The sequence below is a fragment of the Phascolarctos cinereus genome, unplaced genomic scaffold (genome assembly GCF_003287225.1).
Source record: "Phascolarctos cinereus isolate Bilbo 61053 unplaced genomic scaffold, phaCin_HiC Scaffold_3;HRSCAF=262, whole genome shotgun sequence".
NCBI lineage: Eukaryota > Metazoa > Chordata > Mammalia > Diprotodontia > Phascolarctidae > Phascolarctos > Phascolarctos cinereus.
This window is the reverse complement of record NW_027555736.1, coordinates 96,868,882-97,157,239: the sequence shown is the minus strand read 5'-3', so window position 1 is coordinate 97,157,239 and position 288,358 is coordinate 96,868,882. Positions and strand designations below refer to the sequence as shown.

The window sequence follows — 288,358 nt, the reverse complement described above, 5'->3', positions numbered from 1 at the left end:
AGAGAGAATTCTTGTTTAGATATGTCTTGGACTAGATGGTGGCCCCTGAGGTCATTTCTAACCCTGGAATTTTTTAAAATTCTATTGCTTTATTCTGAGTGTGCTTAATCAACACCTTTCAGCCCTAAGTCCAGGTCTAATCCTCTGAAAGACATTGTAAAGGAATTCTATCTATCCTTAGGCACCTTACGCCAACTGTTAGTTATGTCATGAAGGGCATAGGACTCCACCCAATCCTCTGGAATATGAAATCTGGCATTTATATAGCTTGTTCTTTCTCTGTTCACTCAGCGTATCATCTAGAAGAGAGTAGACAAATAATATATGTTAATACCTTAAAGCATAGTTCTGGGCTCCAGAAAGGAAATGATTTATTGGCTTGACTCAGCCTGATGATGTTGCCTCAACTTGCATGCTCAAGTCTGCAGACTCAAGGGGATGTTGGGCTGGGAAAATGTAAATATTCCAAGTTGGCGTCAAAACCTCATAAAGTGATGAATGAGAAAGTTATTGATTTTTTTTTTGAGATAATAACAACTACACTCAGTACCCATCCAGACCAAAGCACTGCCTTTTCATTTCTTTCTTGTGTGGAGGCAAAGCCATATTTGAATAGAGCAATTCTTTCAGTATTCTATAGGTGGAACCAGATGTCAGGTTGTCTAAAAGTAGGGAATGGACTAGCTGATGTTTTGAGGGGCCTGCCAGCTCCAAGACCGGTGGAATCTAATCCAGCGGGGGGAAACTAAGACTAATATGTAGCAATTTGTGGCCAATAACAAGGCAGTTTATGATGAAGTGCTAAAAGGAGTGGTTCAGACATGAAATACTATAGGAGTCGAGAGAAGAGAGAAAACAAATAAAGATTAGAGTAGTCAATGAAAACTTTGTAAAAGGTTTCCAACTTCACTTGGGTTCTGAAGGATAGGTAGAATTTGGATAAATGAAGAGAAGAATGAAGAGCATTCTGAGAAAGGGAAATAACGTCATGGTCATGGTAATACAAAAAGGAAAACAGATTAACTAAACCAGAGGGGCCCTGTTAGGGAAAATTATAACATAAGATTGTATGTGTGTAAATGTAAAAAACAAACAAAAAAAAACCCGTGTTTATAGCAAAAGAAGGAAAGAATCATAACTTGAAAAAAATATTAGAGACAGAGGAAAATATAAACCTAATTCTCATATCTTTAAATATGAATTAAACAATCCAATTTTAAAAAAAGTGATAGGTTGGAAAAGAAAACAAAACCCTACAGTCTATAGCTTACAAGAAGCATGTTTAAAAAACAAAGACATACACAAAATAAAACTGAGAGGGTGGAAAAAAATTTACTATGTGTCCAGTGTATCGAAATAGTAGGAGTTGTAATCATGCCACCTGACAAAGCAAAACCAAACATTCAAAAAATAAAGAGATAAAGAAACTAGATTATATTGAAAGTAGCCATAGGCAAACCAGTATCAGTAATAAACATATGACCTCTGAATGCCTTAGCATCCAAATTCATAAGGGAAACATTATCTAAGTTACAAAACTATACAGACAATAACACAATAATGGCAGACTTCAATATTTCTCTCTCAGTTTTGGATAAGTCTAATAGAAAGATAAACAAAAGAGAAAAGTGTGAAAATGACAAATGGCTGGACAAGCCAAAGTAAAAGAATTATGGCATCTTCTAAACAGGATAACAAAAGACTACACGTATTTCTCAGCAGTACATGAAACTTTTACAAAAATTGACCAGGTACTAGAGCACAGAGGTATTGCAAACAAATGTAAAAAGGAAGAAATAATTAATACATCTTTTATGGACCATAACCAATAAAAATAGTGATTAGTTCAGGAACCACAAGACTTAACAATGAAATCTTGAATAGTGGGTTGAAGAATGAATCATAGAAATGATTAATAACTATGTAAAAGAAAATGATAATGATGAAATAACATATCCAAATTACTGGAATGTAGCTAAAACAGTCTCAGGTGGGAAATCATGCCCTTACAAACCTACAATAACAAAATAGAAAGAAAGAGGATCAGTGAACTGAATACATGTTTTTTTAAAAAATTAGGAAGCTAACAAATTAACAAGCCTAAAATAAGCACAAAAGAAAAGATATTAAAATTAGAAGGGAAATAGATAAACAGGAAACAAAAAGTCTATAAAAATGACAAATAAAACTGAAAGTTGGTTCTTTGAAAAGACTAATAAAATTGATAAAGCTTGAGTTAATCTGATTTTTAAAAAGAGAGCAGAAAATCAAAGCAATAAAATGGCAAGTGACCAAGGTAAAATCAAAGCAAAACCAGAAGAGATGAAAAGAGTAATCAGAACGTATAATAAATAGTTTTATGTTAACAAAACTGAGAATGCAAGAGAAATAGAGGAATACCTTCAAAAACATAAAACAGCCAAACTATCAGAAGACCAGCTAAAGATGTTTAGAGTGAATGTAGATTGGCAGAAGAATTTCTAATCTATGCTATAATTGTAGAAGTAATCTTTAGACTGAGACTATGAAGAGTTACCTCAATGGGTAGTTTACACTGACCAAATCAACCAGATGATTGTCAAGCCTTTTTGCTTTGATATTACTATTTTGTATCTTGCTAGCTCGGTTACTTCCTTTGCTCATTCTCTGGGGTTTTCTAAGAAAACTATCGTGATGTCAACAATTTGGGATAATTTTGTCTCTTTTTTGCCAGTGGTTATGGATTATGTTTATTTTTCTTATCTTATTTCTAAAAATAAAATAAAATAAAATAAAAATATAGTAAATAGTGTAGATATGGCACATTCTTGCTTTAATTCTACGTTGATTGGGCTTCTAGTGTTTTTCTTTTGAAAATAATATCTTTAAATTTTTGATACACACTTTTTATTGTATTGGAAAATGGCCCATAAATGCCAATGTTTTGTAGTTTGGGTTTTTGTTTTTAGCAAAAATGAATGTTGTGCTTTGTTAAAAGCTTTTTCTGCATCTAGTGACATAATCATATAGTTTTATATATTTAGTTCAATATGATTTAACAAACATTTCTTAAATATGTTTACACAAGGTACTGTGCTAAATGCTGATAGAACCAAAACAAAATTTAAATGGCTACAGCAGATGTATCATTGGCTCTCAAATCAGAGGACCTGAGTTCAAATCCTATCTCTGATAGTTACTACCAATGTCACTTTGAACAAGTCACTTAACCTCCATGAGCCTCAGTTTACTCATCTTGAAAATAAGGGGTTTTGACCAGATGGCCTTAGAGGCCCCCTTCAAATTCTAGGTCTATGATCCTATGGTTCTATAAGAAGCCAGATCTCCAAGAGATCTTCCCTTCTTCCCATCTCTTATTGTCCAATGGGTTAAAGCTAAGGTCATTGAGAGTCAATCAAGATGCTTTGGTCTTTGACACTCAGTTAAGGAGACTCAACAATACCCAATCAGAAAGGCTTTGTTTATGTAATACCTTTTCTGGTTTATTTCCTCAACTCATTTACAAATTAAATCTTCATAGCATGGCTGTATTGGGTTCAAGGGAATAACTCTCGTGCTACAAAGCTTGTGAGTCCCCACCAGAATGCTTTGTATTAATGATCAGTCAATAAACAATTTGGCTTTTAGCAGAGGTATTTACTGAGATGGTATAGTAAGAACAGTTGTTATAAAACATTCTCTCCCTCTGATATGGGAAACATTCTCCCACAGATATATACAGTGCTTATGGGAAGAGTGGATGCAAAATTAAAGTACATTGGTAATGAGGCATATGTATCCAAAGATAGCTCACAACTCCTATTACTGCAAGGTTTAGAAGTAGAATCCTCACACAGTTATTAGGGTGCAGCTTAACTTCTAGATAGGCCATTCAGCTGGGGCTCCCAAGGTGTGCTTATTTCTTGAGTCCATATTTGGCAATCCTCTTAGCCATAAGGGTCACACTCCCTGAAACTGCCTCTACCTATGAGTGACTGTGGCACTGAAGGTGTGTGTCTCTGTTTCTGGCTGGATGCATTGTTTCTTCCTGGTTCGATAATTCTGATGACATGGCTAATACATGGGGAGTAGGGGGAAGAAGAGAAGGTTCCCTCTCCTGTCCCAAGCGCTGCCTGCACAGAATGCTCCAGAACCTGGACTCCTCAAATGAACGAATTACTTTTATATATAAGGCTAAGAGATCTTTCAGGCCTATCGTATTACTCTCTTTCTTGATTCATTAGAGAGGTTTTCATGTCTGATAAAGAGGTCAGGTCTAGGAATCTTGTTTACACATTACAACCTCCTCTCTTGTGACTACATTGTTGTGGGATTGTGGACAACTTCCTAATCACCTACTTTACTCTTTGTGATTACATTCTGGGTCTTCCTGGACCTCATCCATTGAGGTGGGAAGGGAAACTCCCTCTGCTACACCTAGAAAATTCTGCTCCTGTTACCACAAGACAAATTTTTGGAAGCAAGTGAAAAGCTTGGGAAATATCTGGATTTTAAGCCCCTGCTACCCATGAGTGTTTTACACACTATGACTGTGACTTAGACCCCAAACTTCTTGTGGGGAGGGTGACACAAAAAGAGGATCTTCCCCCAAAAGATGATGATGATGCGGTATCTTAAGGGCCGTGACCTGGCTGGGAAGGAGGGGGTGGGGATTGTCTATGTAAAGGTGCTCAAAGCCTAAAGTTTAAAGATAAACTCCTGATTTGCACTGAGGAGAAGCTAGGGGGCCCAATGGATGTAGTGCCAGGTCTGGAGTCAGAGTGTGAGTTCAAATCTAGCCTCGGACACTTACTAGCTTTGTGACCCTGGGCAAGTCACTTCACCTTGTTGCCTCAGTTTCCTCATCTGTCAAATGAGTTGGAGAAGGAAATGGCAAACCACTCCAGTATCTGTGCCAAGAAGACCCCAAATGGGGTCATGAAGAGTCTAACATGACTGAAACGACTCAACAATAACAACTGATTTACATTACTTCATCTCCCACTAGATCATCTGCTGTTTCCTAGACAATAAGGTGATTGAGGTAGATGAACCTCATCTGGCTCTAACAATCTAGAATTCTTGTGTGGGAGTCATTAGTTCCAATCACCTGGATTTGAATCCCAGTTCTATCACTTGCTGTCAATGAGACTGTGATGAAATAACCTCACAACCTTTCTGAATCTTAGTTTCTTTATCCATAAAGTGGGACTAGCTATATACCTCCCAGCATTGCTGTAAGGAAAGAACTTTGCAAACTGTAAAGAGCTCAGTAAATGTAAATTATAATCATAACATGACTTAAATCAAGCATATCTCTTTGTTAGTGATCTCAGAACAGATACAATACTCCTCTCATGCACTCACTTATCTTTGGTGAGCTTAGAAGCTGTGATGTGCTCCCTACATCAATGAAATCACAGGCCTGGTTAAAAAAAAAAAAGGTCAAAAACCCCATTGCATAGTGGGAAGAACATTGGCTCTGGATGCAGGGGATCTGGTTTCTCGTCCCAATTCCACCATTAATGGCATTTTTGGACAAGTCATTTTCCTTTTCTGGGTCTCAGTTTTTTCATTGGTAATATGAGAAGGTTAGACTAGATGACATCTAAATGTTCCAGTTCTATGTTTTGTACCTTTTCCCCTCTCTTAATTTGTAAGCTTCTGAAGATCAGGGCCTGGGCCTTATTTATCTCCATATTCCTCACAGCATCTACTACTGGACTTAATAGACACTACATCTTTGTGGAATTAATGGAAGAACAAATGAGATGTCTGTTGGTTCCTGGTCCTGGCCAGGCCAGAGAAGTCCCTCATACTCTTGTTCACCAAATTCTGTTTCTCTGCAAAAAAGGGGAAAGCAGGAAATGATAGGATAGGGCCTGGGACCTCTGATTTCATTGATATAGAGAACTCCCAGGTTAAGAAACTCCCTCCATCCAAATAGATAAGCACTTTCTGTACTACTTAAGGTCTTAGAAAGTTATCTAGATTACTGAGAGGTTAAGTGCCCAAGGCTAGTTGGGTAAACTGAGAAGTGGGACTAAACTCAGATCTCCCTAGTTTCCAGACTAGCTCTCTAACTACTACCCCACACTGCCTCTCATACAAACATGGGCATGGGGAGAAGATGAGAAGGATGAACTTAATTCACTAAGTAACTGAAGTTAGTTAAAGTAAGCTAGTTCACTAAGTTAATCAACTCAGTTCCTCCAGTATTTGTTGAACTCCTCCTGGGTGAATTAAATCTTTGACTTTTCTTCTTAGGTGACAGGATTTTTTCTTATGATTTTTCAGAACATATTTGCTAATGCCTGATTTTAATCTGTGACTCTGCCTCCCAAAGAGGATTTTTAAGACTAGTCGAAAACAAAAGGCCGAGTGGTGACCTGCCAGGCCCAGCCGAAGGGTTATTAAGCAGTTTCATTTGAGTTAATTCTTTTGTTGTACACTTTTCATCTATTGTCTCCCTCAGCTCATTTTCCCCTGTGTTCCTGGATGGAGTCCAGTTGTCATAGAATTTTCTCTTTTGTCTCCAAAAATGGGAAGGGAGGTAATTGAATGCAGCAGAGAAAGAAAGATGGAAAGAAGGGGTGAGTCATCACAGTGGAATATTTCGGCCTCAGTCTCCCGGAACGGCTAAGGTTTGGTGTCTTCAATGAAAAGAAGTGGAGTTTTAAAGAATTGGAATTTAGGCTTTAATGAACACCTGCAGTGTATGAAAAGTGCGTGTGAATTTTTCAAAGTAAAGCTGTAGTGTTCAAGGGAGTGCCACAGAGATCCAAGTACCATGTTTACTCCAGGCAAAGTCGGGGAGGGGGTGAAGGGGAACTGGGGGGGGACGAATTTCCCAAGTGCTTTTCCTAGTAAGACTGAGTCTACACAAGTGAAGTGAAAAGCTCAAGCTGTGCTCCAGATAATTTGAAAACAATACGATTCAATTCCACAAAATGCATTTATTAAGCTCCTACTCTTCTGTAAGCCACAGTGTAAATAAATAAAGGAGAGGATCTAACTCGACCTGTAATTTCATTAGCATGGAGAACTCCCAAGTGAGAAAATTCCCTCTATTATACAGGTTGGCATTTTGTATCTTAATCCCAGAGAGTTGCCTCTTTCATTAAGACGTGAAATGACTTGAGCCAAGGTATCACAACTAGTATTTTGAATAAGGTATGGGAACTTGAACTGAAATCCTCCTTGCTACAAACCCTGGTCCTTATTCACCACCCCACACTGCCTCTCTGTCTCAGTGCAAAAATAAAACAACCAACCTTTGTCCTCAAGGAACTTCTATAATTACCTGTGTAGCCAAATTATCTGGACATTTTAAGCAGGGATGTTTAGCTTAGAGGTAAGTAGATACTTAGATTTACATATGTAAATAGAAATTAGCAAAAGCAATTCTCTCCTCCAGGGTACTGAAAAAGGACTAATGAGGCAGGCAATCAGTCAGCTGGCATATATTAAGTACCTACTATGTGCCACATGCTGTACTGAGTTGGAGTTTTATTGGGGAAAAAATAAAAAGGCAAAAGACAGCCCCTGCTCTCAAGGAGCTTACGGTCTACCCAGGCACAGAATGCAGGTCTTTATAACTGATAGAAATGGTCAGATGAGAATTACTACAGTAATAATGACACTAAATAAATAATGTAATGTAATTACCATTAATAGGGACCCTTCTCATACCAGTAGTTCACACCAGCAAAGTGGGATATAGAATATTTCAATTTTGCCTTTGAATGTCCCCTACCTACCCCAGTGTCTTTTACACAGAAGGTGCTTTATGAGTGCTCACTGATTTGAATTGGAAAAAAATGAAAGGACCATTGAGTAGCAGACTTCTTGGATGAGAGTGAGAAGGGGGCATTCTTCTCTAACCCTACATATTCGCAATGATTTGGACTCTTGCTTCCAGAGTTAAGACCATCCTTTTGTTGTTGTTCAGTCTTTTCAGTCCTGTCCAACTCTTGACCATCCCATTTGGGGTTTTCTTGGTAAAGACACTGGAGTGGTTTGCCCTTGCCTTCTCTAGCTCATTTGACAGATTAGGAAACTGAGGCAAATAGGGTCAAGTGACTTGCCCAGGGTCACACAGTAAGGAGCTGAGGCTGGATTTGAACTTGGGAAGATGAGTCTTTCTGACTCCAGGCCTAACACTCTACCCACTGTGCCATCCAGCTGCCTACGATTATCCTAGTCATAATTTATTATGGACTAAGCTAGCTCTGCCCATTCACCCTCATTAAAAAAGATGTCCATTGCTCCTCAGCTACCTGCCCTGTACTTTTCTGGTCCTTCTTCCACATCAACCCCTGGCTCCCCTTCCTCAATATGTATTGGGGGTTCTAGAATGCTTATGAATCTGATTTTTGTCTTGCACATGGAAAAAAAGAAACGCATGTCATTAAATGGAAGTTTAGCTGTCTGGCCCAGAGTAAGTAATTAATAAATGCTTGTTAACTTACTGTGGTTTGGACTGGTGTGGCGTGTTTAGAAATGTTGAGGACTTACTGTCCCTATTGCGCACCCAGTGGGAGACATATTAACTAGTTTAGCTCAGAAAACAATCAAGAAAATTCTTAGTGGCTGCCAGGAGACACGATACCTCACATGGGGGTCTAGTCTGCCTCGTTTGCTTATGTGGTAGATTCTATCACTCAACAATCCTGAGCTCCCACTGCGGGGTCCAGGGCTCTCAGATCACTGGACTAGGAGTGAGAAGCATGTAGGATCCTAGAATGGAAACTTTCTGGCTCTTGTCAGCTCATGAAAACAAGTAAGGGAAATTTAACTTACAGGAAATATGATAACCCCTTCTCTGTTTGGCTTCATGTTTTATTTTTGCTTTTTAAATCGAAGTCATTTCTCGTGGTTTAAGTCAATAATATGTGTCCTTGGCGTGGTTCCAAGAATATTTATTTGCTGGGGCAAAGTGGGCCCTTGAGAATTCAGGATAGACCATGTCCCTCATATAATGTCCTTCACTTAGGGACTGACTTCCTCACACTGAGGTAGAAAGGATATGCAAATATGCAGGTAAGATTGAGGTCATTGTGGTAGAAGGAAGCAGCCAGCAGCACACAGCTAGATTTAGTTTAAATCAACTGCTTCATTCATTCATCAATAATAATAATAGTAATTAATAAACCACTCATCAAAGTATGTGTTCAGAGTACTGTGCTAGGGAATTGGGAGGTACAAAGTTTCAGTATCAGGGTATCTCCCTTTATGGAGCCTATAGTCTAAGAGGGGGATAAGATACATAGATAAATGTAATATGCAATATTACTTCATAAATGCGTTCGAGAAATAAACAAAATGTTATATGAGGTCCAAGCAGGAAGAACACTATCGTTCAGAGCATCAAGGAAAGCTTCATGAAGGACATAGCATCGGACTGGGCTTTACAGGACGACTTGGAATTCAATGGGCAAAACGAAGGAAAAAGGGCATTACATGTTTAAAAAGGTGGGAGAGGGTGGAGTATGTGCAGAGAATATATTCTGACAGTAACACAGAACATAACAGAAAGTAAGCTATAAATACTAGACATGTAAGATAGACTCACTATCCTCTCAGGTCCCTTCCGCTATACATCTATGATCTCATGAATTGGGAAGCATTCATACTGAGCCTCATTACTATGTTGCTTTACAAGCCAATTTGACCGTTTTGGTTGAATTAAATGGTTAGTTCATTCCAAAAGCTGGGGGATATAATCAGAATTATAATTAACACAAGGCAACTGAGACTTTGTTCCAGGGCATTGACATGAGATGCTCACTTCCTTCCTGTGGCAGTCCTCCTCTGGCCCCATGCCACCAGCACCACCCTCAAGTCTCTTTCCTTCCTCACTAGGGCCTGCTATCCTCAAGGGCGCTGTGATGACAGCATACCTCTCTGGGCTTGCCTTCCCCCATCATGGTGCCAGCATGACTGTACCTGACCAGAGCAGACTGCCTAGGGATCTGTGCCCCGTGGGATACCCTTGAATCCATGATGATGGCAGGCACATGGCCACATTCTACTAGTCATCTTGATGCCATCCTTCTCTACCGTGTTCAACTAAATTTTCCCTTGGTGCTGGGCTTTTTCATTATAGCTCTGAACATAATTTTTAATAGTTTCACTGAATTTTAATTTTTGGTCGAACACACTGCTCTTTAGATCAATCTAACAAGGCATTTGGACAGCAGTGAAACAGTTTTGCATATGCAATTTCAGCCTTCAAACCACTTAAAAGAAACTTTTCAAAAAAGGAGAAATAGCGGTTTTTGGATTCTTTCTATACTTATGCTTCCATTCTCAACTACGTGGAGAATTCTGAGCTCAGATTAAAACAGGTAAACTGAGGTGACGAAGTCCAGCGTCAACCAGATCTGAAGTCAAATGCTCCGTACTTCCTTGTTTCACTGTCGACTTTCATGTGACCTTGAGGGAAGGACTGATTTTTTTCTGTGCCTCCAACTGTGAGCTTATACCACAGGGGAAATGCTCCCACCCCCTCGTCCTCCCCCAGGGTGGGTTGTGAAGGTTAATGAATTGGTATTTGTGAAGTGCTTTGAGATCTGTGGATGAAAGGCACTATGAAGTATAAAGCATTAGGATGATTATTAAATTGCCTTGCCTGAGGTCAGACAGCACATGACGAAGGGAGCTAGAAAGAGAAGACAAGCTCTCTTTCTTCCATTCCCCTGCTAGAACAACTAAGACCATAACCTGTACTTGTTAAGATAGGCTTGTCCCTCTGTGGATGAATATCCTGAGGCCTTCACATCCTGTCTCCTTTATTCCCTGCACCCTGGTTAAGACCAGCTCCCAAGTTCTACATTATTAGCCTTGCTCATTTGAATACTCATCAGCATGTCTGCTCCTACTTCAGGTAGCTTTCAGTCCAGGTTTGTGTGTGTGTGTGTGTGTGTGTGTGTGTGTGTGTGTGTGTGTGTGTGTGTGTGTTTTAAGCCCAAGGAAGGCTGTTACACAATGAGAGAAAGAATACACAGTCTAGGAATTTGGAAAAAGAAAGACACTGTCTCTCTACCTAGGGAAAGGGTACAAAACCAGGTTAAGGGAATCCAGCCTGAGTTAATTCCTTAGCTACATTTCCCATGGTCTGGAGAGTTCACAGGCAAATCTGAGTCTTGTTTTTTTTTTTTCCATTATACCAGCCTAACAGTCACAATATTTGTTTTACAAGCATCTCCTCTATACCCCCAGCTTTTGTTTCCCCTATGTTGGCTGTGGTATAGATTCCTCATTGCAATTCATACGCTTGTCACAGTGGGGTGTCAGCACGGCTGTTGCCACACTGATTAGTTAAGGGGGGAAAAAAGTGCCACATAAATAAAAAATTAGAGACTGTCACATTTTTAAAAGGTCCACACTCAAATGCCAGATTCTGTCATGGCAGCCTGAGTTCCTCCCATTTCCCGGAGTACCCTAGCTCAAGCAAAATGCATAATGTCTTGTTTTTAGTGATTAAGTGGTTAATGATTTAATGAACTAAAAAAAAAACCTCATTTGTTGCATCCCTTAGACTTGGAAAAAACCTCAAAGAGCTGATTTTCTGTGTACCTCAGTCCAATATTGCTACCTGCTGGGATATGAACACAGTCTCTAAATAAATTGCAAGTGGCCTTGGGCAAGTGGAAGAGTTTCTCTTTGATCCTGCTAGAGAGAATGAAGTCAAATGCTCAATCAATCAATCAAATTCATAACTTCTAGCTACAATCGGGCTGACAACAGCCTATTATTTATTTTTAAAATCATATATTTCATTGTTGCAAAACACACAGCCTCTCACGAGGGGAAGAGACTAAATTATTGATAAGCCATATAGATGACGGAGTTTGTTGTTTTTGACATGCTTGTCACTAACTGTTGTCAAGAAGAATTTACTAAGATGTAGAGTCAGGAAAGTTGGCCAGGAATGTATGTAGTGCCAAGTCTGAAACGGGGAGAAAAAACTTTAATGGTCTCTCTCATCGAACGAATTCTTGTAGGGAAAAGGCAGCTGAAGGCAGAACAATTTTCTATTGTAAAACAATACTTTAAAAGCCTCCAGTTTAATTGCTCCAGAGAAAGGTATTTGTTTTTCAAAATATCCAGGAAATCAGGAAATGAATTTCATTGTTATCTGTGTGTTTCTGGAAATTAAAAATCCCTTATTTCCAGAAATCTTCCCTGGATTTAGGGCATTGGGGAGGTTTTAGGAAATACAGAAAACAGAGCTAAGTCTGGAGAGGGGAAATAGGGAAAATCATCTTTGGTTATTGCTGCAATGATGGAAGAGGCTCCCATCCCCAACCCTTCTTTAAACCCTTAGATCTGGAAGGGCATTAGCACTGGAGGGGGTATTCCTACAGACCTCACACTTGACCTTTTTTAAGAGACTTAAGAAAAAGGAAAAGCATCGTGGGGAAATGCCGACCATTTCTTTCTATTTTGTTTCCTTCTTTTTTGTTTTCTGGGTCACCAGCTGGGGTGTCCAGGAGCAACTTGATGATTCTACATATCCAACTGCCTGTCTCCCCTAGCCCCTTACCCTCCCTTCCAATTCTTGCTCTGAGAACAGTAATCAAATCAACACTACCATTCCTGGGAAAGACATCTCAGTCAATTGTCCTCTAATCATCATTCTCTCTGATTTCCCCGTGCAAAAACACTTCTCCTAGGCCATCACTTGATTTATGTGTGTATTTGTTGTCTTCTCTTATTAAAATGTAAGCTCCTTGAGGGCAGGGACTATGTTGCTTGCTTGTAATTGTATCCCTAAATCTTAACAATGCCTGGTACATTGCATGTGCTTAATTGCTTTTTCATTCATTCATTTGCGCATTCATCAGTTTCTTAATTTGTACAATGAGACACTGCGGTATAATGGAAGCAGACAGCCTGGGTATGACTCTCGCCCCTACAACTCCCCAGCTATGTGGACTTGGGCATGATATTTCACTGCTCTATCCCCTCATTTCCTACAATATGACAGGGCTCAAATAGATGATTTCTAAGATCAATCCAGCTCTAAACTTCATGGTCCAGAGAACGGGGCACTTGTTCTACATTCAGAAAACTTGAATACAAATCCTACCTCTGATACTGAGCACTGACCTTGAACAATGCATTGAATGTCCCCGGTCCTCAATTTCCTTATCTATAAAATTAGGGGATTGGCCCCAACTGCCCTTCCAGCCCTAGGTCTATGATTCCACAACGAAATGATCTGTATGGTCCCTTCCAGCTCATTAAGCCAAATGATTTGTTATTCAATCAAAATAGTTCTTACCTCTGTACCCTGGGTATGGAGACAGAAAGGACCTCCCTCTGACCTCTCTGGATTCTTTCCCTGATGAGACCCACCACCATCTAGGTATGAAGGAAAGAGGTTCCAGGATGGTTGACTGAATTCTTCCTGATTCAGAGTGGACAAGAAAGGATGTGTGTGTGAGAAAACTTCCTCTGCCCAAAGAGGTACTAAAGTTAGTGTATCAGATTGGGATTGCTGAGTGAATAATGAGTAGTGCCACACGGGAAACGGTGTCTGAAGTAGGGTCAGATGGAAAATGAGGAATACAGGCTGGCCAGTGAGAGGTGAGGTATGGGGTTCAGGACCAAACAGCTTATAGTGGGGCTGAGCTAGAGAGTTCTCTTGGTCTGCCATACCATATGTACATGTGTGTGTATGTGTGTGTGTTGTGTATGTATGTGCACATTTCCTTTGTGTAGGTACCATGAAACTTCCACCCCTACCCCATTCCTTGTTTGCCTTATCAAAAGTCAAGTCCACTTGTCATTAGACACGGATTGGGATGCAGGAGACCTGAGCTCTAGGCCTATCTCTCCAGTTTACTAGCTTCTTCCTCTCTGAACTTCTGTTCTCTTAACTGTGAAATGGGGATAATACTCTCTGCTCAATCTAACTCATAGGCTTGCTGTGACAAATGAGACAATGCACACGAATGTTTTTTTTTGAAGTCTCAAGTGTGACTTATTTATCATTCATAATCATTATAGCATGTATTTAATATAATCATTAGTAATTAATGGGAGTTTGCTGTAAACGGGCTAGGATATTTCACATACAAGATTGTGGTTTTAATTGTGCAGAGGCACTGAGCTATGCAGATGTGCTTATTGCTCTCCTTTGAGAGTGGGCGGGGGAATGGAACTCATTAGCTCTTCAGGCAACATGTTTTTGCTGTGATTTCAACCGAGGATCCTGGGGGGCTGGGAGTGCGATTGGGGGGGCAGCAAAAAAATGCCTTCAACCTTTAGCCTTCTCCGGGCCAGATGGCTGCATTTGAAAAGAAGCCTAGAAAATGCTGACCCCTTTCTTTTTTTCTTTCCTCTTTTCTGTTTTCTTGGTCACAAGGTGGGTTGTATCAGTCAGCAGCATATAGACAACACTGCTCCAGCGGTTTCCATAGAAATTCAGACTGATTCTTGTGCTTGGGTTTTGGGGGGGGTGTATGTGTGCGCATGCACGCGTGTGGGTTTAGCACAATCACTACACACCGTGGTCACAAGTCACCATGATAAAAATGGCCAAAGAACCTGCGTGGTTTTTGTTTGCAGCATGTCAGACAGATGTTTTTTAGAGGTGGCAAGATAAGGCTATGGTAAGTCCCATTTCATAAATAGTCTCTCCCTCTCCTCTGGTCCTCTTGGGAACCTTCTGTGATTTGTTAGCTGGATGATTATAATGGGCATTAATTATACCTGCAAGCTAAGGTTTATCAAAAGTACCTTACAAAGTACATTGTGGCAAACATTTGGATAAACACAATGAGCTGAAAAAGATTTTATTTTTCCGAAAGGACAAAGGAATTACATCTAAAAAAATGAGTGATTTAGGAAAATGGTTGAGCACACAAGAGGCGTGAGACAGAGATGCTCTAGGCTTTCTTTTGGGCTGAGGCCACCTGTTTTAGAAGCACTTGGGCATCATATTTAACCCTTTGTGAATGGCTAGGGAGTTAACCCACTCGCTGTATCTTCATCTTCCCAGATGTTTGCTTCAGGCACTTTTGGGAGGGCCCTTAACAAGCATGTATAAGCCAAATGCCACCATTTTTTCCAAGCCCCAAAAGCATACATTGAAAACCCAGGGAGGGATAGAGCCTCACCCTGGCCCCAGACACAAAATGGCTCAGTCTCTTTCTTTCTTATGACTCATCAACAGCTGTGCCTCAGACTACAAAGCCCAGCTTCAGCTTGAATTGAATGCAGCAATTCCCCCTAGGAACATGAAAAATGATGAGCATTTTGTCTACAAGGAGTGCTTAGTAAGGTCAGGATGACCCTATGATAATAGTACATGTGAGTTGAGGCCACAACCCCTTTTTCCATGGCCTCTGAAGGAGTTTGCTTGGAAACCAGGGTCCTGTGGATGCGCAGAGGCAAAGAGTCGACAGGGACATGCTTTGTTTTTGTGGGGAACTGCACTCTGATATTTTCAATATCAGAATTACATTTTACGTTAAGTTCTACCTAAGAGATCACATCAGCCCTTCCACAGAATGAACAAATGACCAAGTACAAAGACATTGTCTCTGTGGTTTTTCTTGGCTTTATTAACCTTATGTTTTCTGAATCTGGAGTATCTGACTATAAGGATTAGAAGTCATCCCATCATAATGATGTCATCAAGTTGTTTTAAGTCCAGGTAGGGAGTGCTGCTAGGAAGGTCAAAGTCCTAGGCTTTGTCTTCTTGCAAGTTGTGCCAGAGGCTACAGATGGAACTCTCAATAAGCTGTCCTGAAAATTCATGATTTTCACCATGAAATTAAATGGGTAAGAAGGTATGAATAAAAGAGTACAGTTATATCGTACTGTAAAAGTAAAGAGTACGGACTACTGATAGTAGGAAAAGGGCATAGTTTTTCAAAAACTGTACTTCTGTAGGGATGTAATAAGAGCATTCTATCAGACAAGATATCCTAGACTTTATTTTCTTCCTCCAAACTATGTTGTTAAGGAAAATGAGCACTAGGTATCGCATTAAAAGTCTGGACTCTAATCTTGTTTCCATGTCTTACTAGATATGTGACCTTGGGTAAATTGCTTAATTAGTCTCTCTGAAGAAAGCCTCAGTTTCCTTATCTGTAAAATGGGGATAATTGCATCATCTCCCTCCCTCACAAAGTTGCTGTGCCAAATAAGGAAATGTATTAACACAATGAGGTAGGCAGGGCAATTATTTGGTGGGTTAGGGAATCAGCAGCTGTTGTTCAGTAAGCCTGCTGAAGGCTCTGGCCTCTCTTCTCTTTGTAGAAGTCTGATTATGTGGGTAACTTTTCCTTTATGATTGTTTGTGTTGCCCTGTGTTCCTTGTATCAGAATCTTCTCTGGGAGGAGAAGGAGATGGAGATGGAGAAGGCAGCAAGTAGGGGGCATAAGAATGAGAAGGGTGAGTCCCAGGAGAACATTAACACAGTAATAGCCTGTGGGTGGTAACCTCGGGCTGGAAAAATGAGTGAGGATGACCATGCCAAATGGCTCAGGGCCAATGGACTAGAGGTATGAGGGATGTCAGAGGACCACCTTGGGGAGGAAGTGTGCCCTGGTTGATGTTGATGTACTGGGACAAAGGCCTATCCACCATCCCATTTACGATTCTGCCACCACCTCCAAAATGATAATCTAATATTCCAAATGGGAGTCAGATTTTAGCACTGGACAATGCTAAAGAGTTTTAGTATCCCCCTTATCCCTATATCTGTCTCTGAATCAACTCTTAAAGCCAAATATGCCAGAGAGGTAGAGTTGTTCAAGGCGAACATAGAAAAGGAATTCTTGAGAATAATTTGAAGATGCCAAAGAACCAGAGAAAGTTGAGTTAGAGCTGAGACAGGAGATGCAATGAGTGACATATTTTGACTTCTGAATTGTCATTATGAATAGATATTTTGACTTTGCTTGTCTTTTGTCCTCTATTTCAAAAGCAAGTCTTCAAATTATTGACTGCTTTAGTGAACTAAAACACTTCTTAATTAACAATCTAGGTTCCACTAGCAAGAGAAGAAGAAAGACTTCACAAGGGGGAAAGCTTTCATCATGTGACTTTTCCCATTTAATCCTTATCCTATTTGAACAACAAGGCTTTGGGGGTTCCTTGTTGCAGATCAGCAGGGAGCCCTTTGAGCCACAGAGATGGAATGGCACGTTCACTGACACCACCCTGGGCAAGGTAAACTGGAATCAGAGCTTCCTTTCCAAGTTTAGAAGAGTCCTGTGGGTTGGCAGGGGAAGGCCTTTGTTTTGCTTTTAATACTCCTCTTAGGAGGATGAGTGATGCAATCTGCAAATGTCCCCATAGGACTATATCAAGGCAGATTGCCTGTGTTCATTAGTGAGGCCCATTCCTAGTGATTGTGGGGTCATGTAAATGGAGCCCCTCTGTATATTCCATGATAGAGAGTTATGGACATGTAGATGTAGAGAAGGTATGATAATTACTGAAAAGTTGCTTAGAATCTTAAGTAATTCCCTACACCAAGAAAGTTGGACCGGAGTGCAAGGAAACTAGTCGACTGTAGGCAGAAGTACACTTTTTACCTTGGAAAGTAGCTATTGTTTCTGATAACATTCAAGCCTTCTGGTCTAGCTGGCAGGACAGTATTATCACCAGAGTCATGGCGGATAGGATAAGGAGCTCTGGACTCGCAATCAGAGAATAGGGACTCAAACCTTGACTCCACCATTTATCTACCTCTATGACCATATGCAAAGCTTTTCATCTTTAATTTCCTTATCTTTAAAGGAAGGGCTTAGACTAAATAATTGCTTAAATCCCCAAATCTATTTTTCTCTTTAACATAACTTCATTTGTGAGTCACTGTCCATTTCCTTATGGTTGGGACATTTCTGAGACAGAGGGCAGATTGCAAAAGAAGTTTCTTGAAAAAATCATTGGGTTGACATGGGTCTGGAACATATAAAGTAGCCCATGTTTCTCTTGTCTTGAAAAGAAATTAGGGGGAACTGAAGTCAGAAGCTTACAGAAAATCATTTTAGAGGAATATATCATCACAAAACTTAAGGGAATCAATGACTCTATATCTAGGCTATAAATCACATTTAGTTTGGCTACTCACAGTCACTGAAGTATCTTTTGAATAGTCAAATTTCGACACATGAAATATAGTTATTTTGTGAGTATTCTTTTCAGAACTGTATTTACCGTTATACCCATAGTTAACTGACAAATATTTATTAAGCATTTACTATATGCCAGGTACTGTGCTAAGTACTAGGGATACAAAGAATAGCAAATACTTGGTCCCCGTGCTCAAGGAGATCACATTCTAACAGAAGAAACAGTAACCAACCAGCCAACAAATATTTAAGTGCTTACAAGATGCCAGTTGCTGCACAACATGCAAAAATTATAAATGTAAGATATTTAGAAAAAATACAAATGGAAAATAATTGGGTAAATGGAAAATAATCTCAGGCATGTGTGTGTGTGTGTGTGTGTGTGTGTGTGTGTGTGTGTGTGTGTGTGTGTGTGTATGTGTGTGTGTATGTGACAGGTGGTGATGAGGGAGGGGATGGGAAAGGTCCCCCAAAGGAGGTGGAATTTGAACAGAATCATTTCTTTAAAAATAATTATTTCAATTATTTCAATCAAAAAAGCATTTCTTTTCTCTCCCCCCAATATCCTCCACCCTGGGTTTTGGAGGATGGTGGTGGAGAGGGGATAAAAACAAAGAAAGAAAAACAAAGCTCTTATGATAAATACATACAGGCAAGCAAAACAAATTCCTACCTTTGACACATCCAAAAACATGTGTCTCATTCCGCATCTTGAGTCGATTACCTCTCTGTCAGGAGATGGGGGCCATTCTTCCTCATCAGTCCTTTGGTTGATCCGTGGTTGGTCATTGCATTGATCAGAGTTCTTCAGTTTTTCATAGCTTGTTCATTTTTACAATGTTGTCATCATAGTACAAAGTGTTCTGGTTCTACTTTGAGCTGAATCTTGAAGAAAGCCAAGGAAACCAGGAGGTAGTGATGAGGAAGGAGAACATTACAAGCATGGGGGACAGCCAATGCAAAGACTAGAAAGTTGGGAGATAGAGTATTTTTTTTTATGAAGCAGACAGTAGATGTCAATGTCACAGATCATAGAGGGGATGGAAGTAAAACGTAAAACGATTGGAAAGGTGGGAAGCAGCCAGTTTATGAAGGGCTTTAAAAATGATATAGATTTCTTTGTTACCTGAGAAACCCTCAGTGAAGTCAGAAATTGCTGAATGCATCTTCTGGGAGGTTCTTGTCATTTTAAAGAATTCTTTCCCTGTAATAACTGAGGCTCTAAGAAGTAAGTGACTTGGGGCAGCTAGGTGGCACAGTGGATAGAGCACCCACCCTGAAGTCAGGAGGACCTGAGTTCAAATCTGGCCTCAGACCAGACACTTGACACTTGCTACATGTGTGACCCTGGGCAAGTCACTTAACCCCAATTGCCTAAAACACACACACACACACACACACACACACACACACACACACACAGAAGTAAGTGACTTGCCCATAGTCATACGGCTAATTAGTGTTAGAAGTAGCTTTCGAACCAGGTCTTGCAGCTTCTTTCTGGTACTTCATGTTGTCTCAATATTGAAGGGAGAGGTATAACTCCACATTTGACTGAGAGACTAGAGGGAAACAACATTCTCCTTTGTTAACTGAGTGAGTGATAGTAAACTGTGTGTGAACCAGCAGAACTACACCCTCCTGCATTGGCCTCAGCAGTCTCTCTAAAGAAGTCTGGGTGTAGACACTTTAGCTATTTATTTCCAGATAAGGAGCAACTACTTATTTCCCCTTTGGTTTCTCTTAAAGTCACTAGCTTCCAATTGCTCTATTCTAATTTTTAAGGAAGTATTTTCTTCATTAAGCTTTTGGACTTCCTTTTCCATTTGGCCAATTTTGCTTTTTAGGGCATTCTTCTCCTCATTGGCTTTTTGGACCTCTTTGCCATTTGACTTAGGCTATTTTTCAAGGTGTTATTTTCTTCAGTATTTTTTTGGGTCTCCTTTAGCAAGCTGTTGACTTGTTTTTCATGATTTTCTTCCATCACTCTCATTTCTCTTCCCAATTTTTCCTCTACTTCTCTTACTTACTTCTCAAAATCCCTTTTGAGCTCTTCCAAGGCCTGGGACTGATTCATATTTTTCTTGGAGGCTTTGGATGTAGGAGCTTTGACTTTGTTGTCTTCTTCTGGTTGTATGTTTTGATCTTCTTTGTCACCAAAGTAAGGTAATACAGTCTGACTCTTTTTGTGCTGCTTGCTCATGATCCTGGCCAATTACTTGAGTTTTAAACTCTTTGTTAAGGTAAGAGTCTGCTTCCAATGTGGAGAATGTACTGTCCCAAGCTTTGGGGGTTTGTACAGCTGTTTTCAGAGATACTTGTAGGGACCTGTAAATTTTCAGTTCTTCCAAGGTGGTATAATAAGGGGTGAGGTGTTTATTCCTTTCCTGGACTGTGCTGTGGTCTATTAGTGACCACAAGCACTCCTTTCTGTCCTGGAACTGTGAGGAGGGTTGTCTCTATACAGACGCTACAAGCTCCACCACACCAGCACTCCTCCTCGCCCCAGGACCACCACGCAGAACTGTAACCCAGATCCAAGCATGGGCAAAGTAAGAGATTCCTTCCTTAGCACTGGCAAAGAGATCCCTGCAATCCCTCTCTGATAAGCCACTGGATTCCTCCTCAGTCTGTGGGCTGGAAGCTGAGGAGGCAGCTGCCTCCCCAGGGCCGTGTGTTCTTGGGGAACTGGACCTGAGACCCCAATCTTCTCTCTCAGCACTGCAGAAACAGACTTTTCCCCACTGACCTTCTAGGTTGTCTTTGGAGTTTATAGGTTAAGAAGTCTGGAAGCCGCCACAGCTGCCCGCAGTTCAGTCCTCTGAAGCCTGCTCCAGGTTTGCTGAGGCCTGAGCGCCCATACTGCACTGTGCTCTCCTCACATCATGGTGCAATATGCCTTTCTGATCAATTGTCCAGGTTGTCTTAGGCTGGCAATTTGTTTCACTCTGTCTTTTTGTGGGTTCTGCTGCTTTAGAATTTGTTTAGAGCCATTTTTTGTAGGTATTTGGAGGGGTTTGGGGGAGAGCTCAAGGAAGTCACTGCTTTCAGTCCGCCATCTTGGCTCTGCCCCGCTATTGCCCCTTTGGGAACAAGCATAGGCATTGGCATTTAAGGGCGGAGATGATGATTGTTGAAACCAGCCCCTGTCATACTCCTAGGGAGAACAGTGGAAGGCAGCAAGTGGTCTGCTAATTACCAACACTTGGAAACTGGGCCAGCAGTTCACAGTGGCATTGAGATCTGCCTCCAGTTGTCCCCATGTGTAAACTGCACAAATTCCCTGTGTGTTCTGTCTGTAATGCTGAAACCACAGGGGGCTAGTCTTCACTACATGGATGCCTTGGGGAAAGCAGAGGGCCTATGGGAAATCTCCCTTCATCTTGTGTGTCTGCAAGTTACAGAAATGGATGGGGTAAGAGACCTGAGTCAGTTGCAGTCACCCTGGAAACCGCCTGTGATGTTAGGCAGATCTCGGGCTTGGCCAAGGGGCACATGTCTGAACTGTCTTCACTGAAGCCTTTCCTTCCCCTACAGTCAGAGGGTCTGATAAGGTGGCTTATGTGCTAAAATGACACAGAAGCCCCAAAGCTGGGTCTACTTTCCTCCATCTTTACACTGAAAACCTCAGAAATATAGATTATTAGAACTGGAAAAAGACCTTCATTTTACAGATGAGGAAACAGAGGTCCAGAGAGAAGGTTATGACTTAGCCAGGGTCACATAACTATGGAAGCACAAATCCTTTGTGGCTCCTGAACAAGATCATGACCTGATTTTACACAGCTTCGTGCCTTGAAAGGAGACCTTCCCAAAGAGACAAAGTGGAACTACACTCCCCTCTCCTAAAAAACAGTGTTTTATTGCCTGGACTACTTTAGTTTTATTTATTATGTGAATATTGGTGTTTTCCAAACCCTCCCCCACTTCTCCCTTATACACACACTCCAGCTAAGGAAAACATCAAGTGAGCTAAGCAACACTGGCTTTGCCAGTGACCATCACATTAAAAAAACCATGCCTTATGTAAGTCACCTACTCAGGAAAGAGGAAAATAAGGACCAGCTATCAATTACCCAGAATGATTAAAAAACAAAAAGCAGTGTCTTCTGTGGGCTAGCTTTTCATGATTCAAAGTAGTAAGTACATAGTCTACAAAAAATTTGATTGTATTCACATCCATTCTCACCAAATGAACAAAATTTGCCCCCCTGCCCCCACCATCTATTTCCTTTCCTAAATACCAGGCCCCGTGAGCAGCCTCTTTTCCTTCCTTCCTAACCTGCTTTCTCTGCCTGCTCCAGCTTCCTTTCTTCTTCCCTAAGTCCTCTCCAAGGTTGTACAGATCACCTTGTTCAGAACTCCTAGTAGAACTAGAACACTGTGGTCCCAGAGTATACCTATACATTTAATTCTCTGACATACTGCCAAATAGTAACTCCTCCAATTGACAGAAGAAGTAAAAGGACTTTGGTAGGGATAGAACTACAAGCACTGGCTTTCTAGGACAGAGTTGTGATTATGACCTGAGATGAGTCCTTCCACAAATCCAGCCTCTTTCAGGCTCAAGAAATAAAGAAAAAACTCTATCACATAGTAGATGCATAAGTCCTCCTCTCAAATGGTCAATGAGTTTTTATAAAGCACCTATTATCTATAGCTCCTTGTGCCTGCCAATGCAGAGAAGGCAAAGAGGACTAAGATATAGTCCCAGCCTTTGAAGAGTTTACAGTCTGGTTAAAAAAGATAGGGAATACAGGCATGAAAAGTTGGCTAACAATACACAGTCTCATATGATAAGTGTCAAATCAAATCCACAAGCATTTATTAACCACTGGGCACTGTGCTAAGCACTGGAGATACAAAGAAAGGCAAAATTAGTCCCTGTTCTGAAGGAGCTCCCAGTCTAATGGGAGAAAAATATACAGATAATGATGTACAAATAAGATATATCCAGGATAAATTGGGGGTAATCCCAGCAAGGAGGTACTAGCATTAAGGGGGATGAGGAAAGGGTTCACATAGAGGTAAGGTTTTAACTGATGCTTGAAGGAAGCCAGGAGACAGAGATGAGAGTTCAAGGAATGGAGGACAACCTCTGAAAATTTCATTGAGTTGGGAGATAGAGTAGGAGGAAGAACAAGGAAGCCAGTATCACTGGATCATAAGGTACATGTGGGATGTAAGAAGACTGGAAAGGTGGGGTTAGGGCTAAGTTAGGAAAGGCTTCAAAAACCAAACAGAGAATTCTGGACTTGATTCTGAAAATAATGGGGAGCCATTAAAATTTATTGAATAGGAAGATAACTTCATCAGACCTGCACTCAGAGGAGACAAGGGGCTATATAAGAGAGATGTTGTGAAGGTAGAATCAACAACACTGGACAATTAATTTAAGTTTTCCATTTTTACCTGCAAGTATTGAGGTCAATTAATCAACAATAGTTTATTAAGCACCTACTATGTACTAGTAGCTATATTAAGCACTGGAGGTCAATCACCATAACTTAAGTCTGGGGCTTTATCTAGGCCAACATGATCCAATCCCTTTGATGAAATTTTTCAAATTTGTAATTTGTAAGAAAATACATTTCAGCAATCCTACTTTGGCTTCAATGGCATCTGCTCACTTTCTCTTTCTCACTTACCTTCTCACTCTTACTATCTTGCTTGCACTATTCTTCACGCATGAAAATGACACAACCATATGTAATTCATGTTTTCTCAGTTGTTGTTACAGTAGTAAAGATTCAATCCAATTTAATTCAATCTGACAAATATTTTAAGTATCTTAAATTCAAGGCATCATTCTAGGCATTGGAGACATAAAGATAAATATGAAATAGTCCCCAACTTCATTGAGCAATTACATTCTACTAAGGAGATACAATATATAGATACAAAATATCTCCAACATTAATTTCAAGAAGGAGAAAGCTAATAATTAGGGGGATCACTGAAAGCCACATATAGGCTGACCATATCACTTGAACTGGAACTAGGAAATCTGTGAGGAAAAGATGATGTAGAGGTCCATTTCAGATATGAAGGACCACTCATGCAAAGACACAGATCTCAGAGATGGTATATCATATACAGACAACCAGTTAGACAAAAATGGAAAGTGCATAAAGGAGAATAATATAAAATGACTGGAAATGTAGGTGGGAGCCACATTGTGATAGAGCTTTAAATGCCAAAATCTAAGGATTTTGTACTTTATTCTAGAGGCAATAGAAAGTCCTTGAAGATTTTTACGTGATCAAATCTATATTTTTGGAGTTTATCAGGTAGCAATGTGCAGAATGGATTACAGAAGGAAGCAACTAGATTTAGGGATGAACCAGGAGGTTGTTGCAATAGGCCAAATAATGTAGTGAGAACAAGGGAAGAGTTGAGTTGTATAACTTGAGAAAAGGCAAGTTGTAAGAGGCTGTGGATGAGGAATAGACAAGAAATGGAATTTGGTTGGATATGGAGATGAAGAGAAGGAATAGCCAATAATGATTCCTATGTTTTAAACCTGAGTGGCTGAAAGGGTAGAGGTGCCATAATCCAAAATGGGGAAGTTAGGAAAAGAAATGAGTTTGGAAGGAAACAGAGTTAGTGGTGTGTTGGTATGCAACAGTGGTCTCCAAAATTTTTTTATCACATACTACTCTTAGTAATTTTTTCTTCCCTTGGTGTATATGGAATGTGGAGATGGCAGGGAATTTATCAGTGGCACCTTTACAGCTGCTATTGTGGGCGCCTGAGTCAGGGTTAGATTGTAATAGCTCTGAGGGATGGACTGATGGTTTAGAAGAGGGAAGGTAGGGAACTTGCATGGAAGGAGGAGGTGGAGAGAGGAAGCCTATTCCGAAATGGGTAGAGGGTGAGTGTGGTTGTGCTAAAAACAAGCCCCATGATTAGCTCTCATGGGAAGAATGAAATGTGATCTGTCTTCCCACACTCTGGTTGGTTACACATCCCTTGCAGTCATGACATAAGGCCCTAGTGGGCTCTGGACCTCACTTTGGAGATCACTACTATAGGGATTAGAGAGTTAGGTAATCCTAGATTTAAGTCTTGTCTTTAACATATTGGCTGTATGAACCTGGGTAAGACACTTAACTTCTCAGGGTCCCTAGACAGCTATGTAAGGCTATAAATTGCTAAACAGCTGTCCGTCTGCATTAAGTAGAGGGAGTTGTTGTTTTGTTTTGTTTTGTTTTTTTCATCACAATTCTACACCAATGAAAGCAAAGATTTGGAACCAAAAAAAAATTTCTATTTTGGGCAAGCTAAGTTTGAGATGCCTACAGGACATCCAAGTGATGGTGTCCAGTGAACCATCTACATTTTTTATTCTTCCTTTCCTTAGCTTTGATAGTGCACATGTGGGAGGTGGTTATCAAGGGTTCAAAGTGCAGATACAAGTAGAGGCCATACAAATACGCTGTTCTCTAGATCTTTAATTAAAATGGACTGACAGTGAGACAGATAGAAGTCTAAGCAGTCTAGATGCCATCCAACTTTGACTGACAAACATGTGAAATAACCTCATCATTTGTGTATTTGTTGAAAAACAGGTGGTTTGCTGCATGCATGGATTCTATAAAAATAAAATGAATGCCTTTAAGTATCAAGATTAAATCGCTAAGCCTCTCACTGGAGTCAGAAAAGGAGCAAGAATCTTAGGTCATAGCTCTTGGTTTGAACAAACATCTTCTAATTCTTATTTATTTGGATAGCACTTTTGAGAAGGGGGAAAAAAGCCAAAATGTTATAGTTTCAGCATCAAAAACATATGTATAGGAGTTCATGCTAACCAAGCGCACTAAACTGGAGTTGGCCTTTGGTGGGGTGGGGAGAACGCAGAGCAGGGGAAAAAAAAGGAAAAAAACATGCATTTTGTATTGCTGTATTTTTATGTTCTTGCCTTACAGGATCAAGGACAGATGTGAATTTATTTTTTAACTTCATAACCGGCAGGGAGTATCAGAGCACAAAGCGGCAGGAGAAGGAAGATGTACGCAACAAGATGTTATTTCTGGAGTTAGATTTTTTATTTTAATGGGGAAATTGGGAGCCATAGAAACTGTAAACTTCGATCACTGGGAGAAATATGATTTGGGGATTCAGGGAGCAACTCCAGAAGTTTCTCTGGGTCTCTAAGACATGCTCTATTATTGAGCACATCTTCCTTTCATTACGGGAATAGCCCCTAGACAAAACAGAACAAAATTGTTTTAGTTTCAGTCTGCGGTCCCATGCTGACGGGCAACTTCGTGTAGCCAGCGTATGGGTTTTGTGCTAATATTTCATCGTTTCTTCCCTCAGCCCTTCCCCCTCTCTCTGTCCAGCAACAACTGCTCCCTTCTATCAAGACACAGTTTTCATTGGCTGTTAAAATATCTTCTGTGGAACGTGGACCATATGGCTCTTTTCGAGCTGGGAAAAACCAAACTCTGTTCAAGTCCTGCTTGATGAAAGCAGGCTTGTCACTTGGATTTCCTGGGTATGCAAATCGACCAGCGGGCAAGAAGAGCCTTTCAGTGTCTTGCTCCATGCAGGCTTCGGTGGAATAGATACCTCATAATGGGAGATGGCCTAATAAGGCCTCCCTTTTCCTACTGAAATGGAGCCCTTGTACCTAAACTATTGAGCAGTACAGAGACATTAATGACTTTCTTGCCTTGTTTTCATATATCATGGGTCTAGTGCCCATCAATTGTTGTGTTTCCCAAGCTTTTAAAATCCCCACAGGCATTATTGATTTTTCCTCCTTTGTCGACTGGAGAAGCTACCTCCAATATCTTTTTCTTAATAAGGTGTTTCAATTCATTGCATGAGATTTCTTTGGAGACCCCTCTAGAAGCAACATTTGGTTGTTTGTGTTTGTTGTTTGTTGTTGTGGTTATTTTGGGGAGTGAGAAGTGGGTAGCATTCTGTTTGCACCTCCTGATACTGAAAAAAAGGGACTGAAGTCTCTTCTCTCCTGAGGATAAAAGAGGGAGGGCATAGCAACACTTGTGCTAAGGATTGACCAGGGTGAGTGGTAGTCAAATAGACAAGTCCCTCCATGTGCATTTCCTTTTTTTTCCCCTTTTTTTTAAAGATCCTGCCAGACTGGCTATAAAAGAGGAATGGAAACAGAAACTGGAGATCTATATAACTGGGACCCTCAGGGAAGGGTGGATTGGGGCAGAAGGTCTTTGGCAAATACTGGATGTGGTTCTTTCTCAGCAGTTCCCCTCAGGCTCTTCCCTTTCTCTCCATTCCTTTCCCTGCCTTCCCACTAACCCCAGTATCCTGCTCTTGCCAGCACCTACCTGAGGAGTTGTTGGGAGGCTCAAATGAGATAATATTTATAAAAAGCGCTTAGCACTGTGCCTGGGACATAGCAGGTATTGCATAAATGCTTATCCCCTTCCCTTTCCATTCCCCTTGTCTCTTTCCCATCTCCTCTACTCCTAACCCCTCCCACACCATCCCTTGGGTATCCCCCTCTTCTCCTTTTCTTTAATAACTAATGAGCACACAACTGCAGTCTGTTCCAGAAAAGAACAGAGACTCACCAATAGAGTCAGGTGAACATTGCCCTGTCTCTCTGAGCACATGCATGGCTAAGTGGTGCAGTAGGTAGAATGCTGGGCCTGAAATCAGCAAGAGCTGAGTTCAAATCCAGCTTCAGATATTTACAAACTGTATGATCCTAAGCAAGTGAGTTAACCTTGTTTGCCTCAGTTTCCTCATCTGTAAAATGAGCAGGAGAAAGAAATAACAAACCACTCCAGTATCTTTGCCAAGAAAACCCCAAATGGGGTCATGAAAAGTTGGACACCACTGAAAAACTGCAGCAACAATGACACAGTCTTCTAGTGTGCTGTCAGGAATGAGATAGCTCTGATCTGAGCACAGGGGACTACAGGTCTTACAGTAAAGGACAACTCGAAAGATTTTGAGCTGGGTTGTTGTTGTTGTGCTGTGTTTGTCCTTCGCTCTGGAAGAGGACCATGACATCAGGGAAATGATGGCACGACTTGCATTGGACTTTGGTTTGAGTGAGGCAGGGCTGTGCGAGGTCAGCAGCTTCACTTTCTCCTCCAGATCCATCTGGGTCCAGTGGCCAGATGTTCGTCAGGACGACTGCAGATGGCCCAGGAATTTGAGCTGGGTAATTTCACCCAGAATTTCATCTAGAATATATATGTGTGTGTGCACGCATGCATGTGCCATGTTGGGAAGAGGAGATTTCATGCTGTGACCTCCATAAGTAAGACTGTTTCTGAATTGGGAGGCTGCTTTTATAGTCACAACCTCTGTCTTGTCTCTCATTTCTGATATAAGAGAATCAAGGGGACGCAGAGTCGGCAAGGATGAGCCCACAATGGAATTGTATCTAATGCTGGGAGTGACAGTCCCTCTCCCTTTCCCCAGTGCTTGTGACATTGGTTCGCTAGCATGATGGATGACTGCTGGCTCCTCTATAAATCACCAATTACAGGAAGAAGGACTTTCGCCCGGAACTGGCTCATAAAGAGGCAGCGAATGCAGTGAATTGGAGAAGCACCAAATTTGACTTTTGCCTCTTCAGGCATATCATGAATGCCTTTCAAGAAGGTGAAACGCTTCTCTTTTTGAGAGCACGAGCAGTCAGGAGGTAGGTATAAAATAGAGAATTCAATCACTCCCAAGAAAAAAGAAAAGTTTTGCTGAAGTTGAGATGTTCTTTGCTTTCCTGGCCTCCCCCGCTGACCTAACTAAGCATTCAAACTTTCAAAGAACCAGGTAGGAGTCTGACACGGTTGCCAAAAAGAGAGGGAGAGAAATCAAATCTTGCCTGAAAATGTTTAAAGCAATTTTTCTTTTTTCTTCATTTCTGAAGGGGTATGGGCACAGGCTCTTCAGGGGGCTTCTCTTTGCTGCTGGTAGGGCAGGGCTGATAGGTTCAAGTATTTTGTGCAAGGTGGGGTGGGAGAGAGGAGAGAAAGGGGTTCACTGAGGAATAGTTAGGGGTGAGTCTGGAAAGGGCTTATTTGCATCCCGGTGTTGAAAGGAAGGAAATTCTGGGCCAGAGGAAATTCTAAACAGGGGTTGTCTGTGAGCAAACAGGGGCAAGGGAGCTGAGAAGCAATAGTTCTGGGATAAGTCTTGGAACATAAGACCTGGGTTCAAAATCCTCTTTCCTTATAGCTAAGTGACCATTACTATATAAAGTGTACAGCCAAAAAAATGTCCTCCATGCTTGGAACTCTCTCCTTCCTCATCTTGTCCTCCTGGCTTCCTCAGCTTCTTTCAAGTCTCAGACAAAATTCCACATCCTTCAAGAAGCCTTTCACCATCCTCGTCAATGTTCATGCCAGCTTTCTGTTGATTATTTCCAGATTATTCTGCGGTTACCTTCTTTATATAATTGTTTGCATTTTCCCCCCATTAGGCTGTAAACGTCTCGAGGGCAGGACCTGTCTTTTGCCTTTATTTGCATCCTAGCACTTAGTATAGTACCTGACCCATAGTAGGCACTTTTAAAACGCTTGTTGATTGACTGGTGGATTGACCAAGGGTATATTATCAGGTCTCAGTTTTCTTATATTTAAAATAAAGATAATAACAGTTACACTGCCAACCATACTCACAGTGTGTGTGTGTGTGTGTGTGGCAGGGCAGGGATAGGGAGTAATGAAAGTGCCTTGCAAAATTGTACTTTGCTATATAAAGATCAAATATGACTACGGATTTAGAGTTGGAAGGGACCTTAGAGGTTATGAGTCCAACCCCCTCATTTGACAGACAAGGAAACTAAAAGTCAGAGAGCCACTTGCCCAAGTTTACACAACCAGAAAGTGTCCAAGGTAGGATTTGAACCCAGGTCTTTCTGACTCCCAATTAAAGCACTGTACCAGAGCTGTCAAACACAAGGCCCAAATGCAGCCTGTACTACTCCAGAGTGTAGGCAGAACCATATTAAAATATAATTGGGAAATACTTATCAAAGTAAATAAAAAACACAACAGAACATGGATAATGTTAATATATGGTTTTCTAAGTCAATATGTGGCCCACGGGGACCCTTATGTATACTTTGTGGTCCCTATTTCTATTTTATTTTGGCATCACTGCCCTACACCGAGCTGCCTAGATCAACTTTTATTACTTACTGTATTATTGAGTGGATCCTCTTTCAAGCCAAGTCTTTATTAGAGAAGTGGAGAATTGAATTCTCTAGAATGATGAATGTTAAGCACTAGATCTTAGATCATGAGATTATAGATTTAAAGTTGAAAGGGACCATCATGGCCATTGAGTCTACTTCTCCCATTTTACAGATGAGCAAACTGAGACTCAGAGAGGTGAAGGACATTGCCCAAGTCCCCATAGGTGGTAAGCTGGCAGAGCTAGAACTTCAACCCAGGTCCTTTTCCATTGTACAGTGCTACCTCAAGATCAAAAAAAACCCCCAAAAAACAAAAAACAAAACTGTTCATTTAACTGTTGGAAGAGACTCCAGCCCAGAGAAAGAAAATGGTTCTATCTTACTAGAGCCAAGATTGAACCCCTCAACTCAATGTTCTTTTGACTCTACCATATTGCCCACGGACAATGTTGTTTCCCAAACTGCCTAAACAGGAGAGTTTCCCTTCACTTATCTCTTTCCCAGGGTGGAAATGGGTGAAGCCCAGAGGCAAGGTCCCAAGAGGAGCATCTCAAAATTTATGACAGTCCCTTAATGCTAACCATCAAAATAATGGTTAAACGTTACAGCATGATGTTTTAAGATTTGCAAAGCACTTTGCATTTCTTATCTGATTTGATCCTCTCTACAACCCTGTAAAAGAGGTGCTCTTGGTGTTCCCATCTGACAGAGCCAATGATTTCTGTTCCCATCACTGTTTCTCTGCCATTATTTTGGGGTTTTTTTGGTTTTTTTGTGTGGTTTTTTTTTTGGTGAGGCAATCGGGGTTAAGTGACTTGCCCAAGGTCACCAGCTAGTATGTGTCAAGTGTTTGGTCTGAGGCCGGATTTGAACTCAGGTTCTCTTGACTTCAGGGCTGGTGTTGTATCCACTGTGCCACCTCTCTGCCCCTTTACCATTATTTCTAAGTACAAACAGACTTTAAGATGTTTGTATATAGGCAGTGTGTTGATATACATATACATGTATGTATGCGTGTATTTATACAGATACGTACATGTATACCTATATGGATATTGATAGAGAATAAGAATAGGCACATATGTATATAGGTATACAGATATATGTATATACTGTATCTAGCTACATGGGTGTATGTGTATGTATCTAAATATAGAAGATATGTATATGTGTATATCTATATATCTAAATATAGAATAGAGATACATATGTGTATCTAGATATGGAATAGATATATAGATATACAGGTACTACACATATGCCTATCTCTAGTCTATATCTAGATACCTATGTATTTATTGTGTGACATGTATGTCTATATGTATCTAGATATAGACTAGAGATACATGTGTATACATACATGTATCTAGATATTGAAGAGATAGATATAGGTATATAGATGTGCAAGTACATATATATATGCACATGTGCTTCTATCACTATTCTGTATCTAGATACATGTACGCACATGTATCTAGATATAGAATAGAGGTAAAATAAATATAGAATAGAAACACATGTGTATATATAAGTATCTAGATATAGGATAGAGATACATGTGTACACAAATATATCTAGCTATAGAATAGAGATAGATAGGTACGTAGATATATACATATGTACATATGCCTACATTTTTCTCTTTTCTATATGTAAACATATGTATCTGTATATCTATATACACATGTGTATTCTATTTCTACATACACATATATATCTCTACATATGTCTACTTCTATTACATATACATATGTATCTGTATATCTATATACACATATGTCAATATCTATCTTGCTTCTCCATCTTTATCTTTACCTACAAACATGGACTGCACTTAGGTAAGGATTTTCTCTACCAGTACCAAGTATCTGTAGCTACTTGATATAGATCAGTACCTCTGGGACAGCTTATGCTCTTAAAGGGCTGCCTGGCATGTTGAGAGGCTAGGTGACCTGTCACGCTTTCAGTATGGGACAGAGGCAGAATTTGAACATGGGTCTTCCTGACTCTAAGATTAACTCTCTATCCACGATGCCTAGGTAGATAGATAGATAGAAAGGTGGATAGATAGATAGATAGATAGATAGATAGATAGATAGATGATAGATATAGTATATCTGCCAATATTATATGTAGAGAGACATACCCACACACATATACACACATAATATATGTATGCATATGTTCAGACTTAAAACCTAATTTGGGTATAGCTAAATTGTCAATTAGAATATGAAAGGGCCTCTTTTCCTTTAAAGCTAATGAGACTAATTATTCTAAATACTTAAATCTCAGCAAGAGTTCTTAAATTCTAACTTACTCAGGTTAATTAGCTGTATGGCCTTTGGCCAATGATTTCATCTGTCTGTGCCTCAGTTTTCTTTTCTGTAAAATGAGGGGGGCTGGACACGATGGAATCTGAGGTCTCTTCTAGATCTGACGTTTGTGGTTCTATGATTCTCAGCATCTTTAGCAGGCAGGGTGCCAGAAACCAACTCCCACTGTTGAGACTCTTTTTTTCCCCCCTACAGAATCCTTGCTGGAGTTTGAGTCAGGAAAGTGTCATTTTGGAAAGAGAACACAGGAAGAAAGCCAGGCCTGGAGAAACGGTTCCTCCAGGGCCAGCCTGGCTTCCTGAGGAGCAAGCTCACAAGCTTTCTGTCATTGAGCTTTCTGACACACTTACTTGTACAGAAGGCCCAATACAATCTCAATGTTCTTTCTCCCTGTTCCTGTCAGACCTCATATGGTTCCTAACTGTTCTGGGCAGGAGAGGTAGTAGGTTTTTACTAGATGACAGGATTCAGAGCTGGAATGGACCTTAGAGATCATCCAATTCAACCTCCAAATATTTCTAGAGAAGGAATATTGAGGCCTCCATTGGGGAAACAATTACCCAGCAGCACCACAGTAAATTACAAAGTCAACATTTGAACCCAGGCCCCTTGACTTAAAAGCCAGTGATTGGTCCACTAGCCTACACTGCCCCTATCTCTGGGTCAGTTATAAGAGGGTTTTTTTGGTTGTCTGGATTTTGGGGGAGTGGGGTGGGTTTGGTGCAATTACTCAATCAAAATAACTCTGGAAAAGAAGTGTCCCCTGAACTAATGGCTCATCCTTAGGGCATGGTATAGAAGACCTCTGATTTCATCGGTATAGTCAAGTATCTGCCAATAGTGAGAAGGATCTACTAGGCACTGAAAGGTTAAATTAAGTGATTTTCATGGGTCACATAGCCAATATAAATCAGAGGCAAGACTTGCACCCAGGTCTTTCTCACTCCAAGGCTGACTCTAGTCATTATCCAGATGACCTACAGCCTGGGTATGTTTATCATAAAGATTGAGAAAGAAAGGGATCAATTTCATGAATTTCAGGCCAAAGACAGCCACAGTGCAAGCCCACTTTCATGATAGCTGAGGCTGCTCATGAGAAGGTGACACCGATGACCTCTGGATCAGGTCTTTGTTCTGAAATTTATCGGAAGATATTATTGTGCGCGGGTGCACAAACAAGCCTCTTTTGCGTGAAATCAGGATGGCTCGCAGGTAGTCCTGGCCTTTATTGCCCTCTAGTGTTCAACTGCTGTAACACCACTCAAGGCAAGGGCTTCCCGGGCCTCTGCAGAGGAAATCATTCATTTTTGTACTTCTCAAGGTCATTTCTTTTAAGCCTTTGAACCCTGTGAGGTTCAAACCCATTCCCACAAACCACTTAGGAGGTCACTGGGCTCTGTAAGGGTAGCTGGCAAAGAAGTCTAACAGAGAAATAATCGCACAAATGAAGTGATGTGCTCCTAACCTTCCAAATCAGAGTCGACCAGAAAGTTCCAGAAGGGCGTGTGTTTAGTGTCCAACCCTGCTGTAGGAGCTGTGTGGGATATAGAGAAATTGAACCTTGAGGTCCTTGTCCTCGAAGCCCTCACAGTCAAATTACAGCGCCATCACTGGCCCTAATGAAAGTCAGTGAGTGGGAGGGTATTATGTGTCGCAGCTTATGCTAAGCTATTACAAGAGCCAACCTGTACAATGTGAGCGATAGAGAGGTGAATAAGGTAGTGTAGAATAAGTTACTTGGTTAGGTGCCTAGAACAGGGCTGGGCCTATATCAGTTACTTGGTAAAATATTTGTTGGTTGATAAATGACCATAAAATGTGGAAAGAGCTGTTGGGAGAAAGATGTCCCTAAGGTGCCTGGAAGCTCCTACTGAGATCATAGAAATGGAAACAAAAGAGATAGTCTGTTCATTCTTTTCCTTGCCAGTCCTTGCTTGGACCCAAATCAAAGTTGAATGGAGAACAAAGGAAGACATCAAGGGGCAAAGCCCTGATTGAATTGGAAGGAAAGTCATAGTTTAATTGGAAAGCTTTACTGTGACCTGAGTATTATAAGAAGTAATTGCTATCCAGTGTCAAGGGTCTTATTGCCTAGAATATTGGAAAGAGTATTGGAATTGGGAACGGGAAATCGGTCACAACAGCTATGTGACTTTGAGAGAATCACTTAACCTAAGACTCAGTTTCCTCATCCGTGTAACATAATAACCTACATTTACATAGTTGTAGCACTTAAAAATTTACCAAAATTTACATAGATTATTACAACCAACAGCAAGTACTATATTATCTCTACTTTGCAGATGAGGCCCAGAGAATTTCAACGGCTTACCCTTGATCACACAGTAAATAAATTTCAAAGGTAGGATTTGAACTCTTCTTTCTGATACCGACTTTACCACTCTGTCCTCTATGCAATACTGTCTCTATCCTCTAACATAGGTGTAATAACACTCTCCAGCCTCAGTCTCTAACCTGAATGGATTTCAACAGCATAGGATCTAGTTAGGCAGCACACTAGGCCCGGGTCAGAAGACCTAAGTTCAAACATTGCTTCAGACACTTAACTAGCTGTGTAATTTTGGGCAAGTCACTTAATCTCTGTTTGCCTCAGTTTCCTAAACTATAAAATGGGGGTAATAATGGCATCTACCTTCCAGGGTTGTAGTGAGGATTAAATGAGACAATATTTGCAAAGTGCTTAGCAGAATGCCTGACACATAGCATTTATCCAATAAATGCTTGCTCGCCTTTCTCTTTTGCTGTCATGGCTCATTCATGTTTCATCCACATTGTTTTGGCTCTGGAGTCTCTGCAACCCCTGACAACCTTCCATCTGCTTTTCATAGTAGAAACTCCTGCAAGTCTTCTGCCTTTCCATTTGCTTCTTGCTTCCACAAGTCCAAAGGCAGGAGGAGATGAGCTTAGGAGTCAAGGCTAAGGTAAAATTGAAAGGGGTAGGGGTGGGGTAGGGTTAGAGGAGGAGGAGACTAGAAAATTTCTGCCTGAACCCACAGGCATGGATATTTAGTGTGCTCATCTCCTAGGCAACACCTATAGGGGGCATGGCCAGTTCAATTCCTACCATTTTTACAAATCCAGTCCAATTCCTGCCATTTTACAAATCCAATCCAATTCCTACCATTTTACAAATGAGGAAAATGAGATACAGGAAAGTTGAGCAATTTGTCCAAGGTTACACAGGTAGTAGATATCAACATCAGAATTTAAACCCAGGGGCAGCTAGATGGCACAGTGGATAAAGCACCAGCCCTGAAGTCAGGAGGACCTGAGTTCAAATCCGGCCTCACTTCACACTTAGTAGCTATGTGGCCCTGGGCAAGTCACTTGACTCTGATTGTCTAAAAAATAATAATAACTATTATTATTATTATAATTTAAACCCAGGTTCTTTGACTCCAGGGTTAGTGCTCTTTCTACCAGGCTCTGTGAAACATTAAAATGCTATGTAAACACCAGCTATTATTAGAATTTAAGGGATCCTTAAAGATTACCTAGCTTTGCCCCTTCACCTTACAAAGGAAAGCAGTGAAGCTCAGATTAGGGAATTCAGCTGCCCAAGGTCACCTCCCGATGAGCTGATCACACAGCTGAAATTGTGCATGATCCTTGTGATACAGAAGCTCCTGATGGGTACAGCAATACCCCAAGCTTTGTCTTCCTCGACCAGTAGATGTGACACTCCCAAAGAAGACATCAACAAAGGCAATTCAGCAATAGACATCTCCAGGTGAAGTTTCCTCCTGTCCTTGAGAAACTCTTTGGAGAATTCTGCCCTTCTGAGAGATGTTCACAGATTCTGAGTGATAGTCACAAAAGGTATCTGTCTCCATGGAGTCACACGTTGGGCCGTGAAGGACTAGGAGCACAGCAGCATAACTTTGGAGCTAGAAGTTATTCCAACCCCTCCTTTTACAGATGTGGAACTGGGACTCAGGTTAGTGTCTAACATCACACAGGGAGTATTTATCAGGGAAGAGATTTGAACTCAGATCTTCCAACCCCACCTAACGTTGTAGCATGGTTCCTCTCAAGGAAGAGGAGGAGGAATTAGCACTTGAGGATGAACGAGTTATTATTTATAATACTGTGCGTGAAGCACCGGGCCTCTTGTCCCAAGACTTAGGAAGGGAAAGATACTACATATATCCTGATCTCTCAGAGGAAAACAAACATTTACAGACAACAGAACCAATTCTCTCAAAGTCTAACAATAACAATGATAATAATAATAATAATAAGCTTACATTTAGAAAGCACTTTGAGGTTTGCTAAACTCCTGATAGTAATCATGTCATTTGAGTCTCACAACAACCCAGGGAGGCCAGTAGTACAAGTCTTACTACCCCCATTTTACAGATGAAGAAACTAAGGCTCTGAGAGGTTAAATGATTCCCTAGAGGAAGCACAACTCCTCTGCTGTCAGCACAACGACAGACATCCAGTCTACGAGTCAAAGATTGGGTCATTCTTCCAGATGTTTCCTCATATCCAGATGTTTGATGTCGTGTAAACAGCCTTTGGGAGAAACACTAAAGCTTTCAGGCCATTAGAGAACCCTTTATTGCTATGTAATGGTCTAAGAGAGTTAATTTACCAATTTTCCTGAGATTAACAGAGGCACTGGGGAATTGAACAAATTTGCTATATTTACTCTGGTATTCTTTCCCACCCTGTAAATTCTACGGAATAAATATGCAGTTTTTCCATTGTAAAATGGCTCCCCTCCCCCATTTCCCCTCCTCTCCAAACACAACCCCCACCTTCCGCCTCCTACCTCTAAACTACAGACGCAACTCAGTGAGCTTAGCTGCTGTGTGTTGGCCATGGGAGCTACTCAGGAGTGTGGTCCAAGGGCTACAAATATCTTTTTCACTAAAAGTAAAAGGAGAATGCGTGGCATTGTTAATACCTTTTAAATTCTACAGAGCATGGAGAGGAGGACAGGACTGGGGGGACGAGGGGACAGACTACCATCTTCAAGAGTCTAATTGTGTCCATTCCTATCTGCAAGCCAGTCTGCGTAGCCCAAGCACCACCTTCTTTCTACTTGAAGTCTTTCTGGATCTCCCCAGTTGCTCATTTGTTTTTATTTATATATTTATTCTGTATATACTTATATAAGCACATGTTTTCTCTCCCAGTAGAATATAAGCCCCTTGAGGATAGATATTATTTCATTATTTATACTGGTATCTCCAGCACCTAACACAATACCCAGCACACAGAAAGCCCTCTATATATATCTATATCTATCTATATCTATATCTATATCTATTTATTCATTTAATTGATTGTTTGATTATACAATCTCTAAGAATGCTTGATGATCCAGGAGCAACCGACTTAAATAATACATTACCATTCTTGTTTAGGAGTAAAATGCCTATTTAAAGGGTGAGAAATTATACTAGTATATGCGAATTATTGCTATTATTAACATCAAAAGTTAACTTGTTAAGTATACAAGGAGAAAAATGTTATGTGTTAAAGCAATTCTGGCTACCTAGACTTTGGATGGGAATGTTCTTAAGGGGCAGGTACCACTGGTCAATTAAATGTTTGGGCTCAGACCTCTGAGCCCCAGTTTTGTCATGTTCGTCCATAAAACAGGGATAATATTACTTTGCCTACCAACCTTACAGAGTAGTTGTTGAGAACCAAGTGAGCTAATGAATGTAAAATATTTTATAAATGCCAATGGTCATTTTTATCATTGTTATTGTTCTTATCACTATTGCTCTCTATTCCCAGTGCCCCAAGACTTACTAACCTTGCTAGGCAATAGAAGTTGTGATTTATTCAAAGAATTTGTTCCAGTATTTCAGTAGTAACATGTTGTGACTGCTTTTGATACCTGGGTCACTTTTTGTCCCCATCTTTGGTCATCTTTGAGATAAGAAGGACTATGCTTCTACATCGTGCCATGGCCCTCTGTGACTGAATGCACACCCAGTGCGTGGTGAGTGAGTGAGTGACCACCATGGCGGCCAAGACCCAAGTAGTAGTGGTAATAATAATGATGATGATGATGATGATGATGATGATGATGATGATGATGATGATAGCTAACATTTATAAAGTACTTACTGTGTGCCAGGCACTGTGCTAAGTTCTTTAAAATTGTTATCTCATTTGATCCTCACAACAACTATGGGAGGTAGATTGCTATTATCACCCCAATTTTACAGATGAGGAAACCGAGGCAAACAGAAGTTAAGTGACTTGTCCAGGATCACACAGCTAATGTCTGAAGTCAGATTTGAACTCATATCTTCCCAACTCCAGGTTTGGAACTCTATCCACTGTGCCATCAAATGGAATAAAATGCCAGACAGCAGCTATATATGCATATTTCCAAAACATATGAGTAAAAGAAGACAACTATTCAGATGTATTTCCTCCACGGCAATAAGTATGCTTGGAAACATCTAGATCAGGGGTTAGCAAACTATGGCCCATGGTCCAAATGCAGCCTGCTGCCTGTTTTCGTATAGCCTGTGAACTAGTTGTATATATACGTATATAAACATGTACATGTGTAGACATATATATCTGTGTACATGCACAGATATGCACATATGTATATAAACATACATTTGTATAACTTTGCCTCTATATTTGATATTATATGTGTGGATATATACACCCAATACCTAGCACAGGGCCTGGCACATAGTAGGTGCTTAATAAATGCTTATCGGTTAATTGATTGATAGTGATTTCGTCTCCTGCTGACAGGTTATCTGGACAACTTCTAAGGTATTTTTCACATATTTATTGTCAGACATTGTGAGCTACCTTTCCTTATTTCTCCTCAAATAGAATTTCTGAAAGCAGAGCCCCTGTCTTACAAATGTTTGTTTCATTTGAATTTTATACTTCTTCCTCCACAGTGCTTAGTGAGCAATACTAATGCCCCCAATGTGCTCAATAAGTATATTCTGATTCTTGGGTTCTAGTTACTTTTTTGTTCCTCTCTCAAACTCAAGTTCCATTTTAAGTAGGAATGAAGTTTGAGTTATAGAATGTGGACAGAAAACTAGACTAAAAGGCAGGAGACTATGACCTTGGACAAATCCCTTCTCTCTGGTCCTTGTATTCCCCATCTGTAACATGAAGTGATTGGACTAGACAATCTTTGAGAATTTTTATTATCTACAACTTTAGATTCCAATGAACAGTAATCTTTGTCTTCTGAGCATAAAAGCCATAGTGCGTGGTGATATGGAAACTACTTCAGAAATGGCACCACGTTTTAAATGCAGTTGCCTTAGTCCACATGTGTCTACAAAATTCACCAGGGGTAAGTGCTCTTTACAATGGGGAGTTGTTCATCTTTTCATTTCAGCTCCAAGACAGACTTGGTTTTTAGGTCTTCCATCGTCTTGCCACAGAGCCAAGCCTAAAGTTTATTTAACTAGTGTATGATTAATTTTCTCTGTTTTTATTATCATACTTGCTCATGTATTTGCATTGTATCTATATCCTGCTTTCTGAAGAGTAATTTATTAACCCTAATCCTTGTTGGGAAAAATAATAAGTCTTTTCCATAGAAATGCTGGAACATAGAGAAATGTGGCTCATTATAACTGCATTAGGATACAACTGAGGTATTCTAGCAGTCCCTTAGCAGATATTATGTGTTCCTCCAATGATTTAAGAGATGTAGTTCGTAACCTTGGGCCCCATAATGCAAAGGAATATATTTAAAGACTCCTGTAAGATATATCCCAGACTGTACCTATATTGTCCTCATTCCAGTTTTCACTTAATGGTGGATCTTCTATGTTCCCTTCTGCATGACTGAATCTCTACAGACAAGTTGTATCAAAACAAAAGTCATCAATTTCACAGAATCACAAAATTTTAGAGTTGGAAGGTAACAGAGGGGACATGGAGTCCAACCCATACCCAAAATGAATTCCCTCTATAACATATACAACAAATGGCCATTCAGCCTCTACTTAAAGAGGTGGAACCCACTACCTCCCAAGGCATTCCATCCCACTTTTGGAGGGCTCTAATCACGAGCAATTTTTTTTCTCCCAGACGTCAAAACTTAATTTGCCTGCAGATTGGTTCTTCGCTCCAGGGCTAAACAGAGTACATCTGATCCCTCTTTGACATGACAGCTTTTCAAATACTTGAACATAACTTTTAGCTCACTTTATCCTCCATCCCTGAGTCTTCTCTGTTCTAGACTAAACATCCCCAGTTTCATAAACCGCTCTTCATGTCATAGACTCAAGTCCAGGAAACAACATGGTTCTGTGTCTCCATGTAATACAGAAGAGATGGAGATAAATATATCAGATAAATTGTATATTTATCTCCATCTCTGTATCTATGTAATATAGAAGATAAAAGAGAGCATCTAAAATTGTTTGAAATATGTCTCTCTCTCTCTCTCTCATTTTATTTTATGGCATGAAAAAGGATTTCCTTTGGTGAGCTTCCCCAGCTACTCTTATTTGCCAATGATAGTATGGGTTTTTGCACCAAGCCCTAGAAACATAAGTTCCCAAAGTGGGTGATACCACCCCCTGGGTGGGGGGGAGGTGGCACTGGAACAATCCAGGATGGTGATAGTAGCCTCTGGCACAACTGAGGAGTGTTGAATAAAAATAAGGGGGTGGTGGAAATATAAAGAAAGAAGAGAAGAGAAGAAAATTTTGAAAAACCATTCATGCATGTTTCGTCTATTGTGTAACAGAGTTAAAGTCATAGTGATTACATTACTTTCCAAATAAACACACAAAATGAATGTTATAAGATCTATGGTCAAGTCCACTGACAGGTCTTAACAAGCAAGTGTTGGCATGCGAGAGTGTCACACGTTGTCAGGAAATCCAGCATGCACCTACAGGAATATGTACATGTGATGACTGGTTTACAATATGATACTATATGGTTACTTGATGCAATATTGCATCATCAAAATTTCAATTCAGGAAAAAAAACCCACAAACTTGCAATAAATTATTAAATTTAAGATATCATTTTTTAAAAAAATTTATATTTTTGTGAAATGAGGCAAATTTCAAAAAAAAAACATTGAAGGGTTAAAGAAGGTAGATTTCCAGGGGGGCCGTGATTAATTTTTTTTAAAAAGGGGGCAGTAGTAGGCCAAATAAGTTTGGGAACCTCTGCCCTGGAATGTTAGAGTCCCCTCTATATGGAATTAACAATGGTTTGGTTTGGTTTTTTTTTTCCAATGGGAAGGGGAGGTGGGAAGGCAAGAAAATCGATTTTATTAATTAAGAATAAAAGGTAATTAAAAATAAAATTAACTTGACAATGTAAAAAAAGGATAGGTGAGAGTCAGATTGTGAAGAAAAGGCTTTAAATGACAAAATAACCTGTATTTTATCATAAAATAAATGGGGGCCACTGAAGTTTTTTGAGCAAAGGAATGATTTGGCCAGACCTACAAGTCATTGAATACAACAAAATCTAAAGATTTAAAGTTGAGAGTTACCCAAAGAACAGTGATCATCTATCTATCTATCTATCTATCTATCTATCTATCTATCTCTATCTATTTATCTATCTACCAATAAATATATATAGAGAGAGAGTAAATAAGGCTGCAAATGTCTCATGAAGAATTATGCAGGAGAAATGATGTAAAAGCTATTATCAGAGAATTGTAAGATTGGAAAGGAAGAGGGATTGGTCACATTAGAGGAAAGGATAAGCAACAGGCAATGTTTGTATCCCATTAGTATCCATCAAATGGCAAGTGATCTAGTGAAAGAACCTCATCTGTTAGACCCCTAATAAACGATTTATGTGAACATATGGACAAGAGTCACACAGGATGCTTTTTGCACTGACAGAGGAAGTACTAACATCAGTGGGTGCACACATCCATTGGAATGTGATTTTTTTTTAAGAATCAAGTTCTAGCAATGGAATTATTGGGTAATGTGGTGTGATAATATGTGATAATACATTACCAAATTGATGTCCAAAATATTTGAACCAGTTCTACAGTGCCACCAACAATGTATGTGCATTCCTCCTTCCTCTTGGCACCAGCATTGAATTTTATCTTTTTTGTGCATGGTTATTTTACCCATTTTAGTGTGTGTTAGATGATATGTTAAGGTTGCCTTGACTTGTATTTCTATTATCATTGGAGTATTTGAGTGTCCTTTAATGTGGGTTAATAACAGTTTATATTTTCTCGTTTCAATTCTCTATTGATATGCTGGTTATTATCTTAGTTCTCCCTTCACTCTGAATGTTTAAAAGCAGCTTACATCTGTATATCATATCATATATGTGTATATGTAGCATATATCTACTTTAAAACATGATATATTTGATGAATCTATGGTGTGTCTCCAAAATCGGCTAAATGTAAAGATTCTTTTTCAGGACCAAACATCCAAAAGATGCTCCATTTTGAGGCCTTCACTATCAGCTTGGAGATCTTTCCATGGCAACGAAGAACTGGAAAACTAAAGGAACCTGCATCAATTGGGGAATGGCTAACAAGTTATGGTATATAAATATAATGGCATATTATCGTGCTGTAAAGAATGACAAGAGAGGGGGAAACAAGGAAAGCCTTGTAGGATGTAGAATGAAGTGAGCAGAGTCGGGAGAATAATTTATCCAAGAACGACAATATTGTAAAGGCAAACAACTTTGAAAGACTGAAGAATCTTCAGTCTGATCAATTCAATGAGCAAGAGCGACTCTAGAGGACCAATGATAAACCATGCTGTTCATCTTCTGAAAGGCAGGTGATAGACTCAGAGCGCAGCATGAAACATGTATTTTTAGATGGCCAATGTGGGCATTTTTTTTGTTTGGCTATGCTTGTTTCTTGTATTTCTGTGAAGGCTTCCCTGGTCTCCCAAATTAGAAATGATATTTCTTTCATCAGATTTCACATCCAACTTTGTTCGTCTCCTATATGTTTATTTTATTCTGTGTTGCAGTATAGTTATTCGTATATATGTTCCTTCTCCCCTGTTATTTTCAGTCATTTCAGTCCTGTCTAACTCTCTGTGACTCCATTTGGGGTTTTGTTGGCAAAGATACCGGAGTGGTTTTCCATTTCCTTCTCCAGCTCATTTGACAGATGAGGAAACTGAGATAACAAGGGGTAAGTAATTTGCCCAAAGTCACACAGCTAGTAACTGTTTGAGGCCAGACTTGAACTCAGGAAGGTGAGTCTTCCCTACTCCAGGCCCCTACTCTATCCACTGCACCACCTAGCTGTGCTGCCATCTACCCTGCTAGGCTGTGAACTGCTTGAAGTCAAGGATCATGTATTATTTAGTTTTATATCTCATTCTACACCTAGCATAGTGATCTGCACATAGTAGGTACTTAATAAATGTTAAGTTTGAACATTCATTTTGCTGTAAACTCATGAAGAGACGATAGAATTCTGAGCAATGGGATTAAGACGAAAACTCTGCTCTTAGAAATAAGTGTATTCTGGAGCTATCTTCACCTTCCAGAAGATCATGGGGCCAGAAGGAACCTAAAGAAGCATCCAGTTCAGGGGTGGGAACCAGTGGCCTCAAGGGCACATGGGGCCCTCTAGGTCCTCAAGTGTGGCCCTTTGACTGAATCCAAACTTTAATTGTTCCGTGAAGTTTGGATTCAGTCAAACAGTGGCACTTGAGGACCTAGAGGGCCCCATGTGCCCTTGAGGCCACAGGTTCCCCACCCCTGATCCCATCCAATCCTCTTATTTTACAGAAGAGGAAACTAAGGCAAAATGACTTGCTCAGTGTCATATAGCTTGTTATTGGCAGAGCAGGGACTAAAATCTGGGCTCAACCACTGCTCTTTCCTCTGCCCCACAGCTATTTCATTTTAAGATAAACAAGGGGAAAGATGCCCATTGCTGGAATTATGTAGCCCAATAAGGGGTAAGGGACAGATTTGTATCCCAGATCTCTACGTGGTTGCCCCAGCTTCTGGTTAAGTTAGAAAAAGCCCCTTTGGAAGATACTATTTGGGCTGTGGAACTAAACTAAGTAATTTTTTCCCTCCACTTCATTGTACACATGGAAGGAGAGTCAAAGAAAAAAGTTAACACAGTGAGTTTCTGAATGATGTACATTTAGCTCATCAATATATTGTCTTATAAGAACTATTCCTTGCCTAAGAAGAATTTTAAGTCTCTGGTAAGCCTTCATAAGCTCCAAAGATTATGCTAAGCTGGGAATATGAAGGAGGAGAACAGTTAAACAGCATAATGGAGATCATTAGCTATGCAGAAAAAGGTAGATTTTTATGCTTTGGCTACACTAATCCTCAAATTGAAATCAGCTCAGGACATCATTCTGAGAGAGGAGATCACAGAGGTGAGAAAAAGCTACTCTCTGAAGTTACAATAGCTAGAATGTCTGTTTGAAAAAGAAAGTGAACAGTGTCCTTTCCAAAGAGCCAAAGGACAAAATTTGTTGTGGTTTGGTCATGTTTCACTCTTTATGACCCCATTTAGGGTTTCCTTGGCAAAGATACTGGAGTTGTTTGCTGTTTCCTTCTCCAACTCATTTTACAGATGAGAAAAATGAGGCAAACAGGGTGAAATAATTTGCTCAGGGTCACACAGTTAGTATCTGAGGCCAGTTTTGAACTCCTGAAGACAAGTCTTCTCGACTCCCGGCCTGGTACTCTATCCACTATAACACCACCTACTACTACTCAAGGACAAGAAGACAGGACCAAATCATACAAAAAGGCAGAAATTGTTTCTTTAAGGAGCCAATATTGGAAGAATTAGAGGAGGTGTTGAAGAGCACTAAAGGTGGGTGAGCTATTTCTGTGCTAAGTGTGTTGTTTTAACTGCTAGGCCCTTTTCCATCCACATCAAGAGAAGGGCTTTTCTTCTTCCCTTATCCCATTGTTATCCCCTGTAATTTTCCTTAAGTCCTCCAAGGAGGATCTAGTCAATAAACTGGAGGCCTTCCCCCCACACTTTTTTTCTTTTAATATTTCATGAATAACAGTGTGATAGGCTGTCCATCTCTTATTTCTTGTTTTTACTCTATGACCTACCTACCTTGTCAAGCCACAGATGACTTTGATGGTGTTTTTTAAGCCATTTTCTTGTGTGTTGTCAATTATCATTGGATCATAGAATCATTCCCTCTAACTGGAGGTGTCCCTTAAGGTTCCCTCCTGGGCCCTCTTCTCACCTCCCTCTATACTACTTCACTTGGTGAATTCCTCAGCCCCCATGGTTTTAATTACCATCTCTATGTTGATGTTTCTTCAATCTGCCTTCCCTGCCTCAATCTCTCAGCTGACCTCCAGTCTCCAATCTCCAACTGCTTCTGTTTCTGCTTAATTCACTCTGCATTAGTTCACACAAGCCCTTCCTCTGGTTCTCTAACTACAGAAAGTTGACTTTCAGATTTCTCCTTTTTCTCTAACTCATCCACCCTCATCACTCTGTAGTTTGTTGTTGCTGGTGTTTTACATGATGTCCTTCTCTACTCCATTCTCCTGGCTTCCATCCCTCCCCTTCCTCTTCCATCCACAGCATGATAGCAAGAGTTCACATTTATGCAGGGCTCTAAGGTTACAAAGCACCTCATTTACATACTTTCATTTGATTTTCACAACCCTATGAGGTAGATGATTTAAGGGGTTTTTACCCCCATTTTACAGAGGAGGAAACATGCTCATGGGGATAAATTGACTTGCCTAAGGTCACACAAATAGCAACTTGGCCCTTCTAGGTCTTTGGGTTCCACATCCTCTGCTTTTTTCCCACCCTGCTCCTGCCACATGTTGGGCAGCTTAGCAGCAGCATGCCATCTCTTTCTTGGATTGCATATTCCGGTCCCAGATGCTGTGAGCCTCTGCAACAGATACAGTGTCCTGGGTGCCCAGGGGACCACACAACATGACAAAGTTTGTTTGAACACAGATGTTTTTGCATTCAGGTATGGATCCTGGCTTCCTTAAAAATGGTTTTTCCTATGATGAACACCAATCTAAATGTGCATACTTCATGTATTATTTATACCTCTCTTTGAACAATTCTCCAAGAAGGAAAAAGTTTTGCAGGATTCCATAGCTTAAAACAAGGTAGAGTCAGCAGCTAGCTGTTTTTCTTTCTCCAGGATTTGAAAACGGAACTTAAAAGTCTGGAATTATACTCAGATGGATTTCAGTCTTGTAATATTAACATTTTTTTTTTATTACCTGAACTATTTCCCCTGTCTCCCTGACTCCCTCAGCAGGGACTCCCATATGATTTCCTACAGTGATCCACCCCCACTTTCAGGGAGCAGGATTTGAGGAGCTGCCCTACCATTTATCAAAGCCTTCCCCTTGGTCATCAGAGAATATCTCGTCTGGCTTGGGCTCTATGAAATCGGCTGCTGCTACTTCTCTCGCTCTCTCCCCCTCCTTTCCCCTCCCGTTCTCTCCACCCCTCTGCTTTTTCTTCCTCTTCTTTGTATTGAGTTATCTGTTCAGAGCAAAGTAATCTCCCTAGAACTGCCTGGATGGAGATCTTGTCTTCCTTCAAAGCCTCAGAACCCCTCTCCGGCTAAGCCAGATCTTTGTTATAGCTGTGTGTGTAAATTTTAACGGGCTGAGGCTCAGAGAAAGGGCCTCTGTAGCCCAGGGCTGAAGGTCAGTGAAAATTAAACCTGGTATGTTTACATCAGTGTGTAGGTGTATATATGTGTGTGTGTGTGTGTGTGTGTGTGTGTGTGTGTGTGTGTGTGTGTGTGTGTACGTGCATATGCATGTGTATATGTATGTGTGCACACACAGACACATAGGCAATACATGCACACATTCATATGCAAACATACTATATACACACGTTTGTCTATGTATATATATACACACACATATATACCGCATACTGACATATATACATAATGTGTGTGTGTGTGTGTATATGTGTGTGTGTGTGTGTGTATAACCGCTAAAGAAAGACTCCATTTGAGGTGATAACAATAAACAGGGAGTTAGCTATGAAGTTTGTGGTGCTCTTATAAAGGTTAATCATTTCTTAACTTAAGTCCACCCATAAGCCTTGGTGAAAACTGTCACACACAAAACCCCACTAATTCAAAGCTAGAAGGAGTCTTAGAGATCCTCTATTCCAATCCCTTTCATTTTATAAATGAGAAAACTGAAGCTCAGCCAGGGTAAATGACTTGCCCAAAGTCACAGGTATTAAGGGGCAGGACCAGAGAGGTCCTCGGCCTCCCAGTCGAGCACTCTTTCCAACGAGCTTCATCACCTCTCTCTGGGCAATCTGTTGGCTGAGTCTTGCTCCCTGACCCATACTTCGGTGAGTCATGCACCCTTGTGAAATTCAAACCCATTTCCTTTCATTGAACCACAGTAATAACTATTCTAAACTGGAGGGCTCCAGGCTTAAGCAAACATATGATTAGTCGACAACAGACAGATGACTACTGACTCTAAATAGAGTATGCCATCATTTTTGCCTTTTTAAGATAACATTAGCCCAAGCCTGTTTTAGAATTGCTTAGCCCTTTACAACCATTATCTCATTCGATCCTTACAACATCTCTGGGCAGTAAGTAATGCTGATAATAACAACATTAACTGAAATTTACATAGTAGAAGTGCAGAAATGGGACAGACCAAGAGTTACACTTTCATCGAGGTAGTCAAAAGCCTTAGAGGAAGGGGCTCTGCCCCCTCTCCATCCCACCAGAACAATGGGTAAATCTTTGGTGCAGGATTTATGGGAGAAGATAGTCAATAGAATAAATGATGAGAAAGTATGAATGAGGTTTGGTCTGTAACAATGGAAGGAATGCCTACAACAAAGAGATCACATAGCCATGGAACTACTGAAGTATACTACATACATTATCTTGTTTGAGCCTCCCATGCTGCGAGGTACAAATTGCCATTATGACTATCCCCACTTTACAGATGAGGACACTGAGGCTTCAAGAGGCAAATTGTTTTGTCCAACCAACTGATATTTTAAAAGGAAATGTGCAGAAGGTAGAAGCAAGGCCAGGTAATAGAGGATAATATAGGAATATGGCAAAGTCCTGTTCAGAATGCACTGAGACTAGCAAGGGAAGCGTAGACCAACAAAACAGAGGTTTTTTGTTTGTTTTTACTCCCATTTTAGCTAAAATATTGGGAGAAAAGAGGAACTACCACCTACCTAAAGTCTTTCCTTATCCCCAGCTATTAGTATCCCACTAAATTATCTTCTATTTATTTTGTGTATATCTTGCATGTGTTTATTTATGTACATACTATCTTTCTCCATAGAATGTGAGCTCCTTGAGGGCAGGGACTATTTTATTTTTGTCTTTGTATCCCCAGAGCCTGGCCTGGTGCCTTTCCCATAGTAGGCACTTAAATGCTTGCTGATTGACTATTTGATTACTCAAGGTCATGCAGGTACTAAGTAATAGAAGCCAAATTCTAGAAGTCTTCTGACTTTAAGGCCAGTTTCTTTCACCATGCATGTAGTCTCTGCCCTTTAATAATGTCCAGATAGAGGCACATCAGATGCTTTTATCACTACACAATTTCTTCCCTCTTTAACTTTTCATATGGTGTCATTTATACATTTGCTTCCTGAACAAAATTGTGATATTTTCACAAGAAAAAACAGAGTTAGGGGGGTTTTTTGTTTTGTTTTGTTTTTGTTTTTAGAACTTTCAGGAAGGAAAAATAAAAACAAGGTGTAATTCTATTTGGGCAGCTAGGTGGCACAGGATATAGGGTGCTGGGCCTGCAGTCAGAAAGACTCATTTTCCTGAGTTCAAATCTGTCCTCAGACACTTACCAGCTGTGTGATCCTGGGCAAGTCGCTTAACACTGTTTGCCTCAGTTTCTTCATCTGTAAAATGAGATGAAAATAGCAAACCGCTCCAGCATCTTTGTTGTAAAGACCCCAAATGGGGTTATGAAAAGTTGGATACAATTGAAAACCACTGAACACCAACAAATTCTCTTTAGGTGGCTACTGAGCAAATGTTCTCCAAAAGAAAGCCCAAATTTACTTCCCTGCAATACATGACATGTAAATCTGCAGATTAGCCAGCTAAAGATCAAACTAAAATGGTATCCATCTTTAACCCCTTGCTTAGCCATTATCCTTGAACTCAGCTTGGTGCTCCATTGGTCAGCCTGGAGAGTAATTTTTCAAAGCACAGGAATGCCTCAAAAGTCTGCAATGTCAGGGAATGGGATGTTTCATCTAAGGGAATTTTCCACATAAATAAAGTACCTACCAAGCACCAATCCTCTTTAAAAATTCATGGAAAAAAAGAAAGTAAAAAATAAAAATTCTTAAAATGATTCTTCAGTTAGTTTCCCTGGCTTCCTTCAAATCCCAGCTCCTGCAGGAATTCTTTCCCAGTTCTCTCACCTTATGGTGGTTCTTAATCTAGGTTCCATTAATTTTTTAAAGAAATACTTTGATAACTCTATTTCAATATAACTGATTTCCCTTGTATTACACCATATTTTATTTTATTATTTAAAAACAGTATTCTGGGAAAAGGTCCATAGGCTTCATGAGACTGTCAAAGGGATCAATGCCATAAAAAACAGCTTAGAACTCCCATGAGTCTTTCCTTCTGAGATTACCTCCCATCTGTTCTGTATGTATCTTGTCTATATCTAATTATTTATAGGTTATCTCCCTATGTTAGAATGGAAGTTTCTTGAGGACAAGTACTCAGGCACTATTTTTTGTCCTTTTTATCCTGGCCATACATACGCAACTCTTTGTGACTCTGTGGACCATACTGTCCATGGTCTTTCCTTGGCAAAGACACTGAAGTGATTTGCCATTTCCTTCTCCAGTAGATTAAGGCAATCAAGAGGTTAAGTGACTTGCCCAGGGTCACACAGTTAGTAAGTGTCCGATGTGGGATTTGAATTCAGGTCTTCCCATCTCCAGGGCCAGCACTCTGCCACTGAGCCACCTGGCTGCCTCCTTGATAGATAATTAGGGGTTTAAATAATGCTTTTGTTGATCGGTTGATTGATTGACTAAATTCAATTCAGTTCAATCAACAAGCATGTACTAAACACAAGACATTGTGCTAGGGACTAGAGATAGAAAGACAACAATTTTAAAAGAACTTTCATTCTACTGGAGTGAGGGAGGGGGCCAGGACTTGTAAACCACTGTTTAAACTTCCCAATCTTTTTGAACAGAAAATACTGAACAAATGTGATAATTTTTTTGTGATTCAGGGTTGCAGTTACAAACATAATTTTTGTGCTTTTTTTTTTTTTACAGATACGTGCCCTCTGGCTAAAAGTTGCAGGATTTTTTTGTACTCAAACTAATTGATCCTCAGTTGTGCTTCTTTGGGGCAGCTAGATGGTACAGTGGATACAGTACCAGGCCAGAAGTTAGGAAGACTGTGAGTTCACATCTGACCTCAGACACTCACTAGCTGTGTGACCCTGGGCAAGTCACTTCACCCTGTTTGCCTCAGTTTCCTCATCTGTAAAATGAGCAGGAGAGGGAAATGGAAAACCACTCCAATATCTTTGCCAAGAAAACCCCAAAAAGGTTCACAAATAGTCAGACATGACTGAGAAAAAAAAAGACTAAACAGCAACAAATGTGTTCTTTATGCCAGTATTTTTCCCAGAAAAATATAGCACAGTATATAGTAGGTAGAGAGCTGCACTGAGTCAGAAAAACCAGGGTTCAGACCCTTTCTCTGATACTTGCTAGTGGTGTGGCCATGAACAACTCTCCTCACTTCTCTGAACCTCAGGGGGTTTTTTTGTTTGTTTTTTAGGCAATTAGAATTAAGTGACTTGCCCAGGGTCACACAGCTAGTAAGTGTCAAGTGTTTGGTCTGAGGCCAGATTTGAACTCAGGTCCTCCTGACTTCAGGGCCGGTGCTCTATCCACTATGCCACCTAGCTGCCCCTGAACCTCAGTTTCTTCTTCTAGTGTAGGGTTGGCCAAGTATGGCCCTCAGATCATAGTTCGTCAATCCCTCTTCTAGAAAATAGAAAGTATGGGGGCAGCTAGGTGGCGCAGTGGATAGAGCACCAGCCCTGGAGTCAGGAGGACCTGAGTTCAAAGCTGGCCTCAGACACATAACACTTAACTAGCTGTGTGACCCTGGGCAAGTCACTTAACCCCATTGCCTAACAAAAGCAAAAAAGAAAAAAATAGAAAAAAGTATGGTACCCTCTGAGGGTTGTAGAGCAATGAAACGGAGGTGAGAAATGAAGTATTTATATCACGTAAGTCAGTTTGCCTTGAACGTAGAAAAAGGCAGGTAATATAATTGATGGTGGCTGAGAAAGGATTTAGACTGTCATCAGGAAGATTTGAGTTCAAATCCTCAGTTACTTATTGACTGTGTGACCTTGGTCTCTCATTTCTCTCAGCCCCAGTTTCCTTATCTGTAAAATGAGGATAATCATAGCACCTACCTCAGAGAGTTATTTTGAGGTTCAAATAACATAACATAACATACGTGTGTAAGACACTTCGGCAATCCTGAAGCCTCATGTAAGTGCTAGCTATTATTACCTTGTATGAAGAGAAGTCATGTGAAGTCAGTATGGAAAGATAAATTGGAACCAGGTTATGCCACAAAGAGAAGGAAAGGCAAATCACCTGTGCCCGGTGGTCAAAGGTCATCTCAGTGGCTTTGAGCATTCTAGGGCCATTCATATCCTCCAACCCTAGATGGATGATTCTATAACTCCCTGACCTCCTAGACTTGGGATACTGTCTGCCTAGACTTACCCAACCCTCTCTGTTGATGGTTAGACTGTCCCTGTCTGCCTGGTTTCAATATACACAGGTACAGGTGTTCCAGAGATGCCAGGGGGCAGGGTAATTTCAGAAAGGTAGTTTGTATAACCAAATTCCTAGGAGTAGTTTAATTGATGTGAATGAGCTGGAAAAAATATCTAGATAGAAGAACATCTGCAGGTCTATGGGGGTTATTTGACTTTAGGTAATACAAAAATTCAGTTGAACACACTTTTATTGACCATGTGGCGCTGTGCTCAACACTGGGAAAACAATGATGAAAAATTATACAGTCCCTGTTACAGTTGTAACTAGGGCAGGGTAACTAAGGCTTTGCCTCAGGTACCAAAATTAAGAGATGCTGACAGTAGAACTCAGCAACTTGCTGACTCAGTTAGCAAGTTTAATTTAATAATTAGTTAAAATAGCAAACTGCAAGATGCTACCTTCCTCTTTCTCACTCTACTGTCCTCTAGAGAACCTGTGATACTCCAGGGTCTCTACCACCCTATCTTAGGGTCTCATCTCCTTCTTCTCAACTGAATTCATTTTTAAAAGTTGATTTGAGGGCATATTTTTATGCTGCTTGCCCAGTATATGATTTGTGCTATTTGCCTCAAGTGACAAAATTGCTAGTTACACTTCTGGTCATGCCCTCAAGGAACTTACACTCTAATTAAAGTGGAGGGAGGCCCATGGCATGTGCACAAATAGGTACAATACAAAGCAGAATGTGATAGAGGCAAAGTATAATGAGAAATATAAGAAAGGAGAGCTCATTTCCACTAAGATGGAGGTGGGGCTGTGTCTAGAAACCCTGGGAAGGAGCAAAACCATTGGAGTCTGGCTTATGCATAATGGCCCATACATGTAAATACCATACTCTATTATCCTTCCTTTGGGTTTAGGTAATTGAGCAGAGCAATTAAACGGAGGCTCCCAGCCCAGTGTGAATGTATCGTTACTTTGTTGCTCAGAGCACATTGATCACTTTCTCATGCGATGAGTGTAACAGTTGTAGCTGATGAGCTTTCTCTCACATTTCAGTGAATTTTAAAACAAGATGGGTAGGCATTGCTGGAGACCTGTGCAAAAGCAAGTGGAGCTATTTAGGCTGCATCCAGATGTTGCTTCATTGATCACCCACGGCCACATCTCTACATTTCAGGTGAGGCTCACTTTTAGTGCTCTCTGGTTTGGTATCAGTGCGCAGGTAATCATTCCTCAGGGAGCTATTGACAAATGCCCCCTTTATCGACATTGCCACTTCACAGAGGTATTTATTTAGCTTTAAGGATAAGTATTGATTGAGTTTAAATATCTGAATAGACTCTGAATAAATCAGGAAGTACATCATTTCTAGAGTGACCCCTGTGACCTTTCCTAGGTAGTTCTCCTATCCACAATGCCCACCCATCCAGGAGCCCCATTATCACACACAATCACAGACCTGAATGGGGCCTCCGTGTAGAAAATGAAAGAGCTAGATTCAATAATCTCTAAGGCCCCTCCCAGGTTGAAAAGCCATGAGGGTTAAAGTCCTTTAATTTTTGGAATCCCTGTCTGCTTTCAAAGCTCCACTCAAGCTCTATAATCTACTTCTTATAGAGTTTTTAAAGTTAATAATAGAACCTAATAGAACCTTTCTAAATCCTCCCACTTTCCCTCTGAAACTACCATGCATATATTTTATACTTATAATCTCTGTATGTATAGCTTCCCCCAATGGAATGTAAGCTCCCTGAGAGCTGAAATTATTTTGAATTTTGTTTTTGTATGCCCAGGCTCTAGCATTGAGCCATATATATACACTAGGTACTTAATAAATGCTTATAGAATCAGATTGATTTGAATAACAGGTACACTCACACATACACACTTCTCATGCATGTGTGCACATAGCTAGTGATAACAACATCTTTTTCCAGGGTAGGGGAAGAGTCCTGTGATTTTCATGAGGTACAGGGGGCTCCTTCTACTTATGTGACTGTTCTGTAACTTATAGCTTTACGGAGATGCCTGGGGACCTGGAGAGGCCAAGGGACTTGCCTAGTCACAGTCAATCAGTATGTATCAGGGTAAAAGCAAAACCTTATTTGTGACCAACCCATTATCAGCCCCACACCACTATTTCTCAATGCAATCTCAACACAATACAGTCAGGGATGGAGCTGTTGTTTCACTGATAGAGGAAATTTCCAGGCAAGGGAATTCCCTCCACTAATGTAGATTGGTACCTTCTCTGCTATTTACAGTCTTAGACAGCAACCAAGGGCACTGTCTTGCCCAACATCACACAGCTTGTATGGGTCAGAGTTGAGACTTGAATCCAGGTCTCAATGGTTTCAAAGCTAGCTTAATCTCCATTACACCATGATTCTTTTAATGCAATCATACATAGAGACACATGTACTTCTTGGGGCCTATTTCCCAATCTCTAAAATGAAGGGGGTTTAACTGAATTATTGCTAAGGTCCTTGACAGTTCTAAAATCATATTCTCTCTCTCTCTCTCTCTCTCTTTCCTTTCTTTCACACTGCTCACACATAAGTATTGGTAACACAATCACATAGATTATATATAGATAACATTATTTGACTTGACAGACTATTATCTTTATTTGTATTAATTGTATTGAAGGCTTTTATTTTTGACATTTGTCATTTCTCAATATACCTCCCCTCCAAAGAACCTTCCCTCATGACAAACTAAAGCAAATTAAACAAAACCTGCTGTATCAAACAACCACATTTGACAGTGGGGTAGTTTGTATATACTCTGGGAACTTTTCTATCATGAAGAAGGTAGCTTCATTTCTCCCCCCAGGACTAAAATTTCAGGGGTCAGACATCAAAGTTTCCTTCCAGTTCTGTTGGGGCAGATAGGTGGCTCAGTGGATTAAAACACCCAGCCTGGAGTCAAAAAGACCAAGATCTAACTTACTTCTCTCAAATCCACCCTTCTCTCTCCCTGATCCCTTCTAATTTCTCTATTTCATGAAAATGACATATAAAGAAAATGGTCACCAGGAATGTGAAGGGACTTAATATATGTCCATGAGGAAAGCTTGAAGGACCTGGGAATGTTTCACCTGGAGAAGAAAAGATTTAAATGCATATCATCAAGCAAGAGATTGTCTTTACAAAGGATCTGATTTTAGCTTTCTTTTCATCTTTGTTTCCACCGGAGCTTAAATATTTGTCTCTTCTTTATCGAGGGAAATCTGATTTGCAATCTAAAGCCTCCTTCTCAATTGACTGACATTCCCAAAGTCTCCACCTCGTCTGGTCTTTCAATCTTTCTCTGAATCCATAGAGTCTAGTGATACAAAAAATAACTGAGCCAATCAATCCTATGCAATTTGGATGCATTTGGACTCAGAGCTGGAAGGAGAAGAAATCTCCTGGTATATAATCTTTGCTTTGTACATGAGGCAGATAGACCTAGTGGAGACCTAACTCCTCAAAGGTAGTTAGTAGCAGAGTTGGGACTAGAGCTGAGGTCTCTGTCCCTAATTAGCCATGTGACTTCAGACTACTCACTTCACCATCCTCAATTTCCTCATCTGCAAAATGACGTGGTTGGACTTCTAAAGTTCCTTCCAGTTCTGTTGGGGCAGCTAGATGGTGCAGTGAATAGCGCCCTGGGCCTGGAGTCAGGAAGATCTGAGTTCAAATTCTACCTCAGATACTTACTAGCTATGTGATCCTGGGCAAGTTACTTAACCCTGTTTGTCTCAGTTCCTCATCTGTAAAATGAGCTAGAGAAAGAAATGGCAACCCACTCTAGGATCTTTGCCAAGAAAACCCCAAACGAGTTTATCAAGAGTAAGACACAACTTAAATGACTGAATAACAACACATTCAGCTCTAAATCTATGAACTATGGTATAAAGGAAGGAGCCCTGAACTAGCATCAGAAGACTTGAATTCTAATCCCTTCTAGATCTAACACTCAATGATACAGACATAGGGTCATAGGATTTCATCCATTGAGCATCCAGAGGAAGGTACCCAGGATAGGGAAGGATCCTTTCTATCATGCCATAAGAATCTATTAAAGGAACGGGATATTTAGCTTGGAGAAGAGAAGAGTCATAGGGGATTATGTGGAGGGATTAGACTTGTTTTTCTTGGCCCCAGAGCATAGAACCTACAGGAATGGATAGAATGTACAAATGAGTAAATTTAGGCTCAGTTAAAGGAAAACCTTACTAACAATCAGAGTTATCCAAAAGTTGAATGGGATGCTTTGTGATGTTTTTATTGTTGTAGTTCAGTCATTTTTCAGTCTTGTCTGTCCAGACTGTATTTGGGGTTTCTTGGTAAAGATACTGGAGTGGTTTGCCATTTCCTTCTCTAGCTCATTTGACAGATGAGGAAACTTGAGCAAAAAAGGATTAAGTGACTTGCCCAGGGTCGTACAGTTGTGTAGTTATTATTAAGAATAATAATAATAATAGTTATTAAGTGTCTGAGACCAGATTAGAACTCAGGAGATGAGTCTTCCTGACTTCAGGCCCAGCACTCTATCCACTGTGCCACTTAGCTGCCCCAAAAGGTGATGAGTTCCCCCTTAATAGAAAGATCAGAAACTGGATGACTAGCTGTTAGGTATGTGGTAGAAGTGATTAATTTTTAGGGTATAAATTGAACAAGATGGCCACTGAGTTCCCTTTGAACTCTGATTTTGTGACTTTAGAACTAGAAGGGACCTTAGACTCTCCTTCAGTTTAGCATTGCTAATAAGTGGAGATAGCTCAGCAACTCTGACCATAAAGGAAGACTGATGGTTCAACAAACATAGCCAAACTTATGCATCCAAGTGACTGTCATCTCTTTCAAAGCAATTTCTCCCAAGGTGCCATCCAATTATCCCATAGATCCTACCAGTTCTGACAATATTTGGAAATTCTTCTGGTATAGTAGAAAGACTACTGGATTCAAAGATAGAAAACCTGTCCTCAAATCTCAGTTCTTGCATTTGCTACTTGTATGACCTTGGGCAAGTCACAAAGCAGTTTGGTCTACAGTTTTGTTATCTGTAAAATGAGAAGATTGTACCAGGTACTTTCAAAGGTTCCTCTCTGGTATAAATCATAGAATTCTATAATCCTATTATTTGTGTTCCTAGATAAAGTGAAGAAGCATCCTGAACAAGTCTCTCTCTCTCTCTCTCTCTCTCTCTCTCTCTCTGAATACTAATTTCAGACTTCCACAGAATTTTGTAGTTGGATAAGGTCTCAGGAGCTCTCTAACCCAATTTAAAGGTATATGTTCCCTCTTAAAGGTATAAAGTTCTCTTTTAAAGCTTATTGGTTAGCTCTGGCAGACCTGTAATAAAGGTTACTCCAGGCCCATGCAAAGTTTGATCTCTTGGCAATAATGACCCTGTTGCAATGTCCTTAAGATCAATGACACTGGTAGATGAAGACACCCATGAAAGGCCAACGTGCCCCTCTGGCCATAGCAAGTAAGTCCCAGAGGTAGGCGCAGCATGGCTTGCTGGCTCTTCCTCCAGGGATGCTTCTGTCTGACTTATGGATGGAAGAGCAAGGAGACTTAGGAAACTGGATGGGTAGTGTTGAGGACTCTGGGCTCAGGAGCAGAAAAGAAGATCTCAAACATATGTAAAATCCCTGAAAAGTCTCCTGGTCTTGTAATCCTAAATCCTGATTGGTCTTTTTTCTTATAGGCTGTTCATAGTTGATTTTCCTCCCTATTGGTTTATAAACCATGGTAAAAACAAACTATTCCCCCCCCTGTCTATATGAGAAATCAGAATTGTTTAAAATTCTGACAATGTCACTATAATATAAATCATCCATAAAAAGAGAATTGGAGGCTACCAGAATGCCATTCCAGGAATTTTATTATAGGTACTTAGCTTAGAGGTACCAGATTGTCATCTGGAAGGGAATCACAGACAGATCTGTAATGGAGAATCATAGCTATGGAAAGCAATAGCCCAACATCCATAAGGTATCCATTAAGAAAGGATCTATTTTCAGGTAAAATTCAAGAAAATGCAAATTATCATAATTTTTCCCCCTCTTCTTAAGAGGAAATGATATTCTATACCTATAAGTGATAATTCACATTTCAATTCAATTCAAACAACCATTTATTGATTACCCACTATTTGTAGAGTGAAGAGAGTATAAAGACAAAAATACAAAACAGTTCCTGCCCTTAGAGAGCCTCTATTTCCATTGGGGAAAAACAGCATGTTCACAGATAAGCAAATACAAAATATAAGGAAAGGAATGTGTGGGAGGAGGAATGGGCAAAGGATGCATAACACTTCTTGGTTGCAAATTAGATATTGATAGCTACACATTATCTTGTTTAATCTTCCTAATCATCTTACGATATTTAGAGTACAAATATTATGATATATATGTTGGCCAGATGAGGCACCAGAGTCTCAAATAAAGTAACTTGCCTAAGGTCACCCTGATAGTAATTGGAATAATCTGGATTCAAACCCATGTCTTATGACACCCAAGTCCAAAGCTCTTTTTCAACACATTACACTGCCTCTCCACCAGTCCAAATCCTGTTTCCTTCAAGGCCCAGCTCACATCTCACATCTTCCATGAAGTTTTCCCTGCCTAACCCCATTTCAGACTGATATTTCCCTTTCTTTGTGTGCACCCAGAACTTCTGCATGTAATCTGTGTCACACTATTACGCATTTACAGGTTTCCTCACAAATAAATGCATGCCTGCTCTTTCATATGTGCGTATTTTGTCTCCACAGTTAGACTATAAACTCCAGGAGGGCAGAGCTAATCTTATCTTATGTTGATTTGGTATCCTCCCCAGAGCCTCACCACAGCAAAGAAAAATCATTTAGGGCTCAGTGGTGAGGAACTTGCTGCCACACCCCTGAGAGAGTTAAGCATTATTCTAAGCTTCTTCATTGATTGATTAAGCCTAAATCTCCATACACTTGCCTGGTTGGTATCTCTCCTAGGCTCCTACTCCCACCCACTCCTGCTTAAGTGGGGCATCTGAAAGAGACAAGGAACCTTGAGATTTGGACATTTTTTTCCCTGTCTACATTAGTTGGTTCATAGAATAAATAGAGTATCTTTTGTGAAAATGGTTTTCCTTTGTTTGGAGCTAGACTTTCTTTGAGTTCTTCCTTACAACTTGCTTCTGTGGTACAGACAGTTCCCCAAGGCTAATCTCTTCTTTAGTCTTATCAGCACATCAGCTCAACCAGTACCCACTGTTTTACTCATGGACTCATTTGTTAGAAAATGTCTGCATTTCCCCCAAATAGACATGATTTAGAAAAGAAGTGTATTAGTTTAATTATTAATACATTCAAATAATTATTAATATGATATAATAATAATTCAATTAATAAGGCAGGTAGATGTAACAGTGGATAGAACACTGGAAGAAGTCAGGAAGACCCAAATTCAAATCCAACCTCAGACACTTACTAGCTACATCATTTAGCCTCTTCCGGCCTCAGTTTCCTCATCTGTAAAATGGCTGCACCTACCTCCTATGGATGTTGTGAGGATAAAATGAGATATCATCTATAAAGCACTTCATAAACTTTAAGGAACTATATAAATGCTAGCTATTATGTTATTAGCCATTCATTGTCATAGAAGGAAGGAACAAATAAATCAATGAATCAATGATGTCTTAATAGTGGAGAGTCATGAAACTGTATTCCTGTCTCTGCGTATATTACTATGTGACACTAACTTTCTTACTCTTCCTCACATATGATTCTCTATCTTCTGACTCTATTCTTCTTCATCAGACAGTCTCCAGGGCACTAGGAGTGGTATGTAGCAAGCTCTTAAATAAATGCTTGTTGACCGATTCACTGACTACTTGACATAGCCTGCTTCTTTAAATGATCATTCCTGGTTAGATACAATATAACTACTCCCAAATAAATGAGGACTGGACAAACCAGTGAATACTGGCTGAATTAATAAGATCCCCAAATAGATTGAATTGAATGGAATTACTGGAGATCTTTAAGTCAACTAAACAGCTACTTGTTAGAGATATTGCAGCATGGCTTCCTGGATCTGGTACGGGATTGGACTAGACTTGGAAGTCTCTTACAGTTTTGAGATTCTCTGAGATCATTTATATGAAACCATTTTCACAGTTGGAAAGTGACCCATAAGGCAAAGTATTGTTCTGATGATGGAGCTCTCTGTTCTTACTTAAGTTGGTTCTTGGATGATAGAGATGCTGTCTGTTGCTAGAAAGGTACACAAAATATTTCTAGTTAATGGGACCTGTCAGAGCCTGGCCTCTGCTGATAGCCTCTGAGAGGCCAGAGTCACCTCCATACGTTAATAAAACAGCAGAATAGACTTTGGGGTCAGGGAGGCATGATACGTGAGGCAGCTGGGTGGTGTAGTGGCTAGAGCTCCAGGCTGGAATCAGGAAGACTCATCTTCTTCCTGAGTTCAAATCTGGCCTCAGACACTTAGTAGATGTGTGACCCTGGAAAAGCCACTTAACCCTGTTTGCCTCAGTCATATCTCATCTGTCAAAAGAGCTTGAGAAGGAAATGGCAAACTATTCAAGTATCTTGGCCAAGAAAACCCCAAATGGGGTCATGAAGAGTCAGACACGACTCAAACGACTGAATGACAATAAAGGTGTGCTATTTTTAAGAAGAAGAAGATAAAATAAATTTTGGACAAGTAGAATTTAAAAGAAAAATAATAAATTAATTGCTAACTTATTAACTACCAGCTTGACTCCATGCAATCCCACGACTGGAATTGAATTGGTATTGTGCTGTCTGTCTAGAAGACATGAGTTTTAAAATGAATTCAGAGGAAGGCCTGACCCTCCAAAAGTAAAAAGGATTTCTGTTCCAAATATTCTCTTTATTCTGTGAACCAACTAATCTAGATGGAAAAAGACTTCCAAATCTCAAACTCCCTTTCCTCCTTTCAGGTGTCTTATGGGGAGGTAGGAGGAGGGAGGCAGGAAGAAACACCAACCAACCAAACATATGCAGAATTTTATACAGTAGTGTTTAATAAATCAAAGACACACTTAGAACAATGAGCTTCACTTGGCCTACATGATATCTCTTTGCAGTTAGGGCCGGATAGCTGAACGTGTGGACTTGTGCCTCTCTATAGATGATTGATGGGATGGGGGAGATCAGAAAAGGCAGTTGAAGACAACAGACGAGAGAAAATTTGAAATAGCAAGTGGGAAGGTTGAAGCCCCGCTGAAAGATTAAAGAAAAGAAAGAAGTACAAATGAGCAAATCAATTATTGTGTGAAGAGTCTAAGATCTTGTTTAATTCATATCAGCCTGTTCTATTTTTGGTTTCTGTACAGTTTCCTTTTATTGATGTTTCTTAGAGCTCACATTCAAAATTCTGGCCTTGAGATGTGGCCCTGAATGATCATGGATGGGGTTAAACCCCCAGTGATAAGAGAGTCAAGGCTAAGGTTTTTAAGTCTGGGAGACAGCTCTGGTTTTTGGGTAAAATGACTTAGTAATCATAAATGTATACAGAAGACAATGACACTCGCTTCTAGGTCACTTGCTTCTTGAGTAGGTATTTTCTTGCCCAAATTCTTGACAATAACTAGCTGTGCGAATTTGCGCTAGTCACCCACCCTCCCTGAAAAACAAGTGGACTAAATGATTTCTAATGGCCCCCTCCATCTCTAAGATTCTGGGGTGGGGGGAACGATTATAGAAGTGTGTGCACCATGGGATTTATCTGAAACCTCGGACCAGATGCACATATATGAGTTCCATTGGCTGCCTTCCAGCCCTGTGTTATCCCCACTAAATTAAGACCTGACAGTTTAAGATTAAAGACATCAAGTAGTGACCCTTACCATAGAAAGGATCACTGGACTCCTACTTCCTTCAATATCTACTATTCCATTCCCACCTGGATTATTTACTGTATCTGTGAACACTAAAATATTTACTTTAGATTAAAGTGGCCCAAAATTATCATGTATCTAATGCTTAACAGTATCACCATTGGCTTCAGGTGAATGTTTCAATCCCAACTATGATCCCAGGTAAATTTTCATTCTAGGAATCCAGAGCAGTGATTTCTCACCACCCCCTCCCCCAAGATGTACCCTCACTTTAAAAAATAAGCATGTTTACTATTAACAACAATAGCTAACATGCACATAGAACTTTAAGTTTTGTAAAGTGTTTTATATATGTTGCCTCATTTGATATCTCATTTCCCTGGATTAATTCATGTCAAAACCTTAGGTTCATCTAATCATTCATGATGGTTTATATGTCCATTTATATGGTATATGGCACTGAAGAGGTGACTTCAGAGTAGGACTCTATTTTTCCATGCTTGAAAATTTTACTGGGAGTGAGGGCAAGGACTGAGTACTTGAAATTCATCTTCCCCTCTTCCAGCATACATCCATTTTCCAAATTTCTTTTCACTTGGCACAACATAATATTAGGGATGCTACTTAGAAATGTACTTTTCCTTCTAAACTAAAGTAATAGATAAGGTTTCTGGACTATAGCTTTCTGGCTCTGACCAGGAAGGGGCTGCATGTAAGATTCAGGGAAAGTCAAATCATATGAATTCATGGACTAAAACTTAACAGGAGTAGTAGGCCCAGGAAGGATGAGAGGTGCTCAAGAATGAAACCTTGAAGCCATGAGGAGAAACAAATCCAAGAAAGAAGAAAGGGAGCTGTTTACAGAGAGCTATATGGATGCAGAGGGAGCTTGTCCACCAATCTAGATCTTAAAAAGACACAGATTGAAGATGGAACCAGAGAGAGGCTAACAAGATAAATATGAGTGTGACACAGCCCTGCAAGAATGTCAGAATAAGCTGAGCATGATGAGACATTGTAAGGACAACAAAAAGGGGGAATTACTTCCGTAATGGAGAAAATAAGAGGTTGAATTTAAAAAAAAAAAAAAGACTGGACCACTACTCAGAGAGGGTGGGACCAATGGATGATGGAGAGGAGGCTGAGATAGTCAACTTTTATTTTCTTTCTTTTTTTTTTCAGCCAATAAATATCGTCTTTGGACTACAATGAACAGAACTGAAAAAATGACTAATATGGAATTAAATGCCAAAATAAATAGAGAGATGATAATAGGCCACTTATACCACCTAACCAAAGACTGGAAAGGTAGGAAAGAGATAAACTGGGCTAGCTAAGTGGTGCAATGAATTTCCTAGAGTCAGGAAAACCTGAGTTCAAATCCAGCCTCAACTTATCAGCTGTGTGATCCTTGGCAAGCCATTTACCTTCTGTTTGCCTCAGTTTCCTGAAATGTGAGGTGAGGCTAATAATAGCCCCTACCTGCCAGGATTCTTATAAGGATCAAATGAGATAGCACTTGTCCAGTGCTTAGCACAGTGTCTGGCACATGGAGGGTACTATACTAATGCTTATGTTTTTAAGCACAGAATTTTAGGAAAAAATAGATAAACTAGAAAGCTCCAGAGGAGGGCAACCAAGACAGTTAAAAGCCTAGTGTTTATGCCATATGCAGATCTGTTGAAGGAAATGGAGATATATGGCTTAGAGAAAAGAAAACTTTGGGTAACATGAAAACCGTGTACAAGCATTTTAAGGGCTGCCATACAGATTAGACTTATTTACTTGGCTCTAGATGACATAACTAGGAGCAGAATATGGAAACTGCCAAGAGAAAGACTTAAACTCCATGTAAGAGGAAAACCCCCAAACTTCCTGGCAATTAGAGCTACTCCCCCCCAAATGGAATGGACACCTTTGGGGGGGCATCATGAATCTGCCTCATTAGAGGTACCTAAATGTTGGATACATGACCACCTTTGGGATATATTGTGGGAGGGGATTCTTGTGTATGTACAGGTTGGACTAGATGTCACTGAGGTCCCTAACAACACTGAGATGTTGTGATTCTGTGACAGGGAGATAGTAAGGGTCCTTAGAAGGCAGCTTTTCAGGCCAGTATTAAGGACAAGTATTTAGCAACTAATAGCTTAGTAGTCAATAAATCAACCAACCATATTTATTAAGAATCTATCATCATCATCATCATCATCGTCATTGTCAGCATCAGCATCAGCATCAGCATCAGCATCATCTATCTATTGTTTTGCAGTTACCAAACATTTTTCACTTCTTTAGCAACTAACAGCTTAGGAGTCAAATCTACCATAATTGCCATCATCATCATCATCATCATCATCATCATTGTCACCATCATCATTAGCCTTGGCATCATTTATACATTGCTTTGCCTTCACCAAACACTTTCACATACATTATCTTATAAGATCTTCACAACTCTACCAGTCAAGTAGTGCAAATATTATCATTCTCATTTTTGCAGATGAGAAAACCGAGATTCAGAGAAAATAAATGACTTGATTAAATTCAGATGGTCAGTAAGTGTTGCCTCAGGGACTCAAAACAAGGTCTTCTGACTCTAAATATAGTCATTTCAGTTTCTATAATACCACATCATCTTCTGGTGCAGGGTACCCTGCTAGGCTTTGGGGGAAATTTGTGCTATGGGAAGCATATCAACCCTACTATCTGCCTTTATAGACTTTACCAAGTTGATGAAGAGACCAAAGCAACATACAGGAAATGAGAGAACAAGTCAATGCTTTCAGGAACCCAACAGGTTAAATAACAGAGGCAAGGCTAACAACTATGATTATACCCTATCTGATTAATGAAGCTTGTGTATGTATTCATGCACACAGGATCTTTGGGGTGAGGAAGCCAATGCTTCTCAGCTTCAGCTAAAATAATAGGTCTCAAGGACCAGGGATGGGCTATTCCAAGATCAAAGGGGCAGCTTTCTGCTGATTAAAGGACAAGACTCTTTTAATCTCAAACTGGTAGAACCTCCTCAAATAAAGTTATCAACAAGATCTAGGGTGGAACTTGAAAGGGAGAAGATGGAGTGTGCTTTCTAGGCCTACAGATGGAGTGAGAAGAGAGGACCATACCAAAGTTGAAGATCATTTTTGTTTCATTTCCTTGTGATCCATCCAAAATGGAAGCTAATGTTAGCATAATTCGATTCACTTAAATAAGCATTAATTAAGGGCCCAGCCTAGTAGGACTAGATTCACCTAGATTATCTCTTCAAGTCCTTTTGGGCCTATGACTCTGTGATAAGAATAGACTACAATTTCAGCTATGTCTAAACCAGTGGTGTGCTACAGCTAATTCAAATAGACTCAGGAAAGCCAACTGTTAAATTTTCCGAGTGAGCATATATATCTCAGAAATTGGCAAACATAATAAATCAAGGCTTGATTTATTGTTTTGTTAATTTCATAGACTTAGTCAAGTGCTAGGGAAAATGTAAACAATGCAGATTAAATTTATAAGTATGTCATACATGTACATACTTTTTTTTTTTGGAGAGCTAGTTGTTAAACATTTACCAACACTATACCCTGATCTAAAGCCACAATCTATTTGATCATTTTAATTAAATCAAGTCATTCTTTAAAATAACTGGACAATTTAGTTTATTACCTAGAAGAGTCCTATTATTTGACTGAGTGGTCACCTAAGGTAAAATATGAGAACAGATTATGTACAAACGGAGTCTCAAGTTTAAGACATTCATATCAAGAATTGGTCTGCTAGAAAGACAAAGTTAAGGAGCCTTTCTCTAGAGACTAAGGATCAGTCCAAAAGAAAAACCCAAAATCTCAGGACAGTCAAGAATATAAACCTATAAGTTGATGGACAGTGAATATTTTTTCTGACTTAAACATTAATGGGAAAAAATGTCAGAGGCAAGAAAAGGAAATGAATTTACTTGATAAATTGGCTAGCAAATCAAGATGTCAACAAGCACTTATTAAGCACCTGCTATGTACCAGGCACTATGCGAAGCCTTGGAGGACCCCAAAATGGCAAAAGACAGTCCCTGCTCTTAAAGAGCTTATAGTCTAATGGGGGAGTCCACATGCAAACAACAATGTACAAACAAGATATACACAGGATAAATTGGAGATAATGTCAGAGGAAAGGTACTAAGATTAAGGCGAACTGGGAAAGGCTTCTTACAGAAGGAAAGACTTTATCTGGATAGCTAAAGACTGGATAACATCTGAAAGCCCCATGGGGACTGGAGGACTAGAGGCACCACAGTTTTATTCTGAATCATGGAGAGCATTGATTATGTTTATTCCCTACCAGCCCCCACGACGAATGAATATCATATGATAGAACTAAATCATTTGTTCTTCTACATTAAAAGAATACACTTTTTCATTCTTTAGATTTAAAAGCATGAATGTTTTTTTTTCTGCATTGATTTCATATGTATTCTATTTAGGACCAGACAGCATAATATGGGAAGAAGAAAACCTGCTGTTATTGTTGAGGGAGAGGAGTGAGTTTGTTACCTAAAATGAAATATGGTGACCATCAGAGAAAAAAAGTCAATCCATAAACTTACACAGGTCATTCACTGTTTAGTTAGGAAGAAAAGTTTTAGAAGGTAAGTAGTTTCATAAAAGTCAAGGCCAAAGCGAGGTCTTAATCTCTCTAAAAACCCCAGAGGAATCAAGTCAATGACACAGTCCACCACCATGATGGCTAAGTGGATGTCTCACTTCCTATTCTGCCTATAGTGTGAGGTAGTCATTGGAGAATGGCCAACTCTCTTCTCCCCAGTCATTGATAAATGCACACATGGAATCACAAGAGCATAGACAGAGAGCTGGGAGAGCCTCAGTCATCTTGTCCAATCTCTGAGTTTAGCCATGATGTCTCGAAGAGGGAAGGTATGTCAGTCAACTGGCCTATTTTGTACCAGGCACCGTGCTAAGCACTGGACAGTTAGTAAATTAGTTGAATATCTTTCTTTTGTCAGGGTTAACCATTTGGATTTTTAAAAAGTTAAATGTTTTTTGTCATCATTAATATTACTCATGCCCATTAGTAAATATGCTACAGATATGCTTTTATTTCATACCTGGGGACTAGACTGGGTTAACATTCCTGTGCAATACATGTAATCAAGTCTTGTAGGTTTCTGTGGGGTTTTTTTTCAGTCTAACAGGATTATTTTTCACAGTAAGGACTTTTGGATTTGCTAATTGTTCTTCCCTGCTACTTGACAATTCATTTTGAACATTCATCATGCCACCAATTGTTATGTGTTAGGAACTATGCTAAGTTCTGGAAATGTGTAGACAAAAATGAGTCACCGCTATCAAGAAGATTACATTCTGCTGGGGGGAGCGGTGAGGGAGGGAATGATTATGTGTACACAAACAGGTAAATACAAAATATATTCTAAGTAATTGGGGAGCAAATTCCAGTTTATTTAGTAAGCGGTTGAGATTTCTGATTTCTTTATTGTTAGCACTTCATTTTTCTTTGTATCGGCAGTAACACAGTGTCTGACACATAGTAAGTACTTAGGGAATTCTTATTGATTGATTGTTTTCATATTCTAATGTTTATGTGTTGAAGTCCACTACTATTATTATATTTTTGTTATGTTATTCATGTATTACTGTTAATCTTTCTTTTTTGAATTTAATTGGTAAATTGGTATATATAAATTAAAAATGGTTATAAACATAATTTTGTTTCGTTTTTAGTTCTAATATACATTCAGTGTGGCCCATGGCCTTTATGAACTGGCATTCTAAACACCTCACAAATATGTGATACTTGTGTTGAACACAGCAACAAATTCTTCCTTACCATACTGATCTCTTACAATTTTTTTCTTCTTTCAACTTTTCTCTTTTTCTTTTTGGTTTTTGTTTTTAAATCAATAACTTCCAAGGGTGGATGGGGGTGGTACAGAGGAGGCATCTTCTAAACCAGAAGCCTGATAGTAGTGAAAGTTTTCATTTTGCCTGGATTTATTTTTCTTTTCTTTTGGTTTCACCACCATTTACTGAAAGACTGTGGTTATGTGGAATGTGATATACTACAAGAGAAGTACTAAATGCTATGGGAGCTTAGAGAAGAATGATAACATTCTCAGATGAGATTAGGGAAGGCTGAAAACACATTTGAACTGGGCCTAGAAAGATGAATAGTATTTTGATAAGTAGGGGTTGAAGGAGATAGGTGGGGGAGAATGGGATGACATTCCAAGGGGAAGGATAAACATGAATAAAAAGGAAGGTGTGAAAAGAGGTTTCATATTAAGGGACAATAAGGAACCCCTTCTGGCTGCAACAGATGATGAGTGCAGGCAGCATGATCAATTCTGGGTCCTACATTTTAGAAAAGACATTACGAGCTGAAGTGTAGATCTATACAAGGGTAAGGGGACCAGAATGATAAGGTGTCTTGAGCTAATGGATCAGGTGACATAGAAGTACCAGTGGAAGAAACTGGGGATGTTTAGCCTGCAGAAGAGATGACTTAGTGGGGCAAGAGGAGAGCTAGTAGGACAAGATAGCCAACAAGTATTTGAAATACCCTCATATGGAAGACTTGTCTGCTTTGCCCCAGAGGGAATAAAATTGGAACAATTTGTAGAAATTGTAGTGGTAGATTTGGGCTCAATGTTAGGAAAAGTTCTCTGTTAGGGCTATCCAAAAGTAGAATGTGAGCTGCTCCAGGAGGTCCTGTGGTAGATTCACAGAATAACAAAATCACAGAATATAAGTGCTAGAAGGCACATGGCCAAGAATTCCTTCTAAAATATACCCAACGTACTTTGTGGGACAATGATGTTCAATGAAGCCCACCACTTCCTTAGGCAGTCCATTCCATTTGGGAATAACTCTATTCAATAGGAGAGTTTTCCTTATGTTAATCCCAATTCTGCCTCTTTATAACTTCCTATCAATTACTCTCTGTTTTCTACCACGGGAAATCTTCTCCCGAAGTCTGGGTGACCTTTTATCAAGATGCTATAGAAAGAACTCCTTGCTTGGTATGAGTTAAACAAGACAACCTCTGATATCCTTCCAGTTCAGGTTATGTGAGTTTTTTAGTATAATTGGCATTAAATCGTCAGTCTGGACTCTCGGTCTTTAGCTCCTGGCAGGAGTGGCGGGGTGGGGGGGGGGGGAGTGGCCTTTTGCTCTGTGATTGAAGACCACAGAAGAAAAGTGGGGAGCTGGCCCAGGCTGCTCAAAGCAATGAACACTGACAAGAAATGGCCCCAACGAAATTCTGAGTGTCCCTCTCCCCTCCCCCATCCGAAGAACTAATCGGGGAAAGAAAGCGTTCCCTCACACCAGTCAGATTCCCATCTGCAGTCAGGCACCCTAAACAGCCACTGTTTTCCAAGGCATGTGTGTGGAATAAAAATAAAGGCTGGTGTGGGGAGAGAAGTATGTACCAGATTCAGAGAAGCAGGTTGCCTCAGGCAAGAGAAGGAGTTTGAAGCTTGGATTTAGAACTCAGATGTGGGGAACTCCCTGAGCTATGGGGGCTTTTGCAGTAGTTATAAAACCCTGGTGACCACTTAACCTAGGGAAATAAGGTGTTTATGTGAGTTGAAATGATGCCTTATTTAAGAAGATAATTCAGCCCCCATAAAGGCAGCACTTAGTAGGTACCGACTATTTTAAATAGTTCAGCTCACAAAGAATGTAACTAGATAAAGCACACAGGGAAAGAGTTGTCCCTAAATATGAGCTACATTTTTGACTGATCAAAGACTCAGCAGAAAAAAAAATAATTAAAAAGTAAAATCCTTACATAATGAGATTTTAAAGAAAACTTTTAAAGCTGACAGGGTAGTCCTGGCACCACTTCAAAGTGTTCATAATCAATGTTTGTCAATAGCAGTTTTGCATCCTTTCATTTATCTTTCATGAATATAAAGCACGATGTTATTAGAGGCCCATCCATACCTTAATTCTGTTTGAGATTTGATGAATCAGGACCCCATTAATATTCAGGACAAATCAGCAGAGGCAAGGACGCCTCGCATGGACCCATCCAGTATTGGTTGCCTTTTATCTCATTGTCTCTGCTGTGAGTTAAACTATCTGGCCTTCATGGAAAACTTCAGGGGGCCGTTTGGTGGCCATGGACCCATATATAGGCCCAGAGAGTTCATCCATTTGGTGGCTTTCTCTTTCTATGCCAATTCTCCTTGGGCAAAAAGAGTTGCGTGACTCAGACCAACCCATCAGTCACATTTGTTTAATCAAGATAGTTAGTTGGCTTGCAAAACATTAAACTGTATTTAAAGCCTAGTTAATAATTTGCATCCTATTCATTTGTTCCCAAATTGACAGTGGATTGCCTTTCTTTCCCCCGAAAGTATAGATAGTGAAAAAGATCTTGTTAACTTCAGAAAGACACTGTAGTAAAGATGACTACCTGGGTTTCTGGTCTTCGAATTCTTCCTCTAGTGATCTTGGTGGGGCATGGAACCCTTGGGGTAAGTATTTTTTCAAATAATTGCAGTCAGTGGACTAGAGAAAGTTATTAGTGTAAGAAATTTAGTATTTCTTGTAACAAGCCCAAGTATTAGTTTTAATATTATTAATTAATTAACATCTGAAGCCAGGCATTTGAAATTTGATGTTGCTGAATTGAATATTCTTTGGTCTAGTCTCTAGCTGACCATTTGACAACTGTTTGGCCTCTAGCAAACCACTCAGCTTCTATGGCCCTCGGTTTCCTCATCTGTAAAATGAGAAGTTTGTACTAGATTTTCTTTGTGCTTTCTTCCAACTCTATGATTTTGTCATTAAATCAAAATTGTCTTAACGTTACTGATAGCTGACTAATCACATCCACATTAATTGGTAAAAAAAAAGATTCCTGAAATCTAATGTATCTTCTAAATTCTTGGATTCTATACTAGAAAGGTACCTTAGAGGCCATCTCATCTTAGAGACCATCTACCTCTTCTCCATTTTCTGGATGAGATCAAGAGACTTGGCCTAAGTCATAGAGGGGTGGCAAAGCTAGGGTTAGCATACAGCTCTGATGGCTCCAGAACCAGTTGTCTTTCCATAACTCAACAAGAGAAAAACCCCTCACTAAGGCTTCTCTTGGGAATACTATAGAATAATAAGTTCTAGTCTAAAGCCTTCAGATGTGAACAATTTTTTTTTGGGGGGGGGAGTTCTTTCCTCTCCTCCCGTTTTTGTCTTATTTATATGACTGCAGTTCACTATGGTTATCAGGGTGAATTCAAGGGTATGGTTCAGTACCTAAGGAAGAGCCTATAAAGTGGAAATGGGAATATGGAATATTAGATTTAGAATCAGAATCTAGAATTAGAATTCTGATTCTACCATTTTGCTGCCTATGTAAGTCAGGCAACTCGGTTGACTTCTCTAGGCTCTATTTTCTTTACAAATGAAATGGTTGGACTAGTTCAGGATTAGGTAAACAATGGCCCAAAAGCTAAAGCTGGCCCTTCCCTGCTTTTGTATAACCAGAGTTAAACATAGTTTTACATTTTAAAATACAAAACTTTATTCAAAAACGTAGAAGCCACTCTTAGCTTGTGGGTACTACAAAAGCAGGAAGCAACGGATTTTGCCCATGGGCAGTTTGCCAGATCTCTGGATTAGATGATATCTGAGGCCCCTTCTAGCTCTAAAGTCTATGATTCTGCCAGTATTATATACAATCATTACATATAATAATGTATTATTATATTTATGTGCTGTATATTGTGCTATAATATCTCTATCCAGGTACTCTTTAATAGCATATAGGAAAAGATGTCTATGCTATCTTTGTGTCCAAGGATTTATCTAATTTGGCCCCAGTGAACATCTGGGAAAGGGCCTTCAGCTTCGAGAAATAGATCAGACTGGAAATTCAGTTTCCTATGTAGCTGTCCCCTATTAAGGAGCCCTTGGGTGGGGAACACAAGCTCATACATAATTTTAGAGCCGGAAGGTGACCTTAGAGGTCATCTACTACAACCCATTGGTTTTACAGAAGAAGAAACTGAGATCCAAAGAAATTAAGTACCTTTGGGAATTGCTTAAAATGCTCAGCAAGAAGGCAGCTTCTCCACAAAATTCAGATAATTCTCTCCGTTTGGGGGGGGGATAGGAGAAAGGATGTAAGGAAGGGGATTAAAAAAAACCTACTCTAATAAAAATGTTTATATAGTGCTTTCTACTTTTCAAAGCCTTTTCTCATCCATTATCTCATTTGATGGGTGCAGCTATTTCTTCAGGAGCCACATTGGAATCCATGTTCTCCTGATTAGAGCCTTGTTTTCTTTTAAAACAGCAGCGCGCCACCCCCCCCCCCGACCTTTTCCTATACCCTGTACTCTCAGACACCTCAGCCAGCCAATAAGCTGTCTATGACTCATTCCCCACAGGGGTTTTCTTTTAAAATTATCTTTTGCACATATGTGGTCTTTGCAATTACCGATGATTATCAAGCAATCTAAATAGTTTGCAGGCTTGTTGATTGTCTGTGGCTGAGACTCAGCCTAAATACCAAAAGTCTACAGAGAGAGGTCGTGGAAATTATTCCAGCAAGGCACATGAGGTACTGCCTGGGAGAGTCAGGGATGGGAAGAATTACATCCTAAAGTCTGCAGGAGAGGAGGAGGCAGGAGCCCCTGTTTGAAGTTCCTACAAAGCTAATGGACCAGAAGAATCTCTTCTTGCAAGCCCTAGCGACTTTTTAGGGTTAGCGATGAAATTATAAGTCAATAATGGATAAAAGAAAATATGAGAAAGTATCCTTCAGGCAATAAGCTTAGTCAGTTCCAAAGAGAGGCTTGCGGTCTTCAGAAGGGCCTCTTAGTCCATGTGCGCGCCAGACAGGTGGTAAAGCACACAGATTTCATTCAGCAGGCTGAAGGGAAAGAGAAAGTGGCCAATTATCCCTGAAGTCTGGGAGAGGGGAGGCTATCGTAGGGGAAATATCCACCTGGCCTGTCTTTCTTGCCCCGGATGGATCAGATAATTATCAGACAAGTTGTTTCCTGCCCATTGTATCCACCTGCTCTTCATAGAGGGAGCAGGTTTCGAATGTCTCCACATCAGGATATGATTCCTTCCTGCCCTTATTGCCCCCTGGGAGCACAATCCCACTGCTAGCTCAAACTGTGGTGGGTAAAAGTGTCTAACTGTGCCAAAAGATCATAATAATGACTGACATTTATGTAGCATTTTTAAATTGCCAAGTGCTTTATCTATACTTTGACAGGTTGTGTGATATAGTGGACAGAAAGCTGGACTTGGAGTCAGCAAGACCTGGGTTCTTAATCCCATCTTAGACATTTCCTCATCTGTAAAATGAAGGGGCTGGAATTGATGCCCTCTGAGATCAAATCTAAATTTGCACTTAATGACCCTGTGAAGTAGGTCCATAGATATTGCTACCCCCATTTTACAGATGAGGAAACAGAAACTCATAGAGCTTACTTGCCCATGGTCCAGAGACAGAAATGTCAGAGATGGAATTTGAACCCAGTTTTATTTTGTTTTTTGCTTCTTAGGTCAAGATTTTACATATTATATTACATTCCCTTTTATAGATAAGGAAGCATAAGGTTCAGGGTGAGCTTACTTGCTGGGTAGCACTGAGTGACAAGAGGAAATAATTTGGTGTGGGAGAAATAGAATTGGGCTTAGAGTCAAACTCTCAGCTTATGTCATTCAGTAATCATAGGTTACCATTGCTCAAAGGCAAGACACCGAAAGACTAAAAGCCTCCATTTTGAAAAGTCAGTTTCATGACCTATTCAATAGGTTTGTTGGGAGAATTAAATGAAATAACATGTAAACTTATGCTTCTACGGGCCCATAATCTATGTATATAAAACGCTATATGAATATAAGGGGTTAGTGTTATAATTAGTAGTGTCAAGGGCACTATTTCAATTTGAAACCAAATTCAGAAACTACAAATTCCACTACAACCAAAATCTCCATATAACAAAAAAAAAAATTCTCGACTGCAGGCAGCCATTAAAAATACAGTGTCTATTAGGTCTAATACCTGTCCATATGTTTGTCTCTGGATCTTCACTATGTTAGGATACAAGCCTTTCCATCTCAAGAGAGAGCATCAAATGGCTTTTAAACAGAAGAGCAGGAATCATATTTTTAGAACTCCTTCTTCCATGTCAACAATGACGAAATGTCCTCTCAGGAATTATAACAAATATCCTCATTTGTAATATTTAAACTCACCAAACTTTTAGGGCTAGGAAAGAACTTAGAGATAAAGGGTTCATAACTTGAGGTCTATGAACTTGTTTGTTTGCTAGGTTTTTTTTTTTTTTTAATATTTTGAGAGCTGTATTTGGGTATAATTGATTTCTTTTGTTTTATTTAAGCATTTTAAAACATTATTCTGACAAGGTTTGATAGGTTTCACCAGTTTGCCAAAAAAACAGGTTAGGAATCTCTGATTTAGTCAAGACCATCTAATGCAACCCCTTTCCTGACTTTACAGAAGAGGAAACTGAGGGCTAGAGAAAGGAAGTATATGGAGCTACAACATCCTATGAATTAGCCACAGAGTTAGGACTAGTGGCAAAGTTCCTTTACTCCAATCTTGGTAGTGTTTGTGTTGGTTTTCTTTTCTCCATAACACCAAAGGTGCCTCTGATTTCTTAGCTTTTGAAATTCTCAAATTCTAAAATCTCAGAATTGGAAAGGATCTCAGAGGTCATCTAATACATCCCAATCTTTCTACAACATACCTAAGAGTGTCCCCCTAAGAAGGAGGTCCACACTGAATCCTTGAAGAAATCATTACATAAACATCCTGAAAACATTTGTGTAGAAAGTAATTAAATATGTCCACACGTGTATTTCTTCATGTGGTTATGTGTGCTATGTTGAGCTAGCTTGTGTGTTGAGCTCTTGCACTCAGATGGCTTTTAATAGGCTAGGGAAGGAGTTCCAGTCATTTCCATGGCACCACAGAATTTTAATTTATTCATGGATCATAAATCCACATCAGCCACAAGACAGCAAGAGGACCTCTGACAGAAAAAAAAAAACCCAAACATATTTGTTGTCATCCTAGAGGACAACCTACCCTAGTAGGAGACAGTGATTGAAGCACAGTGCAAGGAGGGTTAGACCTGAAGTCAGAAGACTTGACACCTCTGTGTCCTCTCTGGACCTCCATTATCTCATCTCTAAAATGAAGATTAGACTAGAGCACTTAGATGGTCCCTCATAGCTCTCCATCTATGAGTCAATTTCAGTGCCTGTTTCTGGCTTATGCCAAGAACTCTAGTCATGATTAATTCTTTCCTCTAATTCAGATGAAAAGCTTCATGGTAGGATGAGGGGCTGAATTTCACTAAACCTCTTAGGATTGTTTTCTAACTGGCTGTAAATGGTGGACTGATTCATTTACTTCGGCAGCGTAAGCCAATAGTTATGGAAATGGGGTTGTGGAAAATTGGATGTGTGTGTGTGTATATGTGTGTGTGTGTGTGTGTGTGTGTGTTGTGTGTGTATGTGCGTGCGCACGCATGCATGTGCTAGCATGCCTCGGCCCAGATATGTATTTATATTTAAAATTCATTAGGGTGTCTAAAATGCAAAGGCAATTCTGCTGTCACAGGGAAACAGCATGACAGAATATTCAGCAGCCGGGTTTTTTAATAAAACATGTTTTTCTTCATAATTAATATAACAAGGTTTCCTGGCTTAGGACTTGGCAAGAATCCGGGGAAAAGAAAAAAAAGAGGAGGGAAGCAGGAGAAAGGGGGTCATGGTGGAGGGGAGTGAAGGGTAATGTGACGTGATCATCACCCGACCAACAGGTCCCCCAAAAAAATTTGGTGCTGAACTAGTTCTCAGTCACAACTCATCTAATTGTTTGCTCAGCCTTCCAAAAAAAAGAAATCAGATTGCACAGAAGAAGTTCCTTTAGGGAGAGGCTTTGTTGACATTCCAAAACATAGCATTAGGGGCAACAGTCAGGCCTAAAACAAAGAACAAAGTACATTCACTTTAACATAACAAAAAAAAAAAACAATGCCCTCTAGTGAGTCTGACTCATTTGGGGCATGGAGTTAGACCTAGCATAGATTCCCTTTCCTGAAAACAGTTGACTACCTCTCTGCAATACCAAAACAATGACTTGCTGTGTAACTTTGGGGAAATCACTTGCCTTCTCCGGGCCTCAAACGAAAATTAATAGGTTGGTCCCTTCCAGCTCTAATATTCTGTGGTCAAACCAAGTGAGACTAACAGTTGTCAATTAGTCTTTTTCTTTTTTTAAACAAACAAGTTGTTAGACCGAAGTGATTAGTTATCTGTCTGAACTAATGGTTTGTTTGTCTATATTGATCAGTCAAAAAGATCAATCTAAGAACCTCATATAGATACTCCTTGTTGATGACTGAGTTGTTCCAATGGTTGTTATAAGTTACTCTGCTTAGGAGAATGATTTGTCGCCCCAATCTGCTCTGCATTCATTGAATGGCCTTTGGATCTATTCTCTAAGGAGGCACTGGATATAGGGATTAGAATTGAAATTGTGTATACACATAGATCATGACTTACCAGTGTAATGGCCTGAATAACAGTGATATGGAATGTGTGTGGAATCCTTATTTATTAGTATTAGTTTTAATATTACTGATCAGTGGCAAGAATAATGCACATTTGTGTAGTGTTTTATAATTTTTCAAAGCCATTTCACATATATTATCTCATTCAGTCCCCTCCATCCCTAGTGACGTGGAAGGGCATATTTCATTATCCACATTGGCTAGATAAGGAAAGTGAGAAACAAAGTTAAGAGACTTGCCCAAGATCATACCACTGGTTAGCAAAAGGTTAGAGAGCGTTGCACCTGAAATGAAGAAGACCTGGTTTCAAATCATGCCTCTGATACTTATCAGAGATGTGAGTCACTTCAGTTCTCTAGGATCCAGTTCCTTCATCTGTAAAATGGGAAATAATAATGATCCCAGCAGTACCTATCTCAAAGGGTTGGTGTGAATCTCATATGAGATAATATACATAAAGTGAAAGTTTCTAAGTACTATCTAATTATCAACTTCTATTATTAGAGAGATAGTTGAGAGGCTAGTTGGGCAGCTACGTTGGTGCAGTGGATAGAGAGCCAGGCCTGGAGTCAGGAAGACAAGACTTTATTAAGTGCTTGCTATGTGCTAGGCAGTATGCTAAGCATCGGGTAAACAGGGGGTCCCAAAACTCTTAGTGCATTAAGCCTTTCTGCAATATAACTTTTGGGTACCTTGCAGAAAACGAAAGCAAAAATAGTCCCTGCCCTTGAGAAGTTTATAATTGAATGAGTGAAAATAACACATTGCATAAATCAATACATAAAAGGTAACTCTATAGTAGATAGAAAGTAGCCTTAGGCAGGAAGGCGCTAGCAGTTGTGAGGATGACAGGCTTTCTATAGGAGGTGGCATTTCGATTGAGTCTTAAAAGAAGGCAGAGATTCTAAGAGTCAAAAGTTAGGATAGATTATTCTAGCCATGAGGAGATAGAGCGTTATGTGGGGAACAGTAGATAGGTCAATATGGCTGGAAAGGTAGAGAAGGTTGTAAAGAGTTTTGAATGGCAGAGGAGCTTGTATTTACTTCTAGTTGTAATAGGAAACTATTGGAGTTTCTTGACCTACACTTTGAAAATCATTTTGGTACCTAAGTGGATGATGGATTGGAGTGAGGAGGAGACTTGAGGAAGGAGTCAGATTAAAGACTATTGCAATAGTCCAAGTGAGAGGTGAAAAGGGCCTGAACTAGGGTGGTGACATGTGAATGAAGAGAAGGGGATGAATTTGAGAGATACTGTAGAGAAAGAAATTGCAATAATTGGCAATTGATCTGGTAAGTATGGTGAGCAAAAGAGAGCAATTGAGGATGAAAGCAAGGTTGCAAACCTGGGTACCTAGAAAAATGATAGTACCCTTGCTGGTAATAGAGAAATCTAAAAGAGGTGTGAGTTTAGTTGGAAAGATAATGAGTTCTGTTTTAGACATATTGAGTTTGAGATACCTCTGAAACATATACTTCAAACTGTTTAATAGGGAATTGATACAAGACTGAAACTCAGTGGAAAGACTAGGACTGAATACACACACACACACACACACACACACACACACACACACACACACACAGAGACACACAGAGAGAGAGAGAGAGAGAGAGAGAGAGAGAGAGAGAGAGATCTAGCAGTCATCTGAATAGAGACAGTAATTAAACCCATGAAAGCTGATGAGCTCACCAAGTGGGAGAGTATGAAGGAAAAAGAAGAGGACATAGAATAAAGCCTTGAGGAATAGCCACAGTTAGTGGGTGTGAAATGGATAAAGATCTATCAAAGGAGAGTAAGAAGGAATGATTGATCATACAAGTAGGAGGAGAACCAATAGAAAAGCAGACACCAAAATCTAGAGTGGAACAAATATCCAGAAGAAGGTATTCAAGTGTGTCAAGTGCTGCAGAGAAATTAAGAGAGATGAGGGTTAAAAAAAAAAAAAGGCCATTAGGTTTCCAATAAAGAGATCATTAGTGCCTTGAAGAGGGCAGTTTTCGTTGAATGTTAAGGTAGGGAGTCAGATTGCTGAGTATATAGTACATATAGATAGTATTTTTTCTTTTTTTCTTTTGTTAAATTAAAAAAAATATTTCCCCCAATTACATATAAAAACAATTTTTAAAAATTCATTTTTAAAACTTTGAGTTCTAATTTCTCCCCCTTCCTCCCTCCCCACCTCCTTCATTGAGAAGGCAAGCAATTCAACATAGGTTATACATGTATAGTCATGAAAAACATATTTCCGTATTAGTCATGTTGTGAAAGAAAACACAGACCAAAAAACTCAAAAATAGAGTAAAAAAGTGTGTTTCAATCTATATTCAGACACCATCAGTTCTTTCTTTGGGAATGGATAGCATTTTTCATATAAGTCCTTCAGAGTTGTCTTGGATCATTGTATTGCTGGGAACAACTAAGTCATTCACAGGTGATCATCATACAATATTGCTCTCACTTTGTACACAGTACATGTCACTTTGCATCAGCTTCTGTAAGTCTTTCCAAGTTTTTCTGAGAGCATCGGGCTCATCATTTCTTATAGCACAATAATATTCCATCACAATCACATACCACAATTTGTTCAGCCATTCCCCAATTGATGGGCATCCCCTTAATTTCCAATTCTTTGCCACCAGAAAAGAGCTGCTATAGATGTTTTTGTACATATGGGTTCTTTTCCTTTTTGTTTTTTATATCTTTATGAATATAGACCTAGTAGTGGTATTGCTAGGTCAAAGGGTATGCAGTTTTATAACCCTATGGGCATAGTGCCAAATTGCTCTACAGAATCTTTGAATCAGGTTAGAGATTTTTTTTCAAGGCATTTAGCTGAAGAAGGGAGGAGAGGTAAGGAACAATAGTTAGTGGACATGGTAGGATCTAGTGAGTTGTTTTTTGTTTTTCTTCTTTTTAGGCAGGTGAAGACTCAGATGTGTTTATAGGCAGCAGGGGAGGAACCAGGAAATAGAGAGAATTGAAAATTTAGAAAGAATGTGGATGATGGTGGGGACAATCTTCTGGAGAAGACAGTAGGATGTGGTCTAAGCAAGCATATGGTCCTTATCATCAGAAACTGGAGAACAACAGCAGAGAGATGTGAGTTGAGGAGAAGGGAAGAAGAGGAAACTCTTGGTGAATTGTCTAAGTTTGGGGAGTGAAATATGATGCATGTGTTCAACTGAGAGATTGAAGGAAGAGAATGTTATAGGAGGTTTGAGGATGGAAAAGAACATTGGAAACAGCTTCTGTGGTGAATAGGATCAGAAACCATTAAGAGAGGAGTGGTTTTGGTGCAGTGAGGTCCCAGTTGAGATTACTCAAATAAATCTGTAGTCAGCTTAGTCTGTGTAGTTTTCTGATTTCCTCCAGCAACATGGGAGTACGAGAGAAGGAGGTGGATAACTGGAATAATCCAAGGATGGAGTTTGGCAGGGCGTGATCAGCAATAGAACAAGAATACAAGAAATTCAAGAGTATAGTTGAACTGATTCCCCAGGTGGTTGAGATTGGGAATGGAGAAGGCTATTATCAGCATAGGGGGAATGGCCTGGGACATGAAGAACTTCAGGACTGTAAGTCACAGTTGGGACAAAATATATTTAGGAAGAGTAAAGAATAGGGAGTGGTGAAAAGATAAGTGATTTGATTATAGTCAAATAGAAATCCAGAGTTATTGAACATATAAGTAGAACTCTTATGGGTATTACCATCCCTGTGTATAGTTGAGGTAGAATGGAAGAGCAGGTCATAGATCCATTGTAAGGGAGAAGGACTTAATGGGGTTATATCAGTTTTTAAGTTCAATGGCGATACTCATATTATCAGTACTAAATATAGGGTTTTAGACATCCTGTAGTACTTATGCTGGTGATAAGAACAACTCATATAAATACAACCCAAAACATTTTCCCTAAGATTGTACCATACTCAACATTCTACATGTCTTGTGGTGGTCATGTTCTCAATCTACTTTCACCTGAGTCACCAAGAGTAGCTCTGAGCTTTCAGGTTGGTTTTTCAGGAGTGAAGATTTATACTAGACCATTCGAACTTTAGGCCCACTGCATTCACTGGAGAGCCAACTAGCCATAGTTAAAGGGTAATTTGTAGGCATAGAACAGGATTTTTCTCTGACTTATATGGGAATTGAATTATGACTTTGGCTCCATTAACATTACTGTAATCTACTACATTAACCAGCCCAGGCATCTGTTAGACCACTCCATGAAGTTGGGATTGTTAAAGTTAAAGATGAAATGTCAACACATTCATTGTGGTCTCTAGCATATTTTCCAGGTTTGAAGGGTGACACGTTTCCTTTCAGCTTTTGTAACCTCTACTAAGACCAAGCCACCCCCACCAAATCCTTTAAAGAAGACATGGAAAGATACATTGTTCATCATCCATTTTTGCAAGATGCATTAAGCCTTTTGGCATTTGACCTTGGGTGAGATTACTGTAAAGACCAAGTGAGATCAATATAGAGCAATTTGACAACCCTAGAGTGTTACGTGAACCAGTGTTTGAATTAGCATTATCATTGTTGTTCAGTCACTTTTCTGTTGTCCAACTCTTTATAACCCCATTTTAGGGTTTTCTTGGCAAAGATACTGGAGTGCTTTGCTATTTCCTTCTCCAGCTCATTGTACGGAGGAGGAAACTGAGGCAACAGGGTTGCGTGATTTGCCCAGGGTCACATAACTAGTAAGTGTCTGAGGCTGGATTTGAATTCATAAATATGAGTCTTCTGATTCCAAGCCCAGTGCTCTATTTAGCTGCCCCCATTGTTATTATTGTTGATGGCTTAGATGAATGCATTGATGGGATGGAGGGAAAAAGCATTTATATTTTATGATCTAGGCACTGGGCTAAGCACTTTATAAATGTCTCATTTGGTCTTTAAGGCATCTAGATCTTGGGATAGGGCATTGGATCTGGAGTCAGGAAGACTTGAATTCAAATCCAGCCTCAGACACTTACTAGTTATGTGACCCTGGGCAAATCACGCAACCCTGTTTGCCTCAGTTTCCTCATCTGTAAAATGCGATGGAGAAGGAAATGGCCAACCACTCCAGGATCTTTGCCAAGAGCCTCCCCCCCCAAAAAGAAGGGTCATAAAAAGCTGGACACAATTGAAAACAACAGCACCATATCAAGCGCAGATAAAGCATTCTTATCTAATACGTGAATGCATTAACTTGGGGGGGATAGCTAACACACTGGGTGACAGAGTCAGGTTCCAAAGAGTTCTCGAAATCTAAAAACAATGGACAAAATCGAAGATGAGATTGATTAGAGATAAATGTGAGAACCTTCACTTAGATTTAAAGAGAAAAAAGACCCTGTCAGTTGTATGATGACAGGATGGGCAAGATAATAGTTTAAAAATAGACCTGGGATTTTTTGAGGTCTGTAAGCCTAATGCGTCACCAGTGTGAAGTGGCAGTCATAAAAAGCTATGGGTGTCATAGGCTACATGAAAGAAGCATAGGATCCAGTCTAAGTTGGTGACTTCCTTATTGCCTCCTGCTCTGGCAATGAGATATGGGTGCGGGAGCTGGGGATATTTAACTTGGAACAAGATGAATTGGCCTGGGGGAATGAAAGCTGTCTTCATGTCCTTGAAGTGATCTCATGAAGAAGGGAGCAGGCTTGTTCTGCCGTGCCCCAGAAGGCAGAATTAGGAGTACAGGTGGAAGCTGTAGAAGAGGCAGATTTTGGCCCAGCACATAAGGGAAAATGACCTACCTGAACTTCTCCTTTTTGTTTTCTTTGTTTGTTCATCATCCATGGTGCAAAGGAAAGTGTACTGAATTAGGAGTCAGAGGCCCTGAATTCAAAAACTGCCTCTTCCACTAATTCCCTGGATAATCTTGGGCAAGACACGAAACTTCTCTGGGCCTCAATTTCCTCAACTGTAAAATGAAGGGGTTGAAATAGATGATCTCAAAGGCCCCTTCCATCTTTCAAACTATGATGCTATGGTCCATGTTTTAGCCCCTAAATCTATAGAAGTCCTCCAAGGCTTTGTCCAGGGCCTTTTCTTCTTCCTCCATTCGTTAATGAGAGTTAAGCTGTCTATGCCCATGACTCCCAAATTAGCGAATCAAGTCATCATCTGTCACCGAAGTCTCATCTCACATAGCCAACTCTCTGCTCAACATCTCCACCTGGATATTATATCAGCATCAGCAACTCCACAGGCCTAAAATGAAACTAATCATCTTTTTCTTTGGACTTGCCTTTTCTCCAAAACCAGCTATCTCCGTTGAGTAAACCACCATCCAGGAACCACTAGCTGTTCTTCAAACTCAAAACTTTATCTCCAGACCCTACACATTTGCACAAGCTATTCCCTATGCCTGATAATATATTTCCTCATCTCTACTTCCTCGGATCCTTCTCTTCAATCATCAGCTAAGTAAAATACCACATTCTAGGACAAGAAGCCTTTTCTGATCTCCCCCTTTGGTAGTGCTCTCTCCAGGCTCAACTAACTTTGTATTTACTCATGCATATGCATACTGTGTCCATCCACTAAATGTAACATTCTTGAAAGCCACTAGGTTCTTTTCTGTATTTGTATACTCAGTACCCATGGGATGTTTAGGGAGGACTAGCACTTCTGGTGCAAGGGCTTGCCTAATCCTCTTCAGGGCTACTCCCTCTCCTTTGGTGTCCACCTGCCACCCAACTCTCACCTGTGGCTCCAAGAAGCTATAACATGTACAGTGGCCATACCCTGGTAAACCATCTTGGGAGACAGGCTAAACTAGGTTGAAGGTAATTGATGGGCCTCAAACTCATCAGTGAGTTGGGGGTGTCTACTTCAAGCATATGAAGACTTTTCCTGGCAGAATGGGCAAATGAGAGCAATTTGTTCCAACAGCCACGAAGGCAGATTCTGTGAAGCATTTAGAGCTTGGTCGGACATTGAAGACACCAAGTTCATCCGCTGCATCCCGGGCCATTACCAGTCTTCTAAATTTTGACCTGCCACTGGACTTTGATGACTCATGGAGAAAGAGCAAGGCTGAAAACTTTGTGCATCTCTGCCCCACTTATATCAAATTCACAAGCAAGTCAAGACATCACTCAGTGATGTCATTGGTCCTCTTCAAAAATGAAGGGCGAATAACAACTCTGTACCTAACACATAACAAACACTTAACCACCATGTATTGAATTGAATCAAAATGACCTTTTTATTCAACCTAATCAATGCCCCACCATTTTCTCTAATGGAAATTTCTTTCATAGGATCATAGTATCCTAGCATTAGAACATTTTGCAATTGAGAAAACTTTGGCAAGGGTATGAAAAGACTTGTCCAAGGTCGTATATCTCACTCCCATTCTCCCTTCTACAAGCCAAGCTCTTTCTGTGACAACTCACTTTGTCATCCATCCTGCTGAGGTGGAAAGAGCACAGACACGGAGTTGGAAGAACTGAGATCAAGTTTTGCTGCAGCCTCTGCTTACTAGCTAGGGAATTCTGGGAACTTGCTTTATACCTTTATGTCCTGGCTTCCTTCTCAATCAATTGGGAATAATTCTACTTACACTATCTCCCTCAAATCAGGGCCAGATCACAGAGCAGATATGAAAAGTTGTCTCCAGAAAGCCCTATATAAATGTCACTTAATATTATTGGTCCAGGCCTGTGACTTCATGCAAGTAGGGAACTCATGGTGTAGCTTGTCAAACTGTCTGCAACACACAATGTTTGGAAATTGACTGAGGGAAATGAGAGGTTAAGTGACTTGCCCACTGTCAAAAAATGTGTGTATGTTGGAGATAGGATTTGAACCTAGGTCTTCTTAACTCCAAAGCCGGCCCTTTCTCCTGGCAATGCCATATTGCTTCCTATAGCTATTATTAGGCAGCTAAGGGTGCGGTGGATAGAGGGCTGGGCCTAGAGTTGGGAAGACCTAAGTTCAAATCTAGCCTGGGACATTTATTAGCTCTGTGACCCTGGGCAAGCCATTTTACTTCTGTCTGCCTCAGTTTCTTCTACTGTAAAATGGGTATACAAATAGCACCTACTTCTGAGGGTTGTTATAAGACACAGTGCCTGGAATCTAGTAGGCATTTAATAAATGCTTGTTTCTTTCCTTCATTAATGGGGTAGTGGTGGTGGAATGGGATAAACAATTCTATCTCTAAATTAAGAAAATGTAGCTAAAATAGGTGAAGAGGAATTTGTCTGTCCTATGCCAAACCTCCAGATGAACACCAGAAATTCTAGTCAGCCCATTCAGTATCCACATGTGCACAGTATAACAATTGCTCATATTTCAATAACACTTTCTATTATAATAATAGCTAACATGTATATAGTACATTAAGGTTAGCAAAGCGTTTTACATGCATTATGTAATTTGATTCTCACAAGAATGCCAAGAGTTATTAGCATCCCCATTTTACAGATGAGGAAACTGAGGCTCAGAGGAGTTCAGCAACTTGCCCAAATCACACTGGCATGAACAGGGCTTGAACCCAGGGCTTCTGCCATTAGCTGCGATGCTCTGGGCACTGCAGCACAAACACCTGGCAGCCCTGTTGCACTGGCCTGCTCGTGCCTCCTGCAGTTGGCACACAGAGAGGGATGCTCAGTAGGCCTGTCAAAAGTTATTCAGAAGCTGAAGTTTTGCTCCTTTCTCTGTTTCCCTTCATGAGTTTGTAGATGAAAAGTACAGAGTGATCCATCTGCCTTCTCCCTGAAAGCCCTTGAAATGCAACCCTGGATGTGCCTACGGGATTCGGCAATTTCAGTTTCCTTGAGAACAGCAGGCACCAATGTCTGGCTGCAGAGGGAATAATAGGAGGTGAAGCCAAGTTCCCAGTCTGCAGGCTCCCCTTTTGTCTGAATTTAGCTTCAGGCACTAGTGTCCTGCTTTCTGGGAAAGACAAGCCTGCCCCCTGCTGACCTTGGAAAAGATAGCATCAGGGCCCACACAGCCCGAGGAAGCAGCCTGCCCGACTGGAGGCCGTGGGCAGCTGGGGCCAGAGCACTGGGCTGGTAGTCAGGAGACCCGGATTCAATTCCTGGCATAGCACTATTTCTCTCCGGGCCTCAGTTTCCTCATTTGTCAGATAAAGATGATGGTTCCCTAACATGCCATCCAACTTTAAAATTCTGTGTTTTGAACAGAAGTTTGTTCCTCTCAAATTTGAGGACTTGCAAAATGTTAGAGCCACTCAGGAGGGCTGGCCCCAGCAAAATGGTTAAGCTGATAGAGCCTACTGATGCCAAATGCCTTGCCTTGACAGGCATCTAGTGACCTCTATACTGACTCCCGGCTGCTTTAGGATTCCTGGGCTGGACCTAGAGCCAGGAAGACTTGTATTCAGACATATCATTATCATTATCAGTGATGGTAAATCCAGCCTCAGATACTTACTAGTTGTGTGACCCTGCTTCAGCTTCTTCATCTGTAAAATGGGGGAAACAATAATGCCTACATCCCAGGGTTGTTACGAGGATGTTTGCAATATTTGCAAGGTGCCTTGTGAACATTAAAGTGCTACACAAATGCTACCTATCATCATCATCATCATCATCATCATCATCATCATCATCATCATCATCATCATCGTCATCATCATTGCCATCATTATTTTACCCACCAAGACCCAGACAGCAAATTGAGCTTCTCTGCCTTCTCTTTCCCTCCCCTTACCCAGATTGCTATGAGCTGCTTGAGATCAGGGCTGTCTCATTTTTGCATCTGTATCTTCAGCCCCTAGCATTAAGCTAGAGCTTAATAAATTTTGCTGATTGGCTGATTGATTGATTGAATGAATGCCTAGTGCTCAGAACCTTTCTCCTATTCTTCCCACAGCTCATTCTCATAGAAACTCACCCTGTGCTCTAAGCTGAAAGGCAATGGATGTCTATGAGTTCATTAGAGCAGTTGCCCCAATCCATACTAATTTATTACCTAGTTTACATGCCACTCCTCTTTGTCAACATATAGGATCACAGAATCTTAGAATTGGAAGGCACCTCTGAGTGAGCGCCTTAAATCTTAGGAAGGCTTTTAAGGAGGGGCAGGAATAGTGAGAAATTTCAGGGGGAGGGGGTAGGTTTTTGGTCAGAGAAATTGGGGCAGAGAGGACTCCAATTAGCTGCATTCCTAGTTATGTCTTAGAACCAAAGTGTGCTCATGAGAAAGGCCAGAGTGAAGATAGTCAGAGCCTAAGACAATACTAGTCCCAGAGTAATCTGGTTAGGTCCCAGCAGTGAGGGTTTAACCATGGGGCAGCAAGACTTAACCATAAGGATTGTGGTTAGGGCTCATCCTGTCCATGAGAAGAGGGATCAGAGTCAAATAACATCACAGTCCCACAGGAATTAGTGCATGGCACAGAGTATCAAGGCAAAGACTTAAGCATAGGTCAATGTAGGAACCCAGGTCATAGGACTGAGGCAGAAAGTAGGGATTTGATCCCAATGGTCAGAGCTCAGTCAATGAAAATGAAGTGGAAGGTCAGAGAACCAGCAGCCAAACTGGCTTGGTACTGAGCTTTGAACTGTTGAATCCAGAGATCTTTATATCTCTCCTGCCCAGGCCTGAATTGGTCTCAGGCTCAGGGACAGGCTAAGCTGGTAGTTGGGGAGAGGATGGGCTAGCAGGAATGAGGAAAAAGGAGCCAGATGAGTCATGGCACTGCCCATGAAAAGGGACAGCCCTGAGGTCAGGTGCCATTCTAGGTTGTTGACTCTGACCTCTTGACCTTGTTTCTCATCCAAATGCAAATATGATATTTCTTCACTTTGGCTTACTAGTTTGAGACGCGCCTGCACTGGATGGAACAGACAGTTCTTGGCTGGGCTTAGCCTGAGGAAGAGTGGAGAGGTCTGACCCCTGCAAAGATCCTTTAACTATCTTAGCTACTGTTTGGTGAATCATGCAAGGCTGTCTTCCCCTCTTCCTGCCATTCATCTGAATTCATTCCAGCTTATTTATCACAGGCATATATTCCTTGATGGTCACATTCAACAACGTTTGTTATTATGGGGAAGACACTGTGTAAGACCCTAAGGATGCAAAAGTAATATTGGACATAGCCCCTTCCTTCAAGGAGCTAATAGTCAGGGAAGATGAGACTCAGAAACCAATAGAGATTTTCCACCAATGACTGGTTAATTCTCCTGGTTTAAGACAGTACAAAAGCCTAATGGAGTTGCCTAAAGTAATACAAGTTAAAGTGATTTGCCCAACATCCCTTCTCTACTGTCAGAGGCTGGATATGCTCAGCATTCTAACAACTACCAAATTGTCTCTAAAACTGTGATATAATTTAGTCTTGACCTGTGTTGGTGTGGGGAGCTCCTGGTGAGAAAAATCTTTTCTATCAATATACATCAATGACTTCTCTACGAGCTAGTCTTAGAAAGTTGTTTGGAATCACTTGGAGGTTGAGCAGCTCACCCAAGTTTATATAGTCAGTATGTGTCAGAGCAAGACCTGAACCCAGCTCCTGCTGACTCTAAAGCCATCTCTTTGGCTTTTGTTTTTTTACTCTAAAGCTATTTCTATGGGAGATAGCGATCTCCCATAGCCATGCCACCATTCAAGTTAGAAAACGAGTAAGTGCTTTAGGAAAGATCACGCAGTAATGCCTCAGAGAGATTCAAGGAGGGAAAGGCTCCTGGTAATGGAGGAGGCATCTGGACTGGGCCTCGAAGGAAGGGACCTTCAGTAGGGGGAATTGTGAGGAAATCCATTTCAGGTGTGATGGTGGCAGAAGCAGCAGGAAAGAATAGAAAGGACAATGGATTTGGAATCAAAAGACCTGGTTCTAAATCCTGGCTCTATAACATTGGGCACATCCCTTCACCTCCCTTTGCTTTAGTTTCCTCATCTGTAAAATAGGTTGTTGGAGTAGATCATCTCTAAGGTTTCCTCATATCTAAATTTCTCTGTCTTGTGTCCCAGGAGAGGGTAGTTCCTGAGATGAACTGGGGAATAGTCAGTGGTCCAATTTGGCTGGAATGCGGAATGCTTGAAGAGGATCATAGGGTCATAGATGAGAGAGGAAGAGAGCTCAGAGGCCATTTAGTTCTGCCCTCTCGTTTTTACAGATGGGGAAACTGAGGCCCAAGGAAGTTAGGTGACTTACCCAAAGACACAAGAATCAAAGGCAGGAGCAGTGAAACAAAGGTGGAAAGGTAAGATGGTACCACATTGTGAAAAGCCTTGAAAACCAAGCTATAAACTTTATATTTATCCTCCAAGTAGCAGGAAGCCAGTGAAGGTTTGAGTGGCGTCATCAAATACATGCTTTGAGAAGATTACTTCAGCAGTAATATAGAAGATAGGCTGGATGGCGGAGAAACTTGAGGAAGGGAGAGCAGTTAGGAAACCTTACAGTACCAGGCAAGAGGTAGTAAGACCTGAACTATGCTGGGGGGAGTGAAAGTAGAAATGAGGAAAGGATATGAAAGATATTTCAGAGGTGGAAAGGGCAGGGTATTAATGAATGATTGGATTGTGGGGGAGAGAGAAGAGTCAAAGATGAGTTTAAGGTTTTCAGTCTGGATTGCTAGGGAAATAGTGGTATCATTAGTGAACTTAGAGAAAGTAACTGCTGTCAGAACAGAGTGGTCAGAACAGAGCAGAAGTCAGATTGCCAGGACTGATGAATAAGTATGGTTGGCAAGTGTAGACAACTCTTTCAGATTGGGGTGCAGCTAACTTTGAAAAATGGTGCTCCAAAGTTCCAAGCTCTGTCTTTCTTGAGTACTTACACTAAGAAAGGGAAGGAGAAGTTTGACCAAGACGCCTAGGGCAGAAGAGCACGTGCTGGTTAATGATAAGATGGTGGATGGGGGCAAGCAGGATTGTACACCTGTAGAAATGAGGGTGGCATATGTTGGTTGCTTTTGAAAGGCAGCAGGGAGTAGGGCTGTAGGGGGAGCCACCAACCCATACACCACTGAAAATGTTTGTGAAATGTACCTCCCTTTCTTCTTTTCAAGGATGGGGGTCTCTATGGGTACAGGATATTACATACGCTATCAGATTTGGTCGATGCTTTGGCTCGTTTTATTTCATTGCTTGCCTCCTCTTCTTTTTCTTTATTACAAGATACACCTATCTGGAGGGGAGAGGAGGAAGAGTTTGTTTGAAAGTGAAGGAGATGTAAAAAATAAAAGCTATTAATTAAAATGAAAAGAACAGGAAATTTGGGAGTCGTCTTTGGCACACAGATTCTTGGCTCAGGTCATGTCAAGGTGGAGACTGTGGTGTATAAAAGGAAATACAGGAAGGAATCTGCCCTCATAGGGCTTGCCACATAGAGGGAGAGGCAAGGCAAGACTGGAACAGGAGAAATCATTAAAAATAATATGACAATTTATCTTGAGGCTTAATTGAATAGTCAAGGAAGTAAGAGCTAGAGGAATTCAAAGGAAGGAGATAGCCATTCCAAAGCATGGAGAAGGTTAGAGACTGGATAACTCCTTGTTATGGATGATGTAGAGTGGAATTGTGGTTCAAGTTAGGCATTGGAGGAGATGCCCTCTGGGCTGCTTTCTTGCTCTGATATGCTCTGAATACCTCTGGAGACAGGGTCAGGAAAACAAACAACAAAAGAAAGGAAGAAATAGAGAGGAGCACCAAATCACTCCGATAAGAGAAACCCTGAGACAATGCTGAGGTTTCACCTTGTATCCAGAAAATGGGCAAAGATAACAAAATGTGGGAATTATCAATACTGGAGGTATTGTGGAAAGGTGGGCACAATAACGTACAGTTGGAGTTATGAATGCATCCAATAATTCTGGAAAGTAATTTGGAGTTTTACTAAGAAAGTGACTGAAAAGTCCGTACCCTAGGACCTAGACATCCACTGTTAGGCATCTTCTCAAAAGGGAGTTGGAAAAAGAAGGAGCCCAAGTACAGCAAAATATTTATAGCAAAACTTTTTGCAATAAAAAAGAACTGGAAACAAACAGATGCCCACCAATTAATAATAATAGTAGTAGCTAAATTTTTATATAGCATTTACTATGTTCAGGAACTATACTAAGTACTTTATAATTATTATCTCATTTGACCCTCACAACAATGCTGGGAGATAAGTACTATTATTATCCTCATTTTACAGATAAGGAAAATGAGGCATCTAGGTTAAATGACTTGCCTAGGGTCATACAATTAGTAAGTATCTGAGGCTAGATTTAAAACCCAGGTCTTCCTGATTCCAGGTCCAGAACTCCATCCACAGGGCCACATAGCTGTCTATAGACTAAACAAGCTAAACAAATAATATAAATGGGATATAACTGTGCCATGAGGAACAATGAATATTAAAATGAGAGAAGCATGGGAAGACTTGTGTGAACTGATGCAAAGTAAAGTAAGCACAAGCAGGAAAACAGTATCTGCCATGACTACAACAGTATAAATGAAAGAGCAACAATAAAACATTTGAAACTCGCATGCTTCAAAATTATAATGAGCATGGTTGACCCCAGAGAAGAGATAGGAGAAGTCAACATCCCTCTCCCCCTTCTCTGTAGAGGTGGGGGTGGGTCTATGGGTATGGAATACTGTTTTGATGTCAGACTTTTTCAGTATGTTGTTCAGTTGTTCTAAACTGTTTTTTTTCCCTTTGTTATAAGGGATGGCTCTACAAGGGGAAAAGAAAGGTGAGGGATACTTTGGAAACTATAGATAATGAAATACTAAAAATAACAATAAAAATGGATTTTTTAAAAGGAAATCAGATGGAATATTTACATGTGAAAAACAGAGGCAGGAGAGGACAGAGAGACGCCTTGATTATCCGGAGGCAGAATTCAGATTTGGGTAGATAAATGGATGCAATAGGACTTTCTTGGCTGGGTTTTTTTTTTTTTATAAAATGACCCAGGTTTCCTAATCTAAATTAACAATAAAAGTTCATCTAGCAGAGGTTTACCCAGGGTCTCACTTGACTTCAATGGAAAATTGCTCCCTAGAAAGTTTACCCTAAGGTAGGGCTATGTTTTTCTGTACCTAAAAAAGGACTCACAAACACTTTGGCTTTATTCTGTTTTGCAGTTTTCCTCCTTGACCTCGCCAATAGCAAACATCGACAAGGGTAAGTGTGTTTTCCATTGCTGGTTTACCTGTGCTCGTTTTGAAAATATTCATCTCCACTAGAAGAAGAGAATGCTGGATGGAGGAAAACAAATGGATTATTTATTTGTTTGTTTGTTCATTCATTTATTTATTTGTTAGTGAATTTTTTTAGTCTTTAGAAGAACAAGACAGAAAGAGTAAAACTTTAGGCCACCAGCCAGGCTTTAAGTCAGGGCCAGCTGTGGGCATTATTGTAAGGCAGCTGAATTTGTTCCCTCACTTTCTTGGGCCCTTTGCTTTCCAAGCCTCATTTCCCCTCAGGTGCCCAGTATTCTCATATCCGTCTCCCATTCACCTTCCCTATCTCCCTTCCCTTCCCAATTCCCACTTCCCACTCACCATCTCCTCCTGCCTCTGCTCTTCCCTTCCTTTCTCAAGGCCTAACCTCAGGAAAAGCTCTACTCAGTTCAGTCCCCAGAGCTGAAAGCCCCAGGAGGTTGGAGGCTTCCTACTCAACTTGAAGAGAAAGGCTCCAAACAGAATACTCTTCAGTGGTTGTTCCCATCAGAGAAAGCCACATCTTTCCACATGCTGCTCCATTGTGGCGTTCAGCCCACACACCAGAGGATCAGGCATCTGCACGATGTATGAGCATCCAAACTTTTGTCAATAGGCTTTGAGAAAGGAGATTTTTATCCCCAGAGAAATGCAGTTGAAGTTTAGGAAGCTTATGAGCCCGAACCAATGCCAGATTGAGGTAATACAAAGTGCTAGAAAATACAGGCTATTATTCTGAGTAGCTTTGTGAGAATTTGCACTGTTCTCAAGATGAAATCAGCATGTTCTAGTGTGTGTTTGCACAGAACTTTGTGCACAGTAGGCTCTCAATATTAAAAAAAAAAACAGAACCATAACTAGGATGAGATAGCCAGGATTTGCACCCTGGCACCAAAATTTAGAAAGTGCTGATAGCACTTATGCCTTTCAACAGCATAGAAACAATTAAGTTTAGCATTTAGTTAGCAAGAATAACTAGTTAAGGGTATACTTCTTTTCCCTCCCTGACCTACCCCAATCCAGGTAAATTCCTTCACAGGCATAAACCCACCCTGTTCCACCATAGCAACTGCCTCATGATGTCTCAGGATCCCTGCTGGTGCATTTCTTGTCTCAATGTCTCTATCTCCCCACCACTGGGTAGGATCCAGTCTTTCCCCCTGAAAGAATCTTGCATCACTGGATCTCCCGACCACTGGTAGCATCCAGGGTGAGCACTTTTCCCTGAAGAGATTCTGTGTCCCTTCCCCTCCCTCCAAGAAGGGGAACTGAATTTTCTGAAAAAGATGATTTGAAACCACCTTCCTTGCTGCTCGCCCTGGACGTAGTTTGTGAAATATGCCCCAGGTGCCATAATGGTTAGTTATGACTCTGTTGTTGAATTGAAATGAATTGCATGAATCACTAGATCTTGGAGGATAGCCCATTTCTTGACATCGGCACAAGCAAACCTTTTCAAAGACGTGCCCAATTCTTAGCCTCAGTGCTGAAAAATAAATGAATTAATGAATGATCATTTGATTAAATTCAACACATTTCTTTTTGGACAAGACCTCTAATTTCATCATTGTAGCGAGTTCCTGGTGAGGAACTCTATACTAATATATATCAATGCCTCTCCTACAGCTGATACTGCCTGGTACACAGTAAGCATTCCATAAATGTTGTTGATTTGATTGTCTTAGAGAATTACTCGAAGCCCTGAGAGGTTACCTGAATTAACTCAGGATCACACAGCCTCTGTATGTCAGAGAAGGGACTTGAATCTCATGTCTTTTTTATTCCAAACCAGTTCCAGATAACCCACACTCATTAGTCTCTATCAACCAACATTTATTAGGCAACCACTGTGATTCTGTACTCATTATGAGGGCTACATAAATGAAAATAATGGTCTTTGCATTCAGCAATGTAACCTTACTTTGTACTAAGGACAATAGCCCGTATGAATAGAGAAGTATAATTCAAGGAAAAATATGATGGAAGAGGCAAAAGAGAAACCCAGATAAATAACTCTGAAAATTTGAAAAGAAAGAGAAAACTTTCATCTCAGGGAACTGGGGGCAGTTTTGGCAGAAGAGACGGCTCAGAGTAATAACTAAGCCAAACTGCACCAGGGTCAGAATCACTTGTTGGAAAAGAGACTGACATGGTGAGGTGTATAGGACAGTCTGAAGGAAGGGTACAGAGGGCGTCTTTGAAGGCATGAGAGGTGCAGGGTGTAGACAGCAGTCTGATAGGATGAGAGGGGAAGGCATGGTGACATAGAGCACCACAGCCACAGTTATGGTGAAAGAGGGGATGGCTTCTCCCCTTCTCGCCTTCTGCTTGGGAGTCTCAGAAAGACAGTTGGACCTTGAGCCTCCAGAGGCCTGAGAGGTGAGGTTCGTGGACATTGCTGCTTTGGGAAAGAAGTGTGGATGTCAGGACCCTTGAGCAGAGCCTTGTTTACTCCATGCTTTACAAAAGAAGAAGAAAGAAATTTTAAAAAGAAAAAAGTCCTGCTAGGCCTTGAACGAAGAGAAAGCTTTTAAGAGGCATGGATGAAGGTTGTGAATACCAGACATGGAGGTGAGAGAGAGAGAGAGCACTTATACGAATGCACGGGGATAGGAGTATGAAGGATAAATTGGGGAATAATAGCCGGTAATAGAGATTGACTGAAAAACAGAGTGCGTGAAGGGTGATAATGTGGAATCAGGTTGGAAAAGTAGGTTGGGGCTAAATCATGGAGCACCTTAAATGTCAGGCTCTTTGGTATTGTATCCCTGAGACAATGAATGAGGTACAGTCAAACCTGTGCATTTGGAAAACTATTTTAGCAGGTATGTAAAGGAGGAATAATAATCAGTTGTTGAGTAACTTACTGATTGATTGGAGAGACAGACAGAGGGATGGGGAGAGAGAGACAGAGACAGAGAGAGACAGAGAAAGACAGAGACAAAGAGAGACAGAGAGAGGTAAAGTGACAGGCAGAGACAGAGAGAGGGAAAGCGACAGATGGAGAGACAGAGACAGAGAGAGAATGCAGACAGAAGGACCAATTAGGAAACGAAATAGTTCAGGTGAGCATCCTGATATGTCTCCTCTTCATTGTTTAAAGTCCTGGGAAAAGTAACCTACATTCATTTCTTCTCCTTCACCACCCATGCACACCCTGCAATCTGACTTGGGATGATAGCTTTAGAGCCGGAAAGAATCTTAGAATACATTAAGTCCAACTCCCTCATTTTGGAGATAAGGAAATTGAGGCCCAGAAAAGTGAAGCAATTTGACCAAACTGAAGCAAACCTGCAATCCAATTCTAGATCCTCAGACTCTAAATCCAACCATAATGCCCACACCATGAAGAGCTCATTACTTTCACATTTTTTTTTCTTTTTCTTTTAGCTTTGGAGCAGTGAGGGGTTACAGTAGCTAGAGCATGAACCTTGGAGTCAGGAAGACTTGAGTTCAAATTCTGCCTTAGTTGTTTCCTAACTCTGTAACCTGGACAAGTAATTCAACCTGTCTCATTTTCAGTTTCCTCACCTGAAAGGTGAGGGTAATAATATCACCTCCCTCACAGGATCTATAATGAGGATCAAATGAAATGACATACATAAAGGTCTTTGCAAACCTTGAAGTGTTATAGAAATGCTAGCTATTATTATATTAACTATTTTACCAAGGACATGAATTAGCCAAGAATTAAGCAACTGGCCAATGGGAACTTAACTTATTTTGTGCCATGGACCTCCTTTGGCAATGTGGTGAAGTTCATGGACCTCTTCTCAAAATAATGTTTTTAAATGCACAAAATAAAATACGTAGGATTACAAAGGAAACCAATTTTGCTGAAACAGTTATTAAGATACATATTTTTTTCAAGTTCACAGACCCCAGGTTAATAACTCCTGTTTTAAGACTTTAAGTAGAAAGGGGTCTTAAATATTATTGATAGTTCAACAGCTTCCTCCCTCAATCTTACAAATAAGGAAACTGAGGTTCAAATAGAGGGAGTGATTTGCCCAAGGTTATACAGATAAGAGGTAGAAATTTGGAGAACCAGGTATGGGATCCACACTTTCAGACTCCAGACTTGGTGTCCTTTTTCCAACTCCTTAGTCTTTCTTGGACAGCACAGTATGGTTTTAAGACCCAGAGGAGCACCCTGCTTCATTACCCAGCTGCTGGAGAAGGAAGCGTTAAGCCAAACAACTCAGGTCTTTGTGGATCTAACCACGGCAGGTGACACTGTCAGCCACCAGGGCTACGGAGGTGCTTTTTCAAAGCTTGGCTCTCTCCTGAAATGTGTGCTGAGCCCATCCATCAGCCATCCCACTGCCTGCCAGAGAGGATCTCCACAGAGAGCGCACTGTCAGCTCGACTCAAAACGTCAAATGGAATCAGACAGGACTGTGTTTTGGTGTAGGCCCTCCGAGGAGGTTTCTGTGCCATGATGATTGATGATGCCAACAGGGACGTGATACCAGGGATTTTGATTGCATTTCACACATCTGGCAAGCTCTTTAACCAGAGCAGCTGCAAAACCCCCTTTGCAGTAACTCACAGCTTTTTGGGGAAAGACCCTGGACACAGACCACTGTAAGCTTGGTCCAAAGGCCTTCAGCCTCTGACTGAGCTAAAGTCCTCAACTCCTGATGTTTCCTAAAACTTGCTGACTTCCACGGAACTGAAATAAATGAGAAACCTTGTGCAGTAGTGGAAAGCACAGGTCTGGGCATAGAAAGACCTAGTTCAGGTCCCAGAACTGTCATTAATGAGCTGTATCATCTTAAACATATTATTTAACCTTTTTGTGCCTCAATTTTCTCATCTCCAGTCAGGAGCTCCCTCCCTACTTCATGGGGTAGTTATGAGTATCAAATATCATCATCGTCGTCATCATCATAATTATTATCACAATAAATAGGTTACATCTATATAGCACTTAAATGTTTGCAAAATACTCAGTTGATCCTTATGATGGTGCTGTGAGGTACACGTTGATATCATCCCAGCATAACAACACAGAGATAACACAGGATGGCTACTCTATTTTCGGTGGATATTCAGTTCAACAAACAGGGCTTCCCATCAATAACCAAATTCCCCATTTCCACAATGGAATCCATGATTTTCTACCCTTCCCTATACTTTCCTATTTCTGTCCTGGCTACTGCCCAGGTTCCTATCCTCAGAGTCACCTTTGACTCTTCCCTCTTCCTCATCACTCCATTTCCACAAAGTTGCCAGGTTTCCTCACCTCCTCAATATTTCCACGGCTTCCAGTCTCTCCCCTGTCCAAAATGTCCTTCGCACAGCTTCTAATTAGTATTCCTAAAACAAAGATCAAACCATGTCTCTCCCTTACTCAGAAGTCTTCTCCCTTAGTAAATTTATTTATAATAATAGCTAGCATTTATATAGCACCTACTATGCTAAGTGCTTTATAAATATCTCATTTTATCAAATATATGCATACACACACACACACACATATATATACACATACAAACATACACATAGGATGATAGATTTTAAATTGGAATGTATCCTAGAGGCCATCAAATCCAACTTTCTCATTATACAGATGAAGAAACTGAGGCACAGAGAAATTAAACTACCTGCCCAGGGTCACACAGTTAGTAAGCATCTGGGGGCAGGATTGAAACCTAGGTCTTTCTGGCTCTGAGCCCATCTTTCTGTCTATTTCCTACATGCATGTATTGAAACTCCTCATGCTGGCATCATCTGGAAGTGATTTGTCTCCCACCTACTTTTCATGACTTCTTTCATGTTACCCCAACCCTTCATTAAGTGTATGTTCCCCAATACCTAGCACAATGTCTTGTATATAGTAGGCACTTAATGCAGTTTTATTGGACTGAATTGTTGACTAGAGAAATCCTTAAGTGAAATATTTCACACAGTTGTCCATTTTCTCCCCTTTTTCCAGTGCTCTTTTAATTTTCCTAGTGATACTAAGAAGAAAGCCTCAGTTTGAGACCACTTCTTCAATGCCCAATAATATCCCTTTGAACAAAGGAGATTGGCCCTGGACTCAAAGAGAGTCTGGCAAAGGTTCCTAAAGTGGGCAATACCACCCCCTGGGGGGCACTGGGACAATCCAGGAGAGTGGTGGTAGTAGCCTCTGGTGCAATTGGGGGCATTGAACAAAAATAAGGGTCAATCTAACCTAACTCCAGTGGGGTGCTGAGTAATTTTTTTTTAAAGGGGCAGTAGGCCAAATACGTTTGGGAGCCTTTGGCGCAGAAAGCAGCAGCTGAGAGGAAAATGGGGAACCTAAAAATAAGGAAAAAATACACACACACATACATACACACACAGTTACACACATATGCATACACAGATACATATGCATATTTAATGTTATACATATGTAGTATATCTTATAATATGTGTATATATCTGTTTATATAATGTGCATATATAATATACATTATGTATATTTATGTGCATATATTATATGTAAACATTATGTTTGAATCTATGTGTATATGTGTTTATACATGTATAGTATTATAATATATGGATTACATATGTTTATACATATATAGTATATGTATGTGTTGTGCCTGTATTATATGTTTATACAAGTATGGTAAATGTGTATGTGATGTGCATATTATGTATGTTTATATATGTAGTATATATGTATGTTTATATTATATGTGGTTATACACATATAATGTATATAATATATATTATATATGTTTGTACATATATAGTATAGGTAGATATTGTGTGTACATTATATCTGTTTATGCACATATAGTATTGTGTATATAATATGCATATTGTGTATATTTATATGTACTATATATAGATATGTTTGTATTATGTGGTCATACATATATTATGTATGTTTGTACATATATAGTATAGGCATATATTGTGTATATATTATATCTGTTTATACACATATAGTATTGTGTATATAATATGCATATTATGTATTTTTATAAGTATGTAGTATAGGTACACATTATATATGTTTATACACATGTAGCATGTGTGTATATAATATATGGGCAGCTAGGTGGCACAGTGAATAGAATGCTGGGCCTGAAGTCATGAAGACTCCTTTTCCTAAGTTCAAATCCAGCCTCAAACACTTCGTAGCTGTGTGATCCTGGGCAAGCCACTTAACCCTGTTTGCCTCAGTTTCCTTATTTGTAAAAATGAACTGGAGAAGGAAATGACAAACCACTCTAGTATCTTTGCCAAGAAAATCCCACATGGGGTCAACAAAGAGTCAGAAACAACTGAACAACAACAAATATATATATTATACACATACAATATGTGAGTATATATACATATATGTGTACATCTATAGCATCTCCCATATTGTTATTTGACTTTTTGTGTGCATGTTCTCTCCCCCCAACTATCTTATAAGTTTCTCTAAGCTTCTTGAGGTCAGGGACTGTGTCTTAAATATCCTTGAATTCTCCATGGTACTTAAAAAAATACCTTGCATGTAATGGGGAGGGAAGGGAACTGAATATTTCTTGATAGATTTCTCTTCCTTTCGATGGAGCTTTCTCGTATATATACATATGTTATGTATGTATATACATGTATATTATGTGTATGATTGCACCAAGGACTCTAGTGTCAAGGACTTTCTTTTCTGGGTCTTCACTAGCTGTGGTTGTTGAGGAAGTGGAACCTCTACCAGCTTCCTTGAAGTCCCGACTAAAATTCCATCTTTTACTGGAAGCCTTCCCTAACCGCTTTTAATTTTAGTACCTTCCTATTCTTTCCTCTTTATCCTATATATAGCTCACTTTGTATATATTTGTTTATACGTTGTCTCTCCTGTTAGACTGTAAGCTCCTAGAGGGCAGGACTGTCTTTTGCCTCTTTTTGTATCCTCAGTGCTTAGCGTGGTGCCTCGCACTCAGTAGGCACTTAATAACTATTTCTCAGTTGATTCACTTGTTTGACATATAGAGGTAGTCACCCGTCTCATCTCTACAAGGCTTTTGCCCCTAGAGGAATCAAGCTGGAAACGGGATCTGAAATCTCTTTGTGCTGCCTTTTAGGTTTGCGTGCCTGACGGTGATAGTTTGTTGATGTTGGTGTAGGTAGTAGCAGGCTCATTCTTCACAGGGATCGGGGCATGCTGCTCTTTCCAGGGCCATGTTTACAGCAGACTGTTAATTCTTTGAGTTCAGAACAGGAAATGTAGCTACTGTTGAAGGGAATTTCCATAGCCATATCAGCCCTGATCAGCCCCAAGTGACTTAGTTCTATTTGGATACACATCCCTACGTCTTGAAGACCCCTCCCTGTCTTGGTGATCTGGGACCCACTGCCCCAGTTGATTCTGTCCATCCCAATAGTGGAAAAAGCCATGTTCTTGAAGAATGAGAGAATCCTAGCATATTTGTATTTAACAGACTTCTTTAGAAGGGAGTTCTTCCGCAATTGACTTTATTTTCAGCAGAGATTAGCTTAATGTTTTCCTTTGCCACTCTGTACAGCAGTTAGAAACCATTATAGTTCAGAATCACAGAATTTCAGAGTTGGAAGAGATCTTGGCAATCATGTAGACCAACTCATACCAGAAAAAAATCCCCGCTAAAACATACCCAACAAATGGTCATTCAACTTCCGTTTGACGATCTCTTTGAAGTGATATATGCCCACTATCTATCATGGCATCCCATCCCCTTTTTGTGTAGCTCTTAGTTGGAAGGAAGTTGTAGGGTTTTTTCTCCTTACATCAAACCTAATTTTTCCTCTCTGAAACTTCCATTCATTATTCCTAGTTTTACCTTTTAGGGCAAAATAGAACAAGTCTAATTCCTCTTCCATATAATAGCTCCTTAAATACTTGAAGACAGCTATTATGTTCTACCCTGAGCCTTCTTTTCACCAGGTTAAGTACCCCCAGTTGCTTCATCCACTACTCATAGGACTCAGATTCAAGGCCTTTATTCTAGTTGCCTTCCTCTGAACACTCTTCAGATTATTGCCAAGACCTGAACACATTATTCTACACATCGTCTCACCAGGGAAGAGTACAGTGGGACTACTACTTCCTATTCTTATAAACTATGCTTCCCAGTGCAGCATTAGTTTTGGTGGGGAGGGAGCTGTAAGGGAACTGCCATATCATACTGTTGACTCACTGTACTTGCAGTCCATCACTTCCATTCGATCCAAAAAATATTGATTGAGCTCTAATGGTCCTGTCTTTGTCTGACCAAAGGAAACAAAAGCCAAATAAGACATATTCCCTGCCTGAACAGAGCTCGTAGTCTAGTGGAGAAAAAATAAAACATGCCAATCAAATGGCACTTGTTTAATGTTATATTTTTTCTAACACTGGAAAGACCTGCTGGAGGTCATTTCTATCATCCCCCTGATAGACAGCATCTTAACTGTCCTTCTTAGACGTGTGGTTTTCTTCCATTTTTCAACACCTACAAAGAAGCTGAGAAACTATGCACCATTATTCTGAAGTTATTCAGGAAATGACTTAAACACCTGGAAAAGTAATTATCCAAAAACACCTGCTGGAAAGGAAAAAAAAAGGCAGTTCTCCAAGGAGAGATAAATAAATAAATGATCCAATCTTCTCATTACCAAAGTCATTTCTCTACTCCTCCCTTTCTGCTGCACCCCCCCCACCAAAGGCAGAATGAAATCTTGCATATCAAACTTGGAGAAATATTTTATTTCCCCTTGTTGTTTCTTTCTTTGCTTTGTCTCGTTAGATGGAGGAAAACTTGATTTGCTCCAGGAAGACAATGGTCTTATCTTCAACTGAGATCCTTATCCCTGGCTAGGTGTGCTCCAAGAGCACTTTCATATTGTAGAAATTCAGTTCCTGTAAGATAATGAGCCAGGAGAAGGAGTCCTGACTTGACATTGTGATAAATGAGGTGAAATTTTGGAATGGAACCAGAGTTAGTGTATTCAAGAAGAAATAAAGGACTAGTTCTATTTTAATATGAAATACAAAAGTTATTTTACAAAAGTAGATTTTTCAAAAGCCAAAGAGATAAGGACTATAACCGAATGACTGAGGAAGCTAAGATAATGGCAATTGATGATCAGTCCAAAGTAGAATGTTACCCATTAAGCCATCAGGCCAGCTCTGTAGGAGAACTTTTTCAGGTTTGCTATCTGCATTTTCTCTCTCCTTATTATCATATGTATCTGGAGAGCTCTTTATATAATTCCTGCTGGTGCCTGGGATACCATCTGGAGTCAAGGAAGTCAACTCAACTTTCTCCACATACAAAACTTCTTCTACCTCCTATTGCTTCCCAAGTCTGAAAAATACAGCCAGCATCTGTTGGAAGTTTTCAGTGCTTATGGCTGTGAGGCAGGGCTCTGGCTCCTGTTACTGCGTTCCCCCCAACATTATTCAAGGTTCGTAAATATTTAGCAGATTGTCTTTCGTGGCTATCAAAATTTTAGGTTGGAAGCCTAGATATGGATGAGAATAAAAAGGAAAGCCATCCCCCAAAGTAAGTGTGGACATTCTTTGCTCCATATATAGAGTAAGTAGAATGCCAAACAATGACAGACAAGAAAAGAGCAAGGAATTTCTTTGGCATATTGGACCTGAAGTGGATGATAGAGGCTCTTTAAGAAATCTGAATTAATCCATGTGCAAAGGCAAGAAACACAAGTTCCAAACCTGCCTATACACTCTGTGTTGCTGTTCAGTCGTTTTTCAGTCATACCTGACACTTTATAACCCCATTTTGGGGTTTTCTTGGCAAAAATACTGGAGTGTTTGTCATTTCCTTCTCCAGCTCACTTTACAGATGAGGAAACTGAGGTAAATAGGGTTAAGTGACTTGCCCAGGGTCACACTGCTAGTAAATGTCTGAGGCCAGATTTGAACTCAGGAAGATGAGTCTTCCTGATTCGAAGCCCAGTGCTTACCCAGCTGCCCTTAAACAAATCTCATCTCTTTAAGCCTCAGTTTTCCCAACTGCAAAAAAAGCTAATAGTACCTCTCTGCTCTGTTGCCTCCAGCCCAAGACTATGCTGATAAGTTTAACAAGTGGCTCTCTGGAGGAAGAGGAGGAGATATAGCTACAACACACTTTAAGTTTAATCTCCATTATTCACATTTCTTATTTCACTTTTTTGTCTAGCATCAAGAACACACACACATAAGAATCAAGACCTTATTGTAGTGATTGCCAATTTTTGAGGAATAAATGCTCAGACTGAAAATTGAACAACTGGCTCAAACTTTTCCCTCTCCTTCACCCAATTTTACAGAGTCAGAGGGACAAGCAGCCTCTGTTTCAGTCACATTGTTTCATCGGGTAGAAAAGAAGTGAAAGGAGGGTAGAAATTTGGGTGCAATTAAAAGGCAAAGGCTTCTAGCTACGTCCTGTTCCTCAAAAAATCTACAGTTGTAGTGTTATCTGCCAGGGACACTGCTCATCCCAGCCCAAATATCAATCAGGTTTAGGGAAGCCCCTAGTGAGAGTAAAGCAAAGTAGTCAAAAAGACAGAATTTACCCAAGTAATTCTCTATATTCCTGGCTGGGTATACTTATAGGTATGACTCAAAAAAGAGATAAAATAGCTTTGAACTGGCCCCAAAAACCCTATCTGTAAGGAAAAAGTCATTTAATAGTTGATAGTAGTCAGAGAGCTGGCATAGAGCAATAGCTGAACAGCAGAGAAACAGTCTAGAAGCATTTCATCAGAGAAGCAGTAAATGGCATCTTAGAAGAAGCAGCAACCCGAGCAGATAGCCACCAGGAGCTCTGTAGGAAGTAACAAGTCTCAGCTACCGAGGCAAAGAGATACTGCAATTCCAGGAGAGTGGTTGCTGGGTTCTTGATTCTCTCCTCTTCCAATGGTGCCATGGGAATCTGTAAGAGAGTGTGCCCTTCTGGATAGGAGGGAATTCTTTTCTTGCTATTTACCTTGCTACTGTTTTAATAAATGCCTTTTACTAATGATTTTACGTGTAAAATGTCATTTGTAAAATAAGAGAATACATTGAATGGGAGATTAGGGAAGAGGTTTTGAAACAATGCTGCCCCAAAGAGTACCTTGAATCCAGATGGAATTTTCAGGGGCCAAGTTGAAGATTATGCATTCTACTAATGTTATATTTATTCTATAAATGTAATAAAATGTTATGTTTCTTTAACCATTTCTCTTTCATTCTCTCACCTGCTGTAGATTGGACTCCTGATGACTATGAATATAGTGCTGAATATTATGATAATGAAACAATTATAAGTAATGTGTCTGAGTATCACGAGTATACTACTTGGGTCTCTATAGAAAATGGTAAGAAAATCAGCTTATTTGGGATGTGATAGATGGGAAACTTGGGAGGAAAGGGAGGAAATGCATGGATGTCTGTATTCTCTTTGCACTGTCTCTCCTCTCTCTCATCACCCCAAGTATTGTCTCAAAATGATGGTGTCAAAAGAATTATTTAGACAGTATTATGTTTAGGACTTTTCCTCCTTTGAGAATTATAGAATCTTAAGGATAGAAGGGACTTTGGAGATTATCTCATCAATGTCCTCATTTTTACAGATGAGGAAACTGAGGTCCAGACAAATAAAAGTGGTTGTTCAAGATCACACTTTTAGTTGGTAGTAGAATGAGTGTTAGAACTCACTAGACTTCTGACTGCCAGCCACAAAGCCAGTCACGTTTTTATCTCTTATCACGGTGTAGGCTTTCGTGTACAAAACAGATCACAAGTAGAAGAGGCCCGTTGTGGTGAGGACCCAAGAGAAAAGACAACAGGGTGCATGCCATGGTAAATGGAGTACAGGACTTGGCATCAGGAGACAAGGTTTTTGAATCCTGCCTCAGACCCATACTAGCTGCTTACTCTTCACAATTATTAACCTTTCAGAGTCTCTGTTCTTTATCCTTAAAATGGGACTAATGACACTTGTATTACCTGACAGGACTGTTGTGAGGAAGATGTTTTAAAAGTGTGGGTCATTTATAAGCTCAAGATTGGTAGTTAAGTCTCTTCTCTTCCAATGATGCCATGGGAATCTGTAAGAGAGTGTGCCCTTCTGGGTAGGAGGGAATTCTTTTTTTGTTATTCACCTTGCTATCGTTTTTAATAAATACATTTTACTTATGTTTTTAGAGACCTTAAGGTTAGTAAATAATCTCCTTGCAAATAGGGATTATTTCATTCTTTGTACATGTATCACCAGCACTTAGCACAGTGCCTGGCACATAGTAGGTGCTTACTAAATATTAGTTGCTTGCTTGATTTGTCAGCAACCCCTGCAAACATTCTCTACTTTCTAAATACTGCAGATCCATGCCAGCCCAATCCTTGCATGCATGGTGGTGACTGTGTTATAAAAGGAGATAGCTTCAAATGTAACTGCCCTGCCCTATTCACCGGGGGAAAATGTCAAATAGGTGAGTGTGTTTTTCTAAATTTTGCTTTTGAATCTCTCACACTGAAAAGGAAACATACCCTGCTCCCAGACTCCACCCTTTACCCCCATCCTCAACCTGCTCCCTGGATTATAAAGGAATGGGCCAAATTGACCTTGGAAAGAGCAGCTAAATGTGCAATTACACTTATTCTGGCAAAGGATTCTGGAGTTAGATGGGACTTTAGAAAGCTTCTAGTTAGAGAACTAAGGCTGAGGTGGGACGGGTAAGAGGAGGAACATAAGGTAGGGGGAAATGATTCATCCAAGGTCACACCATGAATTAATAGCAGACCCCAGAAATGCACTCAACCTGGAGTTGGGAGACCAGGGTCTGAATCCTGGCTCTGCCCCTTACTAGCTGTATGAACATAACTTGATCCACATTTCTGAGACTGTTTCCTCATCTGCAAAATGAGGATGATAATATTTGTGAGAAGTCCCCCATGGTGTTTTTGTAAGGAAAGTGTTTTGTAGACTTTAAAGTGCTACAGAAATATGAGCAATTATTACCTGAAACTCTTCCTACTTCAGTGGTTACAGTTCAGGTAATTTTTTAAAACGTATATTTATTCTGAATTTAACAAACACCAAATAAAATTGGTATTTCCATTCATATACTGGAAAAAAGAGATTTACGTATACAACTGTAGTTTTTATTATAAACAACTTACATTTTTTAAAGTAAATAACAAATTCAACCATAGCTTTCAAAGCTATCCTGCTTCTGTGTGCTTCTTTCTGGCCTTTTTATTCTCTTTTCTGCATTTCTTTTAAAAAATGCTTCAATCACTCTCTTTTGCTTTTTTTTTCTTCTACCCTATGCCAATCTCCTCTTGTTCTTCCATCTCACACCCCATTAGAAAAAAGAAAATAAAAGCAAAGTCCTTTTAGCAAACATGGATGAACTAGGTAATCTTAAAATTCTTAGTTCCATGATTATTTATGATTTTTGAGCCCCTAAATACTATATTTCGTTAACTCATTGGTAAAGGCACAAATTGACATGCCTATGTCTCCCCTATCCTGAAAAAGACCTCACTTGATCCTTCCATTCTCGTGAACTATCATCCTATATCTCTTCTTCCCTTTGTAGCTAAACTGGAAAAGACAGTCTATGATAAGTGGCCCCCACTTTGTCTCCTCCTACTCTCTTCTTAACTCCTTACAATCTGGCTTCTGACCCTATCATTCCATCAAAACTGCTCTGTCTAAAGTCACTAATGATTTCCTAGTTACCAAATCTAATGTCTTTGTCACAATCCTCATTGTCATTGTCCTCTCTGTAGATTTGACACTGTTGACCACTCCTGCTTCTTTGATACTCTCTTCTCTCTAGGTTTTCAAGACACCACTGGTTCTCCTATCTATCTGGCCTTTCCTTCTCTGTCTCCTTTGCTGGATCCTCATCCAGTTCATGTCTTCTAACCATAGGTGTACCCTGGGTTCTGTCCTGGACTCTCTTCTCCCTCTATATTACTTCACTTGATGACTCCCAGGGATTTAATTTCGACCTCTATGCTGATTGTTCTCAAATCTACCTATTCTGCCCCAAATGCTCTGCTGACCTCCAATCTCACTTCTCCAACTGCCATTTAGACTTTTCAAATTGGATGTCCAGTCGACATCTTAAATTCAGTATTTCTGAAACTTATCTTTTCCCCTAAACCTTCTCCCCTATCTAGAGAAGAGCACCATGCTTCCCAGTCCCTCAAGCTCACAACCTAGGAGTTATCCTGGACTAACCCTCACTATTTCTCACCCCCCCCATCCAATTGGTTGATAAAGCCTGTCAATTTCACCTTTGTACCATCTCTTATTTAGGCCCTCTTCTCTCCTCTGAAACTGCCACCTTTCTAATACAGGCTCTCATCACCTGTCACCTGGCTTATTGCAAAAGCTGCTGGTGGGTCTGCTTGCCTTAAGTCTCTCCCCACTCCAATCCATCCTCCCATTCAGCCACTAAAATGATTTTCCTAAAGCACAGGTCTGACCATGTCACCCCCCTCCTCAACAAACTCTGATAGCCTCCTATTTTCATCAGGATTAAATAATGCTCTTTTTGGCATTCAAAGTCCATCATAACCTAGCCCCCTCCTACCTTTCCAGTCTTCTTAGACCTTCCTCCCAGAGAGGTACTCTTCAATCCAAGGATCCTGGCCTCCTGACTTTTCCAAGAATAAGACATCCATCTCTAATCTCAGGGCATCTTCCCTGGCTCTCCCTCAAGTCTGGAATGCTCTCCCTCCTCCTCTCCAACCACTGACCGCCCTGGATCCTTTTAAGTCCCTACTTAAATCCTACTTTCTACATCAAGCCTTCCCCAACCCATCTTAAACCTAGTGCCTTCTTTCTGTTAATTATTTCCTATTTATCCTGTATACAGCTTGCTCTGTGTGTGTGTGTGTGTGTGTGTGTGTGTGTGTGTGTGTGTCTGCATGTTGTTCCCCTATTAGAGTGTAAGCTCCTTGTGGGCAGGGACTGTCTTTTGCCTTTTCTGTATCCCCAGAGCTTAGCACAGTGCCTGATACATAGTAGATGCTTAATAAATATTTCCTGACTATGTATTAAGAAAATGGGTGGGGGGACGGGGAAGAGGCCAAACTTAGAGGTTCACATCTCACACATACAAGTTCATTTCATGCAGAGAATGCTCTCTTCCAAAGCCACAGACTTTACTTAGTTCACTCTGACCACCTCATAAAGGAAAGCTGGTTTTCTGCAAAGGGGTGAAGGAAGGATGGTTTGGGGAAGCCCATCATTCCTACTAGAGCTACAAGTCAAAGCAAAGTTGAGTATCGCTGTATTTATAGGTGAAGGGCAGCACAGTGAGAAAAATGCACCCAAATCAATGTTAGGGTCTTTTTGGTTTTTTCCCTATTAGATATCAGTTATAGATTTAATTTCCTTTTTTATTTTAAGCTGCTTGAAGGCAGGGACCAGGCCATTTTTCATCTTTGTATCCCCAGTGCTGAGGTGCTTAATAAATACTTATTGAATTGAATTTCTCCCCTTTTACTACTTGTCTGTTGTAGTACGAAACACATGCCAGAGAAATCCTTGTGCCAGGGGAGAATGTCTCATTATCCAGACTCCACCGTATTACAGATGTGCCTGTAACCATCCATATAGGGGTCCAAACTGTTCGAAAGGTAAGTCATAGGTGGGAGCAGGGGAGAAAACCCATTTAGGCTGATCTTATATTTAGACATGGTTGTCACTGTGTATAGAGGGCAAAGTCTTTCCTAATATGGCTCCAGCCTACCCTTTCCAGACTTATTTTGCATTACTCTTCTTCCAAAGTCTGGCCTTTTTGCTGTTAACTGAACTAAAAAACATTCACTCTTCAGTCTCTAAGCCTTTAAAAAGGCATTCCCCCATGTCTGAAACATACTTACCTCTGATTCCCAGTATCTCTAGCTTCCTTTAATACATCTCATGTGTCACTCCTATAGGAAGTATTTCCATACCTTGAGCTGTTGGGACTCTGTCTCCCTCCCTGAATTATCTTGTGTCTACTTCTCAGTGAGCATATTGCATCCCCTAGTAGAAGACAAACTTCCTGAAGACAGGAACTGTTTTGTTACCATCTTCATATCTCTAACACAGCACCCAGCCAATTGACTCACTTGTAGTAGGTGCTTATTAAATGTTTATTATATTATTGAATTGGAGCCATCTGTGGACAGGTCTTGTAGTTATTCAATAGATATTAAATGATAACAGTTGGGAGACAAAGCAAATGGGAATTTGGAAGTCTCCTTTTTCCTGGATGAACAAGGAAGCAATAGCCTCTGAGGGCCTGGTATTCTAGGTTGTCATTCAATAATATTTCATTGATATTTAATAAGAATCTTCAGGGTACACAACCACCCTATGCCCTTCATTTCCCAAATACATCAGTTCAAAACTCCCTCCCCCCCCCTCCTGGAAACTTGCCTTGATTTTCTAGATCCCTTGTTTATGTATTCTTTCTGCATGATAGTATTCATTATTGCTTCCAAAGTGTTCCAAACTCTTGTATTTGGGCACATGTGGCTATCTCCTCAGTTAAACTATGAAAACCCTAAGGGCAGAGTCCACATCATTAATTTCCTCAGTATCCCTCTCAAGTATTCAAGACTGTGCATGTATATAGTAAATGCTCAGTCAGTGATGTTAACTGATGAATTCCTGACAGTCAACATTTACATATGAAGTGCTTACTATGAGACAGGCTAAGGGACAAAATGAAAGGTAAAAACATGGTTCCTGACCTCAAGGAGCTCACATTCTAATGGGGGAGTCAACATGCAAATAATTATAAACATGCTAGATATAAATTTCATGTAAGTGGGAGGCAGTCTCATAGTTGATGTACTAAGTAGGAGGAAGAAGAGAGAAAAGAGAGGGAGACCTGGGAAGGCCTCTTACAAAACGGGATTTGAACTGAGACTTGAAGGAGGCTAGGGAAGTGAGGAAGTGAAGGTCATAGGGCAGGGATTTCCAGTCATAGGGCAGTGAAAAGGTATGGAACTGGGAGGTGGAGTATATAGTGTAAGGAACTATATGAAGGCTAGTGTCACTGGAAATAAATTAGATACTAAAGAATAATAAGCCTGGAAAGGTTGGGAGGGGACAGGTTGTGAAGGTGTTTAAAAGTCAAACAAAGGATTGCATATTTGATCTTGAAGGTAATAGGGAGCCAATGGAGTTTATTGAGTAGGGAGTGACATGGTCAAGCCCATACTCTAGGAAAATCATTTGAGCAACTGGAAGATAGAGTAGGAAGAGATTTAAAGCAAGGAGAACAGCTGAGAAGCTATTATAATAGTCCAGGCTAGAGGTGATCAAAGCCTGAACAAGGGTGGTTACCATGTGAGTGGAGAGAAGGACCTGAAAGACGTTTATGTGAAGGTAGAAATGACAAGACTTGGCAACAGATTGGATGTGTGGGGTGTATGTGAATGAGGAGGCGAGGATGACACCCTAGGTTACTGATCTGCATGACTGGAAAGATGGTAGTTCCCTTGGCAAGTTCAGAAAAGGAAAGGATTTAGAGGTGGGAAGATAATGATATTTTGGAAGTATTGAGTTTTAAATATCTATGAAATATCTAATTAGGATGCCCATGAGAGAACTGGAGTTCAGGAAAGAGTCTAGTACTCAATATATAGACCTGAGAATGGAAATGATAGTTGAATCTATGGGAACTGATGAGATCTTCAAGTGAGATAGTATATAGAGGAACAGAGAAGAGGACTCAGGCCAGACTTTTAGGGGGACACTCATGGAGGATATAAGTATGAATGCTGGTTCTATTCTTCATTGCCTATGGGACCTTGGGGCTAGAACTTTATTTACTGAGCTATTTAGCTATCTAAAGAAAGTCAAAAGGCAGCCTCTACTCCCAAGGAACTCAGTCTAATGCAAACAACTATGTAGAAACAACCAAATGCAAGATGGACTGGAGATAATCAACAGAAGGAAGACACTAGAATTAAGGGGACTCAGGAAAGGCTTCTCATAGAAGATGGTATCTATGTCACAAGTCTAGGTTGACTGGAAGGTGGTGGTATCCTAGACAGTAATTGGAAAGTTAGGTAAAGGAGAGGCTAGAATGAAGGGGCTAGACTAGGAAATTTCTAAGGTCACTTACAACTCTAAATCTTTTCAGTAGTTGGCCCTAGCTGGCTCAGTTAATGAAATGAAGCAGGTATGTCCTTTTCCATTTACCCTTAGGTATGGCCCATGGGTAGAGAACCAAACTATCCTTCCTAGCAAAGGTCAATCCTAGAGGTACTTAAGGGGCAGGTAAGGGGCCTTCTAACCATACTAGAATACCAGAGGTAAGAGCATAAACCATAAGACAATATAGAGATTAGCCAATGTTCTGAGTTAAGAGAAGGAATCTTATTAGAGAGCACCATACCTGCTTAAGGGTAGGACCAAAAAGGCACAAATTAATATTGTATCCCCAGAAACCTAAACCGTAGGTCCTTTGGCAGTAGCCATGCCTCCCCATCCCTCTGAATGAACCACAGCTGCTACTGTAGGCAGCAACAAACTTTATGGCGATTTGTCTTTCCTCGTCACTAAAATATATAATCTAGATGTATAGGCCAGGAGAAACTATCTTCCTTTCAATTCCAAGGCTGTGCATTCTCTTTATGAAGGAACTCACTGACCCTACTTTCCTTTTTGACAGTCTTTCTAGCATGTAGACCAAATCCCTGTAAGAATGGAGGTATCTGCAGAAGGAATCGGCGGAGATCCAAGTTTACATGTAGCTGTCCCAAAGGATTCAGAGGAAAATTATGTGAAATAGGTATGATCATTTCCTACATCCAAGACCAAGAGAGCCAAACACCATTCTTGGGAAGCAGCCAGTATGTCTCATTGGTGTCTGAGTTTACTTAAAATGTGACCCATTTTAGGTCTTGGAATTCCTTGCAATGTCTGCATCTGCTATTTCTACCTTTTTAGAATAGAAATCGCAAGTGTGATTGACTTCTGATTTGATCAGTTCTGTGTAGAGACCGAACTTAACCAGACTTGAATGTGATCTTCACCATGTTCACGTAATTATTACTTTGGGCCACTAGGGCTCCAGTCATCCTGAACTCATTCGTGGCCAGTTCTCCACATATTACAGCTGTATGTTCTAAACCTTGGAGGGAGGATTGGAAATTCAACCCATCTACTTTCTGAGACATTGTCATTGGCACTCAGGGTAGCAAAAATTCATAGGAGAAAAATTACTCTGTTGCCACCAGCTGCCTGGCAAATACCCAGCCCCTTCCTCAGGTGAGGGATGAAGGCATGACTGTTTTCCTATACTTGTCTTTTTTCTTGGAGGTCCCGAAGACTGTTATGAAGGCAATGGCTTCAACTACCGAGGGAAAGTCAGCAAGACAATTGACCACAACACTTGTCTTCACTGGAACTCTCACCTTCTCTTAGATGAGACTTATAACACATTTATGGAGGATGCCAAGGTCCATGGTATTGGTGAACACAACTATTGCAGGTAAAAGAGGTTTTATCATTTGTCTCTATGATTAAGAGGTCTTACTCTTCTCTACCCTCTTATTCTTATAGTGAATAGCAGCTGGGCCTAGATTCAGGAAAACCTGAGGTCAAATTTGGTCTGAGACACTAACTGTGTGATCTTGGGCCAACCCCTTAGCTTCTATTTGCCTCAGTTTCTTCAACTGTCAAATGAGAACAATAATAGCACCTACTACACAGGGTTACTGTTAAAAATCAAAAGAGACAAAGTATTTAGTAAAGAGCCTGGCACATAGTAGGTATTATATAAATGCTTATTATTATTATTATTCTACCCCTTTTTAATTTCCTGTAGCATGTTTGTAGGAACTCTCAGAAAGAGAGTAGAAATCATGGGGGTGAGGTAGACATATTTCAGCTCCTCCTGCTGGATGAAAAGGGAGAGAGATTGTGAGCCCCTTTCAACAGCCTAGCCTCCTTTTCTCCATCCCCTAATATAAGGGTCTTCTAGCAGAGGTGGGATGATGATACCTGAGGGATTCTGGAGAGGGATTTATGCACTGGATTAGGAGTCTGGATTATTTCTATGGTCATCCTCCAATTCTAAGATTCTAGTAACTAAAATAGGAACTAGGCAGATCTGGTCTTGTTCAAAGGGTTCTTTGACCAGTTCCTATTAGGATGCATTCTTTTTAGGAATCCAGATGGTGACAAAAGTCCTTGGTGCTTCACTCAACTGGACAAGAAAACAGTGATTTGGGAGTCCTGTGATGTCACCTCTTGCTCAACCTCAGGTAAGGCTGGTGGAAGTCTGAATGCATAGACATTTAGTTATGTGTGTATATACATATACATATATACATATATAATATCAAGGTTCATAGACCGTTATAGCAGGAAGAGATCTTAGTGATTGTCTCTTCCAGTTGCATTTTCCCCTCATTAAAGGTCTTTAATCAAAGACTGGATTCCAAGGATCATAGAATCACCAAACCTCAAAGTTAGAAGGATAGGAGTAATGGATTAATTTTTTAAAATTCTTGTTACTTCAAAATTTTTTTTTAAAACCTTATCATTTTAAAGGTATAAGAAAAAAAGTCTCTTGAGACAATCTAGGCAATCAAGCAGCAATCACTTAATAAGTGCTTACTATGTGTTAGGCACAGTACTGGCACTGGGAATACAAAGAAAGGTGAAAGCTTAATATGTGAAGGGAGAGAGACAGACAAGAGACAGAGAAAGAAGAAGAACAGAGAATAAGAAAAAAGAGGAGCAGGAAGAGAAGGAGGAAGAGCAGGAAGAGGAGGAGGAAGGAGGAGGAGCAGAAAGAGAAGGAGGAAGAGAAGGAGGAGGAGCAAAAGGAAGAGGAAGAGGAGAAAGAGAAGAGGGAGGAAGAAGAGAAGGAGGAGAAGGAAGAGGAGGAAAAGGAGAAGGAGAAGGAAGATGAGAATGAAGAGGAAGAGGAGGAGGAAGAGAAGGAGGAGAAGAAAGAGGAGGAGGAACAAAAGGAAGAGGAAGAGGAGGAAGAGAAGAGGGAGGAAGAAGAGAAGGAGGAGAAGGAAGAGGAGGAAAAGGAGAAGAAGGAGAAGGAAGATGAGAATGAAGAGGAAGAGGAGGAGGAAGAGAAGGAGGAGAAGAAAGAGGAGGAGGAACAAAAGGAAGAGGAAGAGGAGGAAGAGAAGAGGGAGGAAGAAGAAAAGGAGGAGAAGGAAGAGGAGGAAAAGGAGAAGAAGGAGAAGGAAAAGAAGCCAACTCGGCCAAGGATATGTGTAAATCAACTACAATTATCCTCAGGTGACTAGTAGATGCCCCATAAAGCTACTCACTGCAGCACAGTGGTGTCATTCTGCCAGCTCTTCCTCTCTGCAGATAACAAATTAGCATCAGCACACTTACTCAACAGAAGTGCAGCAGAACACTTATGGATAACAGAGTAGCTATGGTCAACAAAGCAAAAAAGTGGCTATGAATAGCAGCTCTTCCCTGACCAGTAACCCTACTCCCAATCCCCCTCCATTCCCTGCCTCCCCAAACCCAGTCTAGATCCTAGATCTGAGCTATAAGTCAACAGAGTAGCAGCTACTGGCAGCAGAGTACATTCCGTAGCATTGTCCCAGTGCTACACTGGATCCGTACTGGTTGATGTCATACCCTGAATTCTTCTTGGGGGAAAAAAGATAGGACTGGCAGAGGGCAAGCAGTTGTGATGCTATTCAGATTCTGTCTTTGCTTTGTTGCCACAGACATCTTCGAGTTCCCATGGAGGCCCACCGAGCTCATCACTTCGAGTCAAATGTTCAGCACCTGTGGGTTGCCAGAGATAAATGCAAAATTCAAAAGGATCTATGGGGGTTTCAAGAGCACTCCAGGCAAACACCCCTGGCAGGCATCTCTCCAAGTGTCTCTGCCACTTACTATCTCAACAGCCAATGGGCACTTGTGTGGGGGCACACTGATTGAGCCCTGTTGGGTCCTCACTGCTGCACACTGTGTAATGTAAGTTTGAGATGTGGGAATGGTCACCTTTCCATAGCCAAAAACCTACAAGGGGTCCAGGGTCTTGAACTTTACCTGCCGTGGTCATGGGCAAGCAACTTAATTTCTATAAGCCTCAGTTTCCTCATCTATAAAGTGGGGGAAATGATGCTTGTATTTTGTACCTCACAGTGTTGTAAGGAAGATGCTCTGTTAACCATAAAACACTATGGAAACGTTATCATTCAGCAACAGATTCATGGCTTCTTGACACAGGTTTCTTCTCCAAGAAAAGATTCCTTATTGAGGCATATTGTCCTTGTTTGATGGTTTTTAAAACACTTTGCATTAGTTACATCCTTTTGTTCTGTTCTGCTGGGCAGAATCCTTAATAGCCACTGAAGACACAACTTAGGAAAGAGATCTTCCAAAGCCACTGTAGAAAAACAGTCCAATCCCCATATCCTGGCATTATTCTAATCAAAGCTCCAAGACTAATCAGTCCCCACCTTATACATTGAGTCCTTTTACATTACTTACTTGAGCCAGAATTATAAAAATCTCTCTCCAAAAGGAGGTTTTCCTTTCCCAAAAGGAAGCCATCCCAATTCTGGAATTTGATAAGTTCATGATCAAGACTACTCCAGGCAAATGCCCCTGGCAGGCATCTCTCCAAGTGTCTCTGCCACTTACTGTCTCAACACCCAGTGGGCACTTGTGTGGGGGTACACTGATTGAGCCCTGTTGGGTTGGTCTGTCCTATCCATACACAGTTGCCAGTGTAATAAAATTTGATGGTGGCCCTTCTACCCAAGAATTGTCGACCCTTTGCAGAAAGCCCCTGTTATTAACTGCATGTGTGTTACCTGGGAATAGAGCAGTTTATCACCTGTTGGGGGACTCTTTTATCAAATCAATTAGCCCCTACCTTGTAAATCCCTAAGGATGATGGCAAATTTTAATAATGGAGGAGAATCTAGGAAAGAAAGAGAAAGTTCTGAAGAGTGGCTCATGGGAAAAGAAGGAGAAGGCTATGGGTCTCAAAACTAGAGGGAGGTAAAGGATTGGGTGGGGAGAATGGCACCAAGGACAAGTTTAGTTGGTTGGGAATGCCAGTACACTGAGACATTGCTCCACTCAGGAATACACAAACAAAGCTACAAAAATCCTCCAACTCAGATACATGGGAGGCAGCATGATACACTGGATGAAGCATGGAGTCTGGAGCAAAAGAACTGAGTCTGAATCCTAGTTTTGCCACTTATTCCCCATGTAACCTTAGGCAGTGATTCAACCTCTGTAGGCCTTCATTTCTTCAACTGTAAAACAGAAGGACTAGACTTTATGACCAAGGTTACATCCATCTCCAAATTCTATTATCCTAAAGTGGTGTGGTAAATACTCAAAAGATTCAGTGATATTGAGTCTTTTTATGACATTCCAAGAATTCAGTGCACCCTGCCCTTGCAAGGCAAGGGAGAATCACAATCTAGTAATGTCTTTCACTGGAACTAGGTTGCCTATCAGTGAGTTAACAAGCATTAGCAACTGCTACGCCCCAGGTTCTGTGCTAAGTCCTGGGGATACAAAGAAAGACAAAAAACAAAACAAAACCCAACCCCTGAGCTCAAGGAGCTCGAAGTCTTATGAGGGAGACAACATACAAAATTTAGACAAAATAAGTTGGAGATAATCTACAATGGAAAGGCATTAGCATTCAGGAAGGACTGGGAAAAACTTCTTGTAAGGGACTTGAAGGAAGCTAGGTATGCCAGGACGCAGAGATGAGGAGGGAGAAAATTCCAGGCATGGGAGTTCAATGAAAATGCCTGGAGTTGAGAGATGTTCAGAATAGCAAAGAGGCCGGTGTCACTGTATTGCAAAGTATGGGGGTTGGAGGGAGGTAAAAGGGGGAAGAGTAAAGTGTCAGAACACAAGAAAGGTAGGGTAGGGCTAGATTATGAGGGGCTTTGAATGTCAACCAGAGGATTTTATATTTGATCCTGGAGGTGATAGGGAGCCATTGGAGTTTATTGAATTGGAGGGGTAGGGGAAGGGGAGGTGGCAGATCTGAGCTTTAGAACGATCAGTTTGACAGCTGAATGGAGGATGGAGTGGAGTGAGGAGAAACTTGTGGCAGACAGATTAGCAAGCTGTTGAAGTAGTCAAGGTACAGGTGATGAGGGCCTGGACCAGAGTGGTGGGAGTGATAGAGGAGAGATGAGGGCATATATGAGAGCTTTCAGGAAGGTAGACTCCATGACGGTCTAACTGAGCTGTCAATGAGCATCAGACTAACTGGAAATGCAGGCTATGACCATCAACTAAAGTTTTGAAACCTGGCCTGACAACTCGGTTCAGTGGTAACACCGATGGAATTAGGAGGAAGAAGCAGTCTATTGCCCATAAATGTTTCTGGGAGCCAATTAGTATAAAATTCTAATATATAACGTTGTCTTGGGCCTCCTAAACAATTTGCCTAACCTTGTCTGGGTTTTCCAAATAACAAATGTTATATATAACATATATAAATAATAAATATTTCACCTTCTATCCTCTTTCTAATTTTGCTCTCACAGGTTAAAAGCCAAAGAAGTAAGGGTTGTTCTTGGTAAACAAGACTTGATTAAGTCTGAACCCCATGAGCAGAAATTTAAGGTGGAGAAGATATTTGCCTACCCAGATTACCAAGATGATGATGAAATTCCCTATAATGATATTGGCAAGTGTCTTTTATTATGGGTCATTCCTGGGCATATTTTCCTGGGTGCTTAGATCTAGAAGATTCTAGAAGCCTCTTACCAACTGTAAACATTATAAAGCCAATAAATTTCTATTCCACATTTATTCCACATTTTTTAGTTCTTAGGGAACCTTTATAAAATGATGCCCATGTTCTTAAGGGTTTCTTTTTTTTTGAGGCGGGGGGATGTGGATTTAGCCCACGATTTTATTGTTTTAAGCAACTTCCAGTGAAGAAGCAACCTGCATCAATGCAGATCAATCCCTGGGAGATGTAGATCTTTACCCATCCATGAATTTATTTACTCTGCTTTATGCAGAATGAAAAAGAGTGATACGGTGTTCTTACTCACTGGTCATTACCCCCAAAAACAGATCCTACCCTCCCATGGGCACTGGCTGCAATCTTGAGGTGATCTGATCTGGGGACCAGGAAACGAGGCAGAATTTTCCCAGTGGCACCTGAGCAGCAGCTGAAGTTAGTTTAAATTTTAACTGCCCTGAGGTACCACACCAGGTGTCCTCACTTCATTCTATAGGGGAGGTTGGGAGCTTACTCAGGTGCCGGGTACAGGAGAGGGGAATGTTGGAGGATAAAGATACATTGATTGTATTGGAGATAAACCTCAGAATTAGCTATCACAGTGAGAATAGGGTGCAGCCAGTCTTCCCACCTACCATTCAGTTGATTGCAGGGTAAAATTTGTCTTTGGGCGTGAACTCTCAGTACTGTGCTCTGGAACTCTCTGAAACTTTAGACCTCAGGTGATCTGAAATTAACCTATGCTAAAGTGGTAATGACTTACACGAATTTAAAGTGTTTCCCAGGAAGATTAAATTTTAACAAATCAAATTATTCGACTAAACAAATAATACCAGCACTAAGATATTTCAGGTCTCAAACAAATAGGTGGAAAAATATATGAAAAGCATTATATCTTGAGGACTTTTTAAAATCAAATTGAGTACTTTTTAAAATCAAATTGTATGTTCAATCATCTGCTAAACAAGGGTTTCCCTGACACTTATGATTCTACACACTTGCATAGTGTAATTGTGAAAAGGATATTGAACTTAGAAACAGCAGAGACCGAGGTTTGAATTCTGTCAAATTATCACTTACCCTCTCTGAGTGACTATAAAATGGTATGAAAATATGAGTTGTAAGAATCAAATGAGATAATGTCTCTATTTCATATCATAAAACACTGTAGCAAGGTCCATATTATTCCTCAGAAGTCATCAATAAACATATAAATGAAGCAGCTCTGTGCTCCTTAGGATTGACTATAGGCAGACATGGACATTCAGATATTTCTACCCCATCTCTTCCCTAAAAGGCTGAAATGAACAAATCTCTGAGCAACAAGGTTCCATAGCAGCTTATCATTTCTTCCTTTCTTTGTTGTTTAGCTTTGCTCAAATTAAAGCCAGTGAATGGCCACTGTGCTCTGGAATCTAAGTATGTAAAGACAGCGTGCATAGCTGAGGTACCATTTCCTTCTCAGACAGAATGCTACATTTCTGGATGGGGAGTTACATCAACAGGTAAGGTCCTCAATGAATAAACGCTATTTCTACCTGCTAAGTCCACATGCCCCCAGTTCAATTAAACAAGTATTCTCATGGACAAAACGTTAAGCCTTGGAGATAGAATCCCTCCTCCAAAAATTGAAATGAAAATATTAATACTCAAAGAGGTTGTTAGTTTTCAAACAAACAATTTCTCTCTTCTGCCCAGACTTAGTCTATGTTTCAAAATGAGGGCACTGTTCTCATGGTACTGTGGATCATCTGTTTTCCAGAACAAAGGGGTCTGGAGTATTATTTCAGTTATTTGACACGAACTAAAAATTGGATTGTTTTCAAACATAGCTTTTATTTTAGGAATATAGTGAAAATTGATTTCCTGCCTCTCTTCTCCCCCTCCATCTCTTCCTTATTTAACCAAAATGGAAACAAGTTTAAATGGATCAATGAATAACAATAAAACATATGTATAATTTGCAGGTTAACCGCTATGATTGACCAAGAGGGAGTTCTATTTAACTGACTTAATGGTTAATTCAGTGCTAACCAGAAAACTGTTTTTGTTTCATAAATATTTCTCAATTAAAAAAAAAAAACTTTCCTGCCTTATTACATTCAGGGCTATAAGTTGCAGAGAGCCAGATTTTAGCTCAAGGTAAGAGACGACTTCCTAACATTTTTTGTTGTTGTGTAGTCATTTCAATTGTGCCCAACTCTTCCTTACTCCATTTGGGTTCTTAGGAGAGATACTGGAATGGTTTACCATTTCCTTCTCCAGCTCATTTTACAGATGAGGAAGCTGAGGCAAACAAGGTTAAGTGACTTGTTCAAGGTCACACAGCTAGTAAGTGTCTGAGGTCGGATTTGGACTCATGAAGATGAGTCTTCCTGACTCCAGGCCTCCTGTTCTATCCACCTTGCCACTTAGCTATCCACATACCATTTAAAGTTATGCAAAAGTAAGATTAGGAAAGGAGTGGGTTCTCTCTTACTGAAGGTCTTTAAACAAAGACTGGATAACCACTTGTTGGATATTTTTGCAAAGGGAATTTTCTGCCAGCTCATAGACTTGACCTAGCTATGTCTGAAATGTTGTCGTTCTGAAATTTTGTGGAGGTGGAAGGTATAGGTTATAGGTCTGTATTTACCCAAGGATACGTTAGAAGGCTTGTTGGTTTTTAACAGGCTCCTCGTATCTTCCTGTGTTAATGCTGTTTAACTTTCTTCTAAAAGTAGGAAACGAAACCATCTGTTTTCTAAACCTCAAACTACTATGTGGCAAGGAACTGTGTTATTTTAACTTGTATCAACAAATATTCTTTAAATGAAAAAGTGAATGGGTAATATACAATTCTAGTTTGCCAGAGTCTGGTTAAATGTTATTACAGTATAATGGGTGAAAAATTAGCCTATAAGGCAGTTAGGTGGAATAGTGGTTAGGATGAAGGGCCTAGAGTCAAGAAAACCTGAGTTCAAATTCAGTCTCAAATTCAGTAACTAGCTGTGGGACCCTGGGTAAGTCACTTAACTTCTAATTGTCTCAGTTTCCTCAAATGTTAGATGAGGATAATCGTAGTACCTACCTCCCAGGGTGTTGTTGCAAGGAGCAAATGAAATAATATTTGTAAAGCACTTAGCATCGTGCCTAGAACATAGCATGTGCTTAATAAATGCTTATTTCCTTCTTTTCTTCCTTCCCCCTTCCTTAGAATCAGGAAACCCACATTCTTGTGTGTTACTTAGGGTTAATGATTTGGAACATTCTAAATGTCAGTTTCCTAATCTACAAAAATGAACGGATGGTATACAAAATGTGGACCAACTGACACTGGGTTATAAACTACCTGAAAATTTTAGCAAAATAAATCAGTGTCTTATTAGCTAGTATGCAACAGTGAGTGGTCCAATAGGGCCCAATATGCCTGCCACTGAGCATCAGATGTCATGCTAAACAGACTTGGATCAATTAATAATTATAACTGAAGCTGAATGTAATTAAGTATATAATTAAGTTCACACAAATTTTTGATCATACGGCCCACTATTAAAAAAAAACTTGGATGCCACTGCACTAGTAATTAATGAAAGAGCATTTATTAAGTGTCTACTATGTTCTAGGCAGGGCAGCTAGGTGTAGGAAGACTTACCTTCACGAGTTCAAATTTGGCCTTACATACTTACTAGCTTTGTGACTCTGGACAAGTCACTTAACCTGTTTGCCTCAGTTTCCTCATCTGTAAAATGAGCTGGAGAAGGAAATGGCAAACCACTCTGGTCTCTTGCCCAACAAAACCCCAGATAGGGTCACAAAGAGTCAGACATGACTGAAATGACTGAACAACAACAAATGTTCCAGGCAAAAAGAAGCAACAAATGGTTCCTTCCTCAAGAAGCTCACAACCTAATGAACTAGATGATCTCCAAGGTACCATTCAGCTGTGTGATGCCGTGTCTAAATGAGCCTTTACTACAATGTAGTTGAAATATGCAATATTTCAATAGCGATACAAATTTATTTGACCTCGCCAAATCATAAAATTTTAATTAATAACAATAATAACAATAGTAAATAATATTTATAGAGCCCTCTAAGTTTTGCTAAGTGCTCTGTAAATATTTTCTTGGCAACCTTAAGAAAATAACAAATGTTGGAGAGTCTATGGGAAAACAGGCACATTAATGTACTGTTGAAATGGTTCAACCATTCTGAAAAGCAATTTGGACTCATGTCCCAAAAGTCACTAATTTGTGCATACCCTCTGACCCAGCTGTTTGCCTATTAGTAGTATCAAAACCCAATGAGATAAAAGAAAGAGGAAAAGAACCTGCATGAACAAAAAAAAAATTTAGAACAACTTTGTGTGGGTAGATGGGGTGCAGGAAGAAAGGGGTGATGATAAAGAACTGGAAACCTAGTGGGTGTCCATGAATTGGGAACGGCTGAACAAATCATAGAATATTAATGAAATGGAATACCAATATGCTGGGAAAATGATTGAAAGGATGGTTTCAGAGAAACCTGGGAAGACCTGTATGACAATGCAGAGTGAAGTGAGCAGAACCTAGAAAACAATTCATACAACATTGTGAAGACAAACAACTTTTAAGACTTAAGAATTCTGATTAGTGCAATAACCAACCACAATTCTAGAGAGCCAGTGATGAAGCATGCTACCCACCTCCTGACAGATGATGAACTCAGAGTATGGAATAAGACATATTTATATATTTTTAATGTGACCAATGCCAGATCTTGTTTTGCTTGACTAAGTATATTTGTCACAAGAGTTCTGGTTTTCTTTCTTACCTGGATGGGGGGGGGCAGAATAAATTTTTGTTAAATGAAGAAAATTTTTTATTTAATTTTTTAGCTTAAGAAGAGCCCTTAAAAACCATCTAATCTAGTTCTCTTGTTTTATAGATGAAAAAATTGAAGCCTAGAGAGGTGAAATGATTTGTCCAAAGTCACATAGATAGCAAATGGCAGTCAGATACTGAACCTAAGTGTTCTAATTTCATATTCAGCATCCTTTCCACATCATCTTTCTGAATATGATTGATCTCAACAATGATTATTTGGCACTTTTTATCCAGAGACTGGTTAATACAAGCCAATGAAAATGTGAACTGGTTTCCATATTTTGACAAGAAAATTATGACTCTGGAAAGTTGATAATCTGATTTATTTGAGGGGCAGTGGTGAGTGGAGCTATTTTTCTTGAGGAGAGTTTCATGAATAAAGTGTTTGACTAGGAATCAGGAAGACCTAAATCCAAATTCTGCCTCTGTGTGACTTTGGACAAGCCCTCTGTCAGTCCCAGGCGATTAATTCCCTAAGACTTATCTACTAAGTAATAGAGGGTTTGCTTTCTGCCTTACACTGGAGGGAGTTTCTGGACTACTGAAATTACAGATTCTTGAAATATTAACATATTGACTTAGCTTGATAGCATGTCTAATAGCCTCCAGAAGTCTTGCTGATTCTTAGAAAATTCTCCCTTCATACCTAAATTTTGTGACTTCTCCCAATAACCCTAATAGTAGTAAGATTCTCCATGTTTCATCAAAAACGATATTTGTCCTTTATTTTCATGTAGGAAAAGCATCTCGTCATCTCCTGGATGCTAAAGTCCAACTGATCTCCAAATCTCGTTGTAATGCTCCAAACCAGTATGACAATTTGATCGATGACACCATGATTTGTGCAGGCAGACAGGGGATGGACTCCTGCCAAGTATGTCACATTTCATTGATCTAATTTAGTTGGGAGGGATTGGAAGGGTGTAGTACTATAGGTAGAACTATACACAAACCACTCCAGTATCTTTGCCAAGAAAATTCCAAATGGGGTCACATAGAGTTGGGCATGACTGAAACAACTGAACAACAACAGATACAATGAATTCCATAAAACCCTTGCATTGAGGGAGAGGATAGTGATTATCCTCATAGGTTAAGCGTGTCGTTTCAGTTTATAATCTTTGTGTTTCAAGAACATTTGAACACTTTCAAGAATCATTTGAACAATAGTATGTCAGAATCCATGTAATGGCCAAGTTATGGAACAAACAAGCAATACTGCTTGGAGTTAATGACACTTTTTATGTCACTGTTATAAGTCCCATGAAAATCCACAGGTCTCAGTGTATACCAAGCCCTGGGCTGAGAGTAAGAGGGATACTAATATATTATGTGACCATAACCATAATCTGTCCTCCTAAATCACAGTTTCTCCCTATGTACAATGAAGGGGTTGGACTAGATTATATCTAAATAGTAATGGAAAGTTTGCAAAGCACTTTAGGTACAATATTTGTGGCAGAATTTGAACTGAGCACTACCTAATTCCAAGCCCAGCAACCTATTTTATTAAAGCACATTACCTTTTAATATTCTATGACTCTAATCTGCCCTGACAATTATTGTTTGCATATGTATGGGTAGCTAATTTTGAATTATCTGTGCTCAGAATCACTTCTAATTGCCACATTCCCTGAACAGGAGTAGAGGGAAATGAGGCTTCATTAATAAGACTACACTGTGACTCAAGGAAAGGGCAACGGTCAGTGGAATTCATGTTTAAAAAAAAAATAAAAGGACCTGGGAGTCACATATATAAAATTAGCCTATAAACGCCTTCTCCAATCTCTTGCCCTTGGGATAGTGCAATTCACCCTTAACTCTGTATCTCTACCACTCCACCCTGACACAGTCATCAGCCATCAGCTTTAAATCCTAAAATCACCTTGCCCATGTTAAAGGGGAGAGAAGAGATAATTCAATATCATAGATATTCCACAAACTTCATCATAACCATTAAAGTCAATACTTTTCCCCATCAAACTCATAGTCAGGCTTCCCTTCCATAGTAAACTGATAGATTAAAATTCTATGCCCTTCCTCTGTCCCTTTCATCTGAGGAAGAGATCTGTGAATATTACCACTCACTTCTGGTAATTCTCTTGGATACTGCCAGGAAAAAAAAAAAAAAACAGAAAGCATGGATAAGAGTTACAAAGTCTTGGGCAAGAAATGGAAAACCTTAGAAGGACAGGTAATATTTTCATAACTATTGCAACTGAAGTGAAGGGCTTCAGAAGAGAAAGACAAATTTGGGAACTAAAAATCTTCTTAAGATAATATCTAAGAACAAGATTTGTATTTCTGAGCCATTACTTAAAATATAGGAATGAGAATTTCCTTGGTAGGGATGGAGTACATCTTACAAGGGCTGGTCAGTTTTTTGTTTTTTGTTTAATATATTTGCCTGAAGTCAAGGAATGAAATGCAAATAGGAAACTTTAGTTATCTAGATATTTTATAGATCTTTTTTATTTCTTGCAAAAAACAAAGAAGTCAATAATTTCTTGGCTTCTCCTAGTGATATTTTCATGGTTCAAAAGGTAGAGGAAACAATTAATGGAACTGTTGTTCTAAACCTATTCTGGTGAACAAAGAAAATTAGCTTCTGGGGAGGAAACCCAGAACCTTGGGTGGAAGTGACATATCCATCTTAGAATTTGTGATGGAAAAAAAAAGGAAACACACCCAGCAAACTGACAAAAAGGAGAAAAGATGGAAATATTCAATGTGGGAGAAGGGCAGGCACACTAAAACACTGTTGATAGAGCTGGAAATTGTTCCAACCATTGTGGAAAACTATTTATAATTATGCAGGGGGAAAGGTGACTAAAATTTCCATATCTTTTGACCCAGAGAACCTACTGCTAGGCATATACCCCAAGAAGGTCAAAGACAGAATGAACTATGCCATATAAAACCAAATATTCATGGCAATACCTAATGTGGTAGTAAAGAAATAGAAACAAAGTGGGTGTCCACTGATTGAGGAATGACAGTGCGTTACAGGTTACAATATATGTAATTGTATATTGCTGCACTAAAAAAAATGATAAACATGAATTCAAGAAAACCTGAAAAGACATAAGAACTGAATCCAGGAAAAATAATATACACAATTATGTAAACCAAAAGAACAATGAAATGAAACAGAATATATATAATTTTAATGATCAAACTTGGTCTGAGAGGAGATTTAAAAAAAGTCCCACTCCTTTCACTGGAGGAGATGGGGGACTGTGGGTGTAAAATGTCCCCATTCTAGCAGTCATGGATGATGTGTTGATTAATGGCGCTTTCCTCACATCAACTTTGTGAGGTAGATTGTGCAAGTACTACTATTTCCAGGTCAGAAGTGAGGAAACTGAAGGTCAGAAAAGTAAAATTTTGCCCAAGACATAAGTAAGTAGTGAAGTAGAAAATTCAACAAAGTCAAGTGCTCTGTTTTTACCATATTAGTCCTAATTATATCAATATCTCTTCCTTGTATTTACATAAGAATTTTTCCTGTCCTGTTGCTATGCTGTGTATAGTATGAGGCTCTAGGAAATTGATGCTAATCACCACAGTGGATCTTTTAGATCATGCATGATTTTGAATCATCTGTTACATCCCTATCCCCTATTGCCACAAACAGGATGGCCTCATGAAGCTACCAACCCAACCACAGGGATAGTCAGAAGCCTTGACTGTGGTTGAATCTAAGGCAAAGGAAGTAGGGAATGGGCCTTGGGTAGGGATCAGAACCTGGGAGATAATACATAGTGTTTCTTTGCTCCTATCCTGGGACTGAGAGGATACTCATTCTCTTCCTCTTATCTTTGGCATCACCTTTATGGCAGACCCCACCCCCACAAACAATTCTGTTTTTACTACAAGGTTAACTGTCTTATTTTCCTCTAGGGTGATTCTGGTGGCCCTTTAACCTGCGAACGGGATGGTAAATACTACCTCTATGGAATTGTGAGCTGGGGCTTTAAATGCGGAAAGAAACCAGGAGTCTACACTCTAGTGACCAAGTACCACAGCTGGATCAAAGACACCATTCGAGAAGAATCTGGATCACAGTAGATAGTGCCTAAACTAGGCACAAGTTACAGCACCTTTATCTCCATCCTCCTTTTCATCACAGTATTGACTTGTTGGATGAAATTAACAAGGAAGGTCCACTCCCAAGAAGCAAATAATCAGAGAGGAAGAAAGAGCATTGGATTGATCAAGATTAGTCAAGAAACCGGCTTTCTAGTCCTGACTCTTCCACTAACTAGTTGTGTTGGTCTTGGGCAAATCACTTCCTTTCTCTGGGCCTCAGTTTCTTCATTTGTACAATGTGGGGCAGGGGTTGATTGTGTGGCCTCCAAAGTCCCTTCTAGTTATAGCCGTGCAATTTAAAGAGTTCCACTGGGGCTGAACAGAAATCATCTCCAATGTGCTTGTCTTGTCCTTCATGACTCTAGCCAGCATTTTCACAATAGCCCTCCCTGCCCTCTTATTATCTCCTGTTATTTCCAAGGGAATCATGGAAGGGGACCCTAAGTTCTCCAGGATTATTTTCTTTAGTTCATATGTCTTTGTAGTCTAGAAATCATCATTCCTGGAGCATAGGTCCAGCCCAAGAACGGTCCCAACACCGACCCTTACAGAATGGACAAGAGTGACCCAGGTCATGTCTGACCATTTTTATTCAGCACCACACATGGATGAGGAGCTAGACAGAACCAATATTCAATACAGGCTATTAAAATATTGAATTGAAAATATAAAGATCTACATTTCATTTCATGATGACACAGTGTTCAAAAATGTTTTAAAAGAAAGACACCCTAGTATTAACGCTGATTTTCAAAAATGGTGAGGAGGGGATGGGCACTAACATGTACCTTAGGCAGCCCTCCAAACCTCACGAATCTAAAATGTGCCTTTTGGAGGGATCTGGGGGATGGGGGGATGGGGACTACTTCTATGTCCAATTTCTTTGTCAAACACTCTGCACGGGGGCTGCTCATTTACAAGCTGATGGGCCTTCTTCCGTTTTACGTGCAGAATCTCAGTAGCATCTGGGTTCACATTCCCCTGGTTATTGTCTTCCTCCCCTAAGGGATCAATCCCTGCCTGTGGAAAAGAAAAGACCCCATCTGAGTGAAAACCAAAGCCCTCCTAAGAAGAGTCTAAGATGCCGCAGGAGCATTTATAACTTTAACTGCTTCCCCTTTTCCTATATCCCTCCTCTCCCCCTCCACCAAAAATAAAAAAAAAAAACAAAAAAACCGAAAAACAAAAACCCTTAAGGCAAGAGAAGGGAGAAGGGAAATCCAGCGTCTCATTCGGACAAAGTCTCATTACTCTGAAGAAGGCAGAGCTCGAAACAAAAACCATTGTAGTCGTCGGGTCCCTGACCCTTTAAAACCAACATAAATGCGCAAGTTGTGGAAAGCGAGATGCAGGCTGCCCGTGCTCAGTATTGATGGGGTGCCTCCCAGTTCTCCTCTTGAGGACAACATGAGAGGCGCCCCGTGGGAGGCTGAACCTGTGGTTCCTATGCCCAGTCATCTCAGACCAGCAAAATAGGCACCTTACTGGCGCGGTGCTTCGTGTTTCTTGAGTGACAGCGCAAAATAAACCGAAGAGGAAACCAGGAGGAATTTGCGGTTTTGCAGGTGCCCCACAGGCTGAGGCAAGTTTGAGTCAAAATACTTACGTGGGGACCCTGAAGTCTTTGGCCCCGGGCATTGGCCAGTTCAGCTGCCCTTCTAGCCATTTCCACTTTATAGGAGCCCGGAGGAGTCCAGCCAATGCCTCTAGTCAAGTTCAAGTCAGATTTATACTTGACCTGGATTGGGGGTGGGGAGTGGGGGGCAGAATGGAGAAAGAAAAACATCACTCGGGTTTGCGTGATTTTAATGCGTTAGACAGTATATAAAAAAGCAGCTGGGAGTCAAGAATTTTCTTTTTCTGCCAGGATGTCATGAGCCTCTCCATTTTGTATGAAAAGATCCCTCATGTCCAAAGTACAGCAGACTGATCTACAGGTTCCTCATATAGTACTCTTCCTTCTCTCTTTCCTTTGGGGGAATTAACTGCAATAGGGGACAGTGAGAAAGGACATTGGGCTGGAAGTCAGGAGACCTAAGTTCTAATATTAACTCTGTCATAGAACTGAATATTTCTATTCTAGCCATTACTAGCCATAGAATTTTGGGCAATGGCTTTCCCATTTGGGGACTTGATTTCTGCCTCTGTAAAATAAGGGTGGCTGGCCTGAATGAGTGCTAAAATTCCTTTCAGTGATCATACTCCATATCAGATGTTCTTATCCTGGGGTCCATGCATCCCCAAAGAGTTTGTAAATAGATTTCAGGGGGGCCGTGAACCTGGATGGGGAAAAAGCATATTTTATTTTCTTTAAACTTTGGTTTCCTTTGTAATCCTATGTATTTCATTTTATGCATTTAAAAATGTTATTCCGAGGAAAGGGTCCACAGGCTTCACCAGAGGGCTCTGCCAGAGGGATCCAAGACACAAAAAACAGGTAAAAATCCTTTTACTATATGTTTATACATCAGCTCAAGTTTCACACTGCCCAGCATCCAGTAGTGAAATATATAGAACTATATTTCATGTCATGTTCCCCTGAAGCATGTCATTTCTTATTGATAGCATTAAAACATTAGAAACCAACCCTAATAAAACAACTATAAACTGTGGTTGAAATGTGGTCCATTGGAATATTTTTAAGCCCTGCTATAAAGCCAGTCAGTTGATCACGCATTTATAGCATAACCTTGTTCATGAAAGAATAATCAGAGCTGACATTGATAGTAGTAGTGCCTAAAGATTTATATTGACTCTAGAGTCAGAGGAAGTGGGTTCTAATCCTGTCCCAGGCACTTACTCCTTATGTAATTTTGGGCAAATAATTTAATTTCCTTGAACCTCAGTTTCCTCCTCTGTAAAATGAGCTTAGACTAAGTGGTTTCTAAGGTCCCTTCCAGCTCAAGACCTAGAACCCTACACCAGCTCATCCGAACCCCTTAACAACCATGTTGTAAAGTAGTAGCTATTATCAGCCCCATTTTACACATATGGAAAGTGAGAGAGATTGTCACTTGTCCAGGGTAATCCAACAATGAGTAAATATCAGAGGTAGGTTCTGAACCCAAGCCTTCCCGATACCCAGTTCAGCACTCTTATCTACAAGTATGCTTACTCTGCCCCCCACCCCCACCCTAATGCTGTTTCAGCTGGTGCCTTGTTGGTGAAGAATGAGTTAATGAAGTTATGACTCCTTCTGCTACTTTTGGATTTTAGAGATTATGAAAAGAGCAAACGTGTATGAGAGGGCTGAGAGAAGCCTGTAGCCACAGACTTACATCGCTCTGCAGTTTGTGGGCCCTCTGGGCATGCTTCAGGTTGAGTTGCTCTGGGTCACAGGTGTACTGGTGCAAGTGCTGCCTGTAGTTGACGTCACTGGCCAGCTCCTGGCTCCTCTTGGCGTGGATAAACCCAGGCTGGTCCATCCGGCTCTGGAACCGAGGCCTACTCTGGATGAATTCCCTTTTGTACTCATTGTCGCTCTGAAGTTTCCCCATGGTGAGGAAGTGTTTTGTCCTTGGGTCATCATCTACACTGCGGTAGCCAATCTGGAGTCCCCGATCCCTCAGGAAGGCCTCTTTGTACCTGAACTATAGGGAAGAAGGGGAGAGCTCATTGTTTGTTCATAGGCACACAGGGCTCCTTCAGTGACACCCTTATCTGCCAGACCACCTAAGTGGATTCCAAATGACTATGATATATGGTAGTGAGGGACAGAGAGAGAGAGAGAGAGAGAGAGAGAGAGAGAGAGAGAGAGAGAGAGAGAGAGATCTATATAGATAAAGATATACAGATATATATATGTATATATAGAGAGACATATAGATATACAGATATGGATACAGTTATAGAGATACATATCTGTATATCTATATATATACACAGTAGATTATATAGAGATATATATATAGACACATATACATCTATATCTATATATATATATAGAAATATGTATAGATCACATATATAAATATAGATACAGATAGAATAGAGGGTAGAGTGCTGGGCCTGGAGTCAAGAAGAACTAAGTTTAAATTTGACCTCCAACACTTACTACCTGTGTGACCCCAGGCAAGTCACTTTACTCTGTTTACTCTGTTTTAGGTAACCTCTGTTTACCTCAGTTTCCTCAATCACAAAATGGGGATAATAACAGCAGGTACCTGGCAGCGTGGTTGTGAGAACCAAATAAATGTATAATATTCATTTTTTAAAAGTGCTTGTCGGTGCAGCTAGGTGGCATAGTGGATAAAGCACTGGCCCTGGAGTCAGGAGGACCTGAGTTCAAATCTGATCTCAGACACTTGACACTTACTAGCTATGTGACCCTGAGCAAGTCACTTAACCCCATTGCCTAGCAAAACAAAAAGGCATTTATCACAGTTCTTGGCAAATAGTAGTGCTAAATAAATGCTTATTCCCTTCTATATATGGATCCAAAAGGAAGAGAAATGTGTCTGTTCTCACAGTCACCATTTTCCCCAGTATACATTTAAATGCTCTAACCCATGGACTTCCCTTCAAAGGAGGCTGTTTTAGGTAAGAAGTTCATGATTCAGCTTCTTGTTAATTGGTTCTTTTAAGCACGTATTTTTTTTTTTACTACATCCCTTCCAAACCACTCCTGGCTAAGGTCTAGAATAGTCTCTACTGAAATATATAACTAGGGAGCAAGTGGAACTATTTTCCGTGGGTCCCAGCTGCCTGTTTCCAAATCACAGTAAAGCTACATAGACGGGGACAGCAGGTGCAGAGGGAGAGGCTTGGGCCGGGTTTCCTTACATCACTGGCAATCTCTCGAGAGGCTCTGGCAGTCTGGAAAGGGATGGCATCCAGCCTGAAGTCATAGCCAGCTGCTCGGATCTGTTCCCAAGAGGTCTTATATGTTTTCTAAGGTTAGGAAAGGAGGGAGGGAGAGAGAGAGAGAGAGAGAGAGAGAGAGAGAGAGAGAGAGAGAGAGAGAGAGAGAGAGAGAATGAATAAGTTGTTTAAAGTGCCACACAAATTTATTTCAAGTACTAAATGTCTTCCTTGTGGTTACTTTAAACAGGACCTTTTAAACACAGATAAGAGTAGTAATTACTGCTTCATTCTGAGAGTTTGTTCATTCCTGAATTCATTCATTCAGCAAATACTCATTGAGCATCAACTCTGTGGAAAACATTTTGAAGTTCTCTTGATAATTTGTAAAACTTTACAATCAGCATTTATAAATATATATATATATATATATATAATTCCATAGTTTATAAAAGTCTTTCACATTTGACCTATAAATTAGCTCTGTTGTAAGATGTCACAAATAGTACTCTCCCCCTTTTACAGATGATAAAGCTGAGGCTTAGAGATGTGAATTGATTTGCCCAAGGTCACAGAATTAGAGTTGTAGTCAGGAATAGAACCCAGGTGTCCCAGCTCTTAGTCTGGCTTCACCACCCATAACTCCCCTCCATGTGGTCTTTTGACACAGCCTCCTGGGCTTTGTGGCCTCTGAACATTGGAATGAAAATTTTCAAGGGAAAAAACCCCCCCGACTCTTCAAACCTTTCCAACATCTTGGTCCTAATGTCCCAGCATATGTATTTTCATTAGCTCTTCTGGCTTTATGGGAACCTATTCAGCTTGACTTTGATGCCATACAATACATTTTTGTTCTGAGGTGCCCTAAATCTAGTTTCCACCCCTGGTGCCAACATCTAGGCAAGAGCCTTCACTTGCATTTAATATACTGTCAAAAACCCTGGTTGAGTATGTGCCCCGTGCATTTAATATCTTCCTCTATCAGTGTCCTCTTTCATTCTTTCGCTTTCAAGTTGTACTTACACACCCCCCAGGTATTTGTAATCATTTCCTTCAGGAGGTCTTCAGGTAGAGCTCCACATCACCAATATAGGCATCAAACTCTTCAGAGCCTTCATGTGTTAAAGAGGTTTTTCTCTCCCAAAAAATAACTGAGGGGATCCATGAAAGGTGTCGCATGGAGATCTCAGTGGATAGCTGTCCTTTATCCATCCACAGAGAAGGAAGGCAGCAGGAGACAGTTGTCAGACCATCAGCCTAGCAGACTGAAAAGCTGTGTCCTCAGCCCAGCTCTGTTGATGACTGCTCTGTAAGTCAGGTAGGGCAGGTCACTGGCCTAGGTGGGCTGCGTGGGGAGGGGGCCTTTAGCTTCGCCCCCTGAAAATGAGGTTTGTCCTAGTGGGTTTTATTTTCCCAAGGGGTCTTAGAACATTGATCAGAGAAGGTGGCACAGAGAAACAGGAAAAATAATGTCATTATGCACCATCCCTAAGTCTTTAGCTGGGTCGATCTATTTGAGATGACTAAACTAATCCAAGGCTGATCTGTACTGTTACAGCCACTGTCATCAATACCAATGACCAACACATATTTAACATTTGCTGAGTGACAAAGATTATGCCGAGTATTGGGGACATAACTATATAAATCCATGTGGATCATGCCACAATCATCTACGCATACAGAAAGGCAAAATGTCTCAATTAGCTATGGTACAGTTCAGGTCAAGAGCCAGGGGTCCACAAGAGGTAGAAGGAGAATGACCACCATTCTGCATTATACCTCCTGTTCAGATGGTCTGACCAAGGAGGTTCCTGAAAGGAATGGAAGCAAAATGGTTTTCACTTTACTGAACCTGGAAACTCTTTACCACCATGACATTATAGAGACAACATGGCAGAGTGGCTAAAATGCTGGACTTAGAGTCAGGAAGACCTGAGTTGAAATACTACCTCCTACTAGCCGAGTGACCTTGGGGGAATCGTTTAGTATCTCTCAGCCTCAGTTTCCTCACCTGGAAAGTGTGGACAAAAACATTTACAGTACATATCTCACAGGGTTGTCATGATGATCAAATAAGAATGTGGGTGAAGCAACTTGCATAACCATGGAGTGCCATGGAGATGACAACTGTTAATATACACTGAGCCCAACTGTAGAGATCATTTAGTGTGCTGACCTCACTTTACAAATGAAGCAACTGAGTCCTAGAGATAAGCGATTTTGTCGCAGAGATTACACAGGGACTCCTCATACATACTCAATGGGGCAGCTCTTTACAGAGGTGACACATTCTGCATATAAGTCCGCTTCAGATTGGTCCTGGAAATCCCACCCTCAGCATAAAATTCCAGGTTCCAATATTTCTAGTCTTCCCCATACCCTGGACTTTTTTTTTTTTAATTAAAGGCTTAAGTTAATAATACTTGCTTAGTTAAAGAAGGTCCAACTATGTTTGCTCCAAATGGGATGAGGAATCCAGAACTTCACACACCCCCAATTTATTTTCCTGGCACCCTTTCCCCCAGGGTAACTTCCCTCTGTATACTATTTGCTATGTTGTAATAATTTCCTGCCTCCTTCTCTCTCTCTCTTTTTTTAATCTGTTGAGGTTTTTGCCTTGCCACTGGGAGTCTTTACATTGAGCGGGTCCTTTGATGGGAACCCTGGGCGCTCTTCTTCTTGATCACAGTATGCTCAGTTTTGTCCTCATCCTCACACATTAAAGCCATTTGATTTTTAGTTATTTCTGCTGCCTTACAAATATCAATGGCTTTCTTTGCCCAGGAAGGTCAGTTTCCCTCTACAGTCTTCCGTGTACTGTGCTTGATCCAATTGTACACACCCCACATGCCCTCCCCCAAAAAGTACTCTTTCATAAGAGGTTCACGAGTTCTCCATAGCCACATACCCCAGCTGGCAATTTCAGTTCACCGCCTCTGATGATTGGTAGCGGTCGCTAGAGGCAAATGTTCAAGATCCTGCGCGGGCCTCCCCTTCTTAAGAATCCCCTGCAAAGGGCTGCCTATTTTATCCTGGTTTCCAAACCTGCCACAAGCAGGTGAGGAGAAGTCTCCGATGAAGGCACTTCCCACATTTCAGGGAGATTAACAAGAGAAGTCTTTTGCCCGAGCATTGCCAAAGGAAAGGACTCTTTGACCCAGGGGGAGATAGGCCCACCTAAGCTGCTATTCTAAAATTATCCTTCTCGCTCCCATCAAAAGCTTCAAATAATAATAATAACTTATATTTATAAAGCACGATTCACTGCAAAGGATCCCATGGTGCTTTACAAACTCCACAAACTGATACACACATAAAATAGAAGAAGCATCTTGCCATCCTCTGAGAAGTAGCCACCTCCAGGGTGAAAAGTGACAGCTGCTTAACCACACGGAGCTGCAGGACACAATGGGAAGGACAGGGAGGGAAGAATGGCTGAACTCTGGGTGGCCCATTGCTACCACATTTGGACACACTCAGACCATGTTATTCTGATCTGACAGGTTTCCTTTGATTCATCAGCCTCACTACCTGTTATCATAGGATCACAGCCCCTGAGGACAAGCTGCCACCTATTCACTTAGAATCAGTAACTTCAAATCCTTCCTGGTAACAGGGCAGCCTTTGGTATGGCTTAAAAAACAAGATTCCTCCATTATGCACTCACAGGGCATATGTCTAAGGGAAACAAAAAAGGGTTTTTGGCCACAGGCAGGGGAAATGCGGACTCATATTCATTCATCATTCATTCATTCATTCATTCATCCATTCATCCATTCAACAAGGATTTATTAAAGTCCTACTAGGTGCAATTACAAAGTAATTTCATGGTGACAGGAGTGACTCTGAGGCCAACACTTTCTTTCGAATAGGGACCCTTGACCATGTTTTTGTGTCATGGACCCCATCGGCAGTCTGGTGAAGCCTATCAGGGCAATGTTTTTAAGAGCATCCATTATACTGAAATATACTAGTCAAAAAGATTTTTTTAAAACAAGTTCACAGATGCCAGGTTAAGAACCCCTACTCTAAGACTAAACCCACTCATTGCCTGTATAATGACGATGAAGCTTTATAATAAAGATGTAATTTTTTTCCCATGCAAGTTCATAGAACTCCTGAAATTTATTTAAAGACTCTTTGGAGATTCATAGATCTCAGGTTAAGAACTCCTATTTTAGAGAAAAGTAGATCTGTTTTAAGGTCACTAAGCGTCAGCTAGGTGGCACAGTGGCTAGAATGCCAGGCCTGGAGTCAGGAAGACTTATCTCTCTGAGTTCAAACCCAGCCTCAGACACTTACTAGATGTTACCCTGGGCAAGTCACTTAACCCTGTTTGCCTCAGTTTCCTCATCTGTAAAATGAGCTGGTGAAGGAAATGGCAAAGCACTCCAGTATCTTTGCTAAGAAAACCCCAAATGGGGTCACGACCAGTCAGATATGACTGAAACGAATGAGCAACAAAACAAAACACTTTGTTGAGATACAGAACTATCACCTCATGAACAAGGTTCAATTTACAGAACAGGGAAAAAATGTTCTGGATAATAAATGAAGACATCTACAGGCAGTACCTGAAGCTGATTCTGGCCAAACCTAAACAAAGCAGTGATGGCTCTGAAGTCAAACACAGACTCATAGAATGTTAGAACTGGAAGAGACCTTAAAGACACAACCCTTTAATTTTACAGAGAGGGAAACTGAGGCCCAGAAAAAAGGAACCGATTTGCCCAAAGCTACACAGTGAGTGACTGACAAGGGCTAGAATATGGGTCTCCTGATTCCTGGTTCCAGGCTCTTTTCACTAAGCTGCCCTGCCCTTATTCATTATTGTCTATTTGTTTGTTTTTCCTAATCAATAAAACCCAGTTTTTATGAATAACAGCTAACATAAGAGGAGGTAGCACTTAGATAGCACTTTAAGGCTTTGCAGATCACCCTACATGTGTTGTCCCCATTTGATCACTGAAATATAGAAAGACAGAAGAAGAAGAAGAATGTGTTTATTCACTCACGTCACTAAGATGAAGAGCATTCAGACGGGCTCGGATGAAGTCGGGGTGATCAGGAAGGAAAGTATATCTGTGCATTGATTCTGAGTCCCCAGCTCTGTAGAGACGCTGTCAAGCCAAAACAGGTTCCCATTTAAATACAGATTATAGCTTGTGGGGCTACATTTCCATACAATTCAGAACATCACAGACAGATCCGTATGAAAATCATTATAAGAACACAGACATTTCTCTGCATGTCTCAGAGCTTTTAACAGTGTCTTGGCCATGATGGCTACTCAGTTGTTTTGCTCAGATAAATGGGTATATAGAAAAATGCACAGACAGACAGGGCAGATTTTAGACAGATCCCTTTGAAGCCACACTTCATCTAGTGTTCTACTACTATCTATCTATAAAAAGATGAAATAGCCTAAAACACTGACTGACTGACGCAAACCTATCTAATTTCATTACAGATCAATGTCTCATCTACACTTTACTGTCTTAAAGGATTTCCTGGGAGTACTGAGAGAATACATGACCTGCCTACAATCACTCAGGTTGTTCATAATAGACAGGACTTGATCCCACACCTTTCTGACTCCATGCCCAACCCTCCATCTATTATACTCTTCTGCCTTTCAAGCATGTGTATACATGCATGTGTTCATTAGAATATTTGAAGATATTTTAAAGAAGTGATTTATAAATAATATTAGATTTAAAGATAGGATATTTTATCGAAAGGGTTCAGTGTTTTATGGTTTTTATAGTGGGAAAACAGAATGCCCTCCGTTCTAATCCACTCTCAAATCCAAAGGCAGACTTTAACTATATGTAACAGGAAAAATAAAGTGGCTTTATCATTGGGTGTGAATTTTACATCTTTCCAAATGTCAAGAATGTTTTATACTTTTGGCTTAACTCATTAAGTACAGCTCAGTTTTCTAATTAAGAAAAAGCCAGTGATGCAGATACAAAGATACAGTGTGTGTGTGTGTGTGTGTGTTTGTGTGTGTGTGTGTGTTGTGTGTGTGAGAGAGAGAGAGAGAAAGCAACAGACAGAGACAGATAGAGAATAAGGAAAGAGAATGAGAGAGAAAAGACTGTAGCAAATGTAGATACTGAAAGTAGAGAGAGACATTTAACTTTTCTGTTCTTTGTCTCCAGTTGAGCTAAATTAAACTTTTATCTCCATTGGACTCTACTGAAAATAAAGGTGTGTTTGAAATGAATGTGGCTTCTATCAAGAGAGGCTGAGATCAGGTATAATAACATCAAACCTACATCATTACACTGCAGGTAGCTATTCTTGGCATGGACTAGGTCTGGGGAGTCAACCACTGTAGTGAACTTGATACTGTCCGGCTTTTGACGATATTTAGCCTGCAAGGAATTAAAACAAAGATTCTCATGAAACAGGAGTTCAACTTTTTGAATGCAGTATTACTGCAATCAATCCAAACCAAATATATCAATTACTTATTTGGAAACAGTTTCCCCTATTTATGGGCAATAGCAGTAAAAATGCCTTGAGAGTGAAGAGGCACAGGCTGCTTCTATGTAATAAGAAATAGCTTTGAGACATTTAAGTCTTTTGAAGATAGATGCTACAGGTAGTAAAGTACAAACTGCCCTGGTATCTCATACTAACATGCTCACCATTCAACAGGATTCAGTACAAAATCAATCATACCTATTCATACTCTATCCTAGAAGGATTTAGTTACTCAAATATTGAGAGGACTTTACTATGTTGCATCACCTACCTATGGGATTATCCCCCAAGAAAAATAGTGAAGCCCTGGGGAAGTGTGATTGATTATTCCATCTGAATAAATATATTTTGCTCTATTCCCTCTTCTCATGGTGTTCATATGGCGAATAAACATTGTGAATGGCAATCATAACTTTTCTCCAACTCAGTAATGCAAGTCTAAATGTATGGAATAAATCATTAGCTCATCTTGCTGATGAGCCTGAGTCCTTCAAAATGGCATAATTTAGAAAATATTTTCAGAATAAAAGGATATTACACTTTCCATTCTGGTCAAATTGTATTACTGTATGGAATGTTAACATGTCTTCATGACTTTATACAGGCTGTCTCTCATGCTTGTAATGTTCTCTGTCCCGCTTCCCCTCCAACACCACCCCCCTTGTAACAAAGCATTCTAATGGTAAACAATTCCTACAGATGTACCAGGCCATGAAAGATTTATCAGTACCTCACTGATGAGTTCACCGGCCTTCTTTACATTTTCTATCTGCGGTGATCTCAGCGCCAACCAACCCAATCCCTTCATGTAGTTCAGGTCTGATTTATAGCGTGACTGCAGGAAACACAAAATATTTTGGCTTTTTATCAGTATGACATCTGATATCATTATAACATCTTTGACTATTAAGACTCTTTCAAAAGATCCTTGATTTTTAATAATACTTGCAGTAATGATTGCTAACAACATTCCAGAGTCTTCCTTCTCTCTGCTCATTCTTGCCATCAAGTTGGACCGTTTGCCTGGGTGATTCTTATAGAAATTAAGTCGTGGAAACTTGATCAGGATAGAAAAAGAGGCCCTACCAGTGAATTTGACTAACTTAGAGCAGAAGACACCAATGGCCTGTGTGAATGATCTAAATTAAAGCTCAAATTAATTCAAGCTAACTCAAACCAGCGAAGAGCCAGACCACCTGCCTTTGTGTTTTGTTCAGTTGTTTTAGTCATGTCCAACTCTTCATGACCCCATTTGGGATTTTCTTGGCAAAGACACTGGAGCGGTTTGCCATTTCCTTCTCCAGCTCATTTCACAGATGAGGAAACTGAGGCAAACAGGATTAAGTGACTTGCCCAGGGTCACACAGGTAGGATGTGTCTGAGGCTAGACTTGAACTCATGAAGATAAGGCACGGCGCTCTATCCATTGTGTCACTTAACTGCTTACTGCCCTCCTTACAAGGGCAATATTGTACATCACTGTCACTACTCTGAGCTCTACGTTCAAAAACAGAGTTCATGTGCTAAGTAGAAGTCATTTCTCTGAGCCTCAGTTACCCCAAGTGTAAAAGTGGCAGTCATAACAACCACCTTTTTTCCTTTGACATCAACTAGCGCAGTTTCCACATTTTACATATAAGAAAAACAAGGCACCAAGAAGTCACTGACATGCCCAAGGTCACAATGTGAGGGGATCCTCTAACTCAGGTCCTCTAATTTCCAAACCAGTGTTTTGTTTGGTTTTGTTTTCTTCCCCATGAGATTATTAGAAATCTCTAGTTTCCTTCAAAACTCAGCTCTGGTCCACACGAAACCATCATTGATCTCCCACTAGCTACTAGTGCAGCTGGTGATGCAGTGGGTAGAGGACGGGGCTCGGAATCAGGAACACTCATTTCCATGAGTTCAAATCCAACCTCAGACACTAGTAACCCTGGGCAAGTCACTTAACCTCTGTCTGCCTCAGTTTTTTCACCTGTAAAATAGATGAACTATAACAGCACCAAACTCCTAGGGTTGTTGTGAGAATAAAATGAGATAATATTTGTAAAATAGTGCTTAGCATATGCCTGGCACATAATAGAGGGTATTTATATGCGTATTCTTTCCTCCTCCTTACCCTTGAATAACCTCATATTTAATGTATATATATCTCAGATATTTATTACGTATATGCTGATAGACTACAAGCTTATATATTTATTATGTATATCCTGATAGAACATAAGCTCCTTGAGGGCAGGAACAATTTCATTTTTATCTTTGTATTTCCAGGGCTTAACACAGTGCCTTAAGGCACTTAGGAAATGCACGTTCATTGACTGACTGATTAATTAATAAAATATATTGCTTTATTTAGTGCTCTTGGGAAAGAAACTATCCTCTTGATATCAAATGACATGACTTTGGAAAATCCAATAGTCAGGCTAAGACACCTGAGAGAATGAGAACTGAGTCTACCTTAAAGTCTCACAGGGAAGGACCATAGTGACCATCCAGACCAGGGTTTTTGCCAATCTATCACCCTCTGGCCATAGTTCCACAGATCCGGGCTATGGAAAAGCAAGCAGACAGTGCAGATTTGGCCTAACAGCCAGTTCTCATCTAGGTTAACATCCTCATTTTATGGCTGAGAAACTGAGGCTCAGAAAGAGAAGTGATTTGTTCAAGGTCACCCAAGCAGTAAAGGGGGACAGCCTGAATTCCAGCCTTCTGGTTCCAAATCAAGTGCTCATTATTACTCTTCCTAACTAGGTAATTCTGAGCAGGCCACTTCAATTTGTCCATGACTGAGTTTCCCCTTGCTTCTTTTGCAAAGCTGGGCTGACCCTCAGATTCCTTCTTTAGTTTCTCCTCAGAGCCTTCAAGATTATAGCTATAGTCAAAAGAGAACGTGTTGTACTCCTGGGAAAAACAATCAGGGCCATTTGGAAACAGTAAATGTGATGAAAGATATGCCAGAAGTGCAAGATATTATTATTCCTGCCACTTGCCTCTTGCCCCAGGATGGAGATAAGTTAAGTCCCCTATGTCTTGATGTTCCCAAAATCACCTATGATAGAATTGGTCTCAGCAAATGACCTTTATGGAAATTAGGTTTTTGTAAAGAAAAAAAAAAAGAAACCTGTAAGGAAATCTAAATTTTGGATCTAAACGAAGCTGATGGCATCCCTTTAATTTAGATAGAAGCTCTGCCATAATGAAAAATGTCACTCCTGAAATCAGGCTTTCTACCGCGCTCGCTCCTTTCATTTCAGGGTTTACAACGTTTCTCACAGTTAGCCACAAAGAAGGCTTCTTTCTGATCTACTGTCTAGTGGTTAATGTCCCTGTGCAAATTCTACTTTGCTACCAAACTGGTTAAGAGAGACATCTAAGGTCTCCCTTAACTCAGGTTCAGGAGCGGGTTTCTATGCCCCATGCCAGTAGCTTGCTTTTTATATTGGGATCTTTCAGTCTATACTGGCAACGCTTTTGCCTTCCACTCTGATAAAGAACAGAGGAAATTGGATAAATTTCTAAGTTAGAGAGAATAATCCAACAGGGATTCTTCACAGCTGGGCATTGCTCCTTTCATAAAAGACATGAAGTGGGGAGAGCTCTTTCAACTCGCCTTTTGTTGAGCTGAACAGTACGATTGCAGGTAAGTAAGAAAGCAAGATGCAGGCTCCCTAATGCTTTGATTGTGCCTCAGACTCGCTCATAAATGGATGGACTATTGATATTTCGTCTCCCAGTCCAGCTTCAACTATTCATACAGAACCTAATAACAACATGCCAGCATCAGGCTTCATAATAAACGATGGGAGAGGGAGAGGAGTAACAAGAAATCAATTTCCCCAAGATGGTTTCTAAGCACAATTCCAAAACACTTTTTTTCTTTTTTGGAACCACCGAACTTGGTTTCCATATGCTACCCAGAACTGCAGGCAAGAACTGACCACTCTATCCTCTCCAATTATTATTACTGTTGTTAGTTATTATAATAGAAACTGGTTTCAGATTCACACATATCGTTCTTCAGAGTCCTGTGCACCCCACCTCTCCTTAATAGCCCCATAGCTTCAAATATACAAGTCATAAATGAACTGTGACTTTTAGTACCTGGGCATGGTGGGGCAGAAAAATGCAGACAGCTGTGTCCAGAGAACAGTGGAGAACAGGGACATCTATGTCCTCCAGGGGTAGGACTACTTTGAAGATTTTGCTTCTAAACCTTCCTTGGTGACTTATCAACAAGAAGTCGTCTAAGGTTTGTTCTGACCAAAGACGCTATTGACACAATCATCCTGAAGCAGCATGCTATGATGAAAAAGGCATCGAGGGACCTGGCTTCTGGTTCAAGCTCTCCTTAGATGCAGCCCACATGAGTTGTGTGGCACTTCATGTCTCTGGATTCCATTTTCTTCATTTGGAAAATGAGGGTATTGGACTAGATAAACTCAATAATTTGATTGGGAGCTACTTCTACCGATTGCAGATGGACATTCTTAAGGAGTTTTCTGAGGCATAAAGAGGTTAATTGACTTTCCCAGTGTCATATAGTTGCTAAGCATCAGAAGCCCGATTTGAACATATACCTTTTAGACTCCAAACTTAACAGTTTATCCAATATGAAATATTGCCTATAGAAAAACCTTTCTTGCTCCATACTATATACACACATATATATTAGATATGTATAAATAGCTATAGGTATAGATAAATCTACATCTATACCTATGTAGCTATCTCTATTCTCCTCTTCCTCTTTCTATATTATATATGTATATGTATACAAACAGGTGTATGTGAAATTGTAATAAGCAACCTAGAGAGGAAAGATGAGGGGATACTATAAATCAATGCTAAATGAAAAGGTTGTACCAGTTTGGGGATTGATGGTGGGAGGGTGGGGAGTGAGGGAGGAAGAAAAAGATGAAAGGAGGGAAAGAGGGGGAGAAAGAGACAGAGAGAAAGGACAGATAGAGACAAAGGAGAAGGAAGGAAGGAAGGAAGGAAGGAAGGAAGGAAGGAAGGAAGGAAGGAAGGAAGGAAGGAAGGAAGGAAGGAAGGAAGGAAGGAAGGAAAGAAGGAAAGAAGAGAAAGAAGGAAGAAGAAGAAAGGAAGAGAAGGGAAGGAAAGGAAAGGAAAGGAAAAGAAACTTTACCTCACTCTGTAGGGCATGGGCTTTCTTGGCCCAATACAGCTTCAAGTCCTCGGGAAGTGCCGTAAAGTCATGGCACCTTGTCCTATAATCGTGCTCGCTTGCCAGGGCCTGAGCCTTGCGAGCATGGACCAGGTTCACCATGTCCATGGGGAGGTGGTACTGAGTATTGCTGCCTGGTGCCTCCCTCCTGTACTGCTGTTCACTCTGTAGCTTCCCCACCCGCAGGCAGTGCTGAAGTCTGTGGTCATCCAGAATGCTTCTGGCTCCGATGAGCTTCCCTCTCTCCTTCACAAAGTCATGTCTGTACTGACACTTTGAGTGAAAAGAAAATCAGTCATCCATTTGCATTTTACTTGCTTAAATTCCAATTGCCTGTGTTTACTTTAAATCCTACAAAATCACATTTTTCTTTTTTATGTATGAGGGGGTGATTATTATTGTGCTGAAAATCCCTGAACCACTTCCTCCCTGGAGGTGGAAGAACCAAAGAACAGTTCTATTTGTCTGCTTGATCAGAAGGTGGATGTTGAAACCAAGAGAAAGGGGCCCTACTTGACTACTTTGCCTATGACCAAAAGGAATTTATCAAAAAACTGCAAATGAGAAAGCTGTGTTTTATCCTGATGCACTTAGCAAAGCATTAAACCCTAAAAACAAGATCTATGCCTTTGAAGTCCCTGTTTTCTATGATTTGTTTATGGGAAAGGAAGTCACCTTCATGTTCCAAAGCTATGGACTTCATCATCAGAGTGGGTTGAATTGCAGTGGACAAAGTAGAATGCTGGTCTCTAAAACTAATATGGGGATGGAAATATGAACATTTGATGACTTAAATTATTGTGATTTCTCTACCTGATTCAGGGTTGGAGTTACAGGTGAAGAACATGTATTTCTCTAGCATTGTGATTACAAGTAAATCAGCCCAGCTCCCCCTGGAAGGTCTTTGACTGTGTTTGGCTTCTGTTTAGCAGAGCCTTTTTTCCCCTCCTACAAAGACTCTCATTCATAAGTAATATATTCTGCAAGTGACATTCTTGTCTCACATGGTTATAGATTTGCTTTAATTCAGTAAAATTTGCCATAGACATTGTTTTACATGAAGTTAACAGAAATTAGCCGAGATGGAAGGTCATATCATTCAACTCACATCACTGGCGATATCTCGGGAGGCCCTTGCAGTCTGGAAGGGGATCGCTTCCATTGTCAGCTTGTAGCCTTGAGCACATAGATTATGCCAAGACTCCTTGTATTTTGCCTAAAGTGGGAACACATGTAGATTTTCTTCTTTTTCTTTTTTTTTAAATACATGAATCAATGAACAAAGAAAATCCCCCCTCTCATTTGTAGTTCTGTGTGCATGAATCAATTTCTGACATGCCAAAGCTCTCTATTTTGTATAGAACATCTCATTAGTGTGCATGCTACCACTCCCTCCACATCTGTACTCAGCACATTTGTACAAAGATATGGTTAATGTGGACATCAAGAGGTTACCCATTCTAGTACGGTTCTGGGCTTAACCTCCATGATCAAATTTCCATCATTCTGAAGATACAGGAATAAGTATCTTTGGATCACAACTAAACTTGGGTGAAAGATAAACTTTGATATCACTAAGACTGGCTACATATATACATCTGTTTATTTGTTTGCTTATTTATTTATTGCAAAATTTTACTGATTTTTTTTCTCTTTACATCAAAGCCATTTCTGTATTTCACAGAATCTCAGGATTGAAAGGCACCAGAGAGGTCTAACCTCTTAACCCCACTAAGATGAAGCTAGCCAGTAACTACCCAGCTTTTATTTAAAGACCTCTAATGATATAACCCAACCCCAAAAGACCCAACAGCTACAGCATTTGAGAGCATCTGTAATACTCCACATTCATTGCCTCCCACCACTCCAAGGAAAGGAGAGAGGTGAATTTCATCATTTTTCACACAGCCAAGTTTGGCCACTACAACAACCCAGAGATAAATACTTACCTCACTAAGGTTGGCTGCATTTATTTTTGCCCTGATAAACTCAGGAAGACCCAGGGTCGTTGTGTATTGGTGACTTGTGTCCTTTCCTGCTGCTTTATAGAGGCGCTGGGGGGGGGGGAAGATTCATAAAAATAGTCACTAAGACCTTTATGAACACCAAAGTACATCTCTTCTGGTAGTATAAATAGTGTAATATACTTTCTGAAAGTCTATTCAAATCCTATAAGGATATAAACAGAAAAGAGGACCATGGAGCAAATGAGGTGCTATTATTATTAGTATGCCAAAATGCATATATTTTCCTTTTATTAAAATAAAAAAAGTTTGGACTTTATGGCTTTGAGACATCAATTTATCATTTGTTTTGCTAGATTATGCCTATTTGTTATGAAGTTTTGGGGTTTTTTTTTTCAGTAGGAAAAATGTAGGAGGGAGAGACAATAAAGCTTATTAATTGACAAAATTCAATTAAAAAAAAGACATATATCCTCATTTTTATGGGATCACACATTGAAAGCTAGAAGGGATTTTAAAAGTTATGTACTCCAATCTTTCTTTCTCCATTTTACAGATCAGAAAGCTAAGACCCAGTGGTGAAATGACTTCCCTGAAGTCCCACAAATAATAACTAGTAGATTTTGGATTTTGACTTCATATCTTCTGATTCCAAATTCAATGCATTGTCCACTATTATTAACATTATAACCAATTATTTATTAGAAAAGAAAAAAGGAGGAAGCCACTTTTAGCCTTTTCAATAAGACAGCTGTTCATATTTCTTTCACTAAAGGGCAAGCCAAGTCCTAAATAAACCAAGCAAATCACTTACACATACAGTCAGGGACAAAGGTACGATGCAAGAAGCAACCATGGGATTGGGGTGATGAAAAGAAGAGAAAGAAAAAAGAAAAAGGAGCAAGGTGGCATTTTCTATGTAGAAAAGGCATAGTAAAATTGCCAAACAGACCTATAGGATTTGGAATTGGAAGGTACCTTAAAGATCATCTAGTCTAACCCCCTCATTTTACAGATGAGGAAACTGAGACCTAGTGAGGGGACCTGACTTACCCAAGGTCACACAGCTAAAAAGGAGCAGAGTTGGAATTCAAACTCTGATCCTCCAATTCCAAATCTAGTTGTCCATAATCCATCATACCATATTGTCTGTCATCATCATGACCATCACTGACATGTGTCTACTGCTTTACTGTTTGCAAACTATTTTAATAAAAAGCCAGCATTTATATTGCACTTTTAAGGTTTGCAAAATGCCTTACACATGTTATCTCATATGCCCTGCATCATTATCCTGAACTCTTTGTGACCACTTTTGAGGTTTTCTTGGCAAAAATACTGGAGTAGTTTGCCTTTTCCTTTTCCAGCTCATTTTACAGATGAGGAAACTGAGGCAAAGAGGGTTAAGAGACTTGCCCAGGATCACACAGCTAGTAAGTGTCTGAGACTGGATGTGAACTCGGGTCTTCCTGACTCTAGGACCAGCGCTCTATTCACTGCATTACCTACCTGCCCATCTTCATTTTACCAAGGAGAAAATGGGCTTAGAGTAATTTGACTAAAGTCACATAGCTAATAGGAGACAGAACTGGAAATTGAACCTAAATCTTCTGCCTCTAAATCTAGTGCTTTCTACTGGACCACAGCTGCCTTAGACAATGATAATGGTGATGATGATGATGATGATGATGATGATGATGACAATAGTTCATAAATTTCTAGTTTTGTACGTCTCAGAGGTTATACTAAAATCATTGTCAATTGCTGCATCTTTCCCCATCTCCCAACATTAATGATTCAAATGTTTGAAAATGGACTAGTTAGATTAAAGAAGCCACCTCAAAAGGCAAGATACAAACAGTGATTAGGCCAAATGCTCCCTTTATTATTGCCCTGAGCTGCCTTTTGTAAATATTAGTCACCACTTGGTAGGAAAATAAAATATGTATGTGTGTGTGTGTATGCATACTATATATAACACACAGGTACATACATATACATATGTACATATATACACATATATGTATGCACACACACATATACAGAGAGAGAGAGACAGAGAGAACGCACCAAATTCCAACTGATTCTAAAAATACCTAGGGTCATAGACAGAATTCTAAATCTAGAAATTACCCCAAATCCTTCAGTTATTGCTGGTGTTAGGTAGAAGTCCAACCTCCATATCAAAAATAGAGAGGACAACTGAGAAGTGCTCTATTGGTAAATTGAGAAGAGCATTATACTAGAAGGCAAAAGACCTGAAAGAATCAAATGAGAAAATGTAAGCTGATCCAAGGTAATGGAGTAAGCCAGAAGGGATACTATAGTATGTTAAGTATTTTATAAAATTTGAAGCACCATATATATGTCAACTGGTCTTAGTATTTTTCGTAGGATGCAATTCTTTTCTTCCCAAACTTTCGTTGTTGCTTTTTTCCCTCTTCCTTTTATCAGCACGTGGAAATGTTAAAAGTCCACCCCTGATTTCAGTAGAGATTTTTTTTTTACCTCATTAGTAATCTGATTGCTGAATTTTGCATGAAGGAGTCCTGGTGAGTCTGTCACAGCTGTGTACCTGAAGGACTGGGGCTGCTGGCGATATTTACTCTGAGTTCCCACAAAAGAGAAAGAAAGAAAGGCTCCATGAGGTGCTAGGTCAGAAGTAGGCCTAGTTTCTTGGTCTGACCTCTAATACTGGCCATAAACCTATGCTTGACAAAGACCAAGATTTTCTCAGCCATTGAGTTCAGTTCTCTCCTTAGACTTGGGAATAATCTAATGGGTTTAGAACTCATTAGTAAGAGAAAGCAAATGGCTGAAAAAGTACAGGGTTGGACCAGATGCTGCTAAACAGCAAAAGGGAAATTTACATTGCTCCATCCCAGCAAAAGTCAAAGGCACAGACAAATTAGAGGCTTAGATACTAAATTTGTTCAGGACCACTGCTCACAGAAGTGTTTTAATATTTTAAATTTATTTTATTTATTATGTGTATATGTATATATATACATAATAAATAAAATAAAATAAATTAATTTTTGAGCCATATCAATAGGCATAATAATAGGAAGCCGTGGGGAAAAAAAAAACTATGAGAATATGTAACATCCTATTCCCTTTGAACTCCTTGTGAACTTTTCAATTAATTCAAGAATTGGTGAGGGCAATTCTCCACTGATACAGATTCCAAGCCCTCCACACTTTGTAGACCATCTACATGAGTGGCTGTGTGTTCAAAAAGAAACTCATTTCCTACTGGCCACGCCTCTAAGGGTAGGCCATACTTTCCAGAATTACACATCTAGACTTCTAGGTTTAGTCGACAGGTTCTGGCTAGTGCTCTGCAGGAACGGCCTTTAAGGATCTAAGGTCACTTGAGCACCATGATGAGGCATGAAAGGAAGGCTTCAGTGAAGTAGTTCTCATATTACCATAAATATTTAGCTGGATCAAAACTCATCTAATACCAATTGAATCCACTGAAAATGATAACGATTGTGAACTCTATCATGTTCTCCCACACACAGTTAAAAAGAGTGAGAGCTCCCATGCTTACTTAGAGTATGGGCCTATGACCCACCCAAGAAATCTAACTGTGATTCTTTTTTAAGTCAAAAGGAAAAGCTTTTTATTCTCTCAATCCCAAGATCAGAATCCAGCATTTTTTTTTCTTCAAAGCCCACAGGAAATCACCAGCCTTCAAAGCAACACCAGGAAACCACATCTTACAGGCTAGTAAAATAATTTTTGTTCTGGGTAATGGAGGGTTTGAAATTATCTGCAAAGCTGTCTTAAATGGCACCAAGACTCAAATGGGCACACCAATAAAAATGGGTGAAATTAAAGATTAATCTAATGAGTCACCACATCTAAATAACATAGCAATGTACTTTCATTAAAGATATTTCCCACAATATGGCAAATATCACTGATAATATTAATACCCAGAAGCAATTAACCCAATCCAAGGAAAATTTCTGGTTACCTCACTGATGAGCTCAGATGCTTTCTTTCTTCCTTCAATCTCCAAAGTCCCTGGAATAACACAGCCAACACCTCTCATAAAGTTTAGGTCAGATCTATACAAATTCTGCAGGAACCAAGACGAGAGGGAGAGACAGAAGACTTAGTCAAACATAAGTTTAAACTCATTTTCATTACATTTCAAAATCAAAGTAAAGCAGGAAAGGCCAAGGGATCCATTAGAGACCATCTTAAGGACGAAACAACACTCCAAACAGGTTACCTCACACATCACTCAAACACTTCCCTCCACCAAGTTAGGTCTTTTCAGATAAATATTCAGTTTACAAGTGAGCCTCATCAATAACCATCCAATCAGAATGAGTAGCCACTTAATTTAACAGGGGGGGAAAAAACATCAATGTCATTTACTTTAGTTGTTGAGTGCCTTCTGAAGGGAAGTCACGCAAATTAAAATAAATAAATATATACATAGCAGGGAGACAAAAGCTAGGTTAGATTGTACTTATAAACAACTCAGGGCAAATGTTTACACTATTTAAAGCATACCCAAAAAAGCAATCACCAAATCTGTGGAACTACAATAATAGTTCTCAAAGTATGATCCAGGGGACTCCTGGGGGTCCCCAAGACCCTTTCAAGATGATATTTTCATCATAATACTGTGATGTTTCTATGTCTAATACCACATATTGATAGATATAACCCACATAAACCAAAGCTCTTTGTGGGGTCCTCAATAATTTTTAAGATAGTCCTCAGATTAAAAATTTTGATAACCACTGAGCTACAAGTGAAGTAATTGGTAGCACTGATTAACTCAAGATTCAGAACTTTGCTAGCAAAGAGTTCAGAATATTCTGGCCAAGAAGTAAATATGTGTGCATGTGAGTGTGTGTGTGTGTGTGTGTGTGTGTGTGTGTGTGTGCGCGCGCGCGCATACTCATTTGTCATTTGTGTTAATGGTTTGGAAGTTCCCAAATTTACTAGATAATTGAACCATCCTTTGCTCCTGATACAGAGGCACCAGCCAGGACTGTTGTTTTCCATGTCCAATCATGATGAAAAGAAGGGAAACTAGCAGGGTTTTTGTGCTTGTGTGACAGATCTGTCTCCAATAAGTGAGCGTGACAACTACCTTGTCAGCTTTTCCTACCCCATCTGTGAACTTCTTGGCAGTCTGTGTTACTCAGCAAAGTCTGTAAATAGGTGTGAAACACACACAGATGACAAACCCTCACACACATCTGACAAGGCTCTGTTTTGGGGACACAGTCCCAAATAATCCCAGTTGTCTCTCCCCTCTACTCTTCTCAGATAAATCTTCTTGCCTTAAGAATATGTCAACAGAGGGAAATGATGTTTATAAAGAAAGGACACCTCCCAATTCACAGAAAGTATGGTCTGGATATTCCCAATAGAAAAATCCATGAATTCTGCCCTACGGTACTCTCCTACTGGAGAGGCTAGGAATGACCAGGCTAGAAATGTCATCCAGGAACTCCAAACATTTCCAAGACCCTATAGAGAATTTAGAAGAGTTTCCAGTAAGTCTCAGTGGGTCTGATTTCTTTTCTTCCTTCCCTTCCCCACCAAATTTTTCTAGCGTCCTCTTCCCAGAGAGACACTAGTGGGAGTGAGGCAAGGCAGGCAGTGGAAAGTAGGGGTAGTGTGTATACAGCTTTACTTCCAAAGCTACCTCCTGAAATAGGACCCAGGACATGAAGAGGAAGCTGTTTTTTCTCTCCCTGGTCCCAGCTGACAGAGGATCTATCCCTCTTCTGGTAACAAAGTTATGTGAAGGGAGGGAAAGAATTAAAGGGTCATATTTAGCATGCATGGAGAGGTAGAGGAGAGGGACTGTGTTCTGGGGCTCCTCACTACAACTAATTGAATAGAAAATCTAGACATGTGAAGGTATCCTGGAGAGAAAGACAGAGGCAGAGATAGACAGAGAGACAGAGAGAGACAGAGAAAGAGAGATCTATATATCTTATATATATACAATCTTTTACATGTTGTCCCCCACCATCTGCATGTGAGCTCTGTGAGGGCGGAATCTGTGTTTTTGCTTTTATTTGCATCCCTAGTGTTCAGCACCATGCCTGGCACATAACACTTATTAAATGGTTGGTGACTGAATGACAGATAAATAGCTCCTAAGGGAAACTATACTTAAATAGCCCCTTTCCAGCCACCCCTATATAGAGTTCTGTGAGAAGAGATAAACAGAATGTTCTTGCTAGTTTACTCTATATTTTCAGAGCCATTGCACACCCTTCAAGGTTGACCATTGACCCAAGGGAGTGTTTATGATCAGACCTAGAAGTAAAATGGCCCAAGGTCTTCCTGCCTTTACCTCACTCTGCAGTTGGTAAGCTTTTTTGGCACAGCGTAACCTCAGGTCTTCTGCCAAGGATGTGTACTGGTGGAGCAGTTGTTTGTAGTCCTGGTCACTGGCCAAACTCTGGGCTTTCTTGGCATGCACCAAGGTTACCATGTCCAATGGCAGATGGAACTGAGTCTTTGAATGTTCAAAGCCTTTCTTGTAGTTCACCTAGAGAGGCAGGAACACCAACAGTAACAGTTTCAATAGCATTATTACTATATTTATTGTCGCCATTCTAAAGTCCAAACATTATGTAATTACCCATTCATTTAAGGCCCAGGAGGGACTCTTGGCAAGGCCAGTGCTCCTCCCTGCTCCAACTAATGTTAAGAAAGTAGAATGGTCTCCAGAAAGAGCAAATCATTCTCCCTAGCCCACTGGGGCTGATGACCCAGTTTTTAGACCCAGTTTAGTTCTCTGCTTCCCCCAAACGATAGAGGGCACAGAGGAAGTACCAAGCAATTTCTCATCCAATTCTGACAATTCTTCATACTTCCTAGATGCAAAAGGGCACACCTGGTAAGCTTTTGCTGTCTTTTCCCCATTTCTCACCAACTCCTTTATGGGTTCAGTTTCCTAGCCATCTGTGATATGTATTTTCTGGGAAACCATGTTTATATAATTGCTTTAGGGGTCAGTGGGAATTCTTATTTCCTAATAGGCAAAAATTGCAATGCAGGTCCAAGGATTATTCTATAACTTCAAAACTCTCAAATTGGACTCAGAGGGACAGACATAGCATGATACAGAGAAAAAGAGCCCTGGAAAAGTCAGAAGACCCAGGTTCAAGTCCTTGGACCATAGCCAAGTTTACTTCCCTGAACTTCAATTTCTCTGTTATTAAAATGGGAAAAATAAAACATTCTATCTCTTTTACTATTTTTTGGTGAAGAAAGTTGCAAAAACCTTTGAGAATCTTAAAATGAACTTGAATGTCTTGAAATGTACTTGAAAGGTCTTACCATTATTGTGATAACCCCAAAGCCTTCCACTAACCCTTAATCCTGTGCACCACAGAGGAGTGCAGTAAGGTAGGAGGGAAAGGTAAGTAACAGGTACACCTGGCCAGGCCATCCCTAAGACCAAGAGCAAATACTACTGCCTATGTCTTCCCTCCACCAGCAACATTTTTAATTGGGTTAATCAAAAAATCGGACAGGACCTCAGAGGTTATCAAAGGTACCTGAACAAGAAATACTGTCTACAAACTTCTCTCCAAAAATGTTTCAAAGACTTCTACTTTCAGGGAATCCACTAACTCCCAATGCAATCTGTGCCTTTACTAGATGGCCCAAATTATTAGGAAGTTGTTTGTTTGGGTTTTTTTGTAAGTCATGTAAAAAAAATTAAAATGCACTCATTTGTAAGTCTACTCCCTGCAATTTCCATCTATGATCTCAGTTCTGCCCTCTAGAAACAAGGCCAGTTATCATGTCTCCAGAACAGAAGTCTCCTGGAATTTTCTGCCAGTTAAACTACCCACCCCCACACACTCTCGCCAGTCATCATATGGCATCATGAGACCTAATTAAAATAATCGCCTCTGGATAACTTGAAAGAGAAAAGTGGTCACTAAGGGGCAACATGCAGCCTGAGAAGGGAGTGTACCACAGGCACAAGTAAAGTCATTTCCAGACAGCCAGTCTCCCTCTGCTTTATGTGTTCACTGCACTGATATAAATTTCAGGTCATGACTTAGCACCAGATGCCTGTCTCCCTAGGTCTCCCCTTACTATCCCTGAGTGCCTTCCTGCCACCCCAGCTGTCTGACTCTCTTCAAAGCACAGGGTTAGGGTCATCTGCCTTGACCTGCCGTATAGAATATCTTGTGCTGACCAACATCTTAAGATCATAGAGCTACGAGTTTTCTTCCACAAAATGACTAAGATGGAAATATGTTTTACATGATTGCACATGTATAATCTATATTAGATTGCTTACTGTCTCAGGGAGGAAAGAGGAGAAAGAGGGATAGAGGGATAGAATTTGGAACATAAAGTATAAACAAATGAATGTTAAAATTATTTTTACATGCAATTGGGGAAAAACAAAATATTATTTTTAAAAAGATCGTAGAACTAGAAGGAGAAGAGACCTTAGCAGCTTCTAGTCCATTTCCCTTATTTCACAGAAAAGAAAACTGAGGTCCTAAGAGACTCGCCCAATATTACACTTACTGTAAGCAGCAGGTCCAGGATTTGAACTTCTGACTTGTCTTTTGATTCCAAATCCAGTGGCCTTGCCATTACACAGTAACACTCTAAAGGCATTATAATAAAATTCTATCCTGGGATCACAAAACCCACTGTAAAATCATCTGATTGATCACTCATTTGTAACATGTCATATTATTTCTATGGTTAGAATTAACTGCCCCCTGTAATGCTGTTTCCCCTAACATTATGTTTCCCTACAACCAATTAACAACATTAAACAGAGTATGCCCAATATTGTCTCCTCTAGGGATAGCCTCTCTGAACATGAAGGGAAAGACTTAAATCAAGGGCAAATGAGGCAGAGAGAAGTCAAGCCATGTTTCACACATGGCTGGCCAAGCTACATGTGTTCTAGAAGAAGAGTCCAAGAGTCCAAGATGCATGCACACAGATCCACCCCATATGAGATTATGGATGTCAAATCACTAGATGAATTGTAAAGCATTTACTGTAAGGCATAATTATTATGATATCCGAATAACTGTATAAACCACAGAATGTTAGAATTGAAAGGGGTTTTAGAGATTATCCATCTAGCACCCTCATTTTATAGATGAAGAAAGATAACCCAGGGAAACTAATTAGTGGAAGAACCAGAACTAGAACCCAGGTCTTCTGACTCCAGCACCCTTTTCACTGCCCCATTCTAAGAATGCTAACATTAAAAAAAAAAACCAAGGGTTTGGCTTTTTTTTTCTTTTTGCTATTGGGGGTTTTTTGTTTTGTTTTGTTTTAGGGGGGTTATACATAGAACCTGAAGTTCAGCCAAAGTTCAAGTGTTTAATAATCTCAAAGATAAACACATAATTTGTTCCAATAGATCATCAGCCTTGGATTCCCTGGGAATATTACTATGGGTGGGCTGACACATTCATTTACATTTTTTTCAACTTACATCACTTTGGACTGAGGTTGCATGAACTGAATGTGAGAGGCTGATATCATCTTCCAAGCTTCGAGATCCAAGCATCTGCCCTTTCATTTTCTCAAACGCCTCTTTGTATTTGTACTGAGGGGAGAGAGAGAGGGGGAAAAATAATAATAATACATAGGTGACAAGGGATGCAGAATGGAAGAGGTGGGTATTGGGCGAAAATGTTTTGTTCTTTTGACAGTCACCGAGTGAATGAGTTAAAAGAAAATGTGGTGCAGAAGTCAAGAGGTCTAGTCTTCTTTCATATGCAAGGCTCAGGAAGAGTAAAGGGCTCTGTTCTGTTCAGGGGAATGGCAGTAGATCTTTAGTAAATCAAATTCTAGTCTGGTTCTACCTGCTGGGACCTGGGTTGTCCTGCCTGGAAGAAGAAGGTGCATTGAACTGTTTGCAATTTCTTCCTGGGGGCTTTTTCAAGACAATGATAGATGGATGGTAAATTCCATATCCTTGGGGCCTGTGTTTATACTTAAAGCAATCAAGTGCTTTTTTTCTTACAAAAAAGGAAAAAAGTGGCTTATTTTTTTTTCTCTCTAAGAGATGAATATGTACTTGATGCAGGAGAAACAACATTGAACTTGGAGAGTCTGAGTCCTAATGCTGCCACTTAACCCATCTGACCTTTGACAAATCAATTATTACATAGAATTGCTATAAAGGAAGGTGCTTTGTAAACTAAAAACGTCGATATATACAGAGGAATTATTATTTTCTTTTATTAAGAGTAGGTTCAGAAAGTGAGAGTATCTCTGAATACAGGTGGGGAGTTGAACCCTATGCATCCATCTAACCCTCTCGGACAAACCCAGAGGGCCCCAGAGATGGCACGAAAGAGAGGCAGCGGCAAAAGTAGAGATGGCAGCAGCTGGCAAGAGGGACAGCAGTGGAGTGGACCCGGCTTGTACGGGAGGGAGGCATCCTGCAGGAAGTCTTCTCTGGATCCTCTGAGTTATTGCTGCTCTCTCTCCCTCCTTCTCAAATTTTCATGTATAGATTTAATTCTTTACATGTAAGCTCCACGAAGGCAGGGTATGCTTTCAGCTTTGTCTCTGTATGCTGCATACCTAGCACAGTGCTTTGCAGAGAGTAGGTGCTTAATAAATGATTATTTTATGAGATTCAATGGATTCTGGAAAGAAGAGTTAGTCAACTCGTCGGTTTAGAACACGTGAGAATTTCCATACATACAGAAAATGAGGCAGGGATTTGAGAGAAAAGGATGAAAACATTTTAGTACCTAACACTGACAAGGTGATTACAACAAAAACTCACATCACTTATGATTTCACTTGATGCTTTTGCAGCCTGGAATGGAAGGGCATCTAGCCTCAGTTTATAGCCACCATCTCTAAGCTTGCTCCAGGATTCTTTGTATCGTGTCTGGGGAAAAAAAATGAACACAAATTAATTTCTTCATTTGACCTGAAGGCTTCCTAACCACTAGGTTACCAAAATGAATTCATTAATCTGTTCATCTGTCCATCCAACAAATATTATTGAATGATTACTCTTCCACTCAATAAACACTTGCCTTGGGAATGTGCTTCCATTGGCTTACCATTACAGCTATAGATTCCTCAGGCTTAAAATTATAAACTCTTTTTTCTTTATTTTTTTGCCAGAGAGAGGTCAATCTATCATTCCATCAACATGAGGAACTCCTCTTGAAGATGTAACTTACACAGAATGTTGCTTGGGGCACTAAGAGGGTAAGTACATTGCCCATGGTCATACAACTAACCTGTGTCAGAGGCAAGCCCTGAACCTGGGTCTCCCTGATTCCATGACTGGTTTTCTATTCAATACACCATGTTGTTGTCAAGAAGGCAAATATTGCCTATATATAAAGAAGCCTATATTATATAAATATAAATAAGCTAAATATTGCCCAACATATGGCCTTGTATCATCTCTTATATTATCATATATCATTATCTTTTCATGTTTACTTGTCTTATCTGCCTCTCCAAATCATAAGCATCTTGAAAGCACAGACCATGGGTTAAATTTTCACTCCACTCTACCATGACTCAACCCCCTAGAACAAATATGGTCACAAACAGGGTCTTGCAGATACTAAACACTCAAAAACATGAAGACATCCATATTTTCATTGGTATACACCTGCTCTGAAATCAGCTCCAAGTTTTTGATGACTCATTAGCTCATTATCATCATTATCCTCATTATCATCAAGTATTTATTAAATGTTCTCTATGTACCAGGCACAGAACAGGGCCTTGCACATACTAGTCGCTCAAAAACATGGAAACAATTGCGTTTTCATTGGTATACATCTGCACCTCTGCTCCAAATTAGCCCACTATCATCATCATTATCATCAATGCCAAGCTAAATGTTCTTTCTGTGCCAGGCATTATATGAAGTTCTGAGAATACAAAGAAGGGTAGAAACTCCCTGCCCTCAAGGAGATGGCATGCAAATATCGATGTACCTATAAGACATATACAGGGTAAATGGGGGTTATCTCAGAGGCAAAGGACTTGGGGTGGGAGGAGGTAATGGGAAAGGCTTCTTACAAAACGTGGGATATGAGCTGAGTCTTGAAGGAAGACAGGAAGCAGAGGGGAAGAGGAAGGGAATTCTGAGAGGGCAGCCAGTATAAGGAACAGCAAGAAAGCCATTGTTTTGGGGTGATAGAGTTATGAAGAGGAGAGTAAAATACAAGAAGACTGGAAAGTAGGAAGAGACCAAGCTGGGAAAGGCTTTAAAAGCCAAAACAGAAGATCTTACATTTGTTCCTACATGTAATAGGTAGCTACCACAGTTTAATGAGTAGAGGATGACATGATCAGAACTCCTCTTCGGGAAGATCACTTTGGCAGCCGAGTAGAGGAGGATAGATTATATTAGAGAGAGACTTGAAGTAACACATCCTACCTAGACATCTATGCTTTCCCATTCTAATTCCCTAGAATTAGTGTCCTTCCTGCAAAGAGAGATTTCTTCTTTCTGAGGAAAGTGCTCCCTTTCTCCAAATTCTTATTATTTTTAAAAAATGTAGCTCTCCTCTTGCTAAAGAGCAGTATCTGTCTCCAAAATCATCCTCACCTCACTGATGTTCATGGCGTTCAGTTTGGCCAGGAGTACTTCAGGGAGGTCAGCAGTCTGAGTGTAATGATGTTTTATGTCTTCTCCATGCTCCCTGTAGAGCCTCTGCAAACAGGGAGTAGTTTCTGATTAAAAAATGGAGTCCATTCCACATTGCTACTCTAGCTACCAAGTGACCAAGTCCATGAGATAGGAGAGTCATGCAAATGTCTACCTGTACGTAGATCTCAATATCCCACCCCTGTCTCCGTAGATAGTCCACAGCCCCACTGGACCATTTCTCATACATTCTCACTGCTCAGAATATGACAGACTGAGACTTCCCCTGCTAAGTTAACTCTCAACTGATGAATGCAGCATAAATCATGGAATTTAGAGGTAGAAATGGCCTCAAAGGTCATCCAGTCCAGCCCCTTCATTTTATAGATGAGGAAAAAGGAGCTCAGAAAGGCTAAGTGATTTGCCCAAAATCACATAGGTGGGGCTAGAGTTGAGTTTCAGTCCAGGTCTCTGATCCCAAATTAAGGGCTCTTTCAACTGTATTACTATAAGATGAGGAAAGAAAAGCAACATACAATGATTGTATTCATCTATACAAGCTACTAGCAGATATCAGACTTGAAAAGCCACCAGGTAAGATGACCATTTCTATAATAATTATAATTTCCTTAAGTTTTCACTGCATTTGATTCCATCTACAATGCCTAATGTTTGTCTGCTTTAATCTAGACCATGCTCATACTGTACTTAGGATTAACCTAGCAGTAAATGTGAGTACCTCTGGTATGGTGTCTCTGGTGTTTTCCTTTTAAACTACAAAATATTCTGGGCTGGGTTTGGCTGTCCCAGCCCCCAAATCTTATTTAATGAGTCCATGTTTCTAAATATCACAGCAGTGCCCCCTAGAGTTAGTTTAACTAAAGGATCTGGCAGTTTTCTCAACACAGAAAAGATTCTGTTTCACTGTCAACCTTCCCCAGTTTTCAATGTTTATTTTTTTGAGTCTAAAATAAAGGCAGACACAATTCATTACCTTTACAATTTGAAAGCATTAAAATGAACCTCAGCTCATTCTAGAATGTCAGACCAAGAAAGTTAAATAACAACCACAAACATCTGTTCAATTTGGAGATGGAATAAGACATTTGGTTCCTGCTTAAACTTTCCAAAATGTACCACTTAGTGGGAAATTAGGATGGTTTGAAAATATTTTGGGCATGTCAATGCAAGACATAGCGAAGAAGGCCCAGGCAAGGCAAAGTGAAAAAATGTCTCAATGCAGGCAACCAAACTAGGGTAATGTTCCTTGCAGTGAATTTTTACAATTCCAAATATGGAATCATCCAGCTAGCAGGGGCCTTAAAAATAATCCAGTCCCATCCCATTATTTTATAGATGAGCCCCACTAAAGTTCAAAGAACTTCCATGTGTGAGGTAAACTGGATAAATGTCAGATTATTATTTTACTCTGTGCTATACAGATATACACAAAGCCAAATTCTGATTGAATTTGTTTCATTTCTTATCAGAACTCAGAAATGAAGAGGATGGAGAAACAGTCTGAAAATTGAACTTAATATCCTCAGAGCATGCTCAGATCATTTCCCAGTGTTAATGGTGCCTAACTTTTGGGTCTCATTGTAGCACCAGGCATGCCATTCGTATATTATAACTAAAAGACAAAAGTGATAACAAAAACAAAAATGAAAATGCCTACTCTAAAAATGGTGTCTTTAAAAAAAAGGGGGGATTGGTATAGAAAGGGGGTGGAGAATGAGGGAGCATCACAAAAGAAGGTAATATAGAGAACACAAATTTGGATGGGTCTTTACAAGGTGGGATAGATGCCTGTTTCTCATCATAAAGAAAATAACACCCTGTTTCCATACCAATGAAAAGTCACCCCATTCTAGGTCCACCTCATTTGTACACAAAAGTTTGCTCATTCTTAGGACAATAGCGAGAGCAAGACTGAGAAATGCTTTGGCTTCCATCAGGTTGCTGAAAGAGGAACTCACTCTATAATCATAATGTATATACATTATAACTTACATCCACTGCTTGGGTATAACTAATTCTAGCCTGGACCATCTCAGGAGTGTCTTTAATACTGGTAAACTTCAAAGCCCACGGATGCTGACGGTACTTCTTCTGTTGAGCAGAAAAAGATCAAAGCTGTGAATTTTGTGTGGTTCTTTCATGCCATTTGAAAGAGAAAAATCATAGGTTGCTTGAGATTAGAGTGAATTTGTGAACATAATTATAATTCCACTTCCTCCATCTTTATGTCCTGGGTGCCTTCGGGTTAATATTTGTTTCAATTTCAGTATAACCTTGTGTCAATTAACATTAAAGTAGTCCTACCTGATACAAAGAGAACACCTCAAAATTGGGTTATGCCAGTAAAGCATTATAAGAGCCACACTTAGAAATGGGCTTTTAAAGGCTTCAAATACTATGTAGTGTGCTGTTTACATATTTTTAGTTCCTCTAAGCAAAAAAAAAAAAATTCTGGAGCAGTTACATTTAACAACTGAAGTTTTCTATTCTCTTCCCACACAGGAGCATGACAGAGTCAAAAACAGCTCACTTAACATGCCACATGCCAGTTTACACAGACTGTGCAGTCATTTCTAGGTCCCATTTAGGCCCATTTCTAGGTCCCACAGTAGGCTTTTATTGATGTTTATGCTAACAATGACAGGAATAATACTGTTATTCAAAAAAGGAGTCATGGCAGAATATAGAACTTAAAACATTCATTCATTCAACAAGTATTTTTAAACACTTTATATACAGGGCCTTGTGCTGAGAGGGCTATAAATAAAAATAAGACACAAATATAAATGATGACAATTCAATGTTAGGTTGACAAAATGGCATTTACCTGATTTTAAGTGTTTGTTCCTGAAAAACGGAGTGTAAATGAATGAAAAAAAAACAAGCAAACCATATTTGCAATGAGCTAGACTAATTATTATTTTAAGGAACTTTGAAGTGATGCCTTTTATAACCACCCTATTCACCCTTTCTAAAAGCAAGGCCCACCGCAATATTTTTCCTCCACTTGGCCAATTTATTTAAAGGGCGAGCAAGGTAATGGAATCATTTCTCTCACTGTCTATTTCCAGCTACTCGCTTGTCTCTGGGCCAGAAAGATTAGAGTGTGCTTTTTCTTCTGCCCAAAGAAAATTCTTGAGTCAATATGCCTGAGAATACTGTGGCTGCCTGTGTCTACTATGTCTCTCATCAGCATTCAGTTTTCATCCTGAAATAGTAGAGGTCTGTCCATACGGCACAGATCTAGTTCAGCTTGAGAATCAGGGTGATAGAGTAGAAGGGTGCTAGGATCTCAATTACTATCTGTGTGACCTTGGGAAAGTGACTCAACTTTGCTGAATCTCATTTCCTCATCTGTAACATGAGGAAGTTGGATCAGATGACCTCTGAGATACTCTGCAGTTCTAAATATACTTGTAGTCAGAGCATCTGATTCAAAGTGTCTGGACTACCTGTGAAATGTTGCAAAAGTTTAATTATCTTCTTTAAAATCACTTAACACAATTAAAGATTGGAATCTTGCAAAGCATCAAAGAAGTTAAGCAAATGTGTTTGTTCAGGCTTTAAAATTAGGTAGAGAATTAAAACCAGTATGGGATAATTCTGTCTTTTAAAAAACCCGTATGTATGGGGGGGGGGCAAATAGGCAGGCAATTGAAAAGGCATTTTTAAACAATGAAACCTAAAGGATCATAATTCTCCATTTCATTTCATATGTGGACAAGATCTTTGAACTAGTTATTATAAATTCTAGAGCTAGAAATATGTTCCTATAAGATGTTCAAAGCCCATGTTGTCCCTTTGGCATGGCAGCCATCCCAAGAGTGCCTCCCCTGAATCTCACAAAACTTCTTCTGGTAGAACCAAAAGGTCTTTTGAACCCATGTGGTCTGTTGGGCCATGGGCTTGTGCGGCCCCTTGTGAACAAGGACTGTGGTTTCTTTGGGTTTTTTTTTTATCCCTAGCACCACAGTAGGTGCTTAATAAATGCTTCTTGGTTAATTGAGATGATACAAAACAGGCCAACAAAAGTCATGTGTGCTAAAGAAATCAATTAATCAACTAATTTTCATTTAGTGCTTACTATATGCCAGATATTGTGCTATAAGCAGGGATACAAAGAAAAAGCAAAAGTAGTCCCTGTCCTCAAGTAATAATAATAACAATTATAACTAACATTTATATAGTACTTACTATGTGCCAGGCACTGTACTAAGTGCTTTACAGTTATTATCACCTTTGATCTTTATAACAATCCTGGGAGATAGGTGCTATTATTATCTCCATTTTACAGATGAGAAAACTGAGGCAAACGGAGGTGAAACTTGCCCAGAGTCACATAACTAGCAAATGGCTGAAGGCACATTTGAAGTCAGGTCTTCCTGACTCCAGGCACAGTGCTCTATCCACTGTACCCCCCAGCTGCCAGCTATAACAAATGCATACGTCTTCACAACAAAGGAAGGGAGGGACAAAGGTAAGAAGGAATGAAGGGAAGAAAGAAGGGAGAGAAGGATAAAGGAAAGGAGGAAGGAAGGAAGGAAGGAAGGAAGGAAGGAAGGAAGGAAGGAAGGAAGGAAGGAAGGAAGGAAGGAAGGAAGGAAGGAGAAGGGAGGGAGGGAGGGAGGGAGGAACGAAGGAAAGAAGTATGGAGGGAGGGAGGGAAGGAAGGAAAGAAAGAAGGAAATATTTATTAGGTGCCTACTATGGAGCAGATAGCAGATAGCCTTAAGGGGAAAGCACTAAAAAGTACAACTTTGTCATGGTAATTGGGAATCTATTCCACAGGGCAATATCAAGCCCCAGGAAGATGCAATGTCCCATGGGGTGAAAACGGAAACCTCTTTATGTTTTCACTATCTATTTTTACAGACTAAAATGGCCACTAGGAGTCAGACTGTGCAGTTCCCCAAACCGCAGATCAATGTATTTTACTGTTATATTTACCTGCATATGTCTTCTCACCCCTACTAGACTATAAGCTGTTTTGTTACCACTAGGCTTAGTTTCAAGGGCTTCAGGCCCTTCTGAAAATGCATATTGTCCCTAGGACCATCATACAGATGCCTAAAAGCCCATTACAGACAGGAGCAGAAAGAGATTTGGGTTGGGGATGTTCACGGATGTTTGGCCTAAGACGCTCCCCTCATTGCCTTTGTGAAGGCCCCACACAGGTGGGCCATCTCTGATGTGGGGCCTTCCCGGATCCCCCAGCTATCAGTGGTTTTTCTACCATCGCCTTGTCTTCCCTCATCTTTGTGCCAGCTTTATCCTGCCCCAGTAGGATGTAAGCTCCTTGAGTGCACAGACTGTTATTTTTGTCCTTATTATCCCCAGATCCTAGGACAGTGCCTGTCATACGATGGAGATAGGGATGGAGAGCTATGGTTAATTTTGAATAGGGAGCAGCCTGGTGAGGAAACTCCCTTTACCAACACAGGCTGGTAGTTTCTCTTAGATGTACATTCTTAGTGAGCTGCCTACAGCACTGAGTCACTGTTAAGGGACTTACTCAGGGTCACACAGTCAATATGTGTCAATGGTAGAACTTGAACCCAGGTCTCCTGTGGACGGCTCTCTATCTACTGTGCCACACTGCTTCTTGACATATTATGGTTTCTTTTAAATGTTTATTGAATGGAGCTGACCTTAATTCTATCTCCCTGTCTGGCTCCCAAAGATTGGTTCAACTAGGTTGTCTTCAAATGTGAGAGAAACACCCTTCCCTCAACTGTCCTGCAATTAATCCAGAGAGCCTGGGGATGCCTTAGGGAAGGATCCATTTAGTCCGGCTAAACTTGGATAGCCCCAGTACTAAAATGCAGGTGAGATACCCAAAGGGCTGAATTGTACAGAGTGCTGGGCACTCCACGAATGTCTAAGGCGTTGGGGGAGTAAGGGGAGGAGGGGAGGAATGGAGAAATGTGTGTATAAAATGACAAAAGGGCTTTCTGGGGGCAATAAATGTATCTTTTCATCATCTCTCCTATGTTGCTTCATTAAAAAGGTAAGTTAGTGGGTAGCAATTGAGCGCTGTTTGATTGTCATTATTATTCATAATATCATTTGTCACCTACTTTGTTTTTGCAAAGGCTATATGGGCTCCTACTGGCGTGTGTTTGGTATGTGGTTTCCCTCTAATTACCAGTCCTAGTCTGGGTTTGGAGTCCTTTCATGTGGCATTGCCTTTTTCTTTGCCTTTTGAGTGGAAATGATTTTAATTTTATACAGGAATTTTGCACACATAATGCAGCCAGTTCTGTTACATGCTGTCACAAAATCTCACCTCACTAATGAGTTCTCCTGCCTTCTTAGCCTGTTCCACATTTAATGACCCAGTGGCTATCCATCCGGCTCCTTTCATCCAGTTCAAATCGGCTCTATATTGGTTCTGACAAAGAAAAAAATGCACCATTGTTGGTGCTCAGACATTTAAAGCACCATTAAAGGATCCTGACATAGCTCAGAGACCAACTGAGTCAAATTAGCTCCTGCTTTTGTTTTATCTGCTTCTGCACAGTCACAGGTAGAGCCTCCTCTCCCTCAAAAATATATTAAATTAATTTTTAAAAATTGGAACCATCCCTACTTAGGATGACTTTATGTGATACCCAGCAATATGAGGAGGGGGGGCACTCAACCTTTTTCCTCATTATTGACTTCAATCCTGACTCCAGCAGCTGAAAGGAGCAGATCTCATTGTCTGTCTTACCAGTTTTCTTCTTTAAAATGACATGCAGGGGAGAAGAAAATGAGAATGCACAACAGAACGCAGGTGGAAAACTATTTGATGGAATTTCACAAGACATTCGATGCTTCCTATGGTTTCAGTTCCTTCCTACACATCCCCATGGGGCAAAATATTCCTTTACTTGCCATTATACAAGGAGTTTTAATGGGAATGGACATTTAAATGGATCCCTCATTGAAACTAGTTCACCTATCTACCATGGAGTAACCACATTGGTGAGGATGTGTCTCCCCCCCAAAGTGCAATATTCAGAAGCATCTGTCCTGATTCTTTGGTTCATGGCCATCATACGGCCATAGTGAGCTAAATAAAAAAATGAAAAATTTTTAAAAAGTACATGTAGGGGTCAGGAGAGCAAAGAAGGGGGGAAATAGCTGATAACTTTCACAGTTGAGGCTACCATTTCCTGGAAGTTGAAACTATATGTCAGTTAACAAATAAACATTCATAAAGGACCTTCTACATTGCCAGGCCCTTTCCCCTGCCCACAGCCCACAAAGCAGAGCCCATTCATTCCATCATAGCCTCTTTTTCCATCATAGTTAACATGACACAAACAAAATTCCTGTCCCACCCCAACACACACATTTCTATATGGAAAAATGTGAATATGGAAATACTCTATGAATATTTGAAACTGTTATGAAAATACCCAATGAAGAAGAAGATAGGTCCACAACTTCTTTGCTGGTGGGAACTTAAGTTTGTTGATTTCATGGGTAAGAATGAAATCACTGGGAAACTAAACATATTGAACTGGATCTATAAACAGGAGCTTCTATGTAAAGGTTGCGTAGGCCTTAAGCACACAGTTGTTTTGAATGGATGGGAATCAGGGGAGTGTCATTTAAAACAAGCAACTTACATCACTTTGCAAACCATATGCCTTCCTTGCCCATTCCACTTTCATGTCTGTTGGCAGAGCAGTAAATTGATGCAGGGATGTCTTATATCCTATGTCTGTGGCTAAATGTTGGGCCTTCTGAGCATGGACAAGGTGGATCATATCCATGGGAACATGGCACTGAGTTTTGACATCTTCAAATCTTCTCTTGTATTCCAGATCACTCTGCAGCTTGGATACTTGGAGAGAATGAGCCATCTGAGAATCACCCTGAACACCCTGGGCTCCAATCAATTTGCCTCTGGACTTCTCATAGTCCTCTTTATATTTTATCTAATGGGAAGAAAGCACAGAAGGACACATGAGACTTTCCCTGAGAAGTGGTCGAGCCTCAGTCTACAGTCAATATAAGTTACAAAACAAACTTCCAGAACATTTGAAACCCAGATCAGGCCTAACTGAGTACATTTCTATAAATCCAATTCAACGAATGTTTACTGAACACCTACTATGTTCAAAGCCCTAGACTAGGCCTGAGGGAGATGCAAAGATGAAAAGCCACAGTCTTTGCCTTCAAGAGAATCTGGTAGGGAAGAGAAAACATGTGTCCAAGGAAATCTAATACAAATAATAATAATTAAGTACAAACAAAATACTCTAAGAGTTTAAAAGGTTTCCTCTATAATAGAGGGTCTTTCTTAACTGGTGGTCTTAACTTGGATAGGAAAAAAATTTACATCTTAATTTTTATTAATCTCTAAATGATATTTAGAATTTTCTTTAATAATTTTAAAATCACTGTTCTAAGAAGTGGTCCATAGGCTTCATCAGGCTGCCAAAGGGATCCATGCCTTGGCTCTATACCAATTAGGTCAGACACTCAATAATCTAGAGCAGATCAAAAAAATACATTGTCCGAGAAAAATCTCTGGAGTGGGAGTGGAAGCTAGAGGCATCAAATAAAAGCCTCAGACACTTGCTGTGTGAATGTGGGCAAGTTATTTAGCCTTGTTTGTCTCAGTTTCCTCATCTGTAAGATGAGCTGGAGAAAGAAATAGTGGACCGCTCCGCTATCTTTGCCAAGAAAACCCCAAATGGGGTCATGAAGAGTCAGGCACAACTGAAAAATGACTGAACAACAAGAGGACAGAACACTAGCCCTGGAATCAGAAAGACCTGGGTTCGAATCCCACCTCAGCTATTTGCTAGTTTTGTGATTCTTGGCAAGTCATTTAATCTGTTTGCCTCAGTTTCCTCATTTGTAAAGTGAAGATATTATTAGCACCATCTCACAGGGTCATTGTGAGGATCAAATGAAAAACACGTAAAACATGAAATGCTAAACAAATGTCAGCTGTTATATATGTGAAAGCATTTTTAACTTAAAAGTACTATATGAAAGAACTGGTATGATCTGAATACAGACTGAAGCATACTATTTTTCACTTTCATTATTTTTTATTCATCTTCTTGTACAAAATGACTAATATGGAAGTGTTTTACATGATTGCATATGTATGACCTTTATCAGATTGCTTATCATCTTAGCAAATGGGGAGGTGAGGGAGAGAGGGAAGAAGGCATAGAATTTGAAAAAAATAAATCTAAAAAGTACTATATGAATTTAAAGTAATATTACCACTACTTTTATCATTATCAGGATATTTGGGTTCTAGTTCCAGGTCTGACTACCTGACCTTGGGCAAGTTACTTGAAAGATGGCATGGTATAATAATAACAATAGTTCGTATTTATGTGGGTGTTTTTTGTAATCTCATTTGGCCTTCATAAGACTGAGGTATGTGCTTTTTTTGTCTCCATTTTAGAGACAAGGAAACTGAGACAAAAGAAATTAGCATCTAAGGCAGAATTCAAACCCAGATCTTCCTGCCAACAAATACATCATTCTATTGGATCTGAAGTCAAAAAATCTGGGTTCAAATCTTGACTATGCTTCAGGGGCACCTGTGTGGCCCTGAGCAAGATATTTCACATCTCTCTGGGCTTTTGTATCATCTTTAACATGAGAGAATGGGACTAAATGATCTCTAAGTTCCTTCTCACTGTAAATCCTTGGATTTCCCCTCTCTGATTCTCTGTTTTATCGATTGTAAAATGAAAGACTTCGACCAGCTGGTCTCTAAAGTCTGTGGGAACTGTAATAGTCCCTGATTCAATTATCCATTCTAAAAGCTCGAGTAACCACTCACATCACTTGCTAGATCCCTCTTGGCCTTGGCTGACAGAAAAGACAAGGAGTCCAGACGAAGTTCAAATCCTTTTGCCTTCTGTTTCTCCCAGCTGCTCTTATACAGTTTCTAAAGAGATAACAATTTTTTAAAAAATTAATCTGTAGGTGAGAGGTTGGCTTCAGACTTCTTAATAGCCTCATTAGGAAGGGAAATTAAATCACCAAACGTCACCTGCCAATACCTAAGAAACTACAATGAAGCTCATTAAAACTATGGGAGAAATAAAAGTATTAATTCTTAAGTCACCTGGTAGGGAATAACTTACAAGTCTCTAAACTATCCACAGTTTCATGCAGTCCACAAGCATTTATTAGGCATCTGTGTATAGGACATTGTGCTAGCTACTGAGAAAGAAACATAAAGTTCGCATGAGACATGCACCCCTGCTATCATGGGAGTTTACGATCTTGTAGTAATTGGGACATTTCTCTCACTAGATGATAATGTGAATAATTGTTATGTCACCAAATAAATCCTCCTAAGCATCCTTTCCTCACCCCATCTTCAAGAGCTGATCAGAAATAAAATAAAAGGTGCAGGTAGGGCAACTCCCTATGACTTAGTTACTAAGCCATAGACAGGTGGCAATCTGTGTTGTTGGAAGGACTTTACATGCTGGTAGGTCCCCAAATCACCAAGTCTTTCATGGACTCACAAAGGAATTAGATTAGGATCTAGTCCAAGCACATGATACACGTAACCTTAGATGGCACTAACAAATTCTCTGAGTCAGTCTGTTGTCCACAGAATTGCAAATGAAGTCGGTCTTATAAAATCCCATTTAAGGAAAAAAAGAGTCCGGCATCCAATCCCTCTCCCGGTACCTCACTGAGATGCTGGGCATTAGCTCTGGCCTGCAGGAAGAGCGGCTCATCTTTGCTGATGGTGTATTGATGAACACAATGCTCATTCCCGGACTTGTAAGCCACCTAGCCAACAAAAGCAAAACATCAGTAGGGAGAGCCAACACAATTCAATTCAATAAGAGTTTGATGCACGTGTGAAGCTCTGTGCATTTCCCTTCCATGTACATGACTGACATTCATCACTTGTATCACTCCATAAGGAAAAGTGACTAGGAACAACCGTTCTCTCCGTAGTACACTGTCTTTCCCTTAGTATCAGGGGTAGGTGACTATCTTTGTAACTTCTACCCATTGTTCTTGTTTCTAGATTATAGTACTAAGTAAGCAAAATAATTTTAATCTTTCTCCCACTTGACAGCTCTCCAAATACTTGGAGCCAGTAGCACACTATTTTCCCCTCCGCCACCATCTTCCACCAGGACCTTCAAGAGATCCCCATATGGCGCGATCTCAACACCCCTTGCCAACCAGGTTGCCCACCCCTGGACACTCTTCATTTTATCAATGTCTTTCTTAAAATGCAGTGCCCTGAACTGAATGCAGTATAGTTAAAATTGTGGCCTGACCAGGGTATGGAGGACCATAGCTTCCCTAGCCCTGGGAACTATGTCTCTCTTAATGTAGCCTCAGATCATATTTGTTTTGTTGTTTGTCATATCATATTTGTTAGGCCTGTAGTCCATTAAGACCCCCAGATCTGTTTCAGATGAACTGTTGCCTAACCACAGCCATATTATAAAATACTTTGTAAAGTTGACTTTTTTAACCCACGTAAGCCTTTGAATTTCCCCCTAGTAAATGCTATCCATCCCAACTTTGCATCACTTACAAATCTGATAAGTGAGTCTTCTATTTTTCAATTCACTAATAAAAATGTCAAATAGCACATGCCCAAACAGAGAGAGACCCTGAACACATAATTAATGACCTCCATACAAGTTGACTTGGATAAGATAGAGTTAAACCCAAGAGAGAGGGGAAAACCTCAAGGCAACTTCACCAAAACTAAAATCTAGCTTTGGTTTGGTCCTCAAATACATCCTCATGTGTGTTTCAGGAAGATGATAGGGATTGGGGACTCTAGGAGTCTTGTAGAAGAGGTTTGAAAGTCGTGCTAAAAAAAGACAGCTCACTTTAATCCTTGTTCACCTTCTTTGACAGCTACTGCACCTGTCCCTGGAGCCACCAGACTCATGGTAGCGGAGATGAGTGGAGAAAAAAAAGCAAGATGGCATAGGTAGTAGAAACAACACTTGGCTATAAGCCTAAGTTGAAGTCTCTGCTCTTCTATACACACGGCAAATAATTTAACACACACACACACACACACACACACACACACACACACACACACACACACTCACACACCAGACCAGGTTTTCTCACCTGGAAAAGGCACAATATATCCTGGGGGAAAGGCAACATGGTACAGTGGATTGGGTTTAAGCTATGTGGGTCTTAGCATGTCATTTGATATCCTTCTGCTTCAGTTTCTTCATCTATAATATGAGGAGGTTGGACTTAATGACCTTTAAGGTCCTTTTCAGCCCACAATCTATCAGACTGACCACTAAGATACCTCCAACTTTAACATTCTTATTCCAAGGGACAATTCAGTACTCACATTACTCTGCAGCTCCTGGCTTCTCTTGGCATGTTCCATTTGGGAACTGTCAGTAACACTGGTGAACTTCAGAGCGTCAGCTCTCTGCCTGTATCTTTTCTGTTTAAACAAACAAACAAACAAAAAAGGAAAATACCATGACACAAAGATACTATTGAGCAGACATATCTCCATTTCAATTAACTAAATCTTTATTGGCTATTCCTCACAACTCCTTATAGAACAGGGGCACTGCTACACAGTGTTCAGCATAGTATCTGACACACCGTAGGTGCTTAAAAAATATTGATTGATTAATTGGTCCATAAATTTAAGTATTACCTCAACTACTTGTATATTGTAGAAGGCTCACAAAGGGAAGGAGCCTCCCCTTCTGGGTCAAGGATTTGCCATTACTAAAGGGGACATTTTACCTTTAGGTGGGAGGGGTCCCCAAATCTAACTGTATACCCCAGATTATGTTCATTTTAGAAATAATGGAACTGGCATAGAAAAGGAAATTGGGGAGGTCAAGATTAGGATTTTATTTTTACTGCCTCTAAGAATATTTTAACCCCCTGACTACGAGCAGGACTGAGTCAGAAACACCTAAGGCACATGGGGAATCTAACTGTCACTTTGTGGTTTTTAGTGTGTTTCATAATGAACTGATCTACAAGGGCCCAAGTGGGTATTTTTCTTCTTTCTACTCTCTGTGTACGTGAGTTGACCAATATATCTCTGCCCCAAGAGAATGGTCAGTACCATGCGAGGTTTTCAGTACAAGGAACTCTCAATCTAGAATGACCTCCACTTATCCAGATCAACAATTCACCTATAACTTACAATGTTATGGGGTTTCCTGGGGCACCAAGAGGTTACCTGACTTGCCCATAGTCTCACAGTATGTGTGAGAGGCATAGCTTGGACTCTGATCTTCCTGACTCGCTACCCCTCTCCCCTGCTAACTATCCTTGTTGGGGATAAGAAGGAACAAAGTCCAACCCAAGTTTATGCTTCTGGAGAAGGCCTGCATTCAACTCTCTTGGCCAAGGAACAGGAATCCCTTCCAAAATTCCTGTCCCTTAAAGCCTGGTGGAGGCCTGACAACTTTCCAAATGCAGTGCCTTTTAAAAGTCTTTTATTGCCTTCTTCTCTGCTTGTTTTACTGAGGTTTAAATTTCTCACACTCTAAATCAGAAGGAAATTTGCTGCTAAGGTAAGAAACACATCTCTTATGTGAACTTCAAAGAACTTAAGTGACCTGTATAATACAAATCTTTTAAGTAGAATTAGAATTCAAATGTAGCTTTTATTTAAAAGGAGGAGGGGGAATAAAACTTCATTGACTTTATATAGGATATATCACAAGGAATCTAAGTAAATTATTAGAGGGGTAAAAGTCAGTAAGATATGTTTTAGGTTCAAATCCTGCCATTCTTCTCTTTTCCAGAGTGTACTCCTGATTCTCCTGGACTTTCTCTACTATGCCATAGCTACCTTTTAACTCTGGATTTCACACGTTAGAACTACCCTCTGATTCTCTGGCCTCTTCTGATTGGCTGGTTCCCTTCAGAACCTCCATTTTAAGGAGGATGCCCAGGTCAGCCACGTGTTCATTCCCCTCCAGGATGTACTCTTGATTCTCTGGACTTTCTCTACTATACCCTGCCCTGAATACCCTATTTCTTCCCCTCCTAATCCTCACTTTTGGTGTGTGTTATTTACCCCATACTTCTTAAAAGTAGGTAGGGACTGTCTTTCTGCTCTTATTTGTTTTCCCAGTGCTTAGCATGGCATCTGGCACACAGTAAGCACTCAATAAATGCCTGTTGACTTGACTTGTTGACAAATGAATGGTGCAGGGTCTTTTATTCATCCTGTCTAAAAGTCAATGAGTTCATGGAAATTAACAGATTTCATCAGGTCTCTCTTAATGTCTCCAGGGCTGCATATGGTCTGAGAGACCAAAAGAATTGTATTTTGCTTACCTCACTAATCAGCTCCCCGGCTTTCTTGGCTTGTTCTATATTGAGACTCCCCTCTGCCATCCACCCAACTCCCTTCATCCATGTCAGGTCTGCCTTGTACTGCAACTGAAAGAGAAAAACCACCAGGTTGTAATTACAGAAATTGAAACAGATATAGGAAAATCACCAGAGAACTGAAAAAGGCCCACACCTTATAGGTGACTTCCATTTAAAACAAACAAACAAAAAACCTTGGGTCCTACTCCCTCGATAAAATAATGGGACTAACCTTGTGTCCAACCTGAGTATTTAACTTGTGCCCACAGAGGCCCTATCAAAGGTGAACATTTGATGCCCTTTTGACAAAGGACCCCTCCCCTTGTTATGTGACTAAATTCCCAATCTTTCCCCCATCTAACATCCCATTGCCAACACCTCTTTACCTTCCTAATATCTCTAGGCACCAACACTAATTTTCTGTGCCCCAGATCCTATTCCATTCTCTCAAGTAGGGTCAGCTTCTCCAAGTTCTCCTTTTTTCACTAACCTTCTTTTCCTTATCTGGAGCCAACCTAGCTCCTCCCTATCTCCCAATACTCTGGGTAAATCACAGAAGACCCCAAAGTGGATTTTTACACTTTCTACTCTGAGGAATCAACCCTCTGCTGTTATATACTCACATCTTTTTAATTCTAAAAGAATTAATGACTAAGAATTGTCTAAGACTAAGACAAACTATCTAAGACTTAATTATGTAAGACAAAGACTAAGGAATATCTAAAAAGTCTGAGGTTACTGTGAACAGAGTATAGCTGATAACAGGATGGATGGAGACCTCACCTCACTCTGAAGCTTGGAGGCCTTTTTGGCCCAGTTAGTTTTTATGTCCTCGGGGAGCACCGTATAGACATGCAGCTTCTTCCTGTAGTCCAGGTCACTGGCTAGAGCCTGGGCCTTCTTGGCATGCTGGATGTTGACCATATCCATAGGCAAGTGGAAATGAGTCTTACTCTCTTCAAACCCTTTCTTGTATTCAACCTTAGGTACACACATACAGACACACACACACACACACACACACACACACATACACACAAAATCTGAGTTAAAATATGGCTGCAGAGAAGTAGAATGAGTAGATAGAAAAATAACTAAGGCTCATTTAAAGGAATCAGACATCTTCTAGGAATTATCAATGCCTATAACGGTGCTTGGCACATGACAGGAGCTTAGTAGGCAGCCGGGTGGTACAGTGGATAAAGTATTGGACTTGGAATCAGAAAGACCTGAGTTCAAATCTAGCCTCAGACACTCACTAGCTGTGTGACACTGAGCAAATAACTTAAAACCCTGTTTGCCTCACTTCTTCATATGTAAAACTAGCTGGAGAAGAAAATAGCAAACCACTCTAGGATCTTTTCCAAGAAAACCCCAAAAAGGATCATGAAAAGTCAGATACAACTGAAAAATGGCTGGGTAACAACACTGGTAGTAATAGTAGTAGTAGTAGTAGTAGTAGTAGTAGTAGTAGTAGTCGTAGTAGTCGTAGTAGTCGCAGTAGTAGTAGTAGTAGTAGTAGTAGTAGTAGTAGTAGTAGTAGTAATAGTAGTAGTGGTGGTAGTGGTGGTAGTGGTAGTGGTAGTAGTAGTAGCAAATGTTTATTGATTAGGAGATACCATGATATTAATACTGGTATTTTTATAGTGCCTTTAGGTTTACAAAATCAGCATTTCATCTGATCCTCATAACAATGCTGTGTGTTCTGCACATAGGGAAATGGGTTTAGAAAATTTGTGTGTTCGTAGTCACATAGGTCGTCAGGTTTCACGAATGAGATTTGAACCCTGGTTCCTCCTGATTCCAAGTCTACTGCTCTTATTTTCCTAAAGTAAGATGAGAGTCTTCCCAAACTCCATTCTGTTGTATAACTGAACTTCCTGGGCTTTATTTATTAATTATTGCTCACTCTCAAGAACCATCCCTGAGCTGCTCTGAAATTATAGCAACAAGTCATGACTAATGAACAAAGGTTGCACCCCTCCAACCTCTCCCACAGTTCAGTCAAGGAAGGGGCTTCGAGCAGGAGCTTCTAACTGGTTCATGGGCTCATACGGCGACCAACAAAGAATGCTCCACCGAAGAAGTTTTCCCTAAAACACCTTGTAAGTAACAGGAAGAAATAGTTTACCTCACTGCTCATCTTGGCCACCTGCAGGGAGTGTAAAAGCCTTGAATCTTTGGTTCCCGTGGCTCTCCCTTTTGTTTTTTCGTAGTCTTCTTTGTATTTAATCTTGAAAGAAGAAAGTCTCTTGTGAGTGGGGAGAAGGGGGGGGGGGGAAGAAGTCGGCCATCCAAAGAGGCCAGGCTGTTCTAAGTGCAAGGTAAAGGATCCCAGAGAAAAAAAAAATTAAAGCATCTCTCAATGTTTATCAAATCCAGAATAAGATCAAAGTACTAGAAGTTCTGCAACTTTAAAATGCAACCTAGCAATCATTATTTTCCCCACATGACCACCAACACCTCATAGGAACAATTTCTTATGCATTTACAAGTTAATGAGGTAAAACCTACGTTGCTAGCAAGCTCCCCCGAGGCTTTGGCAGCCAACAAAGGCATGGCATCCAGCTTCATCTCAAACCCTCGGCCCTTTGTCTTCTCCCAACCTTCTTTGTACTTAACCTGATAAAGGAAACACCAGGTGAATAGGAGTAGCTATTGGCAGCATTGCTTAAAGTCAAAGTGAAAAAGTTAAAAAAAAAAAAAGAAAGAAAGCCTCTATCTTCCTCAAGATACAGAAAGATGGGCTGTCAGAATCAAAATTTTTACTATTGTATTATCATTATTATTTTTATCATCATTAAGAGTCCATGAAAACAGTGGCTATGCATTTAAATAAAAACAACTAAATTTAATATCATTGATAGCATGTAAATATTAATAATGTGAATATTCTGAATATTGATAACATATAAAGACAACTACACTTAATATTATTGATATATGAATGTAATCAATCACATAAATGTTGTGAATACTTATAATATGTAAATAATGATGACCAGACTTAATGTTATTGATACTATTGTGGATATTATGAATATTTATAATGTGTAAATGAAGGCAGATAAATTTAATATGTGAATGAGAATCCTAGCAGTATGTGCCTTGGAGTCAAGAAGATCTTGGTTTCAAATCCTGCTTCATCCATATATGAGCTATGTGGCCATGATCAAGCCATCTCTCTAAGACTATAAGTTACAAAGAAATTGCTGGTCTGCACAGATTAAAGGAGTTTGCACATCAGCACTTCCCTAAACCAATGAAATTATAGTCCAAGGACAGTTACAGATCCAAAAGAAATAATAATAATAATAATAACAATAATATGTTGACACTTCAAAAGGTCTATAATATCATTGAGTCTGGTTATTCCCTCTACCGAAGTAGACTGGAAACCCTTCACATTATAGCAAATAGTCTTAAGGTCAACATTGCCTTGTTACTGTGTTACCTACATTATTGTGAACTCTGAAATCTCCCTCTGTGATCATTATCTCCTGCCCTTCCATATCTTTCCTGGCCTCAGTCCTCCCAAACCTATTGTTTATCTTTACTGTATCTTCCAGTGGCTTCCTCCATCCCACCCTATTCTCCCAATCTATCACCCCTTCTCTAGCTTAATTTTCTTCCGTTAACAGTCTTGACTAGTAGCTCCTTAATTTACTTGCATATCGGCTTCCACCCTTCACTTTTCTTTCTTCCTTGTCCTTGCTGTCATTAACCACCTAGCAGATCACATTCCTCTATCACGCTCACTATCTGCTTTCTCTATGTACACTCTGCTACTAAATGGCACTGGAGGAAGTCTTACTACTGTGCTGTGTCAATTCATTCCCAGATCTCATTTGGGCATTGAGTGCTGCACCATAGTCATTTCATTCTTTCCTGCCTCTTTTTTTCTTTAAAATATGGAATGCTTCACTAATTTGTGTGTCATCCTCATTTAGGGGCCATGCTAATCTTCTCTGTATCATCACAATTTTAGTATATGTGCTGCCCAAGCAAGCACCCTGACTCTTTCTCTCATCCTCCTTAATGGTTGTTCATAACTTTCTCTTCTTTCCCTAAGGTCCCCTATGCCTCCCCAACCCTTCCTCTCATAGCAAATATCACTTCCTACCCGACTGAAGAAATGGAGGCCATCTGTCATAAATTCCCTTACCATCCCCACTCCATATACAAAAAACCCTCTACAATGCATCCCTTACTGTAGTAGCCCTTCTCCTTCCCAAGGGTAATTCCCCTATCTGGGCATTTTCCCCTGTCTCCTTCAGGAGCTTGTCCCATTGATAATATTTTCTTTCTGTCTCTGTCTCTTTGTCTGTCTCTGAGTGTCTCTCTGTCTGTCTCTGTCTGTCTTTGTCTCTGTGACTCTGTCTCTTTATACATATATATATACACATATATATGTGTGTATATATATATATATATATATATATATATATATATATGCATATATATGCCTCTCTCTGCTTCTGTCTCTGTGTTTCTCTCTATTACTCTCTCTCTCTCTGTGTCTCTGTGTTTGTCTCTCTGTCTCTCTCTGTTTCTCTCTCTATATATGTATAACACACACACACACACACATATATACATATATATACATACACACACACACACACACACACACACACACATCTCTCTGGCTCTATCTTTGTGTGTTTCTCTCCCTATCTCTCTGTCTCTGTCTGTCTGTCTCTCCCTCTCTCATCTTTAATCTCTGCTCATCTACTGGTTCTTTTCCCTACCACCTACAAATATGTTCAAGATCTTAAGAAAACCTTCTTTTGACCCTGTCATCTTCCCAAACTACCATTCTCTGTCCTCTTTTTTGCTGCCAAGTTTTCAGAAAGAATCTCCTACACTTGAGACCTTTACTTCTCACCATAACACATATCTCAATCCCTTTCAGTCTGGTTTCCAACCAACTGAAATTGCTCTTTCCAAGGTTGCCAACAAACTTTAAACTGCAAAAGCTCATTCTCAGTCCTCATTCTCCTCAACCTCTCTGCAGCCCAGAGTCGTAACTAAGGGAAGGTAACCAGAGCTTTCCCCCAAGGAATCTGATTTAGACAATGACAGAACTAGAGAACAATGACAACATTTTCAGTCCTTTAGCTGTTCAAACCCAACACTCATACAACAACTTAACTCCTAGCAACTGAGAAGAATCGAAAGTAGGACAACTACATGTTGCAGACTCGAGTGATTTTCTCCCCTCACCCTTCCTGATAGTTTTCCATATACCACCTCATTTAAAGGCATGCTTGTCCTGGAGTGATTTGTCACACATTTGTTGTTATTGTTCAGTCTTTTCAGTCTTGTCTGACTCTTCATGATGCCATATGGGGTTTTCTTGGCAGAGATACTGGAGTGATTTGCCATTTCCTTCTCCAGCTCATTTTGGAGATGAGGAAACTGAGGCATACAGGGTTAAGTGACTTGCCTGGGATCACGCAGCTAGTAAGAATCTGAGGATGGATTTGAACTCAGGAAGATTGGTCTTCCTGACTCCAGGCCCAGTGCTCTATCCACTGTACCACCTAGCTTCCCTGTCACTCCACAGACAAAGCTCCCACTTCCCCCTCTGTCTGCCACCTTCTTGCCCTTCCTCTCCCCATAATCTCTCCTCCTTTGGCTTTTGGGACACGTCTCTCTCCTGGTTCTCTTCCAACCTGCCTGGCTTCTCTCTCACCCTTCTCTACTGCATTACTGCCCATTTTATTTCCCCAAAGAGTGGGGTCCCCTAGTACTCTGACCCAGGACTTCTGCACTTGATGCTGTCTTCCATGGGGATCTCAATCCATCCTATGGATTCAAATACTAACTCTGTGCTTTTAACTCCCAGACACTTCTACCTAGCCTTAGTCTGTCTCCTGTACTCCTATTTTTTTGTTATCAACTCCTTGCCAGATTTCTCAGCCTGAATATTTTGTAGGCGAAGCCAATTCAATGTCCAAACCAAAACTCCCTATCCCTCTCTATATATTCCTCCATCTCCCTTTTCTTCCTCTAAACTTCTTTAATCCCGTTAAGGATACCACCATCATCCAAATCACCCATGTTCATCACTCTAAGGTTATCTTTGACTCCCTTTGTCCTCAGCTCACATTTCCAGTCAGTTCAAGAAGTCTTCCCAATCTAGTTTCCACAAAATCTCTCGCAACCATCCCTCTCTCTCCATTTACATGGCCACTTCCCTAATTTCAGCCCTCACTGCCTTTTACTTAAACTATTACAAGAGCTTCTAGTCTCTGCCCTCTCCAATCCATCCTCCTCCTACCTGCCACAATAATCTTCCTAAGCCATAGATCTGACATGTCAGATATCATACCCTGCTCCACAACTTTACCTCGGGTTAAAATATCAATAACTCAAATCTGACAACTAAGGCCTGCTACAGTCTGCCTCCCATCTGACCTTTCCAGCCTTACCTTGTACTCCTCCCCTTCACAAAATTCTACATTCTAGCCAAATTCAATTACTGGCTATTCCCCCAACTTGACATTTTATATCCTATGTTCACACAAGTCATCTACCATGCCTAGAATGTACTTCCTTTTCATTTCTGCCATCATCTCAAAATCCTGAGGCCCCTTCTTCAGGCCCCTCTCAGGTACCTCCTCCTCCATGAAGTTCTCCATGATTCCTCCCACCCCCAATTGCTAAGTCACTCTGCCTCCCCAGTCTTCTTTATACTATACTTATTTGCATATACATTCTATTCTCCTAGTAGAATGCATTAAGTTCCTTGCACTTCATTTGTGTCTTGTATTCCTAGCATCTAGCAAAGTCATATGCACATAATAAGCATTTAATAAATATTTATTAAATTGAACTGAACCATCTTCTATTTATGCACATAACAAATGAACTTAAATGCATGTTTGTTGAATTGATTGAACCAGCTTCCTTTTAGGCACATTGTTTGCTTACCTCACTGAACAGCTCAGCATTGGCTCTTGCTTTTACTAACTGAGGTACATCTTGTGGCAGAGTATAATTCAACTTGTTTTTCTCATAATCTGCCCGGTAATTCACCTGTTAGGAACCCAAATACAAAATTGTGAGTGCAGGGTTTCTAAGCAGGTCAACTATAAACATGTGTCTTTAATTTATACAAAAAGAAAAAAGCTACAGGCATTTTCTTCCAATTAGATTCAAATTAGCAATCCTGGAGTGGGGCAAGGAGGAAGAGTAAAAAGAGGAGAAGGAAGAGGAAGAGAAGGAGAAAGAGGAAAAAGAAGAGGAGGAAGAGGGAAAAAAGGAAGAGGAGGAAGAGGGCATTGCCAAAATGACTCTATAATTTGGTGAATGATGATACTTTTAAAAGAGCAGAATTGAGAAGCCAAATGGTAACTAAAACCACCCAAAAAAAAAAAAAGAATACAGAAGATTCAGGCTAGATGAAACCTTAGAGACCATTATGTCCCACTTGTTCAGTTTACAGATAATGAAACTGAGTCTCAGAGAAGTAAAAGTAGTTTGCCCAAGGTCAGTGGGTAAACTGGACTATGACAAACAGAGCCCAGACCTACTGGGCTCCCAGACCTGCACCCAAGGAACTGCACAAGTCAGAACAGTAAGAACTTCACATGATTAGTTAAATCTCCACTGCTGCTAGAAAGTTCCATGAGGACAGAAGCAGCCCGATAGTGAAAGGCACACTGAGATTGGAGCAGATACAAATGACTCTATCGCTCTGATTCTGTTTCTTCACCTTAAAAGTAGATTTGAAAATGTTTGCTTTACCTATTCCATAGGGCTATCTTTGGGAGAATCAAATGAGATAATGACTCCAAAAAAAAAAAAGACTAAAGTAAACCTCAAAGCGTTATATAAATATAAGCTGTGGGTATTTTAGTATTATTGTTCATTACTATTATGACTGGCACAAAGTGCTATAAAATATTAGCTATTAGTTATTATTATGAAGTAACAATTTCTCTATTAATTGAAATGTTTTATGTAATCATCACTCCCACTTACCTCTTAGAAAGGTTGTAAGAGAAGCTCTTTGTAAAACATTCAAGCATGATATAAATGTGAAGTTTTATTGTACTTTCATATTTACATAGCACCCAGTACTTTACTAGGCACAAAGCAAGCATTTATATAGCACCTACTATGTGCCAGACACAGTGCTAAACATTTCATAATAATAATAATAGCTAATACTTATATGGTACTTATGTGCTAGGCACAGTGCTAAGCATTTAATAATAATAATAATAATAACTAATCTTTATGTAGTATTTACTATGTGTGCCTGGCACTGTGCTAAGAGGTTTACAAAAATTATCTAATTTGACCCTCACAACAGCCCTGCAAGGTAGGTGCTATTATCATCTCCATTATAAAGTTGAGGGAACCATGGCAAACAGGATTAACTGACTTGCCCAGGGTCACACAGCTAAGAAGTATATGAGACCAGATTTGAACTCAGGTCTTCCCAACTCCAGGCATGCTCAATCCAATGAGCCATCAGCTGCCTATAGGAGATATTGAATTGACTGAGTGATTTGATTGATTTTACAAAAAAAAATCAGAACCATTCCTTCAATGGAAGCAAAGAAGATGAAGCAGTTAGCTTAGAGTCAGGATCAGCCAGGTAAAAATTACACTTCAGACACTTACTACTCATGTGACCTATAGCAAATTACTTAACCTTTCTGAAGCTGTTTCTTCATCTGTAAAATGGGGATACTAATTGCATCTCCTTCACAATATTACTGTTATGATCAAATTAGAAAACGTTATATAAAGCACTCTACAAACATGAAAGCATTATAAAAAATGGGAGTTATCTGAGTCTGTGAAAAGCAACATGACATCAATTTCTCCATGTTCACGTGGCTGATTATCAAGGGAGAATCTCAAGGTGGCCAAAAGCCCAGTGGATAAAGAAGAGTAAAATGAAGGTGATCACAATGTTCCCAGTCGGCTGCCAAGAGTCAGGAATAACTCAGTGGTCAGCGGCATCCCCCTTACATGACTGAGTTGTTGTGCGTTGATCTTTGCTTGAACGATCTGCGGAGTATTGGTCACAGAGCTGTACTTCAATTTGTCAATGCTCTGCCTATAGTTGACCTGGGTCAAAAGCAGACATCAAAGAAGTCAGCTTGTTCTCATATGAGGTGGATGATGTTTACTTAGTTATTGGATGGTAATCCAAAGTAAGTATTAACTCTTTGACTTGCCAAAATGAGGCACAGGATGATTCTTGGAGATGGAATACAAAATTCAGAGTAGATTTTGTAAAATATAAAAAGCCTGTGTACACTGAAAAGAGAAAAAAATCACAACCAACGAACATAATTGACCCGACTTTTCCCAAAGGGGAATAAAATACCAATTGCTTTATTTGGGGACATTTCTAATGTCTCTTCCCCTTATATCCACTGGATCATCCCAGAATCATTTCTCAGAATTCCTCTTGGTCTATGAACAAATTTATGAACCTGCCTTCAGGGATAGGTATTATGTTCTGCCCAGCAACTGGACTGACTCCTACTGTTGTTGCTGCCTTGCATTTGGGGTTGTTTCAGCTGGCTAAAGTCTGAGGAGAGTGAAGACAAACAAGGTTATGGATGACCCAGTGGGGGAAATGGAGTGGCTCAGAGCAACACGAAGGTGCCCACAGAGAGAGGCAAGAAGAGAGCAGAAAGGAAGGCTGAAGAATGCCTAAATTTTAAAAATCTTGCCAAGGTCTGTTCCTGGGAACCAAAAAATAAGGAAGAATGGTCTTCCTTGTCACCCTCTCCCTTCTGTGGGGCATGGCTCATGCTTCTAGCACTACCAATGCCACGGTCCACATGCATTATGGCTTCAAGAGGCTATTGTGGGTCAGTCTAAGCATCTAGGAAAACTGTGTTCAATGTTCCAAATAACCAGCTTGCAAAGGATCTGTTCAAACAGGGCCCACTTGTAAGGTGGCAATACCCGTACTAGAAATAATTCAAAGCATATGCCAATCTAGCAATGGTCTAGTAATAGTCCTGTGCTACCTTTGTAAGTGAATGATAGAATTACTATTAGACTTTTAGGTAATGATTCAGAATAAAGTTTTCACATGGTCTGAGATTGGGATATAGGAAAAAGTAGAAAAAAATAAAGTTATTTCAATGTCAACCACTCATGAGATTAGCGTATGCTAGCTTCCTAATGTATTAATTCAGGAGCAGAAATGATCGTCTCATAAGAAGTGAATTAGGATTTTGAGTTTTGCAAGATTAAATGTAATGAAAAATATATATTTTAAGCCGCATATGCCTTCCAGATAACTAGGCATTAAATATGGAGCAGAATACAATTATTTTTCACTGTAGGACATAATTAACAGTCAGCACAGTTAATCACCTCCTTGCGACATCAGAAATGCATGTATATTGCTTCAATCTAGGTTCTGAAGGGGCTCTTTGCCATAGAGTGAAGTCTAATTTTAATGACATTTAACATTGACAATCCTTCTAAATGGAATTCCCTTTAACTAAGTACTCCTATTTAACTCCCATTTCTGCTCCATTAGCCTGCCTTCATGGTTCTGGGACAGAGACAGAACAGGGACGAGGTATTAGCATTTCCTAGGCAAAATTGTACCCCACTCCCACATTTGAAAACTGAGTTTCTTGTCTGATACTGTCCACTTGAAGCTTTGGGTCTGCTCTATAATACACACAGAGCTAAAGAACTGTGTGTTATGCAAAACCAGATTTTCTGGCATTAAAATACATGCATTTTTAAAAGGAATCATAAAAGTATTCCTCGTTGTGCTCCCTGAGTGTTGTACCCGAGGCAGTTGCCTGGCCTGTCCACCCTTAATTCTGACTACAACTAATTGAACAGAAATGAAATAAGGGTAGTTTATTTTTTCATATTTTTGTCTAGCAAGACTATAATGCTGGCATTGGGAGACAGAAATAGGATAATAGGATCTTGAATTTAGATCTGGAAAGGACCTTAAAGGCCATTAAATCCAACCTCTTCATTTTACAAATGGGGAAACTGAGATTGAGAGTCATTGACTTGCCCAGGGTCACATAGAGAGTAAATCTCTGAGGCAAGACATGAACCCAGGTCTTCCTAACTCCAGGTTCAGTCTTCTATCTATGCCACCACCTGCCTCTATACAGATTGATAATAAGAACCATGTTGCAGGTTTACTATTCTATCAGATGTTCCCAGTACATAGCAGATAGATTTGTGGGGAGTGACCTGACTGAGATTCCTGTTTATATCTAAATCCATATAATAACAAGCCCTGCTATTTTGTGGCCTGACTATATAAAACTTGAAGACCTCCATTCTGGACTTTCATATGTTTAAATAAACCTGCTGGTTTTGAAGGATTCTGCCCCACAAGGGACATGCTAAAAGTACCCAACCTTTTCTAAGTAGTTTTGCAGCAAAAAAAGTTATCTGTTTCCAGCAGATAAATTAAAATGTTGTCCAGAAAAAAGAAACAGTGAGGACATAAGACAGTGGAGCAAAGTTATAATAAGACAATGAAACTATCAGCCAGACTCTAACTTTCTGATATTTATTAACTTTTACATTTTCTTCTTTCAATCGACTGCCTTAAAATATTCAAGTTTATTGCTTTATCTCATCTCCACTAGAAGAATATTAACCTAGGTGGTGCCACAGTGCACAGAGTGCTGGGCCAGGAGTCAGGAAGACTCATCTTCCTGAGTTCAAATCTGGCCTCAGACACTTACTAGATATGTGACTCTGAGCAAGTCACTTAACCCTTTTTGCCTCAGTTTCCTCATCTGTAAAATGAGCTGGAGAAGGAAATGGGAAGAAAACTGCCACAAAAGGAGTCACAAAGAGTACGACACAACTGAAAAAACAACTAATCAACAACAAAACAAGCAACGAAAGCAAAAGGGGATCTTGGAAATCAACTTACGTCCTTCAGGGGAATGAGCCTCATGGTCGTCTGATAGGAAGGAGTAAGAGTCGCTGGGTAGTTGTAATCAATGTTGTCATGTTTATAATCAGATTTATAGGCTATCTGAAATACACAGAAAGCAAGAGCAGCAAGTCTTAGTCATAAATTATTGAACTACGAGTCATAATAAAAACCAACACTGATGGCGCAGTGGATAGAGCTCCAGCTTTGGAGTCAGGAGGAACTGAGTTCAAATCCGGCCTCAGACACATAACACTTACTAGCTGTGTGACCCTGGGCAAGTCACTTAACCCCATAGCCTAACCAAAAAAAAAATAAAAAAATAAAAATAAATAAAAATAAAAACCAACACCAAAGTGAGTTCAAGGTCATCACCCAGTAAAAAATTGAATTATTTGCATGGTTAAAAAAAAACACTAGTTAATTCTATTTCTTCTATTCAATTGATATGACACCAGTTGACTTTTACGTCTGATACATCTCACACAGCAGAAAGCACACTGTCTCTGGAGTCAAAGGATTTTGATTAAAATCCCACCTCTGATATGTACACTATGTGACCTTGGGAGGGTCACAAGTTTTCTAAGCCTCGGCATTCTCATCCATAAAATGAAGGAATTGCACCAGATGACCTCTATGATCCCTTCCAGCTATAAACCTGTAACTGCCTGATCCTTCCCCTTGCCACCTTCTTACCATATCACCAACTTAGCATCACACGCATAATAATTTAATGGTAGCTTATTTTACTGAATACCAGTATCAATACACTTCCTCCATGAACTGAAAGTTGAAAAAATTAATAAAAATCCTTTGGGAAATAGAGTCAATAACATTTACATTCTGGGAGTTAGTTCATTTTAAAGCTATGGTGTTATAAGCGGATCAGTTTTAAAATTCATCTGATAGAAAAAAAAACAAAGTATAAAAGAAAACTGGTCAAAATTCCCTCCTTCCCTTTCATGAAATATCATGAAATATTTTTCTGTGTTGGCCAGTTTGGTTTCAAAAAAAAAAACTTACATTGCTTGCCAGATTTGCGACCCTCAAGGCATGTAGAGTACGCCGGTCCATGCCAACACCTGCATAGTGGCCTTTCAGTTGGTTCTGGTAATTTTCCTTGTATTTATTCTGCAAAGAGGCACCCACCATTCAATTTCATCATTCTTTTACCCAAGCAGTACAAGAAAAAACAATCCTTACTTGTTTCAGTCTCAAAATCAAAAAAGAAATGATGAAATATAACTTCGTTAAGGTGTTTACTATTCTAAGCCATTATACCAATGCACTAAAAGCTTGTTAAGCATTTTTTTAGCTCAGAGTTCCAATGACACAGCAGAACGTTGGCTGACATGTTGGTACATCCTGGCAAGCATAAAGGGAAAAAATATAGGTTCCTTAAAGCCAAGAAAACTGGATTTTTTTAAGCCTCATCTGAAAATATAGAAGTTCTTTAATTCTCTTCTTCCAATGCAAAGATCTGTAGCATTTAATCAGGTTATGTTCACTCAGCTGAGTCAATATTTATAGGTAGCTACTATGTGCAAAGTCCTGTTCCAAGAACTGCAGCAAGGCATTATAAGCTACTTCTTTCCTTGATGTTTGCATTTTTTTAAAAGCATAGATAAATGCGGGTATATATACCCATATATATTTTCAGTATCTGCACATTATTTATTACATATGTGTGTCTATGTGTGTGTGTATATATATATATATACACATAAAAGCACGCACACACAAAACCAAGTATATACACAAAAATATATACTATATATATATGTATATGTGTGTGTACATACATATACACACAAACAAAGTTTGGAGATAACTAGTTAGGTAGCTAGCTAGATATCTGTATATCTCTATATATAGATAAAGTGCCTATTTGCATATCTAGAGATATACAGATATTTATCTAGATCTCTATCTTTATACAGATATCTATCAATCTAGATCTCTATCAATCTACATATCTCTATATATTTCTAACTATATTATATACACATATATACATACACACACATATATGTATGTGTATATGTGTGTGTGTGTGCGTGTATATATATATGTATATATGAACTTGGTTTTTCATCAGAAACTTTGGGTTTTGACCAAATTCAATTCAACCCAACAGAATTTATTACTGAATACCTATTCTGTGGCATTCACATATCATATATTCATATATTGGGGATATAATGACCAAAAAAAGACCCAGCCATTAAGAAGCTTCAACTCTACTAGGGAAAACAACTTATACACAGACAAGTAGAAACACACATATATGCAAAATACATATAAAATATTTTCTGGAGAAAGGACATTAACAAATGAGTGAATAAGGAGCTGAATCTTGAAGAAATCTGAGGTTCCCAAATGTAGGGGAGACAGAGAGCACTGCAGGTATAAGGGCCAGTCCAGGCAAAGGCATCAAGATGGGAGACAGAACATTGTAGATGAGAACAGGAAGCAGGTCACTTTGGTGAGAACATAAAACTGCCTGACAAGGAGGATTATGCAATCAGCCTGAGAGAACAGGGTAAAAACAGTGCTTTAAACAGCGAAGTGCTTTAAATTCCAGACAGAGGAGTTTGTATTCAATCCCAGAGAGAACAAAAAATCACTGAAGCTTCTTGAACACGAGAGTGACATGCTCAGACTTCCACAACAAATAATAATAAACATAGCCCAAACACATCTACTTAAGTAAGTGGTCTTAATCTATTTCCCTGAAGGGCAAGAACCATATCTTTCCTAATCACTCTGTACTGTATAAATGTTAAGTAGTCATTTGTGAAATCTTTATGATATTAATGATCACTGCTCATAGTAACTAACACATTTTGCTTTTCAGAACAATAAAATTAAAAAAAAAATTCCTGTTACATTTTAAAATATTTCCCAAGCTAGCTCTATTAGAATCAATGGGCAGAAGACGGCAAACTAAAAGCAGTAGGAAGAGAGGAAAGGCAGACCAGATATAATAGAGTTACAAAAAGAAAGATTCTGGTTCAACATAAATGAGAATTTACTAATGAATGCAACCATTGATTAGCGGAACAAGCTGTCCTGATAGGCATAAAGCTCCCTTTCTCTAAAGGGATTAAAAAAGGTGGCCCTCTGTCAAAAATACTGTAGTAAGGATTACTCAACGAGTAGGTTAAAGTAGATTATTTCTAAGGTATCTTCTAACTCTAAAGTCTGTGATGAAGTAAAATGGGGTGATAGAATAAAATCATGTAAAAATCACATATAGAATTGAGGTACACTTATTACATCCTTTCACGTGGGTCAGGAATATATTGTACACAAAGCTGAAACTAGGGTAAGGCAACTAGCAATTTGCCCTCAAGAATGGAAATTTAGAAGGTATAAAATTTAAGTAATAAGTTTTTAAAGTTGTACAACTTGAAAAATCATTTTATTTTCATTTTTGTAGAATTTTCATTACATTTGCCTCATATGATTTACCAAGAATAATTAATTAAACTAGGAAATTATTAGATAGTGAGTTTCACCCACAGTCATACACAGGGAGAGCTCCTTCCCCATTCAGCATTGCTTTATTCCTTCTCCAAATAGAGCCTCCTCAGCAGTGGCCTCAAGAGGGTTTCTCCTTGACCCTCAGAGACAGTGTCAGGGTCTCCCTCACCACCACAGATTTGAGGACATGTTTACTGCTACTTGACCAGAGCACCAAAATAACTAGTTATCACTCAAATTTAATTCTACATAATCCATTTTGTCAGTAGTGATCGCCATATTCAAAAGTCACTGAGGTTCCTGCCATGCTTATCTAAACATACATACACATTCACATTAACAGAAGCACATTAGTAGCCCTAGAAGCAAGGAAGACAAGAGCTACAAAGCCTACACATAAAGGCACGTTAACAACTTACATCACTGGTGAATTTTGAGATCTTGCTGACGTTCCTGAACTGAGGAGTCTCGCAGTAGTTAATACTGTGGCCTTTACTATTTTCCAGACCTTTCTTATACTCCACCTTAGAAACCAAAGTATCATGAGGTACAACATAACCAAACCCCAAAGTGGCCTTAAAACCTCTGAAGGCATTGAGAATGACTTACTTAGAAAATTTTCAACCCAAAAGTTAAAGGATTTTAAAAGAATTTTAAAATAAGCATGCTTTCCTCATCCCCCCATATCAATATAGTTCTAATCATTCACTCCTTACATAGCCCCTCCAAAGTTTTATTTAGTTCAAACAATATAATGAAAAAATTTTGCAACTGTTTAACAGTTTTAGGCACCACAAAGAGATTAGCAGAGTTCCTTCTAACTTATGACTGATTGAGAAACCCTGGATGGCAGAATGGGAAATGCTATGCAACAGTTATTAAATTGACCTCAAATCACCATGGGTAGTAGAGAGGCCAAATGAAGTCCTCTTACCATTAACAGAGTCTCAGCTGATCTGTCTCCATGGATAAACACATGGTCAAAAGTAATTTGAAGACTCCCTGGTGCCCTTCTCTTACAAATGGAAATGTAGCTCCATTTCATGTGACACATTATAAAATATATGCTTGTAATTTATCCTTTTTTAAGGGCTTAAAGCATAATCTTGGAAAAATCTTCCCACAAATTCTGCAATGTATATCTCCTGTGTTTTAAACATATGGATGCTGTCTATTTAATATCTTGAAACTAAGTCTAATGAGAGGCATCGTAGAGTGGCAGCAAGAAAGAGCATCAGAGTAGAAGTCACATCTGAGTTCCAGTCCTATCTCTGCCACTATCTATATGACCTTGGGGCAATCTCTTCTCAGAGCCTCAGTTTTCTAAACTGTTAAATGAGGGGGCTGGACCACGTGGTCTCTAAGATCATTCCAGTTCTATGTGTTTATGAAACACTTTCCTATAAAAGGAATAGTCCCTGGAAGCTGGAATTGGGGAAGGGCCTTCAGGACAGTTTCAAGTCTTTTTTTTTTAATCTGAATTAATGCTCACCAGGATTATGAGTACTTTCAACACTCTTTCTCACTTCAGATAAGAAGTGCATACAGCTAAGTTCCAGTGAATGTGAATAAAGAATATTCTGAAGTGGCTGAATTATTTGAATTCCCACTACATATTTCTATTGGGCCAGAAACAATGACCACATTTAACATAATTCTAACTTCAAATAGTCCAAATTCGAGTACGTGGGGCCATTTCTGGGGATTCATTACTTGCACTCGTTGGGATCTATATAGTAATTGAGAATAAGAACATTTTCCTGCCTCTGAGTTTTAGCGATGACCAACATTTGGAATTTGATGTCTTGTCTTTGAAAGCGTCTATATACAAAGCCAACAAGCTACCAGAAAACTTAGCATGTCTGACATCTAGAAACCTCAATAATCATTCCACATGGCATTTTCCCCACATCTACAGTACAACAGTAACTGATACTTGTGCTCACAATCTTGATGTATCTCTGCATGGTGCCTTCCGAATCATGAAGGAATCAATTATGTGTATAAGAGGTTTCGTGTTGGATGCATTGTCTTATTCTATTTTTGAAAATTTGCTAATCTATATATAATGCTTCTCTATCAACCAGAGTATTTAATCAGAATGTCTTGTTCCTGCCCATTCCATATAACAGCATCCCTGGTAAGCCCATAAACACAGGCAATCCCCTCCTCACTCTTACCTCGCTGACAAGTTTGTTCACACTCTGGGCACGTTTTAGGACCAAGTTGTCTTGGGCTGGAAGTGAGTGATAGTGAGCAGCCCCTTTCATCTTATTGAAATCCTGCCTGTATTTTATCTGAAAGAAATGATGAACAAAGGAGGTCTGAGATCACCACTTTCACTGAAAATGCCCCATAATTAGTTTATGGCAAAATTTTTCTCTCCTGAATTTGACACAAAGTTACGTAGTATGTGTTTACTTTTAGATTATCAATTAGCTACTTTACCCTTCTCTTTTCTCTTTGAGTATCTTCCATATATATTCATTCAACCTATACCAACTGGCCATACAGATGGAAGGAAGGTTTCTACCCCACAAGGTAAAAATCATCTTAGGATCAATGAGTGGCAAAACTAAGTGATTTGAATTTCATGACTTCTCCCTTTACCAGAAGAAAGGCAGAGTAAGGGGTAACATAGCCCATGGTTATATTAGCAAGGAGGCTCAATGCTTGGAACTCCTGTTCATCTTTAATAAACAATAGACTTCAATAAGATTTGACATCCTGGTGATTCTCTCAAAAGGAGGATGTGGAAGATGGAAATAGAGATGATTTGCCTCTGATTACCTTTTGCATTTAGAGATTTATGTTGAGCATTTCATTGGGTATTGGAGAACATGTAGTTTAATTTTAGCCTGTCTTTCAAGGAATGCCAGCTGGCAGAGTCAGGTTACTGACTAGGCTTTACCAGTGCAATCAGATGCCCAGTAAATGTGTTTACCCACTCAAATATTCACCCACAGTGCTGAATTTCTACATAGACTTCCATTTCATATGAAGCCATTTCATATCTGCATGCATGTTTCAACATCTGCATGAGGCCAAATTGACCAGAAGCACAATTATCCTGTTTGTTTACACAAATTCCTAGTGGAGCAGGAAACTACCAATAATCTCCAAAAAACAAATAATGTCCAAAGTGGATGCAACATAGGAACTGGGGACTAGGCATCTATGTTACTTCAGTTTCATAGAATTAGACTACTAGACATGGAAGAGGCCTTTGAGATCATCTAATCTTTTTTAAATTTTTACAGGTCAGGAAACTGAGGCTTGCCAAAGTCTAGTGATTTGCCAAAGATTACAAAGGGAATTACAAAGGGAAGAGCCAAGATTAGAACCTTAGACTCCTGCAGTCCAGTCCAAGGCACCTTCCTCTTTCTTCTCATTTTCAACATTGACATTACCTAAGGTTCTTTAAGGACATTGGTGGAAAAAGCCCATTTCTTCATTGATTCTGTTGCCCTTTGGTCTCCTCCACTTTATACTTACATCACTCGCCAGTTCGTTGGCTTTCTTCGCATTCAGATAAGCAGGCGTGATCATAGCGGGAAAGCTACCTTTTCCCCTGGCCTCTTCATATTCTTCTGAATAGTCCTGCTGAGACATGTGGGAAGCTTAATTGTTAATGCTAACTTCACAGAATGAGTGGATGATGAAAGACCATTATCAAAACCCATACTAGTGCAGCACTTGCAAAAAATAAATCACTCAAAGAAAATATTCTTGAGATAATATTGGATAAATATTATTTTCCAATTCAATGCAATCCAGCAAGCTTTCTTTAAGTACCCACTAGGTACCAGCAACTATGCTAGGCACTGGGGTATAAAGCCAAAAGTGAAACTGTCTCTGCCCTCAAGGAGTTTATATTCTACTGGGAGGGGTATGTATATATGAGCTGCAAAATTTTATATCTAGTAGCAATGGGTAAATAATACATCTTCAATGTTCTCACAAGTCCTCGTTGTTATGTTCTTATGTCTTCTTCCAAAGCCCTATGTCTTGCTGTAGACTCTCATTATTATTGGGTTATTATCTTCTTATGTCCATCTAGATCTGAGTTATTACTGGGATGCCCTGTTAGTCTCATCAATAACCTTATTCCAAGTGTGTTTGCTATTTACACTCAATCATTAGTAGAGCTACACAGATGCATGTATTGACATCTGGCCTCTATATTCATTGATTTCTATCATTAATAATAGAAGATAACATCAACAACAATAATAATAATAACAGCTCACATTTATATAACACTGCAAAGATTTTTCACATACATTAGCTCAACAACCTTCTGATAACAGTTATCATTATTGGTAGCTAACAATAGGGGGAACACTCCAAAATGGGGGCTCAAGACAATAGCATTAAAGGGTCATCCTACCATTCCTCAATCCCCTAGAACGCTAAGGGGAAGATATAGCTGGTCTCCCTTTGGAAGAATCATCACTACATGTGTATAAAGTATATTGTTATATTGTTGTTATCATGTTGTTTCAGTCGTGTCCCATTCTTCGTGACCCCATTTGGGATTCTCTTGACAAAGATACAAATGGTTTGCCATTTCCTTCTCCAGCTCATTTTACAGATGAGGAAACTGAGGCAAATGGGGTTAAGTGACTTACCTAGGGTCACAAAGCTAGTAAGTGTCTGAGGCCAGAGTTAAACTCAGGAAGAGGAGTCTTCTTGATCCCAAGCCCAGTGTTCTATCCACTGAGCCACCTAGCTGCCCATATTGCTATGTACCTCTGTCTTAATTTCCTCATCTGTAAAAATGGAGATAACAGTGGCACCTGCCTCATAGAGTTGCGATAAAGTTCAAGTAACTAAATGCTTCATGAACTTTAAAGTGTTATATAAGTGCTAGCTATCATTATTACTACTGTTAATAACTTTATCCCCATTTTATAGAGAAAGCAAGTGAGGCTGAGAGGTTTAGGGGTATGGACACGGTCACATAGCTAATAAATGGTGCAGTCAAGATTCACATTTAGGTGTTTCGATTTCTCAGTCCACTGTACTACATCTCCTCCCAAAAGAAAGTCTGCATCATGCAGCTATATTTGAATTTTGGCACATGTTTATGAAAAGGAAACTTCAAGTTGGCAGCGATTATCTGAAATGCAATCCAATGGATATCTCAGGCAGACTATTTGACCCTACTCTTTCCCTTAGAATTTTCTTTTACAGACTTTTTGTCAATGCATGAATTATGTAAACCACACTAGCCATTTTACATAAGTGCTGACACCTCACTCCCTATGTGCCATACTCAGTCAGATTAAGACACCTGCTTACCCCACAGAGGAAGGAGGGAATAATGTGACATGTTAAGTGTTTGAGAGATGTATAGCTTCTCTCTCTCCATGTGTCTTTTATCCCGGCTCTTCTTGTGAAGCGGTGGAGCGCGGTAAATCACACCATGTCACACAGTAAGTGGGATCACACTCTACTGAGAGCCCTCAACAGCTGGATGTGGAGGATGACTCTGTCAATCAGGGCTTCCTCTGGTTCCCATGTATGTTATAATGAGGACTGGAGAAGCCCATCTAAAAGGACTAAATTACCAAGACGGCTAGAAGACAAAAGCTGTACTTCACATGTGTGTGTGTGTGTGTGTGTGTGTGTGTGTGTGTGTGTGTGTATGGATTTTATCAGTAACTATTGGTTTGCAGTTTCTAATTTTTTAAATATCTAGGGAATCTTGTTCATCTTCCCAAAATACTAATTCTCATAGATTCATTAGTGTTGAACCAATGCTTTTCTCATGTCTCAATTTTTTGTATACACATTCTTTTCAGATGTAGTAAATAAAAAGAAATCTTCATAAAAAAGTGTATGTGTGTGAGTCTCAGAGAGAAATGACTTGCCCAAGTATATATATGTGTGTGTGTGTGTATGTATATGTATATATAATACATGTATGTGTATGTATATATTACATATATGAGTTATATTTTATATCTCTATCATAGGTAAGACCAGCCAAGATGTAGCTAAATCACTTGACTCAAATCTTTTTAAAACACAAGTTTTTTTTTAAAAAAAAACTTCTATTTTCTAAAAAAAAAATTATTTTTAAATACACTTTTTCATTGAGTTAAAAACAGAGTGAGACTTCTATTAACTTATTCTTGAACTGCTGTTCGGAACTCATTAAAACTACTTGGATTTAAGAAAAAACATAATTGAAACTGTTTTTTAAGTGTTGAATTCAGCATTTATCTCTGCACCTCATTGAATCTCATCTATCAATTTTCAGGTACCAGAACACTTGCAAATAGGCCTTAACATACATATGTACACACTCACACACTTTAATAGTATGTACAAACACCAAAAATGATCAAGTAGTCTTAATCAGTCAAAGAGGAATGATTTGTTCGTGGTTTCTCATTTCTAGTTCCTTTTTCATACCTATGACAGGAAGATTGACACCAAAACAATGCAGTACTGGCTAATTAAGAAACATCAATCAAACTTCTTTTTTATAGCCCTATCTCTTCCTCCTCTTCTTAAATATTTTTTCTTCTTCCTCCTTCCTTCTCTCCCACTCTCTCTCCTTAACTATCTCACTTTAAAAATCAAAAATATAACCTTCCAAAAACAGCCATGCTCTTTGCCAGAAGAAGAAAATACAGGTCTTTCGAAAAACAAGAGTTATCTTTCAAATGGCATCCCAATTGTTGTAATCACTGCACAGATTCAGTTCATGTATGAGTGAGGCTGGGTAAAAGATCTGAATAATTCATCCTTTACACAGTGCTTTATGCAGCACTGTTCTTTGCCCAAGGAATGATCCCCAGTGCACCTGAACTATAGGCTAAGTTTAAAGAAATGTAGTTTTATTACTGTCTAGTGCATACTACAGGCTAGCTAGGCACTGGTAATTAGCACTCCTTCAAACCTGCCTTAATGAAAAGATAAGAATAATTTATATTTAAAAGTTTGTTATATTTGCAGATTTTATAAATGTCTTTAAAATAGCTTGTTCTCTTAGGTACACATCCTCTGTGGTTATATTTTCATCAACTATTTATTTAGCAAACCTTTCTTTCAAAGAGCAGATCATCCCCCATTCAAATAACTGAGTACCTCAAATTAGAGTCCAATGAATGAATTCTCAAGGTATTAAAAAACCAAACACCAGTAAGTAATCATGATTGCGTACCTGGCCAAACTGATCTCCATATTCCTTTGCCCAAGGGCCCTCAGCTCCAGCAGCTGCATGGCTGGCTTTCCCCTTCATCTCCTTATGGTATTGCTGGTGATATCTAACCTGCAAGAAGGCAATGTGAACAAGCCAGAGGAATTTAGTTGGCCATACAACAGGCTTAAAGCTTTAAAATGAAATTGTCTCCTGATGATCCTTCTTGCTTCAAATTCAGGAAAATGTCATGGACACTGAAGAGTCAGATTCCCGATGTAACCAAGTTGGTCCATTCAACATTCAGAAAGCACTTAAGTGCTGACTCTGGGTGATACTTTGTGTTAGATAATGGGGGTGTTACAAAGATAAATAATTAATTTTCCCTACCTTTGTGGAGCTTATGATTTAATGGGAGAGAGAAGACATGTAAACAGATATATATTTTTTAATCCAGATCTGTGATCTCATTTATGAAGGAAACATCTAGCACAGAAATTCCCTCTACCAGATGCCATGCTGCATCTCAAATTAAAAAAAAAAAACCTAAAAAAAAAAAGTGCCTAGGGTGTGAGAGAGCAAGTGTCTTTTATCCAGAGCCATACAACTAATAACTGTCAGAAACAGGTTATGAACCTAGATTTTCTTGACTCCAAAGGTCAGTTCTTTATCCGCTGTACAATGTTGCCTATCAGACGCTAAATAAAATGTAGTAAATACGGCTTAATAACCATGAAATTAAGATGTTTCCTGGCTCTGGGTTACATAGACTAGAAAACAATCAGTTGCATTTATTCTTAAAAAGAAGGCCATTTTTGTGGTTGACTAGCATGATGCCTGGCACATAGTAGGCATTTTATAAATGCTTATTGATTGGTTGGTTTCTGAGTATGATGATGCCATTTTAATATAAAAACATTTGTGGACTCCCTCTCCCCTTATGATAGCAGCTATACTTTAGTAGCCAACTGGGTGAGAAGGTACCGTCATTCCTTCCACGTTGTGACTTTCCTCATCGCAGTTTTGATACAGTGTAAGCCAGCATAAGAAACTAAACAGGAATTTTGGGGGAGTTTTGCAGAAGCCACAGATGACAAGTGAAGGCCAGCAGATGACACAGAGTGCATGACCAAATACTTAACCCAAATTTTAAAATAAGGTGCTATAAACACCCCATAAAAGAAAAAGAAGAAAATTCAGACCTCTTCTCTGGTACAAAGGGAGGGTCAAAAAATTTTACATGGATTTTCCAGATCATAAAGGCACTGTGCCCCTAACCCCTGCGATATGGAAGGATAACTGTATACAATGATAAAAAAAAAGGCACTACAGAAGGTCAAATTTCATCCTGAGAGGCCACAGAAACAGTTGTTCCTAGTAGGTACAAGTGAAGCATCAACAATATAAGCATTACTATTACAATTTATTGATGTGAAATAAAGATAAAAATGACAATATGTGATATACCTACGGATTCACAGACCCGTTGCAATAATCCCAAAACAACAAGGCAAGAACCGTTGCCTTGGTTCTTAGAGCAGCGTACTCCCTGGCTGTGAGCCCCTGACATCAAAATATTCATTCGGATACTTACATCACTGGCTAGCTCATTGGCTCTTTTTGCGATCTGGTAGGCTGGAGTGATCATGGCAGGGAAGCTACCTTTCCCTCTCTGCTGCTCATAATCTTCCATGTATTGCACCTAGTACAACAAACATTTATTGAGCACCACAGTGGATGTAGCACTGGGATAGATACTAACGGTGACAACGAAGTTCAGATAAGAGAAAGAACAAGAGAATCCAGTGCTCTCTCATTTTCTACGAGGTATGAATTAGGAGGACACAGACCTCAATCCCAGGCCTGGATCAAAGCTGAAATAAAAGCAAGGGTGTGAAGCTGAGCCTGGAGCTTGTCTTATAGTAATATTGGTGACAATGGGCATCCTTGTTTCACCTTACTCTTATTGTGAAGGTCTCTAGCCTTATTCATAGCATAACACAATCGTCTGGGTAATTGCATCACAGAGCAGAGAGGCTGTACAAAAACGAATTTTTTTCTAGAAATAATGCTTTAATAATTTGTAGCATCAAAGAGAGATTTTTTTAAAAATTTAAAGACAATGAGATAGACTATAAAGAATGGGACATGACTGAACAACAAAAATAGTGGAAAATTCTTGCCTTATACTCAAAAGACCAACATCAAAGTCCTAACTCCAAAACTTACTAGTTTGTGAACCTAGGCAAACATTCAGAACCTTAGTTTTATCATGGATATAGATATAGATATGTTTTCAATAAATTAGCATTTATTTTCTTTCCTCACTTTCCCCAAATCATTAAGAAAAATAGAAAAACCCTTGTTAACAAAGATTAGTGCATGAATATATATATACATGTAGATATATATGCATGTATGTGCATCAAATTTTATATATTGTATATGTTATGTATGTTGCATATATGTGGAATTACACATATAATTTATGCTTTATGTAACATATATATCTGTTATAAATGTTTATGAATATGTGTATGTATATTATTTATATGTATAGATATGGAATAAGAATACTTGCTCTACTAATTCCAATATATGTGAAATACTTTGTAAACCTAAGTGTTACATGAGTGAGAACAATTACGATCTTCTCACACTTTTCTAGAGCTCTATAGTTAGAAAGCACATTTGCACATATTATCTCATTTCATCTTTACCTAGAAAAGCACTCACAGGTTGTCATCCATATATACCATGTGTGGAAGGAAATGTAAGTATCACTATCTTTGTTTTACAGATGTAGAAACTGAGGCCCAGAGAGATTGTGACTAGTCTAAAGTCACAAAGCCAATAACTGATGGAGCTGAGACTTAAACCAGGTTCTCTCTCTCTCTCTTGTGCCAGTACTCTTTTTTATTGTATTATGTTGTTCTAAATTCACTTTATCTGGAGTTTTGCCTATGAGAATCCTATAATAAGAGGCCACAAAAAAATGATCAAAGGGGTGGTTTCAGAAAAGCCTGGAAAGACTTACATAAACTTGTGCAAGGTAAAGCAAGCAGAACCAGGAGAACAATATATCCAATGGTAACAACATCGTGAAAACAAACAATTTTAAAGACTGAGAACTCTGATCCATGCAATGACCCACCATGATTCCAGTGGCCTATAATAAAGAAAGCTCCCCGCTTCCTGACAAAAAGGTAAACTCAAGGTGCAGAATTAGACATACATTTTTGGACATGACTACTCATCTTTGTTACAAGAGTTTGTTTTTCTATGTTTCTTTCTCAGTGAGTTGGGAAAGGTAAGGAAAGAAAATAAATGCTTATTAATTGAAAATGTAATTTAGTTTTTTTAAAGAAAATATTAAGTAAAGTGAAGTGACAGATAAAATATTTGATTATGGAAACAAATATGTTACTAGAGAAAATTCCCACCAATATAAGCACAGTCATTAGATCACAGAATCGCAGAATTAGAATTAGAAGAGACCTGGGAGGTCACTGGGTCCAACTCTCTCATTTTACAGATGGGGAAACTGAGGAACAAAGAGGTTGGGTTTTTTGTTTGTTTTTTAAGTGACTTGCTCATTTCACATGGTCCTACATGAAAGCCCTATTTTGATGATTTATCATGACATAGAAGGGACTCTGGGGTCTAAAAGGCCATGCCAAAAGACCACAAGCTCTGGTGGGTCTGACAGCTAGAAAAGCTATGTGTAAGGACCTGGTAATGTATACTGCTAGAAGACCAAACTGGCTAAGCTAAAGGAGGCCCATCACCAGTGGGTTGGCCAACAGTTTTACCAGAACAATTCATGGAGTCCATCTACTGAGGTTGAGAAGAATTGTGAGCTGCATTGGCGAACAATCTGACCATTTAAACTCTCAGATTTTCATAAAGATTGAAATAGAGGCACCGTATTAAATTTCCTCCTACTCTCTTACTCTTTCCCCTCCTAGGTGAGACAGGGAAAATAAACTGTAAATATGAATAAATGTGTCTCAGCCTCTAGTCCTTACATCACTTTGAAGCTGTCCACTAGCTTTGGCATGTAGGAGCTCAGGGGTATCTGCCACTGTGGTGAACCTGGAAACACGTTCATCATGCCCGCGTTTATAATGCACCTGGTGGAAGAAGAAGACACAGAGTTTAGGTTGTGCCCATTTCCTAGACTTCTAGTAGCACTCATTTCTCACACGTGACTGGTTGGAGAGGGAACTAAATAGTTGGAACATCCCTAATGGTGTTGCCTTGAATGCAATGGCTCTGACCAGTCCTCCAGGAGTCTGACATGGTTATTTAAGCCAGTGGAAGCAGCTGTGTCAACCTCTTAAGTACTACCCAGCAGAAGTTCACCAGGTCTCATGCATTTGATAGACTCGCAGGTTTAGAAAAGACCACCTTTTCTAGACATAACCCAGGGAAAGCATGCTTGTCCTCATTTTATTGATTTTATGGATGAGGCAACTAGCATTCAGAAAATTAAGAAATTCAAAATTGGGTCTCATACCTCTTAATTTGGTATCCATGAAACAGTACTACGTTTCCACTAATTCATCCACCATTTTAGGATTATTTTAGTGGCATAGAGAATAAATTAATCCATGTTGAATATAGCTGAGCTTTTTTTTCAGACAGCCTAAAATGTATGTCGTTCTTAGAACCCTCTTAGAAATGTATGAGTCACAGAGAATAATGGGATGTAGTCTGCATCACTGGAGGGAATTGCCCACGTCGATGTAACCACATATCCACTGAAGTACATTAAAAAGATATGGAGGAACTTACCTGGCTAGCCAATTCATTGGCTTTCTTAGCTCTCTGGTAAGCAGGCGTGATCATAGCTGGAAAACTGCCCTTGCCTCTCTGCTCTTCATAGGCTTCTGCATACTTGGGTTAGACGGAAACAATGTCAGATGACAGCCAATCAAAATGTATAATAATACAGATTCTACATCTTTTCCACCTATGTGCCCTTGTTGACACTGTTTGCTGTTACTGGGATGCTGTCACCTTCCTCTCCCCCTACTCAGCTCTACCTCTTCACATGCTATATGCTATTCCAGTTCAAATTCAAATGTTATCCCAATTGGTGATTCTACCAACTGAACATTATCATTTCTTCCTTAGACCTCACAGAAAGCATTTGGTTTCTATTGTGCTTGTGCATTTACCATACTCTATTTTGCATTACAGAATTATGGGATCACATATTTAGAGCTAGAAGGAGCCCTAGAGACAGCTAAGCTAATTCTCTAATTTTTGAGATGCAGAACAGAGGACAAAAGAGGTCAAGTTCATACAGGTAGTAAGCGACAAATCCAAGATTCCAATCCCAATCTTCTAACTCCAAATCCAATACTCTTTCTATTATACCACACTTAAATGCCACTTGAGCATTTTCATAAGATAATATTTATTAGTGCACAGGCCATATCTCCCTCTTCCCCTCCTCAGTAGATTATATAAACTCTCTGAAGCCCAGGATCCTGTCTTATTTAATCTTTGCCTTTCTCCTAGTGACTTTCTCCCACAATAGTTTCTATAGAGTATACACTTAATAAATACCTTTTGAATACATGGATGGAAGTACTCATGGATGGATACCATAAACAAAAATTAATATGGCAAGTAAAACTGTCCTTATAAAGCAACAGGAATATGGAAAATGCTATCCAAAGGACAAGCAATAAGAAGGATGCAAGAACTAGGAAATGCTATAGTGTTAATGAAACCTTTACCTATTGAATGCTGTTCCTTTTTAAAATTAATGCCAACTGTAAATCATAGACAAAGTGCTCTGATCTAAGTTACTGCCTCTGGCTCATTTAAATATCTGTATGATGACTGATAACAAAATAAGAGACCTACTCATTGCAATAAAAATATTTCCAAGGCAGGAAGTAAAAAGTTGTTGGTAAGGTTCCCTCTAAACTCATTTGTATTGAAACTCTTTGCGCTGAGCATTGCAGAAGTTTACTCGCCATGATGAGATCCATCTTCTCTGTGTATGTGTATGTATGTATCTATGTATGTGTGTGCATGTGTATACGTATGTGTGTATGTATATATGTATGTCTATGTATATGTAGCAGAAATACACACACACATACATATATGTGGGACCTTTGCTGGAGAATCTAGGATGAATAAGTGTTAATCTTTAGCAAATTTTCCTTTTCATGTCATGATTTAAATGAAAAATATAAATGCAGAGAAGATGGATCTCATCACAGAGAGAAAACTTCTGCAATGCTCAGCACAGTAAGATACAAATGAGTTTAGAGGAAACCTTATCAATGTATATCAATTATCTATCTATATCTATCTACATACACATATATATACACACACATATATATACACATACATACTCATGATAGATAGATAGATAGACAGACAGATAGATAGATAGAATTGCTTTCTGTAAGCACTTGCCAAGGTTCCCAGTCAAAGGTAACATCCAAGTAGAAAGCAGAGATTTCTAACCTGCTTACCTCACTTAGAGACTTCTGTGCTTCAACCATTCTTACAATTTCAGGGTCTGGGAGAGTTCCAGGGGACCAAGAATTCCCCTCACCATACGTAGCCCAATAAGCTTTCTAAAAGGAAAAGAAGAATAGCTAGCATTTACATGGTGCTTTAAAGTTTGCAAAGGTCTTCATAAATATTATCTCATTTTGTCCTCACAACAACCCTGGGAGATAGGCACTCTTCTTATCCCCCATTTTACAGATAAGGAAATTGAGGAAGATAGGTGAAGTGACTTGCCCAAGGTCACACAGCTAGTAAGTGCCTAAGGCAGTATTTTAACTCAGGTCTTCCTGACTCCAGGCCCAGTGCTCTATCCACTGGGCCACCTAACTGCCTCAGAAATAGAGTTTTCAAAAATCAAATAAACTCTTTCTTTCTCTTTTCACTCCCTGGTTCACTTGTTCATTTTGTCAACACAACATAAAAATCATGGCGACTCAGTTGAATCCCCATTCATCAAGAATAGTCAAATGCTGGGGTCATGTAAATAACTTCAAATTCTGGTTTGCTGAGTAACAACAGATAGCCACGCCAATGTGTCATTTTTTAAAGAAGTAGAATGCAAAAACAAACAAACAAACAGTAATTACACTGGACATAACTTAATGTTTCTTTCCTTTTTTTCAAAAGGCTTGTATTCATGTCACAGAGCCTCAGGGTCATTGGTAGGAACCCTTATTGCAGCACTGTGGGAAGTATATTCCTAATGGCGTAAGAACAATGGGGAGGGGGGCAGCTGGGTGGCACAGAATGCCAGTCCTGAAGTCAGGAAAACTCATCTTCTTGAGTTCAAATCCACTCAACCAAAGTCAATTAACCCTATTTGTCTCATTTTCCTCATCTATAAAATAAGCCAGAGAAGGAAATGGCCAACCATTCTAGTATCTCTGCCAAGAAAACCCCAAATGTGGTCACGAAGGGGAAAACAACTGAGTAACAACAACAACTATAGGGTGGCCACACAGGTAGAGTGGTCCTTACCCTCATGGAGCTCAGAAGCCCAGTAGGGAAATAAAGATGACCAGGGAAACAATGATATCAAGAAGCACTGTTGCATTCAAGAGGCCCTAGGATAGCAGCTAGTACGCTGACATGGGAGGCAGCAAGATCTGTGTTCAGGTTCTGTCTCTGATACGCATTAGCTGTGCAACTACTCTCTAAGCCTATTTGATACAGATGAGTTGCCAATATATACTGGTGGAGGGAGTCTCCATAATGGAGATCACGAAGTCTTTGCAAGGAAATCTATAAATGTATAAGTGAACAAGCACACCTTCTGTAGACTGACCAGACAACGCCTCACACGTAGACCAATCAATAAACACTTATTAAGTGCCTACTGCATGCCAGGCACTGTATTAAGTGCAAAGGATACAAAAGGAGTCAAAATAGATATATTATTTTATCAAATGTAGATAGCTATTTTTAAAACACATTATTAAATTCATAGTTGTTCTTTTCATTGTGAACTTTCTCAATCAAGAGATAATAATAATTAGCACTATTTTCATGTGAAGAGGTCTGCAAAAATGACGGATGTTTAAAAGAGATCTTCATATTTAAAAAAGAATGAGAACCACTCATTAGTGGAAAAGGCTTTGGAGTAGGATTAAAGATACTTGGGTTTTAATTCCAGTGATGCCAATATCTAGTTCTGTGACCTGGAGCAAATCACTTAACTTCTCTCTGTATCTCCTTTTTCTCATCTTACACATGAGGAAGTAGGATGAGGTGATCTCTATAATCACTGACAAGCTCAGTTTTGGACATTTTGAGTTTAACATGGTAGTGGCCATCCAAATGAAGACGTATAAAAGCAAATTGCTGTAATGATAACAACAACTAACATCTGAAAATAAGCCCACATAAATCATCAGCATTTTTATACATGACTAACAAAACCCTGCAGGTAGAGATAATAAGAAATACCCCATTTAAAACAACAGTAGACAATATAAAATACCTGGGAGTATTGACAAAACAAACCTGGGAACTATATGAACATAATCATAAGACGCTTTTTATATAAAGAAACTCAGATTTAAATAATTGGATAAATGTTAATTGTTCATGGGTGGGCAGAGCCAATAGAATAAAAAATGACAATTCTACCTAATCTACCTATTCAATGCCATCCCAATTAAAATAGCAAAAATTATTTTAGAGTTAGAAAAAATAATAACAAAATACACTTGGAAGAACTGGAAGGATGTTTAGCAGTACCAGATCTTAAACTATATTATAAGGTAGCAATTATCAAAACTATTTGGTACTGGCTAAGAAATAAAAAGGTGGATCAGTGGAACAGAGTAGACATACGATATACAGTAGTTAATAATTATGGTAACTTTGTGTTTGACAAATGCAAAGATTTAAGTTTTTAGGATAAGAATTCACTATTTGGTTAAAAAAAATTGGGGGGAAACTGGAAAGCAGTCTGGCAGAAATTGGGCATAGACCAAAAAATATCGTACACCATTTACCAAGATAAGGTCAAAATGGATACATGACCTAGATATAAAGAGAGATATAAAAAATTAGAACATAGAACATTTATCTATCAGATTTAAGGATAGAAGAATTTATGAATAAACATGAGATAGAGAGCATTGTGAGATGTAAAATGGATAATTTTGATTACAATAAATTAAAAAAAGGTTTTGTACAAATAAAACCAATGTAGCCAAGATTAGGAGGAAAGCAGATAATTAGGGGAAAATTTTATAGACAGTTTCTCAAATAAAGGTCTCATTTCTCAAATACATAGACAACCTTGTTAAATTTATAAGCATATGAGTCATTTCCAATTGAAAACTGATCAAATGATATGAACAAGCAGTTTTTCAATGAAGAAATCAAACTATACATAGTCATATAAAATTCTCTAGCTCATTATTAATTAGAGAAATGCAAATTAAAACAACTTTGAGATATCATCCTACACCTATACACCTATTAGATTGGCTAAAATGATAGAAGGGGAAAATGACAAATGTTGAAGTGGATATGGAAAAATTAGGATACTAATTCACTGTTGGTAGAACTGTGAACTGATCCAACCATTTTAAAGAGCAATCTGGAATTATGCCCAATGAGTTATAAAACTGTGTATACCCTTTGACTCAGCAATGCCACTATTAGGTCTGTTTCCCAAGGTGATCAGGTAAAAAGGAAAAGAACCTATATGTTTTGAAATATTTATAGCAGCTCTCTTTGTGGTGGCAAAGAACTGGAAATTGAGGGGCTGCCCATCATTTGGGGAATGGCTAAACAAATTGCGGTAAATGATTGTGAGGGAATATTACTGTGTTTTAAGAAATGATGAGAAGTTTGGTTTTAAAAAACATGGAAAGAATTGTATGAAATACTGGAATGAAATGAGCAGAACCAAGAGAACATTGCATACACTAATAGCAATACTGTTCAAAGAGTAACTGTAAACAACTAAGTTATTCTGAGTATTGTAAGTACTCAAATCGACTACAAAGGACCTATGAAGGAAGATGCTATGGAACTGATAAACAGAAGTATGCATAGTATCGTTTCACATATACACACGTGCATATGTGTGTGTATGTGTATGTGTGTGCATGTGTATGTGTATGTGTGTGCGAAATGGTAGCCTTCTCTAGTGTGTGGTGGGGAAGGAGAGAGACAGTTCAAAACTTAAAATATAACAAAAACTAAATTTAATTTAACAAAAAAAAGCCCTAACATCTGAATAGCATCTGACTCTTTCAAATCCCTCTCATCACTATTATCTTACCTCATTGGCCAGTTCTGGCATCTTATGTGTAGCTGTCTCATCTTTGGATTTCATGTCCCAATGAAAGACAGATTTAAACCGCTCTCCATCTTCTCCATATTTCATCTAATTATTGTCAGAAAGGTTCCCAAGAGAGAAGAAAAAAAAATCATTAGTTCATAGCCAAAGTTACCGAGTCACAACATTCATTCAACAAACATTTGTTAAGCACATATCATATTCAATACATCATGCTAGGTTCTGGGGGAGACAAAAATATGAATAAGACATTGTCCCTGACCTCATGGATTTTCTAATCTAGTAAGAATAAGAATGTACATGAAATAATACAAATTAAAATAAAGTACAGGCCAAAGGCAAAAAGTACTATGAGATTTATAAGAGACAAATCACTTCCTTCTGGAGGAATTTGGGAAGACTTCAAGAAAAAGCAAATGACTGGGCTAGATTTTGCTTAAACTATGATGCCTTTTACATTAGGGGAAATATTTCAAGGATCCATAATTTCACTGACTGGGTTGCCTTATCACAGATACAGATCACAATCCCTCTGCGCCTTAGGGGACAACCTTCATGAGCTGTTATCTTCTTGAAAAATCCAGCACTTTGTGGCCAGCTGTCTGGTGATGAGTCTCTTCAGACTTAGCTAGGCCAGTCCATGGACAACAGTATGGTTCATCTTCAGGCACCTGGTACCTAAAACCTTTCCTGCTTAGAAAGGCTTCGAGTAGGGCCTGACACAACTTGTGCTCCCAACCTTTTGAGAAGCTAGGGTAACCTCCGAACAATAATAAGGAATAGAACTTTGGTGGAAGTGAAAAGGAATCCTGAACTATAAATGGTAACTTCCATATTCATCTAGTCAACACTACTGGAGTACCTACTGTTTACAGAACCCTAAGAAAAGTTATAATCTAAGAACAGTCTCATCCAACCAAATTCACTCTGGTTTGGTATTAGGATTACTTCTGATGCTATTAGGATACCATTTAACGTGATGCTTTAAGAAGCTCCGATATTTTTTCAGGACCTATAAAGTATAGAAAGATACTAATACGCATTCTCTATCTGAAAACAAATGACTACTAAATGAGACCAAAGTATTAAAAACATTTGAACAAAGTAAGTTCTAGTATTGTTCAAAGCAGAATTTTTTTCACTGTTCATTTCCACAGCAGAAAGCTATCAGTAAAGTTCACCTGTCTTCCCCCTAAAAACTTCTCAGGAGGATACAGAGAATTAGTATTAAAGGCATTTAAGGCAAGAAGAAACATTCTTAAATGCTATAATTAAGGCAACTTCAATAAGGCCCATCTCAGATCAGAAAGGGGGAACTAGACTTTAATATTCGTCTTTAAAAGTACATCTATTACTCCATTGGTCAGATAATGTTAAACAAGTTGTGGATTAATATGGTGAATTTAGAGACAGCATGGTAGAATTACATGAACTAATGCAAAGTAAAGGATGTAGAACCACGGAAACAACATAAAAAATTTCTGCAATAGTGTAAATGGAAAAAACATCTACAAAACAATTAAAATTGAATGCTGTGAAACTATAATGACCACACATGGCCCCAAAGAGAAAATAAGAAATCACTTCCTCCACTTCTTTGCAGAGGTGTGAGATTATGGGTGAAGAACACAGCATACAATGTCAAATGTTTTCAATGTATTGGTTGGTTTTGTTTAATTGTTGTTTTTCTTTTTTATTCTTTGTTATAAGAAACGTCTTTCTGGGAGGGGAGAGGGAGTCCATAGGGAAATATAAATGATGCAAAGACTAAAGGATATCAATAAAAATTATGTTTTTAAAACTATGGCTGTACCTACCAACCAGATTTAAAGAGAGCATTCTGTCCCTGTAAATGTTTATTTTTGAAAAAGAGAAAGAAAGTGAGGGAACTGTACTGAATGACCTCTGAGATCTCTACCGTCTCTAACATTCTATGACTTTAGAAACCATTACAGAAAAAAATATAAACCTAGTTCCAATCGTAACTCAAATTGTCAACCCTTCCCACAGCTGCTAATACTCTCTTGCATCAACAACTACCTCAAAGTCTCTCAAAGGTGTAAAAAACTTAAACTGTACTTTCTCCCAAGGTGCAGAAAAATCTAAATATTCAGGCACTCTAAAGGGACTGAGTTGTTGGATATTTGTTTGTTTTTCTCTTGGTAAAGGAAGGGAAAGTGATCTCAGCAGCCAATTGTTCAGTTTACACCCACCTCTCCTGAGGTTCTCAGATTGCAGCCTGTGAGTGGAAATAGAACCTCTAGTAATTTCTGTCTCATTCCAGTACAGTCTGTCATACACCATTAAAAGAAAGTGAAGCCATCACTACCTTAAAGGATAGCAAATAATACATGAATTTTTTGCAGAGCATGAAGGAGAATTGAATTGTCTGCGCTGGGGAGGAAGAAACAAATATACTGTCAAGCTTATTTTTCCCTCCCCTGGGAAATGTGAAAGGTAAAAAAATAGTGAGATGACTTTAAAAATACATCTCTCATTTTAAAATATATATACATATATATATGTATATATATATATGTATATATATATATATATATATATATGTATATATATATATATATATATAGTAAAGTGCTGTAGCTATCTTTTTTATATGGAATGTTTGTGTTTTTTGCTGATTAAGTTCATAATAAAAAGAAAATTAAAAATTAAAAAAGATGTTAAAATGAACAAAGATGAAATTTTAAAATATTAATTATAAAAATGGCACACTGACTATAGAGAGGCATCTCCAACTTTTTAAAAAGAAATGTAAAGCACTATATGCCATGGAGATTGATTTTTTTTTCAACCACATAGATGGGCATCCTTTCACTAATCCAATTCTGTCTTATGTAGCTATCCTTAAACATCAATAGCCAAATCTACAGACATACCATGGCTATTTTTCTTCACGAGCCTTTGTATAAAATGTTCTACCTCAGTTGTGGAATAGATAACACAAAACAACTCATAAAACTATTTTGAAACACTCTATAATAGGGTGTTGTAGTATTCCCATGGACAGATCAGGAGCTGAGCTCAGTAACTTTTCTGTAATGCCCTATTCACAAGGACAGTAGTTGGAATCCAGGTTAATCAGTCTAAGGTCCAGGGCAATATTTGGAAGCAATTCAGAGCAAGTCCTTATCTACAATTTTCTACTTTTAGATCATTCACCTGTTTGGGGACTAGGAGGAGAAACAGCTAAATACCATCAAGTAATTCATTAAAAGGCAGCTAGGTGGTTCAGCAGATAGACCACTGGGCCCGTAATTGTGACAGACCTGAATTCAAATCTGACCTCAGTCTCTTACTAGCAGAGTGACCTTGAGCAAGTCACTTAACCTCTGTTTGCCTTCATCCACTGGACAAAAAATGGCAAACCACTCCAGTATCTTTATCAAGAAAACCCCCTGGACAGTATGGTCCATGGGGTCATAAAGAGTTAGCCATGACCAAACAATTAGTTATTTAGGGAAAAGGGAAATATGTTTTATTCTTTAGCTATAACAATAATTATAATAATGACACGTTAAGGTTTCCAAAATATTTTACATACATTATCTCATTTGATCTTCACAACAACCTCATGAGGGAGGTACTATTATTGATGCTAGACTTTTCATTTTAGTGCCTTCCCTCTGTTAATTATTTCCTATCTATCTTGCATGCAGCTTGCTTTGTATATATTTGTTTGCATGTTGTCTCCCCCATTAGATTGTAAGCTCCTTGACAGGAGGGACTATCTTTTGCCTTTTTCTATACCCAGCACTTTGCACAGTGCCTGGAACATAGTAGGCACTTAATAAATGTTTACGGATTGATTGACCCCATTTTACAAATACATAAACTGAGGGTCAAAGATATTAAATGACTCTCCCAGGATCACACGGCTAGCAAGTACCCAAATTATAGATACTTTCTATAGAGAAGTATAAAATGTTAGAACTGTGAAGCCTCTTGGGGATCACCTAGCTAAGTATTCTCATTAGAGATGAGGAAATTAGGGCCTAGAAAGGTATAGTAAATCAGTTTTGCACAGCTCATTAATGAAAGAACTTGTATTAGAATACAGAGATGCCAATTCCAAGACTAATATTTCCACTCCTCTCTACAGCACTGTCAATAGCATTTAAAAAAATTTTTTTGTAAAACTCAGGTATAGACCCAGCCTACAAGCATGTAGGCACATAATAAGTGCTTAGTAGATGTCTGTTGATTGCCTGAAGGATCATTATTAAGAAAAAGCAATCTAGCTATGGGATAGACATAGAAGGTCTCAAACATTTCTACCCTGGGCTCTGGATACAGAGTTGGACCGTCAATATAGCTCATGGTTTTCAGGCTGGGGAATTATAGATTTTAAAGTATCTGAATGATCTCTTAAAGTACACACACACACACACACACACACACACACACACACACACACACACACACTCATTGATGAGAAAAGTCAAACTATATGTCCTTTGTTCAATTTAACAAATAATTCCATTTAATAAGTATTTATTAAGCACTGTAGTATGCTAACTCCACTGAATAAGTTAATTATCAAATTAGCTAGAAGGATACGAAACTAGTTAAACCAATTAGGTTGCATAGAAGCCTAAATAATATTTATTCTTTATCACTCAACAGGTAAGTACACTGAATATTAGCCACGAAGTTGGGCGGAAGGAGAGGTACCAACAAGGAGAAAGCTCAGTACTTGTTCAAGAAATACATAAATGTGTTAGTGTGGGAAAAAAGGTATGAGACCCAGTTTACAGAAAGATTCCCAAAAGCATAGTAAATTTAAATACAGAGGTCATTCTTGTTTTAAATGATTTCCAAACAAAGAATCAAGTTACTTACCTCGCTACCTGCTTCTGACTGTTTTTTCAAATTTATATTTAACGGGCTCTGATACACACTAGTGAATGTGTTATTCTTGGGGTTATGTCTATAAAATAAAAAAAAATACAACAGGAAGTTAGAAAAGTGCTAATCTCTCAGCAAATCACCTTGGCCCAACACTACTGATCATGAAGCATCTAAATGTACAGCTCCTGTTCAAGACAATAAATGTAATATCTTGAAATTAAATTAATTACAATTTAGGCTTTGATTCTAGAATTTTAGAAACTTTGAGCTGAGACAGAACTGATAATTTCAAATACCCTACCCCCCCCTCCATTTTACAGATGAGGAAACTGAAGACCAAAGAGAAATGACAACCAGGAACTGGACAGGGCAGGATTCCAACCCGGGTCTTCCAAATCCAAGTCCAGTGCCCTTTGTACAACACCAAGTTCTCAAATGCCCTATTTTTTTTTTTTTAAAAACCTATTTAACGGGGAATGGCCATTACAAAATGAAAACTTTCTGGAAAAAAACTCAATACATTTTAAAAATTATTTTCCAAAACTGTAGCCCTCATATTTTATGACCATTACGTGAGTTTGTCCATTTCTACAGCTCAGACTTAGGGGTCACATTTATAATTAGAAGGGACTTAAGATGTCTGTCATCTAGTCCAACTCCCTCATTTGAGATGAGGAAATCAGTGCCTAGGGACATTACGTCACATGGCCAAGGTCACACAAGCATGATGTTGCAGAGCTAAGGGAAGATGCTGCCCTTTATCTGGTTAATTTGATCTTTTGTTTTCCAAAATATTTAAACTTCAGACCTCAGCTTCTTATCTATTTATTTTTTAGTTTTCAACATTCACTTTTGTAAGATTTTGACTTCCAAATTTTTTTTCTCCCTTCCTCTCCCCTTTCCTCCCTCCCCAACATGGCAGGCAATCTGATCTAGGCTATACATGTACAATCATATTAAACATATTTCCACATTAGAACTCGGGACCTGTTTTAGAATGCATTAAGCTACACATTCTGAGATGTGTCCCAGGTTATATTTAGGAGAATATTTTTGAAAGACTATACTTTTCTTTAGAACTGGTATCATTTCTTTAAGTGGTTTCTTAGTGATTCTCAAAAAAAAATACTAAAAAGGATGTCAAAAAAGGATGGGGTGAACAGAGAGGAGAAAGCCATAAACACACTTACGCATGACAATAAGGCTTCTTCTGGTGACTCACAAAATTATTGACAGTTAGCATCATCTTGCAGACCTCACAGTGAAAACAAGCTTTGTGCCATGTCTAGAAACCACACAGAAAAGAGAAAGGGAGATTCCATAATTTCCAAACACTCAGATATGACTAAGAGTAAAACTCAGTTATTAAGCTTCATTCACCTTGGGGTTTGGGCAAGAGAGAGGGTTAAAAAACAAAGCTACCATATATTAAGTTAAAAGACTAGCATCTTTTCTTTCAAGATGATATAAGCAGTTATATTTCTGCCCTGGAAATAGATACAAGCGAAAAAAAAATGGGGAAATCCATCCTCTTCCAAAGTTACCATTTCAAAATGCACAGGAGTTTTTACTTAGGTGAAAAAAATAAATACATTTCACATCCCTGGTGTTCTCCTCAAAGACCAGAGAAATGTCTACTGACCTGATCTATACAGTTGATCTTTTCAGCAGGATAAACCCCATACCCACACCGAGAACAAGCCTGCACATTCATCATAGCGTCAGAAGAAGAGCGGAAAAGATAAGTAACAGACAAGGAATCCAAGGATAAGTCCTTCGTCAAGCTGTCCAACTCCACTGTGTACCCAGGCCCCTTGCTGAATCTCCTTGTTGCCCTTCGTGGTCACCAGCCTGTGTTAACTTTCTCTATCCAACCACCTCCTTTGCTTTCTTGACTTTCTGGTTTGAAATCAGCAGCTGGTTGGCTTATAAAGCTGCCACTTACTCAGACGGTCTATTTTGGCGCCTCTGTCAACACGCATGCCGGGGGAAGGGATAGTAGAGGCATTTCTAGCTGACATGGTTCTCTAAATAGAAAAGTGAACTCATGAACAGCATCATGCCTGTCTGGATGACCAAATCCTGGAAGGTGACCATTCTGCATTCACTCTTGGTTGTTTAATTCTAGCTGTGATCATTAGCTAAGAAAAGAGCTTTTAAAGTGATAACAATCTATCTTCATAAGACCGTCGAGGAAGAAAAGTTACTCTTATGTCTATTCCCAGACTGGGCACTTCCAATATAGTAAATAACTCACTAGGGCAGACACACAAAGCTAAAAGGGCAAATGAATGTTGGCTTTATCACTGAATATTTTTGCCTTATAACTGAGGACAAATACGGTAGTGGCGAAGTTGTGGAGAGTGATACACTTGACATTGTGGGTTTGAATCCTACTTCTGATAACTGTCTGCGTCTTCAGGGATCAGTCACTTCCCTTTCTGAGCTTCCGGCTCCTCATCTGTAAAACAGAGGTTATGATACTAGCATCTATCTCACAGGGTTATTTTGAGGCTCAAATGAGGCACTACATGTAAAGTGCTTTTGTCAAGCTTAATGTACTACATAAATGTTAGGTATCGTAACTGTGTCTGTGTCTTAAATTTATCACCATTCAGGAATCACGAGACCAGGATAATTGCTGTTTAGTATGTAAGCTTCTTGAAGGCAGGGACTGGTTTGAGTTTGCTGTTGGGGTTTTTTTGTTTGTTTTCTCTTCGGAATCTTAAGGCTTATCACAGTGTTTAGAACATAATGACCCTGTTATAAATGCTTATTGAACTGAATTAAATAAACATGGTCTTTCAAAAATTTGTTGTGAAACTATCATTAATTCTAAGACGTGGTCAAAGTAGACTTATTGCCATCATTAGAGTAAAAACATATTTAGGTAGCAACTTATTTTTTAAAAAAAAATTATTGATATCTTTTTTTGTGTGTGTCACTTTTCCACCATCCTCTCCCTGGGCGCCATTCCTTAGAGGAAATTAAAAAAGGTTTTTAAAAAACTTGCTTATCAAAACTAAAAAATATGTCAATTTGAGCCAACATTAAATGCAGTGTTCCACATCTATAGTCTCTTATCTCTATAAAGAAGGAATAGAGGTGCATTCTTATAACTCTTCTTTAGAGATAAGCTTGTTCATTTATTTTTTCAATATTCAGTTTTCATTTCTGTTGTTATTTTTCTATTTAAATTGTTAGAATCATTGTATAAACTGTTTCCTTGTTTCTGCTTACGTCACTTTCCATTAATTTATTTTCATCTTTTTTTATAGCACAGTAATGTTCAATAATATTTATGTACCAAATTTTGTTTAGTCATTCCGCAGTTGGTGAGCTTTTATTTTGTTCCCAGTTCTTTGATACTATAAAAAGTGTTGCTGTAAATATTTTGTGATCTTTAAGACCTTACTTTGTATTATTGACTTACTTGGGATCTCTAGGTGAAAAGCTATGGATATTTTAGTTAATTTCTTAGCATAATTCCAAATTGCTTTGCAAAATGGTTGGACCAGCTCCCAGCTCCAACATAACAATTTCTTCACCAGTGTACCCAGTATTTTCCATACTCTCTCCCTCAACATCGACTATTTCCATCTTTTGTCATCTCTGACAATTTTCTGGATGTGAGGTGCAGAACCTCAAAGTTGTTTTGCATTTCTCTCAAATGGAAGTCTTTAATATGATTGTTAATAACTTGCAGTTTTCTTTTGAGAATCATTTGTTCATATCCTTTGATAAGCTTTTGTTATTGTATATTTGAGTCACTTTTCATATATCTTCAATCAGAACCTTATCAGAAATACTTGATGCAAAGATTTTTTTCTTTGCTTACCAATCACTTCCTTAATTAACTTAGATGCATTGATTTTGTTCATGCAAAAGTTTTTCACTTTCATGTAATTGAAATTTAATTCGGTATGATCACCCTTATCTGGTTCTCTCCCTAAACTATGCCCAAAGGGCTATAAAATGGGTATACCCTTTGACCCAGCAATAGCATTTCTAGGGCTACATCCCAGAGAGATCACACAAATGGGAAAAGGACCCACATGTACAAAAATATTTATAGCAGCTCTTTCTGTGGTGGCAAAGAATTGGAAATTGAGAGGATGCCCGTCAATTACGGAATGGCTGAACAAGTTGTGGTATATGAATGTAATGGAATACTATTGTGCTATAAGAAATGATGAACAGGCTGACTTCAGGAAAACCTGGAAAGATTTGTATGGTCTGATGCTGAGTGAAGTGAGCAGAACCAGAAGAACGTTGAACACAATAACAGCCACATTGTGTGATGACTAATATTGAGAGATTTCACCCTTCTCAGCAATACAAGAATCTAAGACATCTCCAAAGGCTTCATGATGGAAAATGCTATCCGCATATGAAGAAAGAACTATGGAGCCTGAATGCAGATTGAAGCATACTATTTGCTATTTTTTTTCTTCTGTTGTGTTTTGTTTCCTCTTTTTGGTGGTTCCTCCTATTGGTTCTAATTCTTACTTACAACATCACTAATGTGAAAATATGTTTAATAGGAATATATATGTATAGCCAATATTAGATTGCATGCCGTCTTGGGGATGGAGCTGGGGAGAAAGGGGGAGAAAAATTTTAAACTCAAAAGCTTATGGAAGTGATGGTTGATAATTCAAAATAAATTAATTAATAAAAAATAGAAAGAAAAACAAAAGAAAAAAGTTTAGCTTATTATTTCTAAGTCATCATTTCAAGCACGTTTTGTAATAGGTTGAATTCACTTCTTTTTATATAAATGTACTTTTTTCCCAATTAAAAAGAAAAGAATTCTCTCCCTACTTATAGCAATGAAAGGTATCTGACCTGGTTCTTTTCTAATTTTTTTTTTAAATTTTTGATGGTGTGAGTTTTAATATTTAGGCCATGAATCCATTTTGAGCTTGTATCACATAAGATGTTGGTCTAATCCTAATTTATGCCAAAATGCTTTCAGTTTTCCAATAATTCCTATCAAATAGGAAGTTCACCAAATAATTTATATTCTTCATTTGATTGAACACTGGCTGACTGAGTTCAATTCCTTTCAATTCTTCCTTATGTAGTCAGTTCCACTGATCTATTTTTCTATTTTTTAAAATAATATAGGCTTGATAACTACTATTTATTAGTATAGTTTGAGGCATGGAAATGTTATTTCCCCTTTATTCTTACTTTTTATTTTTATGTTTTCCTTTGAGACTCTAGATTCTTTGTTCCTACAAATGATTATTTATTAGTTTGTCTAGCCACAATTTACATTTTACAAACTTGGTTCCTCTCCACTCCCATTACCACCAAGACTTCTTTTCAGGGTAAACATCTCAATTCACCCAAATATTTTTATATACCAAGATTTATAGATTCTTCATGATTTTAGTCACCTTTGCTTATATACACTCTGTCAATGCCCTCTTTAAACTGCAGTACCCCAAACTAAAAACAACACTTTAGATGCAGTCTAACCAAAACAGAAAGACATGAAATTATTACCTTTTTAATAATAAAAATATTTTAATTAATGAATTCTAAGATTTAATTAGGTTTTTTTGTTTTTGCTTTTTTAACAAGCACATCACAGTTAGTTCATACTGTACTTCCATTCAACCTACATCATTGCCAGATTTCCCCCATGTTGTATTTGTATTGATGTTTTAGACCTAAATGTAAAACTTATAAATTTTATCTTCATTAGTTTGGGTCTCTCTTTTAAACCTATCAAGATCATTTTTAATCTTTATTCTGTCATTTAAAGTACTAGCAGTCCATCTCAGGTTTTCATTAACTGTAAATTTGACAAGCATACCTTCCACATCTTCATCCAAATCTTTAACAAAAAATATCAAATAAGACAGAATCAACGATTACAGACAAGTATCACGGCAATTAGAATAACCCTTGCTGACTGGCATGGAGCCATTGATAAACACTCTTTGGATCCAACCATTCAACCAACTGTCTTACTTTACTAACACCCAATACATTTCCCACCACATCATACGCTAAAAGTGTCCTTTAACCTCTAGGATTTAAGAAGTTCAGTAGGGATTCTTCCTGCTCTTTCACTGCTATCAGAGGAGGGTGTAAATATAGCGTTCCAAGTTGGAGTGTACATGGCAAAGTAGAGACCAGTGGCATACAGAATGGATGGCTGGAGTTGTATCTGGTGTTCTATCTTATTGGAAGGACCCTGCCCCTCAATCTGTTAGCTTTTCCAAGGATCTGGTTAGAAGAATGTAGTTACAGAGAGAGCCTTGAACAAATGTTTAGTAGTCAGGGACTTCTTGATAGGTTCTTTAGAGTCAAAGGCCTTCTCACTCCAATTCTTCCTAGATCATACATAAATCACGGAAGTTTAGATCTGGAAACACCTGACTCTAGACTCCAAAGGTGGGAAATGCCGGAGATGCGGCGCGGGAGCCTCGCCTCTTCTGAGAATTGGGCGAGGCAGGTAAGAAAACCTGAGTAACTGCAGTGCAAAGAAATCAGGCAGATTCCTCCGAGCTGCCGGGCCCCGAGACCCGGAAAGGCTCCCTAACGGGGCTCGCAGGCACCTCCTCGCGCGCACGGGATGTGGGCGGTGTCCGCAGCGCTACAAACTTAAGAAACTGGAGAGCGCTCGCTCCGCCTTCCAAACCCCTACTGCCGCAGCAGCCCCGGGGCCGCGTAGAGACGAGGCGGGCCCACTGGGCCCTCGGGGAGCGGGGCTCCACCCCCCGGCCGGCCTCGGCCCCGCCCCGCTGCCCGTTTTCGCTTTCGCGCCCTAAGCTCCGTAAAACCTGTCCCGGCTGGCACCGGAGACCGGTCTATTTGCGGCGTCTCCTTCCACCTCCTCCAGGATCCACGGTGGACACGGTAATGCCAGCTGCCCCCCGCCCTCTTTCCCGACTTTCTCTTCTCTCTACCGTATGGGCTTCCTTCCTGTCAGCCCCTTACAATCCTCGCTGACCTTCCCAGTCCCGGGCCGCTGTACTTAGCTACCCGCTTCCTAACATAGCAGTCCCCTCTTCTTCTCACTTGCTAGCCTTCCGGGGCTTTTCTGGGGCTGCCTGGCCTTTGGCTGAAAAAGGAGTTAGACTGTCTGATAGAGTTACTACTTGTCCCACTACAGTGGGATATTTGTAAACTTCTGGAGGGTATGGGCTGATATGTAATTGATTTTGTATCCCTACCTAGGAAGCCATCCTTGCACAGAGATAGGTCTTAATACACTTTCGGGAAATTTAATGATTATGATTGATATATATATATACACACATATATATATATAATCATAGCTAGCATTTATTACAAGGTTTTAAGGCTTGCAAAGCGCTTTACATACGTTATTACAGCCTCATAACAACCCTGTGAGATAGGTACTATTATCTACCACAACCCTGGGAGGAAGGTACTATCATTATCCCCATTTTATAGATGAGGAACATGAATAGTAAGAAAGGTTAAGTCATTGGCCACACCGATACTAAGTGTAAGAGGCAGGATTCTAACTCATGTCAGGACTGGGAAGTAGATTGGCTAGTGGGGGCAGGGAGAGAGGGAGAGGTCATAGAAACTTGAACCGGAAAAGGATATTAGAGATTTTAGGATAAGATTCAGAGCTGGGAAGAAGCTTGGACGTCTGGGAGTCTAGGCTCCTTATTTCTTACAAATGAGGAAATTCAGGCCCAAGATTGGATTGACTTGCTGAAGTTCACCTAAACAATGTGCGATATATCTCAGCCTGTACAAATGATTTAGCCTTACTGTTTGACAGATGAGGAAACTGCAACTCAGAGGACCATAGGATTTTTAGAGTTGAATTTTAGACATGGAAAGAATGTTGGATTTGGAGTTGAAGGACCTGGGTTTGAATCCTGCCCAAGGAGGGGCAGCTAGGTAGTGCATTGAATAGAGTGCTGCACCTGGAGTCTGGAAGACCTGACTTCAAATCTGGCCTGAGAGACTTACAAGCTGTGTGACCCTGGGCAAATCACTTGACCCTGTTTTGCCTCAGTTTCCTCATCTGTAAAATGAGCTGGAGAAGGAAATGACAAACTGCTCCAGTATCTTTGCCAAGAAAATCCCAAAAGGGGTCACAAAGAGTCAGACACGACAGAAAAATGACCGAACAGCAATCTACCATTTAATTCAAGTGTGACTTCGGCTAAGTCACTGGGCCCGCTCCTTGGGCGTCAGTTCTTCATCCATAAAATGCGGGGTTGGACTACATGGCCACGGAGATCCCTTGCAGTTCTAAATCTATAGTCCTTTGACCTTAAGCAATCAGCCAATGAACATTTATTAAGGATCTGCTTTGTATTAGGCCAGGCACAGAGCTATGTGCTGTGGATACAGAGACTACAAAGAAAAAAAAAAACAAGTAGTCTTCCCCTCAAGGAACTTCTCTGACTGGCTTGGACAAAGGGGTTTGGGTGCTAGACCAGTGAATTCATAGGGGAATTCCCTATAAGGAGACACTCTCTTTCAATGCAGGTTGGCTTCTTCTATGAAATTTATAGTCTTAGAGAGTAGCTTAGGGCATGAGAGGCCTACTCTACTGTACCATGCTGCCTCTGCATGTAAATATGCATATGTTGTTCAGTGGTATCCAACTCTTTGTGACTCTGTGGACCATAGCAAGCCATCCTGCTGTCATGTCTTTTAGCATTTAGATACTATCTATGGAGCAGAGGTGGTCACCAGAATTATTTTTCTTTTACTCTTTTCTTGGCAAAGATGCTGGAGTGTTTTGGTAGATTCTTCCAACCCAGGCAGGCTTCAAGCACGGACACTAGTGATGGCTGTGTGTCTGCTCATAAGCACCATGTTCAGAAAAGTTTGTCATCAGAAGGCTCTCCTTTCCCATGACAGTTTTTTGGCCATTACTATGAAGCAAGGTGGAGTTAGAATAAGATAGAACTGAAATCTGTATGGGTGGAGTCCCACACAAATGAAACCACAAAGCTTAAAAGTGTTGTAGCATGTCTAATCTAAACAATAGTAACTTACAATTTATATAGTAAATCATCATTACATATGATATTTAAATAGCACTTTTCTCATGACAGCTCTGTGAAATAATTAGGGCAAGTATCTTTATTTTACAGAAGGGGAAACTGAGGCTTGGAAGTGAATGCACATGCCCTGAGTCATTCAGCTAGTAATTTAGAGAGCCAAGATTTAAACCCAGGTCTTTTGTCTGCAAATACAATCCCCTTTTAACTTATTAATTACTAATTAAACACCAATTATTCACTAAAATTAATTACTAATTTATATTTACAAAGTATTTTATGTACATTATCATATTTGAGCCCTGAAATCACCCAGTGAGGTAGATAGGGCAAGTACTACTATCTTTTTGTAGCTGAGGGAAGTGAGGCTCAGCCACTCCTCTAAGACAGTAATAAATTCCTCTATGTCTCTTCTGACTTTTTCCTTCACTAACTTCCATTAGACCATTCTGCCCAAAGATCCAGGGATTTCTTGGCATTGCAAATTTAAGAGTCCTCTTCCCACAAGGAAGCTCTTCCAGATTGTGGGTTTGTCTTGGTGAGCCAGTCACCAAGAGTTCCATGGAAGCTTGTAAAGGCCCAGTAGGCAGGTACATGTGACCTGGACCCCTCTTTTACCGAACATGAACTTATCGTGAGCACCTCCCAAGGAAACCAAGCTCGGCAGTAGGAATCTAGGATCCTGGTGTCCATTGAGTTAGGAAAAGCAGTCTGCTTCCCTCCTCACTGAGTAGCAGCAGTTTATACTGGAGGTTATCTGTTCAATTGTTCTGAGGAAGGAGCCTTAACAAGCTTTGGCTTCCCTTTTCCTTCCTGTGGTAAACCCGATGATTTAATTTTTGTTTATTTCCCTTGAAGTTTATTCTTTAAAACCACTGCACTTCTTGAACCTGTATTCTTGGGCATGTGGCCTGTTCGGAAATTCCCTTGCTGTCATTAAGAATAGGAAAATTGATTTTTTTTTAACCCCATGTGCCTAAGCAGGGACCAGGTGGTGATTTCCTAGATGTGTTCGAGTCCAGTTCAACAAACATTTATTAAACACAAAACATTCAGAGCACTATGGAGGAAGTATGCCAGGTAATACAGCACATAGAGAGAACCAGAAGAGTGGCTCAAGTCTACCTGTGTGACCTTGGGAAAGCCTCTTAACCTCTCTGGGTCTTGGTTTCCTCCTCTATAAAATGAAGGGGTTTCTCTGGATGACCTCTAAGGTTCCAGCTGTAATTCTATGGTCCTTTGAAATAATTATAATAGCCTTTATTTACGTATTTTCACTGATGAAAAAGTGTTTTCCTTACTTTCAACAAACCTTTGAGGTAGATAATAAGAAATCCTTATTTTCACGAGGCATACATACTGATAATGCCAGTTGTAATAAACCTCCTTGAGTAGAGATAGAAAAGAGCAACTAGGCGGAGACATATTGGCTTGAAGTCAGGAAGACTCATCTTCCTGAGTTCAAATCTAGCCTTAGAGATTTATTGGGCCGTGTGACCCTGGGCAAGTCACTTGACCCTGTTTGCCTCAGTTTCCTCATCCATAAAATGAGCTGGAGAAGGAAATGGCAAACTACTCCAGTGTCTTTACCAAGAAAACCCCAAAAGGGATCACAGTGCAGACATGACTGAATAATAAAAATAGATAGAAGTGGTCACCAGAATTATTTTTCTTTTACTCTCTATTAAACTATTGAATTTCTAATCAGCTAACATATTGAAGCTCTTTGAGCCAAGTACAACAGTTTATTACTTTGTGAGTTCTGGATATGGAGTCAGAGAACCCAAGTTCAAATATGGCCTCTAAGGGAGAACTATGTGATAGTAGACAAGGTTTTTTTTTTTTGTCTAGGAAATGGGATTAAGTGACTTGCCCAGGGTCTCACAGCTAGTAAGTGTTATGTGTCTGTGACTGGATTTGAGCTCAGGTCCTCCTGAATGCAGGGCCGGTACTCTATCCACTGCGCCACCTAGCTGCCCTGGCCTTTAATTTTTCTGAGCCTCAGCTTCGTCATCTGGAAAAATGAAAAGGTTGGACTAAATGCCCTCTAGGGCCCTATCCAACTAGTGATTTATGATCCTGTGACCCCATTTAAAAAAAATAGCTCACACCAGGCTCCAGAAGTCTTTTTTTTCACCCGGTGGTACCTTTATACATAATAAGTCATTTACATCACTAAGACATTTTAAAACAATTTTCAGACAGCACTATTAAATATCCTCTTTGGGGACTGTTTGATAGTATGAGAAGGCCACTGGATTTGGGGTTAGAAGATCTGAGTTCAGATCCCACAACTGACCCTTAACCTCTGTGACCTTGGGCAAATAATTTCATTTCTCTGGGGTCAGTAAGGGAGTGATGATCCTGGAGGTCCTTTGAAGCCCTGAATCTTTATGATATACCTGGACTAAAGTCCGCATGGGGACCGGATCTAGTTGATAACTTAAAAGGTACAAGGTCCATTCATTTCAGAGTATCTTGTAAATTCGCCAGTTTCATTTTCTTTGTAGAGGTCCTGAGCTAGGAATAGGCAAAATAAGCAGTTGCTGAGGGCAAGGCACTGTCTCAGCGACACTTTGTAATATTTTATAAACACAGTTGCTTTAAAACAGCGGGAATATTCTGCTGCCTGTGGCATCTGAATGTTTATCTGTGACATAAGGCCTGAGTATATTACAGTTTATTTTTAAAACTAGGACTGGAATGCCTTGTCCTAGTTCTGCCTGGGTGTGGTAAAATGCCTTATAATGCTGGGATCATATTTATAAACTCCGCATTGTGACAAGGTGAGTCCCCAAGGAGTTGTGATTAGTAGTTTCTTAGGAAAGTGCTGTGTGAGAATACTGTAATTACTAATTCCTCAATAGAGAGGAAGCCTAGGGCAGTGACACATGTAATAAATGTGTGACCTCTAGCAAATAACTCAAAACTGTCTATACTCCAGACTAGCAGGTCTCTAAGTGTGGGCTGAGAATCCCTAGGAGATCCTTTCAAGATGTCTACAAGATCAAAAACTATTTTCGTAATAATTCCAAGAAACTATTCATCTTTATGTTTTTACTTTCATTCTCTCATGATTGTATAGTCTACATGACCTATGAATTGAAGATTTAGCTACAAACATAAAAAACAGTTAACATATCTCATCTGAAGAAGTCTACTTTTGCTTTACAAATGGACAAATCTATATACACGGCTGGGCTGCTGCTTTGCTTAGATTTGTCCGGCATCAGCACCAGCTAATGTTTGAAGATCTTTTTTTTTTCTAGGAGAATGCTTGGCCACAAACACAAACACAAAGTGGTGCTAAAGTATTCACCATGTTTAATGACTTTTTTGAATCTCTTGTTCTATCCTGGAACAACTGTGTTGATACTGACGGTGTAGAAGTAATTGGTGGGTCAGCCCATTGGCTTATTAGCATGAATCATGTCAGTGGCACCAGACTGGACTACTCATCATTGTAGTCCTCATAGGCAGTTAAAAAAAAAAAGCCAGCTTCACTTAAAAGTGTCTCTGATGAAGCAGTTAAAAATGATTGATTTTCTTCAATCTTGTTCCTCAAATATACATCTTTTTAATATTCTAGGTGATGAAATGGGAAGTACTCATAAAGTACTTCTTTTGTATACTGGAGTATCATGGTTGTCAGGAAGAAACAAATTTGCTTGTGAGCAGAACCAGTGGATTTTTTCATGGGACAGTCCGTTAGATTGTAAGCTCCTTGAAGGCAGAGCCTTGTCTTATGACATTTTTCATATCCCCAGTGCTTGGCCCAGCGCCAGCCATATAGTAGGTGCTTAATAAATGTTTATTGATTGATTGCTTTAATTGTTGGGTTTAAATAGCCAAGGAACATTATAGTAAAATTTCAAAACCACATAATCAGAAAACAAACCTTGCAGTGGGCAAAGCAAAAACAAAAGAACAACTGAAAACCCCAAAGGCCTTCAAATTCCAAAGAGAAATAATTGAAATATCACGTGATTATTCTGTGTATAGAAGAAATAAAAGGAAAAACTGGAATATTGTCTTGAAACAAAAAGGACATTAACTGGGAACCCTTACATACACGCACACACACGCGTGCAAACACACACACACATACACACCCCTTGGTCAGTCAATAAAAGGGAAGGATTTGAGCTGTTTTTTCAAAAGGACCAATGGCGTGTAAGAAAGAACCCTGGATTCTAGTACTGCATAAGTAATGCAGACTTGGGTCTAATTTAGGGTCCAGGGTGGCGATTTAATATCTAAGATGCGCCAGAAGCTAGCTATTCCATTAATGCTGCTTCAATGAAGACCACATCCCTTTTTAACCAAACAATCCTGCTTCCTGCTTTCTTTTGGAATATTACCCTTTGTGTGTCTGTCACCTCTCCTTTTCTGTATAGTCCATCCTAGCAATTGCATCTTCTGCAGATCCTACCTTAGTTCAAGAAGTCTCAAATGCTCACCCTACTACTCATGTCAACAGTGCCCCTGTCATCACCTGTATTTTTCCTCATCCCTGGATGCCATTCCCATCACCACGCACATATGACTTGCTTCCCTCTTCTAAACAGCCTGCCTCTCCTTCTCCTTCTCTCTGACCTTCCACTCACCTTCTTCTCAAAAAGTTACTGCTTGGTACCTTGCTCACACGCCCCCTTGTTTCCCCAGCATTTTCAAAAACCCATCATTTTTCAATAGTTATTTGGATGCATGCACTTCATTCTTATCACGACTGAATATGTTTGTTTTGCATGAATCTGCTTGGTCAGCTGCTCGAGGTGCCCAGACAGGCCATCGTCACAACCTGCTATATTGCTGTATTTCTTATGTGCATTTTTATGTTCATGATTAGATTTTAAACTCCTCAAATACTTGGGCCTTGTTACTTTCTTTGACATCCTCATCTGCCTCTATAGTATTTGGTTCGGGGAACACCATGAGTGGTCACTGCATGCTTGTAGAAAAACAGAAAGGGGAAAAAGATTTACAGATTAGTTGTGTATTTGTAGTAGTGGAAAGGAATTCCTACCCCAGCAATTCTGTGCATGGTGAAAATAATGGCTGGAGATAATAATAATAATTCTGTAACCTACTCCCCAAACACTACCAGTGTGACTGTGAAGGCTGGATATAACGCTTAAGACGAGGACATGAATAAGTATTAACCCAAGTCACTGAAGTTATCTTTTCTCCCTCTGCATTTAAAGGAATATATGTGAATCGTGGCTTTTATTTTTGTTGTTCATTTGTTCAGTCGGATCTGACTGTGACCCCATGGAGCACACCAGGCTCTTCTGTCCTTCCTCATTTCCCGAAGTTTGTCTAAGCTCTTCTTTGTTGCTTCTATGATACTATCTATCCATTTCATCCTCTACTGTCCCCTTTTTCTTTCCTTCAGTCTTTCCCGACATCAGGGTCTTTTCCAATGAGTCTCATCTTCTATGTGGCCGAAGTATTTAGGATTCAGCTTAAGTATTTGTCCTTCCAGTGAATAGTCTGAATTAATTTGTTTAAGTATTGACTGATTTGATCTCCTTGCTGTTCAAGCGACTTTCCAAAGTCTTCTCTAGCCCCACAAGTCAAAAGCGTCAATTCTGTGGTGCCTCTCACAGCCATACATTGCTACTGGAAAAACCGTAGATTTGACTATACAGACCTTTGTTGGTAAGGTGATATCTCTGCTTTTTAGTATGCTGTCCAGATTTGCCATAGTTCTCCTTCCATGTGGTTTTACTACTACTATGTAATAACTCACTTTGAATGTTAAATTAACTTTGGGCCCCCAAAGTGACTTTAAAGCCATCAGCAGGTAACTAGTCCAGTCTCCAACCTGTAAAGATAGCTGGCATAGAGTATGGAATGCTGGAGTTGGCATCAAGAGGGCCTGAATTCCAATCTACCTCTGACATATACCACTAGTTTGTGTGACCTTGGACAAGTCACTTAGTCTCTATGTGTCTTAAGTAATTCCTAGGATTTACCAACTGACTAACAGATTGTTGGGATCTTTTGGCGGAGACAGTTCCCAATTGGGGAGTTCCTTGCCATGACAGAATCACAGATCCTTTGTGTTTTCAAGTATAGAAACTATGACTTCATAGCAAGGGTGTACTGGAGGGCCTACGAGAGCTGATTGTTAAATGTTCAGCGAGAGCATTTGTTGTTATTGCTTAATCATTTTAGTCCTGTCCGACTCATCATGATCCATTTTCTTGGCAAAGATACTGAAGTGGTTTGTCATTTTCTTCTCCAGCTCATTGTACAGTTGAAGAAACTAAGGCAAACAGGGTTAAGGGACTTGCCCAGGGTCACACAGCTAGGAAGTGCCTGAAGTCACATTTGAATTCATGTCTTCCTGGCACCAGGCCCAGTGATCTATCTATGGCCCCGCCTAGCTGCTCTGTGTGAACATTTACACCCCCGAAATCTGCAAAGGCTACAAAATCAGGGCTTAGTTGTTGTTTCCTTGATCATCTATACTTAAGAAAGTGATGGAGAAAATGTTAATAACATAGATTAAACCTAAAAGTGTGTCATCCAATTCAGGTTAATTCATTAAACATTTATTAAGCATCTACTTTGTGCCAGGCACTGTGCTAAGCTCTGGAAATATAAAAAGAGGCAAAAGACAGTCCCTGCCCTCAAGGAGCTACATTGTTTTGTTTTTGTTTTTTTGGAAAGACAAATGTTAAACATTTAACAGCACCATGCCTTCTTTATGGCAATGGGATGTGCTCTCAGCTGCCCCCAGTCCTAAAATGTTGTCTAAAAATGTCGTTTGAAGGTCACTTCTGAACTCCCCTTTGCTTCCGTGGGATACTTAGGGTTAAACGTTTACTGATCTCCATGCTGTGACAAAGCAGTTCACAGAGTGTTAGTTCTGGACAGGATCTTAGAAGTCATCTAGTTCAGCCCCATTATTTTGCAGATGAAAACCAATCAACAGGCATTTATTAATGTACGATGTTCAGGCACAGCATTAAACACTGAAAATACGAAGATAAAAACAAAACATTCTCCCCTGTTAAGGAATTTACATTCTCTCAGGAGATATGACATATACATATATAATTATATGTAAAGTAAATACAAGGTGGGAAGGAGCGCACTAGTAGTTGGGAGATCAAGAAAAGTTTAGTGTTGATGATGGTGCTTCCGCTGATTCTTGAAAAGTCTGAGGGATTCCGAGGGGGGTTGGTGAGGAAGGAGTTCATGCTAGGTCCGGAGTTATAATGACACCTAGCTATATGACGTAGTAGCTAGAATGCCAGACCTGGAGGCCTGAAGACCTGAGTGCAAGTTCAGCCTCAGACACTGACTTAGCTGTGTGACCCTGGGCAAATCACTTGCACTCTGTTTGCCTTTGTTTCCTCATGTGTTAAATGAGGCTAATAAAAGCACCTGTCTCCCAGGGTTGTTATGAAGATCAAATGGGATAATATTTGTAAAGTGCTTTGTAAACCTTAAAACATTATATAAATGCTAGTTATTAAGGAGGCCAGGGAGATAGGTTGGGGCCAGATTGGCTTTAAAAGAAAGGAACACAAGGATTTATGTTAGATATTAGGGGCGGTAGGGGGCCTCCAGAATTTACTAAGATGGGGAGTGACTTAGGTCAGGGAGATCAGTTCAGAGTCCATGGAAATAAAGAGAAGGGTAAGATATAAGAGATGCTAAGATTTGGTAACTGATTTGAGGATGAGAAGTGAGGAGTCAAGGATAGTGCCAAGGTCGTGAAAATGGGAGACTGGAAGAATGGTGATGCCCTTGTAAGAAATAGGAAAATTTGGTATAGGGGTAGGTTAGGGGTGGAGGGGAGCGAGGAGAGGTAAAGTAATGGATTCTCTTTTGTGTGTGTTGAGCCTCTCTAGTTTGAAATGTTCGATAGACAACTGGTGATGTGACACTGAGGCTCAGGAAGATGCTGGCATTGACAGTATGAGAGTCATCTGCATAGAGATGGTAATTAAATCCATGGGGGCTAAAGAGGTCCCTGAGAATGTAGAGAGGGGAAGGAAGGAAGAAGCATTTGTTAGTGGGTATTGTATAAATGCTTATTCCCTTCCCCTGGGAGATAGGTATTATTCTTATCCTTATTTGATAGTTGGGGAAACTGAGGCAGACAGGTTAAGTGACTTGCCCAGGATCACACAGCTAGTTAGTGTCTGAGACCAGCTTTGAAGCCAGGTCTTCCTAACTACAGGGCCCATTGCTTTCCCACCTAGCTGCCCCTAACCGAGCTTTGGGGTATACCATAGTTGATTGAGGCTTACAGTGAGGTAGCTAGCTGACTGAAGAACAGTCAGACATTAAAAGAAAAACAGGGAGAGGAGACGTGGTCAGCAGTGTCGAATTCAACAGAAGCATCCAGAAGGAGGGGACCTGAGAAAAGACTATTAGATTTGGCATTTAAGAGATGAGTGCTAAGTTTAAGAGAGTGGCATTCCATTTGAGTGATAAGGTCAGAAGCCAAGCTTTCAAAGGGCTGAGGAGTGAGTAAAAGGTGAGTATGTTGGGGTAAGGTGTGGTAGCTTTTTTTGTCAAAGTTTGGCTGAGAAAAGGAGGAGAGATTGAGCGGATAGTAGAGTCTAGTGAAGGATTTTTGAAGATGGAGATTTGGGGCATGTTTGAAAACAGTAGCAAAAGACCAAGTGGAAAAGACAGATTAAAAATTGGAGAGAGAAGGGAGATGACTGAGGGGGCAACCTGTCAGAGAAGAGGAGGAAACGGGTCCATGGGTATAAGTAGAGGAGCTGTTCTTGGTAATAAGAGCCACCTCATCAAAGACTGGAGGAAGGAGAGAGTGGGAGGTGATGGCAAGGGGAAGTTCATACTGAACTGTCTCGTTTTCTTAGTAAAGGAAGAGGGAAAAGTAAGTAAGAAGGAAAGTCCTCAGAGGGTGTGGATAGAAAGTAGGTGAAGAAGGCTTGGGGAATTGGGGAGTGGGAGAGAGAGTCATTTAGGGAGGAGTAAGGATTTCCTTGTGTAGTCAGGCATCTGTTGAGTTAGGGAACATAACGTTTAGGTGTCCCTAGGCCAGCCTTTTTAGCAGCAACTAAGTAGGAGAGATGGCAGAGAGTGGTGAGAGTTTAGGGCAAGAGGGCAAGTGATTCAACAGTTTGGAGGTAAACTAATTAACCGGGGGTGGGGAACCTGGGGCCTCAAGACTACAAGTTCCCCACCCCCTGTAATTAATGATAGTATTAAGATTGGAAAAGAAGGAATATAAAGCTAGAGAAGGGAAAATAGCCTGGGAAAGTACTGAAGAATTGTAGGTCACAGTGACAGTAAAGAATAAATACAGGCCAGGCTTCTTGTACAAAATGACTAATATGGAAATGTTTCACAAGATTGCTCATGCATAGCCTATATCAGGTTGTTTACCATCACAGGGAAGAAGGGATAGAATTTGGCACTCAAAACTTTTTTTTAAAAAAATGTTAAAAATTGTTTTAATGTGTAATTGGGAAAAAATAAAATCTTTTTTTTTTTTTAAAGAAAGTTCATGGTGCTAGTGGGATATCCAAGTAGAGATACACAGCGGGCAGAGTGGAACCAGGGCTCAGAGGAGTTTGGGCATTCAGGGCTGGAGGTATCGTTCTGTGTATGGTTGGTAATGGAAGCCATGTGAGTAGATGAGTATTAAGTCAGTCACTCAATAAACATTTATTAAGAACCTACTGTATGCCAGACATCGTGTCAAACACCGGATTAAGAAAGATGAGAGGACAGACACTTCTGAGACTGAAAGCAGTAGATGAACAAAAGAAGAAGACTGGGAAGGGACATTCAGATAGTCAGTAATAGGCTATGTTTACATATAGTTCATTGAATCTTCACAACAGCTCTGCTTGTGAGACAGTTACCACGAGCATAATAGACCCACTTTAGAGATAAGTGCATTGAGACTCAGAAATGTTAGGTGACTTGCCTAAGGTCACACAGCTAGCCAGCATCAGGAGCAGCTTTTGCATGCAGTCTTCCTGACTTCAAGGTCAGTAGTCTATCCTCCCCACAAAATAAGAGGAGGAGTAAGTGAAACATGTCACAGGCGAGAGTGAAGGAAGTATCGTGGACGAAGAGACGTGCGAGAGGGTTTGGTGTTCAGTCGCGTCTGACTCTTCACGACCCCATTCTGAGGTTTTCTTGGTAAAGATGCTGGAGTAGTTTGCCATTTCCTTCTCAGCTCATTTTGTAGATGAGGAAACTGAGGCAAACAGGATTAAGTGACTTGCCTAGGGTCACACAGCTGGTAGGTGTCTGAGGCAAGATTTGAACTCAAGAAGATGAGTCTTCCTTACTCCAGTCCCAGAGCTCTACATGCTATAAAAATTGCAGGTAGAAAAAAAAGTAGAAAATTAGAAGAAGCTTGGATGAATTTAAAATAGAGTGAACCATATAGAATCTCCTGCTTTGCATAGTACATAATAATCTGGGGTATTCTCCCTGTCTTGTTTTGTATAATCCTCTTACCTTTTTGTCTTTTTTTTTTTCTGAGTAATATCAGCAAGCCTAAATTTTAGGGGGAAATTCTAATTTCCTGATGATTTCATAATATAATTAGTCTCTCCTCCAAATTTATGGCAGGAAAAATTGCAGTTAAAAGTAGAAGCTAAATCCCAACTTATCTCCATTAGAAATTAGAAGCCAGTTGAATTTTCTTATGCTGCCTTTATTTTGAAAACTTTGCAATTTTCCTTAAAATGAATGTGTAAAGCAAAGTGATTGAGATAGGTTAATATAATTTAGAAGACTAGTATCCAATAAATATTATTTAATACCTTTCCTAAAAAAATAATAAACTTAGGAGGAATAAAGGATAGGGAGAGATGATAGGAGTTTATGGTGCTAGGATAGGAGAATGTTAGATTCATGATTCAATAAATACTAGTTGACTGATTCATGGATAGGCCTGACCCATGCATTAGGAACAGATTTCAGTCAGCACACCCACTGCTCACTACTCAGTCCTTTCTTCCTCCTACTCTGAAGCCTTTGTCCTACTCATACATCTCTAGTTTAACAAGGCCAGTCATTCTCTCCTGGTAAATGGTTTAAACATCGAAAAGTTTCATATGTAAACAGTCATTTGCAAAGTACCTCCTATTAGCAGAGGTATTTTTGAAAATACATTTTCAAGGGAGAGGGGTTTTTTTAAGTGCCCAGATATGGACTCCCTGCCAAAGGGCTGACTGTTCTCAGAATTGTCCTTGACATGCCAGAGATCCACTTTGAATTGCTTCCATTAGTGTCTGCAGCCTGGTAGAGGGAATTGTTTTACTGTTTCAAGAGTGGAGGGGTTTGGGCATAACGTGGAAGAGGGATCACTCAGCAATTAGAATGTTCTCTATGGTAAGCCTAACATATGGCCATTGAGCCTCCACTAAAGCATTGCCAGTGACAGGGAACTCATTACCTCATGAAACAGCCTTTGTTGGATAGCTTTAATAATTAGAAAGCTGCTTTCTGCATTTAGTTAAAATTTGAATCCCTCTTTTACCCATTGAACTCCAAAATTCTTTTGATAATAGCTGGCATTTATATAGTGCTTTAAAGTTTGCAAAGTAGTTTACAAATATCTCGTTCTACCTTCTCAGCAACTTTTGTTGTACATAGGTGCTATTATCATTTCCATTTTACAGAAGAGGAAACTGAGGCAGACAGAGGTTAAGTGACTTGCCCAAGGTCATGCAGCCATAATCTAAACTGGGCCCTCACTGCAGGGAGGCAAACATTCTATTCCTCCCCACTTGATTCTCTGTCCCACTGTCTGCAATGGCTGTTCCAAATCAAACCTCGCCTGAGGCCCCATGATAACCCCTTACCCTACCCTCAGCCTCATACTTTGCCCTCCAAAAATTGAGGCCTTTACTCATCCCACATAACCAATTCATCACCAAATCTTGTCATTTCTACCTTCACAACATCATGCTCACACATATGCATATATATACACATATACATGTATGCATATATGTGTGTGTTTTATTTATATTTGTACATATATATAATATATATTATTTTTAGAGATAAGTGAACTGAGACTCAATCTACAATCCCAAGTAACCTAGAGTACTACAATGGCCTTCTAATTGATCCAGCTTCCCAGTCCGACCCTTTCCTCCCTTCTTCCTTTCTTCCTCCCTTCTTCCTTTCCTCCTTTCCCTAATTTCTCTCCCTCCTCCCTCCTTCTTTCCTTCCTTCCATCCCCCTCACCCTTAGAAACTAAGACTCTCCTGTAAGTCTCAATGTCCACATTGCACTTGGCATATGTTACCCTGTATAATTATTTCTTCCTTTATGTTTATGATATACCTCTCCATCTAGACTTTATGTATGTCAAAGGCAAGGACCATTTTTTATAAATTTATTTCCCCATTGCCTAGCATAAGGCCCTGCAGGAAGCAGATACTAAGCAAATATTTGTGGGTGACAGTGATTTTAGGTGGTGAGCATAACAGGGAAAGGTTATTAATATAAATTCAGAATTGGAAAGAATCTTAGTAACATTCTGATCTAATTCTCTCATTTTTCCTGACGAGGAAACAGAGACCCAGTGAGAAGAAGTGATTCACCCAAGGTTGTACATCAACGTAATAGTAAAATTGGGATCAGAATCCAAGTCTCTTGACTGATGCCAGTACTTTCTTCGCTATACGCAGTTAGGAACAAACATGGTGTGTATTGGACTGATTTGAAGATTCGGCTTAGAGACCAGTTTGTGGCCAGATTATAAAGTACCCTGAAAATCCAGGACTGCATTCTTTAGGCGGTAGGGAGTCATTGAAGGCTCTTGAGTAGAAAAGCAACATAAAAGTTATTTTTGTCTATGTTTTCTTTCACAACATAGCAAATATGGAAATATGTAATAAAAGTAATATTAGGGAAAAATTAGTTTGGTAGTGCTCTACAGGATAAATGAGAGGCAGGAAGCCTCTGATCTCTCTGGTTATTGATTCTAAATTGGACTTGAGTAGAGATGGTGTGCACTCAATACTAATGGAAGATTAGTTTAGTGATGAGAGTCAGAAGTCTTGACTTCCAGTTCTGATATTTATCTACTGTGTGACCCTAGGCAAGTTGCTGAAACTCTGTGCTTTAAGTTCTTCATTTGCAAAATGGGATAAAAGCGGACTACCTCCCACACAGAGTAGTTATAAGAAAAATGCATTGAAACACCAGCACTTTATACATGTGAGCTATTTATTACATGACGCTGTGATTTTGATTTGGTGTATGCACTTATGTGTCCACATAGATGGCAGATGAGTTGGAGTCTTCAGTGCGGCAGGGAGCAGGTGATGTAGAAGAAGAAGACGATGACGACCTTGTAGATGCCAAGCCTGATCGATCCTCCTTCATATCAGTGCTCAGGTAAATTGTTTTATTCTAGTCTATGAAGTGGAACTAGCTCTGTATACTCTTTCTCTCAGGGGTTTCGCTGGGTCCCATGAATTCAGTTATCTCCGGGAAGATGACTTCCACATCTGTATAGCCCATCCTAATCTCTCTTGAGCTCCAACCCCACGTCACCTACTGCCTGTTGTATATATCCAACTGAATGTCCCATAGGCATCTCAAAGGAAGGGGTTAGACTAAATAACCTCCAAATTAGGTTCCTTCCTATTCCAGATTTCTAGTCCTATGAAGTAAACATGTCCAAAATGGAACTCATTGTCCTTCCCCCAAAATCCATCTGTCTTTCCAACTTGCCTAGTCTGTTGACTGCACAGCATCCTTCCAGTCACCAAGGGTTCATACCTTGAATCCATCTTCAGCTCTTTCTCTCCTTTATACTTGCATCCAATTAGTTGCCAAATCTTGTTCTGACGTACAGTCAGAGTGATATGGTTCATCGCATGTCAAGATAATCTTGTTGTCTCCTCTGGTGGAATGTTAGCTCCTTAAAAGTAAGGATTTAAAATGATGTGTATACCCAACTTAGGACCTGGCACATAGTAACAGCTTAATAAACACTTGTTGATTGTCTTAACTGACTTCTATGATTGGTAGTAATCACTCAGGTGTAGCAATTCACAGAAGTCAGTCCTCCCATGTAGAAATGAGGGTGAATGCCAAGCAGTATTGCTGCTGCCCAGTAGGTAGTAGATGTGTTGTAAGAATCTGTGATAGTTCCAAGTGGACTCTGTCATAAGAAGATCTGTTCTAAAGGGGGCTGACTCACTTGCATGCAGCAGCTAAGTGTCAGGTAGCCAGAGATACAAGTGGGCTTGTACCAAAGAGGACTCATATCTGTAGATCCTGAGTGGATTTGTCAGAGACCTGAGCCAGAAGTGCTAGAGGACCTCCATTTCCAGTGTCTCAGAAATGAGGAGCTGAAGGCTTGCTACCTATTTTGGGTTTTTGTTTGTTTGTTTGTTTGTTTGGTGTCCTCCTCCTTCCTTTCTTAAGGAGTTCAGTGCCTGGCTCGTGGTCTTTCTGCTTTTGTAATTGCAACATTTCGTAGACATTGGATATTTTAAAGATTTATATATTTTCCAATTACATATAAAAATAATTTTTGACATTTTCCTTTTAATTTAATTTATTTTTAATTTATGGAATAAAACAAGGCATTTCCATAATATAGTACAATAAAAAAATTTTGAGTTCCCAATTTTCTCCCTCCCTCCTTCCCTTCTCTTCATCTTGAGAAGACAAGTCATTTGACATAGATTATACATGTGCAGTCATGTAAAACATTTCCATATTAGCCATGTTGTAAAAGAAAATACAGACAAAAATAAACAAGAAAAAAGTTTAAAAAGTATGTTTTGATCTGCATTTGGATTCTATCAATTCTTTCTCTGGAGATGGATAGCATTTTTCATTCTAAGTCCTTCAGAATTGTCTTGGATTATTGTCTTCCTGAGAATAGGTAAGTCATTCACAGCTGATTATCATAAAATATTGCTGTTACTGTGTACAGTGTTAGTGTGGTTCTACTCACCTCACTTTGCATCAGTTCGTGTAAGTCTTCCAAGGTTTTTCTGAAATCATCCTGCTCATCATTTCTTAGAGAACAATATTGTTCCCTCACAATCGTATATCACAATTTGTTCAAACATTCACTGACTGATGGGCATCCCCTCAATTTCCAGTTCTTTGCTACCACAAAAAGAGCTGCTCTAAATATTTTTGCACAGATAGGTCCCTTTCCCTTTTATTTGATGTTTTGGGGATATAGACCTCGTAAAGGTGTTGTTGGTCAACAGGTTTTGCCCCATTTCATAGCCCTTTGGGCATAGTTCCAAATTGCTCTCCAGAATTGTTGGATTAGTTCACAACTTCACCAACAATATATTAGTGTCCTAATTTTCCCACATCCCCTCCAACATTTGTTATTTTCCTTTTCTGTCATATTAGCCAAACTGATTAGCCAACACCAGGTGTGAAATAGTACCTCAAGAGTTGTTTTAATTTTCATTTCTCCAATCAATAGTGATTTAGAGCATTTTTTCATATGACTTGATAGCTTTGATTTCTTCATATGAAAACTGCATGTTTATATACTTTTACCATTTATGTTGTAGACATGTTAATATCCTCTGCTACCTAAGGCAGAGATTCCCATTTATCAGCCTCTTCAGCTCCTATGTCCTATATCTTCCCTCCAGCTTTGCCATCCACGGGGTGGGATCATTTCGTGGATCTCATTATCATCTCTACAATACTACCTCCGTAACCTCAAACTCTGAAAATTCCCTTTCTGATCCTAATGCTCTTTCCTGCCATCTCTCCCACTGCCTCACCCCTTCTCCTGTTCTTCATCTTCACCATGGCCTTCCAACTGTGCACTCTCAATCCATCACCCCTTCCCTGGCCTCACTTTCCTCTCTTCATAATCTTAACACAGTGGGCCAGATCACCTACACACTGCGCCCTTGTCTGAATTCTTTGCCCTCCTTGTCTTGTTGCCCTCCACACCCTGCCTATCTTCAACCTTGGGTTGTCTGCATTGTCCTAAGAAAGAGTCTTCCATACTTTCTGAACTCCCATTACTTGTGCCACCTTGCCACTCATTTACTTATCAACCCCTTACATTTAGCCTGTCTGACTTCTGCCCTACTTTCTTCAAGGTTACCATCGTTTCTGGATAGGCAACATTCCACCCATTGTCATAAATTTAGAGTTGGAAGGGGCTTTAGATCTTACTGAATCTTACTGAATCTGATCCAGTTCCTTAGTTTTATAGATGAGGAACCTGAATCTCATAGAGGTTAATAACCTGCCTACGCCACCCAAGGAGTACAAGTGGCAGAGTCAGGATATGAACACAGGTTCTTGACCCTATATCCAGCGCTCTGTCTACACAACTTCTCCAGTGAAAGGAAAGTGATACATTTCTTTTCTCTTCTTGGCGTCGAGATTGGCTAGTTGGATGTTATGATTAGGTAGAATGAGAAGAGAAAAAAGCCCAGAGGAGAGCCCTGAAGGAAATCCATGCTCAGGAGGTGAAAGATGGATGATGAAATAGAGGCAGCCAGTCTCTGACTGAGAAAGATATAAGTTCAAATCCTGACTCTTTGACATCTAATGGCTGTGACTGTGACCAGGTCACTTAATCTCTTGGTGCCTGCGGCAACTTTCTGAAATTATTAGTTGAAAAGCTCCATTGGCAGAGGAATTTTCTGCACTGATTATTCTCTATGTCAGTTAAATCATAGGACTGGTCCAAAAGAATAATAATGATAATTATTAAATGTTCATCTTAATTTTATTTTTTGTTTATACCATTATATATTTATATTATTACATTTATATTTATTATATATTATATTATGATTATAGTCATTATATATATAATTTTCCTTAAAATACTTTTTAGTTCATAGAATTTCATACAAATGCTATTAGTTCTTAGGTTTCTTTAAGATTCTGTTGTTAGTGTTGTTGTTCAATGGTTCAGTTGTATCTGATTTTTCGTGACCCTGTGGACTATAGCACACCAGGCCCTCCTATCCTCCACTATCCCTTTAACTATGGAAATTCATATTTGTTGTTAAGGATTTGGGTAAATGACTCTCAGAGCAAGTTTGTCTTCTTTTCCATGTTTCCCAGAGAATGGAGTCCTCCTGTGGGGTTCCTCTGTTCTTTTGTTGTTATTGTTCATTTGTCTCTCATTCTTCATGACCCCATAAACCATAGCACATGAATCCTTCTCTCCTCCATTATCTCTCAAAGTCTGTCCAAGCTCATGTTTGTTGCTTTCATGACACTATCTATCCATCTCATTCTCTGCCGTCACCTTCTCCTTTTGCCTTCAATCTTTCCCAATATCAGGGTCTTTTCCAATGAGTCTTGTCTTCTCATTATATGTTAAGTATTTAAGCTTCAACTTCAATATTTGACCTTTCAGTAAATAGTCTGAATTAATTTCTTTAAGTATTGACTAATTTGATCTTCTTGATCCACGGGATTCTCAAAAGACTTCTCTAGCATCACAATTTGAATGCACTGATTCAGTGGCACTCAGCTTTCCTTATAGTCCAACTCTCATAGCCTTACATTACTTCTGGAAGAACCATAGCTTTGACTATACAGACCTTTGTAGGCAAGGTGGTGTCTCTTTTTCATATTCTGTCCAGATTTGCCATAGCTTTCCTTCCAAGGGGCAAGCATCTTTTAATTTCATGGCAGCAGTTGCCATCTGCGGTGATCTTTGAGCCGAAGAATATAAAATCTTACACTGCTTCTATTTTTCTCCCCCATTTGCCAGGAAGTGATGGGACCGGTTACTAAGGTCTTACTTTTTCGATGTTAAGCTTTGAGTTCCTAGTGTTTATCGTTTCTTAGAGTGTGACAATATTTCATTACATTCATGTATCACAGTTTGTTAGCCCTTCCCCGGTCGACCCCTTCCTAGATAGTCTCTCCAGGGCTTCTAGGACATGTTTTTTCCTGGTTCTCCACTCTATGTACCTGTTCCTTCTCTGTCTCTCATGCAATTTCATCATCTGTTTTTCATCTCCTGAGTATCGACGTCCTTCAGGACTCTCTCCTGGGCTGCCTTCTCTTCTCATTCTACTTGTTGACTTATCAAGTGCCATGAATCCAATTATCGCCTCTGCGGAAGTGATTCCCAAGTTTATAGGCCTGGCTTATCTCCCCTCTCGATTGTCAGCCAAGCCTAGACACTTAGTAAATGTTTTCTTGTCCAATTGAACTGAAAACCCATGCTGACTTGACATTTTCCTCTGGATTTCTATTAAATGGGTAGTTTGAGTCACATACAAATTGTAGATCAAGAGTAGTCCATTTCTCATTTAAAGCACTATTGCTTCTGTATGTCTCATCCTTCCTTGTGCCCGTCATTGAATCAAGGACTTCTTGCTCCACCCACTGTGCTCCCTCTTCATATTTTTGGATGTTATATGGAATTATTAACCTTGTCACACTTTATTTTGTATGATGTGATACACTATTTTAAAAAATAACTTGTTTATTGCCCAGTCTTATGTACAAATAGATGAGTTCTCTGTCTACCCTCTTGAAAGGTTCTCTCCAGGGTTTAAGAGGACATCTTGCTTACTTAGCATGTATGGAAAAGTATAGATTGGGATCTCCTGCTGGATCTGGAGCCTTACCTGATAGGTCTCCAAGGACCCTGTGGCTCCCACAACCCTACCCACCTTGTTTGCATCCCTTCACTTTGTTAAGGCTTCCCACCGGGGGTCATCCGACAGCATCAGAGACTACTTTCCCTCTTCCCTCGGGGACTTTGCTATGAGCCCTCCTCCCTTCATTCCTCTTCCCGACCTGATTCCAGGTGAAAAGTAGCTGGGATTATGGGAAGCCCTGGAAGGGAAGAACTCACCAAATCCTAGAAAGAGTCCTGTTTCTCACAGTTGAGAAGATGGGCACAGATGGGCAAAGAGTGTGTGCTTTGAAGCTAGAGGGAGCAGCTAGGTTCAGATCCAGGGTTGCTACTGAAAAGCTTTGTGACTTGGGACAAACCAGCTTACTTCTAGGTCTCACTTTTACCTTGAAATCTAAATCTGTGACCCTAATAGCTTTTTTGTCTCATATCCACTAGGTGGCAGGAAAACATCATTTTATTTCCAGTTTGTTTGGCAGCAGAGAACTGAATCATTTGGGAAGGCTGCTTTATAATTACTTGAGTATTTGAGCTTTTAAAAAAATTACTTAGAGAAAATAAACGCAGTTATAATCTGGCCTAGTTACGGACCTGTGGGTTCTAAAAATAAAGTCTGGTTTCTGAAATCTGGGTTATAGATACACACACACACACACATAATCATACACACGTACATATATATACATACATATACATATATGCATCTATATATTTAGTATTTTTATATAATAATATTACATGTATACATACTCATATACATATACTGTATATATATATACAAATATGTATATATATGTTTTATACAAAGTATCATATATGCATACTGATATATATACCTACATATGTATGTGTTGTGTTTATATATGCATACACACATATGAGTATGTATGTGTGTATAGTATTATATATATGCATATGCATATATATATAGTGTGTATATATACACATATATGAATGTGTATGTGGTATTTTTTGTATTGTTGTTCATCCATGTGCTTCATTACCCCATTTGGGGATTTCTTGGCGAAGAGATCAGAGTGTATTTTAATTTTGCTAATGCTTTCTGAGTAATGAATTCAGTGCAGTGACTAGTAGTGGTATGAAAATACTTTCATTCTGTTTGCCCTTCTAGATTAGTATATCTCAGATGGGGTAGGAGAGGGGGATGTGATACCTTCAGTTTTGCAGCCTCACTCCTGCGTGGTGCAGGGTTAAGGCAGAGCCCAGGGGCAGTGAAGCAGACGTGCTTACCCATATCTACCCTGACTGTTTGCTTTTTTCCTGTGCTTCCCACTGGAATTCTGAGCTTCCAAAGAAAAGAGTTTTGAGCCCTAGCTCTAGATTCTTACAGTGCTACTCATCTTCTTGGAAGGTTGTCTTTGCCCCCACATTAAGTCTCCCTATCACCTCTTTCCCTCATAAATACCTTTCATGAGGAGAAAAAAAGTCTGATGACTATGTGTAAGTCTAAGTGGAGCAGAGATAAATGATTTATCCAGAGAATCTGGTCAGTGTTATGGGCCAGTGTGACTAGTCTACCACAAAGTTAAGTGAGTCTCCAGTTTTTAAAAAATGGCCCGGGAGCATTATTTTAACTTGGCTTTACTTTACCTTGGCACATGTACCTGTTGGTCCTGGAACACCTTTTTGACCTTTTTTTTTCCTCTGTGAATATTATTAGTGAAGAAATAGTCCATGAGGAAAAGGGCCTCAAGGTGGCGCCATAGTGCATAGAATGCCAGGCTTGAAGTCATGAAGCCTCATCTTCCTGAGTTCAAATCTGGCTCCTGGTGCTAGCTGTATAACCAGGGGCAGATCACTTAACCCTGTTTGCCTCAGTTTCTTTGTCTGTAAAATGAGCTGGATAAGGAAGTGGCAAACCACTCCAGTATCTTTCCCAAGAAAACCACAAATGGCATCAGGAAGAGTTGGACATGAATGAAACAACTAAATAACAGTGTTCCATGAGGATCTGTTATGTATCCAACTCTGGTAGGTCTTGTGGTAGATACCAAAGCCAAAGGCATAATCCTTGTCCCCAAGGAGCTCACCATCTAGGTCAAGGATAAGCTTTGAAACTAGAAAATAATATAAAATAATGCACAATTAAGGACTAAGCTGTATAGAGGTAGCCTGGTAGAGTAGAGAGAGGCGCTGCTTTCTTAGTCAGGAAGACTTGAACTCAAGGTCCACTTCTGACGGTAACTGGCTCTGTGACCTTGGGCAAGTCACAGCCTCTCAGTGCTTTGGGAGTTTCTCTAGACTATAAATTACAGAATTGTGGATATGCATCTGTGGGGTAGGTTCCCTGCACCAGGGAAATCATAGGTCTGGACCAAAAAAGAAAAAAAAAATGTGTAGTGAAGGCTGTGTGATGAGAGGTTGGGGAAGGTAGTCAGTTTTGGCTGACAAGGAAGGCTTCCTGGAGGGTGTGGGACTTGAAGAGCAAAGTCCATGGTGGGATACATAATATCTTGGACTTGGAGTCAAGAAGACCTGGGTTTGAATCCTGGCTCAGACACATAAAGACCTCAGCAATAATCATATTAATAATAGCATTAATATAGCTCCTACTGCATGCTAGGCACTATGCTAAGCACTTTCCAGATATCCCATTTGATCCTCTCAGGCTGGATTTAAACTCGGGTCTTCTTGACTCCAAGCCCAGAGTCTAGCTACCTCTGCACTTGTATAGTGCCTAACAAGTTGTTGTTGAGGTGTGTTTGACTCTTTGTAAACCCATTTGGGGTTTTCTTGGCAAAGATACTGGAGTAGTTTGCTATTTCCTTCTCTAACCCATTTTACAGATGAGGAAACTGAGGCCAATGGGATTAAATGACTTGCCCAGGGTCACATAGCCAGTGTCTGAGGTCACATTTTAACTCAGGTCTTCCTGACTCCATGCCTAGTACTCTATCCACTGTGCCACCTAGCTGCCTTACACATGGCACATACTTAATAAACACTTGTTTCTTTCCCCTCCCCTCTCTTCAGTTCCTTTTCTGTAAAATGAAGGAGTTCGAACTAATAATCTCTAAAGTGTCTCCCACCTTTAAATCTATGACCCTGTTATCTAACATGAATAAAAACGGGTGTATCCTGGTATGTTTGGGGGAAATATATTAGGCCAGGCTAATTAGAACAGAGGATGGGTGCTGTGGAACAGAGAGGGGTAAGATTGACTAGGCAGGGTTTTGTTAAATTAGGAGGGAACCTCAAAAGTCAGGCAGCTGAGTTGAGATTTGACTAGGGAGGTGATGGAGAGCTATTCTAAATACAAACCTTGCCTCACAATAGAAGATGAAATAGGTAGAGTTGATTGGGAAATCAGCATTCTCCTGTCTAAGCCTGAGCCCAAGGTCAGAAAGAAACAAAACAGAGCAAAAATGAATTGATTTTGTACAATCAAGGGTTTACCCAGGGCCTGAACCCTATAAATGAAGTCTTTGTTTATGCCTTCGGTCCCCCAGAGTGGAGGACAGGTGGGCAGGGGAAAGAAAGTTCATTTTTTGAAATGGACAAGCTTCCTACTTTTCAGGTACTGTTTCAAATCAAGAACTCCTTTTTTGTCCCCAGTATCACTTTTGGGGGGGTACCTTTGTTCTACCCCTTTCCCCCCAGGGTTGCTTAATAAATATCACTTCCTTTTTCTTGTGTACTGTGATCTTGATTCTCACAGCTAGGATGTGTTATATGTAAACAAATCCCTATAGAAAATGTGTTATTTGTGTAATTATGAGAGAGATCCAGGTGGTCTACCTTTTTCTTCAGCAAAAAAAAAAAAATAGCTTTTATGAAGAAATAATGCTATTAGAGCTGGAGCAAAAAAAAAAAAAAAGAACAGAGAGGACAGAAGATGTCAACTCCCCCAAGCTGTGATATTTGACAGTTTCCTGAATCAGATTGTGGAAATGTACCTGAGAATGCCAGTGATGGGCTGGCTGGTGCTGATGGTCATGTCCTGTAAAGAGAATATTTTCATTCCCTCCAGGGAAATATGGATGCAAATTTGATTGCATTTATTACTCAAGACCAGCATGCTGGAAGTTCAAGTATATTTTCTTCCTTCCTTTTTTAGAGGGGGTTAAGTGACTTGTCTAGGGTCATATAGCCAGTAAAGTGTCTGAGGTCAGATTTATATTCAAGTCCAATTAACTCTAGGGCTAGTGCTCCATCCACTGTGCCACCAAGTATATTGTTTTAAAATACCAATTGATAGTGATTTAACTGAGAGGCAGAATGGATATTGAAGGGAAGGCTGTCTTTGGAAGATCTAGTTTTAAATCTTGTCTCTGACACCAGTTAGTTGTGTGACTTTGGGTAAGTCTCTTAATCTCTTAGTGAGCCCAGGTAGGTCTCTAAGACTTGAGTCACATCCACATGAGTCCAAGAACTTTCCACACCAGAAGTCCCCACCCTGTGATGAAATCATTGTTCTGGGCCACACCAAAACAAACTCAAAAAAGCCCCTCCTATAACCTCCAAATTTAATTATGTCTGATTTGATAGAGAAGTAATTTTAAAAACTATAGTAGCCCTGGGAGACTGAATCTTAACAGTCTTTGTAATTAAAGACAGCAAGAAAATCCTTTCTGCTCTCCTTCCCTCCAGCACCATCCCCTTGAATTTTGAATTCCGTGTGAAGTATGAAAGACCGAAATAATAAGAATGAGGGGATATCTAGGAATTAAGTGGTCCAGGCCTATAGTTATGCTCAGATACCATACATACATATTCAGCCTATTCAGTAACCCAGAGCCCATGCATGGAGATGTTCGTCTGCAGAGTTCTGAGCAAGTGTTTGGGGCTTTGTTTTTGTTCTGTCGGATCTACAACCAAACTTCCACATAAATTTTCCTGATTTGGCTGGAGGATGAAAGGAAATAATTCATCAAAAATTCATTGAGTACAATGCAAAGCACTGTGCCTGTCTAGTAGGGTAGATTCTATTCAATTCAAGAAATATTTATTAAGTGCCTACTTAATATGAAATAATTCCAAATATGAAATAATCCAGGGGGTCAAATTCCATCTCTGCTTGTCAAGTCACTACCTACATGGCATTGGACTTGTTTTAACTTTTCTGGGCCTTGGTTTCCTCATCTATAAAATGAAGAGTGTGGACTAGATGCAGCCTAGGATCCCATCTAGTTGTGGCTTTGTGATCAAAGGGTTTATATTTCTACGTCTAACATGGTCACAGATAAGATGACATATATACAAAATAATTATAAAGCTGTTTAGAGGTTGGGTAGAGATCACCAACAATGAGGGGTATCAGGAAAGACCTTGGGTAGGAGATACCTGAACTGAGTCTTGAGAGGAAGCCAGGGATTCAAAGGACAGAGATGAGAAAGTATATTCTATGTATGAGGGAGAGCCTATGAAAAGACACGAGTGGGATATAGGTGTCAATCAGCCAACATTCATTAAGCACATGGGAGATGTGGAGTCAAGATGGCAGAATGAGAGTCAGCGTTTTTGCCTTTTTCTCCCCATACACCCTTGGCACAACAGCCTAGAAAATGTGCCGGTCCAAAATCTGATCAGAAAAGCCAAGAAAAAGTCTTATTTTTCCAGCCCAGGGCAGCTTAGGAAGACAGACAGAGAGGTTCACAAACATTGGGCTGGGGGCTCCCACTATAATATCTATATGATAAAAATGACTGTACATTAAACAGTTTTTAAAGTAATAAAGAATGAGAAGAGAAGAACCAGGAGAACAGTTTATTCAGTAACATGTATTATGTGCCAGGCACTATGCTATGAGATTACGAAGGAGAGGTGAAAAGTCTCTGCCCTCAATGCACTTTCTCAACTTTCTAACGAGTGAGAAGACCTGAACCTACCTAGTGATCCACAAGGTTGTTAGAAAGTCGGTGCAAGGTAACCTTAGAGGGGAAGTCCCCAGAAGATGGGAGAAACAGGAAAGACCTCCTGCGGGAAATGATGCCTAAGCTAAGGGTTTTGTTGTTGGTTTGTTTTGGGAGGCAATCAGGGTTAAGTGACTTGCCCAGAATCACACAGCTAGTAAGTACCAGAGGCCAGATTTGAACTCAGGTCCTCCTGACTCCAGGGCCACTGCTCTATCCACCGTGCCAGCTAGCTGCCTGAAAGGAATCTTGAAAGAAGCAAAGGTTTCTAAGAGGTAGATGTAAGGAGAAGAGCATCCTGGTAATGAGGGACAGCCAATGTAAAGACACAGAGATGGAAGATAGAGTGCTGTTTATGAGGTCACTGGGATTATTGAAGGAGAGTCATTTGTAAGAAGATTGGAAAGATGGAAAGGGGTCAGATTCTAAACAGCTCTGAGGGGCTTTACATTCTAATCTAGAGGTAACAGAGCCATCCAAGGCCTTTGGAGCTGACATGGTCAGCCCTGTGCTTTAGGGGTCTCAGCTTGGCAGTTATGTGAAGGGCGGATTAGAGGAAAGATGCTACACGTACACAAGTAGCTGTAAGAAAATAGCACCAAAGTCCTTAATGAGGAAAGGGCCACGAGTAAAGAATGTCAGTAAACATTCATTAAGCACCTACTGTGTGCCAGGCACTGTGAAAAGTTATGAGGATGGAAAGATCGTTTTTGTATAAAGGGATCCAGGCAGGCACTAGTGGGCCTTCCTTTGGGCTCTCTGCACTACTTTTAGTTACAAACGACACACATAACGAGGCTTCTCAACTTTTTTTGTGGGTTGTGGACCCCTTTGGCAATCTGGTGAAGCCTATTATTTTCAGAATAATGTTTTTAAATGCATAAAACACAGGATTATGAAGGAAAACCAATCATACTAACATAGTTATCAAAACATTTAAAAAACCAGTTCACAGATCTCAGATTAAGAACCCTCCCACCCCGTAGATTCCTAGATCTAAAATATGTGAACATGAAAGGATTCAGCAAGCCTCTCCTATCTCTCTCTCTTAAAGACCAGTCTTCTTTCATGTGGGCCAGGGATGGGGGATGCTATGCTGTGACTTTTCTGCTTGTCAGCAGAAGTAGCCACCCAGCCCTTTGTGATCCCAGTAGTTCACTAGAGCTGATAGTTTGAATAATCCTATGGAAAACTCTAGCATCTGTCTTTCTGTCTCTATCTCCCTGTCTCTTGCTGTCTCTCTCTCTCTCTCTCTCTCTCTCTCTCTCTCTCTCTCTCTCTCTCTCTCTCTCTCTCTCTCTCTCTCTCCCTCTCACACACACATACACACACACACACACAGACATACACACACATACAGACACACACGCGGCGGCACGCGCGTGCACGCACACACACAACACACACACACACACACATGCATCCCGCTGATTCAGTCACTTTGACAGGCCTGGATGAACAGTATCAGGTTTCCTGCCCAAGCCTAACCCTGAATATGCTAAGTCTCTGATACCACCGAAGAAGATAACTTGCCATCCCATACTGGGTGAAATCTATTTCCAATGCAGAGTGGAGTGCTTTTGGATGAAGAGCCTAGGTACCGAATGAATAACCCTCTTTCTATGTGTCTCTTGTCCTTTCTTCCATTCGGGTGGTAGGTAGGTCTATGGCAATGTCAGCACCCAGAATGTCAGCAGCCGTGAATGAATCATCCCCAAAGAATTTGGACAAAAAGCTGGGTAGGGAAACTGGAGTTTTAGTTCCTTGTGAAATAATTCTGGAGAAAAGTGTGCCTGGTGCTGTATTTCTTTTCATGCCAATGAAAGGCTGAAAACAGGCATGGCTTCTAGGAAGGAGCTGTGAGGATAAATAGGAATTTGCCAGTGGCATTTAATTTACTATCTGAAACAGAAAAGCAACATGTAGACAGGAGAGCAGTCATTGAATAGCACAGTAGAAATCTGTAAGACGATAAAGTCTGCATTGATGATCTTTTTTGGTGAGGAAATTATGCTCATGCCCAGAGTTTTATGTATAAATGTATTTTGCTGAGCACCCAGGAATGAAGCCTGATTTCTTTGTTTTTGTTTCCCCCACCTCTGTCTCAGCTATTTCACCTTTTGAAAGGCAGAGTGGTAGTGTGGCTAGAGACTTGGCCTCAGATCCAGGAAGACCGGGATTCAAATTCTGTCTCTGACATACCTAATGACTGTGTGAGCCTGGGCAAGTCACAGCATGTCAGTGCTCTGGGCTCTTCTCCAAGACTGTCAGCTGCAGACTGACTATAACCCTACTATGGTAGAAGGAGTTTCCTCTTCTGGCAAGGAAATTAAAGGTGCAGTCTCTGTCTTATCTTTTGGAAAGTGAACATGTGTTCCATTTCTATCATGTATTCTGGCATAATTATTATATTAGCAGTATACTAATCATAATTAGTATCTTTATTATAAATATTATAATATAAATATGTATTATAAATAGTAATTAATATTTATTACATTATTACATTGGGAAGGGATTTTTTATGAGTTAGTCTTAATAGGTCAGTTTTTTTATACTTCTCTTAGTTTTTTGACTAGCTACTGAATTAGCCAACATACAAGCTTTCAGGGGTCAGAAACACCATGAATGACATTTCTGGATAGGTGACTAGATTGAAAGTATATGAAATCCAGAGTTCTAACTAGCTGTTTCAAATTGGACCTCTGTGAACCTTGTAGTCTCTTAAGCCCTCTGGTAACATGTAGGAAATGAGAGTAATAGTGAGCGAGTACCCATATTTATGCCTAAGGTGAGGTTGGGAGACCAATAAAATAATTGTACTGAAGCCTGCCCTCTAACTAGGTTTGTGACATTGGGCGGGCAGGTCATTATGGAAAGCATACTAACTCTGGTGCCAGGACCTTACTTCCAGTCCCACCTCTTACTACCTGTATGATCTTGGGCATGCAACTTAATTAATCCCCCTGGACCTCAGTTTCTTAATCTATAAAATGAGGACGTTAGACTACATGGCCTCTGAGATCCATTTCAACTCTAGATCTATGGTCCTGTGATTAAATGATCTCTAAGACAGCTGGGTGGCTTAGTGGATAGAGCACAGGATCTGGAGAACCAGGAAGATCTGAGTTCAAATCCAGCCTTATACACTTACTGGTTGTATGACCCTAGGCAAGTCAGTTAACTACTTGCTGTCTCAATTTCTTCATCTATAACCTGTGGGTAATAATAACCCCTACTTCCCAGGGTTGTTGTGAAAAAATATTTATGAAGATCTTTGCTAACCTTAAAGCATTATATAAATGCTAGCCATTATTATTGTTAATATTATTATTTAAATCTGAATTAATCTCATTCATTTAGAAGTTAGGAACCTCTAATATTAGATCTTGTGAAAAACTTTCATTTAACAGCACAATTTAAGGGGAACTTTACCTGAGAGGCAGCAAAATGGAGGGAGCTGACCTTGGTTCAGGAAGACCTAGGTTCAAATCCCACTTCTGACACATATTGGCTGTGTGATCCTGGACAGGTCACTGTCTGTGCTCTTTGCAATTCTCTAAGGCTCTTATGTTGTAGGGAAGTGCAGACTTGTACTGGTAGAGGGAGTTTCCTTACTCCTGAAATCAAAGGTCCAGCCCTAGTTTCTTACCCATTTAATGTATAGTACAGTGAAAAAGAAAAATAGTAAGATATTGACAAAATTTCTTTCCTTTTTTTTAAAGTTAATAGCAAGCAATTCCAAAAATTCCAAAGTGCATAAACGTGGGAAAGGCGTAGAGCTTTAAACATGAAGCTCTGGTTTATTATGATCCCTACATTTAATCTCCTAACCATTCCCCTCTTCCCCTCCCCCCAGCCCCCAATGTGATGACCTTGGCAAAGGTTTTTCCTTCAAAACACAAGGCAGGCAAGATATAAGCTAGTTTTACAGGCAGAAAATTATCAGAGGCAGAAAATAGAGGTGAGGCAGGGAAGCCTGAATCTAGATCAATTATGCTCTGGTACTAATGACAACTTTCTCTTGCTTACATTTTTCATGACTATCATTTTCTTGCCCATGCTGGTAAAACAAATGTGATGATGGCTATCAGAGTACTTGCAGAATGATCTTAAAGTGCTCCACAAGCCTAAGGCATTAGTATGGGTAAGTGGAAATACAACTTTAAGAAATGCCATAATGAGGCCCCTGGCACTTTTAGAAAAGGGGAGAAAGCTCTCTGTCTGTAACAGCATTGAAAAGGCAAACACAGCCTTTGTTTTAGGAGGTTAGCTCAGGGATCCTATGTTTCCAAAGTAAGTTTGGTAGGAAACCCAAACACCAAGCTGGACCAGAATACCTGTTTTTGTTTTTGTTTTTGTTTCAATCCGTGTCTATCCTAGAGGACAAAGCTTTATGACTGAAGAAGGTTATTACCTGGGTCTTTGAAAGCTGTTTATTCCATGCAGTCAGAACCCTGCTGTGCCCTGCAATTCAGAACATGGCCATGTTTCCCCAGTCAGCTAATTAATCAGTGCTATCTCTCCTTGGAAGTCTCTGCGGCTGTTGCTGGCCAGTAAAGAGAGTTCATCTGATTATCTTCTCAGCAACCCTAACTAATTACCAAACTGGTCATAATTCTTTATTAGCAAATAGAAACGGTCATTCCCCTATTCTACTAACTGCATTTATCTTCTCTGCCTTATTGACAGTGAACATTGCTCCTCCTCACTAAAGATTGTTTGCCATGCAATTAAGGGAAGCAGCAGGTAGTGTGGTTATAGGCTGGCTAATTGCATCACCAAATCTGGATATGGTACTCAGTAAGTGGTTTCTTGGAAACAAGGTGGAATAATGATTGCATTTAGGGTATGGCAGTATCTTTTCAAAACATTCCAGTGGTATCATTAAAGTAATTTCATTTACGTGTTACATTAGGATGCCCCCACAGTAAGAATATATATAGTGTAGAATATTCTCTTTCGTACATTCACTCTAAGTAATTTAGCTTTGCCACAAAAACATTTTTAAAAATCCTGTCCCAGTGGATCTCCCAAACAACCTTCTTGGTTAAGGGGTTTATGGAGTGGACTGAGGCTGGTGATCTTTGTCTCTCTCCAGGCTACCCTGCTGACTCATCTCTATAGGACTTTTATCATTCCCCTGCACTGGGTATCTTCTCTGACTGCCCCCCCTCTCCTCACCCATATTGTTATTTAGTTGTGTCCAACTCTTTGACCTCATTTGGGGTTTTCTTGGCAAAGATACTAGAGTGGTTTGCCATTTCCTTCTCCAGCTCAATTTACAGATGAAGAAACTGAGGCAAGCAGAGTTAAAGGACTTGCCCAGGGTCATGCAGCTAGTAAGTGTCTGAGACTGTATTTTAACTCAGATCTTCCAGATTGCAGGCCCAGCACCCTGTCTACTGTGCCACATAGCTGCCTCAATATGTTTTGTATATATTTTGTATTTATAGTGGTTTCCCTCCTTGTCCCCAGTAAAATATAAGTTCCTTAAGGACAGGTATAGTTTCATATTGTTTTTTTTTATTGTTATCATCTTTAAATTTTGAGTGCCTAGCATTTAAACCCTGACAATGTGTTCCCTGCCCAACTCACCCCCCAGATTTGTGATTTCATAGATATAGGGAATTTTGCATAGGAAAATTCCCACCCAGAAGGAAGTCAGGGAAGCTAAGAGGTAGAGATGAGGATATAGGGAGTCCCAGACATGATGGACAACCAGTGAAAAGAAAGAGCATGTGTGTGAAGTATCATGTGGGAGGAACATGTAGAAGGCCAATGTCACTGGTATGCAGAGGACATGCAAGAAGACTGGAAATGTGTGTGTGGGGGGGGACAGGTTATGAAGGGCTTTAAAAGCCAAACACAGGATTTTATATTAGATCCAAGAGACGATAAGGAGCCACTGGAATTGATTAAATTGGGGGGCAGGAGAAGTGACGTGGTCAGACCTACACTTTAGATTGATTTGACAGCAGAGTGGAAGATGGTTGGGTTGGGCAGAGGCATATACATATATATATATACACATACATACATACATATACACATACTATATATATACACATATATACATACATACATACATATACACATACTATATATATACACATATACACATACATACATACATATACACATACTATATATATACACATATACACATACATACATACATACATATACACATACTATATATATACACATACATACATACATACATACATATACACATACTATATATATACACATATATACATACATACATACATATACACATACTATATATATACACACATATATACATACATGCACACATATATGATGTTAGGAACGTAGAAAAGACAGGATTTGTCATCTGATTGTATGTGGAAGAGGGGTGAGAGAGAATAAGGAGTCAAGGATGACATCTCTGTTGAGAAACCTGGGTGATTGGGAGGATAGTGGTACCCTTGACAGGAAGATTAAGGAACAGCGAAGGGTTTTTTGGGGAAAAGATCATTAATTCAGTTTTGGACATGTTAAGCTTAAGATGTCTTTCAGGCATCTAGTTCAAGCTATCCATGGAACATCTAGCTCAAGATGTCCAGTAGGTAACCAAGATTGTGGAGAAAAGGCATTTTTCTTCAAACAGCTTTAACTAATGCTTTAAAACAACAAAATTTGGAGCGGCAGAGCTCACAAAAGGATAGAGTGGAACAATTAATTTTCCAGCCCAAGACAACCTAGAAGGTCCACAGGAAAGGTCTGTCACACCTGTTTGAGAGTGGAGCATAATCTAGTGCTAGCAGCAGGCCACATCCCAGCAAACCAGCAGCAGGCCTTGGGAGTGACTGAATCAACTGCAGCTGCAACTGCTCCCAGAGCTCTCAGCCCACAGACAGTAAGGGGATTAGACAACTGGTTGGAAGGAGATTACAGGGGTCCCTTTGCTGGCACCAGGGGCAGGACTCTGTTGCATTGCCTATATGTAGATCTGGGTCTCAGTCCAATATTACAGTCTCAGCATGAGGAAGAGTAGCACTAGCATACCAGAGCTTGTGGCTACAGGAGGTGGGAATCCTAGTCATAGTTCCATGGCAGAAAAGAATGCTTGTGGTCACTTAAAGACAAGAACAGAGGCTAGGAGAGACCTTTCCTTAGATCATACCACCTTAGGAAAACTGAAAACATACCCCCAGAACTAACTGCACAAAAAATCTGAAGCTTGTGACAGTGTTCCTTCCACCCCCGTAGAGTCAAGAAATAGGCTGGGAAAATTAGCAAACAACAACAACAACAAAATATACTGACCATAAAAAGTTACTATGGTGATAGGGAAAAACAAAACATAAATTCAAAAGAAGACAACAAAATCAAAACTGCTTCATTCAGAGCCTCAAAGAAAAATGTGAATTAGTCTCAGGACCAAAAAGAATTCCTGGAAGAACTCAAAAAAAGATTTTTTAAAAATTAAAAGAATGAAAAAATGGAAGAAAATGTAAACAATGTCATTGGAAAAACAACTGACCTGGACTATAGATTGAGGAGAGATAACTTAAGAATTATTGGACTTCTAAAAACCAAAATCAAAAGAAGCGTCTAGACATTATTTTTTAAGAAATTATCAAAAAATCTACCCCAATATACTAGAACCAGAGGGTAAAGTAGAAATTAAAAGAATCTACCAATCATCTGAAAGAGATCCCAAAATGAAAACTCCCAGGAATGTTATAGCCAAATTCCTGAGCTCCCAGGTCAAGGAGAAAATATTGTAAGCAGTCAGAAAGAAACAATTCAAATATTATGGAATAACAGTCAGGATAACACAAGATTTAGTAACTTCTGCCTTAAAGCATCTGAGAACTTGGAATATGATATTCTGAAGAGCAAAGGAGCTTGAATGACAACCAAGAGTTACCTACCTAGCAAAACTGAATATAATCCTTCAGGGAAAAAATGGACATTCAGTGAAATAGAGGACTTTCAAGCATTCCTGATGAAAAGACTAGAACTGAATAGAAAATTTGGCATTCTAACACAAGACTCAAGAGAAGCATAAAAGGTAAACAAGAAAAAGAAATCATAGGGGATCCAATAAGACTAAACTTTTTACATTCCTAAGAATTACATTCCTAAGTCCTAGGAATTTTCTCATTATTAGGGCAGTTAGAAGGCATATACATAGACAGAGGGAGCATGGGCATGAGTTCAGTATGATAGGATGATTATCTAAAAAAATAAAATTAAGGGGTAAGAAAAAGGAAGGGTGAAGGGAAAAGAGAGAGATAGAATGGGGGTAAATTATGTCATGTAAGAGACACAAAAAAGCTTTTACAGTGGAGGGGGAAATGGGGGAGGTGAGAGGGAATAGGTGGGTAGGTAAGAGGGAATCTTGCTCTCATCAGAACTGGCTCAAAGAGGGAATGGCATACACACTCCATTGGGCATAGAAATGTGCCTTACCCTACAAAAAAAGGAGAGGAAAGGGATTGGGGTGGGAGGGCTTATAGAAAGGAGGGTGGGTTAGGGGAGGCAATAGTCAGAAGCAAAACACTTTTGAGGATGGGCATGGTGATAATAAAAAAGAGAGCAGGATAAATGGGGGAAAATAGGATGGAGGAAGATAGTAATTGTAAGTGTGAAAAAATTTTACAGTAGGTTTCTCTGATAAAGACCTCATTTCTCAAATATATAGAGAACTGAATAAATTCATAAAAAATAAGAGCCATTCCCTAATTGATAAATGGTCAAAGGATATGAACAGGCAGTTTTCAGACAAAGCAGTCAAAGCTATTTCTATAGTCAGATGAAAAAATGCTCTGTGTCACTACTGATTAGAGAAATGCAAACTAAAATGACTTTGAGGCACCACCTCACACCTGTCAGGGTGGCTAATATGACAGAAAAGGAAAATAGCAAATATTAGAGGGATGTGGGAAAATTGAGGCACTAATACGCTGTTGGTAGAGTTGTGAACCACTCTGACCATTCTGGAGAGAAATTTGGAACTGGGCCCAAAGGGCTATAAAACCATGCACACCGTTTGACTCACTAAATCTGTATCTCAAAGAGATTTTCTTTAAAAAATGGAAAAGGAATTATATGTACAGAAATATTTATAGCAGATCTTTTTGTGGTGGCAAAGAATTGGAAGTTAAGAGGTTGGTTGTCCATCAATTGGTAAATGATCGAACAAAGTATGTGATACGATTGTGATGGAATACTGTTGTGCTATAAGAAATGATGAACTGGATGCTCCCAGAAAAACTTGGAAAGACTTGCATGAAGTGATGCAAAGTGAAATGAGTAAAACCAGGAAAACATTGTATAGAGTAATAGTAATATACGATAATCAACTGTGAATGACTTAGCTGTTCTTAGCAATACAGTGATCTAAGACAATTCTGAAGGACTATAATGAAAAATGCTGTCCATCTATGGAAAAAGAAGTTATGGAATCTGAATGCAGATCAAAATATACTTTTTTTACTTTATTTTTCTTGAGTTTTTTTTTTGTCTGTGTTTTCTTTTACAACGTGACTAATATGGAAATATGTTTTGCATGACTGCACATGTATAACCTATATCAAATTGTTTGCCTTCTCATTGAGAGGAAAGGGGAAATGAGGAAAGGAGGGAGAGAATTTGGAACTCAGAATTTTTTAAAAAATGAATGTTTAAAATTTTTTTTACATGTAATTGGGAGGAAAATTTAAAAATTAAATATTTCTTTAAGTCCAGTAGAAGATATGAGACAGGAAGTCAGAAGAGTGGTTAGGGCTAGGCAAATGAACCTGAGAATCATCTCTATAGAGATCATAGTTAAAGCCATGGGAACTGATAAAATAACTTAGTGGAATAGTATGGAAGGAGAAGAAGAAAAGGCCTAGGATAGAGCCATAGAGGGCATCCATAGTTAATAGGTGTGACCTGAATGAAGATTCAGCTAGGGAAACTGAATAGGATTTATCAGACAGAAAGGGATTACCTCATAAAGAAAACACCACAAATTGGAATCAGATGCCACAAGCCCTCTTAGTTTTGGATTGTTTTTACTTATAAGAAATTATAAATTAAGAGAAGAGATGAGACACTGAGAACAGAATAGAATGAAGACTTTGATGTATTGATTTCCCCATCTTTAAAATGGGGATTATAATAGCACCTACCACACGGTGTTGTGAAGATAAAGTGAAATAACATCTGTAAAAGCATTTTGAAAACTTTAAAGTACTATGTAAATGCTAGTTTATTGTTTGTTTTGTTTTTTTTTTCAATCAAGTGCCATGTTTTTGTAAGAACTAGCAGAGGTTGTAGAATTCATCTGGTCAGACTCCCTCTCTTTATAGATGAGGAAACAAAGACCCAGAAAAATAAAGTAAGTTGATTCAAGTTTCTCCTCTGGTTAGTAACTAAAACTGACATCTCCAAATTCCCAATCTAGTAACATTGTCCCTGTACCATCCTGCTACTCACTTAAATATTGGTTATTGAGATGGAGAGGAATAAAGAATACTAAAAGGTGGGGGAGAAAAAAGGAAGTAGAATAAAAGGAAGATGATGGAGAATGGGTATCCCCTGGGGTTATATGAAAGGCTGTCAAATACACAATGGTAGAGACTGGAATATTTTCTTTCTATTTTTCACCGCTAATTTGGTTTCTGTTTTGGTAAAAAGTTCCTTTCCTCCCTCTCAGCCCTACCTCTCTACCTCCCACAGGCGAACAAACATATTGACACTCTGCCTAAGCTGCCAAGATATTATGTAAATGACGAGTTGACACCTGTTTTTAAAATTCTGTACCTTAGAGGTGCCTTATTAATTGGATTGAATAAAAATAGAAGATTAAATAGGAAGGGGGAAAAGGGGAAGAGGAAGAAAACTAATCAGCATAAACAATACTTCTAAGTAGTGTTGTGTTTTAGGGAAAAAAATTCAAAAGCAAAACAGCCCTAATGTTAATAAAATTAAATAAATAATTTTTTATGATAAAGTGGCTTCCTAATAATATTTTTCCCCCACCTCCTCTAGTTAGGCTTAATATTTATATATCAGGTCTTTTCTAGTATTGCTGCAGCTAACAGTTAGCAAAATTAAACAATATGATGTCTAAAGAGACTTCCAGATTCAATGTAAATGTCGCTGTCAGAACTGTCTGACCTATTGACTGTCAAACCTGACAGAGGCTCACAAGCAAGACTGGGAAAGGGCTCTGAAGGTGGTGTCAAGGCTGCAGCTGTCACTGATCTTGTGACAGCATTGTCACTGCCCATTCTTTCATTATATGTTGTGCCTTAAGATATCCAGCAGCCTGCAGTGCAAACCAGTGCATGAAACAGTGGGGGGAGAGGGAGGAGGAAGAACGCAAGCCGAGGGAAGGCGAACATCGACACACAACAGAGAAAACCACCTGGGTAACCAGGCTCTCCAAAGCTGTATTGGTGTGCCACGAAGCAGGGCCCATCTGGCTCTCTTGTTTTCATTTCCTGTCAACATAGTCAGTTCTGCAGTGGCCTGGGTTATGAAGATTGGACCAGAAACCTGGGCTAGCTCTCCTGTTATACCTGGCAGCTTGACAGTGACGTTGCTGCTACCTTTCTTCACTGAATAGCAGTTGCCTTGCCTAATTGTGGTAACACACACCTTAGAAAGGAAAGTGTCTTTGAAATTAGTGTCTGGCTCATTTAAGATTTCATGCTCAGGAAAAGTTTACGAGCCTGTCCTGGGCTGATCCAAAGCATGTTGAACCAGCACCTGCATTTGGGCCAACCCAAGCATCAGTAATATAAGGAGTGGTTCTGTCCCGTAAATCCATCAGATTGCATCATTTCAAGTTAGTTCATCTTGGACCCATCCTTGAACGCTTTTCCTAGGCCATAAACATTAAGTGTACCAGGAATAATTATAAAAAGATACCTTTTTTCTTTCTGAAATGAACTCTGTTATATGTCACAGAGAGAAGGTAGAGGTATAGCCTTTTTTTTTTTCACCTTGAATTCAGGCTCAATGAACAGCCATTCTGTATAGTCCAAACAAGATTCAACATAGAATGGCAAGTCCTCCAAGTTTTATGCTGAATGACCCTGGCCCAAGCCAGTGGGGAACTGGTCAGAGTGTTGGTGGTATCCAGTGGGCATTTTCCCCAGAAATTGTTTCTAGGCACACAAAAAGTTCAGTGGAACAGATAGACTGCTACATGACCCTACCCCTACTAAAAGGTAGAATTATATTCTATCAAGTTTTATGTTAAAATACCTAAACTCATTCCACTTATATAGAGCTGAGGCCTCCAGAATGAGATTTGTTGTCAATCAACAGGACTTCATCAAATGTTCTATCTCTGCCCTCAGGGAACTTAAAATTTATAGTGAATTTAGATCTGGTTGAAATGACCTGACCTAAATCAGGAACTGGAACCACATCTTAAGAGAGATCTCTGTTGGAATGTCACATGGATATGTTTTTAGACCAGACTTTTTACTGGTTTTATCAGTGACTTGGCTGAAGGCTAGAATATTCTTAAGTAAATCTGTCCAGGACCTCAAGCTAAGGAGGTACAGCTTACAATGAAAGGATATGGATCTAATAATAATAATTACTCCCATTTTTATGTTTAATAGTTTACAAACCATAGGGTATAATAGATTTAGAGCTGGAAGATTCTTCATAGATGTCTAGTCCAGAGGTATCAAACATGTGGCCCACAACAGTGTGTGGATTAAAATGTAATTGGGAAATATTTAGCCAAATAAATACAATAAAAATACAATAAAACATAAATATATTACATTTTAAAACTAAGTCAATTTGTGGCCCACAGGGATCCTTATATATTGCCCCCATTTTGATTTGAGTTAGACTGGATCAGTCTAACCCAGGGAGTCTAAGTTCCTTGCCCAAGGTCATTCACATGGGTGGTAAGTGGCAGAGCAACAACTCAAACCCAGGTTTTTAGACTTCAAATCTGTCCCTATTTTCACTGTACCATGCTGCCTCACTATAATCCTGTGAGAAGATAGTAAAAACTATTTTATCCAATTTAAAGATGAGGATACTAATATTTAGAGATATTAAGTGACTTGCCCAAAGTTACATTGCTCATGGTTTCTAGAGCTGGGACTTTGCAAGGCTGGAATAATAGACCAACTCTAGTAGGATAAAATTTAATAATAATAATAATAATCTCCTATACTTGGGTTCAAAAAACAAAGTGTACAAGTATAGGAAGAAGGGGAGGTATGGCTAAACAATAATTTCTGTGAAAAGTTCTAGTGGTCTTGTTAGACCACCCATTCAACATGAGCCAACAATGTGAGATGCCAACTTTAAAAAACACTAATGAGATCTTAGGATCTTGGAAGCATTATGTCTAGAACAAAGGAAGTGATTATGGAACTGTGCTCTGGTTAGATACATCTGGAGTATTGTATTTTGTTCTGGGCCTCAGGTTTTAAGAAGAACGTTGGTAAGATGGAGTGCAATCAGAGGGTGGTGAAGGGACTAGAAATCAGAGCACAGGAAAATCAGTTAAAAGAACTTGGGATCTTTGGGAGATGGCAGGTTGAGTTCAGGGAACCATCCACAGAATCATAGATTCTTGGAGCCAGAAGGAGCATTAGAGACCATCTATTCCAGGCCAATCTGGTTTGAACAGAGTACTTATAGAGAAGTAAGTGATTGAACTAAGTACCCTTGAAGGTCCCCTCCAACCCTGGGGGCCTATAATTGTAATCTAGTGATTTAAAGGAATAGGAGCTCTGAAATGAGGAAACTGTCTCTACCAATGCAGGTCAGCATCTCCTCTGCAACTGAAAGTCTTAAAGATTGGCCTAGAGCACTGAGAGGTTAGTAATTTGCCTAGGATCACACAGCCAGCGTGTGTCAGAGGTAGAATTTGAACCCAGGTTTCCCTGGCTCTAAGGCCAGCTCTCCATCCATCTAGCTATTCCATGCTGCCTCTCTAATGATTTTAATATCAGCACAGTTATATTGTTTGGACTTTCAGTCTGACAGAATGCATCCATGTGGAATGGGTCTTGATTTAGCACATCAAATCTTTCTTGTTGGAGATTTTTTTCATTTACTTCCACTCATTGTGGTGAAGAATGTTAGTGCTTGGAGGGTGTTTAGAGATCATTTTGTCCAACTCTCTACTTTTACAGATGAGGAAACTGGGACAAAGAGAGGGGAACTGACATCCAAGGTCACATTGACCAGTGCAAATGGTATGGCTAGACCTCAGGTCTTCTTAATTCTAATCCAGGGCTCGCCAAACAAAGCTTTGCCATCGTTGTTGTTACTCCCCCAAATGCTCTGAGCCACTGGCTATAAATTAAACCCAGAAAATGAACCTTTCCTGATGGTTGTCTCCCCCAATTAGAATGTGAGCTCATTGAGAAGAGGGAGTGTCTCTCAATTTTGTGTTGGAATCTCCTAGGACTTGGCACATGGTATATAATCTGTGCTTTTCCATTCCATCCTCCCTGACTACTTGTGTGAAGCTTGGCTTCAGGATTTCCTTTTCCAATTATAAATGGCATCTTCCCTCAGCATTTTTCTTCTTAGAAAAGGATTGATTAGGAAGGACTAAGCAAATAAGTTCTGACTACCATTCCTCCCAGCACATACTGGTAGACTTGGAGAAACAGTTGTCAACTGAGATTTCATTTGATTTTAAGGAAGGTCTTTGTCTTTTCATTCTGGAATGAGGAAACATATTAAGTTCCTGTATATAGAGCAGGAGTTTTGTTTGGGGGTGGGATAGGGAGGGAAAGTTCTCTTTCTCTGTTTTTTGAGACTTAACTGGGGAAGAGCATTATGTTTCATATTCAAACAAAACAAAACAAAAAAACACACACTCTTTTTGTAATAGTGGAAACTTTTTTTCTTAAGCTATTTCCTTAAATAATATCTGTGTTCTTTCCCCATTATATTTATTTCTAGACACTTGATTAAATAAATGTTTGAATAAAAAGCATACCGCCTTTTTCTTTTTCATGTTAATCATGTCTGAGCATGTTGTTCCAGTAACAGATACTTTTAGGTTTTGTTTAAATTGAAGTTTACTGAGTACTAATGTCAGCTTCCTTTTAATCATAGACCAAATGCTATTCAGATACCTAGTACAGTTTCTTGAAAAAAAGTCATCAGTGATGCAAAGGGTGACTATAGTCTTCTTTCTCATACACACACATGGATTCTTTTCCTTAGGACATCTTTTGGCTTTCTGAAATTCTATGGCTGTCATTAATTTATTGCGTAAATTATAACCTTCCACATACTATGTTAGGGTTGCAAAATTGGTACAGCTACTTTTTGGGGGATCTAGGAACAGCTCTGTTCAGCCACAGGGGTCCTATTGTGTGCCCTAGGAATTCACATTTGATGTCTTAGAGTCCAGTTTAGCGAACAAAATGGTTTCCATTCAATCCAGCTTAACAAAGGTTGATTTTAAGTGCCTTCTGTGTGCAAGGCATTGTGTTAGGGGACAGACTTACAAAGACAAAAATGAAACAGCCCCTGCCCTCAAGGAGCTTATATTCTACTTGAGGCACACAATGTGAACATAAATAAGTATACTATAAGGGAGAGAAGAATGAAGACTAAAAACTGGAGAGGGAAGGCTTCATGGAGGAAATGGCAACTGAGCTGAACCTTGAAGGAAGACCTGGGTTCTGAGATGTGTTGTTTTAGGGGAGGGGGTGCATTTCAGGCATAGGAGAAGGCTTATGCAAGTGCTGCCCAGAGGTAGAAGATGGAGTCTCCCATTGAAAAAGCAGCTAATTAGGCCAGATTGGCTAGGATGTAGCTCATGAAGAGAGATAGTGTAAAATAAGGCTGGAAAGGTAGTTGGGGGCCAGTTATGTAGGGCCTTAAAAGCCAGGCTAATAGAAGGCCAGACTTCAAGTCAGGAAGGCCTAGGTTCAAATCCTGTTTAGTAGTTGTGTGATTCTGGACATATCATTTAACCTCTGAAAGGTAAGCCTCACTTTCCTCATGTGTAAAATGGAAATAATAATAGCACTTATCTCACAGGATAGGATCAAAAGAAATTGAGGATCAAAGGAGAAATAAATATATAATGCACGTTGCTTAACATGCTATACAAGTGTTAACTACTGTTATTGTTATTATTTTATCTGATAAGCTCAAGGGAGAACCACTGATGGCTTTCAAGTGAGGGAGTGATATGGTCAGACTTATGTCTTAAGAAGATTTTCCTTGGCAGCTGTATGAGAGATAGATTAGTGAGGGCAGAGAACAGAAGGAAGGAGTTCAATCAGGAGACTGTTTTTGTACTCCTAATAAGTCCCTAAAATAGTATGGTGGTTACATGAAGAGAGGAGCATAGATGTAAGAGATTTGGGAGGTCGAAATGACAAAATATGGCAGCTGGTTGGATAACCCATATCTTGGGGTGGAGATGGGGACATGCGTGTTGAAGAAGAGGAAGGAATCAAGAATAACTCTGAGGTTACAGACTTGGTTAACTACACAGAAATAGAAAAATTGAGAAAAATGGTCAGGTTCTCAGGGGAAGATGATGGGTTTAGTATTGGAGATACTGAGTTTGAGATGCTAATGAGATATCCAGAAAGAAATATTCAACAGACAATTTGATAATGGACTGGTATCCCCACCATCCAAAATGAGGTCCCTAGCATAGTGAAGACTAGAACATTGGGTGAACCCCTGAGGAAGATTTTGGGGAGAATATGAATGAGTATGGCACAGAATGACAGAACATGGATAGAAAGTAATTTGTATCATTTCCAGGAAAAATTACCCGAATCAGTGAGATAACAGATCCATCAAAATTGTCTTTTTGCTAAGAGGTTCAGGACAGATTATATGTAATAAATTTTTTCTTAAAATTTGTTTTCAATAAACAGGCATTCATTTTCCTTCCTTCCCACCTCTCTTCTCTCTCCCCCCTCCACCCACTGATAAAGAAAAGAGAAAAACAAACCCTCATTAAACAAATATACATAATATATGTCTCAATCTACATCCCTCTATCAGGAGGTGAGACTCATGTTTTTATCACGGGTTCTCTGGAATCACAATTTATCATTGCATTCATCAGAGTTCTTAAGTCTTTCAAAGTTATTTGTCTTTACAGCATTGTTATTGTACAAATTGTTCTCCTAGTTCTGCTCACTTCACTCTGCCTCAGTTCATTCATACAAGTTACATTCATATATCATAATTTGTTCCATTATTCCCTGATTAATGTGCAAGCTCTTAGTTCCCAGTTCTTTGCCACTGAAATGAAAAAAAGAACTACTCTAAATATTTTGGTTGGTGGGTCCTTTTTCCTCTCTGTCTCTGATTTTTTTTTGGTATGGAGGCCTAGTATTGCTGAATCAAAGGGTACACAATTTAGTCATTTTGAAGGTATGGTTCCAAATTTTTTTCTAGCATGAGTGAACCAGTTCAGAGCTCCTTTAACAATGCCTCAATGTGCCCATTTTCCCAAAACTCCTTCAATAATTATCTTCCTCCTTTGTCAACTTGCTAGTCTGATAGGTGTGAGATGAAAAACCTCAGAGTTGATTTAATTTACGCTTTTCTAGTGTTTTCAGAGCTATTTTTTAAACATGGTTATTGATAGCATGAACTACTTCCTTTAAAAACTGATTTTGTATCCTTTGATGATTTTTCAGTAGAGAATATGAAATGTTAGTGCCCAAAGAAACTCTGGAAATCACCAAAGTCCAAACCAAGAAATCCAGAGGTAAAATGAGTTGTCCACTGTCTCAGAGATAAAGTGCATGGCATAGCCAGAATTAGACTTTGAGCTCATCCTGGCTTCTAGACTGGGACTCCATTCAGTATACCATACTTTAAGGGACAGACAGCAATAGTAGCTATGATTGCCACCTTGCCCTGAACAGGGGACACTGAGTTTATTGACTGAGCAGCAAGAAGGAAATACATTATTGCCTCCGCTCCCCTTTGCCCTGGCCCATAGCAACATAATTCTCATTTTGCCATTCCTGGTGTTCTTAAGAGTTTTGCTAATATCAAGATGGAGGCTTGAATTGGAGAGCTGAATTTTCTCTACTGCTGTGAGCACCTGTGGTTACTGAGCTTGTAATCCTGACTGTCCTTTTTAACATTAGGTAAAGAAAACAATGTTCTTAAACCCCAAAATATCCTAACACGTGACATAGGAAAGAAACAATAGGAAAGAGTAGCCTAGATGTGCAAGTGAATTGGTTTAATAAGGAGAGTGCGTTCTTTTTTTTTCTTATCTGATTTGTCGTTTTGTTTTGTTTTTTAAGAAAATGTCTGACATCCCATAAGAATGAGTGTAATCATGCAAAAACACTGTCAAGTCATGTTGAGGATAAGGGACTGAATCTGTGATTTCATTGGTATAGAAAGTGCCTTCTTTGCAATTTATTTTCCTAGAGCACTTAGAGGATAATGACTCTCTCAGAAACAGAGAGCTAGTACGTATGAGACAGGAGACTTGACCCTGAGACTTCCTGGCTCTGAGTCTGTCTCTAACCACTATTCAACGAGCAATGAAATAATTTTTTAAAAAAGAGAAATCTAAGGGTTAGGTTTTCATGTGTAATCCAGCCAGTCCCCACACACAATGCCTCACATACAATGGACGCTTAATAAAGGTTTATTGAATTGAAGCTAAGTTCAGCCTATGGCCTGGCCCTAGAGCAGTGATAGGATTGTAAGATTCTGAAATGCCCAGTACTTTTAAGGATGGAAATCTCATTGGGGTAGGTGGGTCATTACAGTTTGCTTATAACTCGATAGAATATCTTTTAACACTTGCTGCTACAAAAGCTTCTCTGACCTACCAACCTGTTGTCAGGCACCCCAGAATTTACTGGTCTAGACCCTGGACAATAGCTATACGGTATTTGGCCAGGCCCAAACTATTAAAGGGTAGTCAAAATTGACAGAATTAAATATAAAAAACACAAAAAATGTCAAGATCAAATCAGCTGTATAAAATGACACATTTTGTGTAATAAGACATAATACGGAGGAAATATGGTAGGGGGAGAGATCATTGGACTGGAGTCAAAGGATCTGGGTCTGATCTTGGCAACATCACTTTGCTAGCTGAGTAACCTTGGGTAAACTACTTAACTACACAAACTCTCTGAGCTTCAGTTCACCCATCTCTAAAATACCCCACCCACCTCATAGGATTAGTCTGAGGAGAGCTTTGTAAACCTTAAAACACTATATAAAAATGAATTATAATTATTTTTTGTGAGGTTCAAATGAGACAATGTGTACTTTGTAACTATAAGGAAGAGAGGCACCAGAATGCAGTGAATGGAAAGTCATCTTCAAAGTCAGGAAAACATGTATGACCCTGGTAAATTCACTTAATTTCTCAGTGCCCTAGATCAGAGGTTTAGGCTGCAATACCCCTATACCTAAAAACAGATTAAAATGAATTTGGAAAATATTTAACAAAATAAATAAAAATACAGTAAAACATAAATAACATTACGTTTTAAAACTAAGTCAATGTGTGGCCCATTGGGATCCCTATGCAACTAGTAGTCCCCATTTCTCTTTGAGTATAACATCACTACCTTAGACAGCTTCCTTCAATTTTAAATTACAGAGCGGTTGACCATTTTCTTTGGTAGAATAAGTTCCTTATATCGATGAAATCATAAATCCATATCCAAAGCGAAACAGAAAAAAAATTAGTAAGGCAGTTGGCCAGATGCCATGATTTCGTGGTCATTTTGGTCCACTGAACTTCAGACATATCTTTGGGTAAAAAGCCTCAATATTTATCTACATCCATATAACGAATCATAAATGCCAATGTATGTGGAAAAATGACTGGCCTGAGAGTCAGAAGACTTAACCAACTATGAGATTTGGGACAGGAGGTTTAGTTTTCTTTTATTCCTTTTATTTTGTGTGTATTCTCTCACTACCCACTAACTCATCCTCCTTCCAGTAAAGGTAAACAAATCAGCACATTGGCCATTTCTCATAATGTCTGTCTTAACCTGTACTTCTAAAGTCCAAGGTAGGAGGCATGCTTTATCAACACTTTTCTAATGTCACAAGCTGTCCTTGTGTTGATCCAAGTTTGGAAGCATTTCAAAATTGCTTTCCTTCTCTGTTTTCTCATTTGTAAAATAAATGGGTGGACCAGATGACCTCTAAGGTCCCTTTCAGTTCTGACATTTGATGTTTCTCTCTATCATAAAATTTAATTCAATTTTAAAATGTCATCAAACACTTAATACATGCAAGGCATGTAAAGGTAAGAAACAACACAGCTTCTGTCCTCATGGAGCTTAAATTGAACCTGATTATATACAAAACCAAGGTGGGTGTGATAGGGAAAAGGAAAGAAAACTTTCAGCTTATGGGAATCTTAGCCTGAAGAAGGGAGAAAATTTTTAACACAAACTAATGAGTATTCTAAGCATTTATGATTGCTTAGAAAGGGGAGAGATTGAGATCAAATGGCTAGTAGGAGATTAGAACATGAAGGGGAAGTAAGACTGGAAAGGTAGGTTGAAATCAAATTGTAGAAGGATTTAAATCCCAGTTAAGAAATCTGCATTCTATCCTAGAGGCAATAGGGAGCCACCTAACATTTTTGAGCAGGAGAATAACTGTGCATTAGGAAAATGATTTTGGCATCTATAGAAAGGATGACCTGGAAGATGACGATCCCTGGAGCCAGGAGATTACTTTAATAACTAGGAAGTGATGAGGGCTTGAACTGAGGTAGTAGCCATGAGATTGGAGGAGAGTGGATTTTTGATAAAATCTAAAAGACCTGGCAACTAATTGTAAATGGGGGAAGGGAAGAGGAGCAAAATATCAGGATTGACTCTTAAGATTTCAATCTTGGGTGACTGGGTGCCATCAACAGAAATAAGGAAATTATACAGAAGGATGGGGTGGGTTTATGAGGTAAAATTATGAGTGGGTGCTGTAGAAATACAGATAGAGATGTTCAGCAGGCAGTTAGAATAGAGGCTGATACTATAGGGAAACATTGAGCCTATATAGGCAGATTTGAGAGTCATCTACATAAGGTAATGATAATTGGACCCAAGGGGACAGGTAAGATCACTCTGTGGGAGAATGTAGAGAGAAAAGAGCAGAGGGCCTAGTAGATGGACTTAGGGAATATTCATAGTTAGTGATTGAAGGATGGGAGTGGGAGGAGAGGAGAGGATGATAAAGGAATCAGTGAAGGAACTGAGGAGTAGTCAAACGGGTAGGAGATGAAGAGAGAGCAGTTTCATGGAAGCCATGGGAAAATTTTTGTCCATCAGGAAGAGCTGGTCCACAGTAGCAAATGCTAGAGAATAAGGTAAGATTTCTCATGCATCTGTGACTATTCTATATTTTGAATGTTTATAGAACCAGCTAGTATCCTTAGTTTGAGAACCTGCCTTTATTTTATTTGTAATATCTTTTGTTGTTGTTGTTGTTGATTAGGTATCAATCAACAACTGTTAAGCTCCTACTGTTTTCTAGGCACTGTACTAGATGCTAAGGATACAAAACCAAAAATGGACCATGAAACAGTAAGCTCTTTGAGATCAGGGACTGTCCTTTACCTTTTTTTTGTATCCTCAGAGTTTAACACAATACCTGGTACTTAGGAAATACTTGTTGAGTATCAGGTAGCACAGCCATCTTCACACTCAAGTTAATTTTTCTGCACAGATAGACATGTTGGTTGGCTAAAAGTCCTTCATACAGGCAGACAGTAAAGTAGGGAGCCACAGAGGTCACATCTTTTTCTTTTCATAACCCTTAATTGACTTTTTGTTTTTGTTTTTTCCCTAGGAAAAAGAAAAATGTACCAGAGAAGTCAAACCAATCCCTGCATGATCATAAGCGAGTAGTTGTGCCCAAATTCCAATATAATATGAATTACAAGAAGGTTGGCAAATGCATCATAATAAATAACAAACACTTTGAGGATAAAACTCGTAAGTCCTACTTGAAATCAAAGCCATAAGAAGACTGAATAAAGAAACTAAGAATGTCTCATCTGCAAAAGACTTAAAGAAATAGTAAGGATAATATCAAATGAGTTAATATTTGTAAAGCACTTTGCAAACCTTAAAGCAGTATGCTGTCATCATTGTCATTATTATCATCATCATCATCATCGTCATTATTATTATATCTGAGTTCAAATTCTGGTTCCGACACAATAGCTTTATGCCCCTAGCAAGTGTCTTAGCTTCTCCGGGCCTCAGTTCCCTCATCTGTACAGTGAGGGCATTGACCTCCAATCCAGTTCAGTCAAAAGGCCACACTTGCAGACCTAGAGGGCCACATTTGGCCGTGAGGCCACAGGTTCCCCACCCCTGACCTAGATGGTCTCTGAGGTATTGAACCTGGATGCAGAAGGTCTCTGAAGAGAACTAATAAACAGTAAATTCCAGCTTGTGATCCTACCCTGTCTGATAGCCAGTAGTTGGCATAAAGTACTCAAGATTTCTAAAGTGCTTTGCATAGATTATCTCCTTTGGTCTACAAAACAATCCAGGAAGTTAGGTTGTGCACATGTGATTGTCCATTTTGCAGATGGAGAAGCAGGTTCAGTAATTTGCCCAAGATTATAAGGCTAGTAGATGATGAAAGGAGAACTTCAGTCTATATGCTCTAACCCTCAAGCCCAATGTTTTGCTCACTGTGTTGTGCTGCCTCTTAGAAGTTAGCAGTTATTTCAGGCGTAGTGTCTTAGATTAAGATACCCCACAGTCAAGATAGTCCAGCTTGATAACAAAACCCCTTCGAATGGCCCTTGTGAGACTTTGCCCAGAAGGCCCACACAAAGAGGTTTTTATTACAGAACTGCTCAATTTAACCACAGTGTTGATCCAAAGGGATTATCTCACCTTGGTTAGTTTGAAAGTGCTTTGATCCGTTCAGGTGGTTTTTATTTTACTTGTTTGGTTGGGTTTTTTTTAAGTTTCACCTTTCAAGGTACCAAAGGGAAGAAGTGAAATTAGGAATGAATTGGTATTAAATGTTAGATGGCCTCTGGCTTGATTTCATATTCCTGCCAGGTTTGAGGCTCTTGGGAAATGTTTGTTGTTCGATTTGTTGACTAATTTATTGATTGGTTCCCCTCCCACCCTAGGCATGGGCACAAGGAATGGCACAGATAAAGATGCTGAAGGACTATATAAATGCTTCAAAAACCTGGGCTTCGATGTGACAGTCTATAACAACCGCTCTTGCTCTGACATGCAGAACCTGCTCAAACAAGGTGAATCTGTGTGTCTTTTTCTCCAGTGTTAATGCATGTCAGTAGTACAGAGCGTGAGCAGCATTTAAAGCCTCTTCGTCTAGTGTGTGTGTCTGTGCCTGTGTGTGTTTACAACAGGGCTATTATGGAAATGTGTTTTGGGCGACTTCACCTGAGTCATTGATGATATATTGCTTGTCTTCTCATGGGTGGGGAAGGAGTCGGGGAGAATTTGGAGCTCAAAATTTTAAAAGATGAATGGTATTAGGAAATATTTAATGAAATAAAAAAAGGACCTCTTGGCCGAACAGAGAGTGATGCACTACAGATCTTTCCCTCCTACTAGGTTGCCTGCCTGACCAGTGTGCGGCCTGTTGATAGTATGACAGTGCTGGACTTAGAATCAGAAATACCTGTGTTCATATCCCACCTCAAACACTAGCTGTGTGGGTGTTGTGCACAACTAGTTCACTTGGCTACAGAGCCTACCCAGGGCCTAGGATTTCCCAATCACCTGATGAATCAAGACCAGCTTGATTTTCTATCTCGAAGGCGGGAGGCGGGGTGGAAGTAACTCCTTTCATTTTTAGCAAAGCACTTACTTATATAGTAAAATAACAGGAACTCTTTCTCAAGTTACAATGACGTATAGCCCATGCTGTGCTCAAGGACAGCGCATGCACCTCCTGTGCACTTATCTGACTCCAATCCCAGGATAGACTGCTAATGACCATACAATAACTAGGGGAGTTAAAGATTGTTAAAGATCCATAGAATGGAGCACCTAACCAGGCAACCTTTGCTCATAGATCAGTCACCCGAGAGGGGCCTCTGCCCATCAGTGAGACCTCATGAACAGCCTGTGTCCCTCTACATCCTTACAGATCCCCAACAACTCCCCCTTTTTGTTTTTGATGGAGGCAGAGCATATGAAGCTCAGTCCCAAAGTCCTTTATCTGATTAGTTATGCACCTGAGCAAACACAGTCCAAAACACAGCATGGCCAGCAAAATCAAACATAATGGCAATAAAGAAGACAATAGAGATATAAACCAATGTCCAAGATCATTAAAAGGATTACAGATTTTATCTATCCAATCAAGTATACGTTGGGCAGTTTTATCTGGCATCAAATCCTTATCAGCCGCCCTTGCAGGTATCTTTAGCAATTTCATATAAGTCATCAATATCCACGGCTATAGTAGAATTTCCAAACAGCCCATTTAGATGCCTACGTATTCTTTGCCAATCCCATTGGGATTTATTGTATTTAACATTGGTAAGGCAAATGAATTCATACCTATAATCACATCTCAAATGTGTTCTATATTCTAAAATATCCAATTCATCACCTATTTTGATAATGATTTCCTTCATTCCCTCAAGCATATGGTAAAATTCATCATCCATTCTTTTTTGTGTTTGAAAACCTTTAGATACATTGCGAGCCGATTGATCCATAAAATCAGCTTGAACCATTTCATTTCTTGCAATAGATATAGATTGAGATAAAGATACAGAAGCAGTTATGATAGCTATAAGCGAAGCAATTCCTAATACTACACATGAAGTATATCTCTTTTTCCTAGCAATTGCTAATTGATTACTTTGGTCTGTTATTCCAAAAATATGATCAGAACGTGACTCATACCAATCTTTGCTTTTCACAGGCACCAAGGCAAACTTTTGTTGTGTAATAACAAAAAAAATTTGGTCTCTAATCTTGGTTCCTATACATTCAGACATCCTGCAATTAATACAAGTGACATTATATTCCCCTGAATCCACAGCCGTTATATTAACATTCTGTGCTCTTCCCCACATAAATGCATGATTACCAGTCAAACAAGCTCGCATTGTCATATTATCATGGAAGGTCCCTTGCAAATTCGTGATGTTTATGGGGGCTAAGGCTGCCCATGCCTTCCATAACTGATTTTCAACCCCTCTGTCATGGAGGGAAACCCACTCAGGAAATGGAAACCCGCCAAAAGCCTAAGTATGATTGTTTTTCTCCCTAGTATAATTGTGCCAGGATTGTAACGTAAAATTCTTTTGTAACACAACACAATGACGTTCTGAAGTATGATAAGATAACCAAGGAGGATACCCTAAGCTCTTGCTAATTGGTGTCACATGATAGCATGGCTTTGAATTACTTGGACGTCTGATAGGTGAGTCATTAACACACTGTGACCCCAAGATGCCCGTGCAAGTAACCTTATAAAATTGAGAAAAGACAACAGTATAAGGAGGGGGTGCCGTGTTATTAAACACATACCCTGCTATTATCTTTGACTGCATTGGTGGTAGCAGTGAGGGCAAGATGTCACTGAACTGACTTAACTCATCTTACTTTATCTAATCTTAAAACGGTGTTGGAAAATATTCTGAGTGCTGTCATATATCACTACCACCCCACCATTTCCTCCAGCTATAGAAAGAACTTTGAGAATCCAAGATATCAGGTAATTATAATGGGAAAGGCTCCGCCTCTTTTGTCCATACCCACATCTCCTGTCGGGCAGTATGTGATGTTTCCTGGTAGAACCTGGACAGGGAGGAGAGGATGAGAATGAAGAAAACCCAACTATCCCCTTATTCCAGGACTTTTCACTGAGGCCACCCACTCCTTTTCTCTGTATGCCCACCCACTCAAAAATAAATACCAGATCTGAGGAAATGTTAATTGTGCAGGGGAATTAGTGGCTTGGGAGGGGAAAAAAAAGAAGGCCTGAGTGCTCACTCATCTCATTGTGAATCACTTTTTAATTACAGTTTCTCAAGAGGACCATAGCGACTCAGCCTGCTTTGCCTGTATCCTTCTAAGCCATGGAGAAGAGGACCTAATTTATGGGACAGATGGAGTGACCCCAATAAAAGATCTGACTATTCACTTTAGGGGAGATAAATGCAGGACCCTCTTAGGGAAACCCAAATTATTTTTCATTCAGGTAATGACTTTTCAAAGTCAACGAAGTTAGAGAAAAGAGTGCCCCAGAGATGCTTGGACTGCGTTATATCTGTGTATCCACATATTTGCTCTCTTCGGGTTTTAAGAAGCAGTTGAGGTTTTTCCCCCTTTCTCTTCTGAGTTTAGCATAGTAGCTCCCTCACTGTGGACTCTGTGGAAATAGTTTGCAACAGTTCCATTTTCTATATTCACCATAACTTGGTAGGAGGCCAACACAATAGTTTTAATTTCAGACTCTGTTGAGTGGATCCTGCTTTGGTTTTCAGGCTTGCCGAGGTTCTGAGTTTGATGATGGGATCCAGACGGACTCCGGACCTATAAATGATACCAATGCTAATCCTGGATGCAAGATACCGGTTGAAGCCGATTTTCTCTTTGCCTATTCCACCGTTCCAGGTATAAAGCTAAATGTAGTCTGTTAAATGTACTATTCCAGGGTAAAATGTCAGGTTTAAGGTATTTTTGCTGAGGTCTGTTAATGTTTACATAAATAGAAACACTCCTGTGGGGGTTTTTGTTTTGTTTTGAGGCTTGTGAGCATTAAGTGCACGGATTCAAGTAACATTTGCTGGATGCATTTATCAGGATTTATGATGGCTAAAAAGAGCAAGGTTTCCACTCTTAGCTCCCCCCTGGCGTTCACTGCCCTCATTGCTACTCAGCATTTAGCAGAGGACAGAAATAGCCAAGAACAATACAAACAAGTATGGAAAACAACAAAAACTCCAGCAGTCTGCAAGCACGCCTCTAACTTGTCGTTAGGAGACCCTGTACTGATCTTGCAGAATAAAGCCTTTGTTTTAGCTTTCGTGAAAACATCATACCTGAGTTAAAGTTCTTATACCTATAAGGGCAGCCTTGGCAAGTGTGGGCTGTGGAGGAGATGCTGACGGTCCATAAATACTCAGGAAGAGATTAAGTTAGATAGGAATAGGGATGGGGACTGGATCTGTGGTTACATTGCCGTAGGGGATACCTGAATGAAGAAGACTCCCTCTACCTGTACAACTTCTCTGCAATTTAGAGAGGTTCGTGGAACTCTAAGAGGTTAAGTTGTAAAAGTTGCCCAGGGTAGCCCAGCTGATGTGAGTCAAAGGTGGGCCTGAAGCCCAGTCCTTCCAAGCTTTGAGGCCAACTCTCTATTCACTGTGTTCTTACAATGACTAAGGGAGACCCTACTGATGGACCTCTGTGAGGCTTTTAATGCCACAGGATTTAAGAATTTTGCATGCTGGAACATTTGGAGTCAGAGAAAGGACCTGGGTTCAAATTCTGGCTCGCTACTTACCGTTTATATCGTTCTGAGCAAATCACTTAACCTCTCTTGAGCCTCAGTTTTATCTGTAAATCTCTCATGTCCCTTCCAACTCTGAATCTGGTGGTAAGGTGATTCTGTAATTTAATCACCTTCTCCTCCCTTTCCCCCTGGCCATGAAGGATGTACCATAATATGGTAGAAAGAACACTGGATTTGGAATCAAAGGACCTGAGTTCAAATCCCAGCTCTTCTACTTACCTCTGTAGTCCCATCATTCCTCTGGGACTCATTTTCCTTATAAGTAAAATGAGGGTGTTGGGCTAACCCTAATGTTATTTCTAGCTCTAATTAGATTGTCCTCACTGTCATCTCCTCCCTTTTTCTAATCTTCAGTCTCTATCTACTCCTTCCTTCCTTACTGCTTATGAACAAACTCATGTCTGCCCCATCCTTCAGAAACTCTAACTCAGTCCTTCCATCCCCTCTAACTTTTGTCCTACATCTCTCCCCTTTTGCTCAGATAAAGTCCTCAAAAAATCTGTCTATACTCACTGCCTCCACTTTCGCATTTCCTTCTAAACCTTCTGCATTCTGGTTCCAACCTAATCACTCAACTACCCACTCCAGAGTTACCTATGATATCCAGATTGCCCAATCTAATTGGTTTTTTCCTCACTCTTTATCTTTCTTGATCTTTCTACAGCATGATACTATTGACTGTTCTGTCCCGGATACTCTTTTCTTCTCTGGGTTTTCATAAACACTTCTCTTCCTTCCTTGATTCTCTCCTCTAGTCTGTCCCCCAGAACTCCTCGGGCTCCTGGGATGGATCTTCATCCATATCACACCCACCCTACCATATCATGCTACATCCTTCATGGCTGGTGCGGAGAGGGAGGAGGAGATGATCAAATCTTAAGATCACATTATTACCAGATTTAGAGTTCAAAGGGACCCTATGTTTACCCTCAAGTCTCTGTTCTAGGTCCCCTTTTCTTTCTGTACATTCGTACCTGGTGACCTCATCAACCCTCGTGGGTTTAACAACAATTTCTATACATATAACTCTCATAGCTATTTAGATAAATCTCTAAAGATCTATAAAGAGATGTTTCTATCTGTGGTTCCTTTTCATCACCAACTGTCTACTGCACATTTCAAACTATAAACATCTCAAACTCAACATATCGAAAAAACCCTCATTCCCCCCCCCAAAAAAAAAACTTTACCCCTCTTCTGAACTTACCTATTACATCAACAGTTTACAAAGCATGGTCTGTGGACCCCTGGGATTTCCCTTTCAGAAGGTCCTACAGAAACAAAACTACTTTCATAATAACACTGAGACACAATTACATATCTTTTTGAGGCTGGATTTTCTTCTTACATCTGCTTCAACAAAAACAACATATTATAACAGGTTGAATACAGAAACAGATAGAAGAATCCAGACTTCTGTTAAGCCAGACATTTAACAGATTTGCAAAAAAAATATGTAAAACTGCTAATCTTCTCACTATATATTTTTTTTCATTTTGGAAAATATAGTTATTTTTCATAAATGTTTTATTTATGTTACCATGTAATGGGTTTATTATTGTGATTTTAACAAATCCAAATTGATACATTTTTAAAATTTCTAATACAGTAAATGTTGACTGGCATAACCCACATAAACAAAAGCTCTTTGGAGTGCTCAGTAATTGTCAAGAGCTTGATATCAAGGGGTCCTGAAACCAAAAAGCTTGAGAGTAGTTGACTTAGAAAGTGCCGCCATCCTTCCAGTCACCCAGATTCACATCTCTTCATTCTCACTTGCTCCACATTATAAAATTATCACCAGATCTTGTTGTTTCTATCTCCATCTCTCATCTACAGCCACCATCTTGTGAAGTGGAAAAATAGATTGGGGAGGGAAGTAGAAATTCTGGAACCCATGTGTTTTTAAGCTTTGAAACTGATCAACAGTGAAGGAAGGGTTGAGGTCGACTGAAAGTGAGCTATCCTTTATTAGGAGAATCCTCTACCTCTTATAAATCTATTAGAATGAAAATGGGCTTTAAAGATCATGTAGTCATTTTACAGGTGAAGAAGTAGACCTGGATGTGTGAGGTGACTTACCCGAAGTTAATGTCAACCAGTTAGCAATAGAGCCAAGATTTTTATGTGGGTCAAGGCATCTTGCTCCAAATTGTGCTTTTCACAATTCTTTCATTAACAAACACTTATTAAGCCCCTGCTGCATTCCAAGCATTGTGGCAGGCGCTTGGAATAAAACACAAAAATGAAGTAGCCCCTTCCCAAAAGGAGTTTACATTCTGTTATAAGGAAACAACATGCACACAAAGCAAATACAAAATTATTTTCTTGTGGGGGATGCAGGTAGAGGGTGGATGAGAGCATAGGGAAAGAAAGCCAATAGCAAATTAGGTAATTTTGAATAATTATTTTTCAGTGTATACATTTTTTAATTTACAAAGAGGTTGCTTTTTAGTGGGGCAGCTTGTATTCTGACCAACGTAGTAATACGTGTCCTACCTACCTCTTGAGGTTAAGAAGATCAAACGAGTAGTAATACTTTCAAAACCAGAAAATACAATGCAAGTCTTAGGAAGTCAAATTTTCCCATTGGATTTAGACAAGGGGCATGCAGGAAGTATAATCAAGCTGGGATTCTTTTTCTGACAGTGGCTGATGCTATGTCCTTTCAGAGAGAAGTCTGAAAAGTACCATATAACCGATAAGCAAACAGATGATTATTCCTGATATTGAGGTCAGAACATTTAACCAATGAGCTTCTCATTGTAGACTCAGTGATATACAAGAGTTGAGTCTATTTCATTTCTCTCATTAACCTGCCACTAGTAGCCTTTGGCTTGTTTCACAATGGTGAGTATCATACTGTCCTGTCCTAATAATAATAAGAAAAAACTGTAACCCTATCTGCTGTGCCACAGTATAATGATAGCTAGTATTTGTATAGGTCTTTATAAAGAGGTTTGCAAAGCTCTTCACACATATTATCCCATTTGGTCTTTGCAGTATCCCTGGGCAGTAGATACTATTATTAACCCCATTTTCTAGATAAGAAAACTAAGAGAGTCAGGGACTTGCTCAGAATCACATGGCTAATAAATGTATTAGGCAGGATTTGAACTGAGTTCTTCTGATTCTGAGTCCAACACTATATCTACTACCCACCAAGCTGGACCTGGAGTCAGGGAGACTTGGGTTCAAGTCTCACCTCAGATATTATATTGCTTTATAACCTCAGACAAGTCACTTAAACTTTCTGGGCCTTGGTTTCATCATTTATCTTTTTTTCTTTTTTGGCTAGGCAGTGGGGTTAAGTGACTTGCCCAGGGTCACACAGCTAGTAAAGTGTCAAGTGTCTGAGGCCAGATTTGAACTCAGGTCCTCCTGACTCCAGGGCTGGTGCTCTATCCACTGCACCACCTAGCTGCCCCCAGTTTCCTCATCTATATAATAAGGAGGTTGGCCTGGATGCTCTCTGAGGTCCCTTCCAGTTCTAAATCTGTTATCCTACAATCAGCAGTGACTCACACAAACATAATTAGGATTGCTTAAGACTATTTCTGAAAAGCAGATCCAAAAAGCCTTTCTAATACGTGAAAGCTTATCTCTTCCCAGTGGCTCTTGGGGAATCAGCTGCCAAAGCCATGCCCTCTGATCTTTCTCCTTTCTCTGCAGGCTATTATTCATGGAGGAATCCGGGAAAGGGCTCTTGGTTTGTGCAGGCCCTCTGCTCCGTCCTGAATGAGGATGGGAAAAGCCTGGAGATCATGCAGATCCTCACGCGAGTGAACTACAGAGTCGCCATGGACTTTGAATCTCAGTCCGACAACCCGTCCTTCAATGAGAAGAAACAGATTCCGTGCATGGTCTCCATGCTCACCAAAGAACTCTACTTTTGACAATGCACCCAACTGCAGCAAGGAGATTTCAATCAGAAACTATTGATCTTTCTCATTTTTTCAAAAAAGCATCTAATTTGTTTTGATGTTGCAATCAATGATCTTAAATCTCCAGAAGAGTTTGATTACAGAGAAGACCATCAGTCCTGTGGAGAACTTTTCCAGTGTTACCTTGGTGCTTTTGTGAATTTTCCAAGGGACTATAATTTTTTAATTATAGTTTTGTTTCATGACTGTTTGTAACTATCTCAGGATTCAGAGATAAGGGGCGAAGGGTGTGTTGATGAGTTCTTTTGAATCTTTATGGAATGTGATGCAAACAACAAAAGTGACCTCTCAGTTGGATGCTCAAGGTGTGCCTCTTGATTGTTAATGGACATGTGAAGAAACACTCATCCACATCACCAAATAAAGTTGCTGCTGTCGCTCTTGGAAAGAATCATTCGTTTGTGTTTGTCTGAGATGGATAGAAACACTTGGTGGTTTCAGACAGTTTTCACACATACATGTATCACATACCCTAATAGATTAGAGAAACTATTAAGAAGTGGTTCTGATGTGGGTTTAAGAATCCAGCTTCCCCATGCCATCCCCTGGGTGCTTTGGCTCCAGGCATTGATTGACTGTATTCATTAAGCAACCCTTCTGTTGGAGGCACAGGTTCCAAGGTACAGAATTTAAAAGTTAGATGGGACCTCATAAGCCATATAGTTCAGCCTCTACCTGCAGAAGAATCCCTTCTATTTTCAAATAATTACTAGTTGGCTTTTATTGTGGAAGATTTTTCCTTGCAGTTTGTGCCAATACTCATTAAATAGTTTATGTTAATTTTTTTCAATTAACAAGGATATTTTCTGTTCCTTTCACCTCTTATTCTGCTAGGGGGAAAAAAATAGATCCTTTTAATGAATATGCAATTATGCGCACACACACACACACACACACACACACACACACACACATTCTCACATTGTTTTTTCCAAAAAATGCATCTCTCTCATTCTGTTACCTCTAGATCAGGAGGTGGCTAGCATTCATCATCACTGATCCTCTGGAATCATGGTTGGTCATTGCATTGATCAGAGTTCTTACCTCTTTTAAAGTTCTTTTTAGGAGAAATTATGTATTCAGTATAGAAGGGACAAGGAGGCAACTGAGGTTCCTTCCAACTCTGTAATTCCATTACCTACAACAAATGGTCTTCCAATCTTTGCCCAGTTACCTGGAGCCCACTACCTTCTAAGGCATCTCCTACTGTTAGGAAGTCTTTCCCTTGCATTGAACCTAAATATATCTGTACAGCCTCCAACCACTGCTCCTACTTTGTAGTAAAAGCTACAGTAGAAAACATTTGATTCCTTTTTCACATGCTAGTCTTGAAATACTTGGAGACAGCCATCATATCCCCAGCTAAGTCTCTTCTCCAGAAGAAGCACCTTTCATTCCTAAAAGCTAATAGATATTTCTTTTATTTGAGGTCAATTTTGGTGACTTTAACTCTGGAAGTTAGAGAAGAATCTATGATAAATATTGTCCTTGTGACTTCTGAGTAGGTTTTGTCTTCTAGATCCTTGACACTGACTCACTCCTGCCTTAAGTAACCAGCTATCCAGCAAATGTCCATATTTAGCAATCAAGAATAACTCAATTCCCCCAACCACCTCTATTCTCTTCCCTATCCTTCCTTTCTACTTGCCCATCTTTCCTTTCTACTTTGAATATCCATTTTATCATTCTGTGGAATTGAGAAGACCCTATTGACGTGCATCCAACATAGAGAAAATATGAGATTCATAAAATGAGAAAGTAAAAACTCACTTGGGAAATGAGATTTTCCATGGAGAGTTAACCAACTCACAAGGCTATTTGTAATGAACAGCCATATTTGAGGATGTTGATGGAATCAGATACTGGCAGGTAGCCTCTTTCAATTAAAAAAATGGGGTCAGTTTAATATACCCATCCCTGGTGGCCTGCCATCTAAAATATACTGACTGTTAAAACTTGAATGAAGATGAAATTAAGACTCCAAAAACATCTGACCTACCATTCCCAGAATTCAGAAGACATTCCTCTTTGGAAAATATGATCTTCCATCATTTTATAGAAAGAAATGTGCCTTTGTGGATTGTAATTGGAAACAGAAACTAATAATAGGCTCAACTGCTTTGCACATTGTATCTGTAAACAGAATTACCCAAGACATCAGAGTTAGCATAGTTTCTGATTTGCTGAGATTAGCGATAGCCTATCCAACAGCACAAGTAGGTACAGAACTCAAGCAAATGAAGACAGTTCTTTAAAAAGGTATATTATGTTTTACATGACTTCAGATATATAATGGGTATCATATTTCTTGCCTTCTCAATGAGTTGAGGGAGGAAGAATTTCAGAGTGAAAATAAATGTTAAAAATTAAATTCTGCACTTACCAGTGTTTAGCACAGTGACTGGCACATAGTAAGCATGTAATGCTTATTGATTGATTGGGGTGGGGGGAGTATATTTATGAGCAGCACCATGTGTCAGTGGATAAACAGCTAGACTTAAAGTCAGGAAGACCAGGATTCAAATCATGCCTGTGGCTTTAGCAGACGTATGACTGTGGGAAAATTATTTAATCTGTCTTAGACTTTAAGTTACAGGAAGGTTGGGTTCTCATTGGGATGGAGTCCCCACACTGACGAAAATAAGTCCTTGAGGGGTATTGGGGATCATATGATCATATCTCTGGAGCTGGCTTAGAGGCCATCTGATTCAGTGCCTTCATTTTATAGATGAAGGAAGGAAGGCCCGGTCAGTTTCAAGGACTTCCCCTCAGTGTAGTATGGGTTATTGTAATCTATTACTGCTCCCTGTATCAGACACTAGCTGCTCTCTGACATTGCTGCCTACAGGTTGTGGTCTTACTGAAGTCTTCACAGTGGCTTGGATCATACCCAGATACCTGAGCATTCCCCTTCTCTAGGGGAAGACTGATGACTGAGCACCCCTGAAAGAGGAGGCAAGTACTGGTCCAGCACCAGCTATATGCTAGGCCCTGTCCTAAGTGCTAACATAGAAAAGCAAAAACAGTCCCCAGCCTCAAGGAGCTTTACGTTAATAGGAGGAACGCAACTCTGACTCACACAGTAAATGCGAAATGTATGTGAAATAAATGCCCAGTAATATGAGATGTGGGGTAGGCACAAAGAACTAGGGGGATGTAGCAAGAGGCATTTGAGCTGAGCCTTGAAGGAAGCTAGGGTCATTAATCCTTATTTGTTATCTGCCAGCAAAAGAGTTCCAACTCCCTGGCAGAAAGAATAGCACCCTGATCATAGTAAACCCCTATAGATATCAAATCGTCTGATCCATTGACTCAACAAATTCATTCAATTCCTATTGTGAAGGCTGTAAGGATAGCCTACCTCATTAGAGTCATTGAGTATTGAATTGGAAGAGTTTTTAAAGACCCTCTAGTCCAACTCCCCACTCCACCCCACCTCCACCGCCATTTTACAGATCAGGAAACAGGCCCAGAGTGGGTAAGTAGGTTGCTGAAGGTTTCACAGTTAGTATCAGAGTTGGGATGCCTGGAAATCTAAATTTCCTGATTCCTTGCAAAGCATTTTTTATTGCCTCTCAAGAAGCTTATAATCTATTAGGAAAACAGAGAAAGGAAGATATGCATACATGTTATAAGCACCGATATGTTAGCCAATAGACCTAGGATCAAACCCTGATTCTGTCATTTACTATCTTTATGACCCTGGGCAAGTTTAAAGGACTTCCCTTCAGAGTATTATGGACTATTGTAATCTGTCACTGCTCCCTATATCAGACACTAGGTGCTCTCTGACATTGCTGCCTGCAGGTTATGGTCTTACTGAAGTCTTCACAGTGGTTTGGAGCATTCTCATTCTCTAGGGGAAGACTGGGTATGGGCGGGGGGGGGCAATTTTTTTTCTTTGGTGGCATAGTGGATAGAATGTCAGACCTGGAGTCTGCCTGAGTTCAAATCTGGTCTCAGAAACTTCCTAGCTGTGTGATTCTGGGCAAGTCACTTAACCCCATTTGCCTCCATTCTTTATCTGCAAAATGAGCTGGAAAAGGGAATGGCAAACCATTCCAGTATCTTTGCCAAGAAAACCCCAATTGGGGTCATGAAGAGAAAGACACAACTGAAAAATGACTTAACAACAACAACAAAATGAAGGCTTTGGATTGATGGTCCCTTCTAACTTTGAATCCTGCAGAAACTCTGAAGTAGCTACAATACAAGCTGGAAGGTGGTAAGGAGATTAAAGAGGTTCAAAGCCCCATAAGAATTCAAAGGAGAGATGAAAGAGAATAGCTTGGGACCATCAGGGAGGGCCTCAGAGAGGAAGCACCATTGGAACTAGGCCTGCAAGTGGGATGGTAATCCAATTCTTATCCATGGAATGCAGACAGATGGCAGTATCTTGTGCCAGAAGCATTGGAGCCACTATGGTTGCATTAAAATGGGAATTTAATTTTAAGTTACTTCATTTGAGAACGTGATCCAAGAGATCTTGCTGTTGACCTGGGCCTTTGCTTTGTTTCTCTAGGGCAGGATTCTACAACTACTCTTTAAGTAGGTAACTTTTGATTTAAAGTCCCCTTATGATCAGAGAATGGTATGAGTAAAGACTGTAGGTCCATTTGGGGGAATGAGGAGTGAAACAAATCAGTCAAATGTCTTAGGCACGTCAGAAATGCATCGCTTACCTCTAAGGTTCTGGTAGAGCTCAGGCCCAACTGGAGCTGTCACCTACCTGTCCCACTGTCTAAAACCTCAGTTGGGTTATAAGGACAGTAGGGTTTTGAGCTTTAAGCATCCTTAGTAATAATTTAATCCAACCCTTTCGTTTCACTAGAGGGAAGATGCCAAAGAAAGAAAATATTTCGATCCAGCTCAAGTCTCCTTGATGTTTATCTCCTCTGTAATTCCCCTACCCAATATTCCTCTAATCCCCCTCCCCCAGCTCCCTATGTATTTGTTGCCCCTGTGCTTCCCTCTACCTCATCCCCTTAGGCGCTCTCTTCCTGATACTTGTCGTTCAGCCGTTTTAGTCATGTATGATTCTCTATGACGCCATTTGGGGTTTTCTTGGCAAAGATACTGAAGTGATTTGCCATTTACTTCTCCTGCTCACTTTACAGATGAGGAAACTGAGGCAAACAGGGTTAAATGACTTACCCAGGGTGACATAGCTAGTACGTGTCTGAGGCCAGATTTGAACTCAGGTCTTCTTGACTGCAAGCCCTGGAGAGAGCTCTCCATCTAATTCCTAGGCTACATGAGTACATAATAATGGACCATCAGGAAAAACAACCCCAACAACAATAAATATTGTTTGGTCTTTTCGTGATATTAATTTCTTCAGTTAAATAACATAATACACAAACTATTTTCGATGAGGTTAGTATAAAATTTCCTTGACGTGAATTAGACTTTGTAATAAATATACATCAACATGTATGTGGCATAGTGGATAGAGCCCTAGAGTTGGAGCCAAGAAGACCTTAGTTCAGTTCCCGTTTCAGAGATTAATAGCTATGTGACCCTGGGAAAGTCACTTAACTTGTCTGCCTCAGTTTCATCTGTAAAATGGGAATAATAATAGTACCTATTTCCCAGAATTGTTGTGAGGATAAAATGAAATAATATATGTAATTCCCTTTTTAAACATTAAAGCACATCACATATAAATGTTACCTATTATTATTATTATTATTAATTTACATGCAAGATATAATACAGCTCTGTGTATTATGTATGTATATGTAAGACAGGATGCAGTTCTTCAAAAAGTTATATTCTAACATATTTATTACCTCTGCCCTGGGTCTATTAAATTCACACTCTCTCCCCTAATTCATCTTCTGATCTCTTTTCCAGGCAACCTCTAATGCCTTGAGCCAAGAGAGTCTTTTAAAGTTATTAGTAATAACCCCCTGGATAGTTATTGTGGTTTAATAGCTACAGTGTAAATAGCCACAAAACTCTTAGACATTTGTGGTCCTTAGAAGTTTTTTATATACACAGAGGTCATGAAATCTTCAAAAAGAGTTCAAATACCTTCCATGCCTTTTTGCCTGATTTTCAAAGCCCCCTAAATCTGTCTCCAACTTATCTTTACAGCCTACCCTCCTTCTCCTACTGCTCCTCAATCTCCTCAAAGACTATACTACTTACCTCCCCACCACCTCTCATTGTGCAATGTCCTCCTTCCCACTTCTGACTGTTGAAATCCTGTCCATTCTTCAATATCCACTTCAAATGCTATCACCTCCATGATGCCCCTTCCTCCTGCCTGCATCACCAGGACCCCAGTGAGAAATTGCTTCTTTCTCTGAGGTATCATAACATTTTGTTTATACCACTCATGTGTATTTCTCATATTTTAATTTACATTATAGTTGTTGATATCTTTTCTCTCCATTAGATTATAAATTCTAAGGTCAGGTAATCATTGCATATTTACCTTTGTACATCTCCTAGACCTAGCATATCCTCCTTAGCACTTAATACACTTTTTTGAACAACTGATACGCTCCAACAATATTTAGCATTGATGAATGAATGAGTCAATGAATGAATGTTGACACTTGCAAGAAAAGTATATGTTCAAATGAATGAAATCTTCAGCATAAATTTTTATATGATATCCCAATTCCATTTTCCAGGAAATTTATTGTTGTTGTTTGCTAATTTTTCTTTCACGCCCAACTTTTCATGATCTTATTTGAGGTTTTCTTGGCAAAGATGCTGGAGTGCTTTGCCATTTCCTTCTCCAGCTCATTTTACAGAGGAAGAAACAAGCAAACAGGTTAAGTGATTTGCCTGGGGTCATGAAGTTTCTGAGATCAGTTTTGAACTCAGGTCTTCCTGACTCTGGGCCTGGTGCTCTGTCCATTGCGCCACCTAGCTGCTTCATGAAACCACTGAATGTGGTGGGTATCAGCCTTGAAAATGTCTAAATAAGCAGAAAAGACAAGCATGGTGCAGTATTTCCTCATTTGTAAGATGAAGGGATTTGCACTAAATGATCTACAAGGTCTCTTCCAGTTCTAAATCTTTGATCCTACTACACGTTCATGTTCTATCCATCCATATACAAAAGCTAAAAACTAACAGGGGCTTGACATTTGTAGTGGTGACTGAAACTTTTGTAAATATATCCCTGGTATTTTTGAGTTAATGATTTATGAATCAATTATTTAAGAGGCACCCAAAAGAAATGTTTGTCATTTGGCCCAAAATAAAATCCTAAATTCTATTTCTAGAAAGACTAGAGAACCTAGATTATTTTGGAAGAGAGGAGAAAATAAGCATGAAATATTACCAATAATAGGATTAAGATTTAGAGCTGGAAGAGAACTAATATATAAATCTTACATTTGTATATGTAATATGTCTGTATTTTCTGCAATAAATAGAATGGTGCCCAGTAGAAAATGTTTCAAGGGATTTATGGTGAAAGGCCACTTTATGAAGGGTAGAGAATTCACCAAAGAGCAGAACATACCTGCAGTTTTGATGTTCTGACCCAGGAATACAGGTGTGTGGATAAAGCATTGGTAGGAATAAAAAAAGAGGTAAACTCTATCTTTCCAACTCTCCTTTCCTTCTGAGCAGACTTGTCTTTCAAAGTACAGTCCCCTAGTCATGCATTGTGGCTTATGCCAACAGGTGGAATGCTCTTACACTCAGCCTCCAGCCAGGGCCTGGGGGACAAGCAGCAGGAGAATTGATCCCAAGGCTTAAGAAGGACAAGATGGTCCTTTTAAATCCTCCATCACAAGGAGCTCAAGGAGACCCCAAATATGGACAAGACTTAAAGGGCTTGTCCAAAGATTTAAGCACCTTTATACTGAAGCAAAATAAAGATACTTTAGTTAAGCAATTATAAAGGTCTCACCAAAGGGCAAGAATTAAATGCGCACGTGCACACACACACACACACACACACACACACACACACACACACACCCACGCTAATAATAATGATAATAACTCACATTTACAGGGCACTTTTCAAAGCATGCTCCTCATAATTGTATGAAAGTCTCATCAGTATTACACCCCCATTTTATAAATGGGGAAGCTGGAATTAACAAAAGTTACTTTGCCCATAGTCACGTGACTAGTAAAGCTAGTGAAAAGAAGTTGAACCCAAGTCTATCATATGTTCTCCAAAACACAACACATGCATATCATCAGAGGACACATACCCTTGACCACACCCTTCCACCCCCACAAAGAACATTTTGAGGAGGGAGGGGTTGCATCCAGCAGGGCTGCGGTCTGAGTTGGGAGGAGAGCAAATCTAAACTGAAAAATCAAATCCACTCAGCGCTCAGATCCCGAGCACTGAGAGTTGCCAAGGCAAAGATTTGGGCTGAAAAGTCCACCCAAGCTCAGAAAGCAAACTGCAGAGAGTGCCAGGGAATTAGCCATTTGTCTGGTTCAACATGCCTCCTCAAATTTGTTTTATTTTTCAATATTTTCAGACCTATATTTCAAGATAATTAATTTCCTTTATAATCCTATGTTTTTTGTTTTACACATTTTAAAGCACTTTCCCAAGATGGCCTCCAAGCCTTTCATAGGGACTACTGGTGTTTGTCACCACCCTCACCCTTTATTGATGTATAAGTGTGATGGGATAGGGTTAGGGGCCCATCATGCTTTTTCATGATTCAGTTGCCCCAGTTAGACTAGGACTGAATAAGATCTTCTTACTCCAAGTTCAGCACTCTTTGCTTAAGACTATGAGAGCTCCTTGAGAATGGAAATTGCTTTTGGCCTTTGTCTCCCCAGCATTTAGCACAATGTCTGGCACACAGTAGGAGCTTAATAAATGCTTGTTGACTTGACTCTTTCTACTCTACCTCACTGCTTCTCGAGCAGAACCAGCTCCAAAGTGAAAAGCAGAGGAACTTGGGGCTAGTGTCCACTCCTCCAGCAACTTTGGGGTGGATCCACTGATGTGCCGTGCCCAGAGCAGCTCACTGGGAAACTTCAGAAAAGTGAGAAATGATTCATGGGCAATGGGGCCCAGATTTATTGGACCTTTCTCTGGATTATCCCAAGCAGTGATGTGATGAAACAAGCTCACAGCTTGTGAAAGCCAACTGTTAAATTTTCAGTATGAGCATTTATTTACACCTTAGAAACGAGCAAACAAATCAGGGTTTCATTTTTGGTGGTGGTGGTGGTGGTGGTGGTGGTGGTGGTGGTGGTGGTTGTCTCAACTTAAAGTGATGGAGAAAATGTTAAGAATGAAGGTGAAACATAAAAGTGTGTCAGAGACACTTAATAAATATTTATTGACTGACAGTATAGCTGGGTAGCTAAGTAGAGAATGCTAGGCCTAGAGTTAGGAAAGAGCAGAGTTCAAATTTGGCCTCAGATACTAACTGTGTGACTCTGGACAAATCACATAACCTCTGTTTGCCTCAGTTTCCTCATCTATAAAATGGGGATAATAATAGTACCCAGGGCTGAATGAGGATCAAATGAGATATTTTTAGTGCTTTGTACAGTGCCTGGCACATAGTAAGTGCTATGCAGTATAAATGTTAGTTTATTTTTTTCCCCAGAGAGCTGTTAAACATATACTAGCATGTCTCTAAATTCTCAAGCCTTCTCCGACTTTGCTCCTTTGCCCTTTAAATCATACAATCATAGAATGTTAGAACTAGAAGGAAACATGGAGATGATTTATTCCAATCTCTCATTTTAAAATTAGGAAACAGAGGGCCAGAAAGGTAACCATAGGCAAGTCACATTACTATTCTGTTCCTTGTCTATAAAATGGGAGGGTTGGGCTAGAGCTTAGTTCGATAAATACAATAAAACTTCATTTTTAAAAATGTAAAATTATTCTTAGATCACCAGTCATACAAAGACAGGTGGCAGGCCACATTTGGCAGGGTCATAATTTGCTATACCCTCAGACTATATTATCAGCAAGGTTCCTTCCTTCCCCTTCAAGATCTTATGTTGCTTATAATGATGTTTCTCAGTCACAGAGCCAGCAAGTAAATCCAGTAGTCTCCTGACATTAGGTCTAGGATGTTCTTTCCACTGCTTCATGGGATTCCATTATATAGCCATGTCTGTTCTTGTTTTTGTTTTCAAAGAGGACCAATGACATCATAGAGTGATGTCTTGACTTGGTGCGTGACTTGGATTTAAATGAGGCAGAGTTACACAAAGTCATCAGCCTCACTCTCTCTTCAAGAGTTATTGAAGTCCAGTAACAAGACAAAAGTCAGAATGAGAAATGGCTGGATGCAGTGGATGACCTTGGGGTTTTTGATGTCTGACCAAGCTCTAAGCCCTCCACAGCACTTACTTCAGCTGCCTTCATGGCCATTGGAACAAATTATACTCATCAGCCCATTCCACCAAGCAAAGTCTTTACATGCTAGGGGTAGACATCACCCTAATTCACCAACAGGTTTGAGACCTGCTGGTTACCCTTAACCTGGTTTAGCCCATCTGCCAAGATGGTTTACTGGGGTGTGGCTGCTGTGCATGCTAGAGTTCTTGGAGCCACAGGTGAAAATTGAGTGCCAGGTAGACACCAGTAGTGGATGAGCAGCCCTAAAAAGGGCTCAGCAAGCCCTCACGCCAGAGGTGCTAAGCCTCCTGAACACCCCATCCAGCCCACAGTTATGTCTAGATAACAGTTCAACCCCTTGTTCCTCCTACTTCCAGCACTGGCCAGTTGGTACCCCACAGTTGTATCTCAATGCCTTTAAGAGTACCCTCAACATGTGGCCTTCTAGGTCCTTAAATGTGGCCTTTTGACTGAATCCAGATTTCACAGAACAAATTTGGATTCAGTCAAAAGGCCGCACTTAACCTAGAGGGCCACACATGGCCTTAAGGCCATAGGTTCCACACTCCTGATCTAGACCTTCTCCAAATGCCCAATGAACATTAATTAATTTCCCAACTGATGTTAACCCAATTCATTTTGCTAAGTGGAGAAGTAGGGGGGAAATCAAATTGGTATTTTGTGTCCCAGGCTGTACAATCAACTCTTAAAAGCTTAGAAAATCCGCTTTTGCAAATTCTCTTTGCTAAAGCCTCGAGCAGTATTAAGAGCACTGGGTCTCAGATGAAAGAGACAAATCCATTCTTTACATGTACAGCTAATTACAATACTGTTTGATACGGTTTGTCTCCGTAATGCCCTGCATTCCTCTTGAGATAGTTGCCAGCCAGAGACTTTCTTACACAAATATTTACAAGCTGTTAAAGTATACAACACAGACCACTTACACCGAAAAAGATAGGGAGCATTATTTGCAAACAGACTCCCCAACAAAACACTCCAGTTGGAGAGTACCACAGAACTAGTAGAAGCCATTTACTCCTTCCTTGCTTTCTCTGTATGTTTGGAGAACAGCTTCTCCGGACAGATTTGTGTTGGTCCTGTTGGCATTTAGCATCAATTACTCTCTCCATGGGCTCAGAGAGGGACATGAGGTTTTTTCAGTGTTGGAATAAAGATTTCCAAGAATCTGTCTGCCTCTTCTGGACTCCTGTACTGTCAGCATCTTTATCTCCAAAAGCCACCCACAGGCAGCTGAAGAGGTTTATCTACTGGTTGGGCTAAATCCCAGAGGCTTCAAAACAGCTGCCAGGTGTAGTGAGCTGGGGAGCATGGGCAGAGACATGATCTCCCAAGATTCCTCACCTTAGTGTCCACCTGTGGCTCATTTAGGAAAATGTTAAAAAGATGAGTAAGAGATAAAGGAGAAGGAGGGAAGCAGAGAGTAATTTGTGGGTAGAAATCTACTATTATTATACTATTAACTGAGGCTAACAGAGTTAAGTGATTTGCCGAGGTTACCACAGCTAGTAAGTGTCAGAGACAGGATTTTGAATTCAGGTCTTCCCAATTCCAAGCCCTGAGCTTCACAGCTAGCTATAAAACAAGGGTTTTTTAATTTGGCATCCAAGAATTTAGGTGTTTTTGTTTGTTTTATATTTTGATGCCAGTTTTTCATTATAAGTAATCTCCTCTACAATCCTATGTGTTTTATTTTATGCGTTTGAAAGCATTTTTCCTGAGAAGAGGTCCTTGGGCTTCATGAGCATACCAAAGGAATCTATGACCCAAAAGAGGATGAAGGCATCTTCTGTAAAGACATCTCAAAGCGACTGCTTTATTAAAGCAATTTTATAAAGTAAGTAACCACACCAAATCCATTTACTTTGTAACCTCAAACTTTCCTATGTGGGTTTTAGGATGAAGGCCACCTGTCTTCCGGGTTGCAGTGAATGTGTTATTCTACATTCGGCTTTGCAAATATCAGAGTGATAGCAAGCATGAAGCTGGGGCAGCTCCATTGGTGTAGCCACGGGAAAGACCTGTCTGAGGAAAACTGCAAAGCAACAGGGCAAACAGGTTAAGGCCCAAACCTATGGCCCTTCTCATCTTGGACTCTCAGTGTTGACATAAAGTTCTGGAACCATGGGAACCTCTAGGGTCATAGATTTGGAGTTGGGAGAGACCACACAATATACCTAGTTGAACTCCCTTATTTTACATATAAGGAAACTGAGACCTGGAAGAGCTAAGTGGCTTGTCCAGCCTCATACAGATAGGCAAGTGGCAGATTTGGGGTTTACATGCCCCATCATCCCACTTTAAATCTTGTGCTTTTCTCCCTGCACCATGCAGCTTCCATCATAAAATGTCTGCTGGTGCTTATTATTAGAAACTGGTCCTCTCCCCTACTAAACTGGTTCTCTCTAAATTGGATTTTAGACAGATGACTCTGGGAGATAAAGCCCTATGAGAGCAGGTATTTGGCGTCTGTCCAACATGGATTCAGTAAAAGAATACTGCAATTTCCTGAAAGCCTGCTTTCTTCTTCCTTTTCGAGTCCAGGCCCAGTTCACTGTCCATCTGTAATTGTTTCCTGGGTTATGACCAATATATCTATTTTTATTATTGTTGTTGTTTTCACTTGTCCCAGTCGTGTCCAACTCTTCACAATCTCATCTGGCGTTTTCTTGGCAGAGACATTGGATTAGTTTACCATTTCCTTCTCCAGCTCATTTTATGAACGAAGAACTGAAGCAAACACAGTTAAGCCCAGGGTCGCACAGCTATTAAGTGTCTGAGGCCAGATTTGAATTCAGGTCCTCCTGACTCCAGATGATACTCTATCCACTGTGCCCCACCTCACTGTCATCTATCTATCAATCATGTAGAGAGGGAGGATGAGGGACACAGAGATGGGAATGAAAAGGGAAAGGAAATTCATGATAATGCTTAATAGGTACCAATTTTTTTTTCCAAAATTTTTTCTTGATCTTTAGAGCAAAAAGTATAAGGTATTATGTGTAAAAGAAACTGTCTCCTCCCACCAAATAAGGGGCACAAAAATTAAAACTCTTCAAGTAATGGGGCAGAAAATTTTAAATAAGTCACTGTATTTTCTATTAGAAAAAAAAAAACAGAATTTTACTTTCAATTTTCAGCGACTAAGAGGGAGGTCCCAGAAGCTGTAAATTGGCATCCAAAAGTTCATGATACAATGAGTTGTTAGAGTGGAACTTAGTGCAAAAGCTTTCTAACTTCATTTAATCAGTATATTCCATTTTGTCTTTCATGAACTCTTCTATGCCATATAAATTGTTCTTCAATCCATAATTATAAAAGTATAACTTTCTACTGTCTCTAACTTTTTTGTTATAACTTTT

At 39.7% G+C, this 288,358-nt stretch overlaps 3 protein-coding genes and 1 non-coding gene across 6 annotated transcripts; 2 read left to right on the top strand and 2 right to left on the bottom strand.

Annotated features, from left to right (window-relative positions):
* The first annotated feature begins 70,548 nt into the window (after positions 1–70,548).
* Positions 70,549–127,238, top strand: HABP2 (hyaluronan binding protein 2). Its single transcript, XM_020988087.2, has 13 exons — positions 70,549–70,699; positions 91,855–91,894; positions 104,119–104,229; positions 105,235–105,342; positions 108,395–108,511; positions 111,547–111,666; positions 112,197–112,368; positions 113,046–113,143; positions 114,593–114,845; positions 117,404–117,546; positions 118,980–119,114; positions 123,194–123,330; positions 126,360–127,238. The coding sequence occupies exons 1-13, from the start codon at positions 70,631–70,633 to the stop codon at positions 126,525–126,527; spliced, it is 1,671 nt and encodes a 556-aa protein (XP_020843746.1). The 5' UTR covers positions 70,549–70,630; the 3' UTR covers positions 126,528–127,238.
* On the bottom strand, positions 127,121–211,639 carry NRAP (nebulin related anchoring protein). 3 transcript variants are annotated; one of them, XM_020988085.2, is made up of 42 exons: positions 211,385–211,638; positions 210,933–211,027; positions 209,734–209,821; positions 204,856–204,960; positions 201,053–201,157; positions 199,344–199,445; positions 198,575–198,679; positions 196,141–196,248; positions 194,571–194,678; positions 190,889–190,996; positions 189,574–189,690; positions 187,813–187,917; positions 184,931–185,038; positions 183,905–184,009; positions 180,985–181,083; positions 178,930–179,034; positions 174,505–174,612; positions 174,122–174,223; positions 172,774–172,971; positions 171,955–172,059; positions 169,985–170,083; positions 168,319–168,423; positions 167,453–167,560; positions 165,264–165,575; positions 163,934–164,038; positions 159,640–159,738; positions 157,588–157,692; positions 155,788–155,895; positions 154,480–154,593; positions 151,339–151,536; positions 148,981–149,085; positions 147,504–147,602; positions 144,981–145,085; positions 144,140–144,247; positions 142,993–143,304; positions 138,574–138,678; positions 137,633–137,731; positions 136,367–136,471; positions 131,331–131,438; positions 129,827–130,138; positions 128,155–128,286; positions 127,121–127,568 (listed from the first exon to the last, which is right to left on the bottom strand). In XM_020988085.2, the coding sequence occupies exons 1-42, from the start codon at positions 211,457–211,459 to the stop codon at positions 127,365–127,367; spliced, it is 5,298 nt and encodes a 1,765-aa protein (XP_020843744.1). In that variant the 5' UTR covers positions 211,460–211,638; the 3' UTR covers positions 127,121–127,364. The 3 variants fall into 3 exon arrangements, with proteins under 3 accessions (XP_020843744.1, XP_020843745.1, XP_078007172.1); XM_020988086.2 differs by having other exon boundaries at positions 190,889–190,993; XM_078151046.1 differs by lacking the exon at positions 131,331–131,438 and having other exon boundaries at positions 211,385–211,639.
* Positions 175,896–176,002, bottom strand: LOC144456458 (U6 spliceosomal RNA). Its single transcript, XR_013485545.1, has one exon. It is a non-coding gene; the product is annotated as a U6 spliceosomal RNA (small nuclear RNA).
* A 4,776-nt stretch (positions 211,640–216,415) lies between the features above and the next one.
* CASP7 (caspase 7) lies at positions 216,416–275,057 on the top strand. Its single transcript, XM_020988245.2, has 7 exons — positions 216,416–216,618; positions 232,015–232,130; positions 265,035–265,180; positions 266,344–266,472; positions 269,230–269,405; positions 269,692–269,821; positions 274,395–275,057. Exons 2-7 carry the CDS (start codon positions 232,015–232,017, stop codon positions 274,616–274,618), a joined length of 921 nt encoding a protein of 306 aa, XP_020843904.2. The 5' UTR covers positions 216,416–216,618; the 3' UTR covers positions 274,619–275,057.
* The last annotated feature ends 13,301 nt before the right edge of the window (positions 275,058–288,358 follow it).

Excerpts from the sequence above, each read along its gene's own strand:
- HABP2 (XM_020988087.2), top strand. The coding sequence starts at position 70,631 with ATGACTACCTGGGTTTCTGGTCTTCGAATTCTTCCTCTAGTGATCTTG. Across the intron at positions 111,667-112,196 it reads AGGAAAATTATGTGAAATAG|GTCCCGAAGACTGTTATGAA; the intron begins GTATGATCATTT and ends TTTTTCTTGGAG. Across the intron at positions 113,144-114,592 it reads CACCTCTTGCTCAACCTCAG|ACATCTTCGAGTTCCCATGG; the intron begins GTAAGGCTGGTG and ends TTGTTGCCACAG.
- CASP7 (XM_020988245.2), top strand. The coding sequence starts at position 232,015 with ATGGCAGATGAGTTGGAGTCTTCAGTGCGGCAGGGAGCAGGTGATGTA. Across the intron at positions 232,131-265,034 it reads TCCTTCATATCAGTGCTCAG|GAAAAAGAAAAATGTACCAG; the intron begins GTAAATTGTTTT and ends TTTTTTCCCTAG. Across the intron at positions 269,822-274,394 it reads TGCCTATTCCACCGTTCCAG|GCTATTATTCATGGAGGAAT; the intron begins GTATAAAGCTAA and ends CTTTCTCTGCAG.
- NRAP (XM_020988085.2), bottom strand. The coding sequence starts at position 211,459 with ATGATGAATGTGCAGGCTTGTTCTCGGTGTGGGTATGGGGTTTATCCT. Across the intron at positions 155,896-157,587 it reads ACGCCATGAACATCAGTGAG|ACACGATACAAAGAATCCTG; the intron begins GTGAGGATGATT and ends TTTTTTCCCCAG. Across the intron at positions 130,139-131,330 it reads CTCGAGAGATTGCCAGTGAT|TTCAGGTACAAAGAGGCCTT; the intron begins GTAAGGAAACCC and ends TCTTCCCTATAG.